This window comes from Canis aureus, chromosome 14 (assembly GCF_053574225.1).
Source record: "Canis aureus isolate CA01 chromosome 14, VMU_Caureus_v.1.0, whole genome shotgun sequence".
Taxonomy (NCBI): domain Eukaryota; kingdom Metazoa; phylum Chordata; class Mammalia; order Carnivora; family Canidae; genus Canis; species Canis aureus.
Genome location: NC_135624.1, coordinates 47,713,486 through 47,969,070, shown reverse-complemented (window position 1 = coordinate 47,969,070; position 255,585 = coordinate 47,713,486). Strand labels below are relative to the sequence as shown.

The window sequence follows — 255,585 nt, the reverse complement described above, 5'->3', positions numbered from 1 at the left end:
GAAGTCAGTCGCCAAATGGAACCCATGGTGTTAGATGAGGATGCGAGGTAGGGAGGTGGAGTGAAGAATGGGGTACATTTTGGCCCTAGTTCTAATCATTAATTGCATACTGTTCTTGAGCGCAACTTAATTAGCCTTAGTAGACCTCAGTCTTCTCATCTGTGCAATGAGTGAACTAAAACTAAATGATTTATAAGGTATTGTCGTGCTTTCATACATCTAACACTTTAATAATTGTAATGAACAAATTGGCAGATTGTTGGTCTTTTGAGGATAATTTTCTTCTGTAGCCCTTTTGATTGAGAGATTTTTAGGCTCTATTCTTTGAATTACAGGGTTACAACCAGGCTTCCTTTTTTTTTTTTTTTTTTTTTTTTTTTTAATTTTTATTTATTTATGATAGTCACAGAGAGAGAAAGAGAGAGAGGCAGAGACATAGGCAGAGGGAGAAGCAGGCTCCATGCACCGGAAGCCCGATGTGGGATTCGATCCCGGGTCTCCAGGACCGCGCCCTGGGCCAAAGGCAGGCACTAAACTGCTGCGCCACCCAGGGATCCCTACAACCAGGCTTCCACTTAACAGAACATCTTCAATTAATTTCAATTAATTTTGTTTTGAAGTTGATGTGTTTCTCTCCCCATTTTTATCCTTCTCTTCTATTGACATCTAGACTTTCCTTTTTTTTTTTTTTTAATTTTTTATTTATTTATGATAGTCACACACACAGAGAGAGAGAGGCAGAGACACAGGCAGAGGGAGAAGCAGGCTCCATGCACCGGGAGCCTGACATGGGATTCGATCCCGGGTCTCCAGGATCGCGCCCTGGGCCAAAGGCAGGTGCCAAACCGCTGCGCCACCCAGGGATCCCGACATCTAGACTTTCCTGTTATTTGACCCAGATGTTCCCTTTCTCTTGTATCATGTTGGCTCTCCTTATGCTTCTTTGACCTGCCTAGCCTCCATTATTTTTGCCGGCTAGTTTTCCAAGATCACTACATCTTAGACCAGAGCTTCCAGTCCTGAAACTCTTACACCTACAGATATGTATTGAAATAAGCTTGGGAGAAGGGTGTGATTCTCTGGCAGGTAGCTGGAACTAATTAGTTAACCAGCGTTAGTTCACCAGGACTGGAGCCCTAAAGTTCTGCATACTGCTCACACCCATCCCTTCTTTCCTTAGACTTTACCATCACCTGGAACACTTCTATTTCTGAGGCTTTGGGAAGTTTCTTGTCATGATCATCTCCCTCTGTCACATCCCACTTCTCAAATCTGTTCTTAGTCTTTATTATGACTTGCAGTTTCTTGGCGTTTTTTTTTTGTTTTGTTTTGTTTTGTTTTTTTTCTAACCAAGTGAGCTATTTCCTAGCCTCATTAGCTTTCCTCTTACCCAAACTCCATGATTGTTCTTGCATCTTATATTCTCTTGCCTTTTTAAAATTCTGAGGAACTGTCTTACCAAATCTCAAACCTAAGTTCATTTGCCATATGTATCCTTTTCCCTCTAGTTCTGGGTGCTTGATATAATTGGAAACAGACACATGACTAAGTTTGGATTTACTCAGCAATCTTGTACTTGATCTCTGAACTGGTTTTCAAAGTTGGCTTCCTACCATTCCTTTAAAAGATCTCACACCTTAGTCACAGTCCAGTTGCCTTTCTGGGGTGATCTAGCATACTTCCTGACCTATTCTTTTTACATCAGATTTTTTTCTGTGTTGGAATAAGAATGTTTTGCTTTATTTTTTATTTTTATTATGGAAAATTCAAAATTTATACAAAAGTAAACAGACTAATGTAATGAACCTTCTTGTACTCATCACTCAGGTTTAATAATTACCAAGTCATGACCAAATTATTTGTCTATCCCCCACCAACTTCTCTCCCACTCCTGTATCATTTTAAAGCCAAACCTAGACCTCATAAAATTTATTTGTATTTCAGTATGTATTCTTGAAATAGAAGACCTTCTTTTAAAACATACAACCTCAATACCATTATTACCTTTAAAAAAACAGCAACAATCCTAACATAATAAAATATCCAGTTGACGGTAATTTTGATTCTTTTGTGTATTTTCAAAGCAGTTGACTTGATTGAATCAGCATCTAGATAAGCCCTCCCTTCCGTTGCAATTAGGTAATTTTTCTCCTAAGTTGTGTGGTGTGTTGTCATCCCCTGCCCACTTGGTCCTTAAAATTTATTTATTGAGCTAAAAAAAAAAAATTATTTATTGAGCACATTGGGATGTAGATGTGGACAATCCTGATTACATTCCTGTGAAGTGATTAAACCTACTCCTCTGTCCTTTGTATTTCTTGTTAATTGGTAGTTGGATCTAGAAACTTGCTCAGATTCAGGTTCAATTTCTTTTGGCAAGTCTGTGTGTTTTGACAAGTGTCTGTCTGGTGCACACAGTTTTTAGTTTTCCCTCTAATGTTGATTAGTTGCCATTTGTGCTCAGTGTTTTAGATCAGGGGATGGCACACTTTCTCTATAAGGGGACTGAGAGTGCATAATTTAGATGGCTGTGGGCCATCTGGTCTCCTCCGATGCAGCTACTAAACTCTGCCCTTGTAATGGGAAAGCAGCCATAGACAAAATGTAAATGAATGGGCATAGCTGTGTTCTAATAAAACTTTATTTACAAAAACAGGTGATGGACTCCCTGCTGGAGACCTATTAAATAATTAGAGGTTGCAAGATACTGATGTGTTAATACTATAACCTTATTGTTCATTTATCATGTGAAATCTATAAAGAGAAACTGTTCCTCATGTACTATTTCTTACCTACTAGTACAGTTTGATTAAGAAAGATCAGAAAAAGCTTGATAGTTTCCCCTGGCTTACCAATTTCAAAACAATGAGTTGGTTATATTAGCCCTCTTCTCTCAGGATTGCCCCTTCTCCTCTAGACTCATTAGATACTCTTAGATTTAAATATAATGGATTTAAAAAAATTCATTGTCACTATTTTTATCGATGCTCAAATTATTTAATCTTTGGCCAGTGGAAGCCTTTTAAAGTTGCTTACTGCGTTATTTTGACATGACTCTAGTAGTTTTTGGTAGTGATCTTGATTATCTGGTATGACAAGGAGTTCCAGACACATCATGTACATTGCCTCCCTACACCTGGTACACCTGGACCCAAGGGACCCTGATTCCTTTACTGGGGAATAGGATTACAAGACTATAGTCTGGGCTCTGAGGGTTCTCATTTCTGATGAATTGATCATTGTTTCTAAGTCTTTTCAGTAGTCAGAATTAGGGGAAACTTTTTAAGATAGAGAACCTCATGAGTTCATACTGATACTTCAAATTCTGTTTCAGCTATCTAAGATTTTTCTCAGTGTTTTTTATTTTACATCTATCTTTTTCTCAGCTAAGAATCCTGGTTCTTAGACACCAGTAATATAATTAGAATGTTTCATAATTACTCATTTTGAGTACCTCTGTGTGTTCTACACATAGCAGTCTTAGAATAGCAATACCAGTGTTAAAGGTTTGTCTCTGCCTTCTTTTGCTAACGTTATGTCTGTGAGATTTACCCATGTTGTATGAAACAGTAGTTTGGTTTTTTCATAGCTGTGTAGTATTCCATTGTATGAAATGCCCCAGTTTATTCTCCAGTTGATGGATGTTTGAGTTGCTTCCAGTTTGGAATAATTATGAATAAAGTTGCTGTGAACATTCTTGTGCATGTCTTTTGGTGGGCATAAGTATATTTTTTTCCTGGATATGTATCCAGCGATAGAGTTTGCAATTCTTTTTTGATATAGGACACATTCCCTTAGAAATGTATAGTCAAAATACTGTGTGTGCTAGTTATCTATTGCTATGTAACAAATCACCCCAAAACTTAGTGGCTTAACATAGCAATCCTTATCTCACATTTGCTATGGGTCATTTTTCTTAGGATGCAACCTACCTAACTGGATGCCTCTCGCTCATAAAACTGCAATCTCAGTGTCAGCTGGGGCTGTATTCATGCCAACACTCGGAGGGGGCACAAAGAAGCCTGGGGGTGCTTTCATGCCCACTTAGATGATTATTGGTAGGTCTCAAATCCTTTCTAGCTGTTGGCCAGAAACCAGTTCCTTGGGCTTCTCCACAGGGCACTTAACAACATGGCAGCTGGTTGTTAGCTTGGAGCAAGGGAGAAAGGGTAACCAAAACGGGAGCCATGGCCTTTTCATAACCTCTTCTTAGAGTGACAACCTGTCGCATGCACTGCTCTTTCTTTTTTCTTTCCTTTTCCTTTTCCTTTCCTTCTTCTTTCCTTTTTCTTTCCTTCTTGATTCATGAGAGACACACAGAGAGAGGCAGAGACACAGGCAGAGGGAGAAGCAGGCTCCCTGCAAGGAGCCTGATGCGGGACTCAATCTGAGATCCTAGGATCCTGCCCTGAGACACAAAGGGAGATGCCCAACCACTGAGCCACCCAGGCATCCCCATTGCATTCTTTTTTTTTTTTTTTCCATTGCATTATTTTAAAAACAATTATTGTGGTGTAAAAACAAAACAAAACAAAAATATATATAAAATATATAACATGAAATATGCCAAGTTAACCATTTTTGAGTATCAGTTCATTTGCATTAAGTACTTGCACATTTTTGTATAATCACCACCACCACTCACCTCAAGAACTCTCTGTCTTTCCAAATCAAAACTCTGTACCCATTAAACATTGCTGACTCCCCATTCCCCGCTTCCCCCAGTCTCTGGCAACCACTATTGTACTTTTTGTCTCTGAATTTGCCTCTACTGGGTCCTTCATAAGTGGAATCATATGGTATTTGTCCTTTCGTGACTTATTTCACTTAGCAGAATGTCTTCAGGATTCATCCGTGTTACAGCATGCATCAGAATTTCATTCCACCTTTTAGGCTGAATAACATTCCGTTGTATGTATAGACCGCGTTTTATTTACCCATTCATTTATTGATGGACATTTGTTTCCTCCTTTTGGCCACTGAATAACTGCTGTGGATATGGGTGTTCTGCTGATTTCTATTCTTAGAAGCAAGTCTCTAAATACAGTCCTTAATAAAGAGGAGGTAATTACCTATGGGTGTGAATACCAGGAAGTGTGGGGGTCATGAGGTCCCTCTCAGAGCTTGCCTACCATACTGTTTAAGTCATTCTTCATAATTGTTCTCTGTACAGTTACACCACCAACTGGTTATACATCTAAGTTTTTATATATGATTTTTGATACTTGATAATACTGAAATGTAATTTTGTTTTATAACTGTATAACAGCTTCATGTGGAAATTCCAAAGCCAAACCTGCAAAACAAGATTTATTCAAGGGAGTCTAATCTCTTTGCTTTCCCTTCTAAGTAATTGCATTCTAAAAACTTGTTTATTATTACACTTTTTTTTTAATATAAGCAAAATATATATTCATATTCTGCCTTTCTCATATAGAATACTGTGTGCCTTGCTCTTTTCACTTAATATATCCTGGTGATCCCTTCTTAGCAGTAAGTTACTCATTCCTTTTTATAGCTACATTGAGTGAATAAACTGTAGTTCATTTAACCAGTTCCTAATTGGTGGGCATTTGAATTGTTTCTAATTTTTTGTTCATAGTACTGCTATGAATAGCCTTGTGCATATGCTTTTTAGATATTCGCCATTGTATATTTGGGGCAGATTCCTAGATGTGGAATTGCAGGGTCAAGGGATAAATGAGTATGCAGTCTTATTAGACATTGCCAGATTTCTCCTCGCATCTCTCTATGTTCCCATCAGTAATGTGTGAGAGTGCCTACGTGGCTGTACATAATCTCGGCAACAGAATATGTTGTCAAATTTGTGGGTTTTCCTTGCTGAATGGAATATCCTTGTCATGTTAATTTCTATCTTGTTATGAGTGAAATTGAATATCTGTTTTTAATTTTTAAAATTTATCTGTTGACATTTTAGAATCCCTTAACAATGAATTTTTATTTATTTATTTATTTTTTAACAATGAATTTTTAAAGATAATATCATAACGAGTTCACCTTGAGATACGCGTTGGACTGAATATATTTTTATATGGTTAAGAGGCACGTGTGTTTCTTTCTCAGTTAACTATTTTTCTAGCCCTATTTTCTTTAGGTTTGTTGATAGTTTCTATTTTCTAAGCCCTTCACACATTAGGAATACCAGCGGTTTTTTTTTTTTTTTTTGCCTGTTTTCTTCTTCCTGCCAGTTAAATACAAGTTCTTCTGACCTGCTTTTAGCTTACTTTATTTTGCTTCTCCTTTTCCAATAATGTTACGTTTCTTCTTCTGGCTAAGTGATCATTCACTGTTTGGTGATTCCACATCTCCAGCTCAGACTGACCGAATCTACGATTTCTGCAATTCAACATTCCCCAGATGGAATTCCACGTTATCCACAGACTTGATGTTCTTCTGTTCCCTTTATTAGGTAATAGCATTATCATTTGCCCAGTCCAGCACTTCAAGTGCTCTTTTGTGGTTTATTTATTATTCAGCAAGTGTTTGTGAAGCACCTGCCAGGTGCCAGCTACTGGGCAAGGCACTGGGGAACAAATAGTCATAATCCTACCTCTCAGGGAATAGTCTAATGGGGAATAGGTATTGATCCAATATATACACAAACCCACGTGGAACTTCTAGGGAATGAAAAGTCCAGTTTGACTGGCACGTGGTGGGGGCAAGAGGGTGGAGAGCCTTGAGATGCAATCTGATCTACTTTGTAAATCACTCTGGCTGTGATGGGGGGAATGCACGGGAGGGGGAACATGCAGAAGTTGGTTAGGAAGCTGTGGTAGTATTTGTGAAAAGTGTTGGTCCCCTGTTTGCTCAGTTGTGAAATCCTTTCAGCTCTACTTTGGTGCGTTGTTCCTGCCTCCCACAGCCTTAGTTCAGGAAGTTATCTCTTGACTACTCCAAAGGTTTTTTACAAACTGGTCCTGCTCTTTCAGTCTTTCTTCCTATCTGTTTCAAAAGGTAACTTTTAGAAATCACAGGTCTATTCACATCACCTCCTTTCTCGGAAAGTCATGGAGGGCTTCCTGTGTTGGTTAATTTTGTGTGTCAACTTGACTGGGCTAAAGGATGCCCAGAGAGTCAGGAAAGCATTATTTCTGGGTATGTCTGTGAGGGTGTTTCCAGAAGAGATTAGCATCTAAATCAGTAGACTAAGTAAAGAAGATCCACCCTCACCACCGTGGGTGGGCATCACCAATCCTCCCAGGATCCAAATAGAACAAAAAGGCAGAGAAAGGGCGAATTTGCTCATGCTCCTTGTGCTGGGGCTTCCATCTTTTGCTACCCTTAGACATTTGAGCTTCAGGTTCTTGGGCCTTTGGAGTCCAGGACTTAAACATACAGCAGCCCCCCTCTCCCCGCCCCGATCTTTGGCCTCAGACAAGAGTTACGCCATTTGCTCCTCTGGGTCTCCATCCCCCATGGGACTCCTACTGAATTGTACCATGGGATTTCATGGTCTCTAGTTTGCAGATGGCATATCATGGGACTTCTCCATAATCATGTGAGCTAATTCCCACAATAAATCTCTTACATATCTATATATGAATGTATCTGCTCGGTTCTGTTTCTGTGTAGTCTCTGAACCCTGGGTAATATACTCCCTCGTTGTGGAAAAATGAAAGCCCACCTGAAATTTGAAGGCTTTATCCTTTTTTTTTTTTTTTTTTTTTTAAGCTTCCAAGTATGGTCCTCTGAGACAGCTTTCCTTTAGGCAACCAGACTGATGTGTTTCTACATCTTTTCTTTAGCTCATGTTCATCTTCTGTCATGACATTTCTGCTTCTGGAATCCTATATTCTCTCTCTCTTTTTTCCCTAAAGGCTCTCCTCAAATCCTAACTGTTCCCCAGTCCTCCTTAAAAATCCTCAGTCAGGTTGACTTTTAACCCACATACCCTATTTTGTTTTTTGATATGTCAGTTCTAAGATGTGTCACAGTGTGTGTTGTGTTAGAAACGTTCACATATTTATTTGGAGTGCAAAGAAATATTTTTCATTTTTGTAACTGATTACTCAATAGATATTTGTTGAATTGCATGAAATTAGGGAACATTCAGTGAGGTAGATCACTTATCAAAATCTCTTGTAAAAGAGACAAGTCTCAAGTACAATTTAAAAAATACCTTGTATTGAACCTTCAGGGATAGGACATCTTCCCTTTTGAAATGGTCTTTACAATTCAGTGAACATCAAGTCATACTCTCTGCACTAGTTGGACAAAAATATGTTAATATGGCAATATCAGGGAGCTCTTATGACTTGTGGGTGTGTGTGTGGCATATTTAGAGCATTCAATATTTGATTTCCATGGTGATGGAGAATGGCCAATAAAATCATGACTATGTAGCATATTACCTCTTCTCTTACCTGTGGTTTCTTGTGGACTAATCTTATACTTGGCTAATTTTTTTTTAATCCAGTATCTTGCTAGGTTGCATGTACTAGTCTGCATGTTGACAAATATTAGTATACTTGATCCTCATATGTGATTTCTCTTGTATATCAGGGCCAGCCAGCATCTTTCTTTTGTGAAGGGAAGAGAACTATCATTTACTGCCTGCAGACTTGCAAAAATGATATAAAAGTGCTCCATCTTTTTTTTTTAATTCTTACAGATTTTCCTCTTTTTCTCATTTCTTTCTCCTTTCCCCTGCCTCTCTCCCTTTCCTCTTATAAATGAGGTTAAGTCACCTTGTCTGTTAATCTTGTCTGTTAATATAACTTAGTATTGTGTAACATACATTGTGCTGCCCTCTCATATGAGGTCATTTCTCTGAAATTATAATGGAAATGGGGTTTATATAGATTGGTTTACATGTGACTTTTCAGATATTAATGCAACTTTTAGTTTCTTTTGATCACCTCTTGAAATAAGTGACTCTTTTTTGTCTTCTTATACATATTTATGCAATAAAAACAGTTGAGAGATTATAATAATTTTAACAATCCCAAATCGGCTTTCTTTTTGTCATTGGAAATACAGTAGAGACTAAACCTTTTAAATCTATTTTAAAATTAAATTTCCTAAAGTCATGTTTCAAGTTTTTGGTGTTTCAGCAATATTAACTAGTGAGAAGCGTTTTGGTTATTTTAGGGTAAAAATATCTTCACGGAAATTCTTAGTGAGCTTGCTTAAGATGAAATTAGGACATTAAGTCTTAGTTTCTGCAATAGGATTTTTTTTTTTTTTTTTTAATTCGAAACCTTAACTGGGACAGGTGCTTGTAGGTAAGAATCAAGTTATCATTTGGTAGTGTGATCTTCAATCATATTGCATTTAGTTTGGAGTGATGAAAGTTTTTATTTTTAAAACCAAGAACCTATAAAACAAAAAAATGTTTCATGTGGCTCATGCTTTGAGAGGTTTATTGAAAAGCTTAAGCGATAAAGTTGTCATAAGTGAAATATTGCATTCCACATAGGATTTATGTAACGAGTAGCGAGGATGAAAAACTTGGTGAGATGGGAGAGGTGATTCAGTTCCTTGATTTGCACTCTCCACTCTGTTCCCTCTCTCCTTTCTAATCCTACATCAGTATTCCACCTTCAAATACAATTGCAACCTTAATCCAGAAGCCCGATCTATTAAAATATAAGCATTTGTTATGTTGTAATAAGTCCCATTTGTACCATATTGGAACTTTCTACACCACTCTCTTTCCAGGACAGTTGAGGAGGGATGGTCTCAGGACTGGGCGAGTCTCAGATTCCATAAGATCATGGATCTATCTTATTCACTGTTTGTGCCCTTCACTACCTTAGCTTGATAAACCGTTGGGCTCAGCAAATCTTCAGTTGGTATTTACATCTAGCCTTATAATGACTTGGATGTATATCAAAATTCTTAAGAAGAGGAGCATAACCTAAATTGGGAAGCTGGTTCAGAGACAGCATTCCAAGGGTATTATTCTGATGACCCTGAACTCTCCACTCAACTGAGCCAGGGACCAAATATATTGTCTCAACAGAAAGCAGGAATAAAGGAAAAGAGGCATACCAGGGACCTCGGAGAAAAAGGAGGATTTAAGTGGAGTGGGGGAAGTTTCATTTTAAACCACAGATATGGCAGGAGATACTTATATACTTTGTCAGATTTTCCCTATAAATGTAGAGACCGCTAACTGAATTTTGCACCTGATTGAACTATCACTGGTGTTTAAACTGTGAGCATCCATTTTTTGGGAACCATTTGAGGTTAAAGATTATTTTAAGAACTCTGACTAAAACAGAGGAATGTCACTTTCCTTTATAAAGCTGCTCTAGGACTTTTAAATTAATAGTAAGACTTTAACAGAAGATTGAATTTAGTCTTAAAGTGTCTCTGTGATTCGTTGGCATAACAATGAGTTCTCCTTTTTCTCTTTAAACTTTTTTTTAAAACTTGATTTCTAGTTTCATATCACTGAGGTTAGAAAAGATGTTTTTAAATCCCTTAAATTCATTCAGACTTGTTTTGTGGCCTGCCATGTGATCTATCCTGGAGGATGTTCCATATGCACTTGAGAAGAAAGTGTATTCTGTTGATTTTGGATGAATTGTACTGTAAATATCCATTAAGTCCATCTGGCTTAATGTGTCATTTATGACTGACGATTCCTTATTGATTTTTCTGGATGGTCTACCCATTGATGCAAGTGGGTATTCAGACCCCTGCTATTATTGTATGGCTGTTTCTCCAGTCCTAGCTGTTAATGTTTGCTTTATATATTCAGGTGCTCCTATGTTGGGTTCATAACTATTCACAAATGTTATATATCATCTTGTTGGATTGACCCCTTTATCATTCTAAAATGCCCTTTGTCTCTTCTTAAAATTTCTGTTTTGAAGTCTATTTTTTTCTGATATAAGTAGAGCTACCCCAGCTTTCTTTTGGCTTCCATTTATATGGATATCTTTAAAAATTTTTTTTTTTTTATTTAGAGAATGTGTGCTTGGGGCAGTGGGGGGAACAGAGGGAGAGGGAAAGAGAGACTCTTAAGTAGGCTCCATGCCCAGCTCAGAGCCCGATGTGCGGCTCGATTCCACGAGCCTGATATCCTGACCTAAACTGAAATCAAGGGTTGGATGCTTAACCAACTACGCCACCCAGGTGCCCCTGGAATATCTTTTTCTATCCCTTCACTTTCACTTTCTGAAAGTGAAGGGACTTCCCTTCACTGAAAAGGGATATAAATATAAATAAAAATATAATAAATTTACTGTCTATAATAAAAAAAACTGCCGAAATATAAATAATAAATTATAAATATAAGGGAGTCTGTAGTGGGCAGCATGTAGTTTTTGTTTTTTAGTCCATTTAGTCACTCTCTGCCTTTTGGTTGTAGTATTTTGTCCATTTATATTTAAAGTATAATTATTGATACGTAGGTACTTATTGCCAATTTGTTAATCGTTTGCTGGATGTTTTTGTAGTTTCATCTCTGTTCCCTTCTTCTCTTGCTCTCATCCTTTGTGGTTTGATGACATTCTTTAGTGGTATGCTTATATTCCTTTTCTTTACCTTTTGTGTATTTACTATAGGTTTTGTTTTGTAGTTAAGGTTAGCTTTAACTGTAACAACTTATATCTACTTATATCTGTAACAGTCTATTTTAGGTTGATAAAATAGTTGCCAACTTAAGTTTGATCACATTTGCTCAACATTTTTACTCCTCCCCCGCATGTTTTTGATGTCACATTTTACATCTTTTTTTTTTTTTCTTTCTCTTTTAATCCTCTCCCTGCTCTAACACTCAAAAAAGTGCCCAGAGATTAAATGCAAGGAAGCTCAAAGAGCCAAGTTAAGCCAGCCCAAGATTAGCAGGCTCCCTCCCACAGGGGCCAAAGTCTGGGCACGGAGGTCTCCAGTCAGAGCCTGGTATTAAAAGCTGGTACAGAATAAGGTGGTTCCAGAGGCTAGCAGTAAATGGGACACCCCCAACAGGGTCAGGCTGTGTAAGAAGTGTGGCTTGTTGGCCTTGTCAAAGAGCTCCTTCCTGTAGGCATCTGTAAACCATGTGCTGTGCACCCCATAGGAGGCTGGACCTAAGACCCTGACTCTGGACAAGGCACTCAACTCAGGCAGTGGAAAGCAGCCCATGGCAGTGGGTGGTCATGCACCAGAAGAACCTGCATCTTTTTATCTTGTGTATCCCTTAACTAATTATTATAATCATAGTTATTTTACTACTTTTGTCTTTTTAATCTTAATAATAGGTGATGAATCCATTATTTTTATTATTGTACTTATCTTTCCAGTGAGATTTACTCTTTGATATGTGTTCCTATTACTGAATTAGCCCTCTTTCTTTTCAGCTTAAAGGGGTCATTTGAATGTTTCTAGTAAAGCTGATTTAGTGGTGATAAACTCCTTTGGCCTGTGCTTATCTGGAAAATGGTCTCTTTAATTCTGAATAATAACTTTGCTTGGTTGAAAATTTTCTTCTTTTCAACATTTTGACTATATTGTGTCACTCCCTTCTGGCCCGCAAACTGTCTGCCGAAAGAAGTATTGATAGCCTCATAGAGGTTCCCTTTTACAAAACTAGTTATTTTTCTCTTGCTGCTTTTAGGGTCTCCTTGGGGTCATCTTGTTTGGAACTCTCTGGGCTTCCTGGATCTGGATGTCTGTTTCCTTCCCCAGGTTAGGGAAGTTTTCATCCATTCTTTTTTCAAATGAGATTCCTGACCCTCTTTTCTTCTGGGAGCCCTATAATGAGAACGTTAGTCAATTTGATGTTGTCCCATAAGTCCCTTAAACTATCTCCCCCCCCCGCCCCTTTTTATTTTTTTTTTGTCTACTTGCACTCTGATTGGGGGAGTTCTACTGCTTTGTCTTTGAGTTCACTTATCCTTTCTTCTGTGTTATCTAGTCTGTTGGTGAACCTCTAGTGTATTTTTCAGTTCACTTATAGTGTTCATCAGCTCTGTGACTTCTGTTTAGTGTGTCCATATGTTTTCCATCTCTTTGTTGGAGTTCTGCTGTGTTCATCTGTTCTTTTCTCTGTTTTCTCCGTTTGGTAAGGATCTTTATGACCATTACTTTGAACTCTTTATCAGGTAAATTACTTGTCTCTGTTATCATTATGGGTTTTTTTTTCTTCCAAGGTTTTTATAAGACCTAGATCTGGGCTCTGTTCCATCTGGTGAAAGTCCTTCAGGATCCTCATCATATCTGTAAAGCTGCTGGCCTTGGACAAAGAGACACAGATGACTTCACATGAGCTGCAGGGAGCCTTGTGTTCTAGTTTGCATCATTCAGGGCTAGCAGAACAAAGCAAGGGGACTGATGGAAGTTCAGGGACCTCTATCTTGGTCTCCTTGGTGATGTCACTAATGACAAGGGAAGTTGTACAGTGGGTTGAGGATCCTAAAACAAGGAAAGGGAGAAGAGGCATTTAAACTTCCTGGAGATAAGAAATCTGTTGTTAATGAACCCACAGCTCTACAAACTGCCACTATCTCAGCATTTTGGGCTGTGCAAGTGGCTCAGCTCATCTTGCAGCTCTGTGGTGTTGCTTAGGGCACTGACACGGCTGGCTTTATTAAGGTCAAAAGCCTCTCTTTGGACCCATGCAGGTTGGGCATGGAGGCAGTGTAGTTCATGACAATCTAGACTTCCAGGTATGCCTCAGGGATCATATGTCACTCCTGACCAGGGCATATGTCTCCTCTTCATCTGCAGCAGTCCAGGCGATATCAGCCAGAATAGGGACATAGGTCAGAGATGTTAGGCGGGGGCACCAAGGAGGCCCAGAGACATGGCTTCAGGAACAGTTTGGTCCCAGTGCTTCTCACTAACCTGTGAGCAACCCACTGTGGCTTGTTTTACCAGATTGGGATGGTCACATTGCTTCTTATTCCTGATACTTCAAAAAGACCCTGAATTTGAAGGACAAGGCACCCACAGGGCATCTCTGGGGGCACAGGGAGGCTAGAAGGATGAGTCCTTTATATCAGGCTATCTTAGGGAACACCTGATTTCTCTTCCTAATGACCCTTCCTACCACTACAGTCCTCCCTCCATTTTTTCTTTTTTACTTTTGATAAGGCAGATTTATTCTTTATGAAATAATTCACACACAATTTACCTAACTATGCTTAACTCTTTTTTGAGAGGTCTCTCACTTTTGTTCTGAGGTTCAGAATCGGTATAAAAATATTGAAATCATAATTACATTTTAATTTGAGAATTTTGTTGCATGGAACTCTATATAACAGCTTATTCTTTAAAAATATAAGAGTCCAGAAGAGCAGTATTCTTAGTTCATTTAGTAGCTTTGTCAGTTTCCATAGCTGCCAACCTGAACATTTATAGAAATCATGGTTTTGTTTGGGTTAAAATGAAGTAATGTGTGTTAAGCACCTAACCTAGTTCCTTATGAGTAGTAGGCCCTCAGTAATTAGTGGTGGTGGTTGTTATTATTATTGGCTACTTAATTTGGATTTCTAGGGCACCATTTCTTTGGGTACAGTGAACCAATTCTGAATTCTACCCTCCTATATTTGTAATTTGTTTAGACTGACTTAACTGCTGTGAAGAATAAAGCCTATTGGTGAGTAGGGTGGGGTTTTGGACTTTATTGTGCAAAGTCCTTTTAGAGTTACTGGGTGTACTGGAATGTGAAGGATTAAGCTTTGTGGCATGTTCTATATGGTCATCCATAGTGACCAAACTCATTTGGAATGTTGTTTTGATACTAACTTTGAAATGTGTTATTTTCCATACAGAGGATTTTGATTTGAATACATTGCTTATTATCTTTTATAAATTTCTAGAGCGAGAGGAGCTGTCAATTGGTGTAGACCTTACCCTACACAATACTTCCTTTCATAAACATGGGGAGGAGGCGTCCTCAAGATAACCATTTCTGGGATAAAGCCAGGCCCCGTTGTGTAACTAGGATAGTGTGGGGTAGCACCCGGCATTGGAGCCTGTCACACTGGGACATTATGGCTCACAGGCCTACAGTGAAATAGATATGTTTTTTTGAGCCTTCATATATTACTTAAATGGTTGGGTTTTTGTTTTTATCAACAGCTAGCCAGTTCCTCAAAGAGAGTGTAAAAAAGCTGTGTATCTAGTTGTACATTGTCGATTTGGTGAGTCTTCTGGCAAGAGAGGCAGTGAGCCCCACTTTCTTGGCGAGGTCTTTCCTGTTCTTTGTAAATTGATGATTGTCTCCCTTGTTTGTACCTGATGGTAGCTTGAACATAGTTAGGCAACTTTTCTCAAAGCACCTGAAACTTTTCATCACACATGTCTCTCTTTTGGCCGGTCTGTAAGCTCCTGGCTGGCGGTGGTTGTGTCTGTGTAGGTAGAACTTAGTGCAGATTCTGGGAGCTTGGGGTTGACCATTAGACACTGCTAAGTGCATGTCTCCCCATGGCTTGTGGAGACTCTTTTTTAACTGGTCCATTAATATTGTTGGATGTTATCTCTAACAATTCTTTTTTTTTTTTTTAAGATTGTATTTATTTGAGAGAGCCAGTGAGGAAGGGGTGGGAGGGAGAGGAGAGGGAAAGAGAAAGAAAGAGAAAGAAAGAGAGAAAGGAAGAGAGAGAAAGAGAGAAAAAAAGAAAGAAAAGAAAAGAGAAGAAAAAAGAAAAGAAAAGACTCTACTGAGCAGGAAGCCTGATGCAGGGTTCAATCCCAGGACCCAGGATCATGACCTGAGCAGAAGGCATACGTTTAACTGACGGAGCCACCCACGTGCCCCATCTCTAACATTTCTTTAATGAAAATCTTCTAGAGAAGCTAATCCCCTCCTGTATCCTGTATGACTCCCATCGTTCACATTTTTATTTCCTTCTTGTCTGCCAGTGCAAATTCTCTATTTTCTTTATTTCTTTCAAGGGACATTTCAAATCCTTCTCCATGAAGCTTTTTCAAGGTATGTTTAATTTTAATTAGTGGTAATTAAAATTTAGAAATCTGGGAAAAGGTGAGAAATGTCAACCAGAACTGGAAATGTGGATTTGCTCATTAACATGTATTATTCTTTTAGGGGCAACTGGGTGCCTCAGTCAGTTAAGTGTCCAACTCTTGGTTTCAGCTCAGGTTGTGATCTCAGGGTTGTGAGGTCTGCGTCTGTGCTTAGCACAGAGTCTGCTTGAGATTCTGTCTCCCTCTGCCCCTCCTGCTTGTGCACTCTCTCTCTCTCTCTCTGTCTCAAATAAATACCTCTTTTTAAAAAATACTTGATTATTTTAGTAATGAAAACATATTTGTAAACCTTTTCCTCGTTTGAAAATCAGAAATTATGTTGGCAAGATTCTTTTTTTTTTTTCCCAAATAATTCAGAATCTCAAAGTAATAGGAATTTTTAGGTGAATCTTATGGAAAGAAAACAAAAGTTATAATATTCAGGTTGTCATAAGAAAGAGGTCTTTTATTGCATCTCATGGCATTTTATAATATCCTATAAAAAGTATAAGTATTGGCTTTATTGTCCTTATTTATAAAAGGTTTTTTTTTTTTTTTTTAAGACTTTTTACAAAGAGTCCTCAAATGAGTGGAACGAAGGGTAGAGGGAGAGGGGGAGAGAGAACCACAAGTCCCCATTGAACACGGAGCCATGCCGTGCTTGATCCCAGGACCCCGAGATCATGATCTGAACTGAAATCAGGAGTTGGCCACTTACCCGACTGAGCCACCTAGGTGCCCCTATAAAAGGCTTTATTGGGATTTAAAATTGGAAATTCTTTAGGTAGGCTCCTTTTAAACCTCTCCCCCTTCAGTTAAACTATAATAATTTATTGAAAGTTAATGTATATAGGCAAAAACTTTGATGTCATTGCAATTTTTTTTGGAGAAAACTTCTAAGACAAAAGCAGAGGAGACCATTTGAACCAAGAACTCGTGAACTTTGGAATACTATAAATCATGGTTGAATTATGAAAGTTTTATATTGACCAGTTGTCTGCTGTTATTTGTTGTTTGTACAGGGCCTATATTTTGCTAATTAATTAATAATATCATTAAGCAGGGAGAGAAAAAGGTATGATTAAAACTAAAAGTGTTTAAGTTGATTGTGAGTTTTAGGATAATTTTACAGTGTTTTATACCATTTTGGACAATGTAACAATAGTATTTGCTTGGTGACATAGATATATATATATACAGACACATACATTCATATATATACAATATATATTTTAATATTTTTATGCTTATGAGCTTCCAAATAATATATACAGTAGCATTGATTTTTATACTTAATAGTGTGTCAACAACATACATTTAATGACAGAAATATGCTAGTTTGCATATTAGTAGAATTTAATTTTTATTTAGTGCTTTATTATTTTTATGAAAGTCCATTTGCTAGGCACTGTGGGAGATGTAATGATGTATTCTTACCCTTTGTAAGATGTAAGATGAATTTGTTACCCTTTAGGGACTCATACTCTCAGAGCCAGTTCTTAGAACCACAAAACTTTAGAACAGGGAGAAATTTAAGAGATTATTTTCTCTTGGATATATGTATATATGCATGCATGTGTGCAAGCAGCAGTCTTCTGATTCCAACCCACTTTAGTATCTTCTGTTCCCCACTTCCTCATCCTTCCAGACATGTAATAGTGTCATTTTCTGTGCAGGGGAGAGAAGAGTTCAAACAAGCAGATGATTGGGTGACAATCACTTAATCAGATGACTGGTCAAGTACTTTCTTCATTCTTCTTTGTTAGTAAGCAGGAGGAGATGCAGGCCTTCTTTTAAGTCCAGGGATTTAAAACTAGGAACTCAAGAAATTGTTTTAGTGGGTAGTGACTAGAATATAACACTTTTTAAAAATAGTTTGGAGACATATCAAAGTGTATTGCAGATTATTATTTCAGGAGTATCATGTGGGTGTGTATATATATACATTCACACACATATATACTGAGTTGTTATATAAAATGTATTATAAGTACATTTATATACAATGGTGTTTGGTTTTTTGTTTTTTTTACTACAGTGAAGAGTTGGGAAACATCTTTCTAACCTGTCCATTTCACCCTTGTTTTATACCTGGGGAGCAACCACTGATACTCTTATCCCTCGATATGTGACTTACTCTTTTTGCAGTGCTCTCTTGTTATCATGACCTGACGTCAAGATAAACTGTTTTCTATACAGGTAGAAACATACACAGGTGATATTTTACCACAGTTAATCTGAATAAAAGACATATGGTAAGGTAGTTTTTTTTTTTTAATTACCCTGCTTCTGGGTATAAAACACATTTTGGTGGATCTGTTAATCTGTAAGTGTTGTTTACGACGTGCCTAACATGGTACCAGGATGTGATTTAAGCACCAAGAGAATTTGGATTATTTAATACTAGTACATAATAAAACTACTTATCAAATATTCATGTGGGCACATACAGAGGCATAATTGTATTCTTGTAATGCACAATATAAATACTAATATTGTTTTGGAGAATCAGCATGGTATGCTGAAGCCATGGTTTGGAAAAAGGCATTGTAGTATGTTTTTATCTGTGGGAATTACTGGCAAGTATAATTGAGAGATTCTAAATACTGTAGTTGTTTACTTCACTTTCGAATTTGGCTTAAATTTGTTTGGTCTTTTTTTTTTCTGTTTTTATAATCATTCTGGATCTATAGTGTAAGCTAAACCTATAATTGTTTTATAGATTTTAATAATTATATCTTTTAAAGATATAAAAACAATTTCTCCCACCAAAGATAATTAAAAAAAATAATTAAACGGGATATAGTGGAATGAATATTCATGTACCCATCCTCAGCTTCAACATTTATCAACTCTTTGTTACTTCTACCCACTTCCTTTCTCCAGTTCCCAGGTAGTTTGAGGGAATCCGTTGGTCTTGAAACAGCATCCGTAAATATTTCAGGATGTGTTTCTGAAAGACTAGGACTTCATTTCTAGACCTATAGGATAGAATTTGCAGCTTTTGGGGAATTTACTGAAGTTCTGAATATTCAAATTGTGTTTGGAATGTTAGAGTGAAATAAAAGGAAAGTGAGAGCACCTGGATGGTTCAGTAGGTTAAGCATCTTGCCTTTGGCTCAGATGGTGATCCTAGGGTCCTGGGGTTGAGTCTGCATTAGGCTCCCTGCGCAGCGGGGAGTCTGCTTCTCCCCTTTGTTCTCTCTCTCCCTCTGTGCCCACTCTCTCTCACTTGCAAATAAATAAATGAAATCTTAAAAAAAAGGGGGGGTTGTTGTAAGGTCCTTTACATGGACTAAATGAAAAAAAGTGAAATACCTGATAAGCAGTTGTACCAAAAAACAATACAGAAGTTATAGTGAAAAAGCAAATTAATATCTTTTAAGTGCCCCCTGGAGAAAAAGGAGAAATCAGCATTTTTACATACAGGTCGGTAGAAAAATGAAGCCAAGTGTATTTCAGACCATTTGAGATAGAGATTCTGTTCTAGATTTTTTTCTTGGGGGAATTTAAAAGATGTGTATAAAGACTGCCAATTAAGGTATTTAGTGCAATATTAATAGTGAAATGATAAAAGTACACGTTTATAAAATATATTTTGTAGTTGCTAGAAATGATTCAATGTGACACCAATTTTATAAAACATCTAGTACATATTGAGAGACCTGAAAGAAATTAACTCAGATATTAATATGAATTAGTAGCAGCTCTCTCTAGGTGTTAGAATTATGACTGATTTTTTACTGCTTTATTACTTTCTTTGAAAATGTTACACATCGGTCAGAATATGTGATGTAAGTTAATAGTAAACATTTATTGAGTAGTTACTATGTGTCAGTCACTATTTAAACATTTTTTGTCTTTTATACTTAATTCTCTTAATAGGTGTAAGAGGTTTTATTGTCCTTATTTTGTAGATAAGGCAATGGGGACACGGAGAGATTGAGTCCCTTGACAATTTGATTCTATCCTTCTACGTGTATTGTTTGCTTCCTTTTTTTTTTTAAGTATTTATTTTTTGTGGTAATCTCTACACCCGCCATGGGCTTGAACTCAAGACCCTGAGATCAAGAGTCACACGTTGCTCTGAGAAAGCCAGGCAACCATATTCTTTGCTTCTAAATGTACTTTAACTCCCAACTGTTGGAAAGATACTATAAATACTGTTCTGTTTTACTTTTAACTTTAAGATATATGGTGACTATTGTGACGTAGTATTAAAAAGTATTTTTAACCGACGGATAATGCTTTATTTTATGAATATGCTGTGGTTGTTTTCAGCTGGTGCTTTGGGTTTGTTCTGTGCCGCCTCTGCAGCATTCTGCTCATAGAAATAATGGTACAGTGAACATCTTTGCAAATAAATCTGTATATATACTTATGATTATCTTCCTAGAAGAAAGGTCTTAGAAGTAGAATTCTTGGATCAAAGAATATAAAACATTTTAAAAGCTTTTGATACAAATCGTGAGATTGCAGATGACAAATGATCACTCCTTAAACTTGTTTTGGGGCTATAAATTTGGGAGAAATAGATCATCTAAACATCAGGAGAATTTGTACTTTCATAGTTGCTCTTGTAACAGTCAGACTTCTTAAGTCTGTTGGTGACCATAAACAGAGAAAAAAAGGAGAGACAGACTGGGTTTATATGGTGACCATTTACTTTTATAACTTTGCAGCCATTTACTTTTCATTTTTCTGAACAATTTAAAACTTGGATTAGCTCAGCAACCTTTTTATTTGAAAACTAAAATAATTTGAAAATGTACAAAATATTCATATCAAATTTGCATCCAATATCTTTGATATTTTACCCGATAGGACCTCAGGGTCATACTTAGTTGCAAATTCCATTGTATAATTTTAAAAATTATACACGTAAAAGGCATAGCACATTGATTAGAGATTGTAATGACCCTAGAAAGTGTTTTAGATGTTGCATTTTTAAGTAAAAAGGACATCCCCCCCCCTTTGTTTTTCCCCTTTTTTTTCCTAAGTCACTCTTTTTGTGATAAGCCAAAGCAAAAAAATTTCTGGTTAATTAGTTGATAGTTTCTGTTAAAGGATTAAATTTTAATTGTGGTTTCTCTGTTTTCTGTGTTTTTGTTTTAATTTTATTTTTTTCCATTTATTTATTTATGTTTAAATTTAGTTAATTAACATATAACATTATTGGTTTCAGAGGTAGAGGTCAGTGATTCTTATAGAACACCCAGTGCTCATTGCATCACGTGCCCTCCTTAATGTCCATCACCCAGTTACCCCCAACCCCCTCCTCCCCTCCAGTGATCCTCAGTTTGTTTCCTATGATTAAGAGTCTTCTTTTTTTTGATTTTAAGAGTCTTCTATGGTTTGTCTCCCTATCTGGTTTTGTTTTGTTTTAGTTTTTCCTCTCTTCCCCTATGATCCTCTGTTTTGTTCCTTAAATTCCACATATGAGTGAGATCATACAATAATTGTCTTTTTCTGATTGACTTGTTTCGCTTAGCATAATATCTTCTAGTTTCATCTGGTGTGGTTTCTCTTGAGCATATCTTCTATCAGACACTCTGTAGGCAACCTTGCTTCAAAGACTAACAGATAATTTGGGCAGGGGGAGGGAGATTTTAACTTAAGGGGGTCCAGAGAATAATTAATGAAATCAGAAAATTTCCCAGTGAAGCTACCAAATCGAATTTTCTAGAAAGACCAATATTGATAAAAGGTAATCTGACAGCCTAGAAATCTGTGAGAGGTACAGTTGGATTAAATAAAAAAAAATATTGAAATTTGAAGGCCATAAGTATTTTAATGGAGAAAAATATTATTTTTTACTATGAATAGTAAAATTATGAAACTACTATAAATGGCAGAAATAGAAAATAAGCACAAGGAGGATTTTCATCAGGAGTTCTTAACCCATGATTAATGATTGGATTAGAAAGGTTCATACATTGCAAAATTAGGTATATATGTGCATTTTGGAAGGAGAGGCCTTCAGCAGTTTTCAGATTCTCAAAGGAATGACTCCAAAAAACTCAACCTCCTAATAGAGGATAAGCCTCATGAGGTCAGGATTTTTGTCTGTTTTATTCACTTCTCTGTCTCTGTTTCCTGACATGTAGGTCTGCTTAATCAGTATTTGTTGAGTATATGATTTCTGTACATTTATGTATGGCATGGGTACAGTAATAGATTTGTAGAAATTAGAGATTGGAATACATTCCAGATTTAGTGAGGTTGATGTCTCACTGGTCGCGTCTACATTTATTTAAAAATTTTCTCTTGGTGTTTAAATTTAGATGAGTAGATACAACAGTTGTACAATAATTTTGTGATTGAGTTACTTTTTTTTTTTTCCTATGCCAACATGGAAATGTAATAGGAAAATTATTCTAAACCATACATATTCATTCATTGGTATTTTAGAAAATGTTGTGCTCTGGTACTATTTTCGTTTGACTCAATGAATGAAACCTTTGTAACAAAACTTCCCCTTAAATTTTTGAATGGAAAATTTTGCCAGTTGTTTTCATTAGATCAAGTAGTATGATAACAGTTGCTATTCTGGCTAAAAATGTAAAATCAACAAAATTTTGACAGATTTACCTGCAGAGAACGTTGCTTTATCAGCAAGAAATTTAGATATTTTTTTTTCTTTTTTTGCATTGAAGCCCTATTTTAGCTCAGTGCCATTATACAGCATTTTTTAGCAGGTGATATAGCATAATCTGTGATTATAATAGTCTGTTTAATAAGTTTGTGTGCTCTTTAAAGTTGAAATTTGGGAGAAGGTTAAAAAAAATGACAGGAGAGTAAAATGCAAGCCCGCTTTAAAAATTGTAAAAATGATAGCATTTCTAAAATAAGAGGAAAAGTGAATTTCTAAAAATTGAACTGTGATGGAAGCTGTAGATTTTGTGAATCATCAGTTTTCTTTGTTAATTAAGGGGATGATTATAAGTTTTTTATATTAATGATTTTTACCAGTCAGAAATAAAAGATATCTGAATAATTGTTTGCTGCCTGCACTTGATATATGTGAATAGATTTTTCATACTTTATAAAATTTTTGGCAAATTAAAAAAATTACTAGATTTTTATATTTTCCATAATTATTTTGCTACTGTGAATAGGAACTGTGATTATTCTAAATTTATTTGAAAACGATCACATCCTTATTCTAAAAGGCTGTCAGAACATTTGAATCATTTTGGTCTTTTGCATCATTTTAAGAGGCTTTATGAGATTCCCAGAATAATTTTAATAGAAGGGCAGGAATTTGCCCTCATAGATTACATATCTTGCAATCTGGTTTCTTTCTTTGGTTGAAATGTGATGAATTTCTAGCAACTACATATTTTAGTATTCATATACAGTTGACCCTTGAACATCACAGGTTTGAAGTGTGCGGGTCAACTGAATGATGGATTTTTGTGAATAAATGTACAGTACTGTAAATGTATTCTTTCTTATGATTTAACATTTTTCTCCTTCTTATAAGAATTCAGTCTATAATACATATAACATACAAAGTATGTGTTAATCAACTGTTATCGGTAAGGCTTCCAGTCAACAGTAAGCTCTTAGTAGTTTAATTTTGGGGAACCCGATTATAAGCAGATTTTTGAGTGTGTGGAGGTCAGCACCCTTAACCTCCATGTTGTTCAGGGGTCAACTATGTAAGTATAAAAACATCTGGAAGTCAAATTTAGTTTTGAGTTGGAATCTTTGAAGTAACTTAGCCTAATCTTTTTACCCAGTGGAATAACCATTTCTTTGACCTTTTCTAATAGCCTTTTCCTTAAAATCACAGTAAGCAGGGACTTCATTTCTTTATGAAGCAGAATAATTTGCATCAGTTATATAATTAAGTTATTCTTTATGTTGAGTTCAAATCTGCTTTGTGCTAGACACCAAAACTGCCTTGTTCTCCTTTTCAAATTATGAAGTATACAGACAAATATTAAGAAAATTATAATGAACATCACGGAGATTCATTTGCTCTTAATTTTTGCTCTGTTTGCTTGAGATTATTTTCTGAATCATTGTATATCAGAGACACATACTTCAAGTGTCTTACCACAACTAAGATACATTAAATTTGTATATTTCTGTTCTTTACAATTCTAGTAATTCTGTTCAGAGAGGAAGTGAGGTTAACATGCTATCTGAACAACCATTCAACTTTCTCTTTTACTTTTGGACTGAAGTGAAACAAGGCTGTCCTTGGAGGACCTCATTTGACCTGAGATCCTCCCAAGCACCAGAGCTGGGTCACTGTTCTCTTTATTTATTGCACATGGAAGCTTGTAGACCATTTTTCTTGCTGCAGGTTTAAAGCCTTGCTCCTTCAAATTTTGTGCCATTTGGCTATTTACAGTTTCTTCAGTGTTGTCAAATACTGACTGACCTCTGCAAGTAACACTTGTTTATATGACTTTTTTCTTTTAAAATAAACTATGTTTGATTTGAAACTATATTGATTACGTGTACACTATGACTACAGTTACCTAACCTGTTTGACCATAACCATGTCAAAAGTAGTATTAACAAAGTAGTAATAGAAATTACTTTTGCAGATAAAATGTTCTCCAAATTAATCAAGTGAAAGGACAATTAAAATGAGTCCCATGTTAAGTAATATATATGGACACAAGATGGAAAAAACAATCAACATGCAGAAAGAAACCTCAAACCAAACCAAAAACAATAAAACCTACCCCTGCTAAAAATGATTTTAGCCCAAAATTAAGGCCAGAGAGGTATAAACCAACTATTTCCCAGGGTAACAAAAGACCTATGTTTATTTTATCAAAAGTGAAAGTTGGAAACAGGAAAGTTATGTATCTATTAAGGAGAGGTATTGAAAATTCTAGACAAACATTGGGAAGTCTTAAAATGGTGCAGTGCTCTGACAATGTGGTTACAAGTAGAGAAAACACATTTTTACAAAAAGTATGCATTAGCTCTTGCTATGTCTGAACAAGAACCTTATTCAAAAGTGAAGCAAAACGAAAGACCTGGGCATGCTGGTACAAATCAGCCTTCTTTGAAGTTGTAGTATTCCTGAAACTGCTTTGTACTCTAGTAATAATTGGTTTTATGATTTGTCTTAGAAGATGAAGTGAAAGTTTAAATTTCATTAAGTATAGAATCTTGCTGCGGGGCGGGGGGGAATCCCTGGGTGGCGCAGCGGTTTGGTTCCTGCCTTTGGCCCAGGGCGGGATCCTGGGGACCCGGGATCGAATCCCATGTCGGGCTCCTGGTGCATGGAGCCTGCTTCTCCCTCTGCCTGTGACTCTGCCTCTCTCTCTCTCACTGTGTGCCTATCATAAAAAAAAAGAATCTTGCGGGACTGTACTATTCACTATAGACAGAAAAGATATGCAGTTTGTCATATAAGCTTTATTTACTTTGAGGGAGAAATGATTCCATGAACCTAAGAGGATAAAAAAGTGTCAAGAATTATGGCAGAATTGTAGATATCCTTTTGTTTACAGATTCAGAAATTTTTGGCAGGGCAGTCAAAAATTCCAGTAAATCTGAGTGATATTGATTATGAATAAGTGCATATGAATTAGTATTTTATTTGTCTTAACCAGTTCTTTGACTTTAAAGATTTGGTTTTAATCATGATTTAATCAGTTATGCCTGTCAACAAATGGAATATCATATTTTTCTAAGTTGGCTAAGGGAACTTTGAATTAAGGTTAAGTACAGAATTAATATTTCAGAGTAGTTAGTCCTTTCTCTTGGGTTGGGGATTAAATTCACTAAACAAACAAAAAAAATAGTAAGAAACCAGTTATAATTTCAAATGAAGTTATTTTGAATTTTCAATGCCAGATTTAAGATGTGGCCTATTTAACTATTGAAAAATGCCAAGATTTCTAATGGTAATAAAAACATGGAATGTGCACAATTATATGAGTTATTATATATAGTAAAAGGATAACTCTCTGTGGTCATTAGTTTCATTCTTAGTAACCATCCAGTCATTCTAGATGTGGTACAGTAATTCATAATCCATGACTCCATCAGTTAATAGAACTGGACTTTGAAAAGTATGTATCTCATAACTTTTCTGTGGATGAGATAAATATTAGGCCTTGTGGATATATGAGCTATTCAGCAAATCTGTTTATTTTCATGAATAAAATAAAAATATATTAAATGTGCTATTGCACAATGAAGGTATTGACATGTTAGTTCAGTCATTGGCTCATAAAAGCATTATTTATCACTGCAAAGGGAAGGAAGGAAGGGGGGAAATCATAGATTAAAAGAGATTTAAGAGACCCAGTGACAATTGCCTGTATGGGTTTTTTATTTAGATCTGGATTAGAACAAACTTAAAAAAAAAGCAAACAAACCACTTTTGATAAAGTTGGGGAAATTTGAGCACTGATTGGTATTTGGTATTGTAAGTTATTAGTTAATTGTAGATATTAGAATGTTATTGGCTTATGTTTAAAAAGTCCATCTACGTCTTAAAGAGATACATACAGAATTATCTCCAGATGCAATGGTATAATGTTAGGAATTTGCTCCAGGATACCAGAGCGGTAGGATAAGGGTTAAGGAGTGGGTGGAGATATTAAGGAAACATGATTTGCTAAGAGTTAATAATGGTGGGCATAATTATACTATTCTCCATAATTTTGCATTAGTTTGAATTTTTTCGTAATAAAGATTAAAAAATAATGCAACATAATTGAAAGATAACTGGCAGCACTAGGTGACACTGCTATATAATATATTCAGAAGTGAAGATAGAGATGAGCAATACAAACGTACTTAAAAACATATGTGTAAACCTTGTATTTTGCTTTCCTTTAGAGCTGAAGCCATTTTATCTGAATCTCGGATGATTAACACTTAAATGCTTAACTCTCAAAACTGCTCCAGAGTCCCACAGTCAAGATCAGATGATTCAAGTTACCACCGAGAAATTACCGTCTTGAGTTCTCCGGTAAGATAATAATAAATATTCTGAAGGCTAAATAGTGACTATGAAGTCTATGTTTGAGTGACTAGCTTCTATGATAATTTCTTAATCCTGATGACTGCACCAGGAATTGGAAATTGTGGTAATCAACCAGGGATCTAGTACAACAAAGGCTTTATAGCATTTCCTCCTCGTAGATTCAGCTAGTGATGGGTAGTCTGGTCACTGGAATGCCATACTTTCCTCTTGCTCCATGTCTCAGGGTGGGGCCTTCTGAAGCTGATGCTGAGAAATAGTTTGGCTTCCAGGATGTTTGTTAGGGATCAACACCTGTTAAGAGAGGACGTTAGGAAGCAGATTAGGCAAAGGAAACGGAGCTGCAATTCAGGCTTAACAAAGCCTTGGCCAAGCCTACAGGAAGAACTGTAGTTTTGAGAATTTCTTTCCCTTCATAGATAAATAGTAAGTTCCTTGGGAATAGAGACATATTTTCGATGCCCTTGCACGTTGCACGGGCCATGATAGACACTGGTCAGCAAACGTGTGTGGAATAAAAGAAATCTGAGAAAAATATTGTGGCTGCTTCTATATCACCTACCCCTTGCCTTGCCTATCCTCATTTGAAAGTGCCATTGAGAACAGGGGGGTTAATAGAGACACAGGTGGTTGTCTTGTATATCTTGAACAAGCGTGATGATAATCAGCCTGTTATAAACCACTGTTTCTTGGTTCCATGAGCTAAGGGGGACCTGCAGCGGGACCCAAAGAGAACCACAAACAGAAGTTGTAAAGAATATGTGATCCTACCTGTAAGAGGAGAGGGAAGAGACCCTGGGAGACACAGCGATAACTGTTCAGCTCTGAAGCCATACGGATTATGGTTCTAACCAGTTGTTTTTTCGTGGCGGGGAGTGGGGGGGAGGATAGGCTGTTCTGATAAAGAGTTTTTATCCTTTTATGCTCAATGGTTGAGGGAGCATCTCCTTCTTAGAAGCATTTTTTTAAAAGTCAACCTTGTTTTCTAGTAAGTATGGTCCTGCTTTAGGTAGGGGAAGAAATTTAAGTCTTTGATTTGATTTCCTTGTTTTTCCTTAATTTTTATTGTAGGATTCCCTGAGATAGGATATGCATCAATAAATCCTTTAGGTTTTCCCCTAACCTTAATAATATATTATTGCTTTGCATGTCGAGGACCTTCAATTAATGTATTTTAAATGAATGAAATAAATAATTGACTTCATAATTAATGTGGTAGAATAAGGATTAAACACAGCAATTTTTTTTTTTTTTAGATTTTATTTATTTATTCATGTGAGAGAGAGAGAGAGAGAGAGAGAGGCAGAGACACAGGCAGAGGGAGAAGCAGGCTCCATGCAGGGAGCCTGATGTGGGACTCCATCCCTGGACTCCAGGATCACGCCCTGGGCCAAAGGCAGGCACTTAACCCCTGAGCCACCCAGGGGTCCCCACACAGCAATTCAGAACTAGGAATTTGCCTGTTTTTATATTACAACTTTTTTAAAGGTTTTTTGTTGTTGTTTTTTAAAAATAATTTTTTTTTTAATTTTTTTAAATTTATTTATGATAGTCACAGAGAGAGAGAGAGAGAGAGGCAGAGACACAGGCAGAGGGAGAAGCAGGCTCCATGCACCGGGAACCCGACGTGGGATTCGATCCCGGGTCTCCGGGATCGCGCCCTGGGCCAAAGGCAGGCGCCAAACCGCTGCGCCACCCAGGGATCCCTTAAAAATAATTTCTACACACAACATGGGGCTCAAATTTAGCAACCCCAGAGCAAGAGTTACATGCTCTACCAACTGAGCCAGCTGCATACCCCTTTTCATTACAACTTTTCCTGCTATCTATTTACTTTTTTATGCTTCATCTTTTAAAATATCTAAATTATTTCCTTCATGTTGAATATTAGAAGAATTAGATTGTGGTTGTGTTTCTGCTGAGTCAACCAGATTTATTATTAAAATGTATATCCTTCAAAGTCAAAAATTTGATTACTTAGGGAGTTTACGCCTTACCTGATCATTGTTTTTAATTTCCTTCTTGCTCACTTTGTACCCCCACCAGAGGGCAGGCAAAGGAAAGGAAAAAAAAAAAAGATACTAATTTCAGTTCTCAAAGTTTTATGTAAGCACCTTTCACTGGTGTATTTTGTCATGCTTCTGGACTACTTTAAGGCAGTAGAATCAGCTGCTTTTGCTATGTTAAAATATTCAGTACAATGCTCAGTTCTTTGAAATTGAATTATGTAAGGTTGATTTACTGGGTTTATAGAACTAAATATTTATACTTTAAATTCTTGAATTTTATATTCTTAGATCCATATATTTTTAAATTATCCATCCTTTTTTTTGGCAGTTCATGACAAAGTTTTCATTGTTACTATTGATAATTATGATTGATTATAATGAGTTTTTTTGTGTTCAAAAGTACATTGGAAAGTTCACAATACGGTATAAAGTTTTAAATTACTGCTTTTAATGTCCTATAAAACTTGATGTTTCTGAGGTCTCAGTGAACTTTCAGAATGATAAGAATTATCTTTTGAATACAAGTTACTGTTTTGCACTTCAGCTGTAAGTTTCTTTGAAAGTAAGACACACCCCAAATGGAAGTAAATTGGTCTTAACATTATTACGGCTTATATTTTCAAAGTCTAAATGTTAAACCAAATGGGTGCTAAACATTTTATTGTCTCATTATTGCTGTTAACACCCATCGTACATGTACACGTACGTGTATGAATGTATGAAGTGCAGTTTCATGGTCTATAGCTATTTGGTTTGTTATCAGTAAGAACAGTGTATGTCTTAAAAATCAGCTTCAAAACACCTGGCAGTTGACCTCCTGGCTCTTAGCACCACCTAAGTTCACATGACATTTCTTTTTGCTCTTTGACACGAATAGTATACCTTACCTTCCCATCAGGAAGTTGGTACTAGCACCTTCCCATGTGCTCGTGGGGCCAGTAATGGAGAAGAACCTTAAGATGGATTTTTTAAGGAGAGTTGTTCCTCCCATTCTTTCGGGAGATGTGGTTTTGGATACTATAGATAGCTTTCGGGAAAGCTCCCCAAGATTACTTAAGATGAGACGTCTTAGTTTGCTTTCATCAGAGAAGATTGTAGATGAGAAAGATGGAATCCATTCCTGTCATAGTAATTATGACAGACACCAACATCAACAACTAGGTAAAGTAAAAATGTATTATTTTAAATTCTTTAAAATATTTTAGGAAAATAAAAATTTTACAAGTATGAAGTCTAGTGAGCATAGATCTTTAAGTCTAAATATCAAAAATGTTTAATATAGTAAATGTATATTTGGTCTAAATTTTAAGTATCCAAATTATTTTGAGTTTATTTTTTTATTTTTTTAAAGATTTATTTATTTATTTATTTATTCAGAGAGAGCGAAAGAGAGGCAGAGACACAGGCAGAGAGAGAAGCAGGCTGTACGCAGGAAGCCTGACGTGGGACTCGATCCTGGGTCACCAGGATCACACCCCGGGCTGCAGGCGGTGCTAAGCCGCTGCGCCACCGGGGCTGCCCTATTTTGAGTTTAGATGGGGGAATGTTGATGTTATAAATCAAGATCATTAAGCCACTAATAAAATAAAAACTTTGGTGATCTTTGGGAAAATATTTTGATGAACAATATTATATTTACTGAAAAAATGCTGTTGGTACAACCTATGGGATATGTAAATGAAAATTAAGATATGAGTTTTATCTATCACTATAGAAGCCACTTAAATTTTGTTTAAAAAAACTATATCCCATTCTTTTGTTCTAAAGATAGTAAATATTTGGAATGAAATATCAAAGAGTCACATCTTTTGATATAATTATTATTTTGTGTCATAGTTTCTTTGTTTCCTATAGTCCTACAAAGTTGAATTTAATGCCTTTTAAAATTTGAGAGTATAGTATTTATTATGTATTAGAAAAATCAGTTTTGCACATAGTAACCAGCAAATATTAAAAGACAGGAAAATCATGTAGGAAGAAGTTTTAAGTTTTTACATTTTTGACTAAACCACTTTAAAAATGTTATAATAAAAAAATGTTATAATGTTCTGTGTGATTATGAGCTTTTTAATCCTAGGGAATAAATAAGTGCTCATATAAATTAAAGTAATATTAGTAGAAAGTAGAGTTTCTTATAAGCTCTCTGCAAGTTTGATACATATTTTTATAGCTGTTTTCTATGCATCTTTGAATATGTACATATACATTTTTATTTATAGAATTTAAAGATGAGATTTACTGCCCAGCTGTTCTGATACTTGCTTTTTCACTTATTCCACCATAAACATATTTCTATCTCATTTAAAATGTTCTCCATTGTGTGGATATAATAATTTATTCAATCAGTGTCTTATTGATGAACATTTAGAGTGATTTTAAGTTTTAGTTATTAAAAATAGTTATATAATAAATATCCTTTTGTATATCACTTTATACTTCTGTATAATTACTTCTCAGTATAAATTTCTATGTACATTTTAAATTTTGATAGACAATGCCAGGTTACCTTTAAATATTTCTCAGTTTAAGCTCCCCAGAGCAGGGCGTGTCCCTATTTTTTTGTATTCTCCCTAACAGTATCTCTTGTCATATTGTTTGTTTGTTTGTTTATTTATTTATTTATTTATTTATTTATTTATTTATTTATTTATTTATTTATTTTTAAAGATTTTATTTACTTATTCATGATAGAGAGAGAGAGAGGCAGAGACACAGGCAGAGGGAGAAGCAGGCTGCATGCAGGGAGCCTCATGTGGGACTTGATCCCAGGACTCCAGCATCACGCCTTGGGCCGAAGGCAGGTGCTAAACCGCTGAGCCACTTAGGGATCCCCTCTCTTGTTATTTAAAAAAAATGAGTTCATATTTATGAGAAGCCATATATTTTGTCAAATATGTAAAAGAAAGGGGAAGGATCTTTAAGAAGGATATGTTGGCATTTACAGTGTACTGGTAAGCAGTAAGTTTTCGTGCTCTTACTTTGGTGGATAAAGTAGAGCTGAGGCCACTGATGGGTTAGGTGTGTCATAATTTAAATTTGTAAGTCGTTCAGCCTTTAGTTTTGTGCTCAGCAGTGTATGCATATGTAAGGCATATTAATGTTTGGTTCTTGAATTTACTGTGTCTGGCTCTGTGCTGAGCATGGAGCCTGCTTAAGAGTCTCTTTCCCTATGCCCCTCCCCCAACTCCTGCCTCTGCACACTCTCTCCCTCTCTTTCTCTCAAAAAAAAGTGTAATAATTAGATTCGTAATTTATATTAATTTGCAATAAACACTCAATTTGATGATTAAAAATTTTCTATAGTATCTGTCTTTTTACCAATGACGATCAAAGCAAAGCAGATTCATGGAGTACTGAAAAATCTGTTGCCTAAAATTTCAGAGGCTCCAAGTTCTTTGCAGGATAACTTTTGCTCAATTTTTCTCTTTGAGAATAAAATTCAGCTTCATGGAGTGACTTAAAATTAATCGACAGGCTTTCTTTGGCAATTTCTGTAGAGAGACATGGTCTTTAAATGTTTGGTTCTTAAATTTACTGATCAAATTCCTTTTCTTGAATCTCAAGATTTGATACTAAATTTATATTGTACAAGAGAATAAGACACACATGATTCGCAGCAGTGTGCAAATAGGTTGCTTGGAACTCAGCTTGAATGAATTTTACTTCCTGTTTACTGGTGGTTCTGAGATAGAGATAATACAGTAGTTTACCCAGAAATCTTGCAAATATGACTGGATACGGTTCTTTTAAGGGGTGTTACAGTTTTGTTCATGTAATGAAAGGAGAAATCAAGACTATGAAGAGATCTCATATCACTAATGCAAAGAAGGAACTATTTCTTTTTTTAAATCTCATAGCTTTGTACTTGGATTAGTTGCCAACTTATTGTTAATTAAAAATGGAAGATTTTCTTTCTTTTTTTTTAGGTTTTATTTATTTATTCATGAGAGACAGAGAGAGAGAGAGAGGCAGAGACACAGGCAGAGGGAGAAGCAGGCTCCATGCAGGGAGCCTGACGTGGGACTCGATCCTGGGTCTCCAGGATCACGCCCTGGGCTGAAGGCGGCACTAAGCTGCTGAGCCACCCGGGCTGCCCTGGAAGATTTTATTTCTAAAGGGTAGTAGACAAGTTTGTACTATGGATAGATAACTATACTTTCATGAGAGAATCAATTGAAAATAAGCTAGTCTGAAATATAGAGAAATTTACTTGCTACTTTAAACTCTGAAGTGTTTATAGATACTTAGGGTTTCCTTAACCAAAAAAATGCATAGAATTTTGTGGGAGGTGCAGAGTTGTTGATATCTTGAAAATTTTTCTTTGCTTTTGATAGATTTTTTTTTTTTCATTTTTCCTTTACATATTAAGTTACCCGAATATTTTAAGAATTTTGTAGAAATCCTCAAGCAACTCACTGGATTTACCAAAAATGCCGTTTCTCTGTTAAAATGTCTTAACAAATGCCTGTGGTACACTGCACTGTCCAAAGGCCTTTCTTACCATTTTGCACCCAACAGGTTGAGTTGTGTGGGCTTACGAAGAGTTGGCTGTGTTTTAAGCCAAACCTGTTTTATGCCAATTATGCTTGTAATGGTGATCATGTAACTTAATTAGGTATTACATAATTCAGTGAAGTATGAGACTGAAAAGAAGGGGTTGTTTTGGTGTAAACAAGGTTGACTGCTTTGGTCAGACTTCATAAAAGCGAATTCCTTAAAAAAATTTTTTTTGCTTTTGAATTACATGTAGGTCAGAGAAGTTTATAAGATTGGAAGGGTTTTTCCCTCAGATACCTTCAACTTTGCTTTCTGCTTTGAAGAAATTGAAATTGGAAATCAGACCATGTACGTGGGTTGGACTGCAAGCAAGGTGCACAATGCTGTGATCAGCAAATTTACCTTTAAGAACTTGGCACTATATCAAAATGCTAGGGAATATAGCATGGATTTCATATTTTAAGTTACAATAAAACCTTTAGTGGACCTATTGATCTTTGTTTCCCCCGATTCCGACTTTAATGGAGCTTTTTGATTACGGTTGTAATTTATAGTAAAGGAACTCTGCTGTATATAGTTGTGTAATGTTGCAGTTTTGTTAAAGAAGAAAATCATATATTTTCTGTCCCAGCTTCCTTAATAAAAAAATTAAAAAAAGAAAAGGAATCAAGATGTTCCATGGTATATAATCTGATTTATAACATGCTTAGCTATCCATGTATTTTGGGAGTAGAGTCCTAATCATGTGATCAAAGGCTGATTTCACTGCTAAATATTATAGTAGAATTGGCATAAATGATACCTATCTTCAGGCATAAAAGTTGGTGGGGAGTAAATGCCCTTCACTGACTCAGAATATATTATGGTGTCGTCCAGCCACTGAGGAACCGTGACTATTAGGCATAGTCATGAGTCAGATCCTAAGAATCAGGCAGCATGTTTCCACAGGCTTCTGTTGTGACAGCTGCAAAGTCCTTGCATCTCCAAGATTGGGTTATTTTTATTCTGATGGAATTGACCTTAATTTTGTTGTGTTCATTCTGTTTGGAGTCAAGAATAAGTGAATGCAAATATACTATAAGATTGATTTTATAATTCACCAAGAACAGAAGTTCAAGAAATTGAATAGAATGTTAAAGGTAGAAGAAACTTCTGAGTACCTTCTGTATTCTAGGCACTGTTTTCTTGCTTTGTTTTACCAGTAACTTAATAGTCTCTTTATCTCCCTAATTTAGTGCATACCTGTCCCCTTTTTTCCTCAAATAGAATATAAGTTGAGCATAGACTTTGTGTACTGATGCATTCCAGGACTTGGAACATGATAGTTGCTCAACAAATTACTGGTTGAATGAGCAAAAGTTCTCTAAGTCTTTCTGAAAATCTTGTGAGATAGGTTGTTATATCAAGTTTTAAAACTTTAGAGAGGCTTAAATGAATTATTTGCGGTCTTGTAGCTACCAAGTGGTATCCATTGCTTTAAAGTCAGGCATTTGTTCCTTGTACTTCATCGTGCTGCAGTGTTTGAGGTTTACGAATCTTTATAAAATATTTGTTTAAAGAGTAGTGCATCCACCATGTTTAATTGTGCCATCAAAGTAACATATCCTTTTTTGGTGATTTCATTTTAATTAAGAGCTATGTTTCAATAGGAGAAAACTTTAATGCCAATATAAAGCATTAGTCTTTTTTTTTTTTAAGATTTATTTATTTATTCATGAGAGAGAGAGAGAGAGACAGGCAGAGGGAGAAGCAGGTTCCCTGCGGGGATCCTGAGGTGAAACTGGATCCCAGCACCCTGGGATCATGCCCTGAACCAAAGGCAGATGCTCAACCATTGAGCCACCCAGGCGTCCCATAAAGCATTACTCTGAGATTTGGTGTTTCATTTTAACAGTTGATGATGATTTTTATAACACTCTGGTTACACCAGCTGAAGAAGTGGATAGCTGTTTCATGGGACTTTTACAAAAACAATTAAGAGACACACATTGGGATACCATTCCATTTCATTACAAAGTGTTAATGACTCTGTGGGATAATAAACATTTAAATAGTATACCGGTATACCTCTCTTGAGGTATTATTCAGCAGGGCTCACTAGCAGGGACAAATCAGAATGTAGCACTTAGTATAAAATTCCAAATGCCTCTTGGTTGAGTTTTTATTTTTTATTTTATTTTTTTTAATTTTTATGTTTTTAAAAGATTTATTTATTTATTCATTCAGAGAGAGAGAGAGAGAGAGAGAGAGAGAGGCAGGGACACAGGCAAAGGGAGAAGCAGGCTCTACGCAGGGAGCCCGACGTGGGACTCAATTCCGAGACTCCAGGGCCATGCCCTGGGCCGAAGGCATGCACCAAACCGCTGAGCCATCCAGGGATCCCCTTGGTTGAGTTTTTAAAGGCTACTCTTTATTTGACCAGTAAAGAAAAAGGGGAGCTGCTACTAACTGCATTACCTAATTAAGGTAATCTTAATTGAGTGATCTTTCCAGTTTTGTTTTTGCAGAACCATTGCTCTCAGTGGTCAGATTTCCTATGTCCAGAATAGCTCATTTGTGTTTGCTCCCCCCCACCCCATCCCATATTGGGTAGAGGAACATCATGGCAGGCTAGTTTCCTTTTAGGAGGGAATGAGATAGGTGAAGAGCAATTGAAGTCTTCCTCAGAGACTGGACTATTAATAGGAAGTTTAGAGGAAGTCCTGGGAGATAACGGAGATGAGGTTTTCTTCTAGCACTTCTCTAGCTTGTAGCGAGAACAGACATACGGGGATGGGAGAATTGTCTGGAATTATGAAGTGTGATAAAAAGGATGGTGGGCAAGGCAGTGTGTGGGAAGAACCTGAGCTCCAGGTGATAATCCATCTGCTCTGAAATTTCTAGCCTGACCCAAATGATACTTTGTGTAAATATGTGAAGAGGTTCAAGAGTTTTTCATGCTTGTACAAGTGGGATTTGGAAGCACTGGGCTTCATAGTGTCATGGAATCAAGCAGCGTCCCTGACTTAAGAGAGCTCTTGGAGTACTTTTCAGGCTGTAATCGTTGGAGGGCATAGAAGAAGCCTCACTGGATGTTATGTTCACACCTTCTCTGCATCTAGATGGAGGAGAGCTAGCAGGAAGACCTCCAGGTGCTATAGGAAGGAGGCAGTGGAGGATGGACGACCCAGAGAGGAGTGGAGTGGGCTTTGACTCGGACTGAGCCAAGGTCTCCCGGTGACTGGCTGTGTGTCCTTGCACCAGTTACCTCGTCTCTCCAGGCCACTGAACCTCACCGATCAGGGTGAAAGGATAGCTCCTTTTGTGGAATTGTTTTTGAGATTATAAAACATGACAGCAGGATTGACACATAGTTTAATACTTGGTGGCTTTTATTATTTGCCCAGCGTTTTGGAGTTTTGAACTTGGAGGTAGATGAGTCACATAGAACTAGAATTTATCCTTGGATCCATTGCATTGTTGAAAATACTCTAGGAATTTGGATCTAGGTCTTTTATTGTGCATAACTCCAAAAACTTTAGCTTGTGATTTATAGCCACATGACAGTTCCCAGGAGCTTGAGCTGCAGTGCTTTTTCTTGTGCTTCCTTCTTTGTCCACAGCGTGTGCTCCTCCAGATAACGACTGCCAAAAAGGTTGTGTGGTTCAGATACAAAGGTTTTTAGCAGTTAACGCAGCACCACGGCCTCCCGGTTGCTCTTGGTTGTTTATAGAGTCAGCCTAACACTTCACGAGGAAGATCATTTTAGACCATCTCCTCAAGTTTCGTGGATGTATATTCTTTAAAATTGGCAGTTAGGTGTGGCTTGAGTTAGGGTCAGGGCTTCACTCCCATGGCCTTTAGAAAGGACCTGCAAGGGGATCCCTGGGTGGCGCAGTGGTTTGGCGCCTGCCTTTGGCCCAGGGCGCGATCCTGGAGACCCGGGATCAAATCCCATGTCGGGCTCCCGGTGCATGGAGCCTGCTTCTCCCTCTGCCTGTGTCTCTGCCTCTCTCTCTCTCTCTCTCTCTCTCTCTCTCTCTGTGACTATCATAAATAAATAAAAATTTAAAAAAAAAAATTAAAAAAAAAAAAAAGAAAAGAAAGAAAGGACCTGCAAGAAACTTAATTGAAATAAAGATGCTTCTGTCTCCCTTTCTGAAGGGCCTGGAATAGCTTCCCCTCTCTCCCTGTTTTCTGTTCTGCTTCTAGATCACAGAACTGATCCTCATCCAGTGTGCACTGGTACAGTGATACTAGTTGTTAAAATACTACAGTTCCTCCTATCCATTGAAGGTATTGTATCTAGGATAAAAAAGCTGAAACAAAGTAGATAAAGAAAATATATAACTAAATAGTAGGCAAAATAACCCAAAATAATAGAGGCATAAAAAGGTGAATAAGATGATAGATAGTATCTATATCAGAAAACATTAAGAAAACAGTGAAGATGATGTTAGAAAAAAGTAAAAGAGGTGCAGATGACTAAAGCTGAATGTAAGTTTAAAATGTAACTAAAGGAATATACTGGAAAAAGTTAAACAAAAAAATAAAAGGAGTGTGCCATAAAAGGAGTTCTGGAAGCAGCATAAGGGCCAAGGGTTGACTCCACCCACATACAAGCGGGAGCCTTTGGGTGGAGGCCGCTGTGGATCTCAGCTTCTGGTCCTGGCCAGGTCCTGGGTCTGGAGCTCTGCAGGGGTCACAGAGGCCTCCGCATGGCCACGCTTGGGTCTAAATCATTTCCCTCAGCCTCAACCTCAGTCAGGTATTCTTTGCATCAGGACTCTACCTCACTGTCCACCAGCTTCGTTATTCCACTTAATGTAAAAGTACTGTTTCTTCTTACCAGATGGTGAGTTCTTTGTGAAGGGAGTTGATCTTACTTCTGTGGGGAGCCCCAGAGGTTAGCCCAATGGCAGGAACTTAGGAAGCAGTGAGTAAAAGTTCGTTGGATTTTGGAGTCCTCTCTCCCTTGGTTCCTGTCCTCTGTGTACCAGAGCACGTTTTCACTTGTCCCTGAGAGCTGCTGTCAGTCGCCATATTTAGCCGATTGACTTTTCCTTCAAAACCATCTAGCCCAGTGCTCAGTAGCCAGTGGTTCCTGAGGCAAAACTAACCTTTCATAGTAGCTGCCACATGAAAACAAACCAAACCCCCCTCCCCCCCCAAATCCTCAAATCGTGCAAACGATGTTCTAGGGCATAGGTCAGCAAGCCTTTTCCGTAAAGGGCCCGATAGTAAATATTTTAAGTTTTGTAGGCCTCGATTCTCTGTCACAGCTACTTAGCTCTGACTTCCTAGAGCAAAAGGGGCCCAGATGATACGCAAATGAATGTGCGTGGCTGTGTTCTAGTAAAAGTCCATTTACAGAAATAGGTGATGAACTGGACTGGCCTGTGGGCCAAAACATTCAGACCCCTAAACTAGAATATGGAAAAGAATATTGCTAACATCAGAGGGCAGGGAACTTACCTGGGAAGCAGAGAATGGAAGGGATCCATTTGAACAAGGGATCTAACGTCATACTTATTTGTATTTTCTATAGCCCTTGGAATAGTGTTTTATTGATAGTATGTGTCCAATAAATATTTGTTGCTTCAATTCCGGATCCAGCTGTGTCACTTGTCCTCTCTGGGCTTCAGTTGTCTCATGTAAAATTTTATGGGTTATGTTATGTGATCTTTAAAGTCTCTCCAGTTTAAAAAAAAAAAAAATCTGTGACTCACCGACTGTTTGTGGAAGGCCATATGGTTTATTCTTTAAAGATAACAGTTGTTGGCTTATTACATTTCCCGTATGCCCTTCGTATCCTCATGAATTCTGAAATGGTTGCTTTTATCAGTCATTTTGTTTTAGTCTTTCCGCATGGGAGCTCCCTGTTCATTAGGCTATAACTTATACCTTCCACCCATCTCTCTCACTCCATCCTACCATATATGTGAATAGAATACACATTTTGTCTGTTTTAATCATCAAATTTATTAAACCTCGTCATTTTTTGTTGTTATTTAAAAGAATAAATTAGCTAGAAAGGTCCATAGATAACCTCAGGTGATTCTTTGTAGCAGATGAAAGATAAGGATCAGTCTTGTTTAGAATTTTTCTAAGTTCTGTATCAGTAACGTGAACATCCATCATTTGATTTATTCATTTAAATTGTTAAAGATAAACTATCAAATGTAAATTATAGTCACCATAACTGAATCCTAAATTCTTCTTTTTCTTAGATTTTTGATAGCTTTTTGTTTCTAAAGAATGATTTAAGACTATGTAAGCTGTGTGATGATCCTCTTACACTGTTCTCAAGAAGTCTAAGCCAGTATATACTTCTAGCCTACTTGATAAAGAAACTTAAAAAAAAAAAAAAAAAAAAAATAACTGAAAAGTTCTTTGTAAGGAATACAGAGAATTTATTTCTTACGCCTCTAAATTTTCCTAATCACCTATTTTTTTTTTTTTTTAAAGTAGGCTCCACGCCCAGTGTGGAGCACAATGGGGGCTTGAACTCACGACCCTGGGATCAAGACCTGAGCCTAGATCAAGAGTCACATGCTTAACCAACTGAGCCACCCAGACTCCCTTCCAATTTCTATTTTTAAATGAGTATAGATGTGTGCTAAAAATAGCATAAACAAGATAATGATGTTTTTATATTAGTATATTTTAAAGTAACTCTTCTTAAACTTTAATGTGCTTGAGAGTGACCTAGGGAACTTACAAAAATGTGGGTTCTGATTTACTGGGTTTAGAGTGGGGGCTTAAAAGAATGTAAAGATTACGAAGGCAGGTTTTTCCAAATTCCTTTGACACAGTATATGTTAAGGTTACTCGTGCAGAAATGTTTTTTTGTGTTTTGGGCTTGCCCATTTAATTCTCTTGGATGATCTTTTCATCTTTTCTCCCTGCCCTTACTGGCATTCTGCTTGCTAAGTGTGGTTTTTGTCTGTACATTTGGTTCCCCGTGCAGTTGACACCTTTCCTTTTCTGTTTTTGACTCTGCTTCATGGCAGCCTTGCTGACTCACCCCTTTGTTGTGAAACTAATAATGCTATCAAAGGTGGCTTTAACGATGAAAACTTGTAGTTGATTGAAAACGTTCACGCTACTGGCAGTGCAGGAAAAATCCAGAAAGGTGGGTGTTGGCAGGAAATAGTGAGCCTTTACTTGGTAATGGGTGCTTCATGGGTACGGTGACCATAGGTCTCTGGAGACCCTGGCCAGTTGTGGTGTTTACGCCGCTGTTTTGGCACATCATTAGTGGGGCCTACTTTTGGTCTCAAAGTCTGGTTTGGTTCACCTTATTCATAGCTTATAGAATTTTATCTAGCCTTTGCCAGTAGGATTGACCGATTATAATGCATAGAATACCCTTTTCTTCCCAATACATCTTATATATTGACAGTGACAGCGTCTTAGTACTAGCAATTGTAATTTTTTTGGGGGGCAGTGAGTATACATTATGTGTATTGTAATAAAAATACAAATCTATAATTTTTTTTTTACTTTATTTATTCATGAGAGACAGAGAGAGAGAGCGCGACAGAGGCACAGGCTGAGGGAGAAGCAGACTCCAGGCAGGGAGCCTGATGTGGGACTCGATCCCTGGTCTCCAGGATCACACCCTGGGCTGAAGGTGGCGCTAAACCGCTGAGCCACCCAGGCTGCCCAAAAATACAAATCTAATAACGAGTAGCCTTTAGAATGGAAAATTTTATTTTTTAATTATTTTTTAAGGTTTTGTTTATTTCAAGCAATCTTCATACCCAACACGGGACTCAAACTCCTATGACCCAAAGATCGAGAGTTGCATGCTCTTCCAACTGAGCCAGCTAGGCATCCCTATAAAATTCTAAATCTGAGTTTTTATTAACAGTATCTTTAAAAATTATTTCAGGCAATTGAAAATAATTTCTCATGTCCAGATAAGGATCTCAGGAATTAATTTTAAATATACTCACAAACTTTTATTTTCATTCAAGAAATAATAATATCTTAGCACTGGACCACGTAATAGCAAATTGGTATGGTTTGTGAAGACAAGAAAGTATGATTACAGGGTCTGGACTGTTTCATTTTAAGCAGAGGAAGCAATTTTTTTTAATGGGTGAAATATATAAAAATAAACCAAAAGCTAAGAACAAGTTGGACTATTAATAAATATCTCATGTTGGGAAGGTAGCAGTAATTGTACCTTACATACACAAGTTATATAATTGCTTCATAAGTAACCACTCCCAAAATGATAGAGTGTAGTTAAAATGCTTCTTTATAGATTTCATGTTGCTAATTTGTGAATATATTGATGCGTTGGTTCAGTCTGTGACATTTGTATAAAACTTACCTTTATTAGAAATCCTTTTATAACTATTAATTCAGAAACTTGATTTACATTCCTAAAATAAGCAGTTAATGTGGACAAAACCTGACACCTTACTACCCAGAAACCTAGATGGAATTCTGGTCTGGTCCGTTTCAGAAGCAGATTCCCTTCATTACTGACTTGCTTATTTTGTTGGCTCTTTCATAGTGCTTTATTTGAATTATTGCCTGTCTGTCTGTGTCTCTCTCTCTGTTTGGTTTGATTTTTCTTTGCTTCAGGTAAATCCATTAATTTATGGTTATTGTTGGCTGGCAGGTACTTGAAAATAATGAATTTGTCCTCCTTCCTCCCCCTCCATCAACGGAGAGGACAGCGAGAGAGCTGGTGGGGTCTGTCTGCTTTCTTTTGTCTTTATCTTCCTCCTATCTATAGTCCTGACGTCACTTTTGTACTTTGGATTGATCTAGACCGAGCTCTTCTTGGTGTGACATATGTCTGGCTATTCCATGTTCAGTGCCACAGTCCACATAGTCACTAGTAAAGCTCAGGTTCACTTTTAAGTATTTCAGCCTTATTCCCCCCACCCCCATCATCCTATTAGTCACCAACAAGAAGTATCTGGTAGGAAAAATTGGAATCTCTCATTCCTGTCTTTATTGCTTTTTCCCTAACTACTTAAGTGTACTAGGGATTATTTTAGTCACTGTCTTTCTCCTCAGGGGAGGTTCTCCTCAAGTCCATTCTCCACCTCACCAGACAACTGGTCTGTCTCCCCTTGTTTCTGCTCAGAGCTCTTCTACGATATCCAGTTAACGATTTCAGTATTTCTTGGAGCCCTCTGGGTATTTCATTGCAAACCTTAAGTGAAAGAAAAAGAGTGGGTATGACGTTGGTACCCTAATCCTTGGTCAACCAGAGTTATTTTGATTTTAATCTATTTTCCTTTTTGGGTTTAAGCAAAGATTCATTCTTTAGGAGAGACCCTGCTGAACAGATTTGAGATTCAATATCTTCCCCTTGGAGTGGCCATCCCTGACCACACGAACTCAGCAGGACCTCGTCTGTTTTTCTGTGTCAGGAGACCTACTTTATTGCTTTCACATCCCCAATCACAATTTGTAATTTTTATTTGCATGTTTGTATGTAGGGACTCACTCCCCCCCCACACACACTCTTTATCTGCACCATTGTATCCTAACCTTCCCAAGGGCACAAAGATCTGTTTTATTTACTAAATTCCCATTTAGCACTTGGCATGGTGCTTCCAAACAGTGTTTAGACAATTGATATGTAATTAGTGATATGGTTGGGCTTCAAAGTATCTTGTTATTATTTTCTATTTGTCCCATCTGTTTTGTTTTTTCTCTCCCTTTTGTTGCCTTCTTTTGAATTAATTGTATTTTTTTAGTATTATAATTCCACTATTGACTTAAAAAAAAAAAATTCTTCTTTTTTAAACTAGTTGGTCCAGAGTTTACAAAATGAAGTTCAGCTTATCCCAGTCTACTTTCAAATTATAGCATAATATTTACTATATAACGTAAGATCCTAAAATGTTATACTTCTGTTTCTCCCCTCTATCCTTTGTGCTATTGTAGTCACATTTTTTATTTTTACATATGTTATAGACCTGACAGTATGTTAACCACTTCTGCTTTAAGCAGTTAACTTAAAGAAACTTAAAATGAGAAAGAAAGGGTCTCTTTACCTGCAAATGTACCATTTCTGGCATTCCTCATCAATTATATGAACTCAGGTTTTCATTTTATATAATCTTATTTCTGCCTGAAGAACTTTCTTTAACATTTTTTGTATGCAAATCTGTTGGTGACAGACTCTTAAATTTTCTCTGTCTTAGAAAAGTTTTGCTTTTATCTTTATAAGATATTTTCACTGGGTATAGAATTATCGATTGGGCCGCCTGGGTAGCTCAGTCAGTTAAGCGACTGCCTTGGGCTCAGGTCATGATCCCTGGGTCCTGGGATGGAGCAGGGCTCCCTGCTCAGTGGGGAGTCAGCTTCTCCCTCTTCCTGTGTTCTTCTCTCCCTCTGCCCCTCTCCCTGCTTGTGCTCTCTCTCTCTCTCTCTCTCTCATATGAATAAGTAAGTAAAATTTGCCAAAACTAATTGTAGGTTATTGGTTTTATGATTGAAGCTTTTCAGCAATATCATTATGGGTGAAATGTTATCAACCAGAGAAACTCATTAGAGACTTAGTGCCCAGGATAGAGCCTTGTATAGTTTCAGCTGAAACATCTGTGTTGACTTTTCCTTTTCCTCTGTATGTAATATACTATTTTCTTTGACTGCTTTTAAGATTTTTTTTGTCATTGGTTATTGACAGTTTGATTATGGTGTCTCTTAGCATGGGTTTTTTTTGTTTTTATTCTTGTATGTATATTTATTCTTGCTTCAGGTTTGATAACAGTTTTAGATTTGTACGTTTATAGTCTTCCTCAATTTTAGAAAGTTTTTTATTATTTCTTCAAAGAGTATTTTCTGTTCATTCCTCTCAGATTTCAATTACACGTAAGTTGGGCTGTTTGGTGTTGTTCCAAAAGTCACTGAGGCTTTGAGCATTCTTTTTTCTATTGTTTTGTCATCTGCACTTCACTTTGAAGGTACTATTTCCATTTCTTCAAGTTTACTGATTTTTTTTCCTCCCCCAAATCTAATCTTTTGTTGGTCACATCCAGTGAATTTATTGTTATGGATAGATTGTATTTTACCTTTCAAAGTTCTATTTGAGTCTACTTTTTTCTTTCTTTTTTTTTTTTTAAGATTTTATTTATTTGTTCATGAGAGACAGAGAGAGAGAGGCAGAGACATAGGCAGAGGGTGAAGTGGGCTCCCTGTGGGGAGTCTGATGCAGAACTTGATACCAGGACTCCAAGACCATGCCATGAGCTGAAGGCAGATGCTCAACCACTGAGCCACTCTGGTGTCCTTTGAGTCTGCTTCTTATGTCTTCTATTTTCTCCTCATTATGTTTATTTTTTCTTAAGTCCTTGAGCCTATTTATAATAACTTTTTAAAAAAATTGTTTATTTATTTGAGAGAAAGAGAATGCACAAACGGGGAGTGGCAGGCAGAGTGAGAAGCAGTCTTCCTGCTGAGCAAGGAGCCAGATGTGGGATCATGACCTGAGTTGAAGGCAGACACTTGACCAACTGAGCCAACCAGGCACCCCTATAATAGCTTTTTAAAGAGCACATGTGCTAATTCCATCATTTTTGTTATTTCTAGATCTCTAATGACTGATTTTTTGGGTCACATTCTCCTACATCTTGACAAATAATTTAATGGTAATTTTTAATAGTTTTTAAATACAATTTTTTATTGGATACTAGATGTTATAAATGTGACATTGTTGAGAGCTAGATTTTGTTACATTCTTTTAATGAATGTAATTCTTTGTTCTTGAAGGCAGTACTCACAGATAGCTTAATCCTTTGAGGCTTGTTTTGGATCCTTTGAAACCATGTTAAGAAGGATTTAATGTAGTACTTAGCCTATTGCCCTTCTGAAGTATCTACAGAATGCCCTAGGTATTCAACTATTATAGTTTCTTAGGCTTTCCTTGTTTTTAATTACCTTGATAATGCTGAAGAGTATTGGTTTGGTAATTTGTAGATTCTTCAGTTTAGATTTATCTAATTTCTTTTTTTTCATAGTTAAACTGGGGTAATGGCTTTTTGGTAGGAAGAGCACAGAGGTAAAGTGCCCTTTTCATCATGATGATATCAAGACTCTGTACTCTCATCACTGATGATATAAACCTTGATCTCAGGTTTCTCTAACAATAAAATTACTCTTTTCTCCCTGCTTTCTATATCGTACCCTTTGGAAGGAAGTCACCAAGTATAGCTCACGCTTTTAAGGGTTGAGACTAATGCTCCTTCTTCTTGAGGGTGAATTATCTACGTAAATTATTTGGAGTTCTTCTGAATATGTCTCAGGTCCATGAGACCATTCTCAGATTTAATGATCTACTAGAAGGACTCACAGGACACAGCATATAGTTGTACTCACAGCTGTGATTTATTACAGCAGAAAGGCACTATGCAAGTTAGCAAGTGAAAAGGCATATGGAGCAAAATTCAGGGGAAATCAGGTGCCAGCTTCCAGAATTTCTTCCAGTGGCATTATAGAGAAGGCAACTGATTCCTCAGCAGTGTGCTGCGACATTCCAGGTGAAATGTTACCAATCAGAGAAATTCATCAGAGACTCAGTGCCCAGGGTTTTTATTGGGACTGGTCACATAGGCATCTGCTGCCTGGCACATACCCAAGTTTTAGGCTCCCTGAAAGAAAGCAGATGTTTAGTATAAACTAATATTGTTTGTACTGACAGTTTAGGCATAGTGAACATGCTTTTTAGTTCTGGGAATGGTGGGGCCATTTAAAATCGAAGTTCTTAAATGCTAGCTAAGAGCTGACCTTGTAAGCAAACATGTCAAAGGGTAACAGACCTGCTAGGTTAACTCTTCTGTACAGTGTGAGATTTGTCTCCTGTCTCTTAGTTACTTACTTATTTATTTATATCAGTGTAGACTCATGGATATTTATTTTATACTTGGGGTTATGTTCCAAAACTACATTGTTTATTTTGTTATTCAAATTACTACAGCTTTGGCTCTTGGCAGCTCTATCAGTTGGCTCCCATATCCTTTTGATACACCTACTTTAGTTTGTGTTTGGAGGCTTTCCTACTTCCTGGCCCTAGAAAAGATGTTGTAGGCTTATCATGTGTGTTTGTGCTCTAGTTCTAGGCACCAGCCATTTACCGAGGGAACCCTGCTCCCTTTATGTAGTGAGGTTTTAAAATGTTAAATGCGTTGTAGAAAGTTTGGAAAATGTATAAGAAGTAAGTAGAAAGCACTAAGAAGTAAATGTTAATTACTGATATAATTATAGATAATTACTGTTAACATTTTGTTGCGTTACTTAACAAGAATCCAAAGAAAAATAAAAGTAATTTTTAAACCATTTTTTCTTCTTTTTAAGAAAATTATTTATTTTCATTTTATATTCCAGTATAGTGGAATTTACTGGCAGTGTTATATTAGTTTTAAGTGTACAAGATAGTGATCTAGCACTTCCATATATCACCGAGGGCTCTTAACCACAAGTATATTACATAATCTCCATCACCTATTTCTTCCATTTCCCCACTTTGTTTTCTTCCTTGTATTTCATGTGTAGTATTAATTACCTAATAGCCCTGAGAGCATCTTTCTCTCCATTCCTAAAGCCTTTCCGTCTCTTTTCTAAACTCCAGGAAAGACAAGGACTTTTTGAAGAGGCCAAAACTTCTAGGGCTGTAAAAGGCTCTAGGAGTGATGGGATGGTTGACATTTTATATAGAAGAACTTGCCAAGTTTCTGGTTTTTGTCATTTTATAATTGTTTTGGATACCAGTGTATTACTTTGAGATATCTTAAAAAGTGTTAATATAAGGGATAAAATGCTTATATTTTCACCCTTTTTAAGGATGTTAATAACTAAAGACTTTTATTTCTTTTTGGATAAATTTCAGTGAATTGTATGATATTTTCCGTTAAATCCAAACTTCATTGTATATTGGGGAACATTTTGTTCTGGTCCTATATCTAAGTGGAGTATTTTTGAAGGATTTATTGAGAATTTCTCCTGGCACACATTCTTTTGGTATATTAGAATGTACCTCTATCTTCCTTCTACTTAGAAATATAAAGCAAGGGACTAATTCCATGAATCCTTAAAATGCCAGTGAAAAGGACATAGACTTAAACGGAAATTGATTAAATGGAAGAGGCAAACCTACTTTCTAACTCCTTGAGGGCAAGAGAACTGCCATGGTCATCTTTTGTATGCAGTGCTTTATATTATCTGGCTTAGGCAAAGGGGATCTCAGTAAAGGCTGGTAATATTGAAATTGTGAAATTCTTAAAAATATTCTAAATCTTTATTTTTTATTTTTATTTTTTAAATCTTATAATTTAAAAGCAGTCTTTTATTATAACCTAAAAGACAGAGAGGCATATAGTTAAAGGAAGTTATACAAAGTAGACTTTTCTGTTTTTCCTAATATATACCATTGAGAAATGATACCCATGGCTATCTTTCTATGGTGAGGATATAAAAAAATGTATATATATATATAATACAACTTGGAGAATTCTGAATTTATAGAAGGAATAAAATAGAATAAAATAGAAGACTGATATTTTGACTGGTCTTTGGCAAGCTTGCAAGAAGCTCTAGGCTCTGTGTTTCTGTGATTAATCGATAGGTTAAAAATAGAGAAGTCATTTGAAGAATGATGGGAATATTATTATCTGTGTATAAAAATATGATTTGTAATTGAGGGATTAAGAAAACATTCAGAATACTATAGGTCTCTGTTATCTTAGTCTTCTAAAAGGATTGTTGGGCTCATGTAGTTATGGGTGGATATGTAGTTCTGATTAATACTTAAGTGATTTGGGTGATAAAAATTTTGGGAAGGGTTAGAAAAAAAATACTTATTTCATTAAACTTTGGTAAATTTGTGATTCCTATTTGGAATAGTAGTACTACTTATTTTATCCTTTGTATTTCAGAATAAAGTTCAGAGCCCAGGCTTTGCCCATATAGCAGGCTTGTTGAATTATTTCACATATAAATGGAAAGTGCCTTTTTCACCCACCCTCTGCCTATAAGGAAATCCTGATGTACAGTAAAACTTCGAAAAATAAGCCCTGTAAATAATTTTATACATCTGTGTCCCAGAGAAACTATTTTCTGTAGTTGTATATACATAGTAACAGACTGATTAGATATAATAGAAACTTTAGGATCTGATAAATTCTTTTATTTAATTTTGTTTTTAAGATTTTTATTAATTTATTTGAGAGCGAGAGAGCCAGCACAAGCAGGGGAGAAGGAGAAGCAGGCTCCCTGCTGAACAGGGAGCCTGATGCTGGGCTCCATCTGACCCTAGGATCAGACCCAAGCCCAAGGCAGATGCACAACTGCTGAGCTGCTGCGGTGCCCCTGATATATTCTTTTAGATCCATATAGACAAAACTTAAGCAAAAGAAAATACTTTTTTTTAAAAGGATTTTAGAGAAAATCACCTATTATTTAACTTCTACCCCCACTCAAAAAAGTTCTCATACTCTGATGTGTTCTATGACAGTTTTGCTAGTTACACTTTTTAAAGGTTTGCTCGGAATGAACTTTGGCTACTTTGGTGGGCCATTGTGGCCAAATAGTGTTGAGTAGCTTTTAAGATTTATATGAGGCTAAGTAGGCTTAGCTCAATAAGGGTAGAAAAAATATGGCAAAATATCTGGGTATACGCCTCCCAACTTGTCTGCTTGCTGACATGGTTCAGTTCTGAACCTTGACATTTAATAGTATAGTTTGCTTGGGTCTAGATCAGTTTATTCCCTTAATGTGTTAACAACTGTTTGATGAAAAGAGGGTTGTCAAATCACTTTCGAGAATACTTTAATTAAAAATTAAACTGGTCTGTGTACAGCTCGGAACCTTTTGTTAATACATTGTTAATGTACAGGAATGGAATGTAGGAGGTAGTGTTTTTGGACTGTGGAATGCCCTTTATTCATGCAACACTGTGAGTCATTTGTGTTTCCTCTGACCAGGGGAAACCCTGCTCTTAGCTGATTCAGAGAGGTCTCCGATCAAGAAGATGTACCCAAACAATGTGTTTTGGTATTGGGGGTCTGTGTGATTAGCCTTTGCAGCCCTGGCTTGAATTTAGGTTTGGGATCTGTTCAGGAGTAGGAATGGCCCAGACTTATTCCATATTTCTTAAACTACTCAGAAGTAGTACAGACCTTACATGAAACTCCCAACAGTACTATTACCACTGAATTTGTCTTAATGGATAGGATTATCTTTTTCTCTTAGTGTGTGGAAGGATGTTCTTTTAGCTTTTAATACAGTGCCTAGCCATTTGGCTGCAAATAAATTTATTCAGTTATGACTTTGATCACTGAATTTACTTATTCCTTGTGATATTTAAAGGATACAGTAGCATAAATGGGTCAATACAAATATATTGCCACATATGGAAAAACATGCTCCATTGACCTTCAGAGTCACAGTAAACTAATTATGAGGTCAAGACCTTTTTCTTCCGACAGTAGCATAAAATATTATTTATTGGGTTTGATGATGAAATTTTCCTACTATTTTGAAGAGCAGATAGGCTCCTAACAATGCCAGTTTTCAGTTTTTAAAACCATTTCTATAGAATAAAGTTTTGAAAATGTGCATTTTATTTGACCAGAAGATTTCTCACTATTCATTGATATTCCAACTGTAAGCTTTTCTAGGGGAATTATGTGCTATATTAAGAATAGAAGGCCCTATATTTTGAAATAATCCCATTACTATAACAGAATTCCCTCTTTTGAATAAGTTGCATGAAGCAGAGGAAACTTTGTCCTGAGCTGAGCAGTTTTTAGAGGGCCGATGGGGGCTCAGCCACAGTGTTCATTACATCATCTTTTCATCCCATTTAGCCAGCGTTCTCTCTGGTGGGTTCAGTGAGGCCGTGGACTCGGTATCATAACCCTGCTGAGAAAGTCGCTGCTTACTGCCTGGGGGTAGTAAGGTAGAAGGGCAAAGAGAAGAGAATGTACTACTGAAATCACCTAGAGAAAACTGATACTGGAGTGGGATAAATACCCATGAGTCTTTTTTTTTTCTTTTTCTTTTTGGTCAGCTGTTATAGGAAGAGATTTAAAGCTCTTAGGCCAGACCTGAATTTATTTTTATTCCTTAGGCCCTTAAGTGAGAAAAGTTGGCATCCAAGGGCAGAGCTCTACCCTTGTGTGTTTACTAGCAGTCAGTAGTGACTACAGGGAAGGCAGCCGGAGACACACAGTTCATCAAAACTGATAAGCCCGGGAGCAGAAGCAGAGAAAGATTCTTGCGGCCACGTGTATGCCTACCTAAAGAAAGGTGATGATGTCCTTCAGGGCACTTGTAATAAACTTGTAAGCTTTTATTCAACTGGATAGTTCATCTGCATTCAGCAGCGTTTCCACTATAGTTGTGCGTCACTGCGAGACTGCATGGTAATGAAGCCAAAGCACTGTGGGCCAAAACTCTGCTGCCTGGGAGAGGAGAAGGGACAGCGGCTTGGAGAGATAGATCAACAAACCGGAGGCTGCTGCTGCTGCTGCTGCTGCTGCTGCTGTAGCAGCCCAGTTGAGACACAATGTTGAGCCTACAGGATTCTGTGTTTTTTGAAATTAGCATAAAGTCCTTGTTAAAGTCCTGGAGCAGCAGCTGTAAGTATATATATTCCTAAATGGGAGAAATGCTGATGTATGATCATGGCCATTCCTTGCATGCTAATCCTTTAGACCAATCCAAATAGAATCAGAGCTGTTGAAAATAACACGAGGAGTATTTTCTTGGATGGTAGTCAGTGAGAGGGTTAGAAAATCTGGATGTGTACACACTGGGCAGTCGTACTATTGGCGGTTAAATAGTCTTTGACTGAAATTGACCAGCGTTGGTTTTCTTGTTAATTTTTTGTATGGTTCTGGCAAAGTTTCTCTCCATTGGTCCGACATAGGGGGGGAAATGACAGATAGACTCCGACCTCTGCAGGGTTCTCAGATACCAGTACTATTCCACAGTTCTGTTAGGACAGAATGTTTGTTTGAAGCAGCATCAGCTGTCTGAAAGCATCAGATGATTTAATATAATGCTCATAAGTTTTCCCCTACTCCTGTAATTGAAGTTACTAGGAGGATTTTTCCTGTATGTAGTGAGTTTTCTGATAAGGAACATTCAAAGTTCAGGTAGGTCAGTAAAACTAATGTCGTTGAGTTGTCATGTTGTCCATAACTCCCTTCCCAATATGTGAATTTGACAGAAATCCTGATTTTGTTCAGTATTTCTAGTATTTTCCAGTGGTACTTTTCTCTGAAGACCTGAAAGCACTTCTAGAAATGATTTATTACCACAATCTGTGTTTTTTTTTTTTTGGTCAAAATTATCATAATAATATGATATCAAACTAATGGAGTAATCGAGCAAAGATTCTGTTGTAATGTCTGTTTTGGCCAAAGAAAACTAAAACATAGGGGAAAAAATGTGACTTTACCAAGGTCATACAGTGGCAAAGAACTGGAATTAGAACTGAGTTGTTCTTGCTCCCAACTGTGCTGCTGGTGTCTGAGCAAACTACTGAATAAAATATGAAAGACCTAAATTTAATTTTTTCCAGTTGACTCTTTACCAAAATATTTACTTAGCATAGTTTTGTAAGCAAATAATGTAAAAGGCCAAATGTTGATATAGGGGGAGAAAACCTCTTAAGGGAAAGCCTTACAGAATAGAATTTGAAGAGATTTGTATTTTGCCAAATATACTGCACTTACAATCTCCGTATTTCTTTTATTTTTGATCTGTAAGTAATTCTTCCATATGGAGATGTTGTTCTGCCAGATGGCAGAAAGTTATCTTAGTTCTAGGAAAGTTTCTAAGTGAATTAAAATATTGGGAGAATTATAATTGAATAATTATAATTAAATAAATTAAAAATAATTAAATAAATTATTTAATAAATAAAATAATTAAATTCTAAATAATTAGAATTATAATTGAATTACAATTGAATTGTAATTACTAATTTAAATGAAGTACTTTTACTACTTAAAAGGGTAATACAGAATGCATTTTTACTAAAACCGACTGTAGTTTCTAATCTCTCTTGCCCCTTTGTCCCTCCTTCCTCCATCCTTACCAGGTACTTTTAAAAAATAGTAAGACAGGTTTATAGTGATAATAAAGCTCTAACTAATGGGCTCTTGTATCAGAACAGTGCATTAGATTATATCACAGCCTGAGCTTGTCTTGTAAAAACTTAAGTTTGCTTAGATACTTGTGAATTATGTGGTTATTTTGTTTTGTGACCATTTAAACATTTCTACATGTCATTGCCCTAACCCTGTAACCAGCCACAGCCAAATCTCATGTAATCACATTCCCTGAATCCAGAAGTGAACCAAAAACAGATGTTTGTAAAGCCTTTGTCGTTAGCTATTAGTATTCTAATGATTCAGTTTGTGGGCATCCCGTTTCCCTTGGGCAGTCATGGTCCACATCTCGTGAAGGTGTTTTTACTGTTGTAAAGCAATAGGTTAATGTGGAGAGGAGAGACAAAGTCGTTCACCAAGACCCTGACTAGGTCGTTCTAGCCCCAAAAGTGGGAGACTGTTTTTCTTTTACCAGTATCTGTGGAAGTCTTTTTAAAATCTTCCCTTGGCCCTTTATTGTATTTAAAAAGGAGAGAGAGAGAAGATAAAAATATTTTTAAGACCCTAGAGAAGGATGGTAGTTACCTCTCTCTTCCAGGGGTTGTTTTCATAATCCAGCACTTGAATCAGCTCACATTGATTGAGCATATACTGTACTGAAACTAAATGTGATCTTGGCTCATAAGGAGCTTCTAGTTTCATCAGAGAGTAAATATGCATGTAAAGTTAACAGTAAGAAGTTAACCGAGTGCTGCTGCATATGCATCATGACTTACCACGTGACTGTTACATGTGACAAGAATGGGGAGTACGGAGACCAAAGGAATCCTATTGAACCACAGGGGACAGAGAAGACTTACAGGGAAAGGAATTTGAGTTCAGTTTTGAATGACAGGATGTTCCCCACCATGGTAGACAGTACTGTACCCACAGTCTCCCTGAGCCAGAAAGCAGGTGTGGATCAACAGCCCTCTCTCACCAATACACCACCTACACTCGCCACTCCTACTCCCCTGCCCCCAGCCACTTATCAAAATGTGTTGTCCTACCTTCTACAGTTTCCTTAGTCCTTCTACAGTTTCCTTAGTCTCTCCTGCCTTCTGTTCCCAGAGCCACTTAACTTGGTTCAGGCCTCTCTTCATTATCATCTGGATTATTGCCAGAGCTTCCTTTTTGTCTTCTTAGCCTCTTCCATGTTGCTGCCAAAGGCTCCTTCTAAAAGCCCGCTCTTCCCATCTCTCTCCATCTTTTATCCCCCATGGGATGAAACCTTTTGTCATCCAGCCCCTGCTCATTTTGTGCCTTCCTTTCTTGCTGTGCTTGCCCAGTTCCTGGAGCATGCCGCGCCTTTGTATCTGCTGCTACCTTTGCCTGGAATGTGCTTCCTTTAACCCCCTCAGCTCTCTGTCTGCTTCACAATCAATTCTTCTTGTCTTTGAAGACTCATCCTTTCCGGATGGGATACTTAATGCTTCATCTGTTCTGGTCTTCACCTTAAACATCATGGTATCACCATGGTATCATCATTATGCTTATCACCTCATTCATGACTTTCTCCTCTACTTGAGTGGAAGCTCCTGGAGGGCATAGATTGTCTTTTTTGTTCTTTGCATACTTAATACTTTTTTATACACTTAATGCTTGATTAAGTTCTGGTAACTGTGTGGGCAACTAAGATCAAACTTGGAGATGTAGTCATTTTTGTTGGAATGGACTAATAATAGGAAAAAAGGAGGATAGATATATGGCATAAATATGGCACATATCTTGTTCTATGTGTTTATTATTATACTAGTGATGTCTCTAAGGAGAGTAGCTCCTAAAGCAGGAGTTTATAAAATGATACCTTAGTAAATTTTTAAAAATTAGCATTAAAATCTATTTAGTGAATTTCTCAGGAAGAATAGAGAAAACCCCAATTTATTAATAGCTTTTGTCTAAAAAAAAATGGAAATGGCAAATTGTTTTCCCATTAAATTATGTATTTCAAATGTTTCCCTACTCTCTTTAAAGAAAAAGGAAAATTAAATTTTTGTTATTGAGCATAATTTAATAGCAGTGCATGTTATAATTCTTTATCATTAAATAATAATGTTTCATGTTTATAAGATGCATTTCCCATGATTTGTATTATTGTTAAACCCTACCTTTTTTTTTTTTTTTTTTAATGCTACGTTTTATATTAATCATTAGAGGCCCTCTGGTTTCAAGGCCTGCTTAGCTGGCAGAATGTTGATGCAGTGCTGCTGAAGTTTGATTATAGTTGAGCTTATTTCTTTCAGTAACAACAATGAAGTGACATTCATATGGCCTAAATTCAGGATTTTGTCTTTGTGCCAACAGTTTTAGGCATTACTTCTTTTAAAAACTGAATCAGGAACATTCTGTTAAACCAGCTGTGTAGTGAGGATGTTATCATTAAAAGATTGGCTTAGTTCCCTAAAATTGATAAGACAATGCAAGATTCAGTACTGAGATCTATCCAGTATGTATCTGCAATGTTAATTAAGGTCACATATGCATTATCCATATAATACTCTTGTAAACATATTTATAGAATTTATTTTGCATACATAATTTTATGACAGCTAGTGTTTCAAAAAATTCAGTTGTTATCATAGACATAGAAGAGATGAATTGACATTTTAACCACCGTTTTTATAAATTAAAATATGAATAAGATACGGTATGTTAAGAAACAATCTGCATAAATTACTTGGGTTTTTGCACAATGAGCAAAGTTCAGAGTTTTTAATGCTCAGAGATGTTTTTCCTAGATTGCAAAAATAGTAAATGTCAGCTCCCAAAAGCACAATTATGCATTTATCTAAATTTCAGTTAAAATTTGTGTGTCGCTTGATTAAAATAATACTACTACCATTTATTGAAGTAATTATGAGTCTGGTGTTGTGGTAAGTACCTATTATGTGTGTGTGCACAGTCAAATTATGTGTATATACATTCATTAAATATCTTGTAAGCATCTTGAAAATCTAATGGGGCAAGCTATTATTGTCATTTTAGAAATAATAGGTTTATGATATAATGTAACGTATATATAATTTACATACCATAGCATCATCCTTTTACAGTGTATCGTTCAGTAGCTTTTAGTATATTAACTAAGTTGTACAACTTATCAACTATCACCACTCTCTAGTTGTAGAACATTTTTATAATCCCAAAAAGAAGCCTCATACTTATTTATCTATTGTTTGTCTCTATGGATTTGCCTCTTCTGGACATTTCATGTAAATGCAATCCTAATAGGTGTTGTTTTGTGACCATCTTCTTTCACTTACCATGTTTCTGAGGCTCATCTATTTGTAGCGTGTATCAGTATCTTATTACTTTGTATGATTGACTAATACTCCATTGTATGGATATACCACATTTTGTTTATCTACTTATTGGTAGATAGTGTTTTTTTTTTTAATAGAAGAGTAAATTGGGGTTCAGATAAATGAAAAAGCAGTAAGAACACCCACCCCATTATACACCCAACACCCTCCCCTGGTTTTATTGAGATATAATTGACATATTACATTGTATAAGTTTAAGGCATATAATATAATGATTATATATATATATATATAGCAAAATAATTACCATAATGAGATTAACATCCATCACCTCACATGGTAGAATTTTTTTTCCTTGTGATGAAAACTTTTAAGATCTACTCAGCTAGTAACTTTCAAAAATACAACACAGTAATGTTAACCCAGTATTTTCAACAGAGTATAGTTATTGTACATTACATGCCAAATTCGTTAGCCAACAGCCTTTAATTCTTCATATTTCAAAGTCTTCCCTGATCTCTGGTGATACTTCCGTAAAATCTGAAGGAAGACAGAGTTAACAGTTTGGATGCAGAAGGGATATGGCATGTTGGACAGTAGAGGAAATATGACCAATTTGGCTGGAGCAGAGAAGCATGGGAATGAGCTGGAAATGTAGGCAGGGGCGAGAGCACATGGAATCTTGAAGCCTCCTATGGATTTTGTCTTAAGCCTAAAACAGATGCAGAACCATTGATGGATTTTGTGAAAGTAGTTGGGATAATTTCATCAGACTTCTCTGTTTTTCATGGAATGGGGTGGGGGTGGAGAGAGAGGGACGTACTGTGTGTGTGGGAGGAGAGTTGGGATGTGACTGCAGTAGACGAGACATGAGATAAAGGTTGAACAAAAGAAGAAAGGAAGAAAAGAAAATTCTTTTTTTTTTTTTTTAAATTTTTTTATTTATTTATGATAGGCACACAGAGAGAGAGAGGAGAGAGGCAGAGACACAGGCAGAGGGAGAAGCAGGCTCCACGCACCGGGAGCCTGACGTGGGATTCGATCCCGGGTCTCCAGGATCGCGCCCTGGGCCAAAGGCAGGCGCTAAACCGCTGCGCCACCCAGGGATCCCCTATTCTTTTTTTTTTTTTTTTTTTAAGCAAACGTAATATAATGCCTACTTCATAAATAGGTACTCTTCTGAGTGCTTCACAAAATATTAACTCATTTAATCACGGATATGAGAAATACTTAAGAGGCAGGAACAAAGATATGGGGGGGTGAAGGAGATTTTGAACTAGGTTTCTATAAATGAATTTGGTAGGGTAATTTATATTCTCATTGACATTAATTTCAGAGATGTAACCATTGAGAGTTAAAATTGATCACATTGTAAAAGAATCACTTATTGCCTATTGCCAAAATACTCTCTCATCCCTCAGAGAAATCTGTCTGCTTTAGGAAATGAAGCCTAGATAAAGAAGCCAACTCATTGTGCTAAGTGAACAGTATGAACTCTGTGATGGTCCCTGAATTTAGAGTTCCTAGCTGCAGACGTCATTGAATTTAGGAACCATGGGCCTGCTTTATCCATTTAAAAAATATACAGATTTTTAACTCCTGAAGCTAGGTTTACATCATTTGACACATATACTTAATTCTCAAGACTGAACATTTTGTGTTGTGAGAAGTAAGCTGATTCTCTAACTCATTAAATATTTTGTTTTATGGTTTGTTTGAAGATTTGGTAAGTATTAGAATAAAGACATATAATTTAATAATGAGAAAATTCAAGATTGGGAAAATCTAAGATGAATGGTCAAAATATTCATAGGTGTCTAAGATTATTAAAAAAGGACAGTGTAGGGGCACCTGGGTGGCTCAGTCCATTAATTGTCTCCCATTGGCTCAGGTCCTGATCCCACCCTGGAATCGAGCCCCTCTTCAAGTTCCCTGCTCAGCAGGGAGTCTGCTTCTCCCTCTCCCTGCTTTAGTGGCCTAGCAATCGCTTTCTCTCTCAAATAAATAAATTTATTTTTAAAGACGGTGTAATACATGTGGCAAGTTTCAGACTTGCTGTTATATAAATGTGGATGTCATAACCTCCCCGTTTGTACCTTTTGTTGTAGTTGTGTCTAAATTCTGTCTTGGGGTGCCTGGGTGGTGCAGTGGGTTAAGCACCCAACTCTTGGCTTTTAGCTCAGGTCATGATTTCAGGGTCATGAGATCAAACCCCGCATCAGCTCTGCTCTCAGCATGGGGTCTACTTGAGTTTTTCTCTCCATCTCCTTCTGCCCCTCCCCACCACACACTTGCTCTCTTTCTCTCTCAAATAAATCTTCATTAAAAAACCCCAAACCCTGTCTTATTATGAGGCCCTGGGTCCTCTCCAATGCAAAGATAACTGAGTTTTGGAGAGCCCTAGCTCACTAGTCCAGACAACTCAGCATCAGCCCAACTTCACTATAAGCTTTGGCCTGACTTAGTTCTTATGTTCTAGTATCTGGGCTGCTTCTCTTTCTCGTGTCAAGGAATGGAGACCAGAGCCTTCACCTCTACTAATTGGTATTTCTGCCTTCCTGAGCCTTGCCTTCTCAAACTCTTCGGTGACTCTGTTTCCTTCAAATATGAGACTGCTTTGCTCCTCAAGAGAATGAAATTCTCATCCCAAAAGAGCAATTTGGACTCAAAGACCCAAGACACCTTTCTTACTGCATGTACTTGTACTTCCTCTTCTTAGACTTTGCATGTTCGCTAACATAACTGTTGTTCTTTCATGGATCCTCATGGTGCCTTTTACCTGTTGTCAGATTCTTTAGAAACCACATTCTGCCTCCATTCCTAGATTTCTCATTACCTCTGGCATTGCTGATGTTAAGCCATTATGCATCCTTATGGCTGTACTGATCTTTACAGCCAGAGTCAATTCTAATTGCCCCTCTATGCTGATTGCTAAATGTTTTATTTATTTTTTTTAAGATTTATTTATTTATTTGTTTATTTATTTATTTATTTATTTATGAGAGAGAGAGAGAGAGAGAGAGAAAGAGAGGCAGAGACACAGGCGGAATGCGCAGCAAGCTCCATGCCAGGAGCCTGACGTGGGACTCGATCCCGGGACTCCAGGATTGCGCCCTGGGCCAAAGGCAGGCGCTAAACCGCTGAGCCACCCAGGGATTCCTGCTAAATGTTTTAAATGTGACACCTGATAGGTATCTGGCATACATTAGTAGTTAGGCGCCAAATCATTGGGTTCTGACTTATTCCAGTGTTCCAGTACTGGCCATAATACTCTTTTAGGCTTCCTTTCTTGAAGTAACCATGCTTACAATTTCATCACATTGATGAGACACAGTTTGCTGGCCTTTTGCAGGATGGAATGGGTTTTGTTCTCTTGATTATTCCTCCTCGTCTTTTTTTTTTTTTTTTAAGATTTTATTTATTCATGAAAGTTATATAGGGAGGGGCAGAGACATAGGCAGAGAGAGAAGCAGGCTCCCTTTGGGAAGCCTGATGTGTGGGACTCAATCCCAGGACCCCAAGATCATGACCTGAGCCAAAGGCAGACACTCAACCACTGAGCCACCCAGGTGCCCCTTCCACCTAATATTTAATGCTTGATGTCCAGGACACTGCTTAAGTGGAATTTCTTACAATTTTCTTCTGAGTCTACTAGTTGGTTTAAGCATGCTATTTCCCAACTTAAAAAATTTGCTAAAATGAGTGAAGTGTTAAGGGTTTTTAGAAAAGAGAATTCAAGAGAAATCTGTTTGGGGAAAACTGTAGAAGCCAAATTCCAAACTGTCAGACCTATTCCTTTTAGAAGATAATTAATTGGAAATGTGATGGCAGTTCATAGTAGAAAATCATACGGATAGTTTAGAGACAATACGTGTATTTATTGACACATGTGGTACAGAAAGTAGTGAAAATATTCATAAAAATGAAGGATGAACTAATATCTATTAACAGTATAACAAAAATACAGATTTATATTAGGTGCATTAAATGTATATTTTTTGTTTAAAATAATCTTCAGTGATGTTTAGAGCAGCTTTATTCATATTTGCCAAAACTTGGAAGTGACAGAGACGTCCTTTAGTAAGTGAGTGGGTAGATGAGCTGTGGTCCATCCAGACAATGGAATATTATTAAGTACTAAAATGAAATGAGCTGTCAAGCCGTGAAAAGATTTGTAGGCAACTTAAATGCATTATTACTAAGTGAAAGAAGCCAGTCTGAAAATATTACATACTCTAGGATTCTAACAATAGGACGTTCTGGAAAAGGTAAAACTGGAGGCAGTTAGAAAAGTAGTTGCCAGGGGTTAGAGGGGAGGGATGGATAAGTTGGTAGAGCTCAGGGGATTTTTAGGGCAGTGAGACTACTCTGTAGTAGTACTATGTTGATGGATGCATTTGTTCAAACCTATAGAATATAAAACACCAGGAATGAACTGTAAGGTAAACGATCGCCTTTGGGTGATAATGATGTGTCAGTGGAGGTTCATCGACTGTAACAAATGTACCTGCTGGTAGGAGATGTTGGTAATGGGGGAGGCTATGCATGCCTGGGACCAGAAGGTATATGGGAAATCTCTGTTCCTTCTCTCAATTTTGCTGTGAACCTAAAACTGCTCTTTTTTTTTTTTTTTTTTTTTTTTTTTTAAGATTTTACTTATTTATCTGAGAGAGAGGATTATATGAGAACAAGAGAGCAAGCATGAGCAGGGAGAGGGGAGAGGGGCAGAGGGAGAGAGAGAGAAGCAGACTGTCTGCTGAGCAGGGAGTCTGTCACAGGGCTGGATCCCAGGACCCTGAGATCATGACTTGAGCTGAAGGCAGATGTTTAACCGCCTGAGCCACCCAGGTGCCCCCTAAAACTGCCTTTTTTTTTTTTTAAGTCTTAAAAAAATGGAAAAACTAAAAGTTTCACATAAAATTTTGGAGCAATATATGAATGAGTCATTCTTATTATAGGGAGACTGTGGAAGAAAAGAAAATGATGATTCCAATAAAATGGCCTTAGTAACACTCCTGAAGGTAAGGCTAGTGGTGCATTTTTATGCAGCGTACAGAGGCATGCATTTCCATGATTTGCTATGTAGGGCCTAGCGAGGTTCCGATAGAGAAGAGTCACTTTGGCTGCTATGTGAAGCTGTTATTTCATTTGCTAAGAAGCAGGGATAACTGTGAAGGAAGATTTTTCGGGATTCTGCATAGATTATTCTTATGCACTCAAAACTTAACCATGCAGAAAAAAGAAGGAGGGATTCCTTTCAGTACCATGGGGTTTGGTGACTAGACCGGTTATAGGGTACAAGTCATGGGGAGGAATTGACGATGGTTCTTGAGTTCTCATCACTGAAACCTCACCCCTTGAGATTGTGGATAATGAAAGGCAGAGGACTGATGGGCACCAGGATATGTGGTCTGGGGCACGGTTCGGCGAAGAAAGCCTAGTGGCAGAAACCACGAGAGAAAAATCAGTTCGTGGAGATTTCTAGTTCAAACTGGGAGAGAACCACGTATGACATCTTAAAATTAGGTTTTCGAATTGTTTTATTGATCCTTCACTTTGCTTCCTAGAGCTTTGCCCCTGACATGTATTTATTGAACACTCTCCAAATTGCTTGATGAATGTTATTTGTGATTTTTCTATAAACAGGTTTCTGTGTTTATGGTATTTTTGAAACTTGTTATTGATCAGAATTAGTTTTAAGTAAAATCATTGTACAGAACTAATTGTTCCACTTAAAATGAATAGGCAAGGATTCTCAACCTTGGCTGCACCTTAGTATCATGTTAGGGAGTTGTCAAATACCACAGATGCGTGGGCCTCACTCCAAAGTTTTTGATTGTGATTTAAGGAATTGCCAGAGAAGGCCAGTGAAGACTGGGATCAGGTCATAAAACTTGACTTTGCCTCAATGCTGAGAAGGGATATGCAATCTTTTTCAGGAGGCGGAATTATAATAAACAGTCCAACAGAATCAAGTTTTTATGTTTGCCAATTGACTAATTTACAATGAGAAATATGCCAAGTGGGTGTTAATGCTGGAGCTGGCTGGCTGTCCCTTCCTCTCCTTGTGGGGTAGGTCATACAAAGCTAAATTATAATCAGAAAGTTGCACGGAATGCTTGTAGATCAAAGAAATTAATATCTGTGGTGCCGTGCCATAGGGGCTGGAATATTCCTCTCATTCGGCTTACTCGGCTGTATGAGGAGGATGTTACATTTCCGCCAGCAATAGGTTAAGTGTTCAGTTTCCCTGTACCTTGCAACAGTAGAGCTGATTATTTGTTTTAATATTTGACAGTCTGATGTGTATACAATGAAAGCTTATTGCTACTTTGGTTTGCATTTTCTGGATACTAATATTTTTTTCACATATGGTCTCTTTTAGGTTTGTTCTTACATGAATTGCCTAATTATATTCTTTTGCCAATTTTTCTCTATTATCTTGTCAATTTCTAAGAGGATACTTTTTATGAGCTGCTACCTACATTACAGTCTTTACCAAATTATTTCCTAGCTCATTTATGGCATTGTTTGCTTATAAATATTTAAATTTTAAAATTTTTATTTGAATGCATTTGTCTTTTTAAAAATAAGTTTGGGTTTTCTATCTGGGCCAACAGTTTTCTCTCCTGGATTTTGTGTGTTGACCCCTAATTTTTTTCTTTAAAAAAAAACTTCAAAAATTTAAAAAATTAATTTTCAATATCCTGTTAATCTGGACTTTGGTTTTTGAATATAGTGTATTCTTTTCAGATGAATAGTCGGGTGATATTCTAACATTATTACTACACAAGTCATTCTCTTCCGTCAGATTTTGCCCATGTTGAATTCTTATTCTGGGATTTTGGGGGAGGTTGTCTAATGTTTCACATTAATCTGATTTATCTGTACTTAGGTTTACTGAATTTATTATACTGTTGTATTATGTTCTGGTATAGTCATTTTATATTTTGATGGAATGTTTCTAATGTATTCTGATTACAGTCATGTTGTCTTCTGATTTAGAAAATATTCTTTATTTTTAAAAATAATTTGTTTAGCCATTTGGGGGATATTTAATCCCCTTTATGTACACTCCTAAGATGGTTTTATCCAGTACAACTTGAGAAAGATAGTATTGAAATCTTAATTAAAATTGTCATAATTAATATATTAATTTTGTGATAATTGACCCTTATCATAAAAATGCTCTTACCCATAAATAAGTCTTTCCATTTGTTCAAATCTTCTTTTATTTCCTTTAAGGAGTTCTTGTATGGACACCTGGCTGGCTCAGTGAGTAGAGCATGATGAGACTCTCGATCTCAAGATCATGAGTTCAAGCCCCAGGTTGGGTGTAGAGATTACTTTAAAAAATTAAAAAAAAAAAAAAAGGTTCTTACAGTTTCCTCCATGTAAGTCCTAGGTTTTCCTTATTAAATTTATTACAACTAGGGGCACATGGGTGGTTCAGTTGGTTGAGCATCTACCTTTAGCTCAGGTCCTGGGATCAAGCCCTTGTTTGCTCGGGTCCTTTTTCCCTCTCTCCCTCTCTCCCTCTCTCAAATGAATAATTAAAATCTTTATAAAAAAATCTATCGCAACTGATTTTATATTTGTGAATACGTTAGTATCCATTTTCCTTTCTCGGTGATTATTGCTTTGATTTAGAAAACTTTATTTCTTTTTCAATATTTATAGCAATAATTTAACTTTTGTGTGTTTTTTTTTATAACTTTTGTGTGTTCTTTTTTTTATTATAATTTTTTTTTTATGATAGTCACAGAAAGAGAGAGAGAGAGAGAGAGAGGCAGAGACACAGGCAGAGGGAGAAGCAGGCTCCATGCACCGGGAGCCCGACGTGGGATTCGATCCCAGGTCTCCAGGATTGCGCCCTGGGCCAAAGGCAGGCTCCAAACCGCTGAGCCACCCAGGGATCCCCTTTTGTGTGTTCTTACATTTACTTATATTATCCCTTTACCTCCTGACATTAAATAAGGCAAGAGTCTGCATCCTTGTTTAGTTTCTGTTTTTAATTGAAATAGATTTGGTGTGTTGAAACCTATATTATTTAAGTTGGTAAATATTTTTGTTTCCTCTCCGGCTGCTGGATATCTATAGTGTGCAGTTACATCTCTTTGTGTGCCATACAGTTAGTGCTTTAAAGAGTAATCCCAAGAGTGGGAGAAGGGAAAGCAGTCTCAGCCTTTGTGAGCCCCTGTTAGTTAGCTCCCAGTTAAGATATTAGGAGGGGGCCCCTTTGGTCCTTGTCTTCTCCCACCATCTCAGCCTCATGGGTATGGAGGATTCAGCCCCCTTATGAGATTGTGCTCAGCTTCTAGGAAGGCAGGGAAGACGGTTATATACCCATATGTAGTTGTTGACTTCCCTCAGGCCCTGGGCCCACGTATGTAGGGAACTGGCATTCACATTTTCATTTCAGGGCTATCCTATGCTGATCCCCAGATTCACATCTCGCTAGAGAAGAAAAGTTTGCCACAATAGCTTTTGCACTGGCTGCGAATGTTTTTATGGGAGGAAGAGAGGAGAACAAAAATAAAAACAACTTTCTTGTTGCTACTGATACATACCCATGGTTGAGATATAATTCAACCCATTCATTTTCTAGTGGAAAAACAGAAGCCTAGAAAGGTTAAATAATATGACCACGATTATAATGATAACTAAGTAGCCAAGTCAAGTTTGGGGCCCTGGTCTTCTGACTCCTGGGTTCATGCACATTTTAAAAATACATCGTTTCTAGATTTTTAGAATAGTTCCTTAGCTGAGTCTCTGAAGGTTCAAAGAGTACAAGAAAATAATAACCTCGGGGAGATTCTAGCTGAGTGAATAATGGATTATTTAGAGATGGGTCATTTTTCTTGAGCCTTATAATAAGTGATATTTCTGTAGTAGACTTCAAGTAAAAAACACTGGAAATGTGCCAAAGATGTCATAGGACTTCTATGTTTAGAAACTGTTTTCAATAGGAATAGTTTAGACTAGGATAAATAAACATTTTAGGAACAGATGTCCAAAGAACAAGCAAAAGTCTTAATTTTTCTATCCATTGAAATTCCACCAGAGCAAAAATGTTGGACTGAATAGTAAGAAAAATGATTACATTCACACAGAATAGAAATGTAAAGTATTTACGAATAGAACTAATAAGAATTACATATTCTGATTTTAAAAATTAGTAACTCAAAGAGTGAATAAAAATTCCAATCCAAAAAAAGAATTATATAGATCCCTTTGGAAATAAAGTATGCATTTTTTCTTCGGGTACCAAAGGAAGAGAAATTAATGACAGTTTGGCAGGTTCTAGACAAGAAGTCTTAATTAAGGCATCAGTTTGTTTTTTTTTTTAATATTTTATTTATTTATTCATGAGAGACACACAGAGAGAGAGAGAGAGAGAGAGAGAGAGAGGCAGAGACACAGGCAGAGGGAGAAGCAGGCTCCATGCAGGGAGCCCGATGTGGGACTCGATCCTGGGTCTCTAGGGTCACGCCCTGGGCTGAAGGTGGCGCTAAACCTTTGAGCCACTGGGCTGCCCCAAGGAATCAGTTTTTTTTCCAACTAATTTATGAAGTTCTGCATAAGCCTGGAAGAATAAGTGAAAAACAATAGCTGAGAAATCACTGAAGATGATGAGTAAACAGGAGTATTTGTGCCAACAGATAATAAAACCTAGAAAGCTACAGTAATTAAAAGGAGATCCTGGTATAAAAACAGATTTTTAAAAATTTGATTGTGATTATGTTTTACCATCTCACCATGATGTTTTTACATTTGTTATTATGAGACTGTGGTTTCACTCTATCATTGTTAAATTTGTTATCGAGAAAGGCATAGCAGAATATCACTCCTCAAAAAGACCAGTACCCAAGCTACAAGTTAAAGTGACAGTCCAGTACATATAGGCCTAAGAGCTTTCTTCCGCCTACATTGTAGGCCTAATTCACTTCCAATCCCTTTCCTTTTTAAAAGATTTTCTTCTCCTGGCACCTGGGTGGCTCATTTAGTTGAGCACCAGACTCTTGGCCTCCTCTCAGAATGAGGGGGGAAGCAAGCCCCGCGTGGGACTCTGCACTCAGCGGGTAGTCTGCTTGAGGTTCTCTCTCCCTCTGCCCCTCCGCCCCTTGCACACATGCATGCTGGCTGTCTCATCAATCAATCCATCCATCCTTAAAAAAAAAAAAAAACAATTTCTTTTCCCAGCTTCCCCACTGTATGTATATAACCAAGTGGGGCAGAGCATCCAAAAGCAGAATTTTTGTTGTTGTTGTTGTTTTAAAGATTTATTTACTTAGAGAAAGAGAGAGAGAGAGAGAGAGAGAGAGCATGTGTGTGTGTGTGCCAGGCAGAGAGGGAAAGAGACTCTCAAGCAGGCTCCCTGCTAAGCATGAAGCCTCACATGGAACTTGATCTCAGGACCCCGAGATCATGACCTAAACCAAAGTCAAGAGTTGGGTGCTTAACCCACTGAGCTACCAGTGCACCCTCTCCCAAAACCAGATTCTTCTTCCTTCTTCCTTCTTCCTTCTTCCTTCTTCCTTCTTCCTTCTTCTTCCTCCTCCTTCTTCTTCTTCTTCTTTTCTTCTTTTTTAAGATTTTCTTTATTCACGAGAGACACAGGTAGAGGGAGAAGCAGGCTCCCTGAAGGGAGCCCGATGTGAGACTGGATCCCCGGACCCCGGGATCACGTCCTGAGCTGAAGGCAGACCCCTGAGCCACCCATGCATCCCAAAACCAGATTCTTAATGAGCAGAATAGAAAGCACAATTTGAGTATGGATTTAGTTTATGAGTGAATAAAATCAGTGATAGAATTTCAGTAAAGGAACCCAGAAGAATTGATTAAATATTAGGGAAATAAATGTCTTTATTGAATATCACTCCAAATAAACTCCAGTTGGGTGACAGATTTAAATAGGAAAAATATAACTAAGTAAAAAAGAGTTAAAATATAGGTCAATACCTATCAATGTGGGAAAAGCTTTGTCTTTTTAGTCCTTTTTATGGAAATTGAAGATGCCACCAAAATATTTGATTTGGGAAGTACTTATTCTAAACGAATAGTATGTTAATAATCTGGACCTTTAAGGAAAAAAAAGGGGGGGATTTTCAAAATCTGGTGATTCTGGAGAAAATAAAACCACTGATCTGAAAGTTCTTAGAAGCTCAGGACCTAGGACGCCTGGGTGGCTCAGCGGTTGAATGTCTGCCTTTGGCTCAGTGATCCCGAGGTCCTGGGATCAAGTCCCGTGTTGGGCTCCCTGCATGGAGCCTGCTTCTCCCTCTGCCTGTGTCTCTGCCTCTCTCTATCTGTGTGTCTCATGAATAAATAAATAAAATCTTAAAAAAAAAAAAGAAAAAACTCAGGACCCGGAGTTCGTATTTCACTCCTGTGTGACAAGCGACTTTAATTAGAAGTCAGTTTCCTCATGATAAATGACTGTAACTTGAAATAGTATATTCTAGATCTAGTTCCTGCTAGGAATTTTACCAGCTGGTTGTTAAACCCTTGATGGCTTAAAATCAGCCAAGATGACTATATTTACACAATGGAATCGACAAATGCTATAAATCAGGACACTTTTTAAGAGACGTTTACCAGCCTATGACTTGAAATAAGAATAGTTTTGTAAAAACTACAGAGAACAAACTGATGGTCACCTGAGGGGAGCTGGGGGTGAAGGGGGAAATAGGTAAAGGGGATTAAGAGGACAGTTGTCATTGTGATGAGCACTGAGTAGTGTATAGAGGTGTTGGGTCACTGTACTGTACACTTGAAACTAATATAAACCATATGTCAGTGATACTGGAATTAATATAAAAACTTAACAAAAAAATAAAGGAAAAAGCAAAATAGGTTTATTAGGGTAACATGAGACAATATGCAAAATGCCTTGATGTATTAAATAATGTTTCATTTCTGTCAGAAATACAGTGTCTGGTATTGGTTTTCTTCATGTATGAAGAAATTTTGAGGTTACCTCACCCAACAACACACTGTGTGTGCACTGAAGTCGTCAAATAATGCTTTCGTATTGCACCTCTCAGCACCCAGCGGGTGCATATTATTTCTCTCTCTTTATCTCTTCTTCAGATATAGTTGCTTCCAAATGTGCCGCTCTTCTCTGGATAGTTTTTTGAGAGCTTGTACCAACCTAAGTGGCCTCACTGAAAGTTGAAATTTGCTGCTATTCCCTGATACTGATTTTGCTGGCTTTGTTTCTACTTGCAGTCCACCATGTAACCTGATTTGTGTTTTTGACATTTTATTTTTAATTGACTTATAATCCGTTTCCTTTCTCTGAGCTTGATCCAAGCACATTATTGTTTTAAGCTTTAGCTTGAGCTGTTGTTTGTTTTGACTCTTCCCAGGCATCTTTGGTTCTGGCTGACAGGGATAGAATGGGCTTTTCTTTCTGTGTTATAAAAAATAAATAAATAAATAAAAAATAAAAAAATTAACAGACTGTATTTTTTAGAGCAGTTTCACATTTACAGAAAATGTGAACAGAAAGTACAGACAGTTCCCGTGTACCCCTTTATCCTGCTCTCCCCAATTATGAACCTACTTGACATATCATAATCACCCAAAGTCTTTAGTTTACATTAGGGTTCACTCTTTGTCTCGTATATTCTATGGGTTTTGACAAATAGTATGATGTTTCCATCTTTACAGTATACAGAAGAGTTTGGGGTTTGTCAGAATCACCAGTGCTCCCCTCTTCATCCCTTTCTCCCTCCAACCCCTGGCAATCTCGCATCTTGTTACTGCCTCCCTACTTTGCTTTTCCCTTAATGTCGCATACCAGGAATCATTAGCATGCAGTTTTTCAGACTGGCTTCTCTCACTCAATATTACGCATGTAGGTTTCCTCTAAGTTTTCTGGCTTGATCGTTCATTTTGTTTTAGCATTGAACAATGTTCCATTGTCTGGATGTACCATAGTTTGCGTTTCCATTCACCTACTGAAGGACATCCTGGGTGCTTCCAAGTTTTGGCAGTTACAAATAAAGCTGCTATAAACATCCATATGCAGGTTTTTGTGTGGCCGTATTTTTAAACTCGTTTGGGTAAATAAACACCAAGGAGCATGGTTGCTGGGTTGTATGGTAAGAGGATGTGTGGTTTTGTAAGAAACCTCTAAACCATGTTCCAAAGTGCCTGTACCATTTCATATTTCCACCAATGAGGAATGAGAGTTCCTCTCGTTCTGTACCCTCACCAGCATTTGGTGTTCAGTGTTCTGGATTTTTGGCTATTTTAATAGGCATGTAGTGGTAAGTATAAGTGTTAAGTTATTTTTTTAAATTTCATTTATTTATTCATGAGAGACACAGAGAGAGAGAGGCAGAGACACAGGCAGAGGGAGAAGCAGGCTCCATGCAGGGAGCCCAATGTGGGACTCCATCTGGGTCTCCAGGATCATGACCTGGCCGAAGCCGGTGCTAAACCGTTGAACCACCCTGGCTGCCCTCATTGTTGTTTTAATTTGCATTTCCCTGAAGACAGATGATCTATCTGGAGCACCATTTCAAATCCTTATCTGTCATCTGTATGCCTTCTTTCTTGAGGGGTCTGTTCAGATATTTGGCCCATTTTTAAAAATTGGGTTATTTTCTTGTTGACTTTGAATAATTCTTTATATATTTTGGATGCCAATTCTTTATCAAATATGTGTTTTGTAAAGATTTTCTCCCCATCTGGTCCTTGTTTTTTCATTCTCTTTACATTGTCATTTGTAAATGACTCCTCTTCTTTCTCCTCTGCCTATGGATGTCCAGTTAGTTATTCCAGCACCATTTGTGGAAAAGTCTCCTTTCCCATTGATTGCCTTGGCTTCTTTGTCAAAGATCAGTTGACTTGATTTGTGTGGTTCTATTCCTGGGCTCTCTGTTCTGTTCCACTGATCTATTTGTTCTTTTACCAATACCACACTGTCTCTTTAACTTTATAAAGTGAGCCTTGATGTTGGATAGTGTAAGTTCTCCAGTTTCTTTGTTCTCTTTCAGGATTGTGTTGTCTATTCTGGGTCATTTGCCTCTCCATATAAACTTTAGAATCAGCTGGTTGCTATCCACAGAAGAACTTGTTGGGACAGGCTTGCTTTTTTTTTTTTTTTAAAAAAAGATTTTATTTATTTATTCATGAGAGACACAGGCAGAGGGAGAAGCAGGCTCTACGCAAGGAGCCTGATGTGGGACTCGATCCCAGGACCTTGGGATCATGCCCTGAGCCAAAGGCAGACGCTCAACCAGTGAGCCCCCCAGGCATCCCAGATAGGCTTGCTTTTTAAACTGAGAATTTTGGTTTTGCCTTTTTTAATGCAGAAATAGTTTTTTACATTTGTCCTTGTTCCAAGGCCATTTACCTCATACGTTTTTTTCCCTCTTTGGGTGGCCATCAAAATTTTTATTGTTAGCCAGTTTAAGTAATAATAATAATAATAATAATAATAATAATAATAATTTAAAAAGATTTATTTGAGAGAGAAAGAGAAAGTATGAGTTGGGGGAGAGGAGGAGAAAGAGAGAATGGAGGTGGGGCTCAATCTCACAACCCATAAGATCATGACCTGAGCCAAAACCAAGAGTCAGACCCTTAATAGGCTGAGCCACCCAGATGCCCCACAGAGTAAGTAATACTTATAATAGTAAGCAGTTGTATGGAACTTTGTTATATTTCTGCATTTCTATACATAAACATATGCATGTACATATATGAGGTTGTGACTGACTATAAAGTAACAATCTTTATTCTTAAAGACCTGTTCTTGGGCATAAGGATGCTGTAGACATTTTTCACAGACTCCACTGGGATCTTTTTAAACTATGTCTACCTGCCCCCACCAGTCCCTATCTGAAATATCCCAATTGTTGAGAATCAATTTATATTTTGAGAGACGTTACTGTTGAGAGTGCTTGTATAAGAACAGTGGAGGCAGAAAAAAAAGTCTGAGAATCAATGCTATAAAGTAATAAAACCAAACATGTCTCATTTTAGAGGTTATGTCTCTTCTCACTTGTCTGCTCTCTTTGAACTTAAATTTATTTTATAAAGGTATAGGAGTCTTAAGAGCATGAAAAACATAATTATTTTAGTAAATATGCTAAATATAGTGCTATATAGAATTAGCTGTCTAAAAATACAAAAATAAATGATTTTTTACTTGTACTTTATCCCAAAGAAAGAATAGGCATGCTAGTTTATATTCCCATATTTTAATTATTCAGGTCTTACTTTATTCTCATTATTAGCATTTAGGGTTTAGCAGATATATATTCCAAGGGTGTTTAATATGACATTGGGTTTTTACAATTTGTAATTCAATGCCTGAGTTGTGTTCTTAAGAATTATGCTCTAACAGTTTTGTCTTTGTTCTCTCATAAGCTTACATAAAGTTTTCAAAATTTCATGATAATATGTAGGGAAATACTGCTACTTTACATTTATAAAATATTTAATTCAAGTGGTCAGGTGATGTCAAATTAATCTAGTTATGTGGAAACTAGTCTTTTCATCTTAGAGTGATCACCCTGGTTTTTTTAACTATTAGCAGAATATGAGAAAAATTCACACATCTTTATTGAAGCTGAACATTATAGTGAAATACAAAATTAGGGGGAGGGAGACCACTTTGAAAAATGTTATCTAATTTTTACTTGTTTAAAAAACATTAGTGAGGCAAAGTATTTTAACTTGTTCACATCTTTTACCTAGTTTTCAGTTTGAGGGTGAGGGTCTTTTTCTAACTGACTTCATTAGTGCTTTCTGGATGGAAGTAAATTGATTAACTCTTTTTTATGCTGCAGATAATCTTCCGGCCTTTTAATTTTATTTTGGTTTTATATACTTACTGTCTTATGACCTTTTTGCACTTAATTCTATATATTGAACATTTTCCCATGTCATTCAGTATTTTTTGATAATGTCATTTCAACAGTCTATAGACCATTCTGTTTATTAGATTATAAAGATGATTTATTTTGCCAGTCCATAACATCAACATTAGATTGTTTTATGACCTGAAATTTCAATCAGTAGATTTGTTCTGTGTTACTTTTTGGTAGGAGTAGTCAACCAGCATTCATGAAATATTAAGAAATACAATTGAAATAAATTAATTTGTTTGATTTTATTTGATTTAAAAATCCAATAAAGATCGGATCTTTTTCCAAACTTGAAATATTTTTATTTTGGAAGATAGTGCAGATATTTGGAAGAGAAATCTTTATTTGGAAGACAGGTGCAGGTTTTCCTAAAATTTTTGGCTTTATTGGCAAATTTCAATTGGCAAATGTGCAATTTTGATATGTAGGAATATTTATTTATGCTTAATTTATACTTTTTTAGGAAGTATAAGATGGTAAAGGCAAATTATTTGAGAGGTCATTTTAACTAAAGTTTTTTTTCTTTATTGAAGAAATTATTAAAAATAATGTCATTTAAAAAAGATTATACCTCATCCATATACCTAGAGGTTATACCTCACCTAGAATGTAAGTACCAAGTCTATTACAAGGCGACTTCTTTGGTCACTTTTATTGTAAAGTAAACCCAAGGAAACTTTGTAACTGTTATGATCTTATAAATCTTATTTATTTTATTTTATTTTTTTTAAATTTTTATTTATTTATGATAGTCAAACACACAGAGAGAGAGAGAGAGAGGCAGAGACATAGGCAGAGGGAGAAGCAGGCCCCATGCACCGGGAGCCCGACGTGGGATTCGATCCCGGGTCTCCAGGATCACGCCCTAGGCCAAAGGCAGGTGCCAAACCGCTGTGCTACCCAGGGATCCCTACAAATCTTATTTAAAAGAAAAGATATATTTTGTAACCATGACCTTAGGTCGAAGTCTTGAAAATATTATATCTTCCTTTTTATGTCTCAAATGTAAATTAAACTTCTGAAAATTCTGAGTAGTTGTTGTTTTACTATTTTATGATTCCCTAAAGTTATCCAACATAATATGGATATAAAATATAGAGTTCTCTTAATGATCCAAAATAATTTCTTTTAAGATCTCCATTTTGCACAAAAACAGTTAACAGATTCTCTCTTTTATAATACACAATGTTGGATCATGAAACAGAGTAAACAAATAGGTCATTGTTTAAAATAAATAGTGTGTACTGTGTTCAAAGGACTGTGAATTTTTGTTTTGAATTGTTCTTATTATATAATTTTAGTTCTAGAATACAATACATACTATATTTTAATTTGTGATACAAAGATATTAAGTTTTAGGCACAATATTAACAATTTGTAATATTCTTTAGATTAGTCACACATGATGCTTAGATATTAAAAAATAATTTTTCATTTTCATTTTGGAGGAAAAATACTCCATTTTGTGGAAAATAAGTAAATAAAGGTAATGACTAGGGCATGAAAGGAAGCCAATTATTTGGAAATGCTGTCTTTCAAAAATATTTTTCTTAATTTGCAGTTATTTTTTCTGAAGTAACTGCTGTAATCTGACTTTATTCCTTTCTAAAATTTTTTTTTAAAGTTATCACAGGTCACTTTTATTTATCTTGGCACACTGTGTTTGGTAGAGTACGGTTAGTTGCTTTTTGTTTCCTTGATAGAACAATTTATGATTTTGGAGAGTATATATTTAGAATAAATTTGTTGTACTGCAATTATGTACACACATACAAATAGATATTTCGCATTCGATTGTGTTCTGCTTCCCCCTTCATGGAAGGGTTTGCTTTGAGAACAGCATACGAAAGGGCATTACTTGGAGATCAGGTTGGGGTAGAGAAGTGCAAACTTGCAGGTTTTCAGTGAATAGTCTAGGCCACAGGGGATGACATCAGCTGAAGTAGGAGAATGGAAGGGTCTGTATTAAGCAGCTAGCTGAAAGAGCGAGGTGATCAGATAAACCACAGATGGAAAGCCAGGCAGTCAAGAGAACAAAACCTATGAAGATTAAAAGCGTGTAGCAGTCAGCGTGTGCTCTTTTTGTGCCACAGCTGGTGCAGTGTGTTATTTGCCAGGCACTGTGACATCCCTATCTGAATAAATGGGACCCCTGTCCTTTGTATGATTACAACGAAAGTCCTACAAGTCATTGTTCATTCCTTTCCTTTACCTTGATGCCAAATTCACTAACATGTGACAAATGTCAGGTCCTCTCCTCTCCTGTGCCATTCCATCCTCTTAGCCTGAGGAAGGATCATCTCACCTGCACCTGCATAGTGGCTTCCCTGGTTCTCCCTTTGCCCTCTTCCCATCCATTCTCTTTTGGGAGGAGCCTGAGAGATCTTTGAAGAGAAGCCAGATCCTATCCCTTTCCAAGTTAATACTTTCCACTGAATTTTAATTTCATTTAGAATAAGATCTGATTTTCCTACAAGGTTTTAAATCCCTGACTAATGATCTTGACCTTATCTCAAATTACCCATCACTCCTGCCTGCTTCTTCCCTTGAGCTGCAGCCACACTGGTCCTTTAGTTTATCAGACAGGCACACTCAATTTAGTGCTTTCTGTTCCTGGTGCTTTGCCTTGCTGCCTCTTTTTTCATCATCTGGATGAGTTCAAATGTAGCTTCTTCAGCCTTTTCATGCTCATGCTTTCCAAAATAGTATCTATCAATGCCAGTCTCTATTTCTTATTCACATTTGTTTTATTTCCTTCATTACATATAACTTTTAGAATTCATATTCATTCATTCATTATGGATTTATTGTATACCCAGTATACGCTAGACATTGTTTTAGGTACTTGGGATTCATTGATGAACAAAATGCACAGAAGAGAATCCCTTTTCTTAGGAAATTCACATTAGTAGGATCAAGAGAAAAACAGTACATAATAAACACATAACTAAATTATAGTTGGGCAATTTGTTAGAAAGTAGCAAGTGTAATAGACAAAAATAGAGTATTGAAATACAGATTGGGAGATCGGGATGGGATTTAGGGACAGGATGCATATTAAATAGGGTGGTTATGGGACACCTGGGTGCCTCAGTTGGTTAAGTGTCTGCTTTTGGGCCTGGGTAATGATCCCAGGGTCCTGGGATTGAGTCCCGCATTGAGCTCCCCACCAAGTTTCTCCTTCACCCGCTCCCCTTGCTTGTGCTCTCTGTCAAATAAATAAATAAAAACTTTCAAAATAAATAAGTAGATAGATAGGGTGGTTATGATGGGTCTCATTATTGTGTTGATAATTAGAGTTCTTTTGTTTCTTTTACTTTTAGCTTCAGCACCAGTCAGCAAAGTGAATAAGTACTGTGCTTCCTCTAACTTTCATTCCACTTTGGGAAAAAAGAATATCATCATGTCAAGCATTACAATTGACCCAGATGTCAAGCCTGGTGAATATGTCATCAAGAGCCTCTTTGCAGAATTTGCTGTTCAGGCTGAAAAGAAAATTGAAGTTGTAATGGCTGAACCCTTGGTGAGTAGAGGTGACCTATAAATCTGAAATATTTTCTTAACTTTTGTATTAACCATTATAATACAAAATGTCCAAAGGGAATAGAGTACTTGGGAAAAAAAAGAAAAAAGGAAACCAATCTGAATAAGCTACATACCATATAATTCCAACTCTACGATATTTTTAAAAAGGCAAATCTATGAAGACAGTAAAATGACCAGTGGTGCCTGGGGCTGGGGGTGGATGAATGAATAGGCCCAAAAAAGAGGATTTGTAGGGCAATAAAAATCCTCTGTGTGATTCTGCAGTGGTGGACACATGTCATCGTGCATTTGCCCGTACCCACCGAATGTACAACCCCAAGAGTGGACCGTAATGTAAATTATAGAACTTGGATGATGAAGAAGTGTCACTGTCGGTTCATCAGTGGTAACTCATGTACCACTCTGGTGGGGAGGCTATGCAAGTATGGCATGGGGTATATGGGAAATCTGTACCTTCTACTTCATTTTGCTGTGAACCTAAAAGTGCTCTCAAAAAAATTAAGTCTTAAAAACTAAGAGAGAGGTTAGTAACATGGTGATCTAGAAAGCTGTAATGACTTTAGAATCCACCTTGGTAAGTTACTGCAGGTCACCAAAGAACAGAAATGGATTTCACCAGGGGGGAATTGTGGAGACAGATAAAACATAAGAGAACATAAAGGAAAATCTAGAATATTCTGCAAGTTGATGATATGGTAGTCACCAAACTTATAATAAAAGCAATAAACTTATTTTTAGACAGATAGTGCATGAGACATACTTACGTGGTGAGAGAAGTTCCATGTGATTAGAGCTTACGGGTGGGAGGAAGGAAGAAAAAGACTGAAAACAAATGCTTGAGTCAGATTCTAAGGGGTTGGAAAGATGTTGTGAGAGATAACACAGTGGTTGGACCCTCGCAGGGAGAAGAGATTAAAGGCGGAGACTAGAGGGGCGCCTGGCAGGCTCAGTGGGTAACGGCATGTGACTCTCAATCTCTGGGTTGTGAGTTTGAGCTCCATGTTGGGGGTAGAGATTACATTTAAAAAAAAGTCTTTAGGGATCCGTGGGTGGCGCAGCGGTTTAGCGCCTGCCTTTGGCCCAGCGCGTGATCCTGGAGACCCAGGATCGAATCCCACGTTGGGCTCCCGGTGCACGGAGCCTGCTTCTTCCTCTGCCTGTGTCTCTGCCTCTCTCTCTCACTGTGTGCCTATATAAATAAATTAAAAAAAAAAAAAGTCTTTAAAGGCAAGAGACTACCATTTTACTATTGTATATAATTCAGGCTGGAATGAAAAGAGTCTTGAATTAGGACATTAACAGTGGATGGGCTTGGAGAAGAAAGTAAGGTAGATAAATAATGGAATTAGTAGAACTCAACAAATGGGAGTAGGTGTTTTGAGGGAAAGTGAAGGTTAAACGTTCTTTGCAGTGTTAGAAGAGATGATATTAGATAAAGAACATGAGACTATTAATGGGGTAGGAAAGAAGAATAAGATAATTTTTCTTGTGTGTGTGGTAAACTTGAGATACCGGTAATCTAAACCATGTGGAGTTATGTTATTGGTAGCTGGGAATTTTTTGTCAGGGACCAGAAATGGTGACCAGAAGTAGAGATTTTGGCATCATCTACAAGAGGGTGATAAAGCCGAAAGAGCAAATGATGATCCAAGAGAAAGAGAGTCTAGAATAGCATTGTTATTGTCAAATGATATAGAGAGGCAGGGTACGATGAACACTGAGAGAAGTTACTGGACTTGGGAATTAAGCAGCCTGAGAGCAGAATTAGGGTGATACAGCTTTGGGAAATAACTTTGGGAGTTTGGAGGGGCTGCATATCACCGTGTCGGTTAAAAGCAGAACGATCATAATGAAGATGGAAGGTGGAGGATGGAACAGCTGGGTGAGGGATGGGGGACCCAGGGGCTTACTTGAGTGGCAGCATGAGGAGTTTGGCACAGAAATGGCTTCTGAGCCTGTATGATTACTCACTCTGCTGTACTTCTAGGAAGGAAGGAGTGAAAGGAACAGAAGACAGACTAGGTGATGACCTAAGAAAGGTGGGAAGTTGAAGGAGGTATTGTTCTGTGTTCTGAAGTCCTACTTCACTAAGAAAATTAACATTGCTAAGATTGCGAAGCCCTTTGAGTGGGTACGTGCATGGCTTGCGAGTGAATTTCCTGCTGTCCTTACGTAGAGAAGAAACTACTGTGAAGAAAGCATCTCTGCCAGATGTGCTTGCAGTCTAATAAATAATCATACGTAAGAGATCATTAGCGAAAATGGATGTTTTAAAACTGTGCCACTGACTGTGTTCAATTTAAATCATTCCATAGTTGCTTTCTTTGTAACAAATTAATGATTTTGGTTTTATCAGTGTGTATATATTTACAGCATGTATGTAAAGTTCTGCCTTAGAAATAAGGATTACAAGAACTCGTAGATATGAATTAATGATCATGAAGCTTGATTATAAAATACGCTTGATCTATAAAGTGTTATTTTCTTCATCAGTGGTCTGTGAATTACTTGATGCTGTGCTATGCTAACCTGCTTAACCAGCATATAGTAAGAGAGGGAAACACTTAAAAACAAATACATTAAAAAAAAAAGCGACTAGTTGATAATACTGCGTAAAATTGAAATTTGCTGAGAGTAGAACTTAAATGTTCTCCCAAAAAAGGGTACATATTTACAGTGATGGACGTGTTAACTCAATGTGTATATACATCAAATTATCAACATTGTACTACACTTTATATTATACTTGTGTTTGTCGATTATATATCAATAAAACTGAAAAAAAATGTTTATGAAAAATTTCAAGTTTGTATAAAAGTACATATCATAGGGTAATGAATCCTCCAAGACCCTTCCCCTGGCTTCAACAACTTTTTTTTTTTTTTAAGATTTGATTTTATTTTTAAAGGTTTTATTTCTTTGAGAGAGAGAGAGAGTCAGAGTCAGAGCATGAGTGGGAGCGGGAGGAGCAGAAGGAGAGGGAGAAGCAGACTCCTCACCCCAGGGTGGGACTCGATCCCAGGACTGTGAGATCATGACCTGAGCCAAAGACAGACACTTAACTGACTGAGCCACCCAAGGCGCCCCTAAAGATTTTGGTTTGTAAGTAATCTGTATTCCCAACATAAGGCCCAGACTCCCAGCGCTGAGATCAAAAGTCATACCTTCCACCGACTAAGCCAGCCATGTGCTCCTGCCTTCAGCAACTTTGAACTCACACAGCACTTAAAAAAACAAAAACAAAAACAAAAAACTAACTACCTATTTTATAAAATATTTATTTTATAAAAATAATTTAGTTAATAGCAACACATGGTATCGTCCTGTCAGCTCTCAAATATTATGTATTCTTAAAGGAATTTTATTTTGAAATATAAAGTTCTTGAAGGTAAAGGCATTAAAAGAAAATATGGGTGAAATTATCTAACTTGACTTGAGTTTATAAAATGATGATTTTGTATCTTCTTTCTCTTTCTTCCAATGCCATTGTCATTGTCCTAATTCAGAGGCAGCTTCACTCATATTAGATCATTGCAATAACCAGTAAATAAGTGGTTTATCACCTTTCTGTTTGCCTTGCTCTCACCCGACTTTGCTTCATGTAAAACAAATATTGGGACACCTGGGTGGCTCAGAGGTTGAGCATTTGCCTCTGGCTCAGGATGTGATCCTGGTGACTGGGGATCAAGTCCCATGTCGGGCTCCCTGCATGGAGCCTGTTTCTCCCTCTTCCTGTGTCTCTGCTTCTCTCTCTCTCTGTCTCTCTTATAAATGAAATAAAATCTTAAAAAAAAAAAGTCTTTAAAAAAATAAATATTATTACCTTTTTCCTTTAAAAATCTTGCTCGCTTTTTGTTGCTGTGGAATGAATTCAAGGTCCTGTGGGTCATTCCAGCCTCTTCATAGTCTTCTCACAGTTTGTGTAATGTCTCATGATTCTCTTATCCTGATGTGTGATATGACACTTAACGAATTCTCTATATATTCTTTTGTCCTGGTGTGTTTGCCCTCATTTTTCTCTTGATCCAAAATACTTCTAAGTCTTCTGTATTTTACGCCTGTACTCATCCTTCCAGACTTCCCACATGTTGCCTCTCACGGAGCAGGCCTCTTCAAGCTGTACAAATCTTTATCATACTAATTTTTCATACTCGTAGATTCTGACATTGTCCTATTAATTGCTTGCATGTTTATCTCCTCTGATGTGAGCTACTTGATGATACCAGGAGCCAGGTCTCCCTTACCTTTCTGTCTATAGCGCTGCCTATGGTGGTAGATGCTTAGTAAAGATTTGTCCTTTAAGTTGACTTTAGCCTTAAAGAGCATCACTGTGGCCTGTGCCCTTTGTCCTTCCATCAAAACATAATACTGTCAGTGCTCTAGCTGGAGTGTTTAATAGTCCTTTCATAACAGCCTGATGCTGACTATGTTTTTTTTTATCCTGTAATTCTGTAGCTCTTTTCAGAGACCTCTGCTGTGTAATCTGAGATGATAAAATTTGGTGAGTAGTGGTGAGGATTCCATCAGAAAATTGGTGTTTTTACCCCACCATTGTACTCAGAGAGGAGCAGCACTCCCTGCTTACTCTTCCTGACATACCAATGGTATATGGACTGTAGCAGCCAAGGACAAATGGTACCCAGGGTCCTGGAATCGAGCTCAATTGCTTTGTAGGAGAACAGTTACTTTAGCTGTTCTCTCATTAGACTTGTAGCCTCATGAGTTCGGGGATTGTCTTACATTTTGCTCATGGTTGTGTCTCTAGAGCCTAGAACTGTGCCCAGCATACTGTACACTCGGTAAATCATTTAGATAAATGAGTGAATGGCTGTGTGGATGAATAGACGCCTGACTTTTCCCCTTGCCTATTTAGGACTAGTTCTTGTTTGGTGAAATGTGTTGGTTGGGCTTTTCCATTGGCTCTTTACCATCTCCCCTTCTCTCTGCCTTCTTGGTGTTAAGTCTTCTAAAAATTCTTTTACTGTTGTCCTGGTCATGGTTTAAGAGAGAATGGAGGCTATGTGCGTGTCCAACCTACTCTCTTTAATTGCAGATTCCTGAGCTATTTCCACATCAGTGTTATGCTACCAAAATCTTTTCAATAAATGCTCTGCTTTCCCTGGAGGCTACATGTTGCTGTTGGTACTCTACACGTATACTTGTTAAAGAATCAAATTAGAACATAGAAGGATTGTAGCCTTTATTTTATTTATTTATTTTTTAAAGATTTTATTTATTCATGAAAGTCACACAGAAAGAGAGGCAGAGACACAGGCAGAGAGAGAAGCAGGCTCCATGCAGGGAACCTGATGTGGGACTCGGTCCCAGGACTCCAGGATCCCACCCTGAGCTGAAAGCAGATGCTCAACCGCTAAGCCACCCAGGTGTCTCGGATTGTAGCCTTTAAATCATTGCTAGTTTTTTTTTTTTTTTTAAAGATTGATTGATTGATTGATTGATTTGAGGTGGGGGAGAGGCATAAGAGAGGGAGAGAGAGAATCCCAAGCAGACTCTCCGCTGAGCACAGAGAGCAATGCAGGGCTCTATCTCATGACCTGGAGATCATGACCTGAGCCGTAATCAAGATTAAGATGCTCAGCCAACTGAGCCACCCAGGCGCCCCTCATTATTAGTTTTTTATATTATTATGGAATAATGATGTTATAAAAAGTGGAAATAGTTCTGCATTTTATATAACAAAAGTAATGACTCTTGCTTCCATTTTGGCTCAAAATAAACACTGTCCACAGTTTTTCAGTTGATTATTTTTCATGTCTGTTACCCAAGTCTGTAGTACCTGCCACCTTTTTTTAAGGCATAAATGGGAGGTTTTATGTGTGGTGTGTGTGTGTGTGTGTGTGTGTGTGTGTGTGTGTCTTTCTGTACCTAGATATTTTTAGCAATGTAAATTGGAGATTGTTCTATATTACCCTGTATAAATTTATCTCATTCTTAAGAGTTGAATATTATTTTAATAAAAGAATGTAACATGTTTTTACTAGTTCCTATTGATAGGCCCTTTGGGAGCTACTTTAATTTGGAGCTACTGTGAAAATAAATGCTGTGGTAAATGTTCTTGCACAGGAGTCTTTGCATACATGTATATGTAAATACAGAGAATAATTTCTATTCTATTCAAGCATTTTTAAATCGTGTACCTTTTCAAAATGTCATATTGGAAGATACCACAACTGCTTGAGCAATGATGAGGGTGTCCTCAATCACACTTTAATTAAATTGAGAGGTTAGTACAGAGTTCTTGATTAGTAATCTATATTTAGTGCAGTACACTTCTGTTTTTGTACTTAAGGTAACTTGAGCATCCTTTTGCATTTTATTATGGAAAACATATTACCACCACTTCCAGGTTTAGGGAAAGCTCAGTGAGGATTCCAGATCTTTAGAAATCTTTGAGGAAGCATGAGTTTGTTGAGAAATAAAATATGTAAAGATAAAACAGTATGTAGGTGTTTTTGAAAAGTTTATTGCTCTTGATTCTGCTTGGCCATTACTCTAATGCATAAACATGCTTTCCAAGTCATAAACCACTTAGATCAGCAGTCCTCAAAATATCACTGAAGACTTTTATTTTATTTTTTAAGATTTTATTTATTCATTCATGAGAGACCAAGAGAGAGAGGCAGAAATACAGGCAGAGGGAGAAGCAGACTCTATGCAGAGAGCCTGATGTGGGACTCGATCCTGGGACTCCAGGATCATACCTTGGACCAAAGGCAGGTGCTCAACTGCTGAGCCACCCAGGTGCCTCTCACTGAAGACTTTTAGACTTACAGTGTAAAAGGGGCTGACATGAGTGAGACACGAAGCTGCTTATTGTCTCCTCCAACTTCTCATTTTTTAGATTTGATTTATTTATTCATGATAAACATAGTGAGAGAGGCAGAGACCTAGGCAGAGGGAGAAGCAGGCTCTCTGCAGGGAGCCTGTTGCGGGACTCCATCCCAGGACCCTGGGATAACGCCCTGAGCCAAAGACAGACGCCCAACCACTGAGCCACCCAGGTGCCCCCCAACCTCTCATCTTAAATCTATAGTTCACATTAGGATAATAAAGGTTCTTTATTTAGCTTCCTATTTTTCAAACTTTTAGAAATAGTGTTCTGTGGAACTTGCTACAGGACTTTGTGCTTTACTTAAATTTTAGAGCTAATTGGACATGTATATTGTGTAGAATCATCATTTTGCATTGTAAATGATGTGTATCTTGGTTTTAGAAATACAAAACTTGTTCTGCAAGATAATCACCTAAGTATGCTTAGCCTGTGAGGGCCCAGGTGCCACAGACATGCCAAAAACCTATCCTTGTTAAGAAAATAAAGTGCCACAGGTGCTTTCCTGATCCCACTTAAATTAGTTGGAGACAAGTTTCACTGGACAGTTTTTACGTTTCAGTGGCAAATACGTTTGTGGGTTTGTTTTCGTAGAGATGAGTAATGAATGACAGAAGGAGATGGGACTCTACCGGAAAAAGAAGCTTGAAAATATATGTATTTCTAAATTCTCGTTTCTTTCATAGAAAGGTGATATTCCTTTTTCTTTGATACATATTTAATATTAAAGTTTAATTAAAAAGCATAACAGTTTAGGAAATCATCCTAAAAATCTCAACAAATAGTCATTGTATGAACATAATTCCAGCCATCTCTTATATTCAATAGGTAAGCTAGGTGAGTATATTTGGGGTCTTGAGCAGGGCAAGGCAGTAGGAAGACTAACGAAAGGGATCATGCTGTGTATGCTATTTTAAGTTAAACTAATTATGTTAAATTGTGTTTGCATTAAACAGAACAAAAACTGAAACTAGAATGATTTAATTTCTGAATTCAGGTAATGCCTTCTGTTATAGAGAGAATAGTTCTTAAATCTTTAAAGTTAAGTGTAAAGAAGCAAATATGCTGTCATGCATGCATGGAGGTTTGGTGACAACTAGATTTGAAAATGAGGAAATTAAACCACTTCTTCACAATTCATGATTTTGTTTAGTTACATTGTTCTTTCTCATATTTTAAAACATGTCTGTTCTGTAGCCATAATCTTCATGGTTGTACCATCCATTGTTCTAAGCTTAAGTGGATTTGCTGGATGCCACCAAGCACAGGAAACTCAAGAATAACCCTCAAGTTTAAGAATGAGAGGAAGTAATCTGCATTCTTTGTAGAAAACTCAGAAAATAAAAGTAAGCTGATGGTACAACCACAAAACAACCTCTTATTCTGTTTCTTATTACTAGTGTGTGGTAAATATATTTCTAGAGCTGTAAATGTATCGATGTGTATATACTACCATATATACATTTTATCCTTTTATAAGAGTATTATATCAGTCATTCTCTAATTTGATTAATACATTGAAAATGTTTTCTCAGTCTACAAATTTAGTTCTACCTATCACTTTACTGGCTACACAATACTCTAATGTGTAGCTGTACGATGATTTTCTGACCCAAATTCCCCATTGTTGGGGGATGTTGATGTTGCTTCTTTTTTAAAATTGCTTATTTAATGCCCTTCTATAATGTCTTTTGTGAATGTGGGACTCCCCCCTCCCTGCCCCAGACATATTCTTTCTTTGGATCAAAGAGGAAATAAAATCTGAAGTGATGTTTTTATTAGTTGTTAGGATTCTCCAGAGAACCAATAGTGTATGTGTGTATAAAAAGAGATTTATTAGAAGGAATTGGCTCACATGATCCCCAAGGCTGAGAAGTCCCACGATCAGCAGTGGGCAAGTTGTAGACCCAGGAGAGCTAATGGTGTTAAGTTCCATTATGCAAGCCAGTTCGAGAAGAGACCATGTTTCAGTTTGACGTGGAAAGAGAGGTAGGGCTAGACTGATGCCCCAGTATAGTCAGGGAGGAGTTCCTTCTTACTCTGGGAAGGGTCAGCCTTTTGGTTCTCCTCAGGCTTTCAACTGATTAGATGAAGCCCACCCACATTAGGGAGTTTCATCTACCTGCTTTACTCAGTCTACCAATTCAAATGTTAATGTCATCCCAAAACATCCTCACCCGGAAAATGTTTGACCAAATATCTGGGTAGCCTGTGATATAAAATTAACCATCACAGTAGCCAGTGCCCATCAAAACTTCTTTCTGACTAGGATTTTCTTTGTTCCCCCACCCCTCAGCCCATTGCAGCATAGTATCACAACCCATTCCTTCACCCCTTTGTTTTCTACTGAGTGGAGACCCCTTTATGGCCCAATGACTGACTGACTCCTCCCTCCCTCCCTCTTCTTTCCTTCCTTCCTCCCTTCCTTCCAAAGAGAGAGAGAGAGCTGGGGGAGCCCAACGTGAGGCTCAGTCTTCTCACCTTCAGATCATGACCTGAGCTGAAATCAAGAGTGGGATGTTTAACTGACTAAGCCACTCAGGTGCCCCTCACCCCCACCCCATGACAACTTTTCTGTATAACTTTAGACAGTGATCTGGGCTGACCTCTTTCTGGGTCATTTCTTCATATAGCAAGGAGTGCACATGCAGGTGAGAGAGGGTGGAGAGAATTTACTATCAGTGATGTTCCCCAGACCCATTGGTTGAAGGGTAAAGGACCTGTACTTTCCATAACAAGTCCTTTGAGCCCTCGTTGGTTCACAATTTTTGCTTGCTCATAGTAGGAACTCAGTATGTGTTTTTTCATCAAACAAATTAACAGAACAAATGGAAAGTTAAAAAATAAAATAAAATATTCCACTACTGTTGTGTGCTGAAGGAAGACGCAACACTAAATTGGAAGCTCTTCCTGATGCCATTTAAATTAATAGGAAGCACACACTGAAAGGTCACCTCATGAAAGTATTGTGTTTCACTGTCAATACACTGTTTCTTTCAGTAGTGCTCTTTTCCCTTGGCTTCTGTGATGTGCAAGTTGAAATGGCACAAAAATCTATGTAGTAAAAACTTTCCACTCTCAGCCCCCAACCCTCTCCTCTTCCTAAATAGTTTCTTTTCCCACTTGCAAACACATATTTTTTTTAAAGAGGTATTTTATATGTACTCAAAAGTGCGTGCTTGTGTGTGTGTGTGTGTGTGTGTGTGCTATGCACTCATTATAGCCGATTTTTCCATGTTAATACGTACAGAACTGTACCATTCTTTTAAAAGTCTTTATGGTATTCTATAGATGTATATTAATACAGACAGGGTTTTATTTATTTCTAATTTTGCTTTTGCAAATGAAGCTGTAGCATATATTCTTTTTTTTTTTTTTTTTTTTTTTATGATAGTCACACAGAGAGAGAGAGAGAGAGAGGCGGAGACACAGGCAGAGGGAGAAGCAGGCTCCATGCACCCGGGAGCCCGACGTGGGATTCGATCCCGGGTCTCCAGGATCGCGCCCTGGGCCAAAGGCAGGCGCTAAACTGCTGCGCCACCCAGGGATCCCTGTAGCATATATTCTTTTATGAACATCATTTTGTAGATTTGTGACTATATAAGACAAATACTTATAAGTGAAATTTTTCCTGGGTCAAAGGATGTATACATTTCAACATTTTGGCAAATATTGCCAAATAGTTTTTTAAGGACATTGTTACCTATTGACTTTTCATTGGCATCATTCGAGAGTTCTGTTTAGTAGGTAACCTCACCGACACATTGTGCTATCAGACTTTTTGAACTTTATAGGGCTGATAGGTAGTATTTCTTTGTGTTTTTAACTTGTCTTTCTCTTGTGGGTGAGGTTAAGTATATGAACAGACATTTATGAGTTCTAAACATTTTCTTTTTGTGAACTGTCCATTGATTCTTTGTATAGTTTTCCTGTTGGATTGTTGATTTTTGCCCCAGTGATCTGTGGGAACTCTTTGTATATTAAGGAAACTATGCCCTTAGTCTAAATTGCATGTCCAAAATAGCCAAACCATGGAAGGAGCTGAAATGTCCTTTGATAGATGAATGATAAAGAAAACTGAGATACACAATGGAACATTACTCAGCCATCAGAAAGAATGAATACTGACCATTTTTATTGACATGGTTGGAACTGGAGGATATTATGCTGAGTGAAATAAGTCAGTCAGAGAAAGACAATCATCATATGGTTTCACTCATACGTGGATTATAAGAAATAGTGAAAGAGATTATAAGGGAAAGGAGGGAAACAGGAAAAATTAGAGAGGGAGACAAACCATGAGAGACTCCTAAATCTGGGAAACAAAGAGTTGCAGAAAGGGAGGTAGTGGGGAGGATGGGGTAATTGGGTAATAGGTATTAATGAGAGCATGTGATATGATGAGCATTGGGTGTTGTACTATATGTTGGCAAATTGAGTTTCAATTTTTAAAAATCTGGGTTTTTTTCCTATTTTGTCATTTGACTTCCTTTTTTCGTGTTATTTTAACTATGCATATACTTTTTCTTTATGTGGTTGAATTTAATATTTTTGTTTTGCTCTTGCATTTGGTGTCATATTTAAAAAGATCTGAGCTTGTTAAAAAAAAAACTACCATCTTTCAGGACTTCTTTTTCTTCTAGTGTTTTAGTGTTTTTATTTCTCATGTTTAAGTCTTTAAAACATTTAGGATTCACTGCGGTAATGAGCCCATTTAATTTATCCTTAAGAAAACCTAATTGTCCCACACAGTTTGTTAAAACTTTGCCTCAGTGTTTGAATTTCTACCCTTACTATTTTCCCATGTGTATTTGTGTGTGTTTTCTTTTCTGATATAGTGATCTATAGTGTTGTAAGTTCTTATTATTCCTGATCATTTCTCCATATGAACATTCTATTTTAAGAAATGGATCATATTAAATTGATAGAGTTTAGGGAACATTGATATCTCATGTGGTTGAGTGCATAAATGTTAACTGAGTTTTTCAAAACTCACTTCTAGGGCCTCTTCTTACATCTTTTTAGTTAATTGACTTTGTTTTATGAACTTGATTACTTTCTGTACACCGAATGACTTCCAAATGTATATCTGCAGGCTAATCCGTCCCATGTTCTTCAAGCCCCTATTAGTCAACATCTTCTCTTTTGTAGCTTACAGGGACTTCAAATTCAACATGACCAAAATACATCCTTCCACCCAAACTTTGTCTTCCCATTGTGTTCCCACTTTCAAAGGATGGTACCACTATCCATCCATCCATGCACAAACTGGAAACCTAGGAATCATCCACCAACATTTGTTTTCGGTCCCCTGTGGGCACCTCCTGCCTTGACCCCCAATCATGTGATTACTCTTTGGGAGGTTATCATGGAGAGAGAGCTGTGGCTCTGGAGCCACACTGCTGGGGCTTGAATCCTAGTTGTGTGACCCTGGGGAAGAGGGAGTCTTACCCATGTTTAAAACAAACCTAATTACAGATGAAAACAAAAACAATTAATGAATCTACTTATCATATATAAGATTTCTAATATTTTGTATATGTGCCTTTTTTTTTTTTTTTTTTAAACCACAGGAGAAGCCATTGTCTAGATCTCTTCAAAGAGGTGAAGATCTTCAGTTTGACCAGGTATGCCAATTTTGGAGGGATATTTTTTTCCTGAAAAGAAAATGTTTATCCTAAATCTGGTCCAAATACATCCAATATTAAGAAATTATTTTGTTTGTGATTCTTTTTGTCATTACACATTAGATTCTGTCTGAAATTGGTTGTTTTTTAACAGAGTAAATTGAAGGAGCTATTAACTGTGAGCTTTATAGTTCATGGAATGATCTGTGAACTTGATTGGTTTCTCTTCATTTAGCATCTTAAAACTTTTTTTCATTGGTAATCTATGTGCCCTTTGAAATTTTCTTAAAATGTTTCCAATTACATGCCTCAATCTTTCCTTGTGTACCAATCATACAAATTTAACAGAATAATAATTTACCTTTTTTTTTTTTTAAGTGAGAGAAGAGGGTGGGTGAGGGGCAGAGGGAGAGGAAGAGAGATTTTTTTTTTTAAAGATTTATTTATTTATTCATGAGAGACACAGACAGAGAAGCAGAGACATTGGCAGAGGGAGAAGCAGGCCCCATGCAGGGAGCCTGAAATGGGACTCAATCCCAGGACCCCAGGATCATGCCCTGAGCTGAAGGCAGATGCTCAACCACTGAGCCACCCAGGTACCCCGAAGAGAATCTTAAGCAGGCTCCATGCCCAATGTGGAGCCTGACATGGAACTTGGTCTCACAACCCTGAGATCGTGACCTGAGCTGAAATCAAGAGTCAGATGCTTAATCGACTGAGCCACCCAGGCGCCCCATAATATTTTACCTTTTAACATTTTGTTTTTTCTTGTGGGGGCTATCAGAACCTTAAAATAGAATATTAATATCTAAAATTGAGTGTGATATTCCTATAGCGTTAATTCTTTCCTCTTGCTGAGATTAAATGTTTGATCAAGTTTATTTTTATCATAATTCATTTCATTCAAGAATTATTTAAAAAAAAAGAATTTTTTTATTATGTATTGATTGTTTGCAAAAACCAATAACCCAGATTAGCTCTCTATTGGTATCTAGTTTTCCTGTACTGCTTTTCTCATAATTATGTATAGGAAACAAATTAATGTTCATATTAGTCTAATTGACTAGATAAAGGTGACTGGCTAGAATTACCTGGTAGAGACTTAACAAAATATTGTGTTTTTGGATTCTAGCCCAATTCTGAATCAGAATTACTAAGAGTAGTGCTCTGGCATCTGTTTTTTACAATAACTCCCGAGGTGATTCTGACGCATACACTTACTGAGTAGCCACTGGCCTAAGAAGAAACCATAGATAGAAAGGCTAGTTCTCTGTTAGCAATATTAAGATACTTTATATAAGGCTCTTCAAATCTCAGTGTTACTGTAAAAGATATTATTACTAATTATTAATCTTTACTTGTTAATATATTGTTTTAAAGATATTCAGGTCTTTTTTTTTTTAAGAAAGATATTCAGGTCTTAAATCCACTAATGATGAATAAATGTATAATCAGAATTTGAAATTCTATTAAACAGTGATTTTAAGGAATATTTCCATTTTTTATGTAAACGATTAATAAAACTTTAAATGGTCATGCCCCATAGTTCAATTTTTTTTCCAGAGTAAAGAGCCAAATGTGGTAGAAACTGTTTTAGTATATATCTACAACAGAAGATGGTATATTATTTTTTTCTTCTTTAGATATTAAAAGGATTTCCTTTGAGTAATACTGTTCATTGTTAATATAAGTTTGAAAAATTGGTTAAATAAAATTAGAATCTTGTTTTTACTTTAATTTCCTATATTAAAAACTATTTACCTGTCAAATTATGGTAATTATAAATAAAAGCATGATTAAAGGAAGGCAGAGATAATGAAAAAGGGAAAAAGTTTATGCAATCAAATAAACTGTTTTATTCTTTTCTGTTTCCCTGGATGAAGTACATTTTGAAGTTTACATGAAGAATGTAAAATATGAGGAAAATTAAATGTTTAATTCCTGGAAGTATCAAATTATCTTCATCAACTGACGCTTTCTATAATCCAGGACCCGAACAAGACCTTGAGTATTCCTGCAACCCATCACTTTTTAGTTAAGAAAAACAAAGTGAAGCATGTTTGACTGTATACTTTAAGATATTAATTTTATGAGCAGTGAGTTGCATCAGATACAGAAATTCCTTTGGAGAGTTTTGTTTTTGGGGGGTTTTATTTTGGTTTGGTTTTTTTTTTTTTTTTTTTTTCTCGAGATCCTCCAGATGAAGAGTGAGTGATCTTAGAGACTGCTTGCTAATGATAGCTGGTGGGCCTCTTACTGCCACTATAGGAACACTGATTTCCTTCATGAAATGAGTCTGATATTCACCTAGAATTCAGATAGTTTGAGTAATGCCTTAAATTGAATAGCAGTTGCTCATCCTGCCATGTTTATCCTAGAAATAGTAATCATTTCCAAATGATGGCTGGTAGAATTAGGAGTGTGATACTTCGACCATGTATTTTATCTTCTGGTAATATCTTGTGTTTTCAGTTGATAAGCTCTATGAGCTCAGTAGCAGAGCACTGTCTCCCTTCCTTACTTCGCACCTTGTTTGACTGGTACAGACGCCAGAATGGAACTGAAGATGAATCCTACGAGTACAGGCCTCGATCTAGCACAAAGTCTAAGGGGTAAGTAGCTCATTGTCCACTCTTCTACCCAGAATGGAAACACTTTCATTGAAGGAGGTGATACTGTTCTCAACCGAAGACAGTTATTGTTTGGTTTCTAAGCAAAAATATTGATTACTTTTGTTATGAAACTGATGATAAAGGGAAAGCATAGTCCATACTTACCTGTAAATCAAGGGAGGGTACCAGTTAAGGTAGATGGAACTCCACGGTATTCATCAAGCGCATAGTCATCATGCAAAAATGAATTTCAGGAGTGCCGTGTCGGTAGTTCAGTGAGGACCTTTAATAATTCTAGAAGTTAAGAAAAATATTTAAAGAAGGTTCCATTCATATGGTTTGTGAAGAGAAACAATTGGTATACAGGAGGACTGCCAAACCCTATATTGTTACCATGAGACAGACTATCCTTGGTGCTCAAATCCCAGAACTTGTCTTCCCCTCCTTTAAATTTTCCAGGAAGGTATTGGCTTTGCATAAAACCTCTATCTGTGTTTGGGAGATGGTCCATAGTTTGGAATTGGACTTTCATTGATGCCACTTGTGATATTTCAATTTAGATAAATGAAGAAAGTTACCCAGCACTGTATTTTCATCAGAAATGTTATTACTTTTGTTTTGGTTCTTAATTAAAAAAATACTAATCAAATATGGAGCAATGTTAGATTTTCTAAATAAAATCTAAAACATTTTTCTTAACCGATTCCTTTAGAATGGGTTTAATTTCTGTCAGAATAGTGACATGTTTATAAAGACTGTATAAAATATACAACAAGAGAAAGAAAATGAGAGTGTACATATATTGGATAATTTAAAAACAACTTGTATTAACAGTTGCTATAGGACACCATACAGTTGAGGAACTCCGTAAGTAACCGAACTGTTAACCAAAAGCTATTTTAAAATTCATGGTCTTTTTTTTTTTTTTTAAATTCATGGTCTTAAATGCAATCCTAACTTGGGGTTCTTGTTTCAGGGATGAACAGCAACGTGAAAGAGATTATCTTCTTGAAAGGAGAGACTTAGCAGTAGATTTCATTTTTTGTTTAGTTTTAGTTGAAGTCCTAAAGCAGGTAAGAAGCTCTTTTGTCTGTAGTGTTTGTGTTTCTTATTCTTATTTTGCCTTCACATTTCATTTACCTTATTTAGGATGTTATGTCTTAAATTCTGGCCCACATTAGCTAGATTTCTGCAATATAACTGCACTTCTTTCAGTTGCCTGGGGCTTTCATGGCCTTTACCTATCATTTCCTATTCTTTTTACCTTTGCATGCCATCTAAGATAGGAGATCTTGTTAGCAAAAGTAAGCTGAACAGAATTTGGGTTACATCTGGGCTTTTAGCTGTGAATGTAGTCCGCCTGTCATTCATCTACTTTAGTCTACTTTCAAAGAATTTCTCTTCTGAAGCCATCAAGCCTACATTCCGACATGTAATAATTGCACAGTTACAATTAAGGAAGAGGGGCAGTTTGACCTGGGTAGCACCAAATTGTCAAGTGTAAATGGGAAAACACCTCAGGATAATACATTTTTTATGTTTATTGAATGACCTTTAGGATAATGGCATTGTGCTCATACTGCACTCATGAGTTTAACATCTGAATAACGTAAGCAGTAAAGCTATAAACATATAATGTCTGGTATTATGTATATTTTTACTATTCAAAATTAGTATAGGTATACATATAAATACCTGAACTCATTTTGAAAGTTTTTTTTGGGGGGGGGAGGGAGTGTGTCAATTTTTGTTTTTTTTATTTACTAAAATCAACTACTTTGTTCAAATTCATGAAAGTGTTTCTTTATAGTTTGTAGTCTTTAAAAAGTTACCTATCATTCAAAGATGAGCCACATATTTCCAACCATGTACATTGTAACGCTTTGAAAAAGGTAGGAAACCTAAAAGAACAAAAAAAAATCATATTCTGCATATATAACATGTTTGGACAGGGGTTTTGTTTTTGTTACACAAAATGGAATAGAATATATAATATGAAAACAAATGTAAGATGTAAAAGTTAATTGATAGTCTATTTTTTTTGACAGAGGCTAAATTATTTGAATTATGTATTTATACTTTGCATGTTTTTATAATATATGTGAAAAATCATTAAAATCCACAAAAATTTGAAAAATGAAAAACAGATGAATGAGTTAATCAAAGGTGAAAATCATTTAAATTAATTGGTACCTTTCATAAAGGTCTTTCTTTAGGTGTATGAAAGAAAATTCCTCTGAGAGTTGTGCTAACAAGCCAGGTTTGCTTTCTGTGACATCAGTTTTGCTGGTATCCAGAGACCCTGAGGCCCGAGTAGTTAGGGATAGAAGAATTTAGGACCAGAGCCGCCGTTGACCATGACTGGACTTTGCCTAGGACTCCTTGTGGTTGACCTCTTGCATCTCCTGTCTGCTGATGTAGATTATGTGAGTGGTTTGGTAACCACCATCTGCACTTCTTTGCTTAATTAAATACAGGGTTTCTTTTTTTAGCAGGAGAGATTATAAATTGCCTTAGACATTCAGGTCTCTCTCCCTCTCTGATCTGGTTCCATGGTGCCCCCCCACCCCCCACATTCTTTCACTTGCCAATCAGTGTTTCCTCTGAAAGTTGCTCCTCATTGCAATTTCAGAGCTTCTGTGCACAGACAACCCTATATAAGTTTTTCTCTCTCCTCTTCCCCTTCCTCTTCCCTGTCCTTTACCTTTCCCCATCCTCTTTATCCTCCTTCCTTCCTCCTCCTCTCAAAAATAATCCAGATAGCTCTTCTGGTGGAGAAAACCATAAGATCTATAAATTTCCATTGGACTCGTTTTTCAAGTCCATTCCACAAAATCCCTTCAGATCCACTTTCACCTGGACTCTTAAAGTGTGGGGGGGGGGGGGGGGGAAGAAATAAAACAGCTTTAATAGCTAATTTTTGTTTTTGGTTCTGTCACCGTATTGTTCCAGCCTACAGTGGCCTTTCCACTTCCTGTTTTCTCTCTTTACCATTATCCTCATACTTTCACTCAAATGCACCTATGAAAGAATAAAATCTATCCCAAAGAACACAGAGATGCTTTATTTATTAAAGATCTTACATAAGGTTTTTTTCCCCCTCCAGTAAAAGGGAAGTCTTTTTAGCTTCTTCAAAACTAATAAAACCAGAGAAAATGAAGTAAAAATCAATAGAACTTTCTAAAATATCATGACCAATTTTCTACCATGACAAAGTGATGTAGAGTTTAATAGATCCAGAGACTAATCAATGTAATATATCTTGAATTTAATAGGACTTTTACTTTTGCCCCACATAAAAGACACATATTAAAACATGACTCAGTTTTATTTTGATGAGATGGACAGTCCCAGGAGTACTAAAGTATTGATACATGATTGGGTCAGTCTTAGGGAGGAGTAAATATTCCTTATGGTTTAGTCCTTGACCTCATATACTACAATTTTTTTGTCTTGAATAATTTTTCATGTCTTTCATCCATGTTTAGAACTCTTCATGATGCATAAAGTCTCTATATCCTTTGTATCAGCTGGTCATTGTAATAAAACTAAGAGACAGCCAGGGCAAGTGTTTTCATCCTAGCTCTGCCATTGTCTTGCTGTGTAACTTGGGTGAGTTATTATCCATCACTTCTTTCCTCCTCTGTAAGAGAGGGATGATAATAGTATCTATTTTTGTAGAATCGTGAGCATTAAATACAGTAATGCTTGGGACATGGAAAGTGCTCCATAAATGTTATCTGTTATTTTCATTTTGCAGATGAAGAAATGTACTTAATTTAGTGATTTGCTGATGATCATAAAGCTAGTTCACTCTTTTACTCCAAGTTTCTCCTGTTAATAAAAATATTGGTAAAATCAGTGACACAAAATTAGGTGACCAGCATCTTGGAAAACTAAAGTTTCACTCTTTTACTCCAAGTTTCTCCTGTTAATAAAAATATTGGTAAAATCAGTGACACAAAATTAGGTGACCAGCATCTTGGAAAACTAAAGTTTTGATCATAACAAATTGGACAAAGAATTGAGTTTGTATAAATGTGATGAAATTAGTGTGATTCACTGTAGGAACAAAATTAATTCAAGATGATGGAGGACTTTTTTTTTTTCCCCCCAAGAAAGTCCAACATAATTTGAGGGTCATGGCCAACACAGATTTTAGCATGTTAATACCAAAGGCTTTCAAATTCATGTAAAAGCATGTTTAAACAGTAACATAAACATTTAGAAAGTTTGAAACCATTTTCTTTTCAAGTAAATTTTAGTCAAACATTTACTCATTGAAACAAATAAGATTGGGAAACTTGGTTTTGTGAGCCACTTCCAGCTCTTGGCTTAGTTTTACTACTGCTATTGTGAAGTATCAGAAGGTGGAGTAAGTACATCCTTAGTATTTTCAGATTTAACATTTGTGTAGTAGATGTAGATGAGTTGCCTGAAGGTTTATGCAAATACTTGTTATTTTTCTGAGGCTAAATGTATTCATTCCCCTTTCCATTGAAAGCTGATCTGTGTGGTAATGAATGAGCCTCACTGACTCCACAATATCTATATCTTAACCTGATTTTGTTGTTTTTCACTTTCATGATGTGATAAAAGCATTAAAGTTTGGGAGGTGAGGGGGCTCATTGGTTGAGCATCTGCCTTTGGCTCAGATGCTCATTGGTTGAGCATCTGCCTTTGGCTCAGATCGTGATCCTGGGGTCCTAGGATTGAGCCCACAGGGAGCCTTCTTCTCCCTTTGCCTGTGTCTCTGCCTCTCTCTCTGTGTCTCTCATGAATAAATAAAATCTTAAAAAAAAATAAAGTTTGGGAGGCGATGCTGGGAATGGCCTTGAAATAAAACTTGAATATTCTTTTTTTTTTTTTTAAGTTTTTAAAGTAATCTCTATATGCAAGGTGTGGGGCTTGAATGCACGACCCTGAGGTCGAGATCCTCTGAGCCAGCTGGGCACCCCTGGGTATTCTTTAGAGTCTACTAGGTATATAGCCTTTTGGAATGTTGAAGTAGAATTAGAGCTGCTTCTAAAATCACAGATGACAAGACTAGAAAAAGTCTTGATACTGTAGGTGGGGATATTACTCCCTGAAAGTAGAACTTTTTATCTATAAGCCGAAATGGGATTCTGCTCCACGTCCATTTCCTGAGATTCAATTCGGGAGTGTTCTCAGTTTTGTTACTATTATTGAAAATAAAGGGGAAAATAGGGATATTAAGAATGTGCATCCTGATAACGTTCATTCTTAAAATGTTTGGAAGTTTTACTTTTACCTTCCAAAAATTAAGGATAAGACATATTTCTTCTTTTACTTCTATTTGTGTCTCTCTTCTGGCTACCATATGATAAAATTGAAAGCTTTCTTATTTGTTTCCTTTATTAAATGCATTTTTATATGTCAGAAACTGGGCATACAGTATGTTCTAGAGAAGGACACATCAGCTTCTGAACTTCAGTTCCCTCATCTGTAAAATAGGGAACAAGTATCTACCTTGTAAGATGAAGTGTTACAAAAATACCTACCTAATGCCTGACACATAAACACATAAAAAGCGTTGACAGTGACAACAGTAGGGTAGTAATAAAGAGTATACAGCATGGCGTAGTGCCCTACCTGTCATTGTTAGACTTCAGACATAGCTGGACCTAATAAGACAGTTTAGGAGTTTAGGTTTAAGTTAGCTTGCATTTCATCTCTCTAGCCTAGAGCACATTAAACATCCCTGTGAAGAAATCAATATGGTAAAACCACAACACAGCACAGTAAGTGCAATATAAACAATTAAATCACATAAAATGCAGTGTTGCATTATTATTGCAAGGTCAGTGAAATGTGTGGGGCCAGCCTGTATGATTAGCGCCATGAATTCTGGAATAGATTCTTGAAGTCAGGCTGCAGGCTGCAGGCTCCAGGTATAGCCTATTCCTGACCAGTTTGTCATCCCCTGGTGGTAGATGTAGGCTCCGATTTAACCATCAGTGGGTAGCCACAGGGCTGAGTGGGATATAGAGGACAGAAGCATTGATGATAGTAACTGTTGTTGTTGTTGTTACCTTAGGGCCTATTTATGGGCTCAGTGGAGGGGAGATCAGGCTGGGGGAATATATCTCCCTCCTTGCTTCTCAATGGGCCCTTGTTTCCTGCCATTTTTCCTACCAAGCTTTCTCCTCAGTATCTCCATCCATATTTTCTAGTCCTTTCATGTTCTCTACATTCTCAGGAGATAAGAACTTTGGTGTCCCCTTTAGAAAAAGAAAAGGTGAGAGAACAAAAGAATCCATCTCCAATTGTAATATACTCGATTTTTCATTGTCTTGGGGCTAGTGATTATAGGGTTTCGGTGTGTCGTCTGTTTTATAGGTGGGAAGTGAGAACTTCCTCAAGGTTATATAACTAGTAAAAAGAGAAACTTTGGCTTGATTGAAATAAATCAAAATCTGTGGTCTTTCTACACTTTTTCATTGTAGTGAAGAAAACATTTTTATTTATTGTATAAAGGTTTGAATATAGTTCACTTATAATAAACTCATCATATTGATGTATATACAAGGAGCGCTTTGGGGGATACTCTTTTGAGTTCCTTATTAATATGGAATAACATTATTGTCCCAAAAAGGTGTTCAGGGTACCAAGTAAAAGATGGTCATGCCTCTGCTTAATTGATCAGCCAATATTCTGAAATTCCTATATGAATAAAACATGATGTTATACTTTTATGAGGATGTGTCTGCCTATAAAAGATTGAGAAGCTTTCTGTAATTATACAGTCAAGCATAAAATTCATAGTTAAGTATTTCTAATTGCTAAAGAAATTTTGGGTTTAAAATTCAGTCTTCCAGTGTGTGGGACAAAGGTTAAGATTATTCTTGTGGGGTCTGAATTCTCGAACCTTACTAAGCAGAGTAAATTCCGTTTCTGTGCAGTTTATTAACGTGGGCTCTTCAAATCGCTGCTTCTCTGAACAGATGAATAAACTTCTTTCCTATATCATCAGGCTACTACTAGTACCAGGTTCACTGAGAACTAAGAAAAGTAGCATTTGGATTACAGTTGTTTCCTCACCTAATCCCTATTTGATTTTGTGATGGAGCACATTTTCTTCAAATTGGATTCCGGGTGCAGGCCTTGAGGATGGTCTCGGTTTCCAGGAAATCTGAGATGAATGCTCTCTCTCATCCTCCTCTGGTCAACAGCAAATATCAATATGCCTAGCCAAGATAAAGCTCTAGCCTTCCATCCTGGAGTAGAAGTTCACCATGAGCCTTTTGAAGCTGTGTTAGCTGCCTGCCTCCCTCTGCTCGGACAGCATTTTAAAAATGGTCCTAGGATTCTCCTCTGTGTTGTGCAAGTTTAGTCACTTTCTCATTGAGCTGAGTACCAGTCCAATGAGTAGTTACTTACTGGATTTCTCGTATGTCTTGTCCCTCATTACAATGTAATTGTAGTTACTGTTTCTAATGGCTCTCTCCTATTTACTAGGTTTGAACCAGCTCCTGATCATTATGCAGAACTAAATTCAGCTCCCCACTGATAGATTCCTGATTTACCTTTGTAAAAAATATCTTTATTTTAAATAAAAATCTCTCCTTTATGAAACCCTCAAGAAACATTCTCTGACCATCTCTAAATAGTTTCCTGTTATTCTTTTCCCTAGTTGAGTTTGTCACTTTCTTGATAAATCTCTATTACAATTTTATCCTATTGATAAGATGTTCTCTACTGTATATTGTTACAAATTTTAAGGAAGTGTGGAATTCCTGTCTGTTTTGTTTTAATTGGACTTCAGGGCCACAGAATGGGATAAATCATGATCCTGGTTCAAGATACACTGTTATCACTGGTGTCTATGTGGCTACCTGTGTTTTTGTTTACAATATAATGGTTACCTGTGAGGCCCCAAAATACCTATAGCTTACGCCTAATTATGTAAATCTCTCCTAGTTTACTCCCTTTCTATCCTCTTACCATTATACTGATTTTTATGTTATTCTCTTTTAAAAATGTTTTCATATATGTTTGAATAGTAAGTTTTTCTCATCTTTGAATTTCCTAAAAAAAAAAAAATTGTATCCTACTGTATATTTTTCCTCTGGGACTTACTTTTTCACTCAACAGTATGTTGCAGGGATTAATCCATGAAATGTATAGCTATACGTTATTATTTTCTTAACGCATATAATTGCTAGTGTATCGGAGCTCCACCCTCTTAAATTCATTCCTGGAGCCCTGCAAATTAAGCTGCTGGAGCTCACATTAACAGGAGAAAAGGTTTATTGCAAAGGCACATGGAGGCCTTCTTGGAAAAGAAGTCGAAGACACAAAAGAATGGTTAGACCCTAAAATTTAACAAAGAGCAATACATTGTGAAGTGACAAGACAAAGAAAAGGAAAAGTGGCAAAGGGTAGTAAACTGGGGGGAGGAAAATATATGGGGGAAACTAATGGGAGATAAGGGCTGTTTAGTAAGCTTTGTGCAGACCTACCTTATTGTCAACTTTCTGATGATAACAGTTGCCCTTTTCTTGGTATGGGAAAGAGGAGAAAAGACTGCTTTTAGAGGCAGAAAGGGGGAGGGTGAAGAGCTTTGCCTGCACCTGCTATTTCTCAGCTGCCTTCAGCTCAAAATAATTCTCATGCCAAAGTGCCATATTTTGTGGCGGCATACTTTGATCTGCTTCATTAGGTTGTGGGCTTTATAAAAAATTGAACTCACACCAGCAATGTCTCTGAAACATCATTCACTTACATTTTTTCTACTATTTGGTATTATCAGACTTGACTTTTCCCCATTGAATAGGTATATTTTCATTCTCCTTATAACGAATTAAATCAAGCATCTCTTCATGTTTATTAAGAATAAGCACAACAAAGGACAAAAACAGAAAATTATAAAGCCTAGCCAAAAGCCTTCAAAGAAGTGAAAAGATACTCCATGTAAATGTGAAAGAGCACAGTTATCCCCAAATTGATCTATTGATTGATTGCTACTCCAATAAAAATCCTGATGGTTTTTGTGTACCTTCAAAGTTGAATATGGAGGAACAGTGAGCCAGAAATGGCTATGCTCTCTCTGAAGGAAAATAAGGGGGACTTTCAGGGCCAGACATCAGAACTTATTCAGATAGTGTAATAATGAAGACTGTATGATTTCAGTACCAACATATAAAAGTTGATAGAATAGTGAGCTCAGAAACAGACCTACACATATATAGAACTTGATTACTTATCAGTGGTGACTTGTATAATCTCTGATCCATCAGTTCCTCCTTTTGGACTCTTTCCCATTGTCCTTTTGGACTATGCAAGTATATGACATTAAGTATACAAGGTACTTATTGTATAACATTATATTGGTTATTGAAAATCTGGAATAAAATGTTTGTCAATAGGAAGCTCATTAAATACATTTTAATACACTGAGTATTATACAGCCGTTGAAAAGAAAGGAGGAGCTCTAAGTACTGACATGGAAAGATAAATCAGGGACCCTTGGTTGGCTCAGTGGTTTAGCGCCTGCCTTAGACTCAGGGCGTGATCCTGGAGTCCTGGGATCGAGTCCCACATCGGGCCTGCTTGGAGCCTGCTTCTCCCTCTGCCTGTGTCTCTGCCTCTCTTTCTCTTTGTCTCTCTCTCATGAATAAATAAAATCCTAAAAAAAAAAAAAAAAAAGAAAAGAAAACGAAAGAAATATGAATCATCCTGTTAAGAAAAATAAGGTATGTGTGGGTGCATGTAGGAAAAAATCTGGAAGGATATATACCAAGCTATTAATAGTGATTATAAAAGGGGGAAGGGGCAAGGATTTTACTTTCTGGCTTAAAAATTTTGATTTGTTTCCCATATTAGTAGGTAGCTTATAATTTTTGAAGAACTCAACAAAACAAAAATATTTAAATGACAAATTTCTAACATGAATAAGGCCACAAATAGTTTTACTCTTTTATTTTTTCACAAATAGTTTTAAATTGTTGGAAAAGTTGGTGTCGTTTTGGCCTACTATTTAGGATAGAAAATCAGACTAATGGAATGTGTGGCTGGCTCAGCCTATCAAGTGCTACAGAGAAGTACATGTGGGCATTGTCTTAATTTCCCGACGGTAACAATGACAGTCACATCAGCAACAACTGCTACTTTTTCCCCTTTCTGGGCCATAGTTCAAGGATTTGTGACTATGAAGCTTAACGTTCTTAAATTTAGAGCTTATTAAATTAGATGGGTAACTGAATTCTCAGGGAAAATATAACATCCTTAGAAAAAGGGAAGGTTGACTAAATGGTAATAGATCACATCATGGAAATGAAAACTGCTTATTGATTTAATTAGTTGAAATGTGGAGAATACTCAGAAAAGATTTGTAACCTACTTAGCTCTTGCTGACTTGATTTTTTTGTTGTTGTTGTTCTAGATTCCCGTTCATCCTGTGCCCGATCCCTTAGTCCACGAAGTTCTAAACTTAGCTTTTAAGCACTTTAAACATAAGGAAGGGTAAGTAAAATCCTAGTTGGGGATTATTGATTTTCTCTACAGGTTTAGACTGTTTAAATATAATTCAAACCCTCATTGATCATTTGTTTTTAAAAGAGTCAGAGCACTTATCTTTTTTTTTTTTTTTTTCTTAATCCACACAGAATGCTTGTAGGAAAGGTGTTATGTTTTGTTTTTTAGGCTCCGTGCCCAATTTGGGGCTTGAAGTCATGACCCTGAGATCAAGAGCCCCATGCTGTACTGACTGAGGTGGCCAGGTGCCCCCATAGGAAAGATTTTATTGAAATAATTCTTAAAACTATTGATTGGATTTATAAGAATTAGAAGGTTAAATCTCATGACAAAGTAAAATCCAGAGATAGAAGAAAATTCATATGGATTTTATTGTCCTATCAATGAATCATCAGAGGAAAAAAAAAGCTGTGTAACATCCTAATAAGAAATTTTCAGATTTATTAGGGAGAGTTTATAGAAAAAAAATTGATAATACATTTGTTCTCTTGTTGTTTTAGATATTCAGGAACCAACACTGGGAATGTGCATATTATTGCAGATTTATATGCGGAGGTGATAGGGGTTCTTGCCCAATCAAAGTAAGTGTTATAAATCACTGACCTCAGTTTGTATTTTAGAATGCTTCATTGCTAATATCGTAGACACCATTTTAGATCTATTTCTTTTTCATAGTTATTTTGAAGTCTACTCCACCTTTTATTACTTAGCTGCTTTATTCCTTAGGGGATTTTAAAGTTACATCCATACATTAATTTCACAACTTTTCATTTATTTGGGGTTTTCCATAAATATCTGAATTGAGGAAGTTGGAAATGACCAGGAATAGCCAAAGACATTACCTTATGCTTATTTTTAACTCTTCTATAAGAAGTGCCTTTTTATTTTAAGTCATTTTTTTCTTTCTTTAGAACTCTACAGAGCTAATAATGACTTTTAATACTTTCTAGTTGAGTACTTTCATTTCTGGGGTAGCAACTCAGTGTCTTCCTCCTAATTATCTTATTTGTTTTAGCACCAAACAGAGTTTTGGGTAGGTAGAAGAGATCCCAAAAAAGAAAAAGGAGATAATAGATTACTTCATAAGGGTGTTGTTCATTAGGAGCTAAACTCATTGAATTGTCTCGAACCATCATTCTAAGAAGCAAAGTACAATTCTTGTGAATGTTTAGTTCCTATGATTATAGTGACTAATAATTATTATGAGGAATTTAATAAAGGAGAAAAACCCTTGGAGTCTAGTGTTATTGCAATGGGAAGATTTTTTAATCTAATATATTTTCTTTATCAAATGCAAAAGAATACATTCATGGAAAATGGTATTATACACTCCAAGACTCAAATAGAAGTGGATAAGTAGTATTTCCTGTCATGTATCCGTATTTCATGAATATGTACTATTTTTTTTTCCCTTCTATAGTCAGTGATAATTGGAAAATATGCTTCATTTGTCATTTTAACTTTTAGGAACTGGTTTTGCCAAGTAACATTAATAGTAAAATACTTAAGCTATTTCATATTATATAGACAGAGGAAATTAAGTATTATTGGTTATTAACCTGTTAGGTTTGCAACATAAGCAGAGAAAAAAACCTAGTCACCTTATCAGTTGTGGTCATTTGAATCCAGGATGGTGCTTACATTTGAAAGCATTTCAGTTCTTTAGCTTATTCACATTATATGAAACCATGTCCTCAGATTCCTTTCCTTCAGGTTTTTCTCCAGTGTAAGGAGAAATTAATTTGAAGTGACGGTAGTCTAAAATTGATTGGTTCATGTCTTTTAACAAATTTGTAGTCCCTAATGTGTTCTCCATATAACTCAAATTACGGATTATATAAAAAGCAGCCTTAAAAATTAGAGACACTATCTGATTTACAGGGGGATGTTTTATAGGTGGTTTATTTGGTTGTATTATGATCTTTATTAAATGATAATGGAGCTGCATTGATGCTATTATAGGAATAAAGAAATCTTATTTTCTCTCCTTATGGAGCTTCCCATTTTAAAATAAATGAACAGCAGATTTAGAATAACAAATAACTTTGTTTTTCTCTCTGCTTTTCTGGCAATTTTAATGAGGCCAGATAAAAGAGATGATGTTTAGGTAAAATATCTTTAGATTTCCACCTTGAATATCATACGGGAAATTAGTGTTTATTTTTTATTTTTATTTTTCGAAATTAGTGTTTTGAATTCATATATTATGTACTCACATATATTAAAGGTTTCAGGCTGTGAGGAAGAAGTTTGTGACAGAGTTGAAAGAACTACGGCAAAAGGAGCAAAGTCCACATGTCGTACAAAGCATCATCAGCTTAATAATGGGAATGAAATTTTTTCGAGTAAAAATGTATCCTGTAGAAGATTTTGAAGCATCGTTTCAGTTCATGCAGGTGATCTATCTTCTCTATCGCAGGGTTTAGAATTAGCCTAACAGTAGTTATTCTTGCTCTTCGTGACTTTTTAAAAGAAACAAAATGTGTATAAATTAATGACATCATTATCAATTCCTTTCTCTGAGTGTTAGTTAAGTCATAACAAGCGTGAATTAACTTTCTTTTTTAATTTGAGCATGTTTTGACCTTAGCTTTTTGGTAAAAGGACAGTATTTACAAAATCATCATGATCTTCAAATTTCTTTAAATCTTCCTCTCTTGTTAACCTAATGTATACCTCTTTCTCCTTCAAGGAATGTGCTCAGTATTTCTTGGAAGTAAAAGATAAAGACATAAAACATGCACTTGCTGGTTTATTTGTGGAGATCCTTATCCCTGTCGCTGCTGTAAGTATATTTTAATTTTTGTATTAATGTGTTAAAAGTACTTTTTTGCTGAAGAAGTTGCCACGTGAAATATTCTTACTTTCTGGTAATTTCATAGACTCCTAAGTGGAAAACTTTGAATGTAACATGGATTCAGGGAAAATGGTTATTAGCCAAATGCCAGTAGAGCATTGATTAGTTTTGTCATTAAAAGAGTAGGCCCAGGCCCTTAAAATCCGGAGTCTGTTAGGAGGGCAGAGAATTTGCAACCTTGAGTCTAGGTTATGCCTCTAGGTAATGGCTTCCCGAAGTAGCTCAGGGCAACATGCCACGTTTACTCAGGACTTTAGCTTCCTGCAATGTGGTAGCCATTTTAATAGCCTCTGATGAAAAGTACTGTAACAAGTACCTTGGAATTTACAGAACTGTTTCGATTTTAAATGTTCATTTCTGTAGTTGCTGTTGATGTTCATCATCATATTTGTCCAAACATCTATTCTAAATTATTTAGAAATAGGGTTACTATAAATACGATTGCACTAACTTCTAGGGAAGCCAATTTATAAAAGCCTCTCCTGGTATAAAAGCAGTGTGTTATCTGAAAATAATTTTGCAGTTACTAGTAACAGCCTACTATAAATAGGATTAAGAGATCTTATAATACTTAGATGCCAGGTTTTTTCCCCACTTTTTTTTTGTCTTAAATCCAACTCAGTCATTCTGTATATGTGATCTGCTACTCAACTTTCAGTATGCTACACTCTGCTGCATAAATATTCTTTTCATATATATCATTATTTCATTTTTTTAAAGTTGAGGTAAAATTGACATGTAGTGACTATGCATCAAGTATACAGTGTTGACATATGTATGCATCAGGGAAACCATCACCACAGTCAAGATGATGTGCATATCTGGAGCACCTGACTGGGTTAGTTGGTTAAGCATCTGACTCTTGATTTTGACTCAGGTAAGGCAAGATTTAATCTCAGGGTTGTGAGATTGAGCCCTATGCTTGGCTCTGCGCTGGGCATGGAGCCTGCTTAACATTTTCTCTTCCCCTCTCCCCACTCCCTCTCTTTAAAAAAAAAAAAAAAAAAAGATGATGTATGATGTATATATCTGTCACACCCTAAAAGTTTCCTTTTATTTTTTTAATCCGCCCCCCCTTCCATTCACCCCATCTTTGGATAGTGCAACTGTCAATCTTCTGTCACCCTACCTTAGTTTTGGTTTTCCTAGAATTTTATATCAATGGAATTTTACAGTACAAAACCATCTTTTGGCTTCTTTTACTCTACTTAATTATCTTGAGTTCCAAGTATGTTGTGGAATATATCAGTGGGTTTTTCCTTTTTTCAGTAATATTTCATTATATAGATACCCTACATGTTCACCTGTTTTTGGACATTGGGTTGTTTCCAGTTTTTGGCTGTTAGAAATAAAGCTGCTCTGAAGATTTATGAGCAACTCTGTGTATGGGGCATATGCTTTTATTTCCTTTGGGCAAATGTGTAGCACTGGAATTGGTGGACTGAATGGTAGGTATGTGTTTATTAAAGAAATTGTCAAACTATGTTCCAAAGTTGTTGTACCATCTTGCATTCCAAGGAGCTATATATGAGAGTTCTGGTTTGTCCACAACCTCACCACCTCCTGCTTTAGCCAGTTGTCTTAGCCATTGTACTAACTGTGGTGTGGTGTCTGACTGTGGTTTTTTAATTTGCATTCCCATAATGACTAATGATTTTGAGCATCTTTTCATGTCTTTTATTTGCTGTCCATATATTTTCTTTGGCAGTATGTCTTTTGAAATCTTTTTCTCTCATTTTTTATATGGGGTTGTGTTCTTTATTGGGGGGGTGGGGAGGAGGGAGGTTGTGTTCTGATTGAGTTTTAAAGGTATATATTTTTTTGAGATATATTTATATATATATATATTTTAAAGATCTTATTTATTTGAGAGAGAGAGAGAAAGAAAGGGAGGTGGGGTAGAGAAGGGCAGAGAGATGAGAGAGAGAGAGAGAGAGAGAGAGAGAGAGTCTTAAGCAGATTCTGTGCTGAGCACAGAGCCCAAACTGGGGCTCCATCCCACAACCCATGAGATCATGACCTCACCCAAAACCAAGAGTTGTCAACTTAACCAACTGTGCTGCCAGGTGCCCTAATGTATTTTAAAAATATGTTTTGGTTGCAGATATTTTATCAGATATATGCTCTGTGAATATTATCTCTTAGTCGATGATTTGCCTTTTCATTCTCTTAACTGTCTTTAAAAACTTTTTAATTTTGATTAAGTCTGATTTATCAATTTGTTCTTTCATAAATTGTGCTTTTCTTATATTAAGCCTTGCCTAACCCAGGACCACAAAGGTTTTCTCCCATATTGCAGTTTTAGGGTTTAATTTTAGGTCCGAGGTCCATTTTGAGTTAATTTTGTATATGGTTGAAGTATGAGTTGATTTTGTTTTGTTTAATTTTTTGTTTTGTTTTTACATATTGACATCCAATTGTTCTAGCACCATTTATCCATTTTATGACAAGATAATTCTTTCCAAGTAGCTTAGCTTTTTGCTTAAAAAATCAGTTGGCTGTATGTGTGGGGGTCTATGTATCTGATTCTGTTATGTTCCATAATGGTTTTATAAATGATAGGTTTATTTTATCAAAAAGAAAACAGACTATTCACATGGCTAAAAACTGAAGTGGGAATCTATCTGCCTGCAAATCTGTAATTCATGACTTTTGTTCATAGCCATTATTTAAAAAATTTCAAATATTTATAAGTAAATATTCAAGACAGGTGTAAAAAAATCCTGCCAATCACTGTCATTAATGTTTGAACTTCTTCACTTCCCTGTCCATCTTTCCTACACACGCTCTAGTCAGGACCTGAACACCACAAACCATTCATATGATTACATAGATCACCAGGCATTTAGTTCAGTACTATACAATGAAAATCTAAACTACAATTTGATTCTCACCATGGAAATAAATTTCTTCTCCTTTAAAATTTTCAACTAAAATAAAGCCTGGATAAATGGAAAGTTATTAGCTTCCTTTCCTAGCCAAGATGGTATAATTTATAAAATCATTTATAAAACCATCAGTTTTAGGCTATTATCATTAGTACATGTACTTCCAACTTATTTTTCTAGAAGTGGTTAGAATTATTGCTTATCCGGGGATCCCCGGGTGGCTCAGCGGTTTCGCGCCTGCCTTTGGCCCAGGGCGCGATCCTGGAGTCCCGGGATCGAGTCCCACGTCGGGCTCCCAGCATGGAGCCTGCTTCTCCCTCTGCCTGTCTCTCTCTCTCTCTCTCTCTCTCTCTCTCTCTATGTCTATCATAAATAAATAAAAATAAATCTTAAAAAAAAAAAAGAATTATTGCTTATCCATCCCAGACTGTCATTTGTTCTTCCCCCTAGTCTGAAAATCAGTTCCTGCCAGGTACCTAACTGGGATTAGGTTGTATTTTTAAAATAATTAAAAGGAGCAGATTTCAGGAAGAAAGACCCTTGACTGTGGTCTATTAATGCTTTGTTGCCTTATTTTTCTTTTATGTCATGTTTGCTTTTGCAGTGTGTTTGCAAAGGCAGCCCTAACAAAGTATCCCAAACTAGATGGCTGAAACAACAAAAATTATTGCCACACAGTTATGGTGGCTAGATGTCTGAGACCAGGGTGGTGGCAGGTGGATTCCTTCAGAGAGCTGGGAGGAAGAACCTGTTCCGTGCCTCTCACCTCCTTTCTTGACATCTTTGACATTACTTGGTGTATAGAACCATCACCTGAGCTCTGCCTTCATTTTTACATGGTGTTCTTCTATGTACGTCTTTGTCCAAAAAAAATTTTTAAGCATATCCGCCACGTTGGAGTAGAGCCCTCCTACCCCAATATGACTTCTCCTGACTTAACTAATTACATCTGCAGTGACCAGATTACATCAAATAAGGTCATGTTATGAGGTACATGGAGCTAGGACTTCAACATCTGAATTTGGGTTGTGGGAGAGGTGACGTTTGAATCTGTAGCATCTACTCTGCACATAGAGCCCCTTCTGTCTGGAACATTCTTGCCTCTTTAATGGCCTCCTTCCCCCCTTTGCCTGGTTGGACTCTACTTATTTGTTCATGACGCGTATGGAGTACTTTCTTTGTATCAGACCCTCTTCTATGCAAAGGGAGTGCAAGAATGATCAATCTAGGAAAGACTCCCTGCTCTTACGGAGCTACTTTTAGTGCAGAAAAGAGACCGTAATCTAGGATGTAAAACACATAGTATGTAGATGGTGATAAGTACTATGGAGAGATGTCAAGTAGGATGGGGGATAAGAATTGCTGAAGGGATGAGGAAGTGGGAATTTTAGATAAAGTGATCAGCTGAGGTCTCCACTGAACAAAAACTGAAGGAACGAGGGAGTAAGGCGTGTGCTGAATCTTGGGGAAGGGTTTCTGGGGCAGAAGAAACCAGTGCAGCACATGCCCTGAAGCAAGACCATGTACGAAAATGTCCTAGGACCTGCAAGGACGCTAGCTGATGTGGCTGGATCCAGTGAAGGACAAAGCCAGAGGTTACATGGGGAACTATTGCAGAGTTTCAGGGAAGAGGGGCTGGATTCAGCTTAGGTGTTACTTCCTTGTAGGGTTTTTTCTATAGGGGCCCCTTGTGTGTGCCCAGAGCACAGAGAATTTCCTCTTTACAGCATCTGTTTGTTGTAGCACATGCTTATTGCCTCTTCCTTTACCTGTGTTCTCAGGGCAGGGACTGAGTTTATCGTATTAACTTAGCATCTGGTTATTTGGCAGTTTATAGCATTTCGCTGAGTTAAATGGTTGTGAATTATTAACTGATTTCAAACCTTACAGAAACTTCTTGTAATTCTTGTATAGTCTCATCTAGTGTGTGTAACCATTCTCTTTCTTTTTGTATTATCTTTTGACCTAGGCTGTTAAAAATGAAGTGAATGTTCCCTGTTTGAAAAATTTTGTGGAGATGCTTTATCAGACTACTTTTGAACTGAGCTCCAGAAAGAAGCATTCATTGGTATTGAAAAACACTTCCAACCTTTACATATTTAATTAGGAGTTATAGTAATTGATTTATGAATTCAGGAGAGATTTAAAAGAATTATCAAAACTGAAGTTATAAAATATCCAAAATGCAACATAAGGGCAAGTTTTATATCTTTTTCCTGCTCTTTTTTTAAAACTTCCTATTCCTAATTTGACTAGCTCTACATTTGATAGGTTATTCAGACTTCATCCTAAGTGTTCACCTGTTTGACAGATGCTTTACATTATGTATTATACCATGTGAAATGTTGAGGATGCTCATAGGAAACCATAAATTATTTTACATTACAATAAATTGTACCCAGAAGTATTAGATTATTTAGGAACCATTGTCCCATCTAATTACATCATTTCTACTCAGAGATTTAAGGCTTTTATTTTTTCCACTTAACCACCCACTTCATACAACTTTGAAGGAGTTTCTGTAAATTTTTATGCAGCTTGAAGAGAGTGTGGAGAATTACACAAATACTTGACCACTTAAGGTAGAGTTCTAATAGTGACTAAACAGTGATTGTGCCAGGCGTTGAACCTAAGTGCTTTGCATTCTTTGTTTTGCTTTAATCCTTACAACCCTGTAGGAAATACATAGAAAAATAGCTGAAATGTTAATGCCAATCTGTCCTTGATCCCAGGGCCTGCGTTCCTAACCATTGTGCTTGGCGTAGGAGCCATGGGTCTGAGGAAGAATAAAAGCACATGATGAGATAGATTCAGCAATTATTCTTGCAGAAAATTTGCCCTTTATCATTTTTTTGTTACTCTGAGATCGTATTTCTCATGACAAATGGGAACACTGCCTCAAAAATTTACTTCTCTTTGTTTATGAGAATAAATGTAATTTACAAATCAAGTGCTTTTTCATGAAAAAATGTTAATTCCCCTTTTCCCTGTCTCCTATAGGCTCTATATCCACTAATTACCTGCCTTTTATGTGTCAGTCAGAAACAATTTTTTTTAAATAACTGGCATATTTTCCTACAGAACTGTTTGTCACATTTAAAGGTAAGATGTAATCACATTTCTGACCTGTAAATATTTTAACCATAGCATATCCATTTATGCATATGTATTAAACAATATGTAATAAAACTTTCATTATTATTGGTATCTTTGAATAGTGATACTTGACCATATTGCTTTTCTTATACATTATTCTTTCTGAGGGGAATCATGTCTTGACACGAATAAACTTTTGATTGAAAATTTAGTTTGTCTTAACGCAAAATTGTACATTTTAAACAACTGTTGTTTACATTATCTTAGATCTAGCAATATTTGTTAATAAATAAATTCCTTTAGAATTGCGGAGTGTTAATCTTACAGTCTTACAGAACCCTTCAGATACTTATTTTGTGTTTCATTTTGAGAAAATTAAGTAATGTTGGCCCAAGCCTGAAAATGAAAAAACCTTGATAATAAAATGTCCCTAAAAGCACATTTAATGTAAGTATGCCCAGCCAAATCTAAAAGCCTGGTGTTGGATCCACATGGATACAAAAGTTCCTGAAATGATTCTGCCTTGAATCAAGGGATAGTTGTTACTAACACTATTTGGCACATCCATGTCTAGTCTCTCTTAATGTTGTAAACCAACCTGTGCGATGGTATGGTCTTTATCTTCCCAGGATATTCTTTTCTTCTGTGGATAGGGGCTCCATTCATGAATGTGGGACTATTCGTCACCTGCATGTCGTGTAAATGCTTGATTTGAATACTATTTTGATGCATAGTTGAATATATTTGAATATTTGTTTCCAAGTTCTAGAAACATAACAGACATGACATTTCATTTCCTGTTATTCTTCCAAGTTAGGGATAACGTTGAAAAATCTTATACTTGGAAGCTTTCCTTGTCACTGTCAAGGCACAGATAGATTAAATGACTTTTCCCAGGCCCTATAGGTCATTGTGGTATTTGAGAAATAGGACCAGCTCTTCTTTCCCACTTTGAAAATGGTCCACTGAACAGCATTATCCTATGTATTTTTTCCATGACTTTATGTATCATTTTCAGAAGTGCCTTGATTAGTTAAAGAAGTATACAGAAAATAAGAGTCTTCAAGAAACATTTTTTTGGTTATTTTTCTCCTAGATACACATTGATATTATTCACACTTGGACAAGAATTGATATACTCTCTTTGCTTTATTTATGAAAATTCCCAGGACCAAATCAAGTTCATTAAATTTTTTATGTCATGCAACCAGAATGTTTTAATTAATCACATTAAACTGTTTTCTGTCCTCATTTTGAAAAATTCATACAGATATAGGTACTGAAAGGGAATTGATCATTTTCTGGATGGTATGATTTTCCATACTTTTAATAAAATATTTTAAGACATGCACTTAAGTGTTTTCTGAAAGGTTGCTTTGTTTCATGACAATTCATACTTTTCTGTTGCTTGTTGGAATTTTTTTATATATATACGTTTTCACCTAACATATTTGCAATTCTTTCGCAGTACCGTAACTTTTATTTTTTGTCTTAAGGCTTTCATTTAAAATGCTATTTTCTTTGAACCCTTACCTCCTGTTAAATATTTCTGGCATATTGCCCATTTTCATTAATGGCAATGTCAGTCTGCCAGGCTAAAGGAGATAAGAGCCACCTTAGCATGAATATTTGGAATATAGTTGTCTTGGCCATTAACCCTTAACTTACATTAAGGCTCTATTCAGCAGAAATTTTATGAATTGACTCCTGTTTATTAAGTTTTAGATACTGTGGCTACACTGCAGTTGAGGTAAGACATTGAGTATTCAGGAAAAAAAACTATACTAGTTACCTGTTGTAACAGACGTAATTTATTTGTTTTATATATAGGTAAAATAATTACCATATATTAGATGCTCTAGTATCTCATTTAATTCTTACTGTAACTGAGGCTGAAAGAAGATAAATAAGTAACCCATGTTCAGGGAGCCAAAAAGTGATAGAGATGGGATCTGCATCTAGATGCAGTCAGTTCGTAACTTTGGCCTTCGAGGTCTACCTGTTGTTACCTTTCAATGGACTGTAAGGAATTTTGCTGTACTGAATATCCTCAGAAAATATTTGGCTATAATTCTGTGATATTAAAAAAGGCATCATTCTCTAGAGTCCTGAAAATAAGAATAAATAAGACACATTTTCAAAACACTTTAAAATTGTCCGATTTTTTTTTTAATTACCATACCAGTTTTTGAAGTTGGTGACCATGAGAAGTGGGCTTTAGTCCTGTAGGCCCATAAACAGCATGAGAAAGCATACACTTGTATTCACAGAAAATGTTAAATTTGTTATTTTTGTCCTAAACAGAAGTTGATAGTTTCCTATTTCCCTATCTTTATATCAGCTAAAGTCATTGCGTGAAAAATTATTGAAAAATTATTATTCTAAAGAATAATTAAAAAGGGGTGGAGGGAATAATAAGAATAGATCTCCTGTAGTGATAATTTGAAGACTTTTTTTTTCTACAGTGCATAATGATTTTCTTTTAAAAATTTAAACTTGCTCAAACTTTAATGCAGTGCTTTGAGAGGAATATAATAGGTAGTTAAAATTTTGACTATTTTCTCTTAGTTTGAGTATTGTAGATGTATCCTATGATGTCCGAATTATAGGATTTTTTTTTCTTTAGTGTTTCTGGCCACTGTCTTGGAAATTTCAAATTTCTTCTAAATAGAGACCTTGGTGAAGAGCTGTCTTGTTTTGTGCTTATTTTCATCTAACATGCATGTGCTGCATCTCATGTTTATGTTTGCTGTCTCACATTGCTTTATTTAGATGCCATCTAACAACAGTATCAGAAAACAAATAGAAACACTCCAGGTGAGTTGTGTTGATGTTACAAAGTAAAGTACTGCTTTATCTCCTTTAAGTGTGGCTTTTTTTTTTTCCTTTACCCATTGTTGCATTGCATGTCTAATGTATTTATTCCAACCTGCTTTTCCTCCTGTAAAAGACTAGCACACAAAAGGGACACTCTACAGGGTTAATATTATGGCCCCAAGAAGATGAATTTATGGGCTGGAAGTAATAATGAATGTTGATTCTTAACCCAAATCCTCAATTTTAAAATAGTCTATTTAATTTATTGTCTAATCAACTTTACATTAATTACATTGTTACAAATGCAACTTTAAAAGACATTTTCCAGTGAAAGCAAGGAGGTATACTAGCTTAGATTTTGAGTATGATTTATGATGCATGACTTTTTAAAACTTTCATCCCGTTGGTTTGGGTTTTAAACAAAATATTTTGGTTTTGGTTCACAGTAGGGAAAAGGGAAAGAAACAGTAACATGATTGCTGCCAGACATATTGGACATATCAAAACTTTATTGGATTTTAATTTATGTAACAATCTGATTATTCATATTATACCAAAATTATGACTAGGGAATTATATATATATCTTTGTTTAAGGCTCAGATCAATTTAGGGTATTTTTATTGTTCAGACATGTATAGCAGCATTTTAGGGATTGAATAAGTGATCATTGATTGATTTGTCATTTTTCATCTGATTTTGGGTTTGTTCAATATAGAGTAAGTCTGCTTTGTAAAAATAGTAGTCCATTTTAGAAAAATTGAAAATCAAGTTTTTCATTCCAGATACCTCAACTTTTAACATAAAATAACCCAAATACTTTATTAGCCGTTTATATAAGAACATTTTTATGTGGAGTTGGACTTAAATATTTTTTAACATATAACATATATTAATTTGTATTAGTCGTATTTTGAAAACATAATTTAATACTGTGAAAATACTATTTGAAATGTACATATTTTGATATCTTGTATTTAAATAACAAAAAAATTACGTGACAGAAAAGTACTACAAAAAGCTTGGTTGTTATTAGTAACATGCATGTATTACATAATACATTATATGTTACTTTAGTTACATTAGTTACAGATTAGTAAGTACTGGGGAGTGTATCTGAAATTTGGTATCATTATGGATTTGGCAATGGAAGGAGGAATTTTTTTTAAAGATTTTATTTATTTACTCATGAGTATGTGTACACAGAGAGAAAGAGGCAGAGACACAGGCAGAAAGGAGAAGCAGGCTCCTCGCAGGGAGCTGGACGTGGGACTCAATCCTGGGTCTCCAGGGTCACGCCCTGGGCTGAAGGCGGCGCCAAACTGCTGAGCCACCCAGGCTGCCCGGAAGGAGGAATTAATGTTGAGACACTGACCCAGTAGAATAGAATAATGGATACTCCATTCTTTTCTTTCTTTCTTTCTTTTTTTAAGAGTGGGGGCAGAGAGAGAGAATCCTAGCAGGCTCTACGCCCAGTACCCAGCCCTACTTGGCGCTTGATCTCAGGACCCTGAGGTCATGATCTGAGCTAAAATCAAGAATCAGTTGCTTAACCAACTGAGCTTCCCAGGCACTCAATATTTCATTCTCAGTTATATCAATTCTTCATAGATGTGCAAAATTATATTTTCTAGTGGCTTTTTAAAAAAATCCTCAATTGTTACCGTTTTGCATTGCTTTTAAACATGTAGTTTTCCATTTTTATGTATCTTAAGAAAACATAAAATAGACTGGCTAAATTACTTAGTATTTTTAAACTACCTTTTGTTGGTTGCTTATTGTTTAACAATAACAAGTCCCTCAGACCAAATTAAATGAATGCTAATTTATAACAATCAGTGCATCCTCAACCAATGAGCATGCATAAATACTCTTAGGGTTGCGTGGGTGGTATAGTCAGTTAATCATTCAACTCTTGATTTTGGCTTGGGTCATGATGTAGGAGTCATGATATCAAGCCCTATGTCTGGCTCTGCCCTGGCCATGGAGGATTCTCCGTTTAGGATTTCTCTCTCCTCTCCCTCTGCTGCCCCCCCTTTAAAAAATGTTCCTAATGAAGGTGATCATTAGCTACATTTTCAAAATTCACAATTAAATCTCATTACATGACTGATGATCATGTAAATGATCTCTGATCATTTGAGAACTTTAGTTTTTAATAATAGGTAGTATGAAAAAAAAGTTTACAGATCAAATTATGATTGAAATAGGATAATTTTCTCATTCTAAATGCTAATTTAAATAATTTCTCATTCTAAATAAAATTAACGATATAAGAGCTAACATTCATTGAGCATTTAACATGTGCCAGGTAGTGTTCCAAGTGCTTTTCACATAATAACGTCCTTAGACTGTGAGGTAGATACCTTTTTATCTCTGTTTTAGAGATGACAAACCACTTGTGGCACCAAGTGATATAACAGTGCCCAAAGATGGGGTTTAGCCAGTCATTCCTGATTTCAGAGTCCATGCTCTTCACCTTCTATTCGATATTCCCTCTTAAAAGGATAATCACTCAGTAATATTTTTCATTAATTCATAAATGCAAATATCTGTAATAACTTTTGATGTTCTAAATTTTAACTATACATGGGCTGCAGTGAATTACTCCAAAGATAAGTAATCCTTCCATCATGATGTCAGTACTGTGTGAACATTTACTCTCAAGTAAGTTGATGCATATATAATTTAGGAGTTCTTTAAAATATTACTGTAATACTAATATTTCACTATTTTGTTCGAGAGTATAAGGAATGGCTCAGAATTTCCTAACTTATGGTTACCTTTCAACCTTCTGTACTTCCTGTATACCGAACAGGTATTTACATATTTAAACCTGCTTTAGATTGAAGACAGAAAGGAACAGGGTGAGGGCAGTTAGTTGATAGACTGTCTTTGATCTTAAATGATTACAAGTAGCTTAATAAATTTATTTTTATTCTCTTTTGTTTTTAAACAGAATAAAGATCCTAAAATGTCTCGAGTTGCACTGGAATCTTTGTATAGATTGTTGTGGGTTTATGTAATTAGAATAAAATGTGAAAGCAACACTGTAACTCAAAGGTAAGTGCCTTTGTATTAAAGTGTATTTAAAAAAAATCATGGTAAAAAAATATCACACTGATGGAATTTTAGTTAATATTATAAGGACCTTAAGAAGGGATATGAATTCTCTTGAGGTCTTATGAAGAATAAGAAGAATATTTGTTGTTAATGTCATTATCTCTTTGTGACTCAGTCTTTTTTTTTTTTCCCCGTATAGTCGTCTTATGAGCATAGTGTCAGCACTTTTTCCAAAAGGTTCACGTAGTGTGGTTCCTCGTGATACGCCTCTCAATATATTTGTGAAGATTATTCAGTTCATTGCTCAGGTGAGTTGCTTTCCCTCATAGTATACATAGATGTGTAATTTATGGGTAATCTGTTATTCTAATTTGGAGTTTTTAAGCTTTGTTGCACCTTTAAAAGCATGATATCAAAACATTTATTTATTTATTTTTGTATCAAAACATTTATTAATATTGAATAGTGAACAATGAAAGTACGCTATTTTTTGGTGACAAAGTCTGTTTAAGTCTTTGATTCACACCCTTGCAGAAGGCAGTGAGACCCACAGGTGGAAGGAGCACGTAGTTTATGAAGGCTCAGGGAGGTCTCTCTCAATCCTTCTGTTAAGCCATTGACTACCTCTTGAGTATCTCGAAAGATTTTTGATGAAGTGTTTTCTTGTGCATTCGTCTAGTTTCTTAGGTACAGGTACTAGAATCCACTGTAGCTAGTTGACCCCAAAGGGATCTTTGAAGGAATCTGGATGGTTTCCAGCATCAACTAAGAGGAAACTGCAGAATTCGGCTATCAAGATAGCTGCATCTGCCACAAACAGAAAGCTGCCAAATTAGAAAGTCACCACAGTTGCTTCAGAATCCTGCTGCTGGGGATCCCTGGGTGGCTCAGTGGTTTAGCGCCTGCCTTCGGTCCAGGGTATGATCCTGGAGTCCCGGGATCAAGTCCCACATCGGGCTCCCTGCATGGAGCCTGCTTCTCCCTCTGCCTGTGTCTCTGCCTCTCTCTCTCAGTCTGTGTCTCTCATGAATAAATAAATAAAATATTAAAAAAAAAAAAAAAACAACCTGCTGCTGCCATGGTCTCCATCAGTAGAAGTTTCCTTCCGTCCTGTCCTCCTCTTCCTCATGTATGCCAGTTCCCACAGACCCACATGAGTATTCCACTGGGAATCACAGGGTCTGAATCACACCCCGAAGCCCACTGTTCTGGGGAACCCTGGGAAATATGATTTGAGCTCTCCAGTCTCTGCAATAAAGGAAGGTGATTAGAAGGGGAGTTCAGCAGGTGCTGAGTAAGCTAATCCCAGGTTTTGGTCACATTCCCTATGGGGACATCAGCCTTGGAGAAGCATAGGGTTACCTCCTCGACTAAGGAAAATACTGTGATTTCAGAATATCCATTGTGTGCTCTTTGAACTAAAACTGATGATTTGACAGCTTAGATCATCTATAATGCAATTATTTCTGTGAAGAAATAAGGAGTATTTCAATAAAATGAACACATTTCTATTTACTGGAGCACAGAACTAATGATGATTAGATGGGTATAAATGTGTCCATAAGGTGAATGAAAGCAAATTGTGCTTTAGATCTTGTATTCAGAACTTTTTGTCATTGGTGCACATCTTTCTTTTTTCTTTCCCCTCGGGTCTTATCAACTGCCTTGGATTCATCACCTCACATCAACACTCCATGAGAACTGTGTGACTCCTCTCAAACCTCAGTTAATCTTGTTAATCTTTTTTCCCCGCCTGGAGGGTTCCTTCCCGGAGACCAATTTGCATGTCTCAATATGAACTCACTGCTCTCTAGGCCTGCTGCATAGCCATTGCTTTGGGAGTCCCTTTTGTCAGCATTCTGGGAATTCCTTCACTTAGATTTTTGGATGTGATTTTGGTAAATGAGTTTAAAATGTATATCCTATTTGTTGGGATATGAAACAAATCATTTAATAGTTAAGTAATGTATTTATAGTCGTATTTTTTAACCTTAATTCATAGGTATTTTTCTTTTGTCCAGCTAGATTTATGAAATTCTTAGGGGCATAGACCTGTGTTGTTGACATTATGTGTATACTTCTGAACATGATACCAAGCACATAGAAGTAGAAAGTTACAAGGGTTTCTTTATTGTTGTTTTTTCCTAGGAACGTTTGGATTTTGCAATGAAAGAAATAATATTTGATCTTCTCAGTGTTGGAAAATCTACTAAAACTTTCACCATTAATCCAGAGGTAAAAAACAAACAAACAAACAAACAAAAAAATATATATATAATGTAGTAATACCCTATCCTATGTAATCTTTTTCGTTTCTTTTTTTTTCTAAGACCAGTTAATGGAATCAGAGCTCTTAGGTTTACTGAAATTGCTAGTTAGAAGCTTTACTCTTAATTACCAGTAAGATCTGGGACCAGTTACTTCACCCTTCTGATGGCCAGCTGAATGGTTTAGTAGCTTGAAGCATGGTTGAAAAACAAGAGAGGAAGTTTTCCAGACTGGTCAGCTCAGCTGACTTCTACAGTTGGTGATATGAGCTCAGGTTTCTTTATCAACATCAATATCAGATTTTTTAATAGATATCATTCATTCAACATTTCCTGAGCACCAAAAATGTGCCAGGCACTATTTTAGGTGTTAGAGACAAAACAGGCAAAAATCCTTTTCCCTAGATGGAGTTTACAATTAAATAAATAAATAAATAAATAAATAAATAAATAAATAAATAAATAAGCAAAAGAATTAAATATTAAACATTTCCCACTTCTGTGGCCGTGTTATTCATGTGGTAAACTCTCACTCACTCTTTAGACATTACACTTTCAGATTGTTCAAAAGTATTTTACAAACTAAGTACTTACTAGAATCAAATTATACTGGAGAATATAAAAAGGTGATTGCTTATTTCTTTGTTGTGCTGCTCCTTTTCATAATTCAATCCTAAAATATATATTCATGTAGTTAACAAAGGAGTTGGAAAGTTACTAAAGCTTCTCATTCATAGGATTTTTAAGATAAATTAATAATTATTTCTAGGTTTATAAAGTGAGCAGAAATGAGTGTTTTTATAGATGACATACTTAATACAGTTTCCAGTGTCAAAAATCGCATAATGACAGAGACTTTCTTGAACACCATTTTCAATGCTCTCTCCATTGAACAAGTTTATTTCTGAATATGTTTTTTCCTCACTGAAGCTCTCATAAGAGTAGTAGGAAAAGGATGAGTTCTGCTGTTTTGTTTTCTCATTCCAAAGGCGTACTCTATTAGGATTATCTTCAATCCCCATTTTCAGAATCTTTTTAAGCTTGTGAGAACGAGTTTAGTTAAAGCCAGAAAAAATTACCTATTTAATCAAATACATGCAAATTGCAATACACTAGAAGAATGAGTAAGTGGGGATACTTTTGTGAACCCAAGTATATTATGGAGCTTTTCCTCTTGGTCATGATATTTTCTATGACTGTGGGACATGACCATGTGATATTTAGACTAAGGGAGGACACTGTTGTTATGTTGTATCGTATGTGAAGACGAGTAAAGCTTAAAACTTTAATCTTGTTTAGATTAAAAATATATAAATACAAGTTTTATTTTCTTCCTGTATTCCAGTGAGCTATCTTGCACGCCCGTTGGGCCACTTTAGAGACCATTCTTAGGGCAGAGAAATGGCAGCGTAGGCTGAGAACAGTGGAGAGGAGAGGAGATTGTTGACTGTGGAAAAGAGCCTTGAGAGGGGATCAGCCTTAGGGGGGAAAGTGCATTTGGCTTGAACAAGTCAAACCTGAGGCATCTTTGTGACATCCAAGTACAGCCGTCAAGTGGGTCTGAGGGTCCGAGTTCAGAGAAGTGAGGCTTCACATTGGCAAGTGATATGTGGTGTGGGTGGTCACTGAAGCCACATAAGATAAACAGAGTCACTTCAGGAGAGAAAACCTAATGACCAGAGAAGGCAGTCCAGGGCCTCGCCCTGCAGCAGTCTGTCATTGACTGTGTGGCTGCAGGAGGCTGAACCTGAAGTGCCAGCAGAGATGACTCAGCCAGCCAGCCGTGGCACAGATGAGTCAGAGGAAGGGAGTGCTTCAGGAAACAAGGAATAGTCCACGGTGTCCTAGGCTGCTGAAATGTCACTGATGAGTGAGAGTTGCTTCAGGGAAGTATTATGGGGAGGACTTCCTCCATTAAGATAATTGAGCATAGTTAATGGAAATGAAGGGACTATATCTAGTTGAAAGGAAAATGTTGAAGATGAAAGCAAGAGAAGGGATAATTGGTGGTGTACCATTCCGGGGAAAGCAAGAGTAGACAGGATCCTAAGAACTAGGAAGCCTGGCGCCCCCCTTGACTGTCATAAGAGCAAAGGAGAGGGAGAAGGAGGTGTTACCTAGTGAGAGACTGAGGACATTTGATGGTTTTTCCTTCTGTGGAGTAGGAGACAGATCATCTGCTTAGAGAAGAGCGAGGATGGGAGGAGGGTAGGGTTCTGAGGAAAGGGGTTTGAAATAGGCTTTATCAAGAATAGGAGAGCCAGTTGGCCTCAGAAGTGAAGGGGCCATATTTGAAAATAATAATAATGCCAGAATAGCTTGAAAACATTGGACAGAAAGGTTAGTTTTCCTCCTGTCATCCTCCCTCCCACCCTACCCCCCAGTGTTAATTGATGAGATGTTTTTAACATGAAAAAAGGATAATTTCTGACACTCAGATTTCATTCTGTAACTTGTTTTTCTTCCTGAAGAGAATGAACATAGGCCTCAGAGTCTTCCTTGTAATAGCAGACAGCTTGCAGCAGAAAGATGGGGAGCCACCCATGCCCACAACGGGGGTTATTCTTCCCTCAGGAAACACTCTACGTGTAAAGAAAATTTTTCTCAACAAAACCTTGACAGATGAAGAAGCAAAAGTCATAGGTTAGTGCTAACTAAGCCAAATAAATTGCTTTGTGATACAGTTTAATATACCTTTGAAAAAGTTTATGATCAAGGGGCATCTGGGTAGCTCAGTGGTTGTTAAGTGTCTGCCTTTGGCTTAGGTCGAGATCCCAGGGTCCTGGTATTGAGCCCCACATCGGGCTCCCCGCAGGGAGCCTGCTTCTCCCTCTGCCTGCGTCTCTTGCCTCTCCGTGTGTCTCATGAATAAATAAACAAAATCTTTAAAAAAAAATAATTTTAAGAAAAAAAAGTTTATGATCAAATCTAAAATGAATATGTTTGTTTAATACGGTTATTATTCCCATATAGAGTGATACAAAAATCAATACAATTTTGGTAATACCAAAATCATATTAAGAGTCTTCCAATTCAGTCTTTATTTCCTTACATGATACTAGTCACTGCATTCACAGTTGAAATTTCTTCCTTTGCGACAATAACAGCTGACATCATTGAAAGATGGGCTTTTATTTTTTATGGAAAGTCAGCACGGTTATTCCTTATCTAACTTCTGACATCTGATAACTGTGGGTTTTTTTCCCTAGGAATGTCAGTGTACTATCCTCAAGTGCGAAAAGCATTAGATAGCATTCTCAGACATTTGGACAAAGAAGTCGGGAGACCAATGTGTATGACTAGTGTGCAGATGTCCAATAAGGAGCCCGAAGACATGATTACGTATGTAGTAAACTATTTCTCTTCCTTGCTGTTTCAGTTTTCATAAAAAAAGTGTATGTGGTTGATTCCCACTTGCTTCCTTCCTTTCTCCTCTGGAGCGTTCCCATGTTGCCATCTGCTGCAGTTTTTAATACAGTGATTCCTACCATGTGCTCAGTTTTATTCTTTAAAAAGTGCTACCAAACTAAATAGAGAGCAAAAGTCATCCTGGATCTAAGTCTAGTTGTCAATGACAAGGCCCTTTACTTGTTCCATGACCAACAGATAAATCCTGGTTACCCCATATGTGTGGATGTGGTTGGTTTAGTACGTCAAACACATACTCTAATTCCCAGGACCCCAATATAAAAGAAAACAAAACAAAACAAAAAAACCTCTCCCTGTAACAAGAAGTACAGAGGGAAATATGAGTAGCTTTTTGAAATAGTACCTCAAACCCCTCTACCCCCCTAGGCTTTTCTCTGTGTGTCATCCCAGCATCTTTTTCCCTTTTTGTTAGAGATTTTCTCCTCCAGAGGGTGAATTGTATGGCAATAACTTGTTTTATTTGCTAGTAAAGTATCTATATATCCTGTAATAAGGGAGGACATTTTTTGTTAGATATTAATATCTGGATTCTAGATTTTAGAACACTAAATTGGATATTTGATCTCTTAATTTAATTAACATACAGTATTATATACCAGCATATACTAACATCTCTGAGAACTTCTCCAGTGTTGACATTTTTTCCCCTTTGCTTTCATTTCCCTGGAAAGTCTCTGTCCTCTTCGTCACAACTACCTTCCTTACTGTGTGAATGAATTTGCCCTCAGTTCCTCTGGCTGTACATGTGGGGTGTGCAAACACTGCAGTGGCAGCATTCCTGCAGCTCTTTCCTCTGTAACTCCATCAATGTTTGATTTTGAGTTTCACTTCCAGTGACCTCACTTTCTTTCTCTGCTGCACTTGAGTCTTTGTCGACCAGTTTCCTCTTCTGATTATCTGTGTTTGTAAAATGTCATCTGCGTTTATCCCTGGAGACAAGGAAGCAACATGGTTCCACACTTTGCTGAATGTGTGAATGAGTAACAAGCGTACAGTGACCAATCACAACAGACTTTGAAAAAGTGACATGTTTGGGGGCCCCGGCTGGCTTAGTCAGAAGAGGGTGTGACTCTTGATCTCAAGGTCATGAGTTCCAGTCCCATGTTGGATGTAGAGATTGCTTAAATAAATAAAACTTAAAAAGGAAAAAGTGACATGATAAGTCAGGGATTATGATGTACATCTGTTATTTAGGTAGTGATTTGTGGGCTAAAGAGCAAGGAGGGAAACTGATATTATTTAACTAAATTATTGTAACTGAAATTCATGCATATTGGAACCATTTAAAGAGGAGACTGACTATATAAAATCTCTAACAGTTGGTAGCAAGTCTTTTGCCACTATAATGAATACTGACCCAAGATACTTAAAACATCTAAATTATTTTCTACATGAGAATTCTTTAGGCCACCTTAAGAACAAGTTGGATAAAATAAACTAAAATCCTCACTTTGAAACACAGACCAAAATAAAAACAAAAACTGGTGCATTAAGAAGATTAGGTAAAGTAAAAATTTAAAAAATCACTGAATAACTAGAAGAAAATACAGTAGAAATAAATTGTATCGAGTCATTGAAGGAGCCAAGATTTTCAAAATTGATGTTTAATTATATAAAAACTTAAATATGTATATTTGCATATGTCTGTGTTTGTATATTCTGAAGTAAAATAAAAAGAACAGGCAATACCAACAGTGGAATATGAGAATGTGTTTTCTAAGACTCTTGGTAATGTATAATATTAAATGAAAAGCATTTTTTTGTTAATTTTTTAGGCTCCTAAAATAACCAGTGTTTGGTTACTTAATATCAATATTATTTATTATGATTTAATAATTAAATATTCTTTATTAAAGGTTAGGTGTTGATTGAATTATATTTAATTTTTAATTTGTGTTCTAAATAATTAAATACTATTTATTATTTAAACATAGTAATTCCTGTGGTTTCCTAATTACTGAAAATCTTTTTTTTGCTTTGTAGCAGTGTTTTCTTTCCTGAATTTTCTCTTTATTCTTTTGTCTACTTAAACTGATAATTATTTACTGAATTTTCTCTTTATTCTTTTATCTACTTATAAACTGATTTATATGAATTCTTTTTATATTAAATACAGTAAACTTTTTGAGGGGGAAGAGACGCCTATTTTCTACAATTATTTTTCCAACTTTGCTTTCATGGTCTAGCATATGTAATGAACTTATTAAATCCTGTTAATGTGTTTTTCAGGGGGGAAAGAAAACCCAAAATTGATTTGTTTAGGACTTGTATTGCTGCTATTCCAAGGTTGATTCCTGATGGTATGAGCAGAACTGACCTCATTGAACTGTTAGCAAGGTAAATGAGAATTACTCTTTGCTATGTTATTTTTTCTCTCTTTCAATCCCTTGAAATTTTGAATACACCCCTGTTACTGTTCTCAGGAACAGAATAATAATGACATGTTCAATTCTTTACTTGATATACTTTCTAAACTTCCATTTTGTCTTTTATGTTTTGTTAAACACATTCTTCCCATTCATTTTTAACTTTTTAAAGTTCTTTTGGATTCCTCTACAAATCTTTCTCTTTTCGAGCTTTCCATCTGGTATATTTCTTAGAATTTAGATAACACGCTATTCCTTAACAGATATGTACTGCTGCCCATTGGGCAGTTAACTTGTTGGCTGAACTCTTGTAGTCATTTCTGTAGCACCGGAGGTGGTGACCAGATCTCACTGTCACTTATTTCTCCTATGGTAGAGACTATTGGGTTCAAGTTTTTGCTTCTCTTTCCTCTGTTGGGCATGTCATAGCTTTATAAAATAAGAAAGAACATGGCAACCAAATTTAAATACTTGCTCCCAAAGCTAATTCGAAGTTGAGGTGAAGGCTTGTTGAAAGCTACTTTTTGGGGGGCATTTGGGTGGCTGTAGTCATTAGGCACCTGCCTTTGACTCAGGTCATGATCCCAGAGTCCTGGGATTGAGCTCCACATTGGGCTCCCTGCTCCTCGGGGGGCCTGCTTATCCTGCTCCCTCTGTTTCCCCCGCCGTTCCCCCCCCCCACTTGTGCTCTCTAGTTCTCTCTGTCAAATAAATAAATAAGTAAAATCTTTTTTTTTTTTTTTTTTTAAGGAAGAAAGAGCTACTTTTTTGTTGTTGGACTTAGGGATTCTGTAGAGAAGGGGTCAGCAAACATTTTTATGTGAAGGACGGGATGAGGGAATATTTTAAGATTTGCAGCTCATATGGTCTCCATCACAACTGCTCTTCTGTGCCAGTGGAGCCCCAAAGCGGCCATGCACAACATGTAAAGGAGGGAGCATGGCTGTGTTCCCATGGTGCCCTTTGCAGTTTGGCCCTTGAGCTATGGTTTGCTGACTTCTGCTGTAAATGAAAAACCCAAGTATCATGATTGTCACAGAGGAGGGACACTTGACTTGTATTGAAAGACGTTTACTGGTTGCCAAGCACTTATCACTAAGACTTAAGTTAAAATTCACCGTGAACAGTTAATGGACCTTCGGCAACCTTTTCTACCTCCTCCTGGAAAACACCTAGCATTTCCCATACCCTTCACTCCCCTATCCTCGGCCGTTGCAGGTTGCCATCAAGATACAGGATGGCATTTGTCTCCATTCAGGATCATGAGGGGAGAAAAGGAGTTACTTTGAGACTTTGCACCAGGAGATAAATTCATCCCTTTCCAGTCTCTTAATTTTTGCTGTGAATCGGATTAAAGGGTTACAAAGTTCATGTCAGCGTTCGGGAAGGAAAAGGAGTTTAATGATTTGTAATGTTATTCCTTGGAGAAAGAATCAGCAGCTCTCATTTGGGTGAACTCTTATTTCTCCCCTTAATTTACCTCACCTACACCTTTGCGGATGGTGATCCCATATCCCCCACCAAAGTGAAACTGTATGTGTAGGGGGCACGGATGGGGGAGCCCAGTGAAGGAAGGGAGCAAACATCTGAACTGTGAACAACCGCCTTGTGACTTCCTTTGCTTCTTTCCCCTGTGAGATTTGTTTACCAATTAATTTACTTCAGGAAAGAAGATTCTAGGGTCTGTTCTCTTTTGTCCCCCTCTCCTATCATTTGGAATTAATGATCTCTAAATCTTTGTTTTGTTTTTGTTTTTGTTTTTGTTTTTTTAATTAAAGCAAGTAAAACAAAGATGCATTTGTAGACCTGTATGCTAGGTAGTAGACATAAGGAAAGTTAATTCCTCTGCCTTAAATTAGCCAGGTTACGTTGTTGCTGTCTACACAGTGCATAGTTAACTCCTATGGGTATCTGCCAAGTTACATAGATAGGTCTAAGATGGACATGTGTACATTTGGATTTAAGGGCTGTTGAAGTCTTTAAAGTCAGCATCATGGGGACAGTCACTCTTCTTCCACAGCTCCTCTCCTGGTGCCACTATCAGAGACAGAATGCTGGGCTAGAGATCCTTAATCTGGCCCCATATGATATTTCTGATGTGCTGCTGTCGCTGCTGCTGCTGCTGCTGTGTGGGTTCGTGGCTTGCTTCCAGGACTTTCTAGCTGTAATATATTTTCTGTTCGGTGTCATTGTCAGTGGAAGGCTGGCTTCATGAAGACCAGAGCTGAGTTCAGCAGGGTGGAGATAGTGAGATCTCCTTCCACCTAAACCACACAGCTTTCTTCCTCTGTCATTCCCACCCTCCCAACTTCTGAGCAACAGTCATTGTGACATGTGGTTAATATTACCTGCTTCCCTTATTCTTTCAGGCTGTTCCTAACTCTGATGCGTGTGTCTTGAATGGTCAGTCACTAAAAGAATCCTCTTCAGTCCCGAATCAGAAACTCTTGCTCATAGAGTATTATATATTGGTAGTGTCCTACTGTGACCATCTTTTATGGTTTTCTTGTTTACCAGTCCCATTTTATGTTTTGGTAAAATCCTTTAGCTAATATTACTTTCATGTCCTTCTATTGTTTTGATATCTTTAAAAGATAATTTTACATAGCTTCTCCTTTAAGTCTTTTTAGGGACTTCTGTGTTAAATCAACACTTTTTTCCCCATTCTTTATTAAGTACACCCTATTTATGATGTTGTTCCAAAATTTACTCTCATACTTTGGAGTTATTTCTGTTAAATTGGTTTCATCTTGGTTTATTCTCTTTTCTTGTTTATAATCAGCTGTCTTATATCTAACTGTAACCTCAGCAGCATGAAAAAAATGACAGATAAATCATGTTCTTTCTAGTGATAGTAAAGGACTAAATAAATGTGAGATAGGGCTAGGATATGATTGGATGTAATTTTTGACTGATTACAATATAACATACAGCATCTTAAGGATTAAAGAATTTTTTAAATGGAATTCTGATATGTCAATCTGTATTTTTAAAGATACACCAAATTAATTATGATCAAACTTATTATCTTAATTATAGTAAAAGTACAACTAATATTCATAGATTCATATATGAATTTAAACAAGTGAATATAGAATAACATAGGGGTGAATATAAACATAAAGTGAACATTGGGATCTTATTTTCTTAGTTCTTACAAACCAGAGAAGAGGACATATATATATATATATATATATATATATATATATATATATATATATATTTGAGTTCTTAGTTTTAAGGTGTAGATGATAAACTACTTAGAAGGTTTTGAGGTTTGCTAATGGAATTTTGTTCTTGGTAGGCTCACAATTCATATGGATGAAGAACTGCGTGCTCTGGCTTTCAATACCCTGCAGGCACTAATGCTTGATTTTCCAGATTGGCGGGAGGATGTTCTTTCAGGATTTGTTTATTTTATTGTTCGTGAGGTGACTGATGTCCATCCCACGCTTCTTGATAATGCTGTAAAGATGTTGGTACAGTTAATAAACCAGTGGAAACAAGCAACCCAAGTGCATAACAAAAACCAGGACTCCCAGGTACCAAATTCTTTTGTATTGTCCCTTTGTATGTGGTTGGTGGTGAATGACCAACAGTGATTTTAATATATATTGATTTCTTGAAAACTAAACATTTGATTAGTTTTGTTTGCTTTGGAAGTATTCATAATCCCTTAAACTGAATCTTCGTGCAGTTCAGATATTAAACATAGTGTTTGTGTGTCCAACCTTTCCAACCTTCCTTTGGTAACAATTAGTTTATTTTTTTTTAAAGATTTTATTTATTTATTCATGAGAGAGACAGAGAGAGGCAGAGACATAGGCAGAGAGAGAAGCAGGCTCCATGCAGGGAGCCCGATGTGGGACTCGGTCCCGGGACTCCAGGATCACAACCTGAGCTGAAGGCAGATGCTCAACCGCTGAACCACCCAGTCATCCACCACCCCCTTTTTTTTAGTAACAATTAGTTTTGAATGAACACAGAGAGTAGTGGCAATGCTAGCTTACATTTAGGCTGTTTCCAATATATTTAAAGCTGATATAATAATTTTTGGTAGAATTCCATTTGAGTTATTTGAGTTATTTATCCATGGCACTAGTTCCTACCTCGCATATACAGTTGGTATGGCTCTTTACTATGAAAGGTGCTCAAATTATTAAGATAATATATTGTCCTAGAACCTTGGAATTTTAGAACTGGATCATCTAAGTTGTCCAGCTTCTCAACCTTCAGTGAGCATAGAAATCAGCATGGGCCTTGGTGTCTGGGTGGCTTAGCTGGTTAAGTGTCTGACTTTGGCTCAAATCATGATCTCAGGGTCCTGGCATTGAGTCCCAAGTCGGGCTCCTTGCCGGGCAGGGAGTCTGCTTGTCCTTCCCTGGCCACCCACCCCCTGCCCACATCCCCCCTGCCAACAAATAAATAAAATCTTAAGAAAGAAAGAAATCACCAGGGGCCTGAAAAATCTCTGTTTTCTACAAGCACCTAGGTGATGCCATACTGCTGGTCTACACTTTGAGTTCAGATGGTTCAATTCAATCCCCTCATTTTCCACAAAGAAAAGTTAGACCAAGAGTGATTAACAGTGTCAGCTCCAAGGTTACAAAGTAGCCAGAGGATGGTAGAAGTTCGGTACAGAATTCATATTTAGACTACTAACTAAATGCTTGTTTTCTCTGTGTATACTTTTTAAAATTTTTATAAATTAAATATGATTTAAATTGCTTAAGCTGAGGCAGACCTGTAGCTATAATTTATATGATTTGCTGTACTCTTTGTTGATGGTTGTACTGGAATGTCTACACATATTATTTTATTTTTAACTTCTGTTTATTTTTCAAGCATGGTGTGGCTAATGGAGCTTCTCACCCCCCTCCTCTGGAAAGGAGCCCGTATTCCAATGTATTCCATGTGGTTGAAGGGTTTGCACTTGTCATTCTCTGTAGCAGTCGACCTGCCACTAGGAGATTAGCCGTCAGTGTCCTTAGAGAAATACGAGCTTTGTTTGCACTTTTGGAAATACCTAAGGTAAGATTTAGATCTATCATTTAATTATCTAATGAAAGTAGTTAAAAACTATCTTGTTGTTCATTCTTATCCCATTTCTCTTGTTACCATGCAGATAGAACTTACCTTTATAACAAAGTAACAGAGTCTTTTCCACTGGGTCTAAACTAACCCATCTGCCCTCAATTCTGTTTGTAACAAATAGTACTAATGTGAACTTTGTTATGTTTTCTTAGGTTTGGCTACTGTTCTTAGTCATTCCTAAGTGTTTTTAGACATATAATAACTTTTTTATAGGGTGATGATGAATTAGCCATAGATGTGATGGACAGGCTGAGCCCATCCATTCTTGAGAGCTTCATACATCTCACTGGGGCCGATCAGGTAACTGTAATGATTTCATGCTATTTAGTCTTGTTTTTGAAATTCAGACAGACATACGTGTATGAATTTCTTTATAAATTTGATGCATCGGAAAGTATTTTATGCCCAGGTCATAAGTAATTAACTCCTTAAGATGAAGAAAAACACTTTATCAGCAAACACTTAGCCTTCTTAGTTGGGTTTGATTTTTTTAAGAAAGGTCATACATCAAGATTTCCGTAGGGGAGAACCCTGGGTGGCTCAGCGGTTTACCGCCTGCCTTTGGCCCAGGGCGCGATCCTGGGGTCCCGGGATTGAGTCCCACATCGGGCTCCTGGCATGGAGCCTGCTTCTCTCTCCTCCTGTGTCTCTGCCTCTCTCTCTCTCTGTCTATCATAAATGAATAAATCTTAAAAAAAAAATTTCAGTATGGACATAAATGTAACTATCAAACTTGACTATTTGAAGTTTTTTCTCCCTATTTGGAATACATGGACAAGGTGTCTGGGCTCTCTGTAACACCTGACTCTTGTAACTCACAACTTAATGTATAACCAAGGGAGATAATAAAAAGATTCTATAAACATAAGTGATGATTATAAATCTGTACAACTTAAAGAATTCTGGTTTAGAATATTAACTATGATTTCAATGAGAAAAAAGAATAACGAATGATTCTCTTCTAGTGCCTAAAATCATGCCTGCTGAGTAGCAGGTGCTTTGTAAATATCTGTTGACTGGGAGAGTGAATTGAGCCTCTGTTCAGTTTAAGACTCCATTTGTTTTTGTTGTTGTTGTTCAAATGACATATAATTTGCTCTGAAGGTAAATCTTTATCTCTTCAGTACAAGAGCTTAGAATATTGTTGAACAAATATTAAGAATATGTACCTCTGTGGAGGAGATCATTTTCCTGTCTGTTTTCTGCCTATGCGTATTCTGAGCACGTCAGCATGAAGTTAATGGTCCATTTTTCACTTCCTTGGCAGCTCTAGTACACCCACGAAAGTTACATATTCCTACATGAATTCTCCACCTTTTTGGTTTATAGATCCTTTTGAGACTAGTGAAAGCTATGCAGTCTCTCTCCAGAAAAAACATGTGCACATATATACAAAAAAAGAAAAAAAAAAGTTCTATGCAATTTCAAGAATGTTCGTGTGTATACACACATACACACACACACACACACACACACACACACACACACTCCCTGAAACCCATCTTGGGTTCTAAAACAGAGGGGTTTGTTTTTTTGTTTTTTTTTTGTTTGTTTGTTTGTTTTCTTTTTTTTTTGGTCCTAGAAACTACCAATAGGCCACTTACAGTTTAATGCAATTCAGATGGTGGAACTTTGAAAGTTACTGAAATGTGTGATAATCCATTGTTTTTTTTCTCTACATAGACTACTTTGCTGTATTGCCCTAGTTCAATAGATTTACAGACATTAGCAGAATGGAACTCATCTCCCATCAGCCACCAGTTTGATGTGATTAGTCCATCACACATATGGATATTTGCACATGTGACCCAAGGCCAAGACCCATGGATTATAAGTCTCTCCAGTTTTTTAAAGCAGGAAAACCTTCCCAAACACTGCTGTACAGCTGTGAGCTATGCTTGGATGTTTGCATACACGAGGCTCCAGTCGTTATCCCCACAGGTTGATATAAAGTAAGTTATTTTCTTAGTATAAATCTTAAAATGTGGGGCACCTGGGTGGCTCAGCGATTGAGCATCTGCCTTTGGCTCAGGACATTATCCCCAGGTCCTGGGATCAAGTCCCACATCGGGCTCCCCTCAGGGAGCCTGCTTCTCCCTCTGCCTATGTCTCTGCCTCTCTCTCTATGTCTCTCATGAATAAGTAAATAATAAAAATGTGTAGACTGTCAGTTTTTACAAGTACATATTTGAAAAAGTCATACAGGTTGGAAGTATTAAAGAGGGAGATGAATGATGTAAAGGATGTAGTTTTATAATTCCTTCATCTTTTTCATGTAATTCAGTCTCACCGAATTGTTAGTTTATGTCATAGCAAAGTGCTTTGTGCATAGTATGTGTCTGGGGAATCTATTGAAAGAGGAAAGAATTCATGAAGAGGATATGAATTCATATGGATATGAATATAGGCGGGTTTGTAGAAGTATGCAAAGGGAAGAGATGCCAAGCTCAGTGACCTGACTTTTCGGGATGACATTATAAGGAAGGCCACCTGTCGATAGGGATTAGTGAAAACGGCATTGGGTTTTCATTTGGGGGATAATGGTAAAGATTTGGAGTAACTGATGATGTGATAGAGTGTGGGATAACGTCCTCATGAAGTACAGTTAATTTCTTCTTGCTCTTAAATATAATTAGAGAGTTTTTGAACCTGAATTGAAGTTCCTGACTTCACTTGATCTTTAGCTTTAGATAAAAGAAACCTTCAAAACACATTGATTTATTTACATCTGCCTATTTCTCTTCTTTTCCCCCTAGTAGCCCCATCAATGCTAAGAAAGTAAATACTACCACAAGCAGTGACTCCTACATTGGCCTGTGGAGAAACTATCTGCTCCTTTGCTGCAGTGCGGCGACATCCACCTCATCTTCAACATCTACAGGTTCTGTGAGGTGTTCTCCTCCTGAGACGTTGGCATCTACCCCTGATAGTGGCTATAGCATTGATTCTAAAGTAAGTTTAGAATTCCCAGTCTACCACTGAATCTGAATGGCACCATAAAATAATGTTTTAAAATTTCTTTTCTAGGACAATGAAGGAATTTGGTTGAAAAGTGTATTACTTGTATTAGTGATAAAAATAGTTCGAGGAGTTCTATTACTATGGATTCCTGATTGGAATCAATTATTTATATATATGTGTGTATACACACATACACACACACACACACACACACATTATATATAGAGAGAGTTTGGTGAAAAGAGAGTCATGCTCATTAAATACATCATAATATTTTTAGAGGCATTTTCATCCCCATTTTTCCTTAGTTGGTTTCCTATAGTTCTCACACTTCTCAGTATCTGAAAGAAGTCATTTAAATAATTAAATACCGAGATCCCTGGATGGCGCAGCGGTTTAGCGCCTGCCTTTGGCCCAGGGCGCGATCCTGGAGACCCGGGATCGAATCCCACGTCGGGCTCCCGGTGCATGGAGCCTGCTTCTCCCTCTGCCTATGTCTCTGCCTCTCTCTCTCTCTGTGTGTGTGACTATCATGGAATAAATAAATAAAATCTTTAAATTAATTAATTAATTAATTAATTAATACCTTTGTAGAATTTCCCTAAATCATGTAGTGATGCAATCTGATACTTGATAAGAACCATTCTATAGTCTTCAGGCTCTGACACAAAATATTATGAGGTGGTTGAAGAAAATTTAGAAAACTGAGTAACACCTGAGTGTCTTACTTTAACACCAGTGACTTAGAAATAATTTTGTTTAATTCCTTTTTATGGATCAAAAGACATAGAGTATCAAATGAGGGAAGTCAGCCTGTTATGTAATGGTAGATATCTGTAAGAAATTCAGAGAGCCACAGAGCCCAAATTCTTTTAACAAACTTTCAGTGAACCATTGGACAGATCCCTTAATGTTTTTAGATTATGTTCTCACAGGTGAATTTTGAAGTCCTATTCACAGTAAAATTTCATCTATCTGTTGCCCTTGATGAAATATTCATGAGTGCCAAATTATTTAGTTGCATGTGCTATGATTACTGGCTGCTATAAGTGTATTTTTTTTTTCCAGATTATTGGCATCCCATCCCCTTCATCCTTGTTTAAGCACATAGTTCCAATGATGCGCTCTGAGAGCATGGAAATCACAGAATCCCTTGTTCTAGGTCTTGGCAGGACCAACCCCGGAGCTTTTAGGTAATTATCTTCATATGTTTTCTCTATGCACAAAAATAGTAAATGTACTACTGGAGAGAAATTGTGATAGAGTACTTAGAATCTGGATAGTTCATATCAGTCCTGACATTTACCAGTTAATCAGCCATGTAACATTTAACGGGTCATTTAATTTATTTAATCATTTATTTATTTTTTTTGATTGCGCAAATAAGATTTCCCCAGTGTTCTTCACAGGATTACTATAAAAATCACTTATGCTATGTATAAATGCATTCTAAAAATAATAAAATGCCGGGTACATTTTTAATATTTTTCTACTTATTTATACAGTGATGGAATTATTTTACAGTGTTGTCTTTTTGGTTAAAACTGTAGTTTTTTGGACCCCTGGGTGGCTCAGTCGGTTAAGTGTCTGCCTTCCACTCAGGTCATGATCCCAGAGTCCTAGGATCCAGCCCCGCCTCAGGCTCCCTGCTCCAGTGGGGAGTCTGCTTCTCCCTCTGCCACTCCCTCTGCTTGTTCTCTCTCTCTCTCTCTCTTACTCTCATTCTGTCTCACCCACTGTCTCAAATACATAAATAAAATCTTAAAAAAAAGAGAGAACAAAACAAAAACTATAGTTCTTCCCCTCCTTGTTCAAGAGAATTAGATTTTAAAAAAATAATAATTAACGTACATATTTTATATCATCCTTGAAGTTTTGGGGTTTTTTAAAAGATTTTTATTTTTATTTATTCATGAGAGACAGAGAGAGAGGCAGAGACACAGGCAGAGGGAGAAGCAGGCTCCATGCAGAGAGCCTGACGTGGGACTCGATCCAGGGTCTCCAGGATCACACCCTGGGCTGAAGGCAGACACTCAACCACTGAGCCACCCAGGCATCCCTCAAAAACATCCCGATGTTTTTTTTGATATTAACAAAGCAAATCCTTCATTTTTACCTGAGATTCTGTTTGTTATTCCCTGCTGAGCCTGTTATTTGTTCTTCTGACATTGTCCTCTGTTGAACTAAGGTGATGTTTGATGTTTTATCTCTGAGATAATACATACAACAGAGACTAGGTTAGCAAATTGTAATAGGTCTATATTTGTGGGATGGCATCATCGTAAGTGAAGTTTTAGAAGATTGTTTTATGACAAGTAAATATATTATTCTGATAGAAAAAAATGGATTACAAAAATGATCTGGGCCTCTTAAAAAACAAATTATTGTAAATAGAAACAATCCGGAGGCAAATACTTTGATTATCTGCAGTAGTTTTATAGATGATGAAATTGTAGATTCATTTTCTTATTATCCTTTTTTTATTTTCCCAATCATCTACAATGAGCACGTTTTCTATTTAAAATCAGAATATAAGCAAAGATAAAATTATCATTTTCATGAAGTTGATGCCCTTTGATTCATTAATTCCATTAAAAAAAATTAATCCTAAGGAGATAATCAGAAATGAAGATGCTCACTGAGGCAGTATTTATAATAACAAAAATGAGATAAAATTGGGGCACCTGGCTCAGTTAGTTGGTGAAGCATGTGACTCTTGATCTTGAGATTGTGAGCTAGAGCCCCACATTAGGTGTAGAGATTATACTTAAAATCTTTTTTAAAAAATAGATAAAATTTAATTAACCAGTAATAAATGTTTAGAAGAATTATGGTATCCTACCCTATAATAGAGTATTATGAGTTAATTAAAGACATGTGGAAGTTATTCTAATGTTAAAGGGAAATAGGTACCATCTCATATATGGTAGGATTTCAACTATATAAGATGTATGTGGGTTGCCAAATGATGGAATAACAATCTTTTTTTTTTTTTTGGAATAACAATCTTGATGGTATTTGCCTCTGCAAATTAGAATAGGTGGCCTATACCATTTTTTCTGCTTTCCCAATGTTCTACAGTGTGCACATGTTACTTAAAACCAAAATAGGGAATCCCTGGGTGGCTCAGCAGTTTAGCGCCTGCCTTCGGCCCAGGGCTGATCCTGGAGTTCCAGGATTGAGTCCCACATCGGGCTCCCCACATGGAGCCTGCTTCTCCCTTTGTGTGTGTCTCTGCCTCTCTCTCTCTCTCTCTCTCTCTCTCTCTCTCTCTCTGTGTGTCTTTCATGAATAAATAAATAGAATCTTTAAAAAATAAATAAATAAATCCAAAATAATAAAGATTGTGTTTAAAACAGTAAAATTAGTGTTAACACTCATCATTTCACATCATTATATTAGTTTTACATATTTGCATATCAGATTATATCTGTTCAGCTATTAGTTTAAAAATGTGTATAATTTTTCTTCTAGGGAACTAATAGAGGAATTGCACCCCATAATAAAAGAAGCACTCGAAAGAAGGCCAGAGGTAAGCTGTGTAGTTTTCAATCATTAAATATTTATATGGCAGGTACTTATTTGCCTTCTGTATCAATACATTATACCAAAAGTTAGAAGTTAAGAAGTAAATATGCAAAAGATCGTCTGAAGCAGTTTTCAACATTTTTTTTTTTTTAAGAGAGCGCACACAAGGGTGGGAAAGGGGAAAGGGAGAGAGACAATCTTAAGGAGGCTCCACACCCAGCATAGAGCCCATCCTGTGGCTCAATCTCATGGCCCTGAGATCATGACCTGAGCCAAAATCAGGAGTCAGAAACTCAACTGACTCAGCCACCCAGGTGCTCCTCAATAATTTTTTAATATTTTCTTTTCCTCCTCACAGAAGATCTTAGGCAGAAATTCATTGTATATAACATTAACTTGCTCTAATTGGAGGAGCCTGAGTGATTCAGTTGGTTAAGCGTCTGCCTTTTGCTCACGTCGTAAACCTGGGGTCCTGGGATCAAGTCCTGCATCAGGCTTCCTGCTCAGTGGGGAGTCTGCTTCTCCCACTCCCTCTGTTGCTCCCCATGCTTGTTCTCTCTCTCTCTCTCTCTCTCTCTCTCTCTCTCTCAAATAAAATCTTTTTAAAAACCAAACTACTCTAACTAAAGTGGGGACAGTCAGGGTCTAGATCTGGGTCAGCAAACCTTTTCTGTAAGTGGCCAGATAGTAAATATTTTCACCTTTGCAAGCCCTACTGTCTCTGTTGCAACTACTCAATCTGCATAGACTACTAAACAAAGAGGTGTAGCTATATTCCAAAAAATTTTTTAGGCAACCATGTGCCAGGGTTGGCTTGAGGGCCGTATTTTGCCAACCCTGGGTCTGTGTCCCCAAATCCATAGATCTGTGTCAGGTTCTGAGCCATTTTCAGAAACCACAGGTCTAGTGGTACAGGCAGATATGCAAACCATAATTACAACAATGTATTACTCACCGGAATAAAATCATAGGTGAGAGGTTGCAAACTGCAGAGAAGAAAGCCGCTGGCTCTGCCCGTGGAGAAAAAGTAGACACGAAGCACCAATATTTGCGGTGAAATTTGAAAAGTGTTGCCCAGTGGACAAGCAAGAGAAAGACATTCTAGGAAGAGAAACAGCATTTGCAAACTTCGTAAAAGAATTTGGACATTGCAGATTCTTGTGCAAGATTATATTATGGAGAAAGTGATTGATTGGGCTGCAAAGCAAGATAGGAACTATCTCATGGGAGACTGTCCTGGTCTTGGCTTTACCCAGTAGACCAGTGGTGATTAGATCGCGTGGGCATCTGAGAACTACCTGGAGGAGCTTCTTAAAAAATTAAAGATTCTGGGGCCTATTGAATGAGAATCCCTGAAATGGAAAAAAAAAAAAAAAAAAAGAAAGAGAGAGAGAGAGAGATAATCCCTGAAATGGAGCCCAAAAGTCTTTTAAAAACCATCTTAGATGAGCCTGGTGTAGTAGACTGAGAATCACTGCTGTTAGTGTCACAGAGGAGTTAAAGCAGAAGGACATGGTGACAATAGCTGCTCTTTTAGAAACTTGAAGACAGTATCTGTCATTCTTCACTTCCTTTCTTTAATTCAGCCCTGTCGAGTAGTGATAGTATCCCCACTTAGTAATTGATTAGACTTTTGTTTCAGAATGAGTATGTTGATTACAGTACAGGATGATTCATTAGAGGGACGTGGAACTGGAAAGAAAATTAAGTAGCAATATTTATACTTCAGAATTTCAGGGGAAAGAAGTCATCGTAGCAAGTGAATAGAGAAGTACAGTGATGTGCCTTGAATGTAAGATTTATTTTTAGTGCTTTAACTCAAAATCCTTCTGTAGAGACAAAATGGAAACAAGTCATCTAAAACTTTGCAGAAATCCTCAAACCTTGCTTAGAAAACCATCCTGTTCAGTACAAATTGCCATAAACTTTATAAAGAGCTAAAAAGAAACATAATGAAATGTAATGAGTTAGTCATTAGCAAATTGGCCTCCTTGCAGAAGGCAGGAAATTGGATTATGGACTTGAAAGTGAAAGACCAGTAAGGAAGTTTCCAGTTGCTCTGTACTGTGACAATTACATCATAGTGACATAATGACCATAGAAGAAAGTGATACAGCAGATCTGTCACTTCCTACAATGAGAAAAACATTTTTTTTCCTTCCAATGGGAATTGGAAGCCGAATCCGAATCCGGTAGAGATATTACGGCTCCCATGCTAGCCATTAGTATTTTGGCTCTAGTAAGACAGATTTATTCATATTGTAATGATCAGAGAATTTTTTTCTTTTGTATTTAGTTTTTATGTCAAAATTATTGAGTGGAAAATGTTGGCAGAGCAAAATCTTTGGGATTTCTTCATTCCCCCTTTAGTTATTTGTCCTTTGTGTTATATTTGGGGGGATATTTTAGGGATTCTTAATGATACAGTGAGAACAATTTACTTAGCTGCTTCAGTTCTAAGTTGTCAGGTTAGCAAATCACTAAAGTAACTGTAAAGTAACTATAGGATTCTGTTTTCCCCCCACACAAGGAGTATTGCCACATAAAACATCATGTGATTTTATTTGGCTCATTAATTTCAAACAATTCCACACATATCTCTTTGATTCAGCAGCCACTAAAATGCTCAAAGTCTACATTGCACAAGCAAAATAATTGTGATGAACCCTAAAAGCCCAGAGATATGCACTTTTATTCTTTCCAAGTTATGCCAGAAAGTTTTCTATCAACTACTCTGAAGGACTTTTACTTACTACCTTTTTATCTTTGAAATAGAATATGAAACGGCGCAGGCGTCGAGATATTTTACGAGTACAACTGGTACGAATATTTGAACTGCTGGCAGATGCTGGTGTCATTAGTCACAGGTCAGTAATGGATTTTGGTTTTTAAAACTTTGGAATGAATTAGGGAATAATAATATTTTTTTCTCTTATGAAATATATAAAAACAGAAAAGCACCTTTGCAACAATGACAAAAAAATGCTACGCTCTGAGCATTATTTACCAAAGATGCATCTGTATTGAAGAAAATCTACCTCCAGTACTAGACTGGTTCAGGCAAAAATTAGCTATACTGTTCCTGGGATTTTGATATTTGTAGGAATCTAGTAACTAAAGCAAGTGGACAGTAGCCTTTTTTGTGTGACTGACTCAACAATTTCTTACCTCATCTTAAAGATCTATTTCCTTTGGATTGTAAAATCATATACACAAAGGCTAAATGCTAGAAGGTTTGCAGATTTATTCCAATCAACTGTTAATCTCTCCTGTTGGGGAAAATCGTGAAATCTGTGAACATAATTCATAGTCCGTAACTTTCCACCCTTCACCAATGAGAACATAAAACCTGGAGTTATTGCTAGAATAAAGGCATGTTTACACTATGACCAGCTCCTTGAGGAAAACCCCATCAGCTTTGAATTGAGAAAATAACTCTTTCCCTCAGAGGGGTAACTGTATTGCCTGACTATTGAAGGAGTGTGGGGGGGGCGGGGAGGAGGTATATCTGATCACCTCCAAAAAAAGGTAACTGAACAGAGATCTTAGGAAAAAAGAGTGTTAATAAACAAATGCAGTATTGTGACTCTGGCACCTGTCTTGATTATTTCTTAATGTACCTCATACCTTCCACAGTGAGCATCAAATGCTCTTGACGAGTGCTTTCAAAACAGAGCTTTAATTAAAGAGAATTTAGACCGCTGACTTACCTTTTCTTTTATAGTAGCTGAAAAGCAAACGAAAAGAAAGAAAAAGAAACATTTTTTTTCTTGGTCCTACGTGGAAATAAAACAGTGGAAGTTAGGAAAAGAGAATTTGAAACATGCTGGGCTTAATGCAAAAAATCAACAACCTAATACGTATCTGTATCTTTTTTTCTTCTGTTGTGTTGCTTTTAATGTTGTGTTCGTGAATGAAGAATCTTTGAATGGTACTATTTGGAGGAACTGAAGAATGTTGATATATTGAAAATTTAACTACAAAAGCTGTAGTCACTATTGAGCAGTAATGGTTTTGAACACAATTATGTGTTTTGCTTTTGGTTTTGTTTTTTTTTAAGAGAAAGTAATATTGTAAGGCTGTTAGTATTATGGACTTTTCATTTCCTCGATTAAGGGGGAAAAATAAATTCCAAAGGCCAAGATGCAGGGAATCTTTGCTTTGTTCACCCAGCTACTCCAGTATGCATAAGAGGTATTCAACGAGTAGTTTTTAAATGAATGAATGTTTTATTCTAAGCCAGGTTGCAGTCTATTAAATTGGTTTCCCATCCAGTAATAAATCATTAGTCAGAAATTAAAAACATTCCTTTAAAGAATGAAGGAGAACATTTCATTATGGATTCGTTCAACATATTTTTACTGTTGTAGACTGATATTTTTAATATACTGTAGTACCACTGTACTCTTGTTTTCATGGCCTCAACTACTAAAAATTATTTTTGCTTATAAAAGTCATATATTTTAGAAGTACTTTTCAAATAGAACAAGGAAAAACTGATCAAAATAAATGTAAATAATAGCTAACCATTTAAATAGCACTTACAGTTTACTAATCCTTTTTTATATAGTAACTAACTTATATTCTTACTAAAATCCTCTGAAGTAGCTGCTAGTCAAGTGAGGGAACAAAACTGGAATCTAAGACTTCTGACTAACCAAATGACCTCCTTCCTTCTAGGTCATTGTTTCCAGGCACAGAACCCTTGCCTCAAAAAATTACTGCAGATATTTTTAAGGCAACTCCATAGGTATAGATAGAAGACTTGAAAACCAGAACTCTTACTTGAATGCTCTTAAATTTTTGTATCCAAAGTACTACCTATCTAGAATCTTGCTGAGAATAAGTATCTAATGGATATTTGATTAGTTGTGCTAAAGGCGTAATGTGAATTTGCATGGCATCTCTGAGAATATATACAACTAGTCTTTCCTCTTTCTACCTATCTATTTTTTAAGTAGGTTCCATACCTAGTGTGGAGCCCAACATGGGGGTTAAACTCACAACCGTGAGATCAAGACCTGAGCTGAGATCAAGAGTCGGCTGCTTTTAACCGATTGAGGCACCCAGGCGCCCCTCCTCTTTCTACCTGATTCTAAACTGATTCTCCCTATCAGGCCTCTTGCTGAGGCCTCCTTTTTTCCTTATTTTAAGAAGCTATATATTTTGCCAGGGAGGGAATAACATTTAACACTCAGAGTAGTTGATTAGAGGTATGCATGGAATTTGAATAGTACATATTACAGTAGCAGTTTCTTAAGCACCATCTATTTTATATTTGTAAGCCAAAATCATGTTCATTTGATTTTTGTATATTAAGTTGCACACTACTATAACTGTGCCACGTTTAATATACAATTGCCCCTGAACATGGATTTGAACTTCATAGGTCCATTGGTATGTGGGTTTTTAATGGTAGAGTACTGTAAATATATTTTCTCTTCTGATTTTCTTAATAACATTTTCTTTTCTTTAGCTTATTTTATTCTAAGAATGTAGTATATAATACGTGTGACATACAAAATATATGTTAATCGACAGTTTAAGTTATCAGTAGCTTTCCAGCAAACAGCAGGCTCTTTATTGGTAGCTAAGTTTTGCAGTCAAAAGTTATATGCTGGGGTAGCAGAGGTAGGTGTCCCTAACCCTCACATTGTTCAAGGGTCTGTATATTATTCTGATTTTGATTAGTAGGAATTTATTTTTATTTAAATTATAATTTAAAATCGCCTTTTCTTTCTTATTTTCAGTGCAAGTGGTGGCCTTGATAATGAAACACATTTCCTCAACAACACTTTATTGGAATATGTAGATTTAACTAGACAACTCCTGGAAGCAGAAAATGAAAAAGACTCTGACACACTGAAGGATATACGATGCCATTTTAGTGCCTTAGTGGCGAATATCATTCAGAATGTTCCAGGTAATTTCAGTTTTGTAAAACATTATTGAATATTAAGGGACCATCATATATTTCTTTCCCCTGAGGGTTTTAAGTCTAAGGTGATAAAAAGCAGCTTATGTACATAGTGGAAACGTATGTCAGCATAACATGGATGGCAAGAGTTTGTTTTACCTTTAGTTAGCGTTGTGAGTAGAAATCAGAAAGCAACCCCACATAGATTTTTTTTTAATGATAATCAAGACACTAACACCAAAAAAAGTAAGAAATCAATAGAAGCTACTTTAGACAAACTCCTTCTAGAGGCAGTAAGCAAAACACAATTCTGTTCCAAATGGTAATTGAAAGTAGAATTAACCAGGTGGTTCTGAATAATGAAAGAAGGGTCTAGACCACAGTACAAAGTATAGCGGGTATACAGTGTTATTGATTGATTCCTTTAAGGTGTATGTACCTATGATTCCAGTACATGCTATATGCCAGGTACTGGGTTAGGCTCCAGAAATATTGGTCTATGCAGTTACATTTTAAAAAGACATAAATTGTTTGCAAGTATAGACATAAAAATGTGACTGTGGTCTTGGGTATACAATGTAAATGCAAACGTTTCTTTCTCTTTTCTGCAAAGGAATCATTTTGTTACCTTTAAAAGAACATGCAAACAGGTGACTCCTTAAAGTGAGAGCATGGATTGTGTTTTATAAGAGAAACCTGTAAGCATTTTTTTAGGCCCATTAATTTCAAATACAGGAGCCCTGTTTTGAACTTACAGAGGGAAATGATGCTATTTAGAGAAGAAGAGTATTCTTTCCCTCCATATTTTCTCATCTGAAGCTCATTAACACAAAGATATAATTTAGTCCATCACTAAACATTCTTCCATAGCTTCCGCCTTGGTTCATTAGGATACTGTTGAGTTTCTTCAACAAGGATTAAATGCAGAGAACTTGTAGATGGAATTTTTCAAGTGGAAAGAATTCATCTCAACCAGGGGTCTTCAAAGTATGTTATTTCTCTTCCGGTCACAGCAGCAAGAGGCAGCAGGATGGATTTAACTCTAGGCCTCACCTCTTACCTCAAGTAGACTGGTCACTCCTTTGTTCTGTATATCAAGATTTCACATAAGGATTCTTTTATAAAGACAGCTGTGTAGCTGAACACAGACAAAGCTCAGAGATGCCCTACCTAGTCCAAAGCATTGTGTTGGCAATGAACCAAGATCGAGTTGTGTTTATGTTGAGGTGTTGGCCAAGCTTACCATGTAGCCAGCAACATCTGGGGAGGAGCGGGGTCCTGGCTCCCAGTACCGTGCCTGCCTTGAAATTCTGCTTGCAGAGAACCCGTGTCTCTCATGATGCTGCGCTAGGTGGTGTCATAGACCGCAAACCTCTTTCTGGGTCTTGCATGTGTGTGTCAGTGATTGCTGTCACTGAGGAGGTTTTCAGTAGGTTCAAAGGAAAACTTTTGCTTTCTTTTTTGTAATATTACATTTCAGTACCGAGTAAGTGGATGTGCATGTTAAAATGAAAAGAAATGGAAGTAATTTTTTTCCCTTCTATTCTTTTTTTTTTTCAGTGCACCAGAGAAGAAGTATCTTCCCTCAACAGAGCCTTCGTCACAGTTTGTTTATGCTGTTCAGTCACTGGGCAGGTCCTTTTAGCATCATGTTTACACCCTTGGACAGATACAGTGACAGAAATATGCAAATTAACAGACATCAGTACTGTGCACTAAAGGTACTACTTAGAAATCTGAGTTTTTTTCTTATGTGAAGAGTGCAGTTAACTTTGTCTCTCGGTGCCTATTATTATAAAAAGGATCGACTTCTGAGTACCGGAAAATATTAGAATATATGTTTGCCTGCTATATTCAAATATTTATACTCTACGTTTATTTAACTACATAAAACACAATGCAAAAAAGTTAGAGAATCTACCCAAAATTTAAATGCCATTTTCTTCTTAAAGAACTGAGAAATGCCTCTTCTTTTTCCCCACTTAAGTACTTTCTCTGGGTCCTTTTTTTCCTCTTCTCTTCCAGTACCATTCAAACTCCATGCCTTACCCAGTATCATGTATTTACTTATTACTCCTAACAAATGACTTAGTTTCAAAAATTGCTATTATACTCTTCTTTATAAAGGAAAGAGTTAAAGATATTGTGGCTACCTGAGCATGAATAAAAATATCCTGCCTCTTCTCATTAAGCAGCCAACCTATAACCTCTTAAATGTTTTAAATGTAATTCTAATATTATTGTTTGAAGGCTATGTCTGCTGTCCTATGTTGTGGCCCTGTTGCAGATAATGTAGGACTTTCATCAGATGGCTATTTGTACAAATGGTTGGATAACATTTTGGACTCTCTGGACAAAAAGGTGATTATGACAGTTCCTTTAAAATTTCACATGAATCACTCTGCATTATCTGGAATTACAGTATGACCCACTGAAAACAAGTCTTTATATATTTATATATATAACATATATATTATATGTATGATAGGTTAGAATTATGTGCAAAAAGCATGTTATGTGAAATTAAATAGGATGCAGTAATTTAAGAAATTTCTAATTTTTATTTATTATTTAAATGTTAATTTCCTCTTTTTTTATAAGATTAATACAGTGTGTGTGTATATGTGTATATATATATATACATACACACATATGTATATTATATATTATAATATTATATTATAATATATAATATTATAACATATAATATATATATATATATCTCATGATAGGGTTCTTGATCTATAAAGAAAATATTAAGATGGATTGCATTGAGCTCCAAGGAAGAAATCTGTTATTTTTTATGTTTAATATCATTTTTCTTTTTTTGACCCCTCTCCAATGACTCTTGCCTTCCCTTTTTCTTGTTCTCATACCGTACATGCACAGACTTCACAATTTAGAACAGGACTTACATTTTTTTCCCCTCAGAATAATTTTTCTATTGGGTTATCAAAAACAAGAATGAAGCTTGATAAAAATAACTGGAGAGGTTAATAACTCACTTTTCTGAAAGCACTTAATCACCGTTCATATTCATCAACCGCCTTCAGGGCTCTGCTGGAGGACAGAATTGTACTACTTAGAGTGTTGTGTAAAAAGCAGGAGACCAAGTATAATTTATCCATGCCATCTTTTTTTTTTCTTTTGGCTGAATAAAATGAGAAGAAGTTGAACAAAAGGAGACAGGGTTTTGTGCTTAAATACATTAAATATGTATATACCATGTTTGTTAATGAAAATGTAGAAAAGTAGTTTTATATATATATCATATATATATATATGAGTTAATGTATATATATATATAGTAGTTTATTTTATATGTAAAATGTATAAATTTCTTTATCCTGGGCAATGTTGTGACCTTTACTTAGGTTCATCAGTTGGGCTGTGAAGCAGTTACATTACTGCTGGAGCTGAACCCGGATCAGAGCAACCTCATGTACTGGGCTGTGGATCGATGTTACACTGGTTCCACCAGAGTGGCAGCTGGCTGCTTTAAAGCCATAGCTAATGTATTCCAGAACAGGTACTCTAGCTACTGTCTTCCATATTTTATTTAGCTTTTCTTTTTTTGTTTTTAAGAAAATGTGTCCTTTTGAATTCAGAAATAGTAAGAAACCAGTATTTTATTTCCTTGACCTCTAATGAAATTGGGCCAGAATAAAAATAATGAGTACCATGCATCTGTTGTTGGACCTTTTGCCTTTAAAAAACAAAAACAAAAACAAAAACCCAACAATAAAAAACACCTAGTCATAGGCTTAAAAGCTTGGTTTGCAGCCTTGCCCTTTGTATGTCGTATTTATTAATGGTATGAAAGCCTCTAAAATTTATCTAACATGTAAAATTTGTCCCTAGGGATTATCAGTGTGACACAGTGATGCTCCTGAATCTGATACTGTTTAAAGCAGCTGATTCTTCTCGAAGTATCTATGAAGTTGCCATGCAACTGTTACAGGTTTGTAAGCAAATGTTAAAGTATCTCTTGTTGACAATTTAATAAAGCATGTAAATATTTAGCCTTTTTTTAAAAGATCTATTTATTTTAGAGTACAAGGTGGGGAGGGGCAGAGGGGGAGAGAGAGAGAGAGAGAGAGAGAGGAGCAAAAACCTATAGCAGATTCTGCTCTCAGTGCAAAGCCTGACGGGCTCGATCTCATGACTCTGAGATTGTGACCTGAGCAGAAACCAAGAGTCAGGTGCTCAACCAACTGTGCCACCCAGGAGCCCCTCAGCTTTATTTTTAATAGGGAGGCATGGTATCAATTCCTAATTATAACTACAAATAGAAAACAAAGATAATATAGATCACTTGAGTCTACAAATAATACAGAGTATTCAGAAGTGTGTTACAGAGGAGTTATGTATATATGCCCACATATGTGTATGTACCAATGAATATCTAGCAGTCGGGACCTACGTTGTGCATGTAACTATTTCTGTTCAGCAGGTAAGAATAATGTGAGCCAATTTTTTTTTTTTGAGAACCAAGTAAAAAGTAATAGCCCCTTTATGATGAGCTTGTATAATTTTTCTTTATTAGACCAAGAAAAAGAACCAAGAAAGTTAACTTACCAAGCCTGGAGATAGCATTATTATCCAATACCTAACTAGTTGATGATAGGATAAGGTTCTTCACTCTTAACCAAGTTAAGAGCAAGATTCCAGTAGATGCAGATTTTTCCAGAGGTTTGAAGTGGTACTGATGGTGGTTTGTGGTCATCTTAGGAATTATACCCTCATGTCTTTATCAACTGAGAAGAAAGTTCAGTGCTGTCTCTTTACATAGTATAATATTAAAATAATTTTTAGCTCATATTACATATTTAATCTGTATTTCACCAAGATCTGCTTGAAGATTTTTTGTTTCACTTACACGTTTTTCATATAATCCTGTTTTTGAACTGGAAAGTGGTCAGTCTTCTGCAAGTAATTGTATAGTAAGTTGCTAAAGTCATTTTCAGACGGTCACTAACCCGGACCATTGGCATTAAGCCCAAGGAGTGTAAACCTTGTAAACAGTTAGAGATCTTTTGCAAACATTCCTGGGAATTAGAAACTAACATCTGAGATACTTTACAAGATACATAACTATATAGCTTTTAAATTGGAGTAATTCTCAGGAGATTTTATTTTTGAATTATAGCTGAAATGTAGAGGACTCATAAAATCTTGAATCTCCCTTCCTGCAGATCCTGGAACCGAAGATGTTTCGCTATGCTCACAAATTGGAAGTTCAGAGAACAGACGGAGTGCTCAGCCAGCTGTCTCCTCTCCCGCATCTGTATTCTGTTTCGTATTATCAGCTGTCTGAGGAATTAGCAAGGGCCTATCCTGAGCTCACTCTCGCCATATTCTCAGGTATGAGCGTTGAACCGGTTATTGGGTTTTCTTTAGCAATCATTTCTAAAAAAAACTAGTTTTAGGAAATCTTAAATTTCTTATTGCTTAAATAAGAAATTTGAGGCTGATTCAAAACAGAACGTGTCTCTATGAAAGAGAATTTTTTCCTTTAATAAGATTTAATACTAATCTATCTTGATACATACATTTCTTATTACTGTAAGGCTTCTCACTTTGCCTTCTCTTCTCCACCCCAGGGGGGAAAAAGGGGAGGGGACTTCACATGCAACTTAAAAACGTTTCTTCAGGATGCCTGGTTCAGTGGTTGAGCATCTGCCTTTAGCTCAGGTCATGATCCCCGGATTCTGGGATCAAGTCCCCAGGGAACCTGCTTCTCCCTCTGCCTGTGTCTCTCATGAATAAATAATAATCTTTAAAAAAATAAAGGAAAAAAAAAAAAGGTTTCTTCAGTAGACACAGAACTTCCTAAATCTTGACATATACTTTATCTTGCATATTGGTCTATCGTTAGTAATAAAAATGAGCAGGGATAAAGATACAGGTTTCTTTCTGTAAGTGAAACCTCTCATGATAGGGAAAGGTCCTGTACTGCCTTGAGCAAAACTCCTGCCAGGATCCCACATTGCTTTCCGTTCCAGTTTCCTTCTCTTGTGCCGACAACAGTTCCTTCCAGGGGTTTCTAAAACAGCAGGACTATGGGTCAGGCAAGGTGTCCTTTCTCTCTGGATCTCCCAGGACCCAGATTTAGGAGTTTTTGTTTAAAATCTAGTTTAACCTTCTGCCCAGTGAACACACTATGGCAAGTGCTCCTAATGTGCTTTATCCTTTTCCTGAAAACTTAATTTTAACCCTTAGGTCATTTTTCTGCCTTTCACTTGTGACAATATCTTATTTTAGTATGAAACTTGGACACGCACCAAAACAGGCATCCAGGAGATGACAGGATCCTGCTGTGGCTCCTTTCTTTCATTTGGCCTAGAGACTTAGTCACCTGAACCTTCCTTGAGCATCTTTCCACAGTACCCATTTCCACAGTAGAAACAGTTTCCCGTCCCTCAGTGACCCGAATGGGGGAAAGCCATACAGCAGTGCAAAGCCGTGGCTGCCATGATCACTGATGCTGCAGTTGGGCTGCTTCTCGAGGCTCCCACGCAGAAGGCGAAGCCATCCAACTGAGGCTCAACGCTCAAGAAATTGGTGGGGGTGGCCCATGCCCACAGCTCAGATGCTGTGTCCTTTGCTTCTGTCTACAGACACTTGTCATTAGGATCTGCCAGTTATAACTCCTCTGCTTAAAATGGTTTATTCTAAACCAAAATATAGCCTGTAAGCCTGCTCAGGGCAGTTTTCTGTTTTATTGTTTCCAAGGCAAGATGAGCAGAGTATTTGTTGGGGATCATACGGGATCGCTGTCGATATAAGCTTTGCCCCACTTTGAAATTTGAGGGTCCTGCTCCTTCCTTTCTCTGGAACCAGTTGTGGTAATCTTTAAATGTCTTCAGCTCTCTGGCTTCCTCCTGTCCTTTTCCTCCTTTACACCCACCCCAGGCCCATCCGCCACCCCCTTTACCTGCCTGACTATCCACATTCACTTTTTCCTTGTTCTCAGCCTTTGTACGTCTTCGTAAATGGCCTTTAGACTCCATTCGTGTGAGCTTCCTCTATGAACTTACTAAAGACATTCTAACAGCTAAGTCTAATCATCAACATTTGGTCTTCAGTCTGTTGGCTACTTTTCCAGGCAGTTAATGTTTGTCACCTTACATTTCTTTAAATACCAACCTCTCTTGATTTCTAGAAACTTAATATTTCCTGGTTGTCCTTCTGCTGTGAGCTATTCCTTTTCTGTCACTTTTGGTGGATTCCTTCTATCTTAAGTATTCGTGTTCCCAGGCCTCCTTCTCAGGAGACCCTGTCTCCCAGAGAGAGGTCACTGCCATTGCTGTGGCCCCAGCTCCCACAAATGACCACCTCTCCCCTGGACAGAACCTCTTCAGCCAACTACTCATAGAGCTTCAGGTCTTTCCTTTCATACCGGAGGCAGTAACATTAATGTCTTAATAGAAGGGATTCTTGTAAAAAGTGAGAATTGAATATAACCAGAAAGCATTGGACTGAGCACTTCATCAGCGCTATTTCCAATGTGCCATGATAATCCCATGAGGCAACTGCTTTTGTTACCCTCTTCTCACCGATAATAAATTGAGGATCAGAGGTTGACAGGTTGGCCCTCAGTCAAGCAGCTTATACCGGGTAGAGCTGGGATTCAGACCCATGTGTGTGCAGTTCCAGAATGACCTTTCAAATCACTACACTTCTATATTTACTCCTTTTAATGAGTAAATAACTACAAAGCCTAGCGGGCAAGAGGGGGCCAAGGAGAAAAAAGATTTTTATTAAAAGTGACTTACAGAAATTTAACAGGGTATAAACTATAAAAGCACAAAGCACATGGGCCTTGGAATCAACCTAGTGTTTGGATCCTCTGCCACTCGGTACTTTTCTGACTTAGGCAGGTTACTTTGCCTCTGGCCACCTCACACGTTTATCATGAGCACTAAATGAGATGAGTGTAAAAATAACAAGCATTTCCTAGGAGTCTCCCCTATAGAGAACCAACATAGGTGACGTTTTTGATGGGTCAGTTTAAATTAATCTATGTATAAGGACTGTCTCATGTACTTATGTGTTATTGAGATAAAATACACATATCATGAAATTTACCACCGTAATCATTTTAAGTAAATAGTTCAGTAGCGTTAGGTATGTTTATATCGTTGTGAAACAGGTCTCCAGAAGTTTTTCATCCTATCGAACTGGAACCATCTACTAAACAACTCCTTTTTTGCCCCTACCCCCTTGCCTCCTGCTAAACCCCCACTGTAGTTGTATTTACATGAATTTGACTATTTTAGATACCTCTTATATAGTATCTGTGTTTTTGTTTCATTTAGCATAATGTCCCCAAGGTTAATCCATGTTGTAACATGACAGGATGTCCTTTTTAAAGGCTGTATAGTATTCTATTGCAAACCTGTCTCTATGTGTGCACCACATTGCTTATCCATCCATCTGTCCATGGATGTTTGGGTTGCTTTCTACCTGTTAGCTATTGTGAATGGTGCTGCCATGAACAGGAGTATGCAAATATCTCTGAGACCCTGCTTTCAGTTCTTTTGGATATATATATAGAAGTGGGATTGCTGGATCATATGGTATAGTTCTATTTTTAATTTTTGGAGGAGCTGCCATGCTGTTTACTGTAGTGGTTGTGCCACTTTCCAACCCCAGCAACAATGCATAAGCATTTATATGCCTGTACCACCAAGAGTATTGTTATATAAAAGCATGTGATTTTTGTTAGTTGTTAATTTTCTTTATGATGTCATCGAGATGAAATTTATTAAAAGGGGAAACAGCACTTGTAATTTTTTAAAGCAGTGAGTCAAGGGGTACCTGGACGGCTCAGTTGGTTAAGGAGTCGAGCCCTCCGTGGGGCTCCCCATGCTCACACTCGCTGCCTCTCTCTCAAATAAATGGGTAAAATCTTTTTAAAGTAATGAGTAAAATCTTGACTCCTTATTCTTTAAGAACGAGATGTTGAAATACTAATTATAAATCAAAGGAAACCAAAGTGATACTGGTTGTTCCCTCTTTTGGCTTGTTTTTGATCACAGAGATAAGCCAGAGAATTCAGACTGCCCACCCCGCCGGGAGGCAAGTAATGCTGCACTATCTCCTGCCGTGGATGAACAACATCGAGTTGGTGGACTTAAAACCTCTGCCCACGGCGAGGCGGCATGATGATGAAGACGACTCCTTAAAGGACCGGGAACTGATGGTGACTAGCAGGCGCTGGTTGCGAGGAGAGGGCTGGGGGTCCCCACAAGCCACTGCGATGGTTTTGAACAACCTGATGTATATGACAGCAAAGGTAAAGTGGAGCTTGTGTTCACCCCTGCTGCACAGAATTAAGGGGAGGAGAAAAGGTTGGAAATAGTGGATGAAGAGATCAGATAATCCTGGGCTCACCAAACAGATACTGGTTTGAAAAAAACCAAATTCCTTTCTTTTAGATACTTCTCATTAAATAGAAAATATGTCTTATGGAGGACAAGATAAAAATCATATATGATTAATGATATTTATGTTTAGAGTTGAAAGAAATGACTATTCCTCTAGAGTATGGAAGAGATTGAAGTTGTCTATAAAAACATGACTTTCTAGTATTTCATGGTGTGACAAGTTGGGGGATTCAATAAGCAACCATCACTGAAGTGTGCGTTGTGTGTACCGCGTCTAGTATGGTGATGAGCTGGCCTGGTCGGAGGTGGAGAATGTGTGGACCACGCTCGCAGATGGCTGGCCGAAAAACCTGAAAATAATTTTGCACTTTCTGATCAGCATTTGTGGAGTGAATAGTGAACCAAGCCTCTTGCCTTATGTACGTATTCAGGTTCATTTAATTTTTTCTTTCTTTCTTTCTTTCTTTTCTTTCTTTTCTTTCTTTTCTTTCTTTTCTTTCTTTCTTATAGTATTTACTTGGTTTGTTGTGGTACCCAGAGTATGGGCAGCAGGAAAGCAGCAGAGGCAAAGCAAGGGCTACAGTGAGGACCCTGCCAGGAAATCACACATGCCTTTATTCATTGCTTTATGTCTACCGATATCATCTGGCTGTTATTACAGGGCAGGTGCTCTTCTAGGTTCTGGACATTTCAGTCCTGGGGGAGATGGAGATTTTATTCTTTGAACCTTCACCTAATCTATTTAATGAATAAATCAGCAAGTTAATAAAGCCCCAGCTTGATAAGGGCTACAAAGGAAAATTGCAGAGTACGGAGGGCAAATAATTGAGGAACCACAGCTCTCTGGGAGGACTAGAGATGAACCTCAAGGAAGTGACAGAGAAGTGAGACCACAAAATGAGAATGTTTATAATTTCTTCAAGGCAGGAGCTGGATATTAGAGCAGAATGGTGAGGGAGGATGCTCAGCGCCTGCAGAATTGTACCTCCAGAAACAAGGGAAAGCAGAGGAAGAGGTAACGCAGTGAGGAATGTCACAGTCTTTACCCTCTAGAGGGGAAAGCAATACTTAGTCTCATGTTCTCAACGAGGGTAGATTTATGAGACAGGAGGGTCAAACAGGATCCACACAGGCATGCAGGTGCACATGTGTGTGTCCAGACATGGACGTCAGGCCCACAGCAGTGTCCTGACTGTTCCACAGGAGACTAGCTCTGCAGAATGTTACAGGTCCTACTTTAAACAAGCCATTGAATGGCTTTGCCTAGCCTAACATCCCCCCACTTACCTCGGTTACTGGCAGCCTTGTTCTGAAGGCCTTCCACAGGATTAATACTCTGTTAGCAGTTAGGGAGAGGAAGGTGTGGTGGGAAACAAGAAGCCCCCCCCCCCCTTACCTCTCTGAGCTCCGCTCCTCCTATTTTCCCCCAAGGGCCCCCTACCCGAAGCCTCACTGCCCTGCCCTAGGGCCTTGCCACCTTGCTCCCTCCCCTGCCTCCTTCACATCTTTCCTCAAGTGCCCCTTCTCATTGAGACCTGTGCTGGTCCCCCTGTGAGGACTGCAGATGCTCTGTCCCGACACGTACTCTCTTTTCCCCTTTCCCTGCCCTGTTGGTTTTCCCAGCACTTGCCATCATCCAACATGTATTTTACCTCTTTGCCTCACTGCTTTGGCCTCGGTCAGCGTGGTCGATGCTGCTCCTCAGGGGCAGGAATTTTTCTGTCTGGGTCATCACCCTCTTCCCGGAATCCGAAATAGTGCCCAGCACAGAGAAGGTACCAAATAATTGGATGGATAAACGCGATTTGGGCTGAAAGAAGAAGACAGGCGTGAAGTAAGAAATCCAAGAAGCCAAGATGAAATTCAGAGAATAACCGTTTGCCAGGAACTTAAAAGGAGCTATTTTGAATGCCAGGCATAATTTCTTCATTATCATTTCTTGATCACTTACTGTCGGCCAGGCATGGTGTAAGCACCTCACCTACACCATCTCGTTGAATTCTCAGGTCTGAGCATGTGAAGACGCCGGCAGTTTTACGGGTGAATGAAACAGGGCAGAGAGAAGAGGGACTTCTTCAGTGTTGCACAGCCACTGGCTCTGTCACTTAGAGTGGAATTCCCAGTCTGTGGAGAAGGCAGTGCAGCTGGGGCGGGGCTGGGGCTTGAAGACACAACAGGATTAGAGAGCGATTGGTCCTCATAGTCAGACACATTAAAGGCACAGAGGCAGAACTGTACCCTGGATCTGAGAACAGAACTAGCAGGTTGGGTAGATGCAGTGCTGTGGGTAGGTCAGTTATCAATGGGTAGTCATTATAAGATTTCTGATATGATATAATAAAGCAGGTTTTAAGATTTGCCCAGGGATGGGGCACCAGGATGGCTCAGTCGGCTAAGCATGCAACTCTTGATTTTTGGCTCAGGTCATGATCTCAGGGTCATAAGATATAGGACTCGGCACTCAGTGGGAGTCTGCTTGAAATTTTCTCTTTCTCTCCCTCTTCCTCTGCCTCCCCCCCCCCAATACAAGTCCATCAATCAATCTTTAAAAAAAAAAAAAAAAGATTTTCCCAGGGGTCATGTAAAGCAGAGTTGCTCAGTTGTCTATATACAGGTGAATCACCAGGGTATCTGGTTCTGGCTCTGGGGGGAGGGGGTGGTCAGGGGTTGGGACAGGGCCTGAGATTCTAGATTTCTGGCCACTCCTGGTGATGATGTCTAATGCTGGCAGGACCACATTTTTTTTTTCATTAAGGATTGAAGTACAAAGAAAAAAGTGAGATAGGCTGATTAGTTAGTAAGCAGTTCATTAATATGTATTATTAACACACAGGCGTACTACTGAAATGTTTTTTTCACATATTTAATTCATACTACGTGCTATCCGTGTTTAAAGAGCTAATATTAAGTCTTATTTAATCCTAACAACTGTATGGAGTATGTGCTCTTGTCCCCATTTTGCAGAAGAGAAAACAGAGAGTAACTGTCCAATTGCATAGCTACTAAGCATCTACACTCCGATCCAGGTTGTGTGATTTGGGTTTCAGTTTAGTTCTGGTTCCTTGCTTTTAATCACTGCTCTGTACCTGCTGGGTTGAGTATAGAGTATTAATAGGGAAAGCAGAATTAAAACTAAATCCTGTGTTTGAAGTCTAAGAGAAAATTTGGGATGACATTATTTTATTTTATTTTTATTTTATTTTTGGGGGATGACATTATTAATTGAAACGTCTCCATTTTTTTTTAATTTTTTATTTATTTATGATAGTCACAGAGAGAGAGAGAGAGAGAGAGGCAGAGACATAGGCAGAGGGAGAAGCAGGCTCCATGCACCGGGAGCCTGATGTGGGATTCGATCCAGGGTCTCCAGGATCGCGCCCTGGGCCAAAGGCAGGCGCCAAACCGCTGTGCCACCCAGGGATCCCTGAAATGTCTCCATTAAAGAGAAAGTGATTTATAGGAAAGCAATTATCTTTTGCTTTTCTTAAAAAAAAAAAAAGCAAAATATTAAAGAAGTCAATAATGTGGAAACTGCTGAACAGTTGAGTCATCCCAATTAAAGATAATGCCAAGGGAAAAAAAAAAAAAAAAAGATAATGCCAAGGGCTGTAGGAAGGACCATATTTATAAAGCCAACTAATGTCGTGCTGCTGACCCGAGATTCAAATTGAAGTTGTGCTTATTCATCTCCCATTTCAGATTGATCTTACCTGATAAAATCTGTCAAGACAAATTCATGAAGAAGTAAAAATTTTTCTTTTTCTTTTCTAAACAATTTCTTTTGTGACAGGTGAAGAAAGTCATTGTCTATTTAGGTAGAGACAAAACAATGCAGTTGCTGGAAGAGCTGGTGAGTGAACTGCAGCTGACCGATCCTGTCAGTTCCGGGGTCACTCACATGGATAACCCCCCATATTACCGCATCACCTCCAGCTGCAAAATCCCTTCTGTCACCTCAGGTGAGAAGTTACTGAAAACCGATAACTTTGTCTCAAAAGAGAAGTTTTGGATAACTGTTTATCTCCGCAAGCATTTGCTTTAAACAGCATCAAGAAACACAAAAGCCAACATGAGTCCTGTGTGGTAATCACCCCGACAGGACTTTGTAAATCCTCATATGAGTGAAGAAGTTTGACAATGTCAGATTTCTGAGTATTACAGAGGGAAAATTTTATGTGTCTGGAACCAGAATATAGATTTAGATATCCTTATACAAGCATTTTTAAAATAAATAGAGTTGGTGGCTTAAATCTAGAAAAAACTTACTGACTTAGTCTGTAATTTCTTATTATTATAATTAGTTGGGTATATATTATACATGATATCCAGACATGTGAGTGTTAGATGTCTATACAGATAGACTTATTGTAATATTTTGCATTGAAGAAACTATGTCCCTGAGGGAATAACTGCCATTGAAAATCAGTATAATATTGGGACTATTTTAGATTACATTTCCATGAGAATGTCACTCAGTTTATACTGAATGTTTCTGACACGTTAATAACATCTGTATAATTAGAAATCTTCTATAGTTTATTTTTTGTCATCGGTTTTCATCTCTTAGCTCTTTTTGTTCTACTTTCTAAGGGATTTCTAATAACACTTCCATTGGGTTTTTCATATCTGCCAGAACGTTTTAAATTCCAAAGAGTCGGTTTTTTGATTATTTTTTTTTTCTTAGGAGCACCTTATTTCTATTTCATGGTTGGACTGTCTTCTATATCTGACTCGCTTCTCCTGGCAGATGTTCCTATTTTCTCTATATTGCTCTGTTTTGATTTGTCTTAGTAAAAGCTTTCCTCAAAAGCCTACCAATTCTAGATCTGTTTTTTTGATAAAAGAGTGGAATATTGATGGGATGTTTTGTAGGTATAGATGGAGCTTGTTGACTTTGTCATTTGTCACACCATGATTTCATCGATGAAAATGTCTATGGGTCTCTTCTCTTGGACTGATCAGATTCCCCAAAATTCTATGAGTAATCTACCCAAAGTAGAGGGCGCAGAGCTGTGTGTGTGTACAAATACATACCTAGAATGTACAAATACATGTAATCTATAGATACACATACACACACAACATGGTCTTCTGGTAGCCTTATGGGGTGAGAAGCTTTCAAGGGGATACAATCTCCAATTTTAGTATGTGTATTTTCACACAATCCCACTATTCTCAATGAAGTTCTTCCTCCTTCAGCTGTACATAATGTAACCTAGTCTAGAAATCTTTGATTTACACTTATAAGAAAAGATTCCCAAGGCCACCTGGCTGGCTCAGTTGGAAGAACATGCAACTCTTGATCTCTGGGGTCATGAGTTCAAGGCCCACATTGGGTATAGAAATTACTTAAATGAATAAACTTGAAAAAAGATTTCTGGAAGTAGAGAGACACAGCCACCCAGTTACAAGAGGGAGGGGCACAGATCTTGGGGACCATTTACCTCTGAAATAGATTTTCAACCATGCCTGCCATTTTAGCAAGTTTCAACCCCTACTATCCCTACTCCCAGGGGGTACTCAGAGCTGCTGATTCCTGAGTCTTTTGGGGGTTCAGCAATATAGACATGGATGCCTCTTGGTTTCCCCTACTACCAGCTTAAGATTCAGCCTTCTTATAGCTGAATTGCTTCCTGTCCATTTGTTTCTAAGCATCTAAAATTTTGTTGCTATTCTCTCCTTTCCCTCTGGGTCATTATATGAGTACATTCCTTTTTAAAAATCACCTTGCTCTCATTTTAGTGGAGTAGTAGCATCTATCATTTTGAAAGCTTTTGTTGTTACCGAGTTATTTCAGGTTTTAAGTTCACAGATCTGTTTTATTTCTGATTGCAGGAACTACTTCCAGTAGCAATACAATGGTAGCTCCCATAGATGGCAATCCCGATAATAAGCCCATAAAAGAGAATATTGAAGAGAGGTAAGTACCTCTCTGTTCTTCATCAGCCTTTCAGTTTGACAGATACTTATTATCATCAGAATAAATGATCTTTCTGCACTGGAATTATATGTTTCATTGAATGTGCATCTCAAAATTCTAGTGAAAAAATACATTTCCATTTTGGAAATTTTCCACAATTAACTGTTTCATCATCACCATGCTGATGTGCTAGATTCTTTCCTGTACTCTAATGGATGAATAAATGGAATATGTTCAGCCCCTCTTTGTGTTATTGACATTTTTAGACTTTTCTGGACGGCTATTTACTCTGCCCGTTTTTTTTATAAACTGGGTTTCACCAGAACATGATTACTAGAACAATTTAAGAAAAGTCTTCCAGTAGAAATGATTGACTTAAAAGCTTAAGCTTTTGAACCGTGAGGTGGCAATAAATATGTATAGTAGGGAGTTTTGTTAATATGTAACGTGTTCTTTTTTAAATGTAGAAAGTGAAACCAAAAGTACAAATACTGTTTGACCGTGACCTGTGACTAACCACCATGATCATTCCCATAGCTACGCGCACCTAGACATCTACAGTGGACTAAGCAGTCATTTAAATCGTCAACATCACAGACTAGAATCTCGATACAGTAGCAGCTCTGGAGGATCTTATGAAGAAGAAAAAAGTAATAAATTCCAAATGTTTTTTTTTTATAACTACGATGGCGAGGTGTATTATTAATTATATTAATGTTAGTGAATGTATTTTTCTGATAAATTGTTTTTGAGAAGAGTATTTTAACTGCCACTAGTGGTGTTCCAACGTAATCTGAAATGTCCTGATTTTAAGCAGCAGCAGGAATGGGGGAAATTGGTTTTTAAAAGCACAGGTTCCCTATAGAGAAATCAAAAGGAACATAAGAATTGGCTCTCAAGAAGCACTGTAGACACCGGCTACAGCCTGCTTTTTTTTTTTTTTTTTTTTTTTTTTTTAAGGAAAAAAAAAAAAAAACGAGTTTGGTCTTTTTCTGTGGATTCACATTTTACTGTAAAGTTCTCCCTTAAAATCGCAAAGTGATTATTTCTCCAGGTCTCACTCTAACGCTGGGGTAGAGTGGAATCAGAGGCGCAAACCTTCAGGCTGAGAAGGGACCCTGAGGATGACCTGGTCCAATCTCCTCATTTTGCACATGATGGAACTGAGGTCCAGAGAGGTTAAGTGACTTACCCATGTCACACAGAATTCACATTTCCTGATGTCATTTTTTACTGCACCCTGCAGCCCCACTGCGGTAGAGCAGATTTCCTTTTAACATGGGTTTATGGTGGCCCTATCGCAGGAAATTTAGAATTGAGTAACTTACCAGAAGGCCCTTGTTACAAGGCAGCTTTACCTGTGATGTGGTTTCGTGGCTTGGACATCCATTATGGAAGCTAATGGAGCGCGACTGTAGTGTTGCTTTGATATAAAGACTGGAGCCTGAATTGATAAGCTCTTTCTCTCTCTGATTTGTGTAGCTTGACAATATTTGTACCCAGGTCTTCCTAGCAAACCTATGTCAAAAGAGTGGGAAGTTATTATTTTTTTTTATCACTTTCCAATGGTATGAATAGTTGGTGTCTTAACTAGAGTTTGCTTATGTCGGCAGAAAATAGATGGTGTAGAAAATGAGATGATTTTATTTTGATAGGTGATTCAATGCCACTTTATTCTAATTGGCGACTGAAAGTGATGGAGCATAATCAAGGAGAGCCACTACCCTTCCCACCAGCTGGAGGCTGCTGGTCACCACTGGTGGATTACTTGCCTGAAACGTCATCACCTGGATTACCTCTTCACAGGTGGACTACAGTGTCATTCCTATTTCATATGAGCCAAATTGCTGCTTAACACTTTCAGCTTTCTTTATGCTATCTGACAACACAGAATAAAAGCAATTTCTTTCTTTAGATACTGTAGTAAATGAGATCCATGTATTTAGATTTCAAGAAATCTACAAACTCAGAATTATATTTACAATTAATATCATTAAATCTACTTCTGCTGCTGCTTTTCTGGGTGTCTGGCATAGTTACTTGACCTTTCTGGGACCCAGTTACTACATCTGAAAAATATTTTCTGGTACTAGGCACTATTACTTTGAATTATGTTAAACTGAATTCTACTTAGCAAAATCACAATAGAACAGTTACCGCATTCTTTCAAAATTGATTAATGTTATCAAACACATACTGAACACCTACTATGTGGCAAGCAGTGTGCTAGGTGAAAGAAATTATGGCCCTTGACTTTGGGGAGCCTTAGCAGGTAACGTTTTTTTCCTAAAACTTCACTTAATGGTTTCTTCAGCTATATTTCTTCTCTTCTTTTTTTCTTGAAGTTGTATTTTTCCACAAAATACAATATTAAAGTCTTCAAGTAACTGGCATAAGAGTTTCTCCACATTTACTCTGATAGAACATTAATAGCACTCTCATTTGTCACAGGTGTAACATAGCCGTGATCCTTTTGACTGATCTGATCATTGATCACAGTGTGAAGGTGGAATGGGGAAGCTACCTCCATCTTCTTCTTCATGCAATTTTTATAGGTAATAAATATTGCTTCTAACTCAATGTTGCAATATGTTTCTGTGATAATTTAAAGACAGTCTAGTTTTTCGGTGTTTCTGTTACCATTTTTTTGTGTGTTATTTCCATGACACTTTTTACAGTGATTCTCATGGTCTAGAAGGGAGCTAGTCCTCACTCGTTCTTAACCACAAATAGGTCTTCTGTCCTCGTTCCCATTCTTGTCCTGCAGCCCCTCCACTGCTCATAAACACACTTACTCTCTAGCGGGAAAAATTTGGTAGCTATAGGAAAAGTAAAGTTAATTTATCTCTGGAACTGGAAACTTTCAGAGTAAATGGAAAATTAGAATGGATTCTAAGTGTTTCCCAAAAGAATGGGATTTTGGACAGTCTGATTATTACAGCTGAAACTCCACTGGGCCCTCGGTAACAGACACATGGGATCCATCACATCGCCAGTACTTTCCATGCTCATAGAATTGACTTCCTGAAGCAAGTCAAGGTAGTCCTCATCTCCAAAGTTTTCCTGATATCCACGTTTATTACATATATTACTTCATTTCTTCGGTAATCAAATATCCCCTGACTTTCCATTATGCACTAGACACAAAAAAATGCTTGCCTTTATGAAATTAATTGATAGCAAATAACACAGTAATAACCTTTTTATGTAACACAGTAATATAACACAGTAATAACCTTTTTTTTTTTTTCCTTTTAAGAGAAGGAAGAAAAGGGGGCACCTGGGTGGCTCAGTGGTTGAGCGTCTGCCTTTGGCTCAGGTCATGATCCCTGGGTCCTGGGATTGAGTCCCTGCATGGAGCCTGCTTCTCTCCCTCTGCCTATGTCTCTGCCTTTCTCTGTGTTTCTCATGAATAAATAAAATCTTAAAAAAAAAAAAAAGGGAGAGAGGAAGGGAAAGAGAGGGAGAGAGAGAGAATCCCAAGCAGACCACACCCAGCACAGAGGTCCATGTGGGGTTCTATCTCACAACCCTGAGACCTTGACCTGAGCTGAAACCAAGATGAGACACTCAACCAACTGAGCCACCCAGGCATCCCCAGAATAATCATTTCTAGTAAATTACTAAATTTCACACATAAAACACATTGAAAACTTGTCTTGATTCTCCCTGTGACTCTGACAATAGGCTATTGTTAAAAGGGTATGAGAATTCTGGGCCAATAAGTATATTCACGTGGTACATCATCTACAAAGTATTTTTCTGTAATCTCTGCTTTTCTTTAAAATATGTATTTGGGAGCAAGAGTACTCATTATTTCTCTTTATTGATGATTGTTTTCTACTGTCCTTTTTAGGGTTTGACCACTGCCACCCTGAGGTGTATGAGCATTGTAAACGCCTGCTTCTGCACTTACTAATAGTGATGGGATCCAACAGTAACATCCGCACTGTTGCTTCTGTCCTTCTCAGGAACAAGGAGTTTAATGAGCCCAGGGTTCTTACAGTCAAACAGATTGCACACTTAGATTACACCTTCACAGGTACTGGCTTCAAATGTCGAATTTGATTGACAGTGGAATTGTGCTTCATTAGTTTGAAATCTGCAATGGGGAAAACTGCCTACATAGAAGTTAAAATCCTTTTTTCTTAAGTATAGTTTTACTGTATCAGTTTACCATTTACATTATTTGTTCACTAGTAAAAGAAGGAATTAAGCTGGGAGTATTTGAGTCTATATTGCCTTTAAGGGTCTTTGTCATAAAAATTTTAAGTTCTCAACAAATAAGTTGAAGATCAGTGAATGAGTGCTTAGCTTATTGAGCACAGTTAATGGAAAAGATGATGAATGTGTATTAGATTCCTCATACTCTCAAGATCTGAAAAATGGACGAAGGAAGACATTAAAAATTTTTCATCACTGGATTTTTATTCATATATTTATTTATTTAAGTTTTATTTATTTGAGAGAGAGAGTATGCACATGTGGGCAGGGTCAGAGGGAGAGGGAGAGGGAATCTCAAGCAGATTCCATGCTGAGTGCAGAGCCCAACACAGAGCTCGATCTCAGGAGCTTGAGGTCATGACCTGAGCTTAAACCAAGAGTTAGACCCTTAACCAGCTGAGCCAGCCCAGTGCCCCTATATTTGCTGTATTTAGGATGTTATGCATTTTTAAGTGTAGTAAGTTCCAAATTACACATTGTTGAAGTAATGAGGTTACTGAGACTTTATTTTTTTTTATTTATTTATTTTATTTTATTTTATTTTATTTTATTTTATTTTATTTTATTTTATTTTATTTTATTTTATTTTTGGTGTGAAACTTTAATATAAGAGTTATTTCACCATTGGTGTGAAATTTTTTTTGTTTGCAAGTTATATTTTCATCTTTCATAATAGCCCTCACTACATTTGTACCATCAGGTTGATAATAGACGATCTAGGTAATAATTGTTTATTAAAAAAGAAATAAAATTACATCTTTTGCTGGTCATATAATGTCAGACACAGGGTTCAAATCACTTAGTTAAAACTTTGTTATTTACGTAAAACCATGCAGTTAGCAAGAAAACAATTATTAGGAAACACTGCACCTTTTAAAATGTGATTAAAAGATCAATAGAATAAAATTCGTGCCTCTTACGTTAAAGCATCTTCATTTAAAATTCCATAGTCTGTTTCTGTTTGTTCTCAAGGCTCCCTTTGCCGTTTCGTGAAGGTAGGCGTTAGTTAATAACCTGTAAAAGAGTTTAATAGTCAGAATCATATAAATATTACAAAGATTTGAACACTTTCTGTCTTCGAGTAAAATGAGACTCCTTTCTGTAAGAAAAAAATCTGGGGTAGCCCCAGTGGCGCAGTGGTTTAGCGCCACCTGCAGCCCAGGGTGTGATCCTGGAGACCCTGGATCGAGTCCCACGTCAGGCTCTCTGTATGATGCCTGCTTCTCCCTCTGCCTGTGTCTCTGCCTCGCTCTCTGTCTCTATGAATAAATAAATAAAATCTTAAAAAAAAAAAAAAAATCTGTTCAGGCTGTGGAAACGCCAGACTCCCCACCAGTTGAGGCCCTGGGCCCGCAAGTTGGGGAAGAGCCACTGTGGAATCTCCTCAGCAGATGGCAGCAGGAGGCTCCGCAGTGATCAGACAGTGAGGTCCTAAAACTAGACCACGGGAACCGGCCTTGGCCCACCCCCACGGCGCTAGCAGCTGCGAGGAGGGCGAGTTTTACCCCGAGTAGTGAGCGAGGGGGTGCCTGGGGGGCTCCCTGGGCTCAGCGGCCGCCCTGGGACGAGCCCTGCCCTGTGAGGCCAGTCTGCGTCTCCCTCCCATCAGCCCCTGCCCCTGCTCTCTCTCTCTCAAATAAATAAATAGAATCCTTAAAAAAAAAAAAAAAAAAAAGAAAGATCAAAAACATATAGCGTGTGCGGTGGGCTCTGCGGGAACCAACGGCCGTCCTTGTCTTCCAGCGGGCCTGAGTGACTTCGTCCCTGACTACCAGCCCTCCCCGATGACCGACTCAGGGCTCAGCTCAAGTTCTACCTCTTCCAGCATCAGCCTGGGAAACAACAGCGCCGCCGTGTCCCATCTGCACACCACTATCCTCAACGAGGTCGACATCGCAGTAGAGCAGGACGGAAAAGTCAAGACCCTCATGGAGTTCATCACCTCGAGGTAAGTGGCGGCGCTCGCCGTCCCGGCGGCCGAGCCGTGCTGAGGGGTCTTCCCGGGGCAGCTGCGGTGGTGAAGCCCGCCTTCCACTCGGGGGTGCCATCCAGTCGGAACACGGTCCGGGTCGGGTGTCTGAGAAATCTGACGCCTCCAAAGACTTTTTTTGTGCTCACACAGTTATCCCTGAGGAGGGCCTTCAACGCGTCTCTAGGGCCCAGAGAGAACACCGATTAGCCAAATACATTCCTCTTCCCTGCCTTCCCTTCCCTTCCCTTCCCTTCCCTTCCCTTCCCTTCCCTTCCCTTCCCTTCCCTTCCCTTCCCTTCCCTTCCCTTCCCTTCCCTTCCTTTCCCTTCCCTTCTCTTTCCTTCCCTCTCTTCCCTCCCTTCCTTTCCCTTCCTTTTCTTCCTTGCCTTCCCTTTCTTCCCTTTCTTCCCTTCCCTTTCTTCCCTTCCCTTCCCTTTCTTCCCTTCCTTCCTTTCCCTTCCTTTCCCTTTCTTCCCTTCCTTCCCTCCCTTCCCTTCCCTTTCTCCCCTCCCTTCCCTTCCTTTCCTCCTTTCCCTTCCCTTTATTCCCTTCCTTCACTTCCTTCCTTTCCCTTCCTTTCCTTCCTTTCCTTTCCTTCTATCTACTCATTCAGTCATTTAACATTTTTAAAATTTAAATTCCATTTGCCAACATATAGTATAACCCCCAGTGCTCATCCCATCAAGCCCCCCGCTCAATGCCCGTCACCCAGTCACCCCAACCCCCCCCGCCTCCCCTTCCTTTGTTTCCCAGAGTCAGGAGTGTCTCATGGTTTGTCTCCCTCTCTCATTTTTCCCACTCTGTTCCCCTCCTTTCCCTTATAATCCCTCTCACTATTTCTTCTATTCCATGACATACTACACCCTCATTAGCTATATTGTCATTCAGTCATCAAATGTCTATTTATGGCCTACTCTTCACAAGGCGCCATAAGTAAAGAAGAACCTGGGCAGGGATGAGGGGGCTGGTGTTCCACAGTAAGAACAGAATCATCAGGGGCATGAGAAGTAAAATGTGCTTGGAAAGGGTGAGTAATCCAGTCTGACTGTAATGCTGAGGGAGATGTTTCTTGACAAGAAAACTTTGTTAGGCAAGGGAGAATTCAAACTGGAGGGCCACAAAGCCTAGGCCATGGGCTACAGATCTCTCATCTTTCCAGAAAACAGACATCATTGAAAATCCTTGAGCCGGATGGGAGGAGTGGGAGGCACATTTAAATATTTCGAGAACAATCAGTCTCATGACAGTGAACGGAATGAATTAAAGGTGTTGGAGACTGGTGGCTGGGTGACCACCTAGGAGGTTTTCAGGCCACTTTGGGAGTTTACCCCTTGCTAACCAAGGTCGCAGCCTTGAGAACGCAAAGGTATTTTAAAGAATCAACAGGAAACTGTTCTGTCTTAAACTTGCCCTATATTTTTAGCTAGTAAACTATTTTCTTTGCATTACAGTCTGAATAACGGTCTAGCCTCCAAATCATAATGTTGTGACCTGTAACACAGAAGCAGTAACCAGTACTCTCCTCACTTGGGCAAAAATTGTCATCTTTTCCTACCATCTCTGAGAGAATTTAACTGTAATAACATGTAATCTGGATCTTCCTCTACTTGACACAGACCATCATATATTCAAGTACATAAAGAGTAGTAGGCTGTAGGGCATGCTATTTGATTTATTTGCTATTTGATTTATTCTGCTATGGCCCTTTTACGTGACTATGAGTAAAACTGCTAATGTAAGTTTAAAACCAAAGTAATTATGTCTGTTCTCTGTTTTCAGAAAAAGAGGGCCTCTTTGGAACCATGAGGATGTCTCTGCCAAGAATCCTAGCATAAAGAGTGCTGAGCAGTTAACTACATTTTTGAAACATGTGGTTTCTGTTTTTAAGCAGTCAAGCTCAGGTATCTTTTATTAAATATTTCAGATAATACTTTTAATGAGTTATATATTTTTTAAAAGATTTTATTTATTTATTCATGAGAGAGAGAGAGAGAGAGAGACGCAGAGACACAGGCAGAGGGAAAAGCAGGCTCTAAGCAGGGAGCCCGATGTGGGTCTCCAGGATCACGCCCTAGGCTGTAGGCGGCACTAAACCGCTGAGCCACCGGGGTTGCCCTTAATGAGATATTTTAATATGATTCGAAAATTTCTGATAATGCTTAGCAAAGAATTGACAGTTGACATGTCCATGTTAAAAAGTTTAAGACAGGGTTTTTTTTTTCTTTTTTTTTTTTTTTTAAGATTTTATTTATTTGAGAGAGAGAGAGAGAGAGAGAGAAAGCAAGCACAAGCAGGGGGAGGGTCAGAGGGGAGGCGGAGGCAGGATGGTGTTCAAGGCTGGATCCCAGGACCCTGACTGAGATAATGACCTGAGCAGAAGGCAGACGCTTAACCGATATAGCCACACATAGGTGCCCTGAGACAGGTTTTCTTTTTTAACTTAGTTGTGATAACAGATTTGTTTTGGCTCAAGAAAAATTAGGTTACTCCTTATAAAAGTAGGAAGTCACTTGTGACATTCTGGGGTTCTTTGTTTCATATACTACAGCATAAAGTTAAAACGCAGTTACGTATTAGGAAAAAGTTACATTAAAGGAACATGGGTGGAGATGACAAACTTGAATTCTTTTTTTATACTGTAACAGGCTTCTATGATCTAAAATTAACACATTCTGTAAATTATAGTAAAAACGTACATTCTGTAAATTGTAGTAAAAACGTATGTGTCTAAAGCACTGATTCTCAACTAGGGATGATTTTGCCCCCTTGGGCAATGTCCACAGACATTTTTGTCACAACCTGGGGGGCAAGGGATTATCCGCATCCAGCTGGGCAGAGGCCAGGACAAGTACGCTGCATGGGCACCTTCACAACCCACAGCAGAGAATAGCCAATATGACAGCAGTGCTGAAGTTGAGAAACTCTGCTCTCAAAGATGACTCCCCTGGAGATTAGAGTGAGAAGCCATCTAAAAAGCAAATGGGGGCGCTTGGGTGGCTCAGGCTGCTAGGCAGTCTGCAATGGGCTCAGGTGGTGATCCCCCCCGGGGTCCTGGGATGGAGCCCTACATCAGGCTGGGCTCCCTGCTCAGCAGGGAGCCTGCTTCTCCCTCTCCCTCTGCCTGCCACTCCCCCTGCTTCTTCTCTCTCTCTCTCTCTGTCAAATAAATAAATGAAATCTTAAGAGAGAGAGATAGCAAGCAAATGGAGTTTAATGAAAAGAAAAAGCACTCACTTATAAAATACCAGTTTGCCAGGTAGTGTGCTGGGAACTAGGTTTAAACTGGTTAACTGGGATCCCTGGGTGGCGCAGTGGTTTAGCGCCTGCCTTTGGCCCAGGGCGCGATCCTGGAGACCCGGGATCGAATCCCACGTCAGGCTCCCGGTGCATGGAGCCTGCTTCTCCCTCTGCCTGTGTCTCTGCCTCTCTCTCTCTCTGTGACTATCATAAATAAATAAAAATTAAAAAAAAAAATTAAAAAAAAAAAAATAAAATAAAATAAACTGGTTAACTTCTGACATTAACCCTGCATTCCAAGCCACAAGAAGCACTCACTGTATCCTTTGTTTTCGCAGAAGGAATGCATTTGGAACATCATCTCAGTGAAGTTGCTCTGCAAACAGCACTTTCTTGTTCTTCTCGACACTATGCTGGGAGATCCTTCCAGATTTTCAGGGCCCTAAAGCAGCCTCTTTCTGCAACTACACTTTCTGATGTTCTCTCCAGACTTGTAGAAACCGTAGGGGATCCAGGGGAAGATGCACAGGTACTGCATTAAATTCTTTTCAGCAGCCATTGAGCAGTTACTGATTGTCAAGGACTCATTTGCCAAGTACAGAGCACAGCAGGTCTAATGGTTACAGAGAATTCGTGTCAAATGCTAACAAGCAGGCAAAGATTTATGAAACAAAGTGTTGTAAATATTTAATAACATACTAACTGAATCAAATATTCAGTGCCTATCCGAGAAAGCTTTACATTGACATAAACACACACACAGGGATATTATCCTGGGATGACCACAAGGTAAAAGAGATAGGAAGTTAAATTTAAATGTAGAGTGTTGAATTTTTAAGATGGATTAAGTGAAATAATGCAATTGAGAACTTAACTCTATACAGACTCGTGATTTTATTAACGCTGTTCTAGACCCTGGGGAGAGAGTAGTGAACAAGAGAAGGTTCCTGGCATTCTAGAACTCACATTCTATTGGAGAAATAAGCTTCTAATCAAGCAATAATATGTAACACGATTTTATTTAGTGATTAATGCTGTGAAAGTAATAACGTAGAGTAACAAGTTAAAGAGTGGCAGGGGAGAGGGGTGGTTTTATATATGATCATCTGAGAAGGTGAGTTGTAAACATATAGGTAAATGAAGTGAGCCCTGTGATAATCTGCAAGAACACCTGAGGCAGAGAAGTCGGACTAACAAGTGCAAAGGCACTGGGGCAGAAGCAACAGGCCTCTCTGCAAGGAGCATGACACAGACCAGTATGGCTGGTGTATTGGATGGGGGGGTCTAGCGTCAGGAAACCTACCTGGGCAGGTCCAGATTATGTGAGGTCTAGTGGACCCTGGTGCGAGGTCTACTTCATGGCAAATGATACCCATATAGTCTTTGAGAGGAAAGTGATGGATATAATTTGCTACTTAGAAAATTCACTCCACAGGCTGGGTGAAGTCCTCAGGAGGGCAGTAGGGGTCAGGTAAGAGGCTGTTGTGAAAGTCCACGCTAAAAAAGTTTGATTCAGGGATGCTGTGGAGATAGGGAGGGGGTCAGATTTCAGGTATATTTTAAAAGTAATATTTCCAAGACTTGCTGATGAGTTTAATTTAGATGTGAGAGAAACAAAAATGACTCTCAGATTTTTGGCCTAAGCAATTTTGGGTGAATTGCGGTGCCATTATAGCCATTAGTTTGATGAGTTTTCATCAATCAGCAAGATCATGTTGCTTGAGAGTTTAATCATTTTGTAATATTAATGTCAAGTTGGTTCTAATTTTAAATCTCGTCAGGAAGTCCATTGCAATTTCTTTTTTTCAGAGCATAATTAAAATCTGCCCTTTTTTCTAGGGATTTGTGATTGAGCTTCTTCTCACATTGGAATCTGCAATTGATACTTTGGCTGAAACCATGAAGCATTATGATCTTCTTTCTGCCCTTTCTCAGTAAGAATTTGAACTAAACTGTAGATTTGCATATAGAATTCCCGCAGCTAAATACGCATAACTATGACGTGGTATTGTTCTAATATTGGTAGTGGGAGTAATACCAAACAATTCAGATGGATTTCCAGTGGGGAAAAGGAGCCTCAGACAGTGAGGGTGTGTGAAGAGGTTTTCAAAGGTTGTTCCCCTGAGGTCCTGGTCAGAGATCCTGCTTCTGCTCCACTGGGCTTCGGCTTCAGCTCTGTTCCTGCTGTGCTCACTATGGTTCCATTGCCCCCCAGCAGGCCAGCCCCCTCCCGCATCCACGTCTTCTGCAAATTGTTCCTCCCCTCCCACTTTCTCTTCCTTGTGACTCCCAGATTGACTTATCCTTCAGGACCCATCTCAGATATCACCACCTCACTAAGCATTTCTAATTCCCAAAGGCGGTGCAAATTATTCCATTGGAGAGGGGGGGATTCTTAGCAGTGTCTTCTCCATATTTTAATAACAGTAGTTAACAAGCTGTCCATTTTTACATCTGTATCTCCCCCAGCAGAGTTCATATTCCTAGTACTTTGCATTTTGCTGGCACATGCGGGCAGCATTCTGTCCTTATTTTTAAATCAACAATAATTGGGGGAAAAAAAACAATAATTGGAAGTGAGGGAGAAGGAGAAATGGAACAAATTTTTTAGCTTGACTTTTAGGGGGAGGGGGAGTAGAGAAAGTGTGTGCGTTGACCAAAATAAGGACATGGGACCATCAAGTTTGGGAATAAGACCCATGAGGTCTGCTTTGGAAATACTGTTTACTAAATCCCAGAGCTGAAAGTTGTCAGGGATAACTGTGGCAGAGTTTTCACTTCCAATCAATGTCCTCCAACTCACGGGAAGCGGGTTGGCCACCGTAGGAAAGACACTGTTGTGTGTTTGGCTTGAATATGGAGGAAAGAACTGAAATTTGAGGAAGTGAAGTCAGATATACTCAAACATAATTTTTCCTGGTGACTGTTTTTTTCAGTGTTTTCAAGAGTAAAATTAATGTAGCAGAGGAAGTGATTGTACATGCATTTATCTTTCCTTCTTTTTTTTTTTTTTCTTTTGTAAAGAACCTCATACCATGATCCTATAATGGGAAACAAGTATGCAGCTAACAGGAAAAGCACTGGACAACTCAATCTAAGCACAAGTCCCATTAATAGTAGCAGTTACTTGGGCTATAACAGTAATGCAAGAAGTAACTCTCTAAGATTAAGTTTAATTGGTGACCGAAGAGGTGACCGGCGGCGGAGTAACACACTGGATATCATGGATGGACGGATAAACCATAGCAATAGTTTAGCAAGGACTAGAAGCCTTTCCTCCCTTAGGGAGAAGGGAATGTATGATGTGCAGTCCACTACTGAGCCTACCAACTTGATGGCCACCATTTTTTGGATAGCAGCATCTTTATTAGAATCAGATTACGAATATGAATACCTCCTGGCTCTCAGGCTTCTCAACAAACTGCTTATCCATTTGCCTTTGGATAAATCAGAGAGTCGAGAGAAGATTGAAAATGTGCAGAGCAAATTGAAATGGAGTAACTTTCCAGGCCTTCAGCAGCTCTTCCTTAAGGGTTTTACCTCAGTATCTACACAAGAGATGACCGTGCACCTCCTCAGTAAGCTCATCGCTGTCTCCAAACACACACTGGTGGATCCTTCCCAGCTGTCAGGTAATGCTAATAGAATTGCACCAACTCTCTGCTTTTTAATGTAGTGAAATGTAAACCGATTTGTTTTGAAGTCTACTAATTTCTGCTTTTCCCCAATTAGTCATGGGGTGGTTGGTTGGTTGGTTTTAATATGTTGAGATAGCTTGAGTTCTTTGGTAAAAGCAACAATAGAATTTAGAAGACCAGGTACTCCGAGAAAGAAAAAGAAAATGGTTTCTGTGAACCATTTAGAAAAAAAAAAAAAAAACTTTAATTTTAAAAATAATGTGCAATAAAGTTGGTTATTGTTTGCTTTTTTTTTTTTGATAGGCTTTCCTCTTAACATCCTTTGCTTATTGCCTCACTTAATCCAGCATTTTGACAGCCCAACTCAGTTTTGCAAAGACACAGCTAGTCGAATAGCAAAGGTAAGCAAATGTTATGCTGACAGATAACGCCAGAGGGAAATTTTTCTGGAGTTTATCCTAAAGGGGGGGAATCTTTTAAATCTTTTTACTCTCACTTCCTCTATGCATTTCACATCTACATTTTTATTCTTCTCATGCATATGGAGGAGTTTTACAGTAATGATGTAAGCTACCACTGTTCACATCACAGAGAATAAAATTATTTCTTTAGAGTAATGCTCCTCTGAGTCTGAGTCTTTTTCTGCTCCGTTTCCCCACTTATCTCCTACCTTTCTGTGAGTCTCCAATTCATTCGTTCGTTTACTACCAAATATCGTGGAGCACTGGGTTACATGCCAGAAATGCAGTGATTATCACTGCATTGCCTAGTGGGCCTTGGAGTAGGGGTGCAAGCAAGTCAGTAAACAGTGGCCACTGAGTCTGGTAAGTAAGTGCAAAGAAAGGACAGGACCCTAAGGGCACAGAGAGCAAACGTCTCCCTGGGCACTGAAGGCTGAATAGGATGAGAAACCAAGAGCAGGGTGAGGGTAGGTTTCCAGGCAGGAGAAACTGCATGTGTAAAGGCCCTGAAAAGAAGAGGGCATAATACATTTTGTAACTCCAAAAGTTGTCTCTCCTTTTACTTTGCCTTTTTCCTTTTAACGTTCTCTTCATCCCTCTTTGCTGGCTTCATTCTTTTCTCTTCCTTCCTTGTTTGGCTCTTTCCCTCTGATCATTTCTGAAACAGGAATGTACCTATTTTTAGATCATCTGTTGACATTTGTTTGAACATGTTAGAGCTCTTAATCATAATTTTTAAAAAGTATGATTTTTTAAATAAAATCTTTGTTGTCAAGAACAAAGAACCCAGATGCCTCTGCTTAAACTTAATTCCTAATTTTCTTTTTTCTTCTTTTTTTTTGTCAGTCATTGATTCTTAGAAAAAAGTCTCTACAGACTGAAAATAGAAACAGTTATAAGGAGGAATTATATAAATTTACAAGTCCTGTACATACAATAGGAAATTAGGTGAACTGGGGGAGACGAGTGAGTTAGTATGAATAAGAGGACCTAGCCAAAGCAGAGGGAGAAAAATCAGAGAAATTTGCAATAAAAGGGAATAAGTGAAATTCTCTGGAAGAGCTTCTTATATAAGCAAACTTTTAAAAGCTGATGGTCATTTAACATGTAGCACAACAGTATATGCAAAGAGCAAGCATGCAGAAAGCCAAATATAACACCCACTTCACCAGTACCCAAATCCCAAGGCTGGAAAGTGCAGATTTATCTCTGAGTTATCCCAGCCCAACTAATCAATCACATTAATAGTCACAGAGTAGAAACCTTTCTGTTATCTTGATAGGTAATATTTAATAAATGACAATATTTAATAAAGCATGTTGTTGAATCCATCCATGGTTAAACTTCTAAATAAATTAGATATGGAGGGATTTTTTAACGTAATCGTTTTATTTTTTTTTTAACGTAATCGTTTTAAAATACATTTTTAAAAAGAAGAACCATTATTACAGTTAGTGGAAAACATATCTTAATCTTGAAAATGACTGCCTAAAAAAAAATACCCAACAACATGTATTTGCATTAGTGAGGTCTAAAACTGGTGTAAAATAACTTGTTAAAATACCTTTCATTTTAATATTTTAATGACCCATCATTTGAAAAATTTGGTAAATATGTTTTTTTTCCATATGGAAGGGGATAAAAGTATATTGGCTTACTTTGGTATTTCAAGACCTAAAAAGCCTGAGTCCTTTAGTATAGAAGTAGGAACATTCAGGATGGCAAGAGAAGCGTGTTGGAGAACTTCCTGCTGAATGCAGGTGTGAGACAGGAGCCTGGCCCAGTCCAGGGCATGCGGCCCCGCAGATGGTCAAACCTCTGCAGTCTTGACCAAGGCAAAGCACAGGACACTCCCAGATATCTTTCTGTTTTTAAGAAATCAAATATGGCTTTCTATGAGTCATAAATTGTTTTTAAGTCTGTTTTCTTCCTGTTGAGTGGCACACAAAGGTTCCCTCAGTCTGCTTTCAGAAACCTGCAGGATGTGAATTAAATTGATTCCTTAATTATCCTCTCACTTAAACTGTTGAGAGTAATTTTATGCCATTATGTGCTTCCTCATTATGCAAATATCCCTGGTTCTGTTTGTGCCCTTGGAGAGCACAGAATTTCAAAGTGAGGCAACACTTAGGACAAATATTGTCTTTTTAAGCTATTCATTATAACAAAAATAGTATGCTGAAAATGTTTGCTTTATAAGATATACTCTTTTGGGGTCATACTTTAACCTGGTAATTCAGAAATTCCAAAATTAAACCTTAGCCATTGTCCTTACTATAAAATTATACCGCATCTATCCCTACGGATTTTCTTCCTCTTCAACAACAGGTTTTTTTAAAAAAATCATGCTTTAAAAAAAATATATTTTTGAAGGAAATAAGAGTTTTATAGGAATATTTTATTTTTCAGGAAAAAAATACTTTAAAATTGAAAAGAACTTACTTTAAAATATTAAAGTGATTGCCAAAAAATAACAAGTTGTGAATGATAAAGTTATGTGATTTTTTAAACAAAATAATATGATTATTATATTTTGAAATACAAATAAGAAACATCAACAAAAATTTTTTTTCTTCCTGCCGTCTATTGTGTGGGTAAAAAGGGAATGCATGAAATCAGCTGCATTTAACAATTTTATAAAATGACTTCCAAGGTACTGCTAAATGGTCTGCAGAGTCCTGCATTGCCTTCCTACTTCAGGCCTATCCAGTGATAATGTCCACACAATGAATCAAAGTAACAGTTCTGTTCCTCTGAAAGTTGAAACATACATATATTTGAAAAGGTAACAATTCTGCAGTTGACCTTGAACAACACCTTGTTAGGAGCGCCAGCCCCTGCACTGTTGAAAATTACCTGTGACTTTTTACTCCCCCAAAACATCATTACCAATACCCTACCGTTGACTGTAAGCCCTCCCGATAACATAAACAGGCCGATGAACATGGATTTTGTGTACAGTATGTATCATATTACTGTATTCTTAACAATAAAGTAAGCCAGAGCAAAGAAAATGTTCCTAAGAAAATCCCAAGGAAGAGAAAAGATGCTTACAGTACTGCCCTGCATTTATGGGATCTGCATGTAAGTGGACCAGCACAGCTGAATCCCATGGTGTCCTAGGGTCTGCGGTACTTTCTTTACCAAATGCTGCAGGAACTTTGTTGAAAATACATACAAAACATCAATAAGATGGTAGGATAAATGAGGAAAAGAAAAACTAGGTGAGATTCCCGCCACAGCTCTGACATGTAGGGGGAAATGAGGAGTGTGGCCCTGTTCAGGCTCCCCAGAGCAGGCCAGAGACCTTCCTCACCAGGAACTGGGGGGACCAACAAGGTGTGCGCGTGGTCAGTAAGATCCTCCCAGAACATTTATTGATTCAGGTTCCATAAGGCCGTAGCAAACAGACTCCCGAAGTCAGTACATGTGGAAGTGGCCATGACTTGCTGGCCAAGGACCCGGGGAGCTTGGGGCGATCTCCTGAAGAGCGGTCTGGAGTCCTTCCTGCAGGTTGTCCCTCACCCGAGATGCGGGACTCAAGGGTTTGAGCTCCCCACATGTGTCCCACATGGCAGCATCTGTGCTGCTGACCCCTCCTCAGAACCAGGGGAGCCTGAGACTAGAGCACGTGGCCTCTGGCCCAGCGTCCCTGGCCCTCTCTTGGCCGGCAGAGCCTGCCCCCTAGTTACTGCGCACTGAGCCCCATAGGGACTTTACTGCACACAACTCTTTACAAAGCAGTTACAAGATGACACATAGCGTCTATGGGTAAAAACCATGTAGGGTTTTACCGGAGGCAACCTTACAAAGCACTGGACTGACAAAAGCCCTAACACCTGTGGAAGCGCTCGACCTACTGATCATCCTTCCATGTTACCTGTTGAACTCCTCTCTTCAGGATGCCCTGGGCTTTTCTTCTCTTATTTAACTTTCCTACTGTATTGAAACAAAATGCATTAAAGCTTCTACCACTACATTACTAAATAAATACGTTCAAGTGTAAAATCAGGTTTAAACTTTAAACCGTCTTTGTTTTTTTCAGGTGTGTGCAGAAGAAAAATGCCCAGCGCTCGTCAATCTGGCTCACATGATGAGTTTGTACAGTACACACACGTATTCCAGAGACTGTGCTAACTGGATCAATGTAGTATGTAGATACCTACATGACTCCTTCTCAGATACTACATTTAATCTTGTGACTTATCTTGCAGAGGTAAATTTACCAAAAGAAAACAAAAATACTTTTTAACGGTTTTGTGGCAAAATTTTCCGATAGACTTATTTCTAGAAGCAGTCCTGATACTAATCTTCAAGTTGTCTTTGAAAGTAAATATAGATCTCATCTTTTTTTTAAAGGAAAAAATGGCTAATTCCTTTCAAGTATAAAGTATACTTTCTTTTTTAAAGATTTTATATTTTTAAAGATTTTATTTATTCATGAGAGACACACAGAGAGAGAGCAGAGACATTGGCAGAGGGAGAAGCAGGCTCCATGCAGGGAGCCCGACGTGGGACTCGATCCCGGGTCTCCAGGATCATGCCCTGGGCCGAAGGCAGGGGCTAAACCGCTGAGCCACCCAGGGATCCCCTAAAGTATACTTTCAAGCATGAAGTTGCTTTTCTTTTTAAATTTTCATTTTCATGTTTATTTTCTCATTCACTATCCCTAAGTGATAGAAATTCAAAATAAGGTAAACTTCAACTTTTATTTAAAATGGAAAATGCATTTGGGGGCACCTGGATTGAGTGTCAGTGACAGTCAGTTGAGTGTCGGACTCTTGGTTTTGGCTTAAGTTGTGATCTCAGGGTCCTGGGCGTGAGCCCCGTGTCAGGCTTCCCACTCAGCACAGGGTCTGCTTCTCCATCTCTCTCTCCCTCACTCCTCCGAGCCACTCACATGTTGTCTCTCAAATAAATAAATGAAATATTTTTTTAAAAGTGAAAAATGGGTTTTTATATAGATTTTTCTCATTCACTGTTAGTGACCTGAAACTCAAAATAATATAAATTTCACCTTTATTTCAAATATTAAAAAAAAATGAGTTTTCAGGGATCTTGATCCTAGACAATAGTCATAATTTTTGCTTCCAAAACATTGGTTATTGACTTTAAAATCAATTCTAGAATAATACAGCGTGTAAAGGCATTTCTGCTGAGTAAGTTCTTATTTTGATCATACATTTGCTTCCTGATCTAAAATATGATTTGAGTGGCTAAAGATGGAATTATATAAAAAAATCAGCCCTACAACAGCATAGAAAGTTAATATTTATTTGTTGAGGAAGTAACTTCATGCCTAAAAAGTACTAAGTAGATATCCACAAAGAATCTCAATGGAGGGACGCCTGGGTGGCTCAGTGGTTGAGCATCTGCCTTCAGCTCAGGTCGTGATCCTAGGGTCCTGGGATCGAGTCCCACATTGGGCTCCCCACAGGGAGCCTGCTTCTCCCTCTGCCTGTGTCTCTGCCTCTCTCTGTGTCTCTCATGAATAAATAAAATCTTAAAAAGAATCTCAAAAGGAAGAAGTCCTAGTCACTAAAAACTAAAAATGTTTGTCAGCCTACAATCAAATAACACCTTCCTTTTTAAAAATTGACTCTAAAAATTAAACCTAAAGGACTGTATAAGCTTAAAAGAAATTATTTTTAACTCAATAAACTTTTTTTTTAAGATTATTTATTTTTTCATGAGAGACACAGAAGGAGAGAGAGGCAGACACAGGCAGAGGGAGAAGCAGGCTCCATGGAGGGAGCCTGATGTGGGACTCAATCCCGGGTCTCCAGGATCACGCCTCCGGCCAAAGGTGGCGCTAAACCTCTGAGCCACTGGGACTGCCCTCAATAAACATTTTAAATATTGCTCCTAACACTGTTTAACCTAGCTATGTCACTGATGTTGACTATCATAATATGCTTTAGTACTGGTGTGCATTTTTAAGGTGTTGGCTTTTGATTGGTTTGCTCCCATCAGCCCTACATTTAGGAGAATGGCTCAGTTGGTAGAGCATGCGACTCCTGATCTCGGGGTTGTGAGTTCGAGCCCCATTATGGGTATAGAGAGTACTTTTAAAAAATAAAAAATTATAAAAAAAAAAAAGAGTTGATGATGGGAACTATCTGCAAAGCAGCTTCTTAACCTGAATAAATGCAAGCCTCTAGGCTTATCTCATACCTATACTTTTAGGACAGAAGCCAACATAAAACCAAGGCTAACTTCCTAAGCCTGTTCTTTAATTGGTTTTGAATTCCAGCTCCTTAGACCAGCTTCACATTGGTGCCACCATCAAGCTCACCGCTAAGGTAGCACTAATTCTCTCGTCGAGGTGATCGAGTTGGAAGTGGCATAGGACAGCCTGTGGGTACCACAATGAGTGACATTTTTTTCACTCTGTAGGGAGAATGCTTTGTCCCAAATGTTCTTAGTATGTAAATGTTCCTTGTTTTATTATTATTGTTAATTCTGAAATGACGAACCACAGTACTGAAACTAGTTACATGTATTTAGAACTACATATATTTAACTTAATTGTCCTGTGAACAATATGAAGTAGATAGTATGATTACTGTATTATTAAAAAAAAAAAAAAAAAGGTTCACAGGTTAAGAAAACTTATCCAAGATCTTGTAGCTAATAGGGTGGCGGTATGAATGGTTTGGAGACAGTTATAATTTGGTGATGGTTGGTATATTAACCTAGAATAAACGGTGGTCAACTTAAATTAGTTAAGGAAATGAAAGAAAACAACTAAGATTAAAATGAAAAATAATTATTGATCGTTTCTGAACCAAGGACAAGTAATAGAAATAATTATCTTTTATGTTTATTATTTATTAGCCTCTGGATTTCTAATCATCTGATCATAAAATCATGGATTAAATCTATTATGTTTTTCAACATCGTAAATATAAATAATTGAATTTTCCTTAACCTAATGAAAGTTTACTTTTTAATATTACTTTAGCTGTTAGAGAAAGGATTGTCCAGCATGCAACAATCATTACTACAGATCATCTATAGTCTTTTGAGTCACATTGATCTCTCTGCTGCCCCAGTCAAGCAGTTTAATCTGGAAATCATAAAGATTATTGGCAAATATGTACAGGTGAGTGACCATAAATGTATAGAATTTGGCCATTTATGTATAGAATTATTCACTGCAAACAATTTATAATCATAAAAAAAAAAACTTTAAAGTTCAAGAGTAGGGAAGTAGTTATTAGTCCATAAATCATGTTTCCAGGAATATTTACGACATGGAAAGAATGTTCTTAATTTAAGTGACAAAAAACAAAATCTGAATGGTAGGTTGGCATGATTCTTAATTTTGATTAATCATTACATCTATGAATATGCATTTCAGTAATGACTGGAAAGAATGTATATGAATGTCAGCAGTTATCACCTCTGAACAGTACACTTGTGACTCTTTTGTATCTTTCTGCTACTAACCAGATTCTACATAATAAATAGCTACTACTTTTAGAAACAGAAGAGCTCTTTGTAGAGTCTGTATTTTAGAGTTGCTCTCTGTGTCTGATAAAATGAGCCCAGATATTTAGAAAATAGAAAATCAGACTTGGCTTCATGTAAATGATGACAAGTCAGTCTGGTCTGTACTGAATTTCACCTTTGATTTATCTGCTAAGAAAGTCCTTGCTGAGCAGATCAGTATTGTGGATACAATTTATCAAAGAGAGCAAACTCTGAGAACCTTAACAGATGAAAAAAATTGTTTCTACTCCACTTATATTTGCATTCACTAAAGCAGAACTTACAAGTGGAAATACTTGGCTAGCAATGAGTTTGTCTTAGCCCATATCTGAAAGTAATAAAGCTGAGTTGGTTTCCATTATTCTATTTGGTAATCTAGGTTCTTTTTTATATTCCCTTGAAAATCAGTGGATGCAAATATTAAAACAAAACAAAACTAAGATTCTTTAGTGACCCTCTTCATCTTCTCTATCTCTCTCTCAATAAGCAAGGCTTCACCAAATAACATGTTTTTCTTTTTCTAAAGCACATTTCTTTTTCTTCTTAAGATATAAAGAAGCAAACTAATCAGGGGCACCTGGGTGGTTCAGTGGTTGAGCATCTACCTTCAGCTCAGGTCATGATCTCAGGCTTCTGGGGATCAAGTCCTACATCAGGCTCCCCACAGAGGGCCTGCTTCTCCCTCTGCCTGTATCTCTGCCTTTCTCTCTCTCTCTCTCTCTCTCTCTCTCTCTCTCTCTGTTCTCTCATGAATAAATAAGTGTTTTTTTTTTTAAAAGTTAACTAATCAGATATTTGCTGGATTATAAGATGTAGATGCCTTTTTTTTTTAATGTTCAGAACCACAAGCTCACATGTCTACTGGGAAGCAACTAACCATAAGAGGGCATAGATTTCTGACTAGTGAATGGCACATTTCCCATCTAAAAGGAACAGCACAGGGATGCCTAGGTGGCTCAGTTGGTTAGGCACCTGCCTTCCGCCCAGGTCATGATCCCAGAGTCCCAGGGTCAAGCCCTGTGTTGGGTTCCTTGCTCAGCGGAGAGCTTGCTTCTCCCCCTGCCCTCTGTCCCTCTTTCTCACTCTTGCTCACCCTCCTTCTCTCAAATAAATAAAATCTTTTTAAAAATAAATAAAATATAAGGAACAGCACAACTTAGCTTCCCCTAGTGGCTGCCAGTGTGCCAGGACAGATCCAGTGTGGCAAGAACTTCTAAGTTTTGAAGAGAAGCTAGAAATGTGGGTTTTTCTCTAAAATCTCCTAATTTCAAAATGTTGACTCAAGTTTCTTTTTAAATATTGTATGAACTGAAGTTCATATTTAGCTAATGGGCCATCACAGTTTGTGACTTCTGCTTTATTCAGACATTAACCATTTCACAGAATTGTACTCTTGATGGGACGCCTGGGTGGCTAAGTAGTTTAGCGCCTGCCTTTGGCCCAGGGCATGATCCTGGAGTCCTGGGATCGAGCCCTACATCGGGCTCTCTGCATGGAGCCTGCTTCTCCCACTGCCTGTGTCTCTGCCTCTTTCTCTCTGTCTCTCATGAATAAATAAATAAAATCTTAAAAAAAAAAAAAAAAAAGAATTGCACTCTTGATAATCTTTTATATCTCATGCACAATTACCAGTATATTTTATAGAAATGTATTTGAGAGGGATCCCTGGGTGGCTCAGTGGTTTAGCGCCTGCCTTTGGCCCAGGGTGCAATCCTGGAGTCCTGGGATCGAGTCCCACGTCAGGCTCCCAGCATGGAGCCTGCTTCTCCCTCCTCCTGTGTCTCTGCCTCTCTCTCTCTCTCTCTCTCATGAATAAATAAATAAATCTTAAAAAAAAAAAAAAAAGAAATGTATTTGAATACGTTTTAACTTTTTACAATGCCCACAGCTTCTAATTATATCTGTCAGAAAATGTAACTTTTTAAACTATTTTTTTATTATTATTATTTTTATTTATTTATGATAGTCACAGAGAGAGAGAGGGGCAGAGTCACAGGCAGAGGAAGAAGCAGGCCCCATGCACCGGGAGTCCGATGTGGGTTTCGATCCCAGGTCTCCAGGATCGCGCCCTGGGCCAAAGGCAGGCGCCAAACCACTGCGCCACCCAGGGATCCCAACTATTTTTTTTATAATGGTGTGCTTAAAATGTCACAACATCTATGTGGACATTTTTATAATTATTAAATATTTTGTGCTTTAAGTATCCTCCTATCAGGATGTTATTAAATAAATTGGATAACTCAGTTCTACCAAAGATTTTACTTGCTTTTTGTTATTGTTTTAGTGGCATTTTCCCCCTCAGACTGGTCAGCTGTGACACAGTATATAGAACACAAGGTTAACATGTGATTTTGTTAACCATAAGTCAGGAAAAAAAAGTTTTTTAAAATGTATCTGCTTTGTAATAGATGGTTAAAAAAAAAAAAACTGTACGTTCTTTATTAGAAATTGATTCTTCTTGGGGTGCTCAGTGGCTCAGTCTGTTAAGCATCCAACTCTTGATTTTGGCTCAGGTCACCATCTCGGGGTCATGAGATTGAGCCCGGTGTGGGGCTTCATGCTGGGTGTGGAGCCTGCTTAAGATTCCCTCTCTCTCTTTCTCTCCCCCCCTCTCTTTTCACCCCTTGCCCCCAACTTGCACATGCTCTCAAGAAAGAAAGAAAGAAAGAAAGAAAGAAAGAAAGAAAGAAAGAAAGAAAGAAAGAAAGAAAGAAAGAAGCAAACAACTTCTCTACAAGTATCTGTCATGGTCATGTAAATCATTTTTAAATGATGTTGATAGAAATACACAAAACTAAAAGAAAAATAACGCAAAGACCTCAATAACTCAAACAACCTGGCCTCTTTGTAGTCCACTGGGCAAATCAGAGGGCAATATAGCTACATATGCAGGGGAAAAACCTCACCCTATGCAACTCAGTAACCCCTGAGAACATCACTTTAGTTGATATGATTAATCAAAATGAGGAATCATACCAATCCTACCATTCAGATTTAAGATTGGGTCATCAAAAAAACATCTAAAATTATTTTAGTTTTTTAAATATTTTTATGTCTGAAAAAGAAAGTATGCATTAAAAATTGTCTTGTCTCCATTCATCCAAAAAGTTCACATATATACAACCCCTTTGTTTACCACAACTGCCAGATTACTATATTAGGCTTTCTAAGTTAATATTTACAAAGCACTTATTAGGAGAAATGCAAGATATCCTGAGTTGGTAGCATTTTGGTATATATGATATTTTATAAATCTAACAGAAAATTAATTTTCTTACCTGTTTTAACTCAGACCTTCTGTTAAGGATCTTAAAGTAAAAATGACTTACAGAAGTTTTTATAGAAACAATATTTTCATTGTTTAGAGTGTTTACTAAATATATATTTATAACTTCTTAATGTCTGCTATTTTTTTAAACCAGAGTCCTTATTGGAAGGAAGCCCTTAACATATTAAAACTGGTGGTGTCTCGCTCTGCAAGTCTTGTTGTACCCAATGATATCCCCAAGACCTATGGAGGAGATATAGGTTCTCCTGAAATATCCTTCACCAAGATTTTCAATAATGTCTCAAAGGAGTTGCCTGGGAAGACTTTAGATTTTCATTTTGATATATCTGAGGTAATTTCTATTAGAAATTTTCATTTGTTCATCTATTCTCTGATTCAGCAAGTGTCAATTTAAGTTCATAACTCACTAGGACACGTGACAGGTGCTGTGAAAATGGGGTGGGGTGGGGGAAAGCCCTGTCCTTAGGGAAGACCTAAGACTTGGGGAAATGGGTAAATAAACATTGTGATAAGTGCCTTGGTTGGAAGTCAAGTTAGAAGTACTATAAGGAAGATACAATACGGCATGTACATCTACCCTGATCTGAGTGTTGAAAGATAAAATAACCCTAGACAGGCATATATGAATGTTTGGGGAGGAAAGCTTAATGCAGGGAAAAGCAGCATGTATGAATGAAGCCTTGTAAGTGTGAGAAAGCCTGGTGTTCTGGAAATTTCCAATTTATAATATACCTTGAGCACTGACTATAGAAAATGGAGGTATAGAGTATGATGGGAGATGAAATGAAGGCACAGGAAGGAGCAAGATCATGAGGATCTTGCATGCATTTTAATAAGATGGTTTTATCTGGAAGCAGTAGAAGCTCTTAAAGAATTTTTAACTGAAAAAAAAATTTTTTTTTTAATTTTTAACTGGAGTGGAAATTGTAGGATTTGCATTTTGAAAAGTTTACTCTGGTAACAGGATGGAAGAGTACCAAGGTGGAGGAGAGGGAAGTCAATAAGGAATCTATTAGAATAATGAAAAGATAATGTTGGTTGTCTCTGGGCAATTGCATGGGAAATGAAGAGGGTCGGGATGGTTTTCAGAAAGACTAAGAAGTCATAAATGGGATTTCATGGGAAGGAGAGGAGGTACTAAGGAAGAGGCATTGAGGACAGCTGCTTTGACAACTAGATGAATGTTGGGAACTTTCAGAGAGACTGAGAAGAGAAGGCAAGGAGAACAGATCTTAGCAGGAAGGGGAGGGTAGAGGGTGATGAGGTCAGTCTTGGGTACACTGACTAACTCTGACACTAAGACAACAATGGAGCTGCCTAGTAGGCAGTTAGATTTTAAGATCTGAAGTTTTAGAGGAAGACGGGTGGAAGTAACAATTTAAGGTCTTTAGTGTTTTATAAATGGACAGTTAAAATTGTGAAAGGAAAAATAAAACTAGCATAAACTAAGACCTGAGAAACCCAAAACTTTAAAGAGAGACACAAGGCCCCAGTGAAAACAGAACCTGGACCCTTTATTATGTCACATATTTAACATAAATCTCACATAAAAATTGTTGCCCTTGTTGGGAACCCCCAATTTTTGTTCCAGTACCTGAAACCATTCTTATTGGCCTTGAAACCATTAAAATCATCTTTTAGAAGCCAAAGAAGGAATTTTTCAAGAAGGAACTTACTGAATAAGGATTGTAAGGAAGTTGAGAAAAATAAAAATGGAAGATCTGATCACTCTTGTGTCGAGTAGGATCACATAGATTAAAAAAATTTTTTTTACCGTTTGGCCTTGGTATTAGAATTTATCCAAAGCTTTATGGGCTCTGTTTTTTAAGATGGAAAGAAAACTGTTTATTGCTAACTTTTTAGTTAATACCAGAATTCTGTCGTGGAGCACATAGCATAGGAATATGATGAGGAAATCAGGCTTTTCTTTTCCTAATGATCTTGTCTAGAGCAGTGATAAGAATTCTCAAAATACTTGATATGCTTTATTTCTATTTGTTTCATCAAAAATGAGTGAGTACCTGCTATGTACAGGCAGTGGAGATATAGTAGAAGAGCAGAGATAAATACACAAAGTCCAGGGGGCTCACATGTAATAGGGAAGACGGCCACATAAACAAATCAACACGTGCCAAATGTCAACATATAATTACCCGGATGTGTGATATCAGGGAAAGCCTCCTTGGAAGTCTGGAGTCCCCATTAAAAGATGATCATGGGCTTGGTCAGTTGGTGAATATTCCACGCAAAGGGGGGCAGCATGTGCCAAAACATAGGTCCATAAGAACATGGTGTGTTTGGAAAATAATAGCAAGCTCAGTTTTGCTGGAGTGTGAAGTTCAGGCAGGTGTGATAGAAGTTGAGGTTTAGGGAGGTAAGCAGGAACCACATCATAAAGGGACTCGTATGGCATGCAAATGAGCTTCAATGTTATTTTCAAATGCAAATTTAAGACACTTCACAAAGCCAAAATAAATATAAATGAGTTTTGGATAATCATAGAATTTTTTACTGATATAAATTTGGAACTATTATACACCAGATTTGTAGTAAGAAGCTACACAGATATCTTCCTCTTTGGAGTTGTTACTTAGCTTGAATATTTGCAAAAGCACATTACTGAAGCACATACAACAATACGCATTGAAAAAAACACCAAAATGTTAATAGACGTTCAATCTGAGTGATAAGACTACAAGTGATTCTTTAAAAATCATTTTCATATTTTCTGAGCTTTCAAAGAGGATATATTTTATAATCATTGGGGGAGATGTGGAGGTGTTGATTTTAAAGAAAGCAGTCCCTATTTAAAATAGGAATAAGGTCTCAGAGAGTCATTTTCAATAAAGTCAAGTCTCCTGATTAAAAAAAAAAAAAAAAAAAGACCTCACAGGCAATGCTTGGCTGGCTCAGAGAAGCATGCAACTCTTCATCTTGGGGCTGTGATTTTGAGCCCCATGTTGGGTATAGAGAGGACTTAAATATATAAATAAACTTTAAAAAATACATTTAAGAAAAGGACATCATTATCTTTGCTTTTTGTAACATCTACTTCATGCTTAGTGTCTTTCACCTTTTTTTTTTTTTGGTTGTTTATTTTTAAAAATGTCCTTATAGGTAGATACACTGCTAATCCTTTTATGTTGAAATATCTGAGTCAGACACTACCATTTTTGTTTCTCTGCAGACACCAATTATTGGAAATAAATATGGTGATCAGCATAGCGCAGCTGGAAGAAATGGGAAGCCAAAAGTTATCGCCGTTACTCGGAGTACCTCCTCCACTTCCTCTGGTTCTAATTCTAATGCCTTGGTTCCTGTTAGTTGGAAAAGGCCACAGTTATCACAGGTACATGGAAACAGCATCAAAACTGAACATTTATAGAAGAATCCATTTTGTTGTATGACAGTTTGAGAATTTGTCTTATTTACTGGTAATCCTAACATTTGAATTATTTTTCTTTTCCTTAGCGAAGAACAAGAGAAAAGCTAATGAATGTGCTATCTCTCTGTGGTCCAGAATCTGGCCTTCCAAAGAACCCATCAGTGAGTAATCATGACAGCATGTGGAAAGGTGTTAAAAATCCTGTTAGCCCATGAAGAAATGGAAATTCTTCTGTCTCCTTGTTTGCCTTTCTAACTCCCCTTACTTTATAGCATTAACTAAGAATGAAAAAGATGCTACTTGTCTGTGTGGCACTTGGCAGTTATGTTAGCTAAGTATTTAGCCAGTTAGACTTCAGCCTGAAAACCAGATGAAAGCTCTGAGTTCACTAACAGATGAGACCTGCGGTGGCTTTTAGGGCACCAATGTCTCCTACACAGTGACAAAGCTGATGGATGGCCCTTTTTTTTTTTTCTTTTTCTTTTTTTCGGCTGGCGGTCAGGTTGTATTTTCTTCTAATGAGGATTTGGAAGTCGGTGACCAACAGACCAGCCTAATTTCTACAACAGAAGACATGATTCAAGAGGAAGAAGTAGCTGTGGAGGATAATAGCAGTGAACAACAGTTTGGCGTTTTTAAGGACTTTGACTTTTTAGATGTTGAATTGGAAGATGCAGAGGTAAGGATGTGGGCTCTCCGTTATCATATTTATAGTTTACGGTTGCAAGTGTATGAGAATTAAGGATTTGACCATAGGATCTTACTTATTAAGGTCAGTGTAAGGTCAAGAAGGTAAAAATCAGGTTAAATGGGTCATGGGAATTAAGGAGGGCACTTGTGATGAGCACCGGGTGTTGTATGGAAATCATGTATCACTAAATTCTACTCCTGAAACCACTATTACACTATATGTTAACTAACTGGAGTTTAAATAAAAACTTGAAACTATATACGTATATGTACATACATAAGTATTAAAAAAAAAAGTAAAAATCTAAATTGGCAACTAAATGTGACCAGTACCATTAGTCATAGAAGTAGTCTGAAACAAAAGAGGAAAGAGGAAATCTTAATTTTTAATTTTTTCCCCAAAAAATAAAAAGTGAAAAGTGATTTCTTCCAAAGTAGGTCTTTAATTTAGGGTGTGCTCAGACTTAAATGTGTTGCATGAGCCAAACAAATGAATATGCAGCAAAGTGGTAAAAAATTATATTAAAATTTATCAAACACCATTTAAAAATATATGTGCAAACACACTAAATTAAGTTAAATGAACTTACGTGATTACAAAAGCTTCAGCTCTCTAGAACTCTCTCCTGTGGCAAATGACCAAGATTGTACCTGCGACATCCTCACCATTTTCTTCGTCATGATGTAGCCAGCTCCCTCAAGTGACTCATTTTCATTTAGCCGGAGTCACTGGAGGGCTTTCTCCTCTAAATTGATTCCATCTAGATTAAGTTGATAGTTGTGTGTCACTTTAGATGATTTTGAAATGGAAAATCTAACTCAAAAGGTGGATTTATCAGCTTACAGAGCTGAGATAGCCCAGAGTTAGATATGGCTCAGCGAGGTCTCTGATCTATCTCTGCAGTTGGCGAGGTTCTGCCCTTCTCTGCGAGTCTCTGGCAGATGGTTCTGTCCACATGCAGCAGTGTTCAAAGCAAGTGAACACTGCCATGTCGTACGTTAGTTGCTGAGAGGAGACCAGTTAGGGAGGTCCTCCTATATGCTCAGCCTTCCTTACACATGGGAACATATGCACATGGGAACAAGCCACATGGTGGCTTGGGGTCGGACCAAATGCCTTTGTGCTAGTTTGGGAGCTGTGGAGGCTTCTGTGGTTCACTGTGTACATGTTCCCAAAGACCCAGTTTGCAGGAGCCCCAAAACCAGAATTATTCAGCACCTCATAGGGAAGTGGCTTTTAAACTTTTTTTTTTTTAAACTGTGATCCATAGTTAATATATTTTCTATCATGTCCAAGTATCTAAATCCAAACAGCATTAAAATGAAAGTTCCTGGGCATTCTATTCTGTTGGCTCAGTCGGTTAAGCCTCCAGGTGTTGGTTTTTAGCTCAGGTCGTGGTCTCAGGGTCATGGGATGGAATCCTGTATGGGGCTCTGTGCTCAGTGGGGAGTCTGCTTGAAGATTGCCCCCCCCTTCCCCCCTGCTCGTGTGCACTCTCTCTCTCTGTTAAATAAAATAAATAAATCTATTTTTAAAAATTAAATTAAAATTTCAAGACTATGCAGCTGTGAGGCACCTGGATGGCTCAGTCAGTGGAGTGTGTAACTCTTGACCTTGGGGTTGTGAGTCTGGGCACACTGGGCACAGAGATTATATTAAAAAAAAAAAAAAAAAAAAAGCTGCCTTGCTTTATCTGTTGTGCACACTGATATTTCCTATTCTCTTTCATTTTTTTCCAATATGGCAGGTCATCACCCTCTAAAATTGATTTCACATCCCCAGTTTGAAAAACGCGTTGTAGGTAATAGGACTGACTTGAATAACGAGGCAGAAAGTATGATGGACTGAAGAGGCTTGTTGTCCTACCTCAAGGGCATGAGCAGTTTCTAAATTCTGTTGGCAATTATTTGCTTTTTTCATTTGAGAGTTTAAAATTTCTAAAAGCAGATAGGCTCTTGACTTGTGTATAATGGTAAGGTTATTTATTTCATTTGCTTTTTTTTTTTTTTTAAAGAACTCTATAAACGCTTCTAAGTTTATCCTACACCCTAATATGTCAGTAGTAATAAATATGATTGAGTTTTGTTTTGTTTTGAAAGGGAGAGTTGGGGGAGAAGGAAAGAGAGAGAGAATCCTAAGCAGGCTCCACACCCAGCACGGAGCCCAGTGCAGGGCGTGATCTCAACGACCCTAAAACCATCGCCTGAGCTGAAATCAAGAGTCTGATGCTAAAAAAAAAAAAAAAAAAAAAAAAAAGAGTCTGATGCTTAACCATTAGAGCCACCCAGGCGCCCCAATAAATATGGCTTTTGAGTAGAACCTTAGTCAAATTAAGTTTAAGACGCTTAATGTAGTTTTGTCTTTAATTCAAGTCAGAGTGAGTTGGGGAGGGTAGTGTTAATTGATGCCTCAGAATTAGGCAAATCAAATAATAGAGGTTTTTAAAAACCTAAATACCATCTTGCTTAAAACATGGTCTCAGGAAATAACTTTGCTACAAAACAAATGGAACCACTAATTAAACTTCTAAAATACCCCCCAATCTTGAAAGCTCCTAGTGTGTATTCATTCATTCACCAAATAAATATGGAGGGCTATTGCCATTACCATTGCTATGCTACGTAATAATATTTGAGATATCTTGTAGGAAGGTGACTTTTCAAACTTTGACCTGCAGGGCTTCTAATACCCTGAGAAACAGGGAAAGATCCAAGAGACAAATGGGCAGAGCTCCTGGCTACCTTTTTTCAGCGAGAGCAGATTGGGTTTTGTTCATCACTTTTGCACGGTTGATTTCCATTTTAAATTTCACTTGAAATAAGTATTCCTTTGCTTTATTTAAAAATAAAAAAAGCTTTGAGAGTCTCTATTCTGGACAGTCCCTCTTGAGAAAAGGAACACAAATCCTATTTTGCTGCCCAACTCCCTAAAATTTGTCATAACAGGGATTAAGAGACCATATAACTATATCCTTGTAAAAGGAGGATCAGTTTAGAGTAATAGAAACATCACTTCTATAAATCCCCTAAGTTGAAATCTGCCCTATTTCCTCTTGGTTATGTCTCGGTAACTTTGAGCTTTAACTATTTTGTAGTAAAAAAAAATGGGTTTAGCCAGAACCATCCTCCAGACTAAAATAATTGTGACCCTGTATGTTGTCAACTGAATGTGGGTATTTTAAGTCAGTTTTGCATCGTATCAAGTACTAAATCCATGTAAATTTTGAAGATTTTCTTAAAGTTCGTGTTGCCAGAGTGTATCATAGAAATGTTGTTCTAAGTGTCTGTCTCTGACTTCTTCATAATATATCTTGCATAAAAAAGTAATCTGAATCACATGTTGGCTTCCTACTCAGAGCTTAATCCAGAGCTTGAATCAGTCTTTGGGTTTGAGAAATCACAGAGTTTTCCCCCAAAGTGTAGTGTATATTTAAATGTTTGTCTTCGTTCTTTCTAATTCTGTGTGTTTTCCTTTTTGCTAACCAGGAACTGCAGGTAAGTTGCAGCCTGGTGTTGTGGATGTTTATGTGTTGTCATCTGTGACGTATTTGTCTTCTTCGTGGTCTCATTTGTGTTTGTGTCTTAGAATAGAAATGGCCTAGGTAGTAGGTTCAGTTGGTCCCCAGTCATACAAGATAGAAAGTCGAGAAAATTATTTAGCTACAGCAGGATCGACCACATATTTTGATCTTCTTTAAGTATAAATATTTAACAACGTTTTAAAAGTTTTGAGAAATTGAAGGGCTGATTGAAACTCTGCTTATGATGATGCATTAAGTATTTTTCATCTCGGTTTATGTTTTCCTGGTGTATTATGTTCGCCATATGCACATGTATCTGAGGTCTTAGAAATCACGTCTTTCCTTTCCAGGGTGAAAGCATGGACAATTTCAACTGGGGAGTCCGCAGGCGCTCGCTGGACAGTATTGACAAAGGGGACACCCCCTCCCTCCAGGAGTACCAGTGCTCCAGCAGCACCCCCAGCCTGAACCTGACCAACCAGGAGGATACAGACGAGTCCTCGGAAGAGGAGGCGGCGCTCACAGCAAGCCAGATACTCTCCCGGACGCAGATGGTATACGGCTCCCTACCTTCTTATACAGCGACAGTTGGTCTCACTTTCCTCTTAAACTTCCAACTTAGTAATTAGCGTTTCTCGATTTTCTGATTTTCCTTTCACTTTGGGTAAAAAGCACACGCTGAAAGGAAAAATACAGAAGTGCCCCGCTAACGGAGCGTTCTGTTAGTAACAGAACTCCACATTTACATTGAGGTTGCGCACCCCTTCGCAGCTAAGACGGTTTCCTCCTCTAGTGATGGCGAGTCCTTCTGGACACTTCTGGAGGCCCTCGTCTTGAATGACACATGCTTTTGCCATCAGTGTGGACACCAGCACTGCTTCCTTGACCTCCCGCTTTTCTTTCCTAGTTAGCGCGGAAAGATGGAGCACAGCTTCGGTGCCTTTCCAGATCAAGTCAGTTATGTGGGGGTTCCGACTGGGAGCCCCCCGGCGAGGTGGGGGAGACCATAGAGGGAGTGCCCAAGGCTGCAGGAGTAGGGTGTCTGCTCAGAAACGCAGAGGGGGAGGGGGAGGATGCCCGTGAGCAGGAATCGGGCGGGCCACCCTGACACAGCCCAAAGGCCGTACCCTCTTCGCACGGAGCCCACCTGCACTACTCCGGTCACTGGAACCCCGCGGCTCCGTGCGGGGTGTGCTCAGTCTGCCGGTGGATGGTGGGGGCTTTCAACGAAATGGAAAGTTGTCTGTTTGGTGCCCGTTCGGGCTTACGTGGCTGCTTGCTGGTGAACGCTGCTTCTTGAGAATCTGCTAGGTGCTGAATGCTGCTGAGTGCTGTGGTGCTGCTGGATGCTGCTCAGTGCTGCTGGGCACTGCTGGGTGCTGTTGGGCGCTGCATGGTGCTGCTTGGTGCTGGCCACTGCTTGGTGCTACTGGGCGCTGCTGGGTGCTGCTCAGTGCTGCTGGGCTCTGCTGAGTACTGCTTGGTGCTTCTTGGAGCTGCTGGGCGTTGCTTGTGCTGCTGGGTACTGCTTGGTTCTGCTGGGCACTGCTGGGTGCTGCTCCGTGCTGCTGGACACCGCTGGGTGCTGCTCAGTGCTTCTTGGCACTCCTCAGTGCTGCTTGATGCTGCTCGTGCTGCTGGGTGCTGCTTGGTGCTGCTCATGCTGTTCTGGGCGCTGTTCGGTGCTCCTTGGTGCTGCTCGGCACTGCTGGGTGCTGCTTGGTTTTGCTGGGCGCTGCTCAGTGCTGCTTGGCACTGCTGGGCACTGCTCGGTCCTTCTTGGTGCTTCTCGGTGCTGCTTGGTGCTGCTCATGCTGCTGGGCGCTGCACAGTTCTGCTGGGCACTGCTTGGCGCTTCTTGGTGCTGCTTGGCACTGCTGGGTGCTGCTTGGTTTTGCTGGGCGCTGCTGGGTCCTGATGGGCATTGCTCAGTGCTGCTGGGCACTGGTCATGCTGTTGGGAGCTGGGTCCTGCCGGACACTGCTCAGTGCTGCTGGGCACTGCTCCTGCTGCTCGGTGCTGCTGGGTGCTGCTGGGTGTGCTCATGCTGCTCGGTGCTGCTGGGCACTGCTCATGCTGCTCAGTACTGCTGGGCATTGCTGGGAGCTGCTCATGCTGCTTGGTACTGCTGGGCGCTGCTGGGTGCTGCTGGGCACTGCTCATGCTGCTCAGTGCTGCTGGGCGCTGCTGGGTGCTGCTCATGCTGCTCAGTGCTGCTGGGTGCTGCTCATGCTGCTCGGTGCTGCTGGGCGCTGCTGGGTGCTGCTCATGCTGCTCGGTACTGCTGGGCGCTGCTGGGTGCTGCTCATGCTGCTGGGTGCTGCTGGGCGCTGCTCATGCTGCTCGGTGCTGCTGGGTTCTGCCGGGCGCTGCTCATGCTGCTCGGTGCTGCTGGGCGCTGCTGGGTGCTGCTCATGCTGCTCGGTACTGCTGGGCGCTGCTGAGTGCTGCTCATGCTGCTGGGTTCTGCCGGGCGCTGCTCATGCTGCTCGGCGCTGCTGGGTGCTGCAGCCACAGACGAGCCCCGCGCCCACAACCTCGCAGCACCCGAAGCCACCAGGGTGACTGCAGAGAGGCGCCTGTGGCCTGCCGAGGAGGCCGGGCGCCGTGGAGCTCCTCCGCTGGGTGGTTTCTGCTGGGGGAGCGTGAGGTGCGCGGCCGTGGCCAGGTGAGCAGCTCGGCCGCAGCGCCGTGTCCCCGCCTCACGTCCCCTTCCCCTTGCAGGTAACCAGCGACAGCGCCGCGGACGAGGCCTCGCCCGAGCTGCCCGATTTGCTGCTTCAGTCGCAGGATTCCACGGGCAGCGTCTCGGCAGAGGACGCGCTTCTCCTCAGAGCTGGGACCCCGAGTTTGGAGGCTTCTCTAGATACTGCTAACAGCCAGCTGCCTGAGGTGGGGCGAGGCGCGGGCGGGGGCACGGCCAATCCGGGCTCGCTCTAGCGCTGCTGCCTTCCTCGCTTTTCTGCCAGAGGAGTTTTCACCTCATACACTAATTATTTGATTCGTTTCCAGTATTTCTAACCTGTGGGGTTGTTTTACATGAAATTGTCAAATCTGATCATTTAAAAAAAAAAAGTTGAGGGATCAGGGCAATGACCTACAGGTTAAAAATAATCTGGAGTGTTTTTAATGAGCATTTTGTGTTGCAGAGTGTGATTTAGGTCAATGTGCAGACGCTTCCTTGGGGACGGTGAGCAACTTCCTTGGTGCTGTATCTTCTTCGAAGGATCACTTTTGTTTTCCTTTCACTTTTTGCTTTGTGTTTGGGTTTATGTGATTGGTGCTATGATTGGGATTAAAACCTCAGGCCAGCTGTGTTAGCAGTGGGTTAAGTGAAACCTTTCAAAACTACTAGTTTATGATTTTTGGAAAGGCCTGTGAGAAGTGAGCCAGATTCCAAGCTAATGACTGACCAAAAATAAGTAAGTATTAGTTTTCTTAGTATTTTTGTTGTTGTTGTTGTTAAGATTATTAGATCTACTTTTTTTTCTTTTTCTTTTTTTTTTTACTATAATTGTTATAGTTGTCATGTGCTTTAATGCTTTGGTAAATATTAGGAAAATATTCATTTTTTTATGGTTAACCAAATTAATATTATTAGATCTCATTACTTTAGTTAGTTGAATTATCATATTATTGAGTTTACAGTGGATTTTACATTTTTTAACAGCAATCAGAGTTTGAGATGAAAGTATTTTTAAATGTATGGCTAGTATGGCTTACGTTTATATAACTCGGCAAATACTGAGATTTTCCTACATGCCAGGCATTGAGTTAGGTGCTTGAAAGATGACTAAGGCATGGTGACCCCTACTCTCAGGGGGTGCATTGGCTATCAAGGAAGACTGACGAGGTTAAAAAAAGAAAAGACACATCCATCCGAACAACTTAGTAACAGCCATGTCTGGCTCTGTGAAAACTCAGGAGAGACTGATCATCTGTACCTTCAGGTGAAGGTGGTAAAGGACAGGCTTCATGGCGACCGGGACACCCTGTGGAAAGACACGGCAACGTGAAATAACTTGGTTTGTTCAGGCAACAGCAGGAAATTGAGTATTTCTAGAGAACGAAATGGGAGAAAGAGGAGGAGGGAAAGGAGAGTTGGGCAGGTCTAAGATGCGAAGGGTCCTCCTACCTGTCACACTGAAGACTTAGACTTTACCTCAAGATGCTCAAAAGTCATGACTTCTCACTGTTTCAAGAGATAGCTGTTCCACGACAAGCACCGTACCAGGCACCTAAGATGAGACTACAGGGCACGCAAGTAGTGCTTGAACCAGTACTTCCCGAGCCCCTGCTGCCTCTGGTCACTATTCTAGGCACTGGGCACCTGACGCTATGTGGAACATAGGCTCCTGGCTTTATGGAGCTTAATTCTAGTAAAAGAAATGATAAACCGGTAAAACAAATAAAACATAAATAATACATCAGAAAGTGATCATCCTCTTAGTCATACCAAGAAACTCTGACAGTAATGTGAAATTGGCGAGGGAGAGAGGGGCGTTTGAGGTGAAACCTAAGGGAAGGAAGATGTGCAGGGAAGATGATCGGGGCTTAGGAAGCAGCAGTGACAGAGGGCCCCCCGCTCCCCCACCCCAACCCCCCATGCAGCTGAAGAACAAGCTGGCCCTTGAGCTGGAGCATAGCGAGCAGGAGGGGCTGGATCAAGACGTTCGAGGGGTGGGCCGATCCTAGAGCCACACTGCCCGTAACCATCGGAGGATTTTAGGCAGAAGAGGGACACGATTGGATTTTGTTTTTTTTTTTTTTAAATCTCTCTTTTGCATGTGTGTGGAAAAAGGATAGTAGGTTCTAGTATCTAGTATCTAGTACCTGTCACATGAAGCCTGCAGGCCAGGCACCTGTGGTCAGGGGAAGGGATGGTCTGCTTTGTGTTTCAGTGAGGTCAGAGGTGTGGAGGGTGGACGGGGGCGGGGGGGTGTGGCTGAGATGGGGAGACGGACCAGAAGAGTGTTGGCAAGAGATGAGGGGGCCTGGAGGAAGAGTGCACAACATGAGAAGTGTTTCTGGGAGAGAGCCGGCTGACTTAGAGATGCACCTTAAATAGACTGTTCCTTTTGGTTGGTGGAAGACTTGTCCTTGGAGTGTTAATTCCTAATCTGTCATCTGTGTCTGGTCTGGATCGTGACCTGTGAAAAGGTCTCATTAGAAACAACGGAAAACAGGTTGATACTAAAAATACCTTCATAACAAAAGCAGTAAGGTTAATGGTTACCTGTTGTCGTTCTGCTTACTTGACAAATAGGAAGTCTTTTATTTTTGGTTATTAAAATAACTATAATCACAGCAAACTACTGATAAGAAATCATATTTATTGGAGATAAATTGGAAATGCACATATATTTCCATATATATTGGAAACTGTGTTATTTCAGTTGGGACAACCATTTATCCAACAGAACTGTATTTTATGGCTTGTTTCCAAGGCACTCTACAGATCCTGATGATATTTTTTATATATATAAAGGAAAAACACTTCACTTTACTGGGTTTATTTCCTTTTCCAGTCGTGGTTTCATTTTCAGTATAAGCTTTGTGGCATGGTGAATGAGAAGGAAGGAGATATTCATAAACCATAGTATTTCATGTAGAAACAGTTCTATTGACTTTAAAATTATCACCAAAAGAATGGCTGTCCACAGGAATATATTAGGAATTTTAGCCTAGTTTGTTTTACCCTGGCATGCCCTCAAACAGCCCTTTAAAAAAAAAAAAAAAAAAAAAGCATGAAAACACCAAGATAATGAAATAAAATCATAATTCTGTTTTTTAAACCAATTTCTTAAGAGGAAGAGTTAATTTTAATAGGTGAAATACTTCATGAATTAAAGGGAGAATCCATTCCTAGAATTGAGAGGGGTTTTTTCCCCCTTAAATTATGTTAATACCAAGAAGATAAAACAGAATAGGCTAAAGCATGTCATGTCATGACAGAAACTTTAGACCCATTTGTTCCTTTCTTCTTTATTAATATATACAAATTATACCCTGAGCTGTTAAGGATTAAGTTCTTCACTTGCATTTATTACAGAAACCTTCACAGAGGAATTTCTTTTAGTATTTTTTTTTTCCAACAACTTTTAGTATTTATAATAGTTACCACTTCATAGATGGCAGAAATTATTCCTTATAGGATATGGGTCTTTGAATGTAATTGTATGTGTGGTCTGTATGCACACATACGCAGCAGTGTGTAATAAGAAAGTTCAAGAAAATTCAATTCTCATAATGTACATAAAGCACCCTCTTCATGAAATCTAGGTGGCCTAGAAAATTCCAGCATATAGTATATGTTAATAATTATAAACATCTATTTTCTAAGTATTATTCAATAACAGATGTCAACCTAATACTGGTAGAAACTAAAGAAAAGTGAGAACATTAAACTAAGAAGTTTGGTGGGTTAAATCAACATGATATATTCAAAGTGATGTAGAAGGAAAAATTAATGCTAATAAAATTTCTAGGTGTAGAAATATCTCTAGCACTATTACAAACTGTTTCCAATAACTAATGCATACCACTTTAATGGCCAAATCTTTTTAAAAATATTTCAGATGCAAATACAGTATATTGAATATAAGTTTTTGAAATGACTAAGGAATTAATTGTACTATATTATTTAAAGAGTGCTGTTCTGTGCCAAGTCAGAATTTGCTACTTTCCCTGCTTAACTAACTCCAGACCAGTGTTCCCTTAATATACTTTGTTTTCCCCCCATATTTCTATGCCATTCCTCTTTTCTTTTTTTTAAGGTTTTATTTATTTATTCATGAGAAACAGAAAGAGAGAGAGGCAGAGACACAGGCAGATGGAGAATCAGGCTCTTCACAGGGAGCCCAATGTGGGACTCGTTTCCAGGACTCTGGGATCATGACCTGAGCCAAAGGCAGATGCTCAACCGCTGAGCCACCCAGGTGTCCCCCATTCCTATCTTCGAAGTCCTTTTCCCTGAATTGTTGTCTTGGTCAGCTTGAGCAGCTGTTACGAAATACCAGAAACCAGGTAGCTTATCAACAGTAGAGATTTACTTCTCACAGTTCTAGAGGCCAAGGAGTCCAAGATCAGGGGGTACCAGCTGCTTCACTGTGTTGTGATGCCTGCCTTCCTGGTAGCTCTTCTTGCTATGTCCTTACATGGTAGAAAAAAGAACTAGCTAGCTCTCTGGCCTCTTCCTGCAAGAGCACTCATCCCATTCATGGGAACCTAATCACTGCCCAAAGGTTCCATCTCCTGATACACCACATCAGTGGTTAGGGTATCAATATAGGCATTTTGAGAGGATAAAAACATTCAGTCCATGACACTATCACTAACCCATCTTTGTCAAAACCCATCATAGTGTTGTTTCCTCCAAAGAGACCCGTCTCCATGCCTCAACCAGATGTGATCTTTCCCTTCTTTGAGTACCAGTAGTCCTTTATGTATTGCTCATAATATTTACCATACACTTAATGTACTCTAGACTATTGTCATTTGCATATTAGGCTAACCCCACCATTAGATCGTAAATTAATTGTAGATATTGATTTATTCCAGAGCATGCAGCCCAGAATCTGGTCAAAATCCTTCATTTATGTTTTAGTTGAATTTTACAAATGTATAAACTGAGGCCCAGACTGATCTGAGGTGAGGTTCTGTTTCACTACTTTCCCTGTTTTGGAAGAAAAATTCTATTTTGACCCAAGAAGAAAAGAAACTACTATACAACTAAGTAGTAACTTAGGACTAAGCACCTTTTAAAAGGAGCTGATCTTCACTCTTAAAACTGAGACCATTAGTGCTTATTTTCAAACTGATTCATATCCATTCACATTAAAATTAGTGTTGACTACAGAATGGGAGAAAATCTTTGCAAATGACAAATCTGATAAAGAGTTGATATCCAAAATCTATAAAGAACTTACACCCCAAAAATAATCCAGCTAAATGGGCAGAAGACATCCAGACAGCTTACAGACACATAAGATGTTTTTTGTTTTTTGTTTTTTTAATTTATTTTTTATTGGTGTTCAATTTACTAACATACAGAATAACCCCCAGTGCCCGTCACCCATTCACTCCCACCCCCCGCCCTCCTCCCCTTCTACCACCCCTAGTTCGTTTCCCAGAGTTAGCAGTCTTTACGTTCTGTCTCCCTTTCTGATATTTCCCACACATTTCTTCCCCCTTCCCTTATATTCCCTTTCACTATTATTTATATTCCCCAAATGAATGAGAACATATAATGTTTGTCCTTCTCCGACTGGCTTACTTCACTCAGCCAGACACATAAGATGTTAAACATCACTCATCATCAGGGAAATACAAATCCAAACCATGATGAGATACCACCTCACAATGTCTGATTGGCTAAAATTAACACAAGAAACAACAGATGTTGTCAAGGATGCAGAGAAAGGGGAACCCTCTTTCGCTGTTGTGGGAATGCAAACTGGTGCAGCCACTCTGGAGAACAGGATGGAGATTCCTCAAAAATAAAACTACCCAATGGCCCAGTAATTGCACTACTAGGTATTTACCCAAAGGATGCAGAAATACAGATTCAAAGGGGCACATGCACACTGATGTTTATAGCAGCATTATCAACAACAGCCAAACTATGGAGAGAGCCCAAATGTCCATCAAGTGATGAATGGATAAAGAAGGTTGTGTGTGTGTGTGTGTGTGTGTGTGTGTGTGTGTGTGTAATGGTATTTTACCTGACCATCAAAAAGAATGAAATCTTGCCATTCGCGATGATGTGGATGGAGCCAGAGGGTATAATGCTAAATAAAGTAAGAGAGACAAATACCATATGATTTCATTCATATGTGGAATTTAAGAAACAAAACAGAGAGGGGCGCCTGGATGGTTCAGTTGGTTAAGTGTCTGCTTTTGGCTCCGGTCATGATCTTGGGGTCCTGGGATCGAGGCCCACATCGGGCTCCCTGCTCCCCCTGCTTGTGCTGTCAAATAAATAAAATAGTTTTCAAAAAGAGAGAAAACAGAGGAACATAAATGAAGGGGGGGGGGAAGAGGGAAGGAAACCGTAAGAGACTTGACTACAGAAAACAAACTGAAGGTTGATGGAGGGAGGTGAGTGGGGGATGTGACTAAATGGATGGAGGGTATTAATGCTGTTATGATGAGCATTGGTTGTTAAATGTAAGTGATGAATCACTAAATTCTACACCTGAAACCAATTTTACCATATATGTTAACTAACTGGAATTTAAACACTTGAAGTAAAAAATAAATAAATAAATAATTGTTAGTATTTTTAAACTTGATAAAAAATGTGATTGTTTTACAGGATACAAGTTCAGTATTAAAGGAAGAACAAGTTATTACAGCCTTTGAAGATGAAGGTTCATATATAATTCAAGAACAGCAGGATTCTCTTGTGTGTCGGGGGATTCTTGACTTAGAAGACACCGACATACCAGAGCCTCTCGCTCCTGAAAGCTACCCCGAGTCCATCTGTGAGGACGACGTTACCTTAGCTTTGAAAGAATTGGATGAACGATGTGAAGAAGAAGAAGCGGATTTCTCCGGACTATCTAGGTGAGAATATGGTTTCACAAACACTAGAGTAAGATGACCTCTTCTCTCCCAGCCCTTCCCAAATAGGACTCTCTATTCCAGTTTACTTACTTTCATTTCTGTGTTTTAGCCTATAATCCTACCACCTTCATTTTAAAAGAGAAAATGACTAAGATGGGTTTATTCTCTGTTACTGACCTTCAATTTGCCTAAAGAAAAAGCATAATGAGGAACATTCTACATTTAGAAGCACACACACCAAATACCTATTTCAGCAAAATGCCAAATGGCCAGTTGTTAAAACCAATCATGAATCATGGGATGAACTTCTGTGATAGTAAAATAAATCTGAAATGTATCCAAAAAATCGTTTTATAGTTTCCTCATCAGCAGAGGTTGTAAAGTGTGACTTATACAATGGGCAGAAGTGATCACTTCTTGGTACCGTCAGATGTTAGCTGACTCCTTTTAAAATGTTCCAGCTCCATACATTCAAAATGACCACAGAGTATCAAGAATTCCCAAAGAGGGCCTTTTCTTGACGCATGAGCTAACAAAATTGAATCATCGATTATTGCATATAGTCCTTAGAAGAAATCTTGGTAGCTATTATGAAATGTGTCCAGCAAACAGTTCTGTGATGATTAGAATTATCATCTAATATCTATCATCTATTATTATTAGATTACTAATGCCTAGTATTTTTCCTTTACGTAAGTTCTATAAATATTTGTTGTTCAAAGTTGTGTTTTTTATAAAGGTATGTAGCTTAATACACTGTGTACCTGTGCCCCATTCAGTAATTTCAAGCCCCCTGGTAATTATTTTTATATAAAAATTAGTATTTAGTAATCGTCAAATATTTCAGAGTTTCAGTCTTACAAGAAAAATCATTCATTTTTATTTCAAGTGATAATGGAGTGTGTGTGTGTGTGTGTGTGTGTGTGTGTGTTTAAAGTAAGCTCTGTACCCAACGTGGGGCTTGAATCCACAACCCTGAGATCAAGAGCTGTGTGTTCCTCCAGCTGAGCCAGCCAGGCACCCCCTCAAGTGATGATAGAGTTTTAACATACACACAGGAGACTTTCACTCTTCAGGATATCTAGAATATTTTCCTGTATTCGAAAGTGTGTATTCAGACATTAACCTTGGTGATACGCCTTGTTCATGTTACCAGTTGGGACGGCAGTAGCCTGTGCAGTCACTCATTCATTCATCACACGCGAAGTCAGGGTGCCAGAGATGATGTGGAGGTAGATCCTCAACTACTGGGCCTTCTAAAAGGTTGAAGCCAAATAATTGCCTTCGGTCAAGTATTAAAGATGAAATATAGTGCATTTCTACTAAATACAGAGGAATAGCTAGCTGCCCAAGCTTCCAAGAAACACGTTTTTTAAAAATCAGTCACCACAGTGACATTATAAAAATATACATTTTTGAGGTATATCTTAAGTTTTCACTTCAAATGTCGGTTTTATTTTTATCTTTTCCCCCATCTTTACTTAGATCCCTCTCTTCCACATGAATTGCTTGCTCCACAATTTCTGTAAAGCCTTATAAAGCTACGTGGTCATGGAAACACACAATCTTAAGACCTTGAGTAATGCATTTCTTTATGGAGTGTCTGACTCAGACACGACCTCATCTTTAAGATCCACAATTACCCTTTCTTTATAGAATGACCAACCCAAACATATCTTCATCTCTTTTCACTGTCCCATTTTTTTTTGTATTATCTGATGTGTTGGGATTATAAATTGCTCAAAAAAAAAATGGCCAGGTCTTTTTTTCTTTTTGAGTCCACAATCCATTACTGACACACCGCAAGGCACATAGTATATACTCATGAAATAGCTGAGCTGCCAGTATGTGTCAAGGCTGATAATAGTGGGTTAGGACCCACAGTTCTGGGTTCAAATTCTGACTCTGTCATTTCCTATTCAATAACCTGTAGGCACAGTACTTAATTTCACTGACCTTTTTGTTTCCTCGTGGTAAAACTGAGCTAATATTAGCCTAACCTTCAGAGTTGCTGTAAAGATGGGCTGCAACAGTCCTAAGAAAGAACACAGAAATCTTGCTATTTGTACTTTTTTATGAAGTTTAGGTTGTTGTACATTTTCTAAATTAGTGCGTAAACTTGAATAAAAATAATCTATGTTGGGTGACTTAAACTATTTTAAGATAGTATTATGTGATATTGTGTATTAACAGTCAAGATGAAGAAGAGCAAGATGGCTTTCCAGAAGTCCAGACATCACCTCTACCATCACCGTTTCTTTCTGCCATAATAGCTGCTTTTCAGCCAGTAGCATGTGATGATGAGGAAGAGGCCTGGCGCTGCCATGTCAACCAGATGCTGTCTGACACTGATGGGTCCTGTGCAGTGTTTACTTTTCATGTGTTTTCCAGGCTGTTTCAGGTCTGTGGTTTTAAAGCTTTCTGAATTTATATTAACAATTACCTGATAAGGTTATGGGTTTTTTTTTTTTTTTATCTAAAATGAGTATCTCAAATTCTATTTTCCCTTTTTTTTTCCAATTCTATTTTCTACTTTTATTTTTCTTAGTGTCTCAAAATTTAATCTTCCCATTGATTTTCTTAAAAAAAATATATATATATATATATTTTTTATGGGCTGGCATAATCACCTGGCAACCCATATATATATATATATATATATATAATTTTTTTTCTTTTCCCCCCAGGGCGTCTGCATGGCACAGTCCACTAAACGTCCAACTCTTGGTCTTGACTCAGATCTCAGGGTCATGAGATCAAGCCCCACGTTGGGCTCCACCCTCAGAGCAGTCTGTTTGGGTTTCTCTCTCACTCTCCCCTCCCCACTCTAAAATAAATAAATCTTTAAAAGAAAATTTCCCAAAGATAGTGATACTACTTAATTTTATGACACTATAGTACTGCTGATAATTTATACAATAACTAGTAGAGATATCTCCCTTCAGACCATTAAAATAAAACTTGAAAGCAACATCTGCTAAATTTTCTGCAGTAGAGTAGGCACCATCCAGGATGCCAAGGGGAAAAAAAAAAAAAAGAACCATGGTCCCTGCCTTCAAAAAGTTTACAGTCAATATCATAAAACAGTTTATAATTAAGTACTAAATTAATTGGCTTTGTTGGGATCTCTGGGTGGCGCAGCGGTTTGGTGCCTGCCTTTGGCCCAGGGCGCGATCCTGGAGACCCGGGATCGAATCCCACGTCGGGCTCCCGGTGCATGGAGCCTGCTTCTCCCTCTGCCTGTGTCTCTGCCTCTCTCTCTCTCTCTCTCTGTATGACTATCATAAATTTAAAAAAAAATAAAAAATAAATAATTGGCTTTGTCTCCACACACCTTAAAAAGTTTAGCGAAGGTTGCTTCCAACTGTAGAAATAATAATATGAGGTAACATTTATTGAGTGCTCACTACATGCTAGGTATTGGCATTGTGGCTTAAATGCTTTTACATTATTTAATTCTTAGAACAAACCTATGAAATATAGAGTATTTTTAGCATTCTGTAGCCAGGGAAACTAAGGCACAGAGAAATGCCATTTTAGTCCTTATGCTCTGAACTAGCTACCACTTTTAGGTAGGTCACCACCCTTGACCCAAGCAAATGTTGCCCATCTTGGAAGACCCGGCTAAGTGCATATTCTCAGTGGAGCTTTCCCAGCCACTCCACCCTCTAGTCTCTCCCTCCTGAAAGTTCTTTAGGCTCATCAACGGGAGCATTTATTTATTTTATTCTGTACTTTTGCACTGCTCCTTGGTTTCCCATTCATATTTTTTTTTATTTCCAAAGGTACTCTGTTTCCTGATGCCTAAGATTGTAGCTTGTGCTTTTATTATTATTAAATCATAATGATACCTAACAGTGCTACATATACACAGGCAGGTACACATTAACTAGTCATATAGTTATACCATCAATGAACTAGTCTAATTCACTGAGTGCTCACCATGGGTAAGGCACTATCTATTTTATGTTAATGAGTATTCTTGAGTTTTGAGAAGATATTGCTCTTAATGCATTTTTATGACTTTAATTAAATCACCTGGCAGCCCTTAGCCAAGCATAGTAAACTACATTTCCTGAAAGAAACTTTCAGGTACAACTCTTGAAGAGCTAATTCTTCAGACATATAAGGACTTTAATTCTAATTATGTGCAGCATATATTCCTTCTATCTCTCCTAATTTAAAAAAAAAAAAAAACACTCAGGAATGGGAAGATGAATGGCACGTATCTTTAGTTGCTTTTTTCAGTAGTACTATTTTGTAAATTTTTGATCATTTTTGGAAATTAACATTTCCTAAAGAAGAGCCTAAAAACATGGATTTACAGACCAGCCATTAGAATTCTGTATATCACTACAACAGTTTTATAATAAAGTTTGCCCTACTTATAAATCATGCGATGAAAAAAAGGCCTTCTTATGAAACACTAAAATTTTTTAATGCTTTTCTCCATAGACAATTCAAAGAAAGTTTGGAGATATAACTAATGAGGCAGTCAGCTTTCTTGGTGAAAGTCTGCAACGCATCGGTACCAAATTTAAAAGTTCACTAGAAGTGATGATGATGTGTTCAGAATGCCCAACAGTCTTTGTGGATGCTGAAACAGTAAGTTTTTATACGAAGGCTTTTTATGAAGACTAAATTTGAATGGCACCAGTCAGTAAATTTTTTTAAGGCAATTCAGAATTTTGAAGTGTTTAAAGGTTTATATTTTCAATTTGGCTAGAAATATCTAGCAAAATATAATTCCAGTGTACTATATGCAGTGACTTGTGTCTGTTTCTGATTCTGAGCCCTCCCTGTCCTCACCCTTCCCAGAGTCCTAGATGGGGAAGCCAGAGTCCTATTCTAGAGATGAGTACTCTCTGATTTTCCCTGATTCTTGAATAAAAGGTAGGAGAGGGCTAGACCTACTCCCATGAAGAACCCAGAGCTCAATCTTCCCATTTTGTTTCCAAACACACAGATTATGTATTAAGATATTTAGAGAGAAGCTCCTGGGTGGCTCAGTCAGTTAAGCATCTGACTCTTGATTTCAGCTCAGGTCATGATCTCAGGGTGGTGAAATCAAGCCCTGAATTGGGCTCCGTGCTGGGCATAGAGCCTGCTTAAGATTCTCTCTCTCCCTCTTTTTCTCTCTTAAAAAAAAAAGTTTTTAGAGAATTAAGGTTTAAGAAGCTTCAAGGGTGTTACCTTTAAGATGTATACTGGTGTGCCATTTCTCACCTCAGACAGTTCTTGAAAGCATCTGAAGGCACACTTGTCCTTGCTGGCATCCCTGAAATCCCACTGCGTTCCTACTCAGTTTCCATGAAAGGTCAGCCCTCAGTATGGGACAGAGCGCAGGAAAGGGACGCTGGCAATAAGCACTAAGTCAGGCCAAAAACCAACTAACAGAAATTCCATGACCTAAAAGTTGTCAGTCTTAGGACTGATGAGAAATGATAACCTGGATCAATGTTTCTGACTTGACAGCTGATGTCATGTGGTTTGCTGGAAACACTCAAGTTCAGTGTTTTGGAGTTGCAAGAACACCTGGATACATACAATGCCAAAAGAGAAGCAGCTGAGCAGGTCAGTCTCTCTCTCTCTCTCTCTTTTTTTTTTTTTTTTTTTTTACCATGTGAAAAATGTAGCTTGCTTTTGACGCTAGGAATGTTAACTTGGCAGCTAAACAGCCAAGATAGAAAAGAGGACCCTCTTAGCACTTGCCTCAGGGTTTTACTGAGAAACGTGGGGCCTCCCTCTGAACTCTCTGTCCAGTGAATTCCTATCTCTGGCTTTTAGAAATCAGCCCTCTAAGAGCCTCAGAACACAATGGAACACGATAGCTTTATAAAAAGCTTCAATGTGGAGACTACATCGCTGCTGTCAACATTGCAAATGGTGAAATAAAAGCATTATTTCTGAGAGTGCCCTGTCCTATTGTGATCTAGAAAATCTGTAACCTGCGACAGAGCCAGGATCTTTTTCCTGTGATGTGTATGTAGGCAAACAAAGGGACAAATAAGCACACAGTAGATTATAGATATTACTTGCGAAGAAATGTTTCTTCAGTTCCCATCTGGCACTGCACAACAACACTAGTTCTGTTTCCTGAGAGTAAATGTTTTCAATTAGCAGGGGCAGGAAAAGAAATTTTTCTCCTTTTCACATAAACTGTATATAGTAGACATTTTTTTCCTAGAATAGATGGATCTTTCATTAATTAGCATTAAATATACATCAAATGTAGTGCTTGCTTCGGCAGCACATGTACTAAAATTGGAACAATACAGAGAAGATTAGCTTGGTCCCTGTGCAAGGATGACACACAAATATATTTCTTCAGAATATGAATCATAAAAAAAGAATGGAACCTTGCCATTTGCAACAACATGGATATAGCAAGAGAGTATAATGCTAAGTGAAATAAGTCAGTGAAAGACAAATACCATATGATTTTACCCATGTTGAATTTAAGAAGCAAAACAAATGAAAATGGGAAAAACAGAGCAAAACCAAGAAACAGACTCTTAATTATAGAGAATAAACTGAGGGTTGCTGGAGGAGAGGTATTTGTATATATTGTGGAAGGATCACAAAAAGTCTAATTAATGTCCATCACTGCTACATAATTCAAATTATTTTTGACAAACACAAGTTTGACAATTTAGATGAAATAGACCAGTCGTTAAAAAGTACAAATTATGGGACACCTAAGAGGCTCAGTGGTTGAACATCTGCCTTTGGCTCGGGGCGTGATCCCGGGGTCCTGGATCGAGTCCTGCATCAGGCTCCCCACAGGGAGTGTGGGGACCCCTCTGCCTGTGTGTCTGCCTCTTTGTGTGTCTCTCATGAATAAATAAATCTTTTAAAAAATAAAAATAATACAAGAAATAAATAGGTAATGGGGATTAAGAAGGGCACATGTGATGAGCACTAGGTATTATGAGCAAGTGATGAATCACTAAATTCTTCACCTGAAACTAATTCTTTAAAAAATTATTTAATCAAAAAACTATGTATCGATCACATGCAAAGGGCTATGAAAAGTATAAGACCTGGCTCTTATTCCCTTAATATACTAGTTAAGAATATAAAGCACAAACACTGTGTACAAATAGTAGCAAAAGTAAAGTGTCAGGGATCCCTGGGTGGCTCAGTGGTTTAGCTCCTGCCTCTAGCCCAGGGCGTGATCCTGGAGACCCAGGATCGAGTCCCACATCAGCCTCCTTGCATGGAACCTGCCTCTCCCTCTATCTCTGTGTCTCTCATGAATAAATAAAATCTTTAAAAAAAAAAAAAAAAAAGTATCCATTTATAGCTATAACTAGAGACTTCACAAAATTGAAAGGGTCTAACAGACCTGATGCTATCTACTGTGATTTCCAAAGAGAGGTCACTCTCAGCTATTAGGAAAAATCCATGGAATAGAGATCAGACCTCAGCCCTTAACAGATGGTAATTTTAATCTGGGGGATTCTTTCAGGGAAAGAATATAATATGAGAAAATACCTACATTAAGGCTCTCTCTCCTTATAAAGAAGGAGGGAATCTCACATTTGGGCTGAAAGAATAATGACAAATTGATAAGGAGGGAAGAGTTTTCAACATCGGGAAGGTATTGGGCAAGATCTGGTCATCTTACAAATATAGCAGTCCCCCCTTATCCACGGGGGACACATTCCAAGACCCCCCAGTGGATGCCCACAACTGTAGAAAGTACCAGAACCCTATAGATACTATGTTTTTTTTCCTGTACATGGTGAAGTTTATAAAATAGGCTCAGTAAAAGATTTAACACCAATAATTAATAAAATGGAACAATTATAACAATTAGACTGTAATAGAAGTTGTGTGAAGGTGGTCTCTCGTTCTATCAAAATATGTTATTGTACTGGACTCGCCCTCTGGGGATGATGTGAGATGACCCTGTGCCTTCAGGATGAGCTGGAGAGATGAATGATACGGGCCTTGTGACGGAGCATCAGGCTCAGGTGACCTCCTGATAATAGGTCAGAGGAGGATCACTGCTTCCGGGTTACCACTGACTTTGGGTGACTGAAACTCCAGATGGGGGTGGAAGATTTGACCCTGCCATGCATGTTCTTATAAGCGTGTCTTTTGTGTACTAATGTTCACAAATCTTTCAAGTAGGAGGAGAATTGCCCCAGCAGTTCTGAAGTCTTACCTATGTTCAACTTTAGTAGATTCTGTGGTTTTCTAAAAGATGCTCTATCAGTTTAGGATCCCTGCAGAAGGATATACAAGAATTACCGTTCGCTTCCTATCTTTGCCACCACTCGTATTTACAACTTTAAAAATTTTGGTCATTCTGGTGGGTGTGTGGTATTTTATGATAGTATTTTGCATTTCCCTGATGACTTGTTTGAGCACCTGCTCAAATAGATATTTTCATTTAGATATTTTTTGAATTGTGCCTTCAAGTATCTTGTCCATTTTTGCAAATGGGTTTATGGCTTTCTTATTGATTTGTAGGAGTTATTCTAAACACAAGCCTTTTATTGGATACGTTTATAAGTTTTTTCCCTTCTCTGTGGCTAGCATTTTCACTATCTTAATAGCATCCTTTGATGAACACAAGTTTTTAATCTTGACTAAGTAAGTTATCCATCCCTTTTCCATTATGGTTAGTGCCTTTCGTGTCTTCATAAATATTTGCCTACCCTAGAAGCTGTGATAGAGTTACAGTTAAGGACCTTGATACATATCTTGCTCTCTGTGTCCATACCCTTTCATAACTTGGCTTTGCTGTTCCATCAAGAGGTGGAGAGCTGGACTCCCATCTCTTAAGTCTGTGACATCCTTGCCTTTTTCTGACCAAATTCAGAAACGATGCTGTGCAACTTCTCAGTCTAGCACTTGGGCCTTTTGCAGCTTCTGCTTTTGCCATTGTGCCAGTCCCAGTGTAAATTGGGATAAACTCTAGAAAACTAATAAAACCCTTAATTTACTGGAGAATTAGATGCCACATGGAGCAGAATGGAGGCATCCCAACTGACAGCATGCCAGGCATTTAAGTGATGCCAGTTTAGAGCTTCCAGCCCCTGTCAAGTCATCCAATGACTGCAGACTTGGGAATGACCCTAGGCAAGGCCAGAAGGAACTCCCAACCAGATTAGTCTTATTTTAAGCCATTTAAGTTTTAGAGAGGTTAGTGATGATAAGCAATAAGTACCATTTACAATAGGAAAAATCAAACACCTACAAATAAATCTAAAGATGTGCTATACCTCCATACAGAAAACTTGAAATATTAATGAGGGAAATTAAAGGCTATCTCAGTGGCAGCTTGGATGGCTCGGCGGTTTAGCATCGCCTTTGGCCCAGGGAATGATCCTGGAGACCCGGGATCGAGTCCCACGTCGGTCTCCCTGCATGGAGCCTGCTTCTCCTCTGCCTGTGTCTCTGCTTCTCTCTCTGTCTCTCATGAATAAAATAAAATCTTCTAAAACAAATAAAAATAAAAGCTATCTCAGTAAGACTGTATACCATGTTCATGAATCAGAAGGTTCAAAATCTCAGATTCTCTATTGATGGAAATTGATAGGCTAACTCTACAGTTTATATGGAAGTACAAAGAGCTAAGTATAAGACAAACAACCTTCTTGAACACAGGTCAGCAAACTATAGCCCATAGGTCATATCTGGCCCACTCCCTGTTTTTGTCAATAAAGGGTTTTTTTGGAACATAGTCATCATATTTGTTTATGCATATTATGCATATTTATGCATATTTTTGTACTGCGACATAGTTAAAATGGTTGCAACAGAGAATAGTTTGCAAATCTTTACTCCTTGCCCTTCACAGAAATAGCCTTCCAAGTTTGTACATGAAGAACAATAACAAAGTCTAAACAACAGAGTTAGACTTCCAGCCAGTAAGACTTGTTAAAAAATTCAAGAGTATATGGCTTAAGAATAGAAAAACAGACCACTGGAATATAATAGAGAATCTGATAACAGACCCATATATACATGGGTACATACGTGTATGTATGATCATCATACAGTTTATAGCAAAGGTGCTATTATAATGCAGTGGGAAAAGAATGTTTTCAATAAATTGTGTTGAATCAAATATTTGTATAGGGTAGAAAAAGGATTCCTTCTAAGCTGTCATCTCTTTCTTGTCCCGTATTGTTACTTTTCTTACTCTCCTTTCTTGTGTTCATCTATCAACCAAGTGTTTTTTGTTCTTCGGGTTTTCCCTCTAATGGTTTTTACCATTATAGTATCATAGTTAACACATTCTTCCATTATGCCTTGAAAGTCACGAGTGATAGCCTGGGTTCTTCATCAGGACCCCTGCCATCCTGGCAGGAAATGAACAGTTCAACACCAGGAGACCAGAAATCTGTTTACATTTTTATCCTCCCAGGTGCTGCTGCTTGGTTGTCTAGCCTCTCCTCCTGCACGTGTTAAACGCTAGAGTGGCAGTGTCCCGAGGGAAGCTGCACACAGATCATTGGGTGCCCTTCTCTACAGTCCCCTTCCCTCCAGCATACCTTTGGTGACCCTGTTTTCCCAGCTCAGTGATGCTGTGGGGCCCACCCTAGGCCACTGCTGTCTGCCTGCCTGAGCAGCTAGCAAAGCTTTGAGTAAGCAAGGCCCCGGAGCTAAGCCTGGGATCTGTGCAGGGCTCCCTGTCTGCTGGCGGACCGCATTCTGCTTCTGTGGGTGTCCTTGGAGGGCTGGCGCTCTACGGGCTGCTCCCTCATGCCCAGAAGCCGAACCTCTCCAGTTCCCTTTTAACCTTTACTTGAGCCTTGACTAAAGAAACAATGATGACCAATTGGATGTGAACGGGGGGACATTCTGTACACCAAGTACTGTGTCTTGTACACACTGGCTGCAATCGTGTGGACCTGTGCTGTTCAGGCCAGTATGCAGCCATGAGACTATTGGCTTGGGGCTTGTTTTTTTTAACAGAGTAAAAACATAAAAAACAATTTGTTGAATAAGGCTCCCAAAATGTTCTATCACTGGGCATAGACTAGAAAAAATTTTATTTAGTAACAATAGGCCTTTAGATATTCAATTATTTTCTTCTAATTTATTAGTACACGTGGACAAATTGGGCTGGATTAGTGAGGAGGATTAGGTGTATAAACGTTTTAACATTCTGTGTGAATAAATACGAACACATGCGTCCTACAATAGATTTCAGCCGAATGCTGCTGATATAAAGAAATCCGCTGGATAGCTTTTGACAGTGGCTGCCAGCGGCTCATCTCACTAGGGAAAGCTTAACGTGTTTCTTCAGAGATGCTGTCAAGCAAAAGCCTAAGGGCCTGTACAGTCTAAGGGACTGGAATAAAAGCAACATAAGGTCAAAGAGTTGTTTTGAAATAACGGAGACGTCTAATTCGCATTCTTTGCATGTACAACGTTAAGCTACAGTTGAGTGTTTTAAATGCCTAGTTGTACTGAGATATTTTCAGTGAATATGCTTAATGGAGCTAGTAGTTTTTCTTTTTTTTTTTTTTTTTTTTAAAGATTTTATTTATTTATTCATGATAGTCACACAGAGAGAGAGAGGCAGAGACACAGGCAGAGGGAGAAGCAGGCTCCATGCACCGGGAGCCCGACGTGGGATTCGATCCCGGGTCTCCAGGATCACGCCCTGGGCCAAAGGCAGGCGCCAAACCGCTGGGCCACCCAGGGATCCCGCTAGTAGTTTTTCTTAAAGTCTTAATGATTTCATATATATCTTTTATGTTTATCACACACATAAAGAACTAGGAAGTAAAAAGAATACATAATATCAAACTGTCAAAACCTAATTCCTTCACCTGGAGACCCTTAACTTTTCTTCGTTCTGCTAGGACATTCCATGACTCCAACATTTTTTTCCCCAACTAAACTACAATGCTCTCATTTCTTATTTGACTAAAGAAAAAAATACCTTAAGTAAATACCCAATATTAGGAATAGCCCCTGGATAAGGGAAAAAAACACGCATGGCATCTATATCCAATATTCTTTGGAGATAACATGTTTGTCATTCATTACTTTCCAAAAAGAAAAGAAGTAAAAACAAGATTTAAAATGGATTTTGGTTTCTGTTTCACTAATTAAAATTGACACCAGTCTCCTGAGAATTACACTTCTGATAAGCAAACAGACCTGGTTAATTTTAAGTTGCCTTTATTAAATTGCACTTCCAGAGGGAAAGCACATCTTTCATTTCCCCATCTTACATTAGACAAAGGTCAGGTATACGTTGTGAAGATTTCCAATAAAACCTGCAGAATGAAGAGTTCTCCTTACTGAAATGGAGCACAAGTCCCTAGAAGAGCAGACTATTGTGTTTTTGTGAGCACACCACCACACTGTGCACATGTCATCCTGCTCTGGTTTGTTGCCTACAAATAATTAGGCTCGAGTGGAGATTGAAGGCTCTGCCTAGAACCAATCCCAGAACTTCAAGTTAACTTTTAAAGTGACCTTATATACACAGGCCGTTACGTTACCAATTTCACTGTGCGTTATATAAATGTTATGTTAAAATTTATGGTTACTTCTTTCCTTAGTGGTTAGACAACTGTAAGAGGACATTTGGTGCCAAAGGAGACCTGTATAGGATAAACACGGATGCACAGGTAAGTCTCATCTTCTTAGTTCTGCTCTGTTTCTGTGACAGGTAAAACCATGCATGTGTTCCAGTGCCCCTATTTGATAATCCTAGGAATGAAATTTATAACACTTTTCATTTTTGTTATCAGAACAATCTTCGTCAAAGGTTCAGTGAAATATTGGCTTAGTAATGAAAAATTCACTTTAATAAAAATGAACGACCAGCTTGTGACTGAAGCTTAATAACATTCAGGAGATAAGCTTGATGGCTATCTGGACAGGCCAAGTTAGACTTTACTTGCATCTGCCTCTTCAAAAAATTAGACTGGTCGGGAAAGCAAACTTCACAGTAATGTCATATCCATTCATGGTAGCCTTTCTAAAGGCGAAATGCTGATTGGATAAACTAACTTTTTTATAGTATAAAAAGTCAATGAAAATAAGGGCAATGTTTTCTTAGGGAAAAGTACATGTGTATAAGACACTATATGAGGGTAAATCAAGCCCTACAAATTATTCTAATAGGAATACAGCTTCATATGCAGAAGACGCAGTCATCAATTAACTTCTGCATTGACATCAGAATTCCAACCTTTTCCAACATTGGTTGCACTGTTCTGGATTTCTAGTCACTGTAAAAGTTATAGCATGATAATAAAAATGTGAAGTTTTTTAAACCGAAATGTTGAGAAAATAATAGTATGCATTTCACATTCCTTATCTCTGTCCTTACAGCTGTGTCTAATAGATGCTTAGTATCCCCATTTTGCAGATGAGGAAGCTGAGGCTCAGAGAAGCCAATGTATCTAAAACCAGTAAGAAAAGAGAATTAAGATTCAAACCAGGCAGGCTGACTCCAAATCCTCCACTGTGTAACAAGGAAATGGTCAAATCACCTGTGTAAAGAAAGAAACAAGGGAAAATAAGGAATAAGAATCGGAGCCTGTGGGTTTTATCTTTGCCACCATTTAACTGCATGGCTTGAGTATATAATATAAACTCCCTTTTTTCTTACATAAATTAGGTGATTAGACTAAGTGATTTCTTATAGCCCTCTGCCTTGAAGAAGATGAGTTCCATCTCCAAGAGTCTAGGTCAGTTAATACAGCTCAACACTTTCTCCTAAGTGAAAACTGAAAACGGTACATTTAAGAATTTCATTTATATCTTCTCTCTCCTTTTATATTCAGCTCCTTGAGATCGGGGACACTGGTTACACAACCTTACTAGTTCTGTCCCTGTGTACCAGAATTCTTTTGCATAATTATTTTTAAATAAGTGAAAAAATATATATACCTGCTAATTTCAATATACTTAAAAATCAAGAATTTTAAGCCTGCAAAGTTGGCACATATTCCTGGTAATTTAGAGCTACACAATTACTTACCTCCTATAATTGTGATCATAAACTTTAAAAAAGGATCCCTGGGTGGCGCAGCGGTTTGGCGCCTGCCTTTGGCCCAGGGCGCGATCCTGGAGACCCAGGATCGAATCCCAGTGCATGGAGCCTGCTTCTCCCTCTGCCTATGTCTCCGCCTCTCTCTCTCTCTCTCTCTCTGTGAGTATCATAAATAAATAAATAAATAAATAAATAAATAAATAAATAAATAAATAAATAAACAAACCTTAAAAAATAGTATGATAAAGATTTATTTATTTGAGGGAGAGAGAGAGAGAGCAAGGGAGGGGCAGAGGGAGGAGGAGACTCTTAAGCAGAGTCCCCACAGAGCTTGGAGCCTAACGCCAGGCTTGATCTCACAACCCTGAGATTATGACCTGAGCCAAAATCAGGAGTCAGTCACCCGCCTAAGCCACCCAGATGCCCCTATCATGATTTCTTTTCCATTACATCCCAAAGTAGAAGCTGTAAGTGTATGCATATAGAGCCAGTTCCATTATTCATGCTAATAGAAGTAAGAAAATGTATTTGAAACTCAAATGGTTGTTCATTTCCATATAAAACTGAAGTAGAACCTCAAATGTAGATATGCTAATATGTTTAACATTGGATTATGCTCAACTGATATTCACTGAATGACTATCCATGTAATTTATGGGAAGCGGTATGGAGCTAAAGTTCACCTTTGCTTAGCAAATCCCTTCTAAATTGATAGGAATAAATGTTATATAAACAGTCCTTCAGAGGACACTATTTAGAGAAGCAGACTTCAGAGGGACTTTTAGAAGCAATATTTACATTACAGCGATTGCTATTCTAATTAGAAATTATTCTTTCTCTAGAATGGACTAGAGACTAGGGCCAAGTTGCTATAAATATTTTAATGTAACAATTTTTAAATAGCAAAACATTTAGTTTATGGACTATGTATTTTACATACACACATCATCTCATTTGACTCAAACCTAGCTGGGTAACTTCTGAAGTTCACTAGTTGCATTTTGGAATGCATTTTAAAACCCACATCTGCTTTTGATAGCTTATGTTCTGACACTGCACCAATTATGGCAACATAGGACCTAATTAGTAAGGGTGGGAAGCCTAGACCACACCAAATATAATCCTCTGTTAAGTATAAGATTATAAGCCAATTCTTTTCTAAAAACAGTAATTTATTTTTTATTTCTAATCAGAAATTTTCCACTTGTGGAAATTTTATGACATTTGCTTTAGTTTTGTCCTGTGTAGCTTTCGCACAAAAAATAAATTACAGCCTAAATGTAATTTAGTTATTTGGCAAAGAGTTAAAAACACCCCGGAGTGTTACTCTCAATGTATAAAAAGTTTTATTCTAGAAATATTAGATTTTTTAGATGCAATTAAGTGTTCTTCAGTTTGCCTGGGACATCTGTGACCCTAGTTAAAATGATTTCTTACACTAATTCTTGGTCTTTTTCTTCCTTTGTATTTTTTTGTGACCCGATCACCTTCTTGCTTAGCAAATGGAAATTCTAGCAGTAAGTGACCTGTCTTAATTTATAGACTTATCCATGTCAGACAAACTGATTTTCATTTGCCATTTGTGAGCTAGCAGTGTTTTGTCATGGACTATTGTAAAAGTGTGCTTCAGTTTTGCATAAGCCCTAATCCGTGAAATGTTGGTCCTCTAAAGAGGAGATTTTATGATATGTACGACTAGCAGTCACCTTTTTTATACATCTATAAACTAACCTCTTTTAAACTTAATTTTAAAAATCAAAGTGCATATGTTAATTTCATTGTTAATTTCAATGAGATTACAAGGTTTTGTTTTTTTGTTTTTTTTAGAAAAATGAATTCATTTTTAGGTTGTAAGAGGTAATCCAGTTTGACTGCTTTATCAAACATTTGTTGATAAATGCAGTGAGATATACATCTCAATGGGGTGAAAGTATATGCATTTGTACATTTTTTTCATATGAATTTTGAGTTCAAGTGAATCCTTTTTAAAGCATTCTATATATTGCCTGCCGAAAAATTCTAATGTGAAAATGTGCTTCTCACTAAATGAATTATGTAACCAACAGTCTTTAAATTTGTATTTTAATCCCAGTCTTCAAAAGCATCTTTCATCAGCTTCACACTATATTAACTTGCTTACTGGCGGAGAAATAAATGCCAAGACAATTTTAACATAATTACTTATAAATTTGTATTGGAAATGTACTGTCTAATCAAACACCATGGACAGTGGCACCTGAATGTAATGCAGTGTTTACTTACTTCTAGGAACTGGAGCTCTGCCGAAGGTTATACAAACTGCATTTTCAGTTGCTGCTTCTCTTCCAAGCTTACTGCAAACTGATCAGCCAAGTAAATACAATAAAAAATGAAGCAGAGGTAAATACTCGGTTCTAATAGGAATCTGATTCTAGAATACTAAAATATCATAAATGTGTTCTTGTAGGAGAGCTGATGTCAAAAGTCACTTAATAGGGAATCTTGTTGTTCAGGATTGTCTTTTTAGAAACACTGCGCTATTTCAAGACCTGTCAGTAAATAAAACAGCACATAGCCAGCGGTCTTGACAGGCTCAAGACCTTACAGGTCACAGCAGCAACAACAGACCATCTGTAACCGGAAGTCAAGGAAAGCACATCAGCTGAATAAAGACACAGTTAAATTATGAAACTCCCCCCGAACATCTCGTCCATATATTTTTGTAGTTCTACTGATGTACATAAGAATCAACAGGTCAAAAACTCTTTGAATGTTGGAAATCATGTAATGAATAGGTTCAAAGGCAGGGACTTTAGTCTTTTATCCCTCCCCTTGTCAGAGCTGGTCCTGAAACGGGAAATGCTTACACTTTTGTTAAATGGTTAAATCAATTTTAAAAATACATACTGGTTTATATAAAATACGTTGGATAAGTAATCTTTTAAAATGTACTTTTCCTTTGATGTTAAAAATTCACAACCTCCCCCCCCATAACAGTAAATGATTTTTACTATCCAAGGTGCAACTGGATCACGCTAAAACCAGTATAAACATTGGTTATGACCAGTTTTATTACATCTATCATAACATTTCCCAACATGGGACTCAAACTCACGACTCCAAGATGGAGAGTCACATGCTCCACCAACTGAGCCAGCCAGGCGCTCCTATATCCTTTTACTTTATCAAGAGTATTTGAAGACTACTCTTTGGTAGCCTACCTAATCAAGAACTTGAAATATTAACTGCCTTTAAACCACTAAGTTTAACATTTGCAAATCTTTAAGAGAAACGATGCCTAGGGATGCCTGGGTGGCTTAGCGGTTAAACACCTGCCTTCAGCTCAGGGCATGATCCTGGAGTCCTGGGATCGAGTCCCACGTCGGGCTCCCTGCATGAAGCCTGCCTATGTCTCTGCCTCTCTCTGTGTCTCTCATGAATAAATAAATAAATAATAAAATCTTAAAAAAAAAAAAAAACGATGCCTATCATCAGATATATCTTTACTGCCAATTAAATGCCCTTTTTGTTACTCGATATACAAATAGATCCTCCTTTCAAGGTATACTGATTTGTTTTAGGTCATCAACATGTCCGAGGAACTTGCCCAACTGGAAAATATCCTCAAAGAAGCAGAGTCGGCTTCAGAAAATGAAGAAATTGACATCTCCAAAGCCGCACAAACTACTATAGAAACTGCCATTCATTCTTTAATTGAAACCTTGAAAAATAAGGAATTTATATCTGCTGTAGCACAAGTAAAAGCTTTCAGGTAAAATGTGAAGGGATTTCCTATCTCTAAACCTAGATTGGGATTTTACAATGACTGGGTTTGGGCTTTAATGTTTCAGTATGTCTTTATGAAAGTATGACTTTGATATTTTCTACAGTTATCACTGAAATGACACCAATTTTAGGTGTCAGGCTTCGTTAATCTGAGTAATACATTTGCTCAAATATCAAAACAGATCTTCAATGATTCACAAGGAAATTTTGCTATAGATATTAATTTAAAATGTACTTACTTTTAATAATTGTTTGAGTCTCAGGACTTAAAAATATTGTGTATTTCAGGTCTCTCTGGCCCAATGATATCTTTGGCAGTTGTGAAGATGACCCCGTGCAGACGCTGTTACACATATATTTCCATCATCAGACACTGGGCCAGACGGGAAGCTTTGCAGTGATAGGCTCTGACCTGGACATGTCAGAAGCCAACTACAAACTGATGGAACTTAATCTAGAAATAAGAGAGTCTCTACGCATAGTGCAATCATACCAGCTTTTAGCACGGGCCAAACCAATTGGAAATTTGGTGAGCACTGGATTCTGAGAAACTTCAGGCATTTAGGGAAGATGACGAAGAACATTAATGGGCACCTTTTATAAACCCTTGCAGTTCACTGATAACTTTTCCTGGCAGCATCCAGAACCAGAGTGTAACTAATGCCAAGCTTTTATCAAGATAAAGAACGGCAAAACCCAAGATCTGAAGAAAAGAAATCTAACAGCTGCCAATACCTCCCACAATTAACTGTATGAAGAAGGAATTTTTTAATTACTTAACCCATGTGAAAAAGAAAAGGGCTAAAAGTGATGCATACAAATACATTACTTTCTGGAGAAAGAAGAGAATTCCAAGACTGTTTGCAATAATGGCCTCTAATACTGAGACGTTGGAAAGCAGGTGACATGAGGCTAAAATCCAGGCTCGTTCATTTTAGCTGAAGACCTGCCAAGCTGCCTAGATTTCCAGCAGCCAGAAGCATACTCTACAGCTGACGCTTAATCATCTACATGAAGAACCTTCAGTCGGATAGATATACACAGACTTATTTGCAAAAAAGAAAAAAAAAAAAAAACATTGGATTTTTTTTTTTCCCCAACACGTGGGATAAGGGCGTGGGTGTTTCTGTTTTTTAGTCTGTATAAGGGATTATGTGTGTGTGAGCGGGGATGTGTGAGTATGTGATAGTCCTATTTTCAAGGTATGGATGTTTGGTGATAACATGTCAGAGCATGCCTAAAAGAGCACTGCAAGATTATTTTTGAAGAAATTTTATTTTATTAGATCTAACTCTTCATAGTGTGTAAATGTTAGAACACTTTAATAATATTTTAAAGCTGGGCTTTCCCGGTATTTTGAAAAGAAATAATATATCTGTTAATGTTATTGGAATGCTGCTCAGTTCTCTGATCAGTGCTTACGTTACGATTGTTGATAACTAACCAAAGTAGATGCCTGCAGAGACTTTAAAATGTAAAATAAAGATGTATGCTGCCCGTCAGCTATTCTCATTAGAAAAGTTAACTTATTTTACTCCATAATTATTACAGAAACTGTATAGATGAAAACCAGTATTGTACATTCGTGCAATGCACTGTTCTACAAGAATAGGTATACAAAGCTAAAGAAAAGATCGTGGTCACTGATGGTAGGATGATGACTTGCGGGCTCCGAAGTCCACAGAATTCAAGAAGAGAGATGCAAACACATTTTTATATGTTTCATTCAGGACTCACGTGTTTCACCCAAAAGGAACCTGGGGCTATGGGGGAAAATGAAAGGAAGCCTGAAGACCGACTACCAAAACACGCAATATACTCACTCCTGTCTCAGCCTGTAGCATAACAATGAACTGGATTCTCTGTCCTTTTTTAAATAGCATTTTGTAAAAGAAATGAATGTAGTCCCACAATTCCTCTGATTTGAAAGGAACACCTTGTATTTTTTATAGGCATCTCTTATCCACTGTGACTTTCTTTTAAACTGGGCTCTGTGATTCCAGAGTTTAGAATGTAGAAATGAAATGCTTAGCTTTGCCTTTTCTTGGGGGTGTGGACCCTGCCAGAAATGTAATTATGCTCAAGTGCATTAATTGAAGGCACTGTGCACGCCGTTGGACTGCTGACTATAGTTATGTTACCTGTAAAATTCCATAACTGGTCACAGCACATTCATAATCACTGTATTTTTTGACCCTGATAAAAAAAAAAAAAAAAAACAATTATTTTGATGGTGTTCTGGTACTGTAAATGGTGTCCTTTAAATTATTTAATAACTTTTGGGTGTGGGGCAGGAAGAGCGGGATGGTGTCCAGAGACACCCCACACTTTACATCCTACCTTACCATCCCCCTATTTTCTCACCCTCCTTATATCCTTTTTGTTAAAATAAAGAAGCATTGTAGCTGTTGATTTGTGTTGTATTTTAAGGATGAATGATTATAGTGTGCATCATGTAGTGACTTTTCAAATATTGCCCTCATTCTTAAACATAACTCTCCCCAAAAGAACAAAGTTGAGAACAAATTAGGTTGACTAATTACCCAAACCATACCTTTGAACAGTTGAAATTTCCTTTTCTTGTTTATGTAGCTAAGTTGATTAACAAGATGAATGCACCTACAGAAAGCAAAATGCAAATATAAAGGCATTAGGGTTGTCCTTTTGCAATTGAGTTTTCCTAAAACCTATACTAGTTCGCTCCTCTGAATCCAACGTTTGCATTTAACAAAGTATATCAAATGCTTAGTTTATTAAATACCCTACGTAGTTCCACACAGAGCCGTTTGTGCTCACATAGGCCTCTTTCTTTTGCCCATGAGGTTGATCATTTTTTAAATAGTAAGCTTGTGAGACACCCAGTGGCTCAGTGGTTGGCTCAGGGTGTGACCCCGGGGTCCGGGGATCTAGTCAGGCATCGGGCTCCCCGCAGGGAGCCTGCTTCTCCCTCTGCCTGGGTCTCTGCCTCTCTGTGTCTCTCAAGAGTAAGTAAATTAAAATCTTAAGTAAATAAATAGTAAGCTTGTAAAATAACACCCAGAGAAGAGACCTGGCTTTTTCTTTTACACAATTTAGAAAATATTTCCTTTCAGTGATATAGAGGGCGTGGTACAACCTACCATAAGTTTAAGAAATAAACACTCTCTTGGAACAAACTCACCAAAGCCAGTAAGCTTTCCTCATTTAGGTCGTGGAGAACTGCTCCTACACCATGCCTCATAATCTAAATGAAAAGAAGATACTAGAATCAATGTAATCATAATTGCACTTCATGGCATTTAAAAAAATTTTTCCAAGTAATCCACTGTCACCTTAGCAAATGCAGGATATAAAGAACCCAAGAGGGGCCCCTGGGTGGCTCAGGTCTTGATCCCTGGATCGAGTACCCCACCACCCCCTGCTGGGGGCCTGCTTCTCCCTCTGCCTATGTCCCCGCCTCTGTGGGTCTCTCCTGAACAAATAAAAGAATCACTTGATACCCAGAGGTAACAGTGTTCTGGGGGATTTCGTTCTAGTCAAAGTCTCTCTTGCTAAACATACATATTATGTTATACATGGGGCAGCCCCGGTGGCCCAGTGGTTTAGCGCCGCCTGCAGCCCGGAGCGTGATCCTGGAGACCCGGGATGGAGTCCCACGTTGGGCTCCCTGCATGGAGCCTGTTTCTCCCTCTGCCTGTGTCTCTCATGAATAAATGAATAAAATCTTTAAAAAAAAAATACATGGGAGATATATATAAAGTTTCCTTTGTAGTTTGACAGTGCTAATTGCTAGGATGTTACCACAACTTTTAACATAAGATGTTTTTGTGCCACTTAGTGTGTAATGAACAAAGTAAAACCTGTTTTGATGCTGGCTTTCCTCGGCTGTAAAACCGCTCAGCTACTCTCTTAGCAGTCGTAGTGACAAGCTCTCATGTATAAAGAATGACTGACACCCAATTTCATAGATTCAGGACTCCCTACAGGTGTGTTTCTCTTGTTCCCTCACTCGCTCCACTAGTGTTTAGGGCGTGGGCTCACGTGCCACCTGAGTCGAGTCTCCTTTCCCTGCCCCTACCCTCAACCAAACCAGTAGGAACAGGTGTTAGAACATCACCTTCCCCCACGCCTCGAGTTGTCGTTCATCTCTGGCCCCACCACCATTTGATCTTTGCAAGTCTCCGTACTGGTTTACAGGCGTCCACTGTGATTATTTCCTCTTAAAGGTCAATCTGTTGGCATCCCACTGCAGCTTTAAAACCTTTCAGTGAATTGCGAGGACAAAGACCAGTCCTCCCAGTTTCACTCACCGTCATGCCCACCCCTGTCCCTCGCATTTTCTACTACTGTAGTTTCCTTCCGGTTTGCTCTACCACTGGGCCTTTGCACATGTTACCTTGGTCTGAAAAGTTTCTTCTCCTCCTAATTCAACTTACCCAAACTTCAGGTTAGCCCACGTGTTATTTTTCAGGCAAGCCTTCCCTGACCTCAGGTTTAGACTTGATCCCCTATTACAAGCACCTACATATATGTAGCCTGTATTAATATTACGTGACAAACTCCCAAGTTTTTAAATGCAGAAAATACCAGCCATCTACTCACTACACTGGAAGCTCCATAAGGGTAGAGGCCATGACTGTGTTTTTCCTCGAAGCACGAGGCTGACTCAAGTGATAGCTTCCACACCTCCATCAGCAGCACCCCGGGGTGCTTGTTAAAATGCCTCACTCCCAGATGGTGATTCAGAAGAGCGAGGGGCCCCGGAATCTTTTTACAAGCACCTTCCTTGGTTCATGTGGATGCAGAGAGGATTTCCCCTTGCTCTAAGGGGTCTAGAGACTTCAAAGTCACTTTAGGTTGTTTTATTCCTTACATTTTTTAAAAAATTTTATTTATTTATTCATAGAGACACAGAGAGAGGCAGAGACACAGGCAGAGGGAGAAGCAGGCTCCGTGCAGGGAGCCCGACATGGGACTTGATCCCGGGACCCCAGGATCACTCCCCTGGCTAAAGGCAGCGCTAAACCGCTGGGCCACCGGGGCTGCCCCCTTACATTTCCTACACCCATGCATCCAAGAGGTTACCGGACAGCTCCGTATGCTACCCTCCAAGGTCGTAAGGGTTAACCTTAAGGGGCAGATTAGACAAGGAGCCGTACTGAACACCTGGCTTGTTACTTAGTTTCTGTAACCTTTAAGCCAATAACCCTCAACCATCATTAAAAGCTTGAGGCTCTAGACAAAATGCCATCCCCAAGCAGGGGGGCTCATGGGTGCAGGGCCTTAGGATTCTCTCGAGAATCGAGGAAGCTAGCAGGCACAGCTAGGAGAATTCCCAGGTTAGTTCACAGCTGCAGAACTGCACAAAAACCCAGCCTAAGCAGGTTAACTAACTTGAGAGCTTTACGTTTAGGAGACCGATTTTGAGGGATTTGAGGTACCACCTGAAGGGCAGGTGATTCAGTTAGCAGCTCAGAGAAGGTGCCCTAAGCCAGTCCCCACCTCGACCCTCTGTGATTGTGATCAACCAGGCCGTGCGGTTCACAGCCTCCAGCCCCAGGTGCCAGCCACTTGCGGCAACCGGACCCCAAAGCCCAAGCTCACACACCCTGCTCTGCTCACACACCAAGGCCGGCTCTGCCTCCACTACCCACCCCCAAGAGTGCTTGCTACTTAATGGTCACGTGGCTTCTCATTCACTCACTATCTGGCTCGTAGGCTTCAGCCCTACAGCCCCACGTGAGCAGAAAACCTCACACGTGGGAGGCCCGTTCAGTGACAGACCCAGGCTGTTAGTGTAAGAGCAGCTCTCCTGAACCTAAAGAAAGGTCATGCAATTTGTCCATTGTTCTTGCAGTACTTTTATTTGAAGGCTTTGTCAAAACTACAGCCTTTCACGAAGTATTCTGAGAAGGGAGAGGCAGAAAGGAGGAGCATGGGAGAAAGCTAACGTGTCTGCTCTACTAGCTCACGTTCGGGGTTTTTTTTTTTAACATTCATTTAAATGATATATTTGAAGCTGAAAGTGCTGTCACAGGATAGGCGTTTGCCTTTGCATCTCCCACACAAATCTTGACGATGGGGCCTTTTGGGGTCAACGTGGCGGAGTTTTACTGTGCAGGAGCATCTAGTCTGTTTACAGCTCTGCAAAACCAAAGTGAGAAGCACATAAACCAGTGGGGACGTCCTCAAAGTTCTAGTCCAGATACTTACTGAATGATGCATGCTAAGCAAGGCCCTGTGCTACTCAATCCTGTTCCACGTGCACCCCTTCCGGCAAGGATAGGGTAGGAACAGAGGGTGCTTAAAGCCAGGCAGTCGTGCTCCCATGTGGCACGGGATTCAGACTTGTGTTGTGAAACAAACTTCACAAGGATCTAAAAGGAAAGCGCTTTCTGTACTTGAAGGGTGGAGAAGAAACAAGCAGGGGAGAGGAGTGGGACCAGGAGAGAGCTGCGGATCCAGCCTAGCCTCGGTGGCTGACCTTGTCCCCCAGCCCCCCACACCTGCTGCAAGTGACCTTAAACACGGAAAGCAAAGCAGCAACCACTGAGCCAAGAGCAGAAGGGTTAAGGCATCCCACTTTCGAACCTGACCCCACTCTGCCCTCAGTAAGGAACTCCACCGGTTTCCCCTCCTTGGGCCCTCTCCCCTGACCCTGGGCGGCAAGGCTTCCAGCGTCACCTTGAGGGAGGTGCATGGCTGTGCGCCCACAGGCTAGTGGCCTCTGTCCCTAGGTCATCAAAACCCCTCAAGCACCTAGCGGGGCTTTGTTGGTAGTTAGCCAGCAGGCTTTGCTCGTTAGCCCCGTAAAGCCGGCCAGCTTAAATTCACCTTAAAGCCAACCTTCCACCCTTTGCGAGCACCCTTGGGAGACCAACTGTCACACCCCGGGCTCATACTAAGCATTTGGGCCAAACAGGCAACCTCATGCCCCGAGAGAAGTATCCCGGGTTTGACTTGCTTTCTCCCATTAGACGGAGGACCAGCTAAGGCAAACTCCTTCCACATCGCAGGGAGAGGCAGCGGGGTCTCAGGAGGTTAACAGGACCAAGATGTGCAAGGATAGGAGGAGACAAGACCCCAAGGCCCGGCTTCCCCACAGCAAAGCAAAGGCTGTGTCACGGGGAACCCCACCTCCCCGAGGATGCATTCAACAAATGCCACCCAAACCCTCTCCCAACTACCCCCCTTCAAACACAACACGAGTGTATGTGACTTACTTGGCAGGTGATATCCTCCACCCGGTAAGGGTTATAAGACTTCTGGCAAGTTCTGCAGAACTGCTTGAAATACACCTGTGGGAAGAGAGGGAAACCGTTAGAGCATGGGACGCCTGGGTGGCTGCCTTGGCCAGGATGGGATCCCGCAGTCTTGGGATCGAGTCCCGCATCGGGCTCCCTGCATGGAGCCTGCTTCTCCCTCGGCCCCTCTGTGTGGGTCTCATGGATAAACAGAGGTCTTTAAAAGGCCAAAAAAAAAAAAAAAAAAGAAAAGAAAAAAGAAAGAAAAGGTAAAGCAAAACCCCTCCGGACACTTAGGTCGGGAAGGTGCCAATTCCACGGGGTCTCTTACCTTGTTGGTGCCCTGCACGCACCACACGTAGGCACTTTCCCATCGGATGTTGCAGTCCTTGCAGTGGTAATAGCCGTACTTCTGCTCTAAGAACTGGACAAAACCAGACGAGTCACCAGGGTTTAGCTCCTGGGACCCCCGAGTCCCCTTCATCTCACAGGCTGGGAGGGGTCCATCTGCTACTTCAATTGGCCGCTTCGTTCCAGCTCCTGGAGAAAAGCGGGCTCGAGGCCCAGCTCGCCCCTACGGGCCGGTCACTGGGGGACCAGGTGGCTCAGCCGAGCGAGCGCAGAGGCCAAGAGGAGCCTGAAGCGTGGAGGTTCGGATTCGCTCGCTTCTCGCGCCGCTGGGTCGGTTTCCAACCAGTGCGAGGAGCCCGGGAGGCCCATGAACCAGAATCCACGTTTCACGCGGGCGGGCGGGCGGGCGGGCGGGCGGACAGACGGACCGACACGCCGGCTTCTGGCGGCCCCGACCCCCTCCTCCGTCGTTCCCTCCCCCCGCGGCCCCCCTCAGGGCAGACCCCGCAGGGCAGACCCCGCAGGAGGCCGTCGGCGCCAGCAGGTGACCGGCGTGACCCGGGCCTCGGCACCTGCCGCGAGCAGCCGCCCCCCACCCCCTCCCCGTACGGGGCTCCCCGGGGGCGGGGCCGGCGGAGGCCCTGCAGGGGCTGCCAGGAGCGGCGTCGCGGGTCCGGGCGAGGGTCAGCACCCCGGGAGCCGTCCCGCCACCGGGTCCCCGCAGGTGGGGCCGCCGGACGCCCGCCCCCGCCCCCGCCTGTGTGGCCGCCGCAGCGTTCACCCGGCAGCGTGCGGGGCCGGGACCCAGGCGGGCGGCGCAGGGCTGCGGAAGGAAGGCCGCGGTCGGGGAGCGGGAGGGGAGGGGAGGGGAGGGGAGGGGGACCCCTGGAGCGCAGCCCCCGCGGGGAGGGGGGAGGGGGAGGGGGCCTCCCCCCCAGTAGGGCAGCAGGCGGAGAGGGGAGGGGGAGGGGGACCCCCTAGAGCACAGCCCCCGCGGGGAGGGAGGGGAGGGGGCGGGGCCCCGGAGCAGGGCCGCCGGCGGGGAGGGGAGGGGGAGGGGGAAGGGAGGGGGAAGGGAGGGGGAGGGGAGGGGGAAGGGAGGGGGAGGGGAGGGGGAAGGGAGGGGGAGGGGAGGGGAAAGGGAGGGGGAGGGGAGGGGAAAGGGAGGGGGAAGGGAGGGGCGGGGTCCCCCCGGAGCAGAGCCCCCCGCGCCGGTTCCCGCGCCGCCGGGCCTCACCTGGAAGCGCGGCCGCTCGGTGGCGGGCTCGGGGCTCCGCGGCGACGACCTCGGGCCCTCGGCGTCCGGGGCCGCCTGGCCTCCCCCGGCCTCCTCTCCGGGCCGCGGGGGCGCCTTCCTCGCCGAGCCCCCCTCCTCCTCCTCCTCCTCGTCCTCGTCCTCCTGGTCCTCCGCGCCGTCGGGCGGGTGCGGGCAGGTGGGCAGGGGCCGGGAGGCCACGGACGAGTACACGGCGGCGGTGCGCGGGGGCCGCGGGGGCCGCGGGGGGCGCGGGGGGCGGCCCTGCTCCGGCTGCGGGGACGACGAGGCGCCCCCCGCGCCCCCCAGGCCGGGCCCGGCCGGGACACCGGGGTCGCGGGCCCCGCGCGGCAGGCGGCTCCGCCCGAGCGAGCACTGCACCGACGCGTCGCGGCGCGGGTTCACCTGCACGGCCGCGTCCCTGCTGCCGGCGCCGCGCGGCCGCGGGCTCACCTGCGACAGGAGGGCCACGAGCTGCGCCCGCTGGTAGCCGTCGAGGCCCGCGGCGGCCGGGAGCTGCCCGCAGCCGGGGAAGGACGGCGACGGGGACGGGGACGCGCGGGGGGCGCACGCCGGGTACCCGCAGCCCGCCATCCGCCACGCTTCCCGGGCCGAGGCCGCCCCCGAGGCCGCCCCAAATACCCCAGGGCCCCGGGCGGGAGCCGATTGGCCGGGACGCTCGCCCGCCCGCCCGCCGCGGGGGCCTCCAGCCCCGGGCAATCTCCGCGATTGGCCCGCCAGGTGCAACCCAGGTGCAACCCAGGTGCCCCCCAGGTGCTCCGCAGACGCGGGGCACGCGGGGGGAGGGGGCGGCGCCGCCGGGAAGCCCGCCGCGGGCAGCGAGGGGCTGCGGGGGCCCGCGGAGCCGCTTCGGGGCTGGTGCCCGCGAGCTCGGACTCTAGTTCACGGACCCCGGAGCCGCCCCGGAAGGCGACCCTCGGCGCCCGGCGGAACCCGGGACAGCCCTCGGCTAAAGGTTTTCTCCCCGGGAGCGCGGCCTCGCCTCCCCACTCCCTTCCCCACTCCCACCCCTCCCCCACTCCCTCCCCACCCCCTCCCCTACCCTCTCCTCCTCCCCCTCCTCCATTCCCTCCCCCACCCTCTCCCTTACCCGCTCCTCCTCCCCACCCCTTCCCCCACTCCCACCCCCACCCCCAGTGAATAGCAGGAGCTAATGATGTCTATTGTTCTCCTCGGAGGTGGAGAGCACTACAAATTTTCCTAACCAAATTATCCCTCCAAAAGATCATTGATTTGCAGTGTGTCTACCTAAATCCAGAAACCAAGTCAGCCCCCAGCTGAGAAGAAAATGCCTCCTTCCCCAGAAAAATGTTAGCGGTCCATTACTAATAGATACCAAATATACATTAAGGTTGGTGTTTTTTTGTTTTTTTGTTTTTTCTGATTGGATACAGGATTGACAATAAAATACTGTATTTCATTGGTTAACTGTGTTGGGAGTTTTTGAATACAGATCAGAATTCAATACTGTCAGGTATCCATAAATTGAGCAAGCACTTTTTTTACGACAATTACATTAAACTTAATTTTGCTTTACAAAAAAAAAAAAAAAAAAGCTTGTTTTTACTCGTATGAGCTAGTGCACCAAAATTCTACATTTCCGAGACCCTGTTTTCTAAGAGTTCACAGATCTGAAGCAGTCATAGAAATCGGTGATGGTAAAAACCAAAGAGCACATTTAACATGTTCAGGCTCCACGATGAACAATCCCAGGTGCAAGTTATATAATGAGATTGATCTGTAATTTGTGAAAACGCTTGGTTGATACACCAATGCACCCTTACACTGGGAAGATCACAATTGTGACACGTAGGATAATGTGAACCATTTGTCATCCTTTACGTAAACCAGATTCACTACCACAGACCATAAATACGTAGCAATATGTCAGCAAGACAGAAGCTCCTCCGTAACTCCGCGTTCAGAGGGAAGTCTGAGTGGTTTCCATCATGATGAAATTATCGGCTTTCACCGTGCCGTAGGAAGTATCTGCCATTTCCTCTTCTTTTAGTTTCTTATAAGAAATATCTGTATCTTCGTCTTCATCTAGAGGATCTCGCTTGTGCAATATTTCACTACCGTACACTTTATATATTAAAACCAAAATCCCTGCTTCTGCAGACTGGAAGAGGGCATAAAGCAAGGGAAACATGTACATACTCCCTATTAGTCTCGGTGGAAAGGCCAGCTTCAGAATGGCAGTGCAGAGCTGCACATTCTGACTCCCCGTTTCCAGGCAGACAGTCCTCTTGCAGTTGGGTGGGAGACGGAAGAGAGTAGCCAAGCCGTAGCCGGAGGCGTAGCCTGCCAAAGGCATAAAAATTGCTATCACGTAAACACTTGCAGGAATACTGGCCAGCAGTTCAGGTCCTAACATAGTGCCAGTCATTATGAAAAGGACCACCAGCGTCACTAGCAGAGACCACAGGGAAACCTGGTAATAGAAAATGGACAGACCGTCAGAAGTAGGAGAGCTGAAAGGGAATTGAGGCCAGTGAATCCTGGGCTCTCGGAAGAAGACACCCATCTGGTCTCCCCTCCCACACGATGAAGAAGATCCTTGCCATAAGCAGTCTTTGACAGAGAACTTCTGCGGATGGGATGGGTACGTCACCTCTTCCGGAGTCCAGGCCCGGGCTGGACAGTTCTAATTGTTTGGAGGCCTGTCCTTACGTCTAGTGACAGTCTGCCTTCCCTAACAACTAGCCATTATCTTGGATAGACCCCCAGAAGCAGCACAGGCCAGACTCCTGTTTAAAAAACAGAAAGGAGGGATCCCTGGGTGGCGCAGCGGTTTGGCGCCTGCCTTTGGCCCAGGGCGCGATCCTGGAGACCCAGGATCGAATCCCACATCGGGCTCCCGGTGCATGGAGCCTGCTTCTCCCTCTGCCTGTGTCTCTGCCTCTCTCTCTCTCTCTCTCTGTGATGATCATAAATAAATAAAAAATAAATAAAAAAATAAAAATAAAAAACAGAAAGGAAGGGGCAGCTCCCTGCATTGGGCCTGTTTCTCCCTCTGCCTGTCCCCCACCCCCTCTCTCTCTGTGTGTGTGTGTGTCTCTATGAATAAATAAAATCTTAAAAAAAAAAAAAAAGAAAGGAAGGGGCACCTGGGTGGCTCAGTCCGTTGAGCATCTGACTCTTGATTGCAGCTCAGGTCATGATCTCAGGGATGGAGGCCTACAGTGGCACCTGCTTGGGCTTCTCCCTCTCCCTCTGCCCCGCCCCCCTTTCTCTCTAAACAAACAAACAACAGGGGGAGAAGGCTACTCTTCCTCAGGCTGAGGGTCTCCAGACTTTCGCAGATCTCTGTGGTGGGAGTCCTGACTGTTGTGAACATGTGTTCAATTTATGAATGTACTTCCTAAAAACAGCAGTTAGAATGGGGCCCAACCCCCAGGTGCGCAAATGAACATTACCTTCCCTGAACAGGACCCCACGTTTTCCATAAGAAATTAGTTCTGGTTTTATGGGTGAGATCAAAAGCTATTAAAAATGTATGAAACTTACTATGTGATATTTTCAGACTTCACAATACTTTGTATCAGAAAGAGCAATATTGAAACAATGACCAACTCTGAGATTATGTGAGTGAAAAGTGTGATCAGAGGATGTGAGGAATTCTTTGCAATTCTGAACACCCTCTTTTTCATCTGTTCATGAGAAACCTACCATTTATAAAATCTCTAATGATGCGTAGGAATTCTGACATTCAATAGATGGATTTTAGATAGAGCACAACTGACTCAAACAAGACATTGCATCATCTTGATGTCTGACAGGTACGTCTCACTCATTCAAGTAAGACAAACTGAAAATGGTAATGTGGAAACCTAAAAATTCCTCTCCTACTTCTCCTTCAGATTAGTAGTTAGTTAGTTTTTTTTCTGTTTTGTCCCGTCTTTTTTTAATGGGAGTGGGGGTGTGGGTGGGGAGGTGTCTGTGAAGGAAGCCAGAGATCCAGAAGAACAATTTAAGTGTTGCTTCTGGTTTGCTGGATATCTAGGGGAAACCCCTTTGGAGTCTGTGGGATTGGCATATACTTTATACTCTTTGAGAAATGACTTAAAAGTTATCTGGGCTGGTCAAAAAGTCTGCTAGAGGGTGCCGAAATTATTACGTAAAGTCCTCATGCTACAAAGGTGCAATGGGCAGAAACCAAACAAACCATTATAAATCAAAACCCTTTTTAGGTTCTCTACACCCAACGAAGGGCTTGAACTCATGACCCGGAAATCAAGAGTTGCATGCTCTACTGACTAAGCCAGCCAGCCCCCACCCCCTGAAGCTTTTCTTATATTAAAATATGTGTCCACATCAAAAGCTTTGACAGGAAATCTGATTCTTTATTGTAAAAATAATGACCCCGAAGTTTCTTTTGAACAATTTTAAATCATTTGGTGATTTGGGGGTGAACATCGACATTGAATAATCATTTTAAAGTGTTTGCAGATGTGTCAGAAAGCATACTTTATGAGTGTCCTGGTTAAGGAGTAGGACTAGATTCACCTTAAATTCAAAGTTAGCCAATCTTACCAGTTATCTATTACTTAAATATACTTAATCTGTTTTTAGCATGGGAATAGCTATTTGATTGATTTTCTCTTAGAATTCCTACGGTCTTATAGTATTAGCTTAATAGTATTAGCTTAATGATTAAGCTTAATAAGTCCTTAATGCATTTCAAGATGATTGGCAGGTATATTATACATATATGTATATTTATATGCACATATACATTTATTACATCCAAAATACATGTTTATTATAGAGTACAGTTTTTTAGTCAAAATTGGATATATGTGTATAAAAGAACTCTTAATTTTTCATATTAATAAAAGTTAGCTCCCCTGAATAATCAGATTTTAGATTTATTATTTATGTAAAATTTATTTAATTAATCTAAGTAAAACACAAAAGATTACGTCTTCTTAAATCTACATAATTGAAACATTGGAGAAATCCATTTCACTTATCTAAATGAATTTGCCTGTGCATTAGCAGTGATTACTTACGTATTTTGTCTGAATAACTTCCTAAAATAAGAGTCCTATTCGTGGTTTACTCTTATTACTGTTTTGGAGTTTTCAAAGACAGCTTAGTTGACAATTATTTAAATATTTTTTTCTCCAGTCAACTATTACAAATTCTCTACTCCTCAACAAGCACCAATATAAAAAAAATAATCATAAAGCAATACTGGAAATAGTGCACAAAATAATAGGAATTCTCAGCCTTTCACTAGCTTTAGAAACCAGATGCAATACTGCAATGGGGAAGGAAAAAGAAACACACCGATTTAGGAATGGTAATACATTCTGCATTATTTATCCAGGGCCCAATCTTATTTTGTGCTTTAAAGCCAATATTTTGTGTATTCTATTGCCTTAATGTGATTTTTCAATTGCTTTTGGTCTGATTAGTGTCCACTTATTTTTAGAAAGTTAATAAAACATTTTAAAGGAAACTTCTACAGAGTTTCTCAAAGTTGGAGTTCCACTTTTTAAAACCATAGTAATGCATTTCTAAAACACAGGACAAATTCAATTCATATAATTTTTTTCACATGCTCTGATTTTTAGTAATGCACAATTTGCTGGTGGAAAATACGTCACCGATTAATAGCACTGTCCTCTCTTTCCCCTGTGATAGGTTTCCTCCCCTGAATACGAATAGTTCTCCTGGGCTATTTTTCATTAAGCCATGTCTTAATCAAAGCTACGAGTTTTTGAAATTCCGAGAGATAAAGGTCATCCTTGCGGCGCAAACTTTTTTTCCAAGTTTACCCACGCAAAGGCGGCCGAGTTTCCTTCCTTATCTCCCTTTCCCACACTTCTTAGCATTTCAGCAAGGGGTCGGAGGCCAAGGGCTCTCTAAAGAGGTTAAAGTCCACAGAAGGAAGAGTGAGCTCACCTTCACGATGTAGTCCGCCACCCGGTGGTACCGGTACCGAATGAAGACGCCCAGGCCGATGGGGATGAGAGTGCTGCAGAGGGTCAGGGTCACGGCCCCGAGCGGGAGTAACTGCACCAGGGGGGTGTCAATCCAAGCCCGGCTGTAGACCCACAGGCACAGGGGCATCAAGACTAGGGCCAGAAGCGTGGAGGAGATGGTCATGATGATGCTGCAGAAAAGGGGACGCACAGAACTCAGAGTGGGCCGCGCGCCCAGGGGCTCCCCGCACGCCGGCTAAGCCGGCTCCCGCACGTCGGGCGGAGGAGAGAGAAAGAGACGGCAAGCCTGCGGCTTGGAGCGTGCGGGGACCCGGCGCATCCGAGGGAGGTGGGTGCCCAGAGAGCTGCACCCGTGCGCCCCACTGGAGCACGAACCCCGGGGGTGCGGCGGGGGGCATCTGAGGGCTGTCGGCCCGCCCGTGTCAGCCTACCGAGCTGGCCGCAGCCCGGATGATGCCCAGGGCGAGGAGCAGCTGGTTTTCGTTTCCAGTCCGCCAAGGCACGCTCCCGGACAGGCCGCCGCGCACCGCTCGCGGACCCAACTCCACCGCATCGTCCCCGGGTGCGGTCACGGTCTCCGCCGCGGCCCGCGGCTCTTGCACCCCCGGCGAGACCTCGGGCTGCGCGGTGGCCTTTGCGCTGCAGGGGGGCGGTCGGGGGCCGCCAGGGCGCTGGGTGCCCCCCTCCCCGCCTTCGCCCCAGCCCGGCGCGCCCGCGGAGCCGTACCTGAGGTTCATGTCGCCGTCCACCAGCAGGGACATGAGGTTGGAGAGGCTGCCGCCGGGGCAGCAGCCGCACAGCAGCAGGGCCACGGCGGCCACCTCGTCGAGCGCGCAGGCCCGCGCCAGCAGGAAGGCCAGCAGCGGCAGGAGGCCGAACTGGCACAGCGCGGCGAGCAGCGCGCCCACGGGCCGGCGGACGTGCTGGGCGAAGCGGCCCGCGTCCACCGTGCAGCCCAGGCCCAGCATGGTGATGCACAGGGCGGCGCCCACGAACACGTTCAGCCCGTGGCTCAGCGGCGTGTCCCAGAACGGGGTCTGCGGGTGCGCCCAGGGCTGCGGGAACGGCGCCGGGCCGAGGGTGGCCGCGCCGCCGGCCGGGGGCGCGGGGCTGGGCGCGGGGGGCGGCGCGCCGGGGCTGGGCGCGGGGCTGGGCGCCCCCGGGGTGGGCGCGGGCGTGGGCGCGCCGGGGCGCAGCGTGGCGTTGGCGGGGCCGTCCATGGCGCCTCTGCGGGTCCGCGCGTCCGTCCGCCCGCCCGTCCGTCCGTCCGTCCCGGCGCGGGCTGCGCGGCGCTGACGTCTGGGCGGCGGGGGGTCCCGGGAGCGCAGCCCCCTCCCCCGCGGGAGCCCCGTGGCCGCGCCCCCCGCGCCCCGCAGGCCCCGCCCCGCCCCGCCGCCCGGGCCCGCCTTTCCAGCCGCAGTAAGTGGTTCTGCGCGAGTGTAGCCGCGGGCGGAACAAAGACCTGACAAAGGACGAGGAGGCGAGCGACGCGGCTGCCTCTTCCCTGGAGACACGCGGGGACCCGGGCGCGGGGGCGCGGGGGCCGCCCCTCCAGGCGCGCACCCACCGCCCGCGCTCCCCGCCCGCCGGACACACTAGCCCGGCTTCAATGTGACACCAGAATTTTGTTTAATGATTTTTTTTTTTTACTTTTAAGTAAAATAAATAACGAGCCACGAGTTTGCAAGTAAGAGGTGCGCGGACTCGGAGAGTCGCGGCCCCGGGGCGTCCGGCGGGTGGATCCCCCCGCGGCGCCGCGCCCCACGCCGCGGAACCCGGTCCTTCCACGCGCGGACCCAGCGGCGGGGCGGCGGCGGCGCAGGTGTGGGCGCGGCGTGCAAGGCTCCGGGGAGACGCGTTCGGGACGTTCCAGCGGCCGTAACCCCGTGAAGTGTTAGGAGCGCAGCCCGGGCATTCGGATTAAAGGACTGAAAAGAAATACAGCCTGGGATCCCCGGCCTCAGACAGGTTCATCCCCAGACGGGTCAAGTGCAGGGCTCCCCGGGGGGGGGGGGGTGCTCAAGGGCTTGGAGGCCGCCCCCTCCCCCCGCAGGCGTCTACGCGGGAAAGGGACCGCTCCGCGTCCCAGGGCGGGGAGCCGCTCGAGCAGGCGTCTGTGGGTCCCGAAGCCCTAGCTGGGGACGTGCCAAGCCCACGGGAGGATTTTCTGGGCCGCAGGCTTAGCTCAGGGCCCGTGTGGGTGGGGCCAGGGCCCGGGAGTGGATCCCTCCTCCTGGGTCTCGTCCTTCCTTCCCCCTCCATCTTCCGACGCTGGAGGAGAAAGTGTATGGTCCCTTGCCCAGTGGCGGCCCCCGCCCCCGCGTTTGTCTCGTCTCTTCCCCACGTCCCGTGAAAATGAGGATATGAAAAATAAGATTACATTCACAGCGTATTGCGTTCTCCGGCACAAATCATTTTTTTTTTCTCCATTCGACCATACATCCCATGGGGGCAGAGCTGCGCACTTAGGATAATTAATGTGCCCTCGTGTGCGTTCCAAAAACAGTCGAGCCGAGAAAAACTATGCGGTGACATCTATTAAGCCTTGAAGGAAATGGGAGGTGATGAAAAAGAATCTAAGTTTTCATTTACATTTGTGTAAGCAAAGCAAGGATGCTCAGATACACAATGAAACATGCAGCCCGAACAGTGTGATTAGATAAGGATATGGGGGGGGGGGGAGAGACCGGCAGAAACAGACAAGATAAGGGAGGGGGGCCCTGCTGAGCCTGTGCATTCGTCAAACCACAGATGAACTAAGCCAAGAACACTAATGGCAAAGCTGAACTCTGCAGGCACCACCCCTGTTTTCCCCTCCTCGTGTTAATGATATTAAAATCCACCATCAAATTCAATAAGCGGTAATTAGAGGCAGGCCAACTCCTCCGACCAGCTCCTCTCTTGGTTTGGGGAAGGGTTTGGGCGCTGCTGTGTACAATGGGCAAAGAGCAAGGAGCAGGAAGGGATGATCTGTTTTTCAAATCAGCAGGCTCCCCGTAAACCTGCAGTTTGGGGGCTCCTTGGGGCCCGCGGATGTGTCTCTCCCTGCTGCTGTGGTTATTGTCACTGTGGAGAAAGCCAGGTGTCCCTGCCTCCCCTCTTCTTTGCCATCTCCTTCACTAGTGAGGAGAAAAACCCACGAGCAGAAAACAGAGCTTATAATCCAAGTATGACACTGCCACGGGTCACTTAGCCTCAATTACCTTCCTTTTACTCTTGCTGCCACCAAGGGGGAAAGAAGACATAGGGCGGAGAGACAGCAACATAGCACCCGGAAAGTGTGCAGTGGGAGCCGCCTGGGGGTGGGGGTGGGGGTGAGAATAAATGTAGAACCTGTTGCACACCATATACCAAAAATAATTCCAAATAGATTGAAAGGTTAACTATAATGATGATGATGATGATGTGGGGCGCCTGGGGGGCTCAGCGGTTGAGCGTCTGCCTTCGGCTCAGGGTGTGAAGCCGGGGTCCTGGAATGGAGCCCCACATTGGGCTCCCTGCATGGAACCTCCTTCTCCCTCTGCCTGTGTCTCTGCCTCTTTCTCTGTATCTCTCATGAATAAATAAATAAATGAAATCTTTTACAAAATGATGATGATGCAACAAAATACTGGAGAAAAATATTGGCTAGTATTTATCTCATCTTTGCATAAGGAAAATCTTCCTAAGCAAAAAAAGCAACAGAAGAAATCCTAATGGGAATCTCACTAGATATGGCCACACATTTTAAACATAGCAAAAAAAAAAAAAAAAAAACAGCACTGAAAAAAAATGCAAATTATAAAATGAAAAAAAAAACTTGAAACATACATAAAATCAAGAGCTCATATTAATGTATGAAACAGTTTTACAAAAATTTTTTAAAGATTTTATTTATTTGTTCTTGAGAGACATGGAGGGAGAGAGGCAGAGACACAGGGAGCCCGATGCGGGACTCGATCCTGGGACCCCGGGGTCATATCCTGAGCCAAAGGCAGGCGCTCAACCACTGAGCCACCCAGGTGTGTCCCAGTTTTACAATTTAATGAGAAAAAAACAACACAGTGGGGGGAAAAAGGCAAATGAAATGAATAGACACAGAAGATCACAGAAAGGAATGCAAATCACTAATATACTTACTAAAAAAATATTCACACTCACTAGTAACCAAAGAAATAAAACAGTTAGATGCCACTTTCTCACTACTGGAAAAGATTGAAATAAATATAATGCTATTTTGGCAAAGACACTATCAACTAGACACTCTACTTTCTCTAGAAGAAAACTTGGTAGATAACAACAGCCCTAAGAACGTGCAGCTCCTTTGATCCAGCAATTCTATTTCTAGGTATTTAGTATAAGGAAACAATACGAACATTTTCTTTAATGTTCTTCAATGATAAGAGTCCAAGACCTATTTAGAGGAATAATGATGGGGCACCTGGGTGGCTCAGTGGGTTAAGTGTCCACCTTTGCCTCAGGTCATGATCCCGGGGTCCTGGGATGGAGCCCCACATCGGGCTCCCTGCTCTGCGGGGAGTCTGCTTCTCCCTCTGCCCCTCCCATGCTTGTGCTCTCTCAAATAAATAAATCTTAAAAAAAAAAAAAAAAGGAATAATGATAAGGGAGAAATTCCTGTGATAAAATCTTAAGTGATAAAACAAGTTGAAAAGCAATAAACACACACATACGTTTATATTCTACTAAATACAATAAATATATAAATTTAGAGGGAGCTTCTCTAATGTATAGTATACTGGAGCAGTAGCAGTAAAAGTGATTTTTAGGGCACCTGGGTGACTTTTTCGGTAAGTGCCTGACTCTTGGTTTTGGCTCAGATGATCTCAAGGCTGTGAGATCCAGCCCCCCTCCCCCAGTTGGGCTCATGCTCGGCAGGGAGTCCACTTGAGATTCTCTCTCTGCCCCTCCCCATTCTCACACTTGCGCACATTCTCTCAAATAAAATGTTTTTTAAAAAGCGACTTTTAGTTTTTTCTCCTATGTTTTATTTTTACCGTGTTTCTGAATTTCTGCCAGAATAGTATTTTATAATCAGAAAAATACAAATGTTATTTTTTAAAGTATCAGATCCAGAGGAAAAATTAATTCCACAAGTGTCAAAGGGTAAGTCATTTTAATCAACCTCTAGGCCATTGGTTGATAAAGAAAAACAAGACAGGGATAATTTGCAATAGAAAAAGGATATGCTATTTGTTAAATAGTACAAGTTTTATTTCACTAGTAGTTACATAAACACAAAACTTAAGATCAAATAGACAAAGATCCTCAGAGTAACAACATTTAATGCTGAAATGCAACGGAAGAAGCACTGGAACACCTTTGATGGTGGTGAAGTATTTGATATAGCTTCTGGGGAAAGCAATTGGATGATGCAATTCTGCTTCTGGAAATTTTTTAAAATTAGAATTATTTCAAGTGAATGCCAGCAACCCTACCTCACATGGGTTTAAGGCCAAAAAGGACATTTATTGACGCATGAAAATGAAAAGTGTCCAGGTGTGGCTGCCTGCCAAGTTAAAATGAGGACTCAGTTTCTCTCCATTTCTCAGCTCTGCTTTCCTCTATTGTTATCTTCATGGTCACGGATACTTTCTCCATAGGGAGGCTCAGCATAGGGGAAATTGCCCATTCCCCTGGTATCTGAAACTAGAGCGTTCCTGTGAAATCTTTCACAACCTGGAACGCCATGAAGGGAAGAAGAAAAAATTTTGAGCCTTCCTAGACATCTCCCCCCAACCAAGTACTCTCTCCTGGGCTTTCCTGATACCTTAGGACACATCTTGCTGACAGATGCACGTTGTGAATGGAGACAAAGCAGAGATGCTCACAGACGCAGGTCAAAGCCACGGAGGCTTGCTTGCTGAGATGCTCAAGCCTAGTTCTGGGAAGGAGCTTGGCAGGGCGCCCCTCACTGCTGGAGGAGAGCAGCTTCTAGCACAACTCACTGCGAAACAAACCCCGAAGGCTATTTTAGCCTTTGCCTTTTATTGTAAAAGTGAAAACCCTCTTTAGATGTCTTTTGAAACAAGTGCTAATGTAGATCTTTCTTAAAAGTGAAGTGGCCAAATGCAAACTTTGGAATAGCGAGGGATTCCCATATATCCTACCACTCTCAACCACCCATGGGGAGAAAATGCCTACTTTCCAATAATTCCCAGAACAGTCTTGGGATGAATTTGGCCTGTGACCTTCCCCATGTGTTTTCTAACACATCAAATTTCAGTCATCTTTGTCGAAGTACCATCTCGTGGCTCTTGAATCACATGATTGAACTGCACACTTCGGAGTGATCACCAAAAAGCCATCAGGAGAGATTTGATTTAATCCAGATTCTCCCTTTTTTGCATTATCTCCAAGTCTACACCAGGGAAGCCCTCAGCTTCCCACACATCCCTTCAATGACTTAACAAGAATGTGCTTTGTACCGATAGATTGTCCTCTTTTCTTTTTTTTCTGCTCATCATCTCTTCTTTAACCTGTCCCATCCTTGTTTTTACCTCTGCTTTAAATTTCCTGTCCCTACCAACTAACCTGAAAGGTGAGAGGTCCGCTGCTTTCTTGAAGTTGTAACATTTTAACGTGTTCTGGATGCACGAAAGACTGTCCCGAGGACATGGCAGAGCGATCTTTGTAGGGCATAAGGCTTGTATCGGGAGGCATTTGTCATCTGATAACCTGCAAAGGAAGAAACAATATCTACAAAGCTCGAGCAGGATATTAAACTGAGAATTTATTTGATCTAAACATGAAAAATATCTCCAGATGTTTTTCAAGTCTCCCAACTGAAAAATTGCCTCTTGTTAAGTTACCAAACAATACAATAAATAGGAACAATGGTATTTTTTTTTTAAAGAAGTTCTATTTAAAAAGAAGAAGAAAGAAGAAGGAGTTGTTTTTTTTAAATTAGATTCCACTAATTGGTTTGGATTTGGGTGTTTTTTTTTTTTTTTTATTTACAACACCCCATACAAAGCAGACAAACCATTAACATTTTTAATTTAAGAAATATTATTTTGAAAGAGTCGTTAAAGGTGGATTTCTCTTGGAATAATTTAAAACCTCTTGCCCATTGAAGGAAAAGTAAGATACAAACAGAGAGGGAGACAAATCATAAGAGACTCTTAACTCTAGGAAACAAACTGAGGGGTGCTGGAGGGGATAACTGGGTGATGGGCATGAAGGCGGGCAGGTGATGTAACGAGCACTGGGTGTTATATGCAACCGATGAATCACTAAATTCTACCCTTGAAATCAATAATACACTATATGTTAACTAAATTGAATTAAAATTTAAAAGGAAACCTTCTTGCCCACTACACGAGAAGCAAAAAGATAAAAATCACCCCTTGCTCACTCATTTATCCTTAGTAACGATATGTGTTGGAGAATAGTAATGAATTCTGGCTTCATAGGATCCTAAGAAAGACTAGGGTCTGTTAATAATTTTATACTTCATATATTTTCTATTTCATATATTTCATTCTTTTCTTACTTTCAATATTGAATCAGTCTTGCCATTCAACAGATCGGAGAATGATTACCCATGGCCGCTGCTTACCAGTATCTGTCATTGCTGTCAATTGCCCTACTTTGTCTTGAATATTGATTGGGAGAGAGTGGATAAGGTCACGGCTTTCTCCTCCCCATCACTTCTGCAAAATCATGCTAAGAGGACTTCCTGGGGGCTGGAAGTGGGGGGATTGAAAGTTGGCACTAGACTTCCTCTTACCTGGCTACATACTTTTCCTAAAAATCCAGTATTTCAGAATACATATGACACATATATGTATATATGCAAAACGTGCATAAATATATAATTTCTTCTATTTCTCTAGACCTTTCAGAGTTGTCTGTAACTAGTAGACATGGGTCCCTACAACTCAATTCAAGCCCTGCCTATTAATCTCCCAATGTTTTACTAGACAGGATAGAGGTGAATATAGGGTGTTTCACGTTCTCAAGGACCTTGCCGCTCCACTGACATGTAGAGATGAGTGTGCAAATGCAAGACGTATTGTGATGAACTCTATAGACTCAGGTCCACACCAGATGAGAGAGATGAATTTGGCTGTGGCGCCTAAACCTAATTAACCAATGAGTACTTGATTTCCAACATGGAAAGGAAGACAAAGGATATTGTAGAGAAGGAGAACGGCTTGAACAAAGTCGTGGGAGCACATTGCTTCCCCTGGGAGCACAGGGGGAACAGAGCATTCATAAGCAGTGATGAGGCCGGGAAACGAGATGGGGCAAAGTGGGCAGTGAAGGCAAATGTTTTAGGGTCTTTACTGCCGTGTAAAGTGCTTGAGCTTTATTCTGTGATAGCAGAGACTTAGCTAAGTTTTCCATGCAGGGAAGTGACATATCCAGATTCAAGTCTCAGAAAGATGGTTTCACAAGCTCTGGGTAAATGGGTAGGAACAGCAGAAAGAATAAGGAGACAGGGACACCTGGGTGGCTCAGTGGATGAGCGTCTGGCTTTGGCTCAGGTCGTGATCCCGGGGTCCTGGGATCGAGTCCCACATCAGGCTCTCCTTGAGGAGCCTGCTTCTCCCTCTGCCTATGTCTCTGCCTCTCTCATAAATAAAGTCTTTATTAAAAAAAAAAAAAAAAAAAAAAGACAGGGCAGCCCTGGTGGTGCAGCGGTTTAGCGCCGCCTGCAGCCCGGGGTGTGATCCTGGAGACCTGGGATGGAGTCCCACATCAGGCTCCCTGCATGGAGCCTGCTTCTCCCTCTGCCTGTGTTTCTGCCTCTCTCTCTCTCTCTCTGTGTGTGTGTCTCTATGAATAAATAAATAAAATAAAATCTTAAAAAATATATTTAAAAAAGACAGAATAAGGAGACAGTTAAGAAGGAGGCTGACTAGGGCAAAGGAAGAGAGTGGCATGGGATCCCTGGGTGGCGCAGCGGTTTGGCGCCTGCCTTTGGCCCAGGGCGCGATCCTGGAGACCCGGGATCGAATCCCACATCAGGCTCCCGGTGCATGGAGCCTGCTTCTCCCTCTGCCTGTGTCTCTGCCTCTCTCTCTCTCTGTGACTATCATAAATAAATAAAAAAATGTTTAAAAAGAAAAGGAAGAGAGTGGCAGCTTATGATTCAGAATTAGCATGGAAATTGAGAGGAGAAGATACATTCGTGGTGAAGGAGAGAGACAACTCAAAGCAAACTCAGGCTCTCCCTTGGAAGACTGGGCGGTTGGGCACGATATTAACTGAGATGGGGAACAGAGGCAAAAGAGCAAGTTTGAGACCCAAGTAGCAAAGGTGTCAGATGTGCTGGGTATCGGATGTTTGGAATGTCTAGTTGGAGTCTGGTATGCAAATGACCTTCCTTCTGAAGATCTGGGGAACGGAGGGACCTACGCAGTCACACCTAGGGGACTGTTACCCTTCCACTTGCTGGTTATGGGTCTGCCTTGGCAAACCGGAAATCCTTCTTGTACAGAAAATACCCAGATGGGCTGCATAAAGGATAACCAGCATCTTTTTAAAGGCACAGGCAAATCCACAAGAGAGTCAGTGAAGAACGTCCATGTACACCTGGCGGGCATTCCAGAAGGAAAGAATGTACACGAAATAGTATTTTCAAATGTAATAGTTAAGAATTTCCTAGACTTGAAGCAAGCCATGAATCCAGATCCAGGCAGTGTCATGAGTCTTAAAACGGATAAAGAGAAATAAGTCTAAACCTGGACACACATCAACTTTTGGCTTTACTACTCATTTCTAAGATAAACTGGATAATCTGAATGAACATCAGGTATGAGGGAGGCAAAAATGAAACAGATGGCTTCTGCGGAGTAGGGCCTCCTGTCCACCACGCACTTCTGCTCTGTAGTCCTTCTAGAGACTCCCTTAGGTTCCTTTACTTTGGTCAGATCCTTAAATGTTGCTGCTCCTAGGATTCAGTCACGGGCTCCTTCTTCTCACTCTGCACATTCTTAGGTGATTTCACTAACTCACTTGGCTTTAGCCACGAACTGCAGACACTGACTCATGAAATTCTTTTTGTTCTTTTTTAAGATTTTACCTATTTGAGAGAGTGAGAGAGCATGAGCAGGGCTGGGGGGCTGGGGGTCAGAGAGAGAGGGGGAGGGAGAAGCAGACTCCCCGCTGAGCGGGGCTTGATCCCAGCACCCTGGGACCATGACCTGAGCCCAAGGTACCTGCTTAACGGACTGAGCCATCCAGGCGCCCTTGACTCACGAGTTCCTATTTCCAACCCCAAATGTCATCTGAGGCCTACGCCGGCCCAGGCACTGCACACACGACCTAAAGCAGCTCGTTCCTTGCACCCCAATCCAGTGCCTCTTGGCCTTTACCTTGGTTCATGGCGCTGCTATCAGGGATCCCTCCCCCTACATACATGCTTCTGGGGCTGGGATATCCAGGCCTTTCCGGCATCAGGACACATCCAGTCCATCCCTTAAAATTCGCTTCCAGTGTCTCTTTCCCTTTAGCTTGTCTTCTGTTCCCCTGGAGCCAGGTGCTGTCTGCCTCAGTTTCCCAGGTCACCATTTGGGACTCACTCACACCTGCAAATAATTCTTGAAGTCGGGCTCCCCGGGGGGCGATGGGGTATGAGTGGGGGGGGGGCCGGGCTGCGGGCCCTGGGGTGGCGGCCTGGCCTGTGGTGCCTGGGGGGCCCGGGGGGCGGCCTGGGGTCACACTGTGGCCGGGCCAGGATGTGGGCATCTCCCAGCAGCGGCAGGTGCATCCCTGCTGCAGGTGACCTGGGGCGACCCCGAGCCGGGCTGCAACGGCTGGAATACTAAGTGGCGCTGGGTTTCTGCAGCGAGCGGAGCTGCCTGAGTCACGGCCGCCGTGGGAGCCTTTTAACAGAATTAAAACCTCCGTGGGGGAGGCCGGGGGGGAGGACACACGAGGCCGGAGGAGGGCAGGCGGCAAGGGCGGCGGGGACCCGGGGGCCCCACTGCACCTTCGTGCCAGCGGGAGAGCAGAGCCGAAGGTGCCAGGGCTCCACAGCTGCGGCTTAAAATGGTCTAAAATTTGCCTCCCTCTTTGAATTGGAAAATAAAATAAAATACAAATTTTCTAGACAATATATACACAGTAAATCAAAAGGGGCGGTGGGGCAACTACACACAGGCCACGTCCCCGGAGGGCCGCTGCCCCAGACCAGTGACCTCTTGTCGCTTCCTATTTCCAAACCCATGAATTACTTTCCTCAATTACTTTTTTCAAAGCTGGAGCTCTGCGGTCTCTCCCCGAGGGGGAGATTCCTGATGCGACCCTCCCGTGAATGGAAAGTGATCAGTGACAAAGTCCTGCGGCCTCTTGGGGGAATCAGCCTAAATCATCCTCTGGGCTACAGGAAAACTGGAAGCGGGGAAACCTTCAGGGCAGGTTAAAGCCCCGCAGAGCACCTCGCACTCTACATTTACTCAAAGGAGGATTTCCAGTGTCACCTTGAGCAAGAGGGGAAAAGAAGGATCTAAAAACCCTAGCGAGTGAGACAGCTTTCTTGGGTTGGCTCCACTACGAATGGAAGGATTGGGGCCTCTGAGGGGCTCAGGGCTGAGAGGCTGCCTTTGACCCAGGGCATGACCCCAGGGTCAAGTCCTGCATCTGGCTCCCTGCATGGAGCCTGCTTCTCCCTCTGCCTGGGTCTCGGCCTCTCTCTGTGTCTCTCATGAATAAATATGTTTTTTTATATAAAAAAGGAAGGACTAACTTGTCTCACTGCCTTCCAGATCCCAGGTACAGAGGTAAGAAGAGATCTCACAGACAAGTGTAAAGGATCAGAGAGAGCCCCACATCAGGGCACCGAAGAGCCAAAGGCAGGAAGAACAACAGGACCCCAGGAGGGATCAGAGGCAGGCACTGAATGTCAAGAATCTGCTTTTCTCTCCACTTCTTTTCCTACTTCCAGGGCAAAGGCACAGGGCCTGCGCAGACACAGAACCACGGAAGGCCTGCTACGTTTAGGTAGGAGGGGACTGGGCTCTTGGAGCCCTGGAGGAGTTGAGGGAGGAATGACAAGAGGCAAGAGGGTTCAACAGGGGTGAGCGGATTGGTCTTCATTCTGTAGGCTGGGAGGGATGAGCTGCTAAGCAAAGAGGGTGATATTTCTAAGACAGCGACAGGGAGGCCAGCCCAAATCCGTGACTCTTGGCCCTTTTCCACCATGACAACCATGTTCATGTCTTCCGAATTCCCACGCATAACTAATACAGGGGTTTCCAACCTCAAGAAAGCAGAATGAAATGCAAGCAAGAGCGTGACTTGAATCCACTCCTGTTATTTTAAACTAAACCTATCACAAACTTTGGCACTTCAGTTATTACTAAATTATGTGCAGTGCACCTCATAATTGATCATGAAAGAGGCATGATGCCATGCCTCAGCACTACTAGACCAAAGGTGGTCATCTGTGCTCCACAGACACCTGGGGGTTCACAGGAGATATCTTGGGGACTGGAGGGAAGCTAAGAGGACAGAGCTCTGACACCTGCCCCCCCAACCCCAAAGCCCACATTTCAACCAGAGGAAGCATATTTTTATCTTATTAGTGTAGGCCTTTCACCAAAATCTTATTTCAATAAGATATTCCGCTCCTTGAAAAAGATGGCTTGCAATGGATAGAAGATGAGAGAGATTGGAGGCAGGTAAATCAAATAAATAATTGTTATAGTCTGGGTGCAAAATACTGCAATTAGCTCAACTATAACTAGTTGGATGGATAAATTAAGGCTCATAACAGAATCACAATGCTCAAGATCTAAGGTATTTCCATAGTATATATAACAGGAAACTATACTAATTTATTGTGGCATGTGATGGGGTACAAATAAATAAATAAAATATATCGTAACAGTGCTTCTCAGACTTTAATGTATACAGTCATCACTTGGGGATCTTATTAAGATGGAGGTTCTGATCCACAAAGTCTGGGGCAGGGCTGAGGTTCTACATTTCTAGCAAGTTCCCAGGAGACGTGTACTCCAAGGACCACACTTTGAGTAGCAAGGCATCACAGAATCCTAAATATTTTTTTTCAAGATTTTATTTATTCATGAGAGACACAGAGAGAGAGGCTGAGACCCAGGCAGAGGGAGAAGCAGGGAGCCTGGTGCGGGACTCCATCCCAGGACCACACCCTGAGCTGAAGGCAGACGCTCAACCACGGAGCCACCTAGGTGCCCCCGGAATCCTACAAATAATTTTAAGATTTCAAAAAATGTCCCTAGCCCAATGAAAGAGCAGTAGCTCTGAAGTCCAAGATCCTTAGATTTAAGTCCAGAATTCACCACTTACACACCATACCCGACCTCTCAGCCCATCTCCTCATCTCACCATTGTACCTTCTAACTGGTGAGCTGTTGTGGGGATTAAGAAATACCACAATATAAGGTATCAGCACAATGCCCAGCTCATAGCAACAACTTAGTAAATATTAGATTATTATTTTCCAAAAGCCAATTTTATAAGAATGATCCACAAATCACCTTTATCAGAACCACCGTGGTGCTAGTTTAAAATGCTGACACCAGGACCCTGCATCAAATCTGTTTAACCTGAAACTCTGAGGGAGGATGGACATTTTTAACCAATCTCCTCAGGCACCACAGCCTAAGGACCACTGCTGGCAGCTACGTGCATGCACGGCTCGCATGACCAAGCCACCTCTGAAGGACATTTATTTAGCGTGCAGAGCCAAACCTTGGCTCACACCATGACCTGGCTTCCTGTAGCAGGTGAGAGGCAGCATGGTCATTGGGCTACAGAGATTATAACTTTTTCTTTAAGATTTTAATTTATTTATTTGAGAGAGAGAGAGAGAGAGAGCATATCAGAGGGAGAGGGAGAAGCAGATGCCCTGCCCAGAAGGGAGCGCACCTCAGGGCTGGACCCCAGGACCCAGAGATCATGACCTGAGGCAAAGGCAGATGCTTAACCAGCTGAGCCACCCAGACACCCGAGATTATAACATTTTTAGAATCAAAGAAGACACCTACGTCCTGCTTCACTGTATTCTTTACCCAGTAAGAAGCTCAGTCCCAGGACCTTGAGCCTCCTTCCTTCCCCAGCTGTCATGCAGGTTTCTGGCCAAAATAAGAGCGACTGCAGCTTTTCAAACCAATTCTGGGCAAAGCTGACCCTGGACTGAATATCAAAGTTGGCCCAAGTTGTTTATTTTTGAGGCCTGTCTTCTTTGCTGTCCACCCCCCATCCTTTTTAGACCCACCTTCTCTTCTAACTCCCTGGCACCTGTGCCACCTACTCCTCACGTGCCTGCTGCAGCGCTTCTCTCCCTCATCTACAATCTCACCCTTCCTTCCTACCTTGCAAACTACTTTGGCAAGGTGTAGGGATAGGTGGGGGGGGGGCATCCTTTAGAAGAAAACGGTGGGCCAAACCAAGTCCCATCTGGAAGGGGACCAAAGCTATCACTACTTACAGGCCAAGCCGGGACTTTCTTTAGGAAGCAAGGTCAGATCTGCTCTAACACATGACTGCATGACCATTGAGGTCCCCAGAACCTCAGAGTATAACTTAGACAACTTTAGCCCTAGAAAAAGGCAGATATGACTAGTTGTCATAGATAAATCTCAAAAATGGTTCACAAGAATATCCATTTTTGATCAAATGAACTTTTCAATGAACCTGTGGGGGCCAATTATTCATTTTCTAAAATCTCTTGTGTCTGTACCTCTTAGGCAGTCAACAAATTACTCATTAGATATCTGTCACGTGGCAGGCTTAATTTAGTTTCTGGGGATGCTACCGCAGAGACTGCATTTATATATCTATTTTTTAAACACATAAATAAGTTAATTTTAGGTGATTATAGAACCATATGCTGTAATACATGCTATGAAGAAGAGAAAATAGAATAACGTGCTACGTGGGGGGGGGGGGGGCGGAGTTAGGGGAGACTTCTCTCCAGAAGTAGCATTCAAGTTGAGATGTACACAAGGGGAACGTGGTAGTCATGTACACATCCGGGGGAACAACATTCCAAGCAAGACAGCAGCACAAAGACCTTGGGATAAGAAAAACTTGGCATGTTTTCAGGGGCAGAATGAAGGCACCAACACATGTTTACATTAAATATGTGAACATCAGTGGGGCGTCTGGGTGGCTTAGTTGGTTGAGCATCTGGCTCTTGGTTTAAGCTCAGGTCATGATCTCAGGGTCGTGAGATTGAGCCCCAGGTCAGGCTCCCACGCAGCTTAGAGTCTGCTTGTCCCTCTCCCTCCCCCTCTACCCCTCCCCCTGCTTGTGCTCATGTGTGTACTCTCTCTCTCCTTCCAAAATAACTAAATAAATAAAACCTTTAAAAAAAAAAGTAGTCTTCAATAAAGAAATAAATAGACAGCAAATATCTAGCAGACATGATTGGGAGCCTCAGTAGAATTTGAGCTATGGCATTAGCACATTATCAATTACTTTCCTTTTTTTTTTTTAAGATCTATTTATTTATTTTAGAGAGAGAGGTAGTGAGAGAGTGGGGGTGGGGGAGCCATTGGAGAGGGAGAAAGAGGATCTCAAGCAGACTCCCTGCTGAGTGTAAAGCCCAACAAGGGGTTCCATCTCACAATCCTGAGATAAGGACCTGAGCTGAAATCAAGCGTTGGGAGACACCTGGGTGGTCCAGCAGTTGGGCATCTGCCTTCAGCTCAGGGCGTGATCCTGGGGTCCCGAGATCGAGTCCTACATCGGGCTCCCTGCATGGAGCCTGCTTCTCCCTCTGCCTGTGTCTCTGCCCCCCTCTTTCTCTCTCTGTGTGCCTGTCATGAATAAATAAATAAAATCTTTAAAGAAAAAAAAAAGAGTTGGCTGCTTGACTGAGCCACCCAGGTGCCCCTCAATGACTTTTCTTTTAACTCAATAAGTATTAAATGTCTCCCTCTCCCTGCCCCCACCGGCCTCTAGCTGGCAGGCTTGCTGCTAAATGCAGAAGATAAGAGACGCATCTGCAAGTGTCTGCCCCGTGGAGCTCAGAACTGGTGGGGGGGCGGGGGAAAGAATTGGTGGTGGAGACAAATACATAAGCACACAGTTAATGCCACCTTCCAAGCAGCAATGGAGTAGGAGTGTCATGAGGGGCTGTGGAGGCTTAGGGGAGGAAGGTGTCACTCCTCCAGAAGTATGGGAAGCTTTTACATAAGAGGTGACCTTTGAGTTGAGCCCTTCAAGACGAATAGGATTTAATAAGATGAATTGTTCCCAGCAATACTGTGGACTAGATATTCTGAAAAATCCTCCAGTTACAAAACACTGAACTGCTGAATTAAATACAATAAATATCCTTTGAAAACCAGGAAAGTATGAACTAATGCCAAAGCCCTGTGTTGTCTTGAGGGTGTCTGTCAGTACCAGGAACCCAGAGTCCTGGAGGAAGATGGGGTGGGGACACGTAGAGGACAGGACACAAGAGACAGAGACTCAGACACTGGACATGAGACACCCGACAAAAAGTCTGGGGTCCTGAAGGGTCACCCACATCTTCTTAAGAGGGACAGGAGAGAAAGCTATTGACCCCTTAGCAAAGGCAAAGCATGTCAAGACTAACTTGACTGTTTCCATCTAGGTTCTGAGGACAGGAATAAAAAAAGATATATCTCCTGAGAGACTTCATTACCACAGGTGATCCTTCTCTCACTCAAGTCAGGGTCTGATTACACCACTGACTCCACAGAATCTCCCAAGGCTCACCAAGAGCGAGTGGCACCATGTACTTCAGAACAATAGTGTAAAGGATGGGCTAAAATGAGGATTATTCTTTTTTTTTTTTGAAGATTTTATTTATTTTTTCATGAGGACACAGAGAGAGAGAGAGAGAGGCAGAGACACAGGCAGAGGGATAAGTAGGCTCCATGCAGGGAGCCCAATGTGGGACTTGATCCTGGGTCTCCAGGATCATGCCCTGGGCCAAAAGCAGACACCCAACTGCTGAGCCCCCCAGGTGTCCCAAAATGAGGATTGTTCATGGAGCAGTTAGGTCCGCCCTGAAAGTCTGGACATTGCTCAGTATGTAAATTATATTTCAATAAAGATGTTTTTTTCCAAAGAAGAAAGGGGGGAGCAGGATGAAGGGAAGGAGGATGAGGAATTAAATATCCAGACTTCTGTCTCTAGACAACCTCCCCTCGACCACTGGTTTCCTCCCTGGAGAGGATAAAAGATTCTCTGTACTAGATTTCTCTCTCTGTGTGCCTGTCATGAATAAATAAATAAATAAAATCTTTAAAGAAAAAAAAAAGAGTTGGCTGCTTGACTGAGCCACCCAGGTGCCCCTCAATGACTTTTCTTTTAACTAGTTTATGTCTCTAGACAACCTAGTTTATGTCTCTAGACAACCTCCCCTCGACCACTGGTTTCCTCCCTGGAGAGGATAAAAGATTCTCTGTACTAGGAACACCAGACATACCTGAGGGCACAAATACAATAAATAAAAATAATAAGTGAATGTGTGCCCATGAGATACACATGTGACTGGCCACCCTAGCCTTCAGTCCCCTATTTGGTTCCCAAAACTTGGCAGCTAGAGTGAAAGCAGGACACAGGAGTCTCCCTAATAAAATGGCAGATCCCAGATCACCCTGAAGGCTGTTCAGAGCTTCTATTCAGGAGGTTAGTCTCCCTCTCTTAAGAATGAACACACAACCAAGGGTGCTTGGGTGGCTCAGTCAGTTGAGCATCCAACTCTAGATCTCAGCTTGGGTCTTGATCTCAGGGTGGTGGGTTTGAGCCCTGCATTGGGCTCCATATTGGGCATGGAGCCTACTTAAAAAAAAAAAAAAAAGAATGAATAAATGAATGCATGAATGAATGCGCAAAGATTACTAGACAACCATGGAAAACTTCCATTGTGGAAGATCAAGACCCGCACAAACTAAAAAGCACACAAGCGAGCAACCTACAAAAATAGAGACCCAGCAAGGGAAATGAAACTTTTTAAAGTTAAAAAAGACCCTTTCAGACATAGGTATTGCAATTGCAAAATAAGAATAGGATGCCACAAAAAGGAACATTTAGAAAACAACAATAAGAAGAGGCCTCAAAAATTTTAAATATGACACCAGAAATGAAACAATCATGGAATTGGATCATAAAGTTAACATTTTCTACAAAATAAAGCAAAAACAGAGGCAGAACATTGGAAAGATTACAAAAATTAAAGGACATCTTAGTTCAGGAACTATAAAAAGGTACCAAACTGACAGGGTGGCTTTGAAACAACGGAAATGTGTCTCATAGCTCAAAAGGCTGGATGTCCGAGATCGCGGTACCAGCACCGTCAGCTTTGAAGAGCTCTCTTCAGGGTGGCAGACATATAGTTATATCCTCACATGGCACAAAGAGAGCAAACTAGTCTCTAGCCTCATCCTACAAGAGCGCTAATCCCATTCATGAAGGCCCCACCCTCATGACCTACCAAGGGCCCCAACCTCCTAATACCATTGCCTTAGATTAGATCGGATGTTAGCCTATGAATTGTGTGTGTGTGTGTGTGTGTGTGTGTGTGTGTGTGTGTGTTGGGGGGGGGGCACACAAACATTCAGTCCATAACAGAAGGCCAGTCCCCAAGGTACAATATTTACTACACATTCCTGGAAGGACAGAGAAAACTGAGCAAAGTAAATCATTAGTGCAGGTTTTCAAGGACATTTCTCAGAATCTAAGGATGGGATTTGCAGACTGAAAGGTCACACTGATGAAGCCCAGTCCAATGGATGAAACAGATCCACACTGAAGCACATTATTATGAAATTTCACAAAACTAGCATCAAAGTTGATTAGCTTTCACAGAAAGAGAAAGTAAAAACAATAACTACCCTGATCGTATATAAAGGATTAGGCATCCAAATGGCTTTGGACTCAACAGTAATACTGGAAGCAAGAAATCAACAAAGCATTTAGGTTTCCAGTAAAGGCAGGCTAGGAAACTTTGCTATCTCCCTGTTGAAAACAGTGAAAAACACTGGATAAAATACATTTTTTCAAGATAAAAATACCTCAAAGGCCTTCAAGACACTGACAGTTGGGAATTCTCAGGACTAGAGCTTGTAACCAGAGAGGCAAGGGGAACACCAGAGCAGTAATGGCAAGCCTGAGCTAGACTTGCCCTCCCCCTCCCCTGCACCCCAGAGAACTGTGGGGAGGACCACCTTGGTGCTGCCGTGGGGAGTAGGAAGGGAAGAAAAGGGAAAGAAGCTAACCTGGGGAAGTTGTGCCCACAGAGGGTAGTCTCATGAAATTGTGTTCAGTGCATAAGTAACCTGGGTGGGGCAGGAACTCTCAAACTGTGATGTGGTTCTTTCTTCCTGACAATATCCTTAGGTACCTGGAAGAAACAAATGGAAAGCTCTTTAGGAAGGCACACTCAGCCTTCCTGGATTTTTTTCTCAAGGTAATATCTGGCAGCCAGCAGACATGCACCAGAAAACCTGAATCTAAATGACCACAGATATTGGAATGATCAGTTATGAACTTTAAACAAGTAGGCCTACCAAGTTTAAAGGGCTAAAGAATTAAAAATATCTTTAGGAAACAAGGAATTGTGAGAAAGAGCAGTTTTGAAAAAGAATTAAAGATCATTTCCAGAAATGAAAAATACATGAAATAATAATTAAAAAAGAAAAAAGGTAGGAAAGCTCAGGAGGAAAATAATGGCTAAACTGAAATTCTATACCTTGCTAAACTATTATTGATAAATTAGGATAAAGCGGTTAGGATAAAGAGGTTTTTGATAGGCAAACTTTGAAAAACCCTACCTCCCATGGACCTTTTCTGATGAAATCACTGGAGGATGCGACCCATTAAAATCACATAGTAAACCAGTAAGACACAGAAAACAAAAAATCCAACATAGGAGAGAGGCAAAGGGAATTTCAAGGAGGAAACTGAAAAAGAGGTACCAGTACAAATAGAAGGGAAAGCTGTCTATAGGGGAGTGTAGGATTCGAGGACACATTGAGAAGAGCTGTCATCATCAAGATTGCTGCCATCATTCTAGACTCTTCCCCATCCCACCCCTTTTTTTTTACCTGAAGACAAAATGCCTGCTCATATTCTTATATGGACGTGACCTTTCTTAAGTGTTGCTGCAAAACTTTCTGTTTTCCCTTCCATGTCTGGTTCCTTGGATCATCTAAGATGCTCATTTATTCCAAGATATTTTGACTTACCCCTAAGAGCTGAAGTTAGGTCATGATTTTAAAGATTTTATGTATTCATTTGAGAGAGAGAGAATGTGAGTGGACACACGTGGGGAGAGGGGTAGAGGCAGAAGGAGAAGCAGACTCCCCACTGAGCTGGGAGCCAGATGTGGGGCTCCATCCCAGACCCTGGGATCCTGATCTGAGCTGAAAGCTTAACCGATTGAGCCACCCAGGTGCCCCAGGCCATATGATTTTAGAAGAAATGCAGAACTTTCAACTCCCTTTGATACTACTTTTTATGACAATCTCTATGTTCAATCCAGCCCCAGCCCGAGGCCCTAACTGTGGTCAGTCTGCTGTTGTCCAGAACTTACTCTTCTCCTAAAAGTTCCCAGAACCCAATCAGTTTCCCAACATCAAACTGAGTAAAACACCTGCGCGCTACCCGTGAGTGCCAAGCTCCCACGTGAGAATGTACAATGAAGAAAACAGCCCTCACGGGAACCTTAGAATCAGTGACACAACACACAGTGGACTCGTGAGATCCAACAACATCGAAGCCTGCCAGCCTTGGCGCCTGTCCCACCACCCTCCGTCCTTCTGACTCCTCCTAATTGGTTTTAGAGGTGATCTGAGACCTTACCTATGTATCACTTTGTTTACAATGTTGGATTTGGGTCCATAAACAAATTTTTCTCTATCAACTCCAGCTGGAACATGTATTGAGAGGCTGCACCGCGTGATGTAGGGGGAGTGAAGCTGGGGGGGGGGGTGTCTGCTAACAAGAAGGTATCACCAGAGAGAGGTCTGCTAGTGGCCCTGTAGCCCGACTCTCTGGGATGTCACCCAGAGAGTGAATGCCAAGCGCGCCGCAGGAGGCCTACTGTCACTGTGTTCCTGGGAATCTCTGCCATCAAACTGAGGGCTACTTCGGTGAGAGAGAAGGGGTGCTTCATAAAAAATTCAGGGGTGGAAACCCTTTTGGGTCCCCTCACTCTTTGGGAGCTTGCTATGCCATCGCTCCATAAACCCAGTCTTGCTGCCCCCCCCTCAAAAAAAAAAAAATTCAAGCTCTCCATCGGTTGTTGGAAAACATACCCTGAGGGGCACCTGGGATTGAGTGCCTGCCTTCGGCCCCGGGCGTGCCCCCGGGGTCCTGGGATCAAGTCCCTCCCCCGAAGGGAGCCTGCTTCTCCCTCTGCCTGTGTCTCTGCCTCTCTCTGGGTCTCAGATGAATAAAGTCTTTAAAAAACCCTACAGTGAAAGGATGGTTTCCCCCTCTTGTCTGATTGGCTGCTTAGAAGTTGATGATTCAAGTAGTTCCAGGAAATAAGGCTCATGATACAGCCTGTGCTAACGTTTGTCACAGCATTCTGTTGTCTCCGGGTGACCGAGGGCACTCAGCAGCGTGCCAAAGCCAGGAGGACCGAGCACCAGCACCAACGCACCAGCTCCTTCTGTAGGGCCCACTCCCTCGGAAGACATTCGGCCAAGAAATTCTACTGCAGTCGTCAGTGACTTAATGGGGCCTCAACCCACGCAATTTGCGCACCATTATTATGCTTCAGCTGGGAGTTTGCAGGGAAAACAGTTCCAGGTGAATCTGTTTCCATCTATACTTTCAGGGGTTAGAGTGATTACACAACCGAATTGGATCATTATTGGCTAATTGACACCCCGCTATTTTAAAGAACGGAAAGGACTATGCTACTATTTAAGTCGTTTTAAGTTGAGATGAAATAAAATATCTCTTCTGGATGTTTTCCTTCAAGTCTTTCATCAAAATTATGAAATGTTCACTTTGCTGTTTCATAAAAACCCCACAATAATGCGTTATTTCAAAGGGAAGACTTGTTTTCTTAAGGCAAGGCCAGCAAGTGGAGGCTGATGATGCTGATCACCAATTCTGAGGCAGTGGGGGTCCCCGCATCACCCAGTGACCCTCCAACCCCAGCTGGGGGTTCCACACTTGCACTCACTTCTGACGCCCTCTACCTCAAATAGGGTCAAATTCCCCAGATGGCCCTGTGAGGCTGCACCCCCACTTTCCCCACCTCACGTCCGATCTTCAGTCCCAGGGGTCACCCGGGCTTCTGGCCAACTGCCTACCCCCCATTGGAGGTTCCAACCACCCCTTCTCCAGGTTTGATTACGTTGCTAGAGCAGCTCACAGAACTCAAAAAAGGAAAACAAACAAGAACAACCCATTTTACTTACTAACTAGCTGACAGGCTTATTATAAGTGGCTGTAACTCCGAAGCAGCCAGATGGAAGAGGTGTGCAGGGGGAGGTGTCGGGAAAGGACGTGGAGTCCCCAAGCCCCCTCCATTCTCCGGGGATCTCCAGGATCTCCGGGTGTTCACAAACCAGGAAGCTCTCCTAAGCCCTGGGCCCCAGTGGAGGCCTCATTACACAGGCCTGATTGATTAAACCATTGGCCACTGGTGATGGAATTCAATCTCTGGCCCCTCCTCCCTCTCACCCCCCCTCCTCTGGCCTGGCCTCCCTCCTCTCAGTCCCACCCATCTCATCAGTTGGTTGGTTATCCTTGCAACCAGCCCTCAAAGCCCTCAACCATAGGTGACCAGGAGCTTCCAAAAGTCACCTCATTGACCTAACAGAGGACACCTCATCACTCCGGCCCTTAGGAAATTCCAACAATTGTAGGAGCTCTTTGCCAGAAACAGGAGAGGCCCAGGATATCTATTTCTTCTTATATTATCACATAAGGTACATGACTTAAATGATCTCCTTGGTTAGAGTTTGAGTTGAAGGAAGACATGCCGTTGACAAAAAAACAGAGATTTTAGAGTGTAGTCGTGCTTTCTCGAAAGGCCGTATGTCAGTGGGGAGAGGCTGACTGCTTTAACAACTGTCCCCAAATCCCAGAGTTTTGACACAGTAGAGGTTTACTGCTCACTCATGTCAGGTCCAGGGCAGACATCCCTAAGCACCGAAGGAATGGCTCCTCAAGGAAGGGACTCCGAAGCTTCTCTTCCTTCCATCCTACGGCTTCCCCATCTTCCTCAGCGGGCCACCAAGTTGTGAGACAGTGAGAGAGTGACAGTGGAAACAGCCCTGGGCTCACCATTCCTTGCCTGTTAAGTGACACGTCACTTCTCCCATTCCATTGGCAGGACCTCGCCGCCACCCCAGGGTGTGCGGTCACCATCTGGTCTCTGCCTCTGAGAGTTCTGTGCATTTTTTCCCAACTCCGCATTCAATGGCATCCTGTTGGTGGCTTGAAATAGGCCTCTGTGGGGATACGGACACCACGGAAATAGGCAAATACTACAGACGAAGCCTTTTCCCATCTGGGGGACACCACAGAGTCACATGGCCCTCCAGAATAGTGGCCAGAGGGCTGGGAAAGGGGTTGGCTGTGTATCCACGATGAATGAACAGGTCTGGGGAGTTCTGAGCCTCTTTCTGTCACATGAAACAAATTGAGAAAAAGATAATTTTTTGACTTTGGAGGTAACCTTCTTATGACTTTTTTTTTTTTTTTTTTAGATTTTATTTATTCATGAGAGACACACAGAGAGGCAGAGACACAGGCAGAGGGAGAAGCAGGCTCCATGCATGGAGCCCGATGTGGGACTTGATCCTGGGTCTCCAGGATCACACCCTGGGATCACATCCTTTAAAAAATAAAAAAATTTTTTAAGGGATTTTATTTATTTGAGAGAGAGAGAGAGGGAGCACAAACCTACATTTTCTGACTGCCCATTTCACACACTTTCAAAGGATACTATTTGCTCTATCTACCTGGCAAAATTGTGCTAGCGAACAAAGTCCCTGAGTGACAATGACTCTACCTACATAGCACAATGGGCCACAGACACGTCTCGAGTCCAGATGACCAACCGATGCGGAAAATCAAACACGAGAGCTCATTCTCAGCAGTATGTTGAAAAAAACCCCAAGATATACATAAGGTAGATTTGAAAGCTCTTCACAGACCAGCAAGATCGTGCCCTGGGTAAAGTTTGCACTTGGTGTGCGCGGACCTTTCTACCTACCCCACAACCCTGGAGAGCTTAGGGACTCCGGCCGGTCAGTGTGAAGGGTGGAAGAAGGTGAAAAGGAAGCCCTGTCCGTTGTGCAAAAGAAATGAGAGACCCGGAAGGTGGGGAGAGGCAGCCCCGCATCAGCAGGAGTCCCATGGAGTCTGGGTCTGGTCTTGGGTCACCCCACCCCAGAGCAGGTGTCAGGGAGATGTCCCACCCGGGTCCCGCCCGACTGCCCTCCTGGGCCCAGGGCCACTACCCTAAGGGAGCAAGCAGACGACCTGCCACCTGCCCCTGCTGTCTTCATGGGCAGGGGTAGGACCAGGACAATGTCCCCCTGTGTCTTGGAGGAGGGGCCGTGACATGTGTACCCCAGAGGCCTAGGGGGTGCCCGAAGCCAGCGGGGAGACAGTGGAAGCGCTTCTGGACTCCCGGCGGGGTGTTGTACCTTTCTGGTTTGGGGGTACCTAACCTCGACAGGGAAGGATACTTTTGATAAATCACTTACTGCTTTGCGAAAAGTCCCAGTTCTCTTGGGAGGGGCCCGGCCCAGGCCCAGGCCCAGGCCTGGCTGTGCGAACAGAAAGCCTTCGTGGCAGAAGAAAAAGAAAAAAAAAAAAAGAAAGAAAGAAAGAAAAGAAAGGCTCGATCTCTCTCCCAAACGAGCAGTACATCATTGCAGGGAGGGCCAGAGACGGAGAAGCCAATCCCCTTGGAAGAGTCAAGGAGCTCCAGGAGTTTGAACCGTGGAGGAGGCAAGATTCATCCTCAATTTCTGGTCCTTCGCGTTGCTAGTCTGTGGTCCCGGAGGGTGATCCAGTTCACTTTACCGAATAAAACAAAAGATGCTAGTAACTCCCTGGTGGTTCATGAAAGAAAGAAAACAGCTGCGCTTACCATCGGTGGAGCCGCATGAAATCGCTGATACCGGATCATTTATTACCTGCAAAAAAGAGCAATCGCATACCGTTCCACCTATGACAAAACCAGAAAGATGTGCCTATAAATATTTTTAAAGGGTGGTATTAGGTATG

The 255,585-nt window shown here is 39.4% G+C and overlaps 3 protein-coding genes, 1 long non-coding RNA gene, 1 other non-coding gene and 1 pseudogene across 14 annotated transcripts; 2 read left to right on the top strand and 4 right to left on the bottom strand.

Moving 5' to 3' along the window:
* Positions 1-13,060: 13,060 nt before the first annotated feature.
* LOC144283020 (mitochondrial fission regulator 1-like pseudogene) lies at positions 13,061-13,910 on the bottom strand (annotated as a pseudogene).
* Positions 13,911-26,744: 12,834 nt separating this feature from the next.
* FRYL (FRY like transcription coactivator) lies at positions 26,745-218,017 on the top strand. 10 transcript variants are annotated; one of them, XM_077847951.1, is made up of 65 exons: positions 26,745-26,878; positions 60,727-60,789; positions 61,708-61,840; positions 74,979-75,178; positions 87,625-87,678; positions 90,151-90,290; positions 91,267-91,363; positions 100,696-100,775; positions 101,288-101,368; positions 103,015-103,183; positions 103,480-103,572; positions 108,502-108,600; positions 109,533-109,634; positions 112,401-112,445; positions 115,404-115,507; positions 115,707-115,815; positions 117,656-117,742; positions 120,246-120,417; positions 120,984-121,116; positions 123,433-123,540; positions 126,874-127,111; positions 128,415-128,600; positions 128,877-128,963; positions 130,347-130,615; positions 131,420-131,615; positions 132,693-132,817; positions 135,099-135,156; positions 137,928-138,019; positions 140,903-141,075; positions 142,630-142,790; positions 143,320-143,430; positions 144,444-144,598; positions 144,931-145,030; positions 146,265-146,433; positions 150,114-150,370; positions 150,740-150,880; positions 154,252-154,420; positions 156,297-156,381; positions 156,919-157,031; positions 158,037-158,187; positions 158,833-158,936; positions 160,238-160,423; positions 162,349-162,553; positions 164,357-164,478; positions 166,153-166,343; positions 167,654-167,748; positions 168,839-169,446; positions 169,756-169,853; positions 173,959-174,129; positions 176,878-177,018; positions 180,830-181,027; positions 183,884-184,045; positions 184,168-184,242; positions 184,584-184,760; positions 188,643-188,846; positions 191,017-191,184; positions 197,609-197,859; positions 200,053-200,260; positions 202,315-202,464; positions 203,335-203,433; positions 210,399-210,467; positions 213,340-213,357; positions 214,109-214,219; positions 215,401-215,591; positions 215,894-218,017. In XM_077847951.1, exons 3-65 carry the CDS (start codon positions 61,801-61,803, stop codon positions 216,150-216,152), a joined length of 9,210 nt encoding a protein of 3,069 aa, XP_077704077.1. In that variant the 5' UTR covers positions 26,745-26,878; positions 60,727-60,789; positions 61,708-61,800; the 3' UTR covers positions 216,153-218,017. The 10 variants fall into 10 exon arrangements, with proteins under 10 accessions (XP_077704077.1, XP_077704082.1, XP_077704081.1 ...); XM_077847956.1 differs by lacking the exon at positions 61,708-61,840; XM_077847952.1 differs by lacking the exon at positions 60,727-60,789 and having other exon boundaries at positions 26,752-26,878.
* LOC144283877 (U6 spliceosomal RNA) lies at positions 204,094-204,195 on the top strand. The gene has a single exon (XR_013352383.1). It is a non-coding gene; the product is annotated as a U6 spliceosomal RNA (small nuclear RNA).
* Positions 218,018-221,510: 3,493 nt separating the features above from the next.
* Positions 221,511-225,028, bottom strand: ZAR1 (zygote arrest 1). The gene is made up of 4 exons (XM_077846660.1): positions 224,417-225,028; positions 223,160-223,402; positions 222,808-222,882; positions 221,511-221,728 (listed from the first exon to the last, which is right to left on the bottom strand). Exons 1-4 carry the CDS (start codon positions 225,026-225,028, stop codon positions 221,585-221,587), a joined length of 1,074 nt encoding a protein of 357 aa, XP_077702786.1. The 3' UTR covers positions 221,511-221,584.
* Positions 225,029-225,818: 790 nt separating this feature from the next.
* SLC10A4 (solute carrier family 10 member 4) lies at positions 225,819-231,629 on the bottom strand. The gene is made up of 3 exons (XM_077846659.1): positions 231,136-231,629; positions 230,369-230,579; positions 225,819-226,889 (listed from the first exon to the last, which is right to left on the bottom strand). Exons 1-3 carry the CDS (start codon positions 231,627-231,629, stop codon positions 226,377-226,379), a joined length of 1,218 nt encoding a protein of 405 aa, XP_077702785.1. The 3' UTR covers positions 225,819-226,376.
* Positions 231,630-235,598: 3,969 nt separating this feature from the next.
* Positions 235,599-251,793, bottom strand: LOC144283623 (uncharacterized). Its single transcript, XR_013352176.1, has 5 exons — positions 251,640-251,793; positions 249,600-249,724; positions 236,941-237,084; positions 236,177-236,353; positions 235,599-236,085 (listed from the first exon to the last, which is right to left on the bottom strand). It is a non-coding gene; the product is annotated as an uncharacterized LOC144283623 (long non-coding RNA).
* Positions 251,794-255,585: the final 3,792 nt, after the last annotated feature.

What these genes read in the sequence shown, in the direction of transcription:
- FRYL (XM_077847948.1), top strand. Translation starts at nt 50,915, where the DNA reads ATGTTGAGCCTACAGGATTCTGTGTTTTTTGAAATTAGCATAAAGTCC. An exon ending in ACTGTTTGTCACATTTAAAG is followed by an intron (nt 109,635 to 112,400) that starts GTAAGATGTAAT and finishes TGCTTTATTTAG; the next exon opens with ATGCCATCTAACAACAGTAT. An exon ending in ATGGAGTTCATCACCTCGAG is followed by an intron (nt 162,554 to 164,356) that starts GTAAGTGGCGGC and finishes CTCTGTTTTCAG; the next exon opens with AAAAAGAGGGCCTCTTTGGA.
- ZAR1 (XM_077846660.1), bottom strand. Translation starts at nt 225,028, where the DNA reads ATGGCGGGCTGCGGGTACCCGGCGTGCGCCCCCCGCGCGTCCCCGTCC. An exon ending in GCGTGCAGGGCACCAACAAG is followed by an intron (nt 222,883 to 223,159) that starts GTAAGAGACCCC and finishes CTCTTCCCACAG; the next exon opens with GTGTATTTCAAGCAGTTCTG. An exon ending in TGGAGGATATCACCTGCCAA is followed by an intron (nt 221,729 to 222,807) that starts GTAAGTCACATA and finishes TTGGTTTTGCAG; the next exon opens with AGCTGTAAACAGACTAGATG.
- SLC10A4 (XM_077846659.1), bottom strand. Translation starts at nt 231,629, where the DNA reads ATGGACGGCCCCGCCAACGCCACGCTGCGCCCCGGCGCGCCCACGCCC. An exon ending in GACGGCGACATGAACCTCAG is followed by an intron (nt 230,580 to 231,135) that starts GTACGGCTCCGC and finishes CCTTTTCTGCAG; the next exon opens with CATCATCATGACCATCTCCT. An exon ending in TGGCGGACTACATCGTGAAG is followed by an intron (nt 226,890 to 230,368) that starts GTGAGCTCACTC and finishes TTCTATTACCAG; the next exon opens with GTTTCCCTGTGGTCTCTGCT.